The sequence below is a fragment of the Metopolophium dirhodum genome, chromosome 1 (assembly GCF_019925205.1).
Source record: "Metopolophium dirhodum isolate CAU chromosome 1, ASM1992520v1, whole genome shotgun sequence".
Lineage (NCBI taxonomy): Eukaryota > Metazoa > Arthropoda > Insecta > Hemiptera > Aphididae > Metopolophium > Metopolophium dirhodum.
Window position 1 is genome coordinate 50,327,245 of NC_083560.1, and position 286,222 is coordinate 50,613,466.

At 28.9% G+C, this 286,222-nt stretch overlaps 16 protein-coding genes and 1 long non-coding RNA gene across 23 annotated transcripts; 9 read left to right on the top strand and 8 right to left on the bottom strand.

The window, feature by feature from the left end:
* The first annotated feature begins 14,631 nt into the window (after window positions 1-14,631).
* LOC132939778 (tigger transposable element-derived protein 4-like) lies at window positions 14,632-19,755 on the top strand. The gene is made up of 3 exons (XM_061007145.1): window positions 14,632-16,046; window positions 16,877-17,129; window positions 19,660-19,755. Exons 1-3 carry the CDS (start codon window positions 14,632-14,634, stop codon window positions 19,753-19,755), a joined length of 1,764 nt encoding a protein of 587 aa, XP_060863128.1.
* Window positions 19,756-46,795: 27,040 nt separating this feature from the next.
* Window positions 46,796-50,925, top strand: LOC132939785 (zinc finger MYM-type protein 1-like). Its single transcript, XM_061007158.1, has 2 exons — window positions 46,796-46,892; window positions 48,491-50,925. Exons 1-2 carry the CDS (start codon window positions 46,796-46,798, stop codon window positions 50,923-50,925), a joined length of 2,532 nt encoding a protein of 843 aa, XP_060863141.1.
* Window positions 50,926-52,227: 1,302 nt separating this feature from the next.
* On the top strand, window positions 52,228-60,404 carry LOC132939792 (EF-hand domain-containing protein 1-like). The gene is made up of 9 exons (XM_061007171.1): window positions 52,228-52,275; window positions 52,412-52,548; window positions 57,780-57,996; window positions 58,432-58,781; window positions 58,975-59,165; window positions 59,340-59,445; window positions 59,511-59,634; window positions 59,724-60,066; window positions 60,217-60,404. The coding sequence occupies exons 1-9, from the start codon at window positions 52,228-52,230 to the stop codon at window positions 60,402-60,404; spliced, it is 1,704 nt and encodes a 567-aa protein (XP_060863154.1).
* A 6,392-nt stretch (window positions 60,405-66,796) lies between these two features.
* Window positions 66,797-72,218, bottom strand: LOC132934195 (uncharacterized). The gene is made up of 5 exons (XM_061000474.1): window positions 71,925-72,218; window positions 71,503-71,766; window positions 69,997-70,196; window positions 67,969-68,101; window positions 66,797-67,021 (listed from the first exon to the last, which is right to left on the bottom strand). The coding sequence occupies exons 1-5, from the start codon at window positions 72,216-72,218 to the stop codon at window positions 66,797-66,799; spliced, it is 1,116 nt and encodes a 371-aa protein (XP_060856457.1).
* A 4,472-nt stretch (window positions 72,219-76,690) lies between these two features.
* On the bottom strand, window positions 76,691-92,510 carry LOC132934667 (lymphocyte-specific helicase-like). Its single transcript, XM_061000994.1, has 16 exons — window positions 92,297-92,510; window positions 85,927-85,968; window positions 85,566-85,642; window positions 85,115-85,242; window positions 84,390-84,483; window positions 82,627-82,728; window positions 82,223-82,405; window positions 81,930-82,150; window positions 81,637-81,859; window positions 80,348-80,509; window positions 79,958-80,061; window positions 79,371-79,578; window positions 78,293-78,529; window positions 77,497-77,656; window positions 77,208-77,312; window positions 76,691-77,147 (listed from the first exon to the last, which is right to left on the bottom strand). The coding sequence occupies exons 2-16, from the start codon at window positions 85,955-85,957 to the stop codon at window positions 77,032-77,034; spliced, it is 2,151 nt and encodes a 716-aa protein (XP_060856977.1). The 5' UTR covers window positions 85,958-85,968; window positions 92,297-92,510; the 3' UTR covers window positions 76,691-77,031.
* Window positions 92,511-106,545: 14,035 nt separating this feature from the next.
* On the bottom strand, window positions 106,546-127,340 carry LOC132939800 (zinc finger protein 845-like). The gene is made up of 5 exons (XM_061007182.1): window positions 127,270-127,340; window positions 125,781-125,963; window positions 123,220-123,402; window positions 113,255-113,437; window positions 106,546-107,834 (listed from the first exon to the last, which is right to left on the bottom strand). Exons 1-5 carry the CDS (start codon window positions 127,338-127,340, stop codon window positions 107,096-107,098), a joined length of 1,359 nt encoding a protein of 452 aa, XP_060863165.1. The 3' UTR covers window positions 106,546-107,095.
* A 4,503-nt stretch (window positions 127,341-131,843) lies between these two features.
* On the top strand, window positions 131,844-134,041 carry LOC132939818 (E3 SUMO-protein ligase ZBED1-like). The gene is made up of 4 exons (XM_061007205.1): window positions 131,844-132,089; window positions 132,183-132,402; window positions 132,611-133,197; window positions 133,277-134,041. Exons 1-4 carry the CDS (start codon window positions 131,844-131,846, stop codon window positions 134,039-134,041), a joined length of 1,818 nt encoding a protein of 605 aa, XP_060863188.1.
* Window positions 134,042-135,210: 1,169 nt separating this feature from the next.
* Window positions 135,211-139,816, bottom strand: LOC132939824 (KRAB-A domain-containing protein 2-like). The gene is made up of 7 exons (XM_061007217.1): window positions 139,742-139,816; window positions 139,434-139,507; window positions 138,704-138,814; window positions 138,097-138,637; window positions 137,683-138,021; window positions 137,322-137,619; window positions 135,211-135,296 (listed from the first exon to the last, which is right to left on the bottom strand). Exons 1-7 carry the CDS (start codon window positions 139,814-139,816, stop codon window positions 135,211-135,213), a joined length of 1,524 nt encoding a protein of 507 aa, XP_060863200.1.
* A 14,700-nt stretch (window positions 139,817-154,516) lies between these two features.
* Window positions 154,517-164,848, bottom strand: LOC132939831 (protein PFC0760c-like). The gene is made up of 8 exons (XM_061007229.1): window positions 164,767-164,848; window positions 164,291-164,416; window positions 163,995-164,181; window positions 162,941-163,111; window positions 161,403-161,701; window positions 161,048-161,175; window positions 156,601-156,771; window positions 154,517-154,660 (listed from the first exon to the last, which is right to left on the bottom strand). The coding sequence occupies exons 1-8, from the start codon at window positions 164,846-164,848 to the stop codon at window positions 154,517-154,519; spliced, it is 1,308 nt and encodes a 435-aa protein (XP_060863212.1).
* A 7,617-nt stretch (window positions 164,849-172,465) lies between these two features.
* On the top strand, window positions 172,466-175,387 carry LOC132935591 (cathepsin B-like cysteine proteinase 3). Its single transcript, XM_061002185.1, has 6 exons — window positions 172,466-172,719; window positions 173,043-173,261; window positions 173,380-173,580; window positions 173,766-173,913; window positions 174,000-174,110; window positions 175,022-175,387. The coding sequence occupies exons 1-6, from the start codon at window positions 172,600-172,602 to the stop codon at window positions 175,228-175,230; spliced, it is 1,008 nt and encodes a 335-aa protein (XP_060858168.1). The 5' UTR covers window positions 172,466-172,599; the 3' UTR covers window positions 175,231-175,387.
* A 4,764-nt stretch (window positions 175,388-180,151) lies between these two features.
* LOC132936288 (E3 ubiquitin-protein ligase FANCL-like) lies at window positions 180,152-187,487 on the top strand. Of its 3 annotated transcripts, none has more exons than XM_061002984.1 (10): window positions 180,152-180,236; window positions 180,323-180,428; window positions 180,530-180,655; window positions 181,260-181,316; window positions 182,592-182,873; window positions 183,536-183,683; window positions 184,232-184,356; window positions 185,922-186,158; window positions 186,242-186,310; window positions 186,508-187,487. In XM_061002984.1, exons 2-10 carry the CDS (start codon window positions 180,342-180,344, stop codon window positions 186,550-186,552), a joined length of 1,176 nt encoding a protein of 391 aa, XP_060858967.1. In that variant the 5' UTR covers window positions 180,152-180,236; window positions 180,323-180,341; the 3' UTR covers window positions 186,553-187,487. The 3 variants fall into 3 exon arrangements, with proteins under 3 accessions (XP_060858967.1, XP_060858968.1, XP_060858969.1); XM_061002985.1 differs by having other exon boundaries at window positions 180,166-180,185; XM_061002986.1 differs by lacking the exons at window positions 180,152-180,236; window positions 180,323-180,428 and adding an exon at window positions 180,728-180,893.
* A 13,584-nt stretch (window positions 187,488-201,071) lies between these two features.
* On the top strand, window positions 201,072-248,289 carry LOC132935766 (alpha-tocopherol transfer protein-like). Of its 2 annotated transcripts, none has more exons than XM_061002379.1 (8): window positions 201,072-201,255; window positions 241,044-241,226; window positions 243,920-244,014; window positions 244,099-244,252; window positions 245,298-245,491; window positions 246,307-246,417; window positions 246,603-246,753; window positions 247,383-248,289. In XM_061002379.1, exons 1-8 carry the CDS (start codon window positions 201,228-201,230, stop codon window positions 247,409-247,411), a joined length of 945 nt encoding a protein of 314 aa, XP_060858362.1. In that variant the 5' UTR covers window positions 201,072-201,227; the 3' UTR covers window positions 247,412-248,289. The 2 variants fall into 2 exon arrangements, with proteins under 2 accessions (XP_060858362.1, XP_060858363.1); XM_061002380.1 differs by lacking the exon at window positions 201,072-201,255 and adding an exon at window positions 226,173-226,346.
* Window positions 248,290-250,715: 2,426 nt separating this feature from the next.
* On the bottom strand, window positions 250,716-252,594 carry LOC132941620 (uncharacterized). Its single transcript, XR_009664201.1, has 3 exons — window positions 252,439-252,594; window positions 252,175-252,237; window positions 250,716-251,402 (listed from the first exon to the last, which is right to left on the bottom strand). It is a non-coding gene; the product is annotated as an uncharacterized LOC132941620 (long non-coding RNA).
* Window positions 252,595-255,653: 3,059 nt separating this feature from the next.
* On the top strand, window positions 255,654-256,441 carry LOC132942692 (uncharacterized). The gene is made up of 3 exons (XM_061011306.1): window positions 255,654-255,684; window positions 255,856-256,187; window positions 256,254-256,441. Exons 2-3 carry the CDS (start codon window positions 255,856-255,858, stop codon window positions 256,312-256,314), a joined length of 393 nt encoding a protein of 130 aa, XP_060867289.1. The 5' UTR covers window positions 255,654-255,684; the 3' UTR covers window positions 256,315-256,441.
* Window positions 256,442-264,415: 7,974 nt separating this feature from the next.
* Window positions 264,416-266,736, top strand: LOC132952384 (glucosamine 6-phosphate N-acetyltransferase). Its single transcript, XM_061024681.1, has 5 exons — window positions 264,416-265,158; window positions 265,232-265,294; window positions 265,379-265,509; window positions 265,580-265,641; window positions 266,315-266,736. Exons 1-5 carry the CDS (start codon window positions 265,014-265,016, stop codon window positions 266,475-266,477), a joined length of 564 nt encoding a protein of 187 aa, XP_060880664.1. The 5' UTR covers window positions 264,416-265,013; the 3' UTR covers window positions 266,478-266,736.
* Window positions 266,737-267,136: 400 nt separating this feature from the next.
* LOC132952353 (hybrid signal transduction histidine kinase A-like) lies at window positions 267,137-277,631 on the bottom strand. The gene is made up of 10 exons (XM_061024638.1): window positions 276,558-277,631; window positions 276,263-276,413; window positions 270,564-270,783; window positions 270,081-270,483; window positions 269,526-269,748; window positions 269,248-269,340; window positions 268,058-268,408; window positions 267,849-267,988; window positions 267,678-267,779; window positions 267,137-267,614 (listed from the first exon to the last, which is right to left on the bottom strand). Exons 2-10 carry the CDS (start codon window positions 276,408-276,410, stop codon window positions 267,480-267,482), a joined length of 1,815 nt encoding a protein of 604 aa, XP_060880621.1. The 5' UTR covers window positions 276,411-276,413; window positions 276,558-277,631; the 3' UTR covers window positions 267,137-267,479.
* A 1,507-nt stretch (window positions 277,632-279,138) lies between these two features.
* Window positions 279,139-283,347, bottom strand: LOC132952362 (legumain-like). 4 transcript variants are annotated; one of them, XM_061024656.1, is made up of 12 exons: window positions 283,194-283,347; window positions 282,928-283,115; window positions 282,725-282,822; window positions 281,303-281,384; window positions 281,134-281,219; window positions 280,923-281,061; window positions 280,769-280,838; window positions 280,567-280,694; window positions 280,275-280,499; window positions 280,083-280,199; window positions 279,840-280,022; window positions 279,139-279,358 (listed from the first exon to the last, which is right to left on the bottom strand). In XM_061024656.1, the coding sequence occupies exons 1-12, from the start codon at window positions 283,219-283,221 to the stop codon at window positions 279,185-279,187; spliced, it is 1,518 nt and encodes a 505-aa protein (XP_060880639.1). In that variant the 5' UTR covers window positions 283,222-283,347; the 3' UTR covers window positions 279,139-279,184. The 4 variants fall into 4 exon arrangements, with proteins under 4 accessions (XP_060880639.1, XP_060880631.1, XP_060880645.1 ...); XM_061024648.1 differs by having other exon boundaries at window positions 280,923-281,085; XM_061024662.1 differs by lacking the exon at window positions 283,194-283,347 and having other exon boundaries at window positions 280,923-281,085; window positions 282,725-282,829; window positions 282,928-283,067.
* Window positions 283,348-286,222: the final 2,875 nt, after the last annotated feature.

The following is a 286,222-nucleotide window of genomic DNA, read 5'->3' on the forward strand; positions in this document are numbered from 1 at the left end:
TCCCAATTTCATAAGATTAGTTATTTTCTTTGATGAAAACATAGTTAGAATTAATTACAAATTCTATGGACTTATTTAAGATTAACTGAAAAAACTAACAAAAGTAATTAAGCTTACATAAAAAGTAACTTTATTCAATCTTTTTTTTAAAATTATAAGGTGATATTTATCTGTTTCATATTATTATAGTTTGGAAATTATTGGTAAGTTCACTGAATGATTTATTATATTTTTATTTCATGTTTTACCATGTTCTAACAAAATTAAATGCATATTTTACTATTTTATAATGCATATAAATCCTATCCCTGATTGATATATTCATTTTAAATGAATTAATGTTATTGAACAATAACTGAATGCGAAATGTGAATTGCACATTAGTACTAATTTAAATAATATTAAGTCAAACGCATACCATATATTCTTGAATGTCTTTTATGCCAAATTTGAAAACGGAGATAACTGATATAAAAGCTCTTCAAATCGATTTTTATCAGTCTGCAATTTCTAATATATGCAGCGCGATGTCTAATACGTACTAAAAAATAACAAAAATATTTTTTTATAATACTTAAAATAATTAAAAATAAGATCTTTCTAATGTGTACTGACTAACTACTTACTACACTACAGTTATTGGATACTTTTGTCGCTATTGTTGGACACTATCATTAAAGCCGTAATGTAAACTAATAAAATGTTCAATCTTCAAATGAATTAATAATGAAGTGTCCAAAAAGTGGAAGTGGATAAATATGTTAAAAATCACTGCGTAAAGGCTATATAATAGTAGACGAAGCAACAGACAGTCGAACGCAGCAGGCAGCCGATAGCGACTGCAGGTGGTAGCCGAAATATATTTTACGAACGGTCTTTGTACTGAACAGTGAGATGAACGGCGGGGTGCGGATATGAAGGGTTTTGTGGGATGAGATCGATAAAACTAACTTTTCACCCGGAATTTACCAATAGCGCCAAAGTCCTGCTGTGGGGGGTATTTTGTGATATCTTATTAATTATTATACTTAAATATGGTTTACATAAACTTTAATTACTACAAAACAGTTGTTTTAAAGCAAAGATTAGTTCTTTAAATTTGCCATCATCAATTTACAATTAGGTACCTTGTATTAATGGTATTGCACATATATGGATAGTGCTCTATAGAAGATCGTAAAAAGAGAGTGTTTAATTTTGGGTTGATTAAAATGGAACCGGCCAAACATGAAAGTAACGTATCCTACAATCATAGGCGTGCTCAGGGTTTTGTGTCGGGTGCAGCATACATTTTTAACTGGCCCCAAAGAACAATAAGCAGTCCACTTATTTCCTTTATATAGCCTCCCCCCCCCCCCCCCCCCCCGAATTCTGTTTAGCACCACTGTGTAAATATTTAATATTTTATAAGTTCATATAATCTATATAAACTATATAATATAAACACAAATGGTTAATGTGCTATTGTCATTGTGGTTGTGTCTGTATCTGTAGACTGTAATCTAGTGTGTACGTCGAATTTCTCCAAGAATACCCATATATTTTTAGACTTGTATTAATAAAATAGTATTATCATTTTTCATTTGAATAACATTGAACATTTATATTTTAATTTAATTATAAACTCAATATGCTTAAAATTATTCAATCTATGTATACCTTTCAAATAAATATCTACCAGCCCACTAAATCCAAAATAAATTGTCAGGTGCAGCGAAAGCAGCATTCGCTGCACCCGTGTGCACGCCTATGCCTACAATTTAACTGTCTATGCTTTTTTTTCGGAGGTTGGTAATACAGAATACATATTAGTTGATATTATAAATCCCTTACATGTTGCGCCGTTGCGCCATTGCAATAACTAATTACTCAATTATATGCTTTACGGTATACGCATGCCAATCTGATTGATTATGCAGTTTATAGTTTTATGCCATATATAATAATAGTTTGTAGTTTTGTACATGCTTTTATTTTCCAAGTGTTGCTACAAGTGTTACTGTGTTAGGACGTACACATTAAACGTGATGCAACAGTACTGAATAATAAGTTAAAGATTTTTCAAAAGCGCAACACGTTGCTCGTAAATCACTAATTAGCATTTTTTGTAGCAATTTAAAACTTGGGAGTTGCACAGTTGAGTTCTTACACCCCTATTATATGATATTAGTTGAGTGTCAAAATAACAATAACAATTGAGTAGGTACCTACAAAAAATGTGTATTTTATTTTTTTATTTTTTATTTTTACAGACTACGTTTTAGAGGAAGTTAAAACACAATTTTATTTCGTTCCTATTTTTAACAAAACAGTTCTTAGCGGTTTCTATCTTAAGTGCTAAATATAGAACCATTAATAAATTAATATCCTAAATATAGAAATAAATCTTTGCATGGTGTCTGTCTGTTATTCGTCAGTTCTTACAATTCAGTGCCGCGTGTAGTAATAAGTGCTAACCAATATCATTATTAATGAATTGGTTAAATTTATTTATTTTTGTCATAAACTGATTTGTAAAGTAGGTACCTACCTGCTTTTAGTTTTAAAACCTAGGTAGGTTAACTATATATACCCAATATAAAAGGTATTATTTGTACCATTGTTCCTATATTATGTAAGTGATATATTTATTCAAACATGTCCTGTGTTATTTCAATTATTATTTGAAGGCATTTTAGATTTGAAATCAATCTATGTTGATTAATATGAAGGGTTAAACCCAAAATATTGCTCTATATTGCTGGGAAAAAGTTCTTAAGCGCCAACCCCCGGCTGCTCAACACGTAGGACGTAGGTCGTAGGTACACTACAAAAAGTTTAAACCATTAAGAATCAATATACAACAAAAATAAGGTAAATAATATTTTTAAAATGGTGTAAATAAAAAGGTTTGTGCATTAAATTTGAAGGAAAAAAATTTAAATCAAATTTACTATTTAAGAACTCTTCTGGATCAATCGCTGGTTGAAGAATATTTAACCCGTATAATAAAATATAACGCAATACACCAACGACCTACCTCCATTATGACGCAAAGGGTAAAAACGTTGGCACGTGGCACCCCGCAGCAAGCCTTGATCGACGACCCCACACTTGGCGGAGCGATGAAGGGTAGTGTTGGCCGGGTGCACGTGGGTGGTTTAATGTGGGCTGGTTTCGCCTGTTGCTAGCCCGCGCTTGCGTATAAATATAATCTAAAATAATTGCGCGGCTGCCGCTACTGTAAGTTGCAAGCAGTTGAGTAGATATTAATGAGTATGATCTCAATCTTACTAGTGCTATAAATAATATAATTTATTTTGGTCAAAAACTTGTTATATCACTGTAAGAGCTCGGACACGTAAACAACTATAGCAAAAAAATATTATATATTTATAGACAAGTGACAACACTCAAACAATTCGAAAACTAAACGACTGTTATATTGAACGAAGGACGAAATCAAATTTTCCTATATTGACATATTATTTTGTTATTAATTATTCTGTACGAGGAGATGTCATATCGTTTTATCAAAAACTTAACTATAGTTATTTCAGAAGCGTATTTAAGGGAGAGAAGAGAGACCTGCCCCCCTTCCAATGGTCCATTTAGTTGTTTTAGCATATTATAGTTGTAACGTAAAACTTTTGAGTAGGTGACAACATTTAAAAAAATATATATATATTTTATAAACGAACTATAGGTTTCTGAATAATATTCGTTTTGACACGTCATAAATAACTACTTTAACTTTGTATTTATAAGTCAACTGACAGCGCGTGTAACATATTTTCTTATAGTAAATTACACCGACGTGACATGACATCATTAATAATAACATAACATTTCTTTATACTAAGCACTAATCAGAAATCGCTATAATGAAAGTATTTTTTATCAATATGTATATACCTATTATTTTTAGGAAAAATGTTGCCACCCCCCCACAATAAATAAAATTAAAATTATAATTAAATCCTATATCCACCACCAGACTAAACATGGCTATATTTGTTGTGCGTAGTTGATATTATTGAATGTAGCAATAAAACTGTTTTAGAAACCTAATACAATAGTCTGGCTGTGTGCCTTGAGCACCGTTCTAATATTATAAGCTCAAATCACAGTGGCGTTGACTAGGACTATAATCTTAGGACTAGGATTATAGACTAGGACCACGAATAATATGTAAGTACCTTGTATGCAATATAATATCATAGTCGTAATAATCAATTCATTATGGTGCAGTACTTTTAGTTTTCATCAGCAAATCATTTAAATTGTATGTACTCATATAATTATTATATAACTATATGGGGATTATTTTAACAGTAAACTTATTTCGAAATTTACCGAATGTTTTTTGTTTAGAAATTTAGTTTATGGAATAAGCACCTGTCTCAAGTTACATTAACATCTGGGCCTGACAGACAACCGTTATTGTAAAGTTTCGTACAGCTATCAGCTACATATTAGATGTTTAATAAAATACGTTTTTGATTTGTGTTCAGTGTTTGCTGCAACAAGACAGCTTACTCTAGTAATACCTTCATCTACATGTCTATGGTTTACTCGTAAAGACAGTATTGGTTTTCGTACAGTGAAATACTGAAATGTATATACTTTGAAATTCGACGGGGAAAACTTAACATATTTTGTGATTAGTAGGTGCCTACCTATTTATAATTAGTACGAAAAAAAACAGAAATTAGTACCAAAAAAACCTACCACACAATTTTTTAAATCATAATATTATTTCAGATATAGGTAGTAGGTATCAATTATTTTGATGAATGATATTAAGTTAATCGATAGGACGATCTACTTATATATTAATATATTGAACTTGAAAAACGTTTTATTACAGTAAACCCATTTATTTAGTAGTTAACAATTTTTTTAACACCCAACTAAAATCCCATATATTCTCTTATAATGTTATTTCGTATATATTAAAAATTGTCTTTTATTACATGGAATTATTAATGAATAATAAAATAATGTAAGGTTCTTATTGATTGAATAAATTATTATATTAAAAATCAAAGTGTAATTGAACCGTGTAAAATCAAATTTGGTTTTTGGTCTTCTTTATCCTGTAAAATTAGAAAAGTAGTGCCCCTAGCTTTAGGTCTTAGTATATACTACTTTATTGTAGTTTAAAATATACCTACCTACATTATTTACAGAGATACAGAGATACTATTAGAACAGTTACTTTTATTTATATAACAGTAGGTATACCTATATAATACCATATACGATATACCTCGTACGTCGTACCTAGTTAATGTTTGTGATGTTATTGATTTAGATATTTAATATTCATGTTATTAGCATAACATATACTATGTTCCACGAGAGAACATGCCGGGGCTCGACCAAAATCAGGTTTTCTCCGCCATCCCCAAGTGACACGCGGCCATAGGGGAACCGGTTTCGATAGCAGGATCACGCGGGGGGATGTGTAGAACTGGCATATTCTCTCGTGGAACAGAGTATAGTAAAACTATTTTACTTTTAGTTCAACACAACAATATAATGTAGGTACCTATATATAAAATTAAATATATAAAATTGCAAACTCAATATTGGTACTCATAACACGTGTGGTAAAAATTAATCATACTACACGCGGACATATTTATCAGTATGAGTACGCTTTTGTTTTTGAAAGAACTTTGTATAGTGCATTATGGATTATTCGATGACAGTGATGAGTTGGAAGAAACAGTTTCAACAACATTCGTATTTAGGTCTTCTAAATCATATTTTTAAATCGATTTCTGTCTAGCCTTTTAAATTTTAATATCGAAAGAAATGAAAAAATAGTAGATATTAATTGACTTATTCCATTAGTGAATAAATGATCCAGAAAATAATCAATATTTCTGAATGCAGTTGTAACGCTTACACCATACACTACACAATTCATTACCATCAACCAATCTGAATACGACATTGTAAGACACAAACGTTTAGTCAGGGACTTAGAACCAAATCTATCTATCTATCATCAGTATCATCTATCTGAACAATCGTCTAAAACCGGGGTTTTCAATCTGTGCGTCGCGACTTTCAGGGGCACCACCGATTATATTGTCAATAGAGCTGCGTCCGTAGTAGAATATGAAAATATGTTTATTTTATTATTATCAATATTTGTATGTGATCCGTTTAAATTGTTTTCAAAATTAGAAGAGCCGTGGATCCCATAAGGTTGAAAACCCACGGTCTAAAATATAATTAGTTTTAGAAATGAATAAGTTCTTAAAAGTAACAAATCTTAAACTTCAATAAGTTCTTAAAAGTGACAAATCTAAAATTGAATAAATAAAGGCTTCAAAAAGTTTTTGTACAAGTCACCACTATTATATTAGTTATAATATATACAATTTTGTTTACAAATTGAATTATTTACTCCATACGAATCAAAGAAATCTCTTTAATATTCAGGACGGCGTTGTGTGTGCCGAGAGTAAGTCAATAGTAAATGAAAGGATTATTTGAAGTTATACAAAAGGAACTGAAATTCAAAAGATATTTGAAAGTCACATGGTTTATTATAAGTATGTGCAACTTGAATGAACAAAACGTAGTAATAAAACCATGAACAAATAATAAGTCAATTATGATATGTAAATATGTTATAACTTAAGTTATATACATATTATTATTTATTATATATAACTTATAAGTCACAACAGCAACTAAGCCTTTTCAAAGAGATTTCTACTAAGAAGTTTAACATTGACAATTTTTATTTACATTTCATACTAAAATACCTATTTTTCTTAGAACAAAAATATATATTTTACTAGCTTATCCCGTGCACTTCGTTGCCCGTTAAATGTATCAACTCTATATGACTCAAACTTTGTTCAATTCGTTATTTAATATTCGGTGTATAGTGTTCAAAATTTATCTTAACTTTTCCGTTGCCCGGAATAAAAATTCTGATTCGCAGCAGTACATTATCAGGTAGGCAATCTACCTGCGATAGATCGTAGACTCCGTGCTGATTGTACGTAAGTTTATGATTTAGCTCTAAAGTATCAAAGTTTTACCAAATTTGTCGTTTTTATTTAATTACACCTACGGTGGATTAATATAACTAATTTATACAAAATCCTATCTTACCTAACCGTACTAAAATCCGATGAATAAAAAAAAAAAATTTAACCCTTTGTAAATATTAACCTATCTTCTTCCCAGAGGTCCAATCTACCCACAATCATTAATTTATATATCTATTTATTTATCTAACTATATAAATACACAGACTATAACTATACAGACTTAACTCTGGAACATGAGAGTTAATACATTTAACGGGCAACGACGTGCACGGGATCAACTAATCTATACTATTATATAAAGAGGAGTTGTTAGTTACCATTGTTGAGGGTAATCTCTGGAACTACTGAACTGATTTCGAAAATTCTTTCACCAATAGAAAGCCACATTCTTTGTGAGTGTTATAGACTAATTTAAAAAGGGAATTGATCGCCCCTGGTAGGTTCTCAAACAGGAATTTTGAGATTTACGATAGAAATTGTTGTTTATTAATGGTTGCTATGGGTTATAGAAGTTGAGATTAATACTGATTTATTATTATTTATTACTACGTAACAAGCCATTATTTATAATAATTGATTACTCCTTTGTTTATTAAGTTAGAGAATCGATCAAATACCATAAACCTTCTCCGCAATGAGCTCTTCAATTTAAAAAAAAAGTCATAATGATCGGTTCAGTAGTTTCCGAGAACATAGGCCTCAAACGTTTTCATTTTCACATTTATATATAAGATATTTAGGAGCAATTTAGTATGAAATTATTTTCCTTTGCACTACAAATATGCGTTGGCTTTTCAAACAGTGATAATACAAAAATTAACTTACTATTAGGTACAGCTAGAATATCAACATTTTTTTTGTAGGAGTCTTTCAAGAAAAACATTTTTTTTTTTTTAAATTTTGTTGCTATTTTTTCTTTAGTTCTTTAGTTAATTCTGATTTGCAGCAGTACATTATCAAGTAGGCAATCTACCTGCGATAGATCGTAGACTCCGTGCTGATTGTACATAAGTTTATGATTTAACTCTAAAGTATCAAAGTTATACCAAATTTGTCAGTTTTATTTAATTACACCTACGGTGGATTAATATAACCAATTTATACAAAATCCTATTTTACCTAACCGTACTAAAATCCGATGAATAAAAAAAAAAAAATTTAACCCTTTGTAAATATTAACTTATTTTCTTCCCAGAGGTCTAATATACCCACTAACTATATAAATACACAGACTATAACTATTCCTACTCACTAAACTCTGGAATATTTGGAGTAATTGTTGTAACCTCTCTTTTTCTTCTCTGTCACCAAAAACAGAGGAAAATAAAACTAAATTTGTCCGCAGTCCAAATCAGTACTCTGCTCTTACTCAGCACGACAATAATTCATCTTCCAAAAATGGTAAAAATCGCAAAAGTATTGAAACTTCAAAACTACCACCTGTGTAAAACAAAAATGTGAGTGATATCTCCACCTTCACCTCAAGTTTGTTGACTATTCTTAAACCTTTCGATTTCATTTGCAAATCTACTCACTCTCATCTAATTGTCCGCACACAGACTCGCGAACATTATAATCTGCTCTTACAACACCTAATGAGCACTGGTACCAGTTTTCATACCTATCAGCCTAAAGCTATTCGTCCGTTACGTATAGTTATTCACAATCTTCACCCAACCACTTCACACGAAGACATCATTGCCGGTCTTTCTGATTTGGGACACCACGTCTCCAACGTTCACAACATAAAACGTTTTTCCGACAAAACACCCCTGCCACTCTTTTTCGTCGATATCAAGACGAATACAAACAACTTGGATATTTACAAAATAGAATTTCTTCTCAACACCAAAATAGTAGTCGAAAAACCATACCCACCCAAAGGACCACCTCAGTGCCACGCATGTCAGACTTATGGGCATACCCGGAGTTTTTGCTACTACTTTCCACGTTGTGTTAAATGTGGGGAAGAACACCTCTCGGAATCATGCAATAAATCAAAGGACTCTTCAGCCAGATGTGCTTTATGTTCAGGTGAGCACACCACAAACTATAAAGGTTGCCCAACTTACAAAAAGATACTTAAAAATAAACTCAAGACTTCCCCAAAGGCTCTTCCAACCGTGATCCCGGAGGCTCAAGCCAAGCCCCAAGCAAGATCATATGCAGAAGCGGCCGCTAATAATAATCCTACAATAGAAATCGTCACAACAATGTTATATCAATTTATCACCAACTTAAATTTTTTAATTGGGCCACTAATGTCTCTCCTCACTGATGTACTGCAAAAACGTTTTACTCCATAGTTCAACCAACTATTTCTGTTTATCGCATTACTTAATTATTATTTCCTTTTAGCTTATCATACCTAATAATGTATCAATTCATTTTTGTATCTGCCTTAATTGGCTTCTTTAGGTATGACTATACCTATATAAATGTCGATTATTATTCTTACCTATTTTATTGTATGTAAAATATTATCATATACTTTAATTATGTAATTTTAATATTGTAATTGTCGACCTATCATAGTTTTTACTAGTAGTTCTAAAATAAATAAAAAAAAAAAAATGTTCACAAATTATTATTTGTTTATAATATATAGGCATGATACAATATTACATGAATATTCTGATATTCATGCCCACACAGACTTTTATAGGTAGACTCATTTTACAATAATAATGAATTAAAAATATTTAGACGTAAATATCGGATATTTTTGTTGTTGGTTTGGTGAATATTTGGTTACCAAAATATTTTTTGATAATCATTAGTTACCTGATAGCTACCAACTGAGTATTGAAAATTGCTTATAAATATAGAGTATTTTGTTTACGTCACAGGAAATTCTAATATAGGTAAATAATAATATAATACCTATAAAACTTAAATCGTACAATGCGTATATATTTTTTAATCTGTATTTTGGATATTTTTAAATCGAATTATGTAATGAAGAATCTAATTTTACATTTAAAAGCTGTTTGGCCGAGTGTAAACTGTTAAAAAAGGATTATTATCCATAATATGAATATTTTAATAACTCAGAAACTAAATTTTGATTTAGATACTTCGACATTTTCAAGAGAATCACCCACTTAATAATTTACAGTAAAACAAAGGATTTTTATTTTAAAAATTGAAGTTTGTATCACCACAGAATATTCCTTAAGTAGTACAACATTATCAGGAATTTGAAAATATGGTCTTCAGGTATACTTAAAATCAGAATTTGAATAAAAGTATTATTTAAGGGATAAACGGAGGTGAGCATGTTTAAAAATTGTTCCGTATATTATATATTTGTATAAGTTATACATATTTTTTACATTTTTAGATTCTGAGCGAAGCGATGAATGTATTGATTCTACAATGATGTGTGTTTTTTTTTTTATTTTTTTTTTTTTTTTTTTATTTTTTTTATTTTTTTTTAATTTTTTTTTTTATTTTTGTGTCTGTCATCACCTTTTAGGACAGTAAAAGTGCTTGGATTTTCTTCAATAGTAACTTTTCTGATAAGAAAGTGAATCTAGTTGGTACTTTGGGGGGTCAAAAGTAACCAGTAGTTTTCACAAGCGACGTGAAAAACAAAAGAAAAATTAAGGAAAAACGGGAATTTTTACGCAAAATCTGATTTCGAGAAAATCGATTTTGGTTTTTGGTGTAACTCTAAAACAAATGACCGTAAGGACATGAAATTTTGACTGAATGTTTATATTAGCATTTTCTATACACCATAAGATTTACAAAATATTTTGACTCTTTTTGAGCTGTTTACGGCCATTGTCAGTTTTCAATTTTTTTAGTTTTTTTTTCTATAACTATCAATAAAATTTTATATGTTGGGTAAATAAGCTTGACAATTTAATAGAAGGCTCCTAGGTTATTGTTTCAAAGGCAGATGAAAAAAATTAAAAATCCTTAGTCACAGTTTTTAATTATAAGCATTTAAAGTTCAAATTTTGACAAAATACGGAAAAATCACGAAAAATAGCAAATTATTTTGAGTTGAGAATTCATAAAAATTTTTCTTTTTAAATCTAAGATTTGAAAATCTATATATATAAAAAGACTTGTCCTGGGTGATTCATCATCGCCTAGCCGGAACTGCTGAAGCTATGGATATGAAATTTTCAGTAAATGTATTTAATACTATGTATAGGCGCACTAAGAAAGGATTTTTCGAAATTCGCATTTTAAATAGCTGCTCAAACAGGGACATTGAGGTTCAAGATGGAAATTGGAAATTTTATTTTTATTTATTAATAGTTGCCATTGGTTACACTCTACAGTAGAAATTAGTAATTATTTATTATTGGTTGCCATTGGTTATTCGGGCGGATCAGGTACAATAGCTGGCATCAATTCGAATTATATTATAATATCAAAATTAACTTGGTATAACTTCGATAATTTAGAGTTAAATCCTACACTTACGTACAAACAGCACTGGGTCCGCGACCTACCACGGATAAATTGCCTACCTGATATTGCCTACCCTATTGCCTATACTGCTGCGAATCAGAATTTTTATTCCAGGAAACAGAAAAGTTAAGATACATTTCGAACACCATACACCGAATATTAAATAACGAATTGAACAAAGTTTGAGTCATATAGAGTTGGTACATTTAACGGGCAACGAAGTGCACAGAATCAGCTAGTGTAATATAAGATTACTCATAAGTTTGTCTACCTTTATCAAAAAAAAAAATGTCTAGAAGAAACTTAAATTAAATTTTTATGAGCGTCTGAAATTTATATTTTTACAACATTTGATATTTACTCGATTTCTCATGTAACAATTTTCTTATTTTATTGTAATTAAAAAACGAATGACCGTAGGGACATGAAATTTTGACTGAATGTTTATATTAGCATTTTCTATACACCATAAAATTTACAAAATATTTTGACTCTTTTTGAGCTGTTTACGGCCATTGTCAGTTTTAAATTTTTTTAGTTTTTTTTCTATAAATATCAATAAATTTTTATTTGTTGGGTAAAAAAGCGTGAAAATTTAATATAAGGCTCCTGATACATCGTTCTAATAGCAGTTGAAAAATATTAAAAATACATAGGCACAATTTTTTTTTATAAGCATTTAAAGTTCAAATTTTGACAACATTTATCAAATTTATAATTTATTAATTATTTTGTGGTTAAAAATGTATAAAATTTTTAACTTTTATGGCTAAGGATTGAAAATTTAAAACAAGGCTCCACGTAAATAGGTTATATATAAATTACTTTATTCACAATAATATCATCAAATATACTTGGTAATATCATAGGCTGACTGACCGTTTTCGCTCAGAATCGTTTTTCTTATACAATGATATTATATCATTGAATTCAAATTTAACACCATCCATTACAGTGACCCACTTGTAACCTACTGTACAGCAGAGCGACATCCACCTATCCACCTTTTTTTATTCATATATTTGTATTATATATTATTAGGTGCCCATATATTTGTATAAAGTTATAATAATAAATTGATGACTTTTTTCAGGAATATTTAAATTTTTTATTGAACTTAAGCCCGGCGACTAAGGCTATTAGCTGTTGTAGGGGTTATGATTTGTGGTAGGGGTGAGGTTGGTACGGTAGGTTGATTTTACGATTGTTTTTACGGTTGTTACGGTAGGTAGCAAACACGTGTATATGTGGCAAGGTTTTTAACTACTATGAACCCGGGTGGTCACCCATCCGGGAGCTAGTAGCTATGGCCGTTACTTACTTCCAGTCACATCCCGCAACTGGTAGTAGCCAACGCGCCACGCAAGCCACACAAGAATATTTATTTAATGCATACGGGCATGAATCTTTCAATAGGCAAATAAATGATATGGCAACGTTGTACGTAAATTCGTTCTCAATTGTATTCTTTTTAGGTTTTTTTTGGTCAACGGTAAGTTCTTTGTTAATTTTAAGTGTTCTCTCAATCGTTTGGCCAAAAAGGTATACCTATTCTCAATCGTTCGATAGCCGTAAGTTTGTTTCAATTTGAATATTATCTGATAATTTATATTGGTTTTATCAATTTAATTCAATAACAATTAATTTTTATGATTTATTTCATATAAATGAATACTTATATTAATTGTTTGCTGTTAATCACATAAAGTTATATGGTTTGAATTATCCACCTTCCAAAATTGACTTTTTAATAATATACAAAATGTGTGCGGTATTGGACGGTATAAAATGTGTGATTATGAATGTATGTAGGTATGCGGTTTTTAACGACTGCAACTCTCGAAAAAACAACTAAAATCGTAAAATGTATTTATATATTGTGAGATGAAGCATCATCAATGATCCCCTAGACCATACTCGATATCATTGATTCGAGTCATGTACTCATGTGAGTCATTTTCCGGAAAGGATTTTTATATTTTGATGAGATTTTCGACCAGAATAGATTTGATAAAATTGGCCTTATTGTTACCGACGATGACACTGCAATACGTCTTACACTCTTAAGTAATTAATACCTACGTGTCATTGCCTCGCTGTAAATTCAAAGTAAAAATAATAACATTAAACAAATTACAAATATAGTTTCCGAAGAAGAATTAACTCAATAAAACATTAATTGCATATTGTGTATATTAATAACATTTATTAATATAAATGTTATATTAAATTTAATTAATTTACATATTTTTTATTTCAGTTATATTGTTGACTGTATACGGCTAGCGTGTCACTGAATCTTTAACGAAACGAGAGTTTCTTTTATGGTCGAAGTCAGTGTAGGGTCGGGAAATAGTGTAAACTGAATAAAGAAAATCGGTTTCATTGACATAGCCCATAGTTAGTAACAAGTTAATTACAATATTATATGATAAAATATTAAGATAATAAATAATAAGTTATTATACATTTATGCGAATATGATATATTTGGCAAAAATGTGTTCAATATACCGTATTACCGTACTATAGTATACTAATAGAAAAATAAATTACTAATATAATAATTCATAATATATTATAAATAAATTAAAAATATCCTTGGAAATATGAGCTCATAGACGGCTGAGACACGATTGAGCATAAAATATCTTTTTGGCGAGACAATTGAGCCAAATTGTCGGCGTATCAAAGGAAATCGGAATACAAAAGAAAACCAACACGATTGAGCATAAAAAACTCTGCAACGTTGCCATTTTCCATTTTGAACTATATTATACAAAATACAGTAAAACTCGCTTAAGACGCTCTCGCTTAAGACGCTTTCCCGCATAAGACGCTGTTTTTAGTCGGTCCCTAGACATTTCCTATACTAGTCAATGTAAAAATCACCTGTTAAGACGCTCAGTTTTTCTCTGTCTAATCGGGTAAAACGCTCTTTTTTTCAGCAGATTACGATAAATTTTAGTAGTTTTGTGAAAATAAAAATAGAATTTTTAGTATTATACGTGTTCTTATCGTTTTATTTTATCGCTATACCTATTTTATCATTACTTATTATAACAGTTTTACTGTATTTCATCGTCTTATGAGATTTAGTAAGTGCTGTTCGTTCGCATGTGTATAACCGTAATTTCGTTATGGCTAGTGGTATAAAACGTAAAGCGCTAACGATTTCGGACAAACTCAACATTTTGAAAAAGTACGATGAAGGATTGGCTGAGAAAAAAAAACAAAAAGATATTGCTAATGAACTGGGGATACCTCCTTCCACTTTAAGAACTTTATTGAAAAACAGACATGAAATAGAACAAAGCAGCTTGTTAGGTGGCAGCAAACGACAAAAATTAAAACACGGGAAGTATGAAGAGTTGGAAAATATTTTATTGGAGTGGTTTCAACAAGCTCGTAGTTTAAATTATCCAATAAATGGAGGTATAATCACGGAAAAGGCGATGGAGATTGCCGCACGTCTCAACTTAACCGAATTTAGTGGATCGACTGGTTGGCTGGATAGATTTCGGAGTAGGCATAGCATTGTGTACCGGCAAATATCAGGTGAGGCTGAATCTGTTAATAATGATGATATAGCTTCATGGAAAAATAACGTGTTGCCTTCATTACTGCGTGACTATGCTCCTGACGATGTATACAACGCTGATGAATTCGGATTGTTTTTTAAGCTTATGCCAGATAAGTCTTTTGTTTTTAAAAATGAGACATGCCATGGTGGAAAGTTGAGCAAGGAACGTCTCACGGTTTTAGTATGTACAAATTCTACCGGAACCCATAAATTGAAGTTGGTCGTCATTGGAAAAAGTAGGTCTCCTCGCTGTTTCAAAAATGTTCGTACGTTTCCATGTGAATACCTTGCTCAAAGTCGTGCTTGGATGACAGGAATACTATTCATAAACTGGATTCAACAGCTAGATGCATTTTTCGGTAAACAAAAGAGAAAAATTATTCTATTCGTCGACAATTGTCCGGCTCACCCTAAAGATATCCCTACTACCAATATAAAACTTGTTTTCTTTCCACCAAATACTACATCTAAGTTACAACCCCTAGATCAGGGTATCATTAAAGTGATAAAACAAAAGTACCGAAAAAAGTTAGTTCAGCGGTACTTGAGAGACATGGAGAGTACCAACCAAATTTCAACTAAAGTTAACGTTTTGGACTCCATACATTACGTTAGTGCCGCTTGGGATGAAATTAAACCAGATGTAATAATAAACTGTTTTCGGAAAGCTGCATTTGGTATGTTGAACAACTCTGAACAGGCTGATAGCTCACCTTTAAAAGAAGAGGACTTTCAGCTTCTGCAAAATTTTGCTGATTATGCAACAGTAGATGATGAACTCGTAACCAGTAGCACTCGGACTTTAGATGAAATAATCGCTGATACGAACTTAGTGGACAATGAGAAAGAAGACGACGATCAAGAAGAAGAAGATCAAGACTTTCCAGTATCTACTCCTACAATAACTACTGGTTTGCAACATTTATCGGAAATTCGGAAAGTATTATTCTGTGTTGAAAATTCCGAAGAAATGTTAGGTTGTCTTAATAAAATTGAAAACTTTCTTGCTGAAACACATTGTCAGAACCTTAAACAATCAAAAATAGATCATTTTTTTAATAAACAATAATAAAATATGTATGTAATAATAATATTTTTTTAAATTAAATTCAGTAGCACAAAAATATAAGTATGTATGTATATCGTAATTATAATTAATTTTTAAGTGTATTTCTCATTAAATTATGTTTAATAATAAAAAAATAAACTCGATATTTCAACCACATCATTTTGTTTCATTCCCGCATAAGACGCTTTCCCGCATAAGACGTTTTAGAGAGCTGGTCCCTTAAAGAGCGTCTTAAGCGAGTTTTACTGTATTTATTTAAATAATTATAATAATTCAAAATATAACATATCAAAAAAATAACATGATTTCATAGTCAAGAATATAGTCATATTTCATAAATCTGTATGATAATAATAATAATAATAATAATAATAATGATAATAATGGTATCCCGTCAAAATAGCGAAAATAAAATAACGAAAAAAAAACCGTGAATTAAAAATAGAGAAAGCTGTTTGGACGAATCTAGATAAAAGCGAATGACAATAATATCGATAATGATTTTTTCAGACACAAGTAAATTATCAGTTTAGTAGCACAATTAAAGATATTTTTATTCTTTAATCGTGGTTATCGTTAGTAGTAATCGAGTATTCGAGTGATGGTTAGTGTAGTTCGTGTTACTTTTACGTGTATAATTCTTCGCTAAGAGAAAATAATATTGTATTAATATGGAATACGTACTCAGTAATAAAAATAAAAAATTCTAAATTATTGATGGATATACATTTAGAGTGGAAAAAACTATTGAGAACACAATGTATTTAAGGTGTACAGAACACCATTGTAAAAGCCGAATGATAATTAAAAGCGAATCTATTACTAAAGGGCCGTCAGATCATTCACACGTGGCTGATGCAAGTAAACTTCATGCAAGGATTGTAGTGGCAAATATGAAAAACGAAGCTATTCACACACAACAGTTACTACAACAAATAATAAGTGCTACACAAATACCAGCTGGAGTGGTGGGAGCAATGCCATCAGTAAGTTCAATAAAAAAATAAAAAAAAAAATTTTAAAAACACACTTTTTCGTAAAAACATTTAAAAAAAAATATTTTAAAAATTGCACTAAAAAGACAAAAATAATTTTAGGTACTTAAAAATAATGAAAAATTTATTGATGAAAAATTTAAAAGTGTGTGGTGCTCTTACACTTGACATAATATATTCCCAGTCACTATCTTATAAACAGGATTGAACAAAGAAGTGTATGTGAGACTTAGCTCGGCTTTTAATGTTTTGTATGATGCACCACACACTTTTAAATTTTTCATCAATAAATTTTTCATTATTTTTAAGTACAGAAAATTATTTTTGTCTTTTTAGTGCAATTTTTAAAATATTTTTTTTAAAATGTTTTTATAGAAAAGTATGTTTTTTTTATTTTTTTTTTTATTTTTTATTTTCTACTTTTTAGTTGAAAGTAAATATTTTTATTAAACGTTTAAGAAATATGTTGGTGAAACAAAAAGAATCAAACTACTGGTGATTATGATTTATTTATAAATAAATAAGTTTATGTGGTCGTGAAATGACAAGACATTTATTTTGTTTGCCACAACCAATTGAAATTTTTTTATATTAACAATTTCATTATGAGACCATTATATGTGTATTACATATTTTGTTATTTGACAGTACTTATAATTTATTGTCCGTCATTTACAATTGCTTCCGAGATATTTCATCCAAAGCGTCAACGTTACAGAATGTCTTGCCCGTTATTTTTGAAGCGTCCAATTCTTCTTAAAATATTGTGTATGTTAAATAAATATAAAATGGTTATGACTCACGTAGATCTTCAATGAATGATTACGTCTATGGCAAGGACAAAACTGTAAACGGAGTATGAATCAAATAGTATAGTTGGAATAGTTGGATTTACCGGTATCACTGCAGGCTTACTCCTGATCAGATCGTCCTCGTATCCAAGTGAGTGGGTTCACAGTAGTAGTTACTGATCCAGTCGACTGCTTCGTAGACATAAACAAAAAGTTATGTGATGAGATATACTGCGTGCGATAATTATTAAAATATTGATATCGTGCGGCGGGAGGTTTCGCGACGGGAGCGCGGACAACGGCGACGATGGCAGCGAACTTGACGATCAGCGGCGATTTGGTAGCATAATACTGTGCGTACCGGCGATGATACTCGGCGGCGTAAATGCGGACGACCGTTCGCTACTGTGTGAGGTTCTTTGGCTTCAACAATACAGTCGTAAGCTGTATCACTGCAGAAGCACACAGTGGAAACGGGGTTTTTACGGCGACGTCGTGGGGACAATCCTTTGCTATACGGGGATCTGCAGCTTGAGCTGTACATTCCTATTCTGCTGTACCACTGCAGAATCCGTGTAGGGGGATGCCGGGAGTTCCTCTGCAACGCTGATTTTTTTTTTCGGAGAGTAATGGTTAGGTTAACCCGCCTTGACCCAGGGAAACCCTTCGTACCATTACTTCCTCGGAGATGCCTACCTGGAGGTCCATGTCCCAAAATGACAACGGATTATTGTATTGTCATCCAAGACCAAGGTCTATACCAATTTTCAGAATTTTTCTTCTTCAAAAAGTGCCTCAAATCGAGCGCGCAAGATTTGATTACAGACGGACGTGAAAGCGAACTTAAGAAAAGTGTTAAAAAATACACTTCGTCGAATTCGCAAAAGGAACGACTGCGTCCCTACGGATCTAAAATCGCTTTTTGATCTTGATATTCCTGAACAATTTAGAAAAACCAAAAATGGCGCACAATTTCTGTTGCACGATAGTGGCCCTTCAAATAATCGAATAATTATATTTTCTACACATGATAATTTAGACATAATGGACAATTAAAGTGATTGGTTTGTTGATGGCACGTTTAAAACATCGTCTTTAATATTTTCGCAAGTTTATACAATACATGTATTAATTAAGGAAAATATCATTATACCCACTATTTATGCTTTACTGCCGAACAAAACAGAAGAAACGTATATTCGTCTGTTAACAACTTAAAAGAAATTAAACCTAATTTAAATCCAAAATCAATCATGAAATATAAAACAAAATGGTTGCCATTTTCATTTCGCACAATCTATATGGAGGTACATTCAACAAATTCAAGGTTTATAAACAAAGTATAAATTAGATCCTAATTTTGCTTTACATATAAGAATGATATCGGCTCTTGCCTTTGTGCCACCCAACAATGTTATACTCGCGTTTGAAGAATTGTTGGATTCCCCATTTTTTTGCGAAAATGAAGAATTTCTTAATCCACTAACTAACTATTTTGAAGACACGTGGATTGGACGTCGAGGAAGAAAAAATGTTCGGAAATCACCGTGTTTTGATATAATATGTTATGGAACTGCTATGAAATTTCCAAATGCCAGGGGGCCAAAACCAATAATTCTATTGAGGGTTATGGCATAGAGGTTTCAGCTCATTGTTAGGTACCATATTTTATTTGTTGATAAATTTAATTAATTAATTAATTAATTAACTTAATATATTTTAATCTTTAGCATCACATCATCCATCCATCTGGAAATTTATTGAATGCCTTCAAAGACAACAGAATTTGGAGGAAATTAAATATGAGTAGTATCAATCTGGAATAAATAATATAAGGAAAAAAAAGAAGTACAAAGATTCGGCTGAACGGATTCAAAAATTAGTAAATGGGTACGACGAAAATGATAAATTAATTTTTTTAAAAGAAATTGCCTATAATTTGACGTATTAGCTTATTAATATTTTATTAGATACAACAAAAATAATAATTGTTGTCATAATTTTAATTTTTTTTATATTTTCCATTATTTTTTATTCACTATTTTATTTTTTCAATTAAATGATATTCGCTGTTTTATATTCGATATTTTGTGTTCGATTTTTTATTTTCGCTATTTTGGAGGTGAATCAATAATAATAGTTATGAAAATAATAAAATCAAAATATGCTACGAGTTAAAAAAAAAATACTGCATGGCTTATAAGTCAAGAACTGATATTATTTCTATAATAATTTTGAAATTGTATCTTAGTTTATTATCTTATATTTGCCCCCAATTTTAAATGTTTAAAACGTCGGAACTTTATTACTCCGGAATTAATTTATTAATCGATAATATTGTCGACTAAGCTGGGCTCAGCTAACAGCTCGCATCTGGTACTATAATAATTGGTGTAATAATAAATTTCAACATTTCGGCCACGTGAATGTGGTAACATCGCATAAAATATTCTATATGCTCAATCGTGTTGCTAAAAAGGTATATGCTCAATTGTGCTTTACCGTCATAACAACCTTCGAACTTTTTTGTATACGATTATGAGTGTTTAAGTTCAATTTTAGACTAAATTCGTCAAAATCACGAACATTTTCCAAATAATTTATTTCTTAGTTGAAAATGCATTTAATTTTAAACTTTGAAAACCAAGGTTTGAAAATTTAGTGTGAGATCCCTCATACGTTTTTTATACAGAAACCTAAAAAATATCAAAAAATTGTAAATAATAAATACAGTAATACACATTCACAATTTATTTTTATACAGACATTTCAAAGATCAAAATATGTCCACGAAATTTGATAAGTACCTACTTAAATGAAAAATCACTATTTTAGTTATTATGTTGTAATTAAAAAATAACATTTATAGGAACTCGAAAAGTTGAAACTTTACTCCACTTTAATATATGTACCTCTTTTTGTATTGCCCATATCGAGTAACACGCTCTAACCATAATATACTATCGTTTTACCATCGTACACTTTGAGCTAATGAGTAGTCTCTCCAAAATTAATTAGATTTCTGATGATAGCTTAGTCTTACCTATTTTAATTACCTACTTAATTATTAAAAATAAATATTCCCACGTGGCCACATATACAACTAATATATACACGACTGTTTACCATAATATTCGAGAGTACCTATATTAAATTATTTATTATACGCAATTATTATTTTTAAATACTTAGATTAATTTTAATCTTTTCATATATAACACGATAATATTCAAACCAATCTACTACGGTACGTCACTATTTACCGCTGTAGTAACATATTATATGAAAACAAATAAAATAATAATAATTGGGATTTGGTTTTAACGAAAATTAGTTTAAACTAGGTACTAGAAAAACAAATTACTATAATAGTACCTACTACCTACCTAAATAAATCAAAAATATTCTTAAATTATGTGTAGATGGACCATCTCCGTACACTCAGAATTTATTGTTTTCGTATAGCAACAATGATACCATCACTGAATTCAAATTTAACACATTCATTACAGTGACACTCAATGATACACTCATTACCTATGATATAACACATCGAGTTCCCAGGATTTTTAAAAATCTTTATACGATTATGCGTATAACGCGGGCTACTAAATTTGATATTTACTTAGACATAGTATGTTATACATATTATAATCTATATTGGAAATTCAGTATACATTTTTATAATTGATAATATTTATATACATTTATAACAACAGAGAGGGAACAATTTTGACTTTAAAAATGTTAATTTAAAATTATATAACATTAATTGTATTTGTCAGCTTAGTCAGCTACAATAACCAACTTCGCTCCGTACGTGTGCTCGACACATGATTGGCTTCTTAAAATAGTGGGTTTGTAGTCAGGAATATGAAAGTTGCAAGTCGATGCTGCAATACGATTTAAAAATAATTATAATAATATAATAAAAATAATTAAATAATTAAAAAAATATTTTAAAATACGCATTAATATATTTTTTAACAGGTTTTTGACACGGGCTTGTGACTGAATTAAACGTGTCAACTTATAATCTATTATATAGGTCCAGGTAGGTCATTATATCTGATTTGTCTAGTAGTTGTCCTCCGATCAATTTATTATTACGTAGGTACCTATTAAGATCATCATAGTTATAGAAATATTTCCCAAATTTGTCCAGTTCTATAATACATAATATTAACTTTTAACATGTACCTCAACCATTGGCGTATATAAGGAGGGTGTTTCACGTGTTATCTATATATATAAATTACTTTGTAGTTAAGTATAAAATTATTAATAGAAAATAATGTATGTTATTTTTTACATACATATCTTTATATACATAACATATACATAATAGGATTCGTTGCTAAAAATCTAGGTGGTCACCCATCCAGAAGTTAGCAATTGCGGCCAACCACCACACCATGCCCCATGTTTGTTTTTATTATAGCATTTTTGGTATTTTAATTTATACATAGTAATACAATTCATACAAGTCATAGATTATACCTGCAGGTATATAATATTAATATGTATAATAATATATGTATTTTGGTGACATCCCCCATAAAAATCCTAAATACGCCACTGATGTAGACTCTTCTTATAAATTCTTTAAATATGTACAGTTTAAAATTATAATTTCTGAATACAGTATTATAATTTATAGTACACATACTTTTCGACTGTAATAGCAACGTGTACAAACAACGTACCTACCTAATGGTTTGTGTTCATTATTTTGTTATTATATAGGTGTTGACCAATTATTACTGTCTACTCAGAAATAACATTGTTAAATTGTAACGTTTTAAACGAACGCCCACGGGCATGAAAACGATATGTTACGCGTAGTTCGAAAGTAGTAGGTTGTAGGTAGGTACTCAACGTCAAACTATCTGATGATGATAGGACAACTAAAGTTTAAACCACGTATTCTCGATTTCCAGATTATTATCGTTTGGATTAATCAATATACATTATTACAGGCCAAGTATCTAGGACGTATTAACCTCGTCTACACAGGTGAATAATAATTTGAATTTAATATAATAATTAATAACCCACTACTAAGGGGACAGTGGGACAACAAACCCGCACGTCCCTGCCTTACAGTTAATGTACAGCCATTCGTAAATAGGTTATAAATATTAATAGGTAACATATTAATGGTATAAGTACAACATAGAACATATTTGTGTTTAGCAGAATTAATTATGCATTGTTGAAATAATTTTTATACGGGTGAATACGGGAGACCTATTAATAATTTTAAATGTTATAATATATGCTAGTTTGTAGGTTAATATTTAAATTTTAAAGCGAGTTATCAAACGTTTTTATATTTTTTGTGATATTTTAAAATAATATAATATTTAATTGATTGCTATAAAATTAAAATATGAAGAAAAGTGTGTGATTTTCTTGATCCCCTAACGTTTTCTCAGAATTTCTACGGTAGATATCAATCAAAAACGTGGTTTTTGTAATATCGATTTTTTTATCATTTTCTTAAATTTTCTTTATAATATTACACTTGTTTTATGAATTAAGATTTTACAATATTCTAAGTAGTAAAACAAAATGTAAGCCATGATCTAACATTCTAATCCAACAATAAACTATTGCTTCTTAGTATTTAGTAGAAATTAATTGGAAAAAAATGTTTGAATTAAACTTTTAAGTATATGATATGGAAAAACGACACTGCAGTGGTATTTAATACAAGTAATATTAGGTATAATATATTATTAATGCATAATATAATAAATTGTGTTATTACTTAATACTTTTTAGTCTGATCTTGTTAAAATATATCATTATAGGTTTTTTAATGTTTAAATATAAGAAAAACTAAATTAAAAGTATAATTGAAAAATTATAATTTATGAAAGTAGGCATGACATTTAACTCGACCTTCAGTATAAAATGACATAATACCTATATTGTTTTTTTTTTTAAATGCACTATTGACATTTGTATATTTGCGTTTGTCTGTGGGACAGAAATACCTAATTTGAGTATAATATAGTATTAAGTATAAATGTTTAATATGTAATATATAGTATACCTTAATACTTAGTTCAAGTTTCGGATTTTAGATTGTAAAAGTAACTCGCAAAAGACAAGTTTAAAAATATATGGTATGTTATATTAAGCCAGTCTTCCCCAACATATTAGAGCCCATACTCATAATAGGTAGATATAGGATGTAGGCAGAGTAGCTAGGTAGCTGTATATACAGTGTGCATAGTTTTATATTTGGAAGAGCTGTAACCCCCCCCCCCCCCAGCTGCACCGATGGCATGAAATTATTTTTATTTTATAATTATAATGTGTCGACAGTTTCGGGTACGATGGATTGTACTACGCCTTAGTCCGATTATGTCCACGGCTCCGGCATCATGAATAACGACGCGTGGAGGTTGTTCTGGAGACGGCTCATCACGGTGGTCGCGGCTACCGCTCTGATGACGAGTTGCGTGTTCAACTTCGTCACGGCGCCGCTGATTCTGTGCCTGATGGACGGCGGGTGCGAGGAGGTGTCGATCACCTCGTTGCGGGGCATGTACGCCCGGACGATAGCCGGAGCGTGTTTCGCGTCCGCGTCCGCGTTGCTGTGCAAGTGCGGTACGACGGTGCCGATCTACAAGCAGACGATGGAGGCGCACGACGTGTACTCGCCGACGACGGTGGCCGAGCGCCGGGACCGCGCGCTGTTCTGCGCCATGTACGTCGCGCTGTGCATGTTCGTCACGCTGCCCATCAACGCGCTGAGACTGTCGTTGCTGTACCGCAACCGGTCAGACCCGGTCGTGTTGGTGTTCTTCGTATTCATGTACCTGGAGAACGTGGCCATGTGTCTGGGCGAGACGTGCTTCGTGACGTGGTGCCGCACGCTGAGCAACAAGTTTCTCGTGATCAACCGGGACCTGCAGCTGCTTGGCGAGGAGATGGCCACCGCCGCCGGACGACGGGTTACCTACGGCGGCGATTTCTACGGTGGTTCCCGCGAACAGTCCATTGCCAACGCCGTGGAGGTGATACGGATCCGGCACCAGCTGATCCGCGACGCCTTGTCCGTGCTCGTCGACCTGTTTGGCCTCCCGGTGGGCCTGTCGCTGTTCACGTTGGGCGTGATGACGCTGTTCGACATCTATTACCAGGTGTCCGACGTCATGGGAGCTGACTCGAGGCTGATGATTTTCATTTACATGTGGCTGCTGCAGTACACCATCAGGTTTTCCACAATCGTTGTGACGGCGCACTACACTACCAAACAGGTAAGCCTGGTAACCAACCAACCACGCGCCTTTTCGTTGTAGAAACTTAAAACCTATTCATCATATTTTTATATTACACACCAAGGTGGATTGATCCACCTTGTTATATACACTATAATATTAAACTACCATCGAGTACCTATATAATATTATAGAACTATCCATACTCAATGACACTACGTCTATAAACCACGGATATTTGTATTTTTACATGCTAAATAACACAACTCAAACTAGATAGCCTTTTGATATGATATAACAACGCTCCCTCACTCAAACTACCATCAGTAGAATAGTAAGTATCCGAGGATTTAAAAACACTTTAAAGTATTACCACTTAAACGCAACAAAGCCGGGTTAACAGCAACGTCGTATTTCGTGTCTCTTGGCTATATGTTCTGATTGGCCGTTGTAATCATGCATCATTTACTAATCATGATTCATGATCTACCAGGAAATTGTCCATAGTTAGCCCGAGCTCAACCTTTGTACGCTGTTAACATGGCTTAATAGTTTCGAGGACTGGAAACCCGAACAAACAGCGTTACGCCACTCAAAATGTTACCAAACGACAGTTGTAATACTATAGCAGGGCGAAAAGTGTGCTATTTTAGCCACAGGAAACTTTGGCGTCTTTCCGTCTTGGTGAAACGGGCCACACAATTAACTATTAATTTTTTTCACGCCTCTACCGCCTCTGAATATGCGCTTATAATATCGACATTGTGATAATCCATAATAAACGGTATCTATAGGTTCGCCAGACTGTGTCATATAGAACAGCATGGGAGTAACTCATCTACCATTTAGTATTTGATATATTAGACGAGAAGTATCGATACGTTTTCCCTGCAGCGCCAAACAGTGGAACAGCACAACGCCATGTGCCCATGTCTGGGGAAATGTCCGGACCGGTAATTGACGATATAGACGCTGCAAGGAAAATGTACCTTTACGATTTACGAAGTATCAATATTATTTGATATACATATATCAAAAGTATTTACCTACAATATTATTCAAATATTTTACAATACTGAATTCATTATATCGGTATATTACAACAATGGCATCGATATTAAAATATTGATAAATCATAAGAATTATTGCATAACTATTGGTATATATGTACATTTGTGCAATCAAACATTCGAAACATTTGTGTAGGTACCGTTTATTCTTCACTATGTGAATTCTTTGTCAGTTTTAATATAAATATTGTTTTCGTTTACTTAATAAACTCTCTCTAATCAAATATGGGAAGTACCTACAAAAAAATATTAAATACGTAGGTAATATAAAAAGCATTCTACTTTTTTCACGTTATGATTATTAAATATATATATATATATGTTATAGGCACTCAAATCAAAAATATTTATAACAGATATAAACAATCGTTATTTAGACAGTAATACAAAAGAAGAGGTAAAACTGTTTCTTAAAATTATGATTTTATTAGAAATGTAGTATATTACAAATTGAATTTATTATATTTACAGTTACAGATATTCCTTAATCAACTTTCCAATTGTTCGATTGAAATTACTGCTTACGATTTCATTACTTTAAACACTCATCTGATAACTTCTGTAAGTTGCCCATGCATTGTATGAAAAGAAACATCTAAAGCCTCAATTAGAATTAGAGTTTTTAAAAAAGAATATACATTTTTTTAATTCTGAGTGAAATCATCTTTTGATTAACGTTTAAATTTTTTATTGTATTTAATAGGCGATTGTAGCTGGAACAACATACCTCGTAATATTATTACAGTTTGATTCAAATGATGGTTAAATGAATAAAACAATTAATTTACTGTGTAAAGGTGTTCTGCTTAATTTTGTAACAATATAATTTATTTAATTAATAGTTTTAGTACTCTTATTTATAATATTGTATACCGATATAAATAAAATATTATTTATGTGTAATAAACTAAAAATACATTTACTTTAATTTCATTTTGATGATTATATTGATATATGTGATAAATTTGGACAAAATTGAAAAACGATTTTATATTGATTTTATTTAATTTGATATATTGTAACAATTCCATTGTATATTTGTATAATTGTATGAGTTCAAGCAATTGTTAGATTATAAAATATAATATAGGTATATTATACGAGTCATTATTGTGGTATCTCCGATATACCTATAATACAATATATTAGTCGATAGTTGGTTATCGGCGTCACTATTTGTAGAAAAAAAAAAAAAATTAGAAATTTTAAAAACCATGTGATAATATTTTAAATATTTTTGCTTAAATTAATTGTGATATTAAAAATACTTTAGACCAAAATGTACAGGTTTATTTATTATATACATTAGGTACTGATTTATGTAGCTCTCCGAAACATTCCAATTTGAGAAAACGATATATGACGGTATTTTTTTTGATTCTATTATTTTATTATTTCAAATACAATATTTACTATCTATCCAAGTTCCTCGAGATACTTTACTGTTGAATCCACTTTTCCCTGAGGTATACTATTTTTTTAGATTGTGAGCGGAGCGAGAAAGCTAGTGGTTTTACAATGGTGTATATTTATTTTTATTTTTTTTTTTATCATGTATACAAAATATCTACCAGTAGGAGTGCTTCGATTTCAACATATTATATGGTACCTACCTTATCTTTTAGCAAATTGGATCAAGATAGTACTTTAGAGAGGTAATTTTTCGATTTTCTCAATAGTTATTTAATGCCACGGGGAAAGCCACCGACAAATTACAAAAAAACGCTAAAAATGGTATTTTAATTTCTAATGCTTTGTTTATCACCATAGAAACGATTAAAAAATTATAATATTATAATATTAATTGAACTTACAGGATATAATAAATAATAACAATATAAAATATCCAGACTGACCATCCGTCTCCGCTCAGAATCGTTTTCCTTATACAATGATATTATATCATTGAATTATTCGAGTTTAATACAATCCATTATACATTGACCCACTTGTAACCTACTGTTCAGCAGAGCGACATCCACTTACTCACTCTTTATTCTCCCGACTATTTGTAATACAGGATTTATACCATTGAATTTGTATTTAATTGTAATTATTACGGTTATTCAGTAATATTCAGTGGCAATGCCAGCTATTTTTTATTGATCGGGCGATACGGGGGCAAATGTTTTTCCGGTGGAGTATTTATGTATCGCTACTCGATCACCCACTAATTTGCTTATATCATATATTCAGAAAGTATTGCTAAAAATGTTTTGGGTACAATACGCTATATTTCCAAATAATAAAAAATTAAATAATTAATCAATAAAATGTCTTTATTTACTTACATATTTCCAACATAATAATGGAATCCAAAGTAGGTATAAGGTATAACCTAAAGGTCCTAAAGTACTTATAATATGTTTTATATAAACTTGTAATAAAGTTATATGACTTATGACATACAAATGTGTTATATGTACATTCATATTTTATGTTCATTGCAATTAAACAAATAAAGAGAGGACTTTTTAAGTATCTAAATAGCAACATATTGGTATTACCTATTAAAATAAAAAGCAATAAATGCAATTTATTATGTTAGCATTATTTATTTTATTAATATGATTAATATTATATTATATTAATATGATTATATCTAAATATCAACATACCATTAGTTATTAGTTAAATAATATGATTATTATGACACACGTCAGGCGACAGGCGTCGCCGTCGTAGGCGAAACAAGAATCATATTAATATCATGGATTGTAAAAATTGAAACAATGCCCCAAAACCCAATAAAAATCAACAAATTATACACAAAAATAATCTAATCAGTGATAACAGAATAAATTAATAAAATGCATTTTCAAATTAGATGAAAATGTTTAACATTAAATTATAGGTGAGGAAGGAGGGGCGAAATCAAATGTGGGGGGGGGCACTTGCCTACCCTGGCCACAGTGTAGCACCGCCCGTGATAATATATCAAATGTCCCATCATTATGCACCAGCAATTAGTAAACATCGCAGTTACTGAATTAATAAAAATATTAGTTGTATAATTTAATTAAAAATTGATTTTGAAATATATCATAGTACTTAGGTTTTAGTATGCCTAAGTTAAAAATAATAAACTTTTGATTTACCTTTCAAGATGAAAAAGGATTTAATTGTAACAAGAGCAATCTGTCAGTTGATAGAACTTAACCATAATCCTCAGGATTGGAAAATGGCAGGGTTAATACCACGTATTCGTTAGTATTTCTAATAATGTCTATTTTAATAATATTTTCAAACATTAAAAATCGAAAACACCTTATATATTTATTTGCTTTGTTGGTTCCATCCAGGAATACACGACAAAAATACTTGACATAATATTATAGTTATTTAAAAAAAACATAGTTATACAACTTATGAACGCTAAATGTGTAGGTACAATGTACAATGTACTTAAACATATGATATTATTGTCTGTTTGTACATATACATAACGTTCTTAAACTAGTATTCACGACTCGCGACGAAAATATATCACGACCAATTTTCCAAGCAAAAATCAATTTCAGACGAGCAATTGCAGACGTAAATAATATCTATAATGATTCCTATATTTTTTCTTGCAGATGAAAAATATTTATAGTAGCACGCTACTAAAAGGTCGAAACAGTATTTTTTTTCCAAACAGTGTTGTATGCTTTTTTGATATCAAATACTATGTAATTTGCGTCTGAACACTGAGCAAATGTATGTGCAATGTAGATAATGCTCCCGAAGTTAAGAGATTTCGTCTATATATAGCCACATAGTTCTTTGAGTTTAGTTGATTCAAGAATTTGAAGCATTTAATTTAATATTTTTTCTAAGAGTTTGCGTAGCATACTGATCTATAATTGTCGATATCAAATTTACTTTTGCATAGGTACCTACTACGTTTGCATTGCGCTATTAGCTGCATGTTACTTGCGTCCCAAAAAAGGTATATTTTTCAGGTAGTAAATTGGACCGGTAATTTGCGTCCCGTTTGCGGGACGCAAGTCGGCTATATAATTATAATCGATATTATCTACTAAAATCACTAAAATTGATGGTATAGTGTCACTAAAATCGATAGTTCATAAACTGTACTGTATTTATTATTTTTTTTAAGGTATGGAAAAAATGTGTAGTTCTAAATTGGTCGCGATTAATGGTTTTTATATAATTGATAGTTATAAGTTTGGATATCATAAAACGTTAAGCAATAACAATTTTCGATGGAAATGTACGAATAAAAGATGATCCTACTTCACATACTCCATATCAATAATTGACAATTTATTATTACTACATATTATTATTATCATGACAAAATGTAAAACATGCATTTTTATATTATTATTATTATTATTATTATTATTATTATAACCATAAATATCATGACAAAATTTAAAATATAAATTTTTATATTATTAATATTATTATTACCATAAATATCATGACAAAAGTTATTATCATATCATATGAGTTTTTTTTTAAATTTATACTTCTATATCATAAATTAAAATAAACATCAATTTTTTTTAGATTCTGAGCGAAGCGATGAATGTATTGATTCTACAATGATGTGTGTTTTTTTTTTTTATTTTTTTTTATTTTTGTGTCTGTCATCACCTTTTAGGACAGTAAAAGTGCTTGGATTTTCTTCAATAGTAACTTTTCTGATAGGAAAGTGAATCTAGTTGGTACTTTGGGGGGGTCAAAAGTTAAAATTTCCCAGTAGTTTTCACAAGCGACGTGAAAAACAAAAGAAAAATTAAGGAAAAACGGGAATTTTTACGCAAAATCTGTTTTCGAGAAAATCGATTTTGGTTTTTGGTGTAACTCTAAAACAAATGACCGTAGGGACATGACATTTTGACTGAATGTTTATATTAGCATTTTCTATACACCATAAAATTTACAAAATATTTTGACTCTTTTTGAGCTGTTTACGGCCATTATCAGTTTTCAATTTTTTTAGTTTTTTTTTCTATAAATATCAATAAAATTTTATCTGTTGAGTAAAAAAGCTTGAAAATTTAAAAGAAGGCTCCTAGGTTATTGTTTCAAAGGCAGATGAAAAAAATTAAAAATCCTTGGTCACAGTTTTTAATTATAAGCATTTAAAGTTCAAATTTTGACAAAATACGGAAAAATCACGAAAAATAGCAAATTATTTTGAGTTGAGAATTCATAAAAATTTTTCTTTTTAAATCTAAGATTTGAAAATGTAATATAAGATTACTCATAAGTTTGTCTACCTTTATCAAAAAAAAAATGTCTAGAAAAAACTTAAATTAAATTTTTATGAGCGTCTGAAATTTATATTTTTACAACATTTGATATTTACTCGATTTCTCATGTAACAATTTTCTTATTTTATTGTAATTAAAAAACGAATGACCGTAGGGACATGAAATTTTGACTGAATGTTTATATTAGCATTTTCTATACACCATAAAATGTTGAAAATATTTTGACTCTTTTTGAGCTGTTTACGGCCATTGTCAGTTTTCAATTTTTTTAGTTTTTTTTTCTATAAATATCAATAAAATTTTATCTGTTGAGTAAAAAAGCTTGAAAATTTAAAAGAAGGCTCCTAGGTTATTGTTTCAAAGGCAGATGAAAAAAATTAAAAATCCTTGGTCACAGTTTTTAATTATAAGCATTTAAAGTTCAAATTTTGACAAAATACGGAAAAATCACGAAAAATAGCAAATTATTTTGAGTTGAGAATTCATAAAAATTTTTCTTTTTAAATCTAAGATTTGAAAATGTAATATAAGATTACTCATAAGTTTGTCTACCTTTATCAAAAAAAAAATGTCTAGAAAAAACTTAAATTAAATTTTTATGAGCGTCTGAAATTTATATTTTTACAACATTTGATATTTACTCGATTTCTCATGTAACAATTTTCTTATTTTATTGTAATTAAAAAACGAATGACCGTAGGGACATGAAATTTTGACTGAATGTTTATATTAGCATTTTCTATACACCATAAAATGTTGAAAATATTTTGACTCTTTTTGAGCTGTTTACGGCCATTGTCAGTTTTCAATTTTTTTAGTTTTTTTTTCTATAAATATCAATAAAATTTTATCTGTTGAGTAAAAAAGCTTGAAAATTTAAAAGAAGGCTCCTAGGTTATTGTTTCAAAGGCAGATGAAAAAAATTAAAAATCCTTGGTCACAGTTTTTAATTATAAGCATTTAAAGTTCAAATTTTGACAAAATACGGAAAAATCACGAAAAATAGCAAATTATTTTGAGTTGAGAATTCATAAAAATTTTTCTTTTTAAATCTAAGATTTGAAAATGTAATATAAGATTACTCATAAGTTTGTCTACCTTTATCAAAAAAAAAATGTCTAGAAAAAACTTAAATTAAATTTTTATGAGCGTCTGAAATTTATATTTTTACAACATTTGATATTTACTCGATTTCTCATGTAACAATTTTCTTATTTTATTGTAATTAAAAAACGAATGACCGTAGGGACATGAAATTTTGACTGAATGTTTATATTAGCATTTTCTATACACCATAAAATGTTGAAAATATTTTGACTCTTTTTGAGCTGTTTACGGCCATTGTCAGTTTTCAATTTTTTTAGTTTTTTTTCTATAAATATCAATAAATTTTTATTTGTTGGGTAAAAAAGCGTGAAAATTTAATATAAGGCTCCTGATACATCGTTCTAATAGCAGTTGAAAAATATTAAAAATACATAGGCACAATTTTTTTTTATAAGCATTTAAAGTTCAAATTTTGACAACATTTATCAAATTTATAATTTATTAATTATTTTGTGGTTAAAAATGTATAAAATGTTTAACTTTTATGACTAAAGATTGAAAATTTAAAACAAGGCTCCGAGTAAATAGGTTATATATAAATTACTTTATTCACAATAATATCATCAAATATACTTGGTAAAATCATAGGCTGACTGACCGTTTTCGCTCAGAATCGTTTTTCTTATACAATGATATTATATCATTGAATTCAAATTTAACACCATCCATTACAGTGACCCACTTGTAACCTACCGTACAGCAGAGTGACATCCACTTATCCACCTTTTTTTTTTATTTAAAGTTTGATATTGATATTTTCGGAACGCAATTAGGTTATAAAAAAAGGTATACCGGGACGCAAATAGACTATGACCTTTTTTGAGGGACGCAACTCACCTACTGATAATAATTTCGGACGCAAATAATATGCTCCGCGCTATTGGTACATACCCTGGGTCCATAAATGGTGTTGTATATTTGGCCTATTTCGGAGAAAGGTTTTCACCCCTCACACCCCTATTTGCGGTAGTTTCTTTATATTATAAGGTATGTAATCTGGTTAGTGTATACTGTTTTTACTGTTACAAGTACTTACAATCATGCAACTAGCTATTTTAATATTAATAAAATACTAGGTACCTTATTACTATAAATCCTTCTACGGTCTACATATCTAGTATTCTAGTACATAATTTAATGTATCTTTTTATATTTATCATAATTTTAAATAATACCTCTTTAACAATATCTACATTTACTAATGGTTGCCGATGGCCAAGTGCTAGTTTTATTTTTACAGCACAAATATTTCCAATCAAATTTAAGACTAAAAAAATATTATTTTTTTTAAATTTTAATAATATTATGTAACTTTCTTAGAACTGTAATGTTATATTCCTGTATGTTTCTACTCAAATTTTAGGTACCTATTTTGTTATTTAAAACACATGAACTGATGTATTATTTAGCCCATTTGTGAATTTATAAGTTGTGTACACGTTTGGACGCATACAGAACACTATATTATATTATACATGTATATATAAATACTAAACACACATTATAATATAATGATGACGACTTCGCGGAAAAAACGTGTCAAAAGTGTCAAAAGTCGATTGGGGGCGGAAAACGAACGCTTAAAGTTTAGGTGATGGTTAGGTAGTGACCTGTAGCTGCAGTCCGTAGCTGTCCGTCAGTCATCACTGATGTCCTTTGGCGCATGCGCGGTACATTATACCGGTCTATATATAGCACGGATAGACTTTAACATACTACAAAAATCTAGCTGACGTTATAATACTCGTTTCGGAATCGACCGAATCATTTGCCATGTGTCGGTGTTTTCCTCGCCACAAGACTATAATAGGAATCGTGGGTGTAGGTACCTACTATAATATTATACAGATATAAGAAGCCGCCGGGGCGGTGTTTCGACCAGAAAAACAAGAGGCGACGGTCGTCGTCGAGACTGCAGCAGTCTGCTACGCGCTGCACGACAAAGAAGATAATACTATTTCGGTGCTTATCCTAAGGATTTTTTTCAACTGCGCTGCAGGAGGCCAATCAAACATGGATCTTCCGCAGCATAATTAGGTGTACATCATGCTGTCAAGTGACTAGGTATAGTGTAAAAGAGATAGCACTTTTCATATCCCCAAATTCGCGATAAGTCCTGCAAGTGGATAACATTATTATAAAGAGTCGCAACGTACCCTCCCCCCCGGTGCACATCGATAGCGGGGATGATTCTGCGCGACAATCCCGGGACGGTGATGTCCGCGGCGTTGCTTCTGTCGTGCTTGTACAACTACGCGTGGTCGCAGGAAGTGATATGCTCGCTGGGCGACTGCAGAACCACGACGACCACGATCATCATGGCGATGTTCCCGCGGGCCGTGGCCGTCGGATGCATGGTGTCCCGGGCAGCCGTGCTGTACAAGAACGTGGCCGGCGCGGTGGCCGTGTACGAGGGCAAGATTGCCGAGTACGAGGCGCACTATCCGGAAGACGCGTGCGGCGCGCGTTTCCGCCGAGCGTTCGTCACGTTTATCTTGGCCACGTGCGCCGCGGTCATCATACCGATTAACGCGTATCGGATCTACCTGCTGTACCGCCAGTACCGAAGCAGCGGGCTCATCGTGTTCCACGCGCTCATGTACATGCAGAACGCGAGTACGTGCGTCACCGAGTTGCAGTTCGTCGTCTACTGTTTTGGGCTGTGCCGCATGTTCTGCCATATCAACGGCGACATGTCGGCGCTCAGGTCCGAGACGATCGTCGTCAACCGGTATCCACCGGTGTTGATGACATGTCGTCCGCCCGGCGCCACCGCCAAACCCGACCGGCCGTCACTCATCGATAGCGTCGAGAGGCTCAAGCTCAGGCACCAGTTCATCAGCGGCGCTGTCAGAGACCTGAACGCGCTGTACAGCTTCCAGCTGGTAGCGTCCCTGTCCGCTCTGTTCACCATGTCGCTGTTCGACATATACGGCGTCGTGTGTAACGTCGTCCAGGCGGCCGAGGGACATCTATTCTTCTATGGATGGGTGTTGCAGTACGCGTTTAGGTTCAGCATGATCGTGCTCACGACGCATGTCACCACGAAACAGGTAAATATGGTATGATATTATACGGAAACATAGAATGATGCATCAATTTTGCTCACCCTTTCGTCCTTTAATCAGTGTTGGGTAAGTTACTTCACTCGTTACTTACTCAGAGATAAAATCCTAACGAAATTACTTTTATTTTCGAACGTAAGTACTTTTCTTTACTTACATAAAGACTACATTTTAACATACTTAAATGTTTGAAACAAACTTTGAAATTACAAAATATTTCACCTTGAGGCTTGAGTTAGGTACTTATACTCAATACTATTTACAGCAAACTAACTTATAATTTTCCCTCAAAAAGTAATCAAAAATATTTTTTAGGCACTCAAATCGAAAATGTTTATAACTGATATCAATACCCGTTTGACGGATAGCAATACGAAAGAAGAGGTAACCATATGCTATACATTTATACATTTATTGTATCGATTTTGTTCCAAACAATAGGTAATTATAAACGTTCCTATATTGGTTTTATAGTTACGATTGTTTTTGGACGAATTATCCGGCCGTTCGGTGGAGTTCACAACCTTTGATATGTTTACTATTAATACACGTCTCATAACTTCTGTAAGTTAAACCCTGTTTGAATTTAAACTAATAATTTAATTTCACATACAATTTATCAGTGATCACTGATGTGCAGTCATCACCAATAAATCGTACACGCAATGCATGCGATAGTTAAAGTGTATTTGTTTGTAGTTTTGAACACTTTTCTCGGACGCGTGATTGTATTGTCGTGGGGTAGGGGGATTAACCCAACGCAACATGAAATTTAAAAAATATATTTATTTCTATTTTTCAAAAATGTATAATACATTTTAATTATTCTTTTAAGTAATTAGTTTAATAATATTAAGTTTATAAATTCCTCTTAGTAATACTATAGTTTTCTTAGTTAATAGGTATCTGTACTCCGGCCCACTAGTCCATTCGTAAGAACGCGTCCGTCGCGTTGCCGAATAGTGGGAATGGCATCATGGTGGGAGAAAACACACGCGTATTAGTGTATTACTATATCGATTCGCGGTTTATGCATGGACTCTCGTGGGCCGGAGTATACTTCATAGATGTTATTCATTATTTACTTAAGTTAGTGTTATTTTAAATATAAGCATGTAACTGACATTTATCTTGTATCGAATAATAATTGTCTATACCGTGTTAACCGTGGTGATAAACAACAATATTAGGGGTACTTTGGTACTTCGATACTCCTGGAAAATCAATATTTGAAATTGTAACGTGGTTTGGTACCTGTAAAGAAAATTATGATACGCAACATTATAAGAGGTGATCATATCATAATTATCTAAGCCCTAAAGCGATCAATTACAATTGTTTGAAGACTTTACGTTCTTACATAAAAATGATCATAAAATATTTCTTTTATTAAATTAAAAATATAGACATTTTATTTTTAAAAAAATAACAAAAATTAATAGGATGAATATAATACAATTTGTTTAATATATGAATAGAAATATTATAAATAAAGACCAGATTTATATTCTCTTAAAAAATCTAAAATATGATGCTAATATTCTCTAAAAAACCTTAAAATATTCTCATTATATTCTCTTAAAAATTTAAAAAATATTCTAAAATATGCAAAATGTGCAAAAATAGGCATTTTAATATTTATTTTTTTCAACATTGTTTTAATAGTGACGTATTAATTAAGTATTAAAAGTTACGTATTCTAATGGAATACTATATATTGCACTTTAGTAAGAGTTGGAAATGATAAAAAAAAAATTGTAAATGTTCAAAAAAAATTTTCTGGGTACCGTCATATTAAAATTCAAAATAAATACAAATTTTTTCTCACAATTTACGAAATATTCCAAATATTCTCTAAATATTCTCTAACCCATGAAATATTCTCAAGTATACAAAAAAACATTTTTCTACGCATTCGGAATTGAACGAACCGTCCACATTTTTTACTTTCATAAGACTGCATAGACCCACTAACGATATTTAAAAACATATAAATCCGGTCTTTAATTATAAAATATTGTTATGTTCTAAATATATACTATATAGCCATTAGGGTGACCCGTCAAAATATCTCCATTAAAAATATCTCCGTCAAAATATCTCCAGTATAAAATATCTCCATTAAAAATATCTCCGTCAAAATATATCTATAAATACATTTTTTATTATTATTTATAATATTTCACTTCAAAAAAAATATTAAAAAAAAAAATTATGTTTTAAAATTTAATGTTTTGAGCTATTCCTCTTAAGTAAAGAAGGGCTGGAGTTTCATTGAAGTTTTTCACTACGTTCAATATCATTTCATCGTGGTTCTTATATTTTTTTTTTTTTTTTGGACTAGGCTCTCCAGAAATTAATTTTTCTAACCGAACCTGTAAAATATACATTTATTTTTTAATATAATTTATTTTATTTAATATTTTAAATTTGTATGATACAATACCTCTTGTAAAGCTTGTTCTTGTTTTAAAAATGTAATAAACTTCCAAATGGTAACGTGATTTGCTCCTAATGCTGAGTTAAAGGCATGATGCCAGCCTTCAACTGAGTTGTTTGTGCGAGGTTTATTTTTCAAGACTCTCTCATAGCAATTCCACATACTGATTTGAAATTTAGGCGGGCGTCTACGATTACGTGTTGAGCGACCGATCCAAGTATCCTCGAAGTAGTCTACTAACGTCGATAAATTGTTTTCATTGTTAACAAAATAAGTTGAATCAACTAATTGTTCAAAATAATTTATAACTTTATCTGTTGGTACAAATGCCAAAGCTGCCAAATGTCGTACTTGTAATGAAAATTCAACATTTTCAGCGTATAAGGCCTGTAAACCATTTTCTTGGACTTTCCGCCATAGGCATTGTTGAAAATGAAAATAACATCCTTTTATCTTTGTTTGCGGAAATGTATCATTAAATGCTGTTTCAAATGCTTTTTCAAAATCTATTATGATAGAATAAGGGTTTAAATTCGGGTTATTATGTTTTAGCATTTTGTAACATTTCGTTATATGAATTGGCCGTTCGGTTGGTCATGAGAACATAGATAAGCGGAATAGTTGTTCTATTTTTATAACCGTGAATTATATACAATTGAGAAAATAATTTCGGAACTGCTCGAAATGTTCCATCTGCCATCCAATTTTTAAATGTATGAAGTGTGTCCAAATTTTCTTTTGTAGCAAACATTAATATTCTATTTTCTTTTTTATTATCATATATTAAAAAATTATTACCGTTTATGTTCATATACTCATCAGGTAAAACCAAATCGTGAATGGTCAGTGGGTTTTCAGGTGGCTTTTCATTTTTCGTTCTCACCTTTTGGATTGTACGAGACATCGATGTTATACTTGGTAACTGGCCAACCACACCAACTTCAATTTTTGAAATCGTTCTACTAATAATGTTTCTTGTTGATAACTCTGTGATTAAGGCGTTCTCTTTCAATTGTTCTATTACTATTTTTGCCTGGACATTTGATATATCCGGTGCATGATAATGAACTGACTCTTTCATAATTATCCCTTTAAAAAAATTATTTTAAATATAAATATTGTTAATATTAAAATATTATTAAAATATTAAATAAAATATTAAAACAATCAATATTATTAAAATAAAATGTAACACATACCAGTTTCATCCATTGTTGACGTAAAGCATGAGCTGCATTTATATTTTTGATAATCGACACAACGCCAAATAAATTTATCACTACCATTTTTATAATATGAATGCATATATCCGTCGTTTATTAAAAGTTGTTTACCTTTTTGGCTTTTAACAAATTTTAAAGGCATATTTAGGCGATTTTGAGATATTTTTTCGTATAACCCGTTCACACATGCGTAATACAAGCCAATATCACGCAGTGTCAGTGTGTGACACAGTTCCGGCTCTCTCGTCTACTTTGTTATCTGTTAAATTACCTATCTGTATAGGTACAAATTTTCCTATATATTTAAAATTACTTAATCTGTATTGGTAGGTGGACCACGATATAGGGATGTACAAAGTACAATCACTATCACCGTCAATAACATTTTCTCTATCAGATGGCTATAGCATAAAACGTTTTTATTAACGTTCGAGGGAATCGAGAGATATTTTATATTGGAGATAATTTTGACGGAGATATTTTGTACTGGAGATATTTTGACAGAGATATTTTGACGGAGATATTTTTAATAGAGATATTTGTCGTATAACCGCCTGTAGCCATATAGGTCCTATATACTTCAGAAGTACAGAAATTCAGTATTATTATAAACACTAAAAAAAATTCAAAATCATATTAATTTAAAATAATTGCAGAAAATCACTGACCAATAATAAATTATTCTGTAATTTTAAACGACAATAGTAGGTATCAGATCAATAAATTGATTGCAATGTGATACTAGTAGAATTATTATAATTATTGTATATATTTTTTTTAATGTTCATCGGACGCAATCGTACCTATCCAGTTCCATTAGATTGTACAATATATTTTCATCTGTAGGTACCTATATATATTTTTAAAACTTTCAATTTTAATTTCAACCTTAAAATGATTACTTAAAATTTAAATTTAACATGTTAGAAAACAATTGTAGATAAATGAAAATATCGCATGACTAACATTGAACACCGACATATTTGTCGGTTTTTGTTTTATTATCACAATGACGACATGACGTAATCCACTTTCTTTATTCTGAATGTCAACTCAGTATCTTAATTTGAATTTGTTAGACTTAAACGTAGGAACTACGGAAACGCGTATTTGCGTATATTCAGTCGAAGGTATACCTACCCAAATTAGAATTTATACGTAAATGCAAAAAATATCCCTTCAAACCCGACATATATATACGAAGTCGGAAGTCCTAAACTAATTTTATTGTATGGTGCTTGTCTCTTCTATCTCAATTTCAACAATGATACTAATTCATTATGTTTTTTTTTTTCATTTACCAGGCTATCGTGACGGGTACAACTTATCTCATTATATTGTTCCAGTTTCAATAAATTAAGGATCAAAGCAATTATCTTTAAATAGTATTTGTATGACTTGTTGTATGTCATCGTTAATAAATAGTTATTCACGAGTATTTAAGTTTAATATTAATGTGTTATCAAAAAAATAAAACAGGAGACGTCGCTTTTGCATATAGTACTTAGTACTTACGTTTCAAGTACCAACCTCTTTGAATAATTAATAACTGTGATGGATATATATATGTTACATTTCAAATTTGTTTTCAGTTATAAGAAAAACATTTTTGATTAAATACTGTGTATTTATTTTTTAGTTTCTATTTCCAAGGATATTTTATAATTTATTTATGTAATATTAGTAAGTATTTATTTTTCTATTAGTAGAACTAATTTTTGTAAAAAAAACATCGCATATTATGGTATCCGGTAATTTGATCGCTGGCCAATTGATCGTGAATACAATTGGTCGCCAGGATAATTGATCGTCGAACGAACATTTTAAGTTTTTCAGTAATTTTATTACCCTAGGTACATTCTCGAGTTACCTATTATGTTTATTATTTAAGAATATTAAAATATTCTTATTTCTTTTAAATAACAGACAGTTAATCCAGTTTATAATATTTATATTTATAGTTACATTTATATTATATTATTACATTTATATTATATATATAACTTTAAATTACACATTACACAAATATTATAATACACTTAATTATTGTAATGTTCGGTTGTCAAATAAAAATTTAAAATTAAATTAAATACAAATTACACCTTATATTGTTAATTGTTAATAATTCAAAACATTTCCTACATCATATTCTGTTACAAAACTAAGCGCTGCCATCATTCGAACTTGTAAAGCAAATTCTGAGTTTTCAATATACTTTTTTTGGAATCCTAAATTTGCAAGCGCCTCCAAATGCTTTGCGATAAATAAAAAAGCACCCACGAACTATTGTGTCGCTAAAAATACTTTAAATCGCATTAATCGCAGCTTTTTCGAAATCAACCATAATTGATTTTGGATTTAATGATTCGTTCAATGTTTTTAATGCTTCGTAGAAATTTACATATGTGTTTTCCGTTTTTAACTTGAAAATTTGTGTATTAAATATTAATTATGTAATTTTTACGATAAATTATCTTGGTGACCAATTGTATTCACGATAAAAAATCACCGACGACCAATTCACTGCGATCCGCATATTATAATATACTTAAACTATATTATATTATTGTTATCACCTATGACAATAAATTATTTATTTGTACAAAAATACGAGATGTAGGCCAATCACACGAATATATTTATGTTTTTATAATACTATAAGTAGACATAAATACATAAATACTGCCCATAAACTTAATGGATACTTCAAATCCAAGCCATAGTGGGAAAAATACAATTTACAGTTTGTACGGCTTATACAGCTATACCTACAAATTACGATGTATATCATAATATAATTTACCTCATATTATATCCGTAACCATATTATACATTATTGATATTACAGTTTTAAAATATTAACTAATTTAAGGGTCAAAGAACCTAAAGTCAGTAATTTTACTACTTAAGGAGCAGCGATAACGAAATATTCGGTTAGTAAACAATAATAATGTTTACGTAGAAATAACGATAACTTCATCGTAAAATGTATAGTGCTTAAAATGAAATACAGACAGCTGTCGATCAAATGTAATCCATCCCTTGGATTTAACTAATTTATTTAGGGTCAAAAGTTATTATTATTATGCATTACAATTATAATATTTTTTGTACAAACATATTGTTTGAGGTGTATTACCTATTTTATATATTTTAATCCAAATTACGTGACAATCGTGGAATAATAAAATGATTTATTGTACCTACCATTGACGTGTTTACGGTGAGTAGGGGCGGGGTGGCCCATGTCCAAACCTGCGAGCAGTACCCTAATTATTGTTTTATATTGCTACTTAAATCAAATACATTGTATTAGCCATGGCATCGCTAGTTTTGGTTTTTATATGTCCTAATATTGGTTATGTAATATTGACGATAATAATAGATTATAAATTATAAAACGGTGGCCAAATGGGTAGGTACCGCTTTGCTGTGCAGTAAGACGTGTCGAATGTATACCGTATCATTGTATACGAAAAACGAGTCTGAGTGGAGTCGGTCTGTTGGTCCATATTAAGAAGTATATTAATTCATGAAATGTTTGTTGATATCACTACAAAATTAAAGTAACTTATTTTACTACTAGTAGGTATCATGGTAGATTAATTAAATTTTTTACTTAAACATTGCACTCACACTAGGTATATTACACGTGACAGCAGTATACCTACCAATTTGAAATTATTATTTTAATGGTGTAACTAAGTTTCTATCATAATATAATATTATTCTTATTGAATTCTGAGTTAAGACCACTTTATCATAAGACAGTGTAAATAGGATCATGGTATAATTTATAAATTTGTATTAGTATTTTATATAGCTTAAAATTAATCTAAATATTATGTATTTTCCGGATAGTAAAATGTATAATATAGGCAAGTACCACGTTTAAAGTTATTAATAATAAATATTTTACATGCAATTTTCACTTTGAAAGATTTCAAACTTGAAACTTATATCCTTCTAGAATTATGTCAAAGAAACATTAGAAAAAATATTATTTTTAATTTTGTGTTTTTTGGTATGTTCATACATTCATCACTAAACGGCCATACCTGATTAGTGATTATCAATTAATATAACACGATGTAGAGAAGATAATATGTATAAGGTAACCTAATTATTATATTATGATTCATATAATGTACAATGAAGAAATATTTCTAAAACATTTTCCACTTGACATTTAACTAAGTATAAAGATGTTTACTACACATTCTACTATAATTATAAATTAAAATTTTTCTTATATTTTTTATATTTCATAAAAGTTTCATATTTTTTAGATTGTTTAGTTACAATATCAACAATTTTTGAGCTTTTTAACTCAATGAAAATTTTTTATTGATATTTAAAAAAAAAACTAAAAAAATATAAAATATGTCAAAATATTTTGAAAATTGTATCATGTATAAACATTTGGTAAAAATGTCAAAATGTCTGCGTTTATTTGTTTTTGAATTGCAACAAAATAAGAAATTGTCAGGTGAGAAATCGTTAATTTCCGAATGAATATCAAATGTCGTAAAAATTTGAAATTCAAACTTACATAAAAAATTAATGTAACTTTCGGTAATTTTTTTTTTATTGTTTAAGATAGAAAAAACTAAGAATTATGTTCTAGTAAATTATCAAATGTTATCTATGAAAAGAATATTTTTATGAATAACTAACTGAAAATTTAAAATTGATTTTAATACTGATTTTTGGCCGTAAGTGTCGTCAAAATTCTAACTTTAAAGAACTCACATATAACACTATTGTGTAACAAAATTAGAGTTTTTTTTTGCATATTCATCACAACATTCAGGTAATTCTGTATACTGAATAAATTGGCAGTTGTCACAATGTCAAGACGCGGTTGAAGAAATTAAATTAACAATGGAATAATAGCTTTCAACTAAAAGTGAGTTATTTTACTTATCATTTGTTAATATTATTGTTCTATAAATATTTAACTTTATATGAATGAATTATGAATATAAGGTTTTTGATTATGTATACATTCTTGCCAGTAAAATGTAAATGCTCAAAAAAAAAGGCAATTACAATGAACAGACGTGAATACAATTGGGGAGGGGTATGGTGGCTGAAGCACACCATTAGGCCTTAGGTAGTTTAAAATATTTCACTATTGCTTATATAATTATAGAGTATATGTAATAAATGTATATTATAATGTAGGTATATGCAATATATTAATTTGTCGTCTTCTACTGTTACCCACCTTGCCGTTATAATTGTTAAAATAAAATACAGACCAATTACCACTGACCACACGTCGATTGTCATTTTCTTCTCTTCATTCGCCAGTGTAGTCAAAAGCTGTTATAGTTATCCATCAAACAACAGAGAATAATAATAAGTAAGTAATTTTTATTATTGTAATCATATTATAATTTATTTTATTTTCGATCTCAAATCCTGAATGCTTATCGAAATATCGTTACCCAAATCGCTATAACAAATAATATTTTTATGCTAGGTATATAATAATGTATTACCAATACAATTTACAATTTACCATTACAATTTCATACTTCTGTAGAATGTGTGCTAATCCGTTACATATTTTTTTTGTATAATAATTACAAGACTATTCAAGACTAATGTGATATCTGACTCATCGGTGAATGAATCAGAAGACAATTCTAATAAAATTGACGATTGCAGGATGATTGATGCCTTTTTTTATTTTTTTCATGTTGAACCATTACATGGGAGCTGTACTGTTTTCATATTACTTGGCCTCCATGCAGCATAGTTTATTTATTACATAATACAATTTACATGAATTTGTTTGGGCTCACATGGGCCGTGATATACCTTCCTCAACGATTGCTCGTATATATATGCGTAAAATACCTGAATACCACAAACTCCATGATGCCTCACAATCTCTTTACAATGGCTGTGGCCACATGGGGATAGCCGGCACAAGCCCCGTACTAACCCTTCACATTAATATTATTTACATATATGCTACTTTGCACGAAATCTTCACAGGCCGACCTAAGTCCACCGACCTTGACTTCTCATTCTGAGGGTCCTCTTCTCGGGCTGGCCTAATCCAATCACCCTAGACTTCCCATTACGAATTCCCTTTTCCCGAGCCGGCCAGAGCCCGTCGCTCTCGATTCTTGTGCTTGAGGGAACCACCCATCTACAGCCTCCACCGCCTGACGAGCCTTCTCTTCTTCCTTTTTGAGAGTGAGGATCTCCTCCACCATTTTGTAAAAGATCTTGAACGTCTCTTCTGCTTCGTTGAGGGCAATCGCCTTCTCCTACTGATTCATCGGCAGGTCTTCAAAGACGAGATAGCACAGTATTTCTGACCCAAACGATATTGGAGCTCATTGCGAAAACCATTCTAGTTTACGCGGCGAAAGATGGTGTATAGTGTATTCCACTGGGTCAGCGGGCTGGGAGCCCTGGCGAAACGGTGCACGTAGAACTGGAAACAGTCGTGTCCAGTCAGCGCATGCGTAATGTGGTAAGTCCGCGGGATCCTCAGTGTCGTCCTGTTCTCCCATCTCATGATGTCTGGGATTAAACAGCGGGTCCAAGCTGACTTCCTTTGCCACTCTGCGATGGTGATTTTCCTCTCCGCTTTATTGATTCTCGCCCAGATACCATCTTACATAATAATGACTAAATCACATTTTTAAATAAAACGACATCCATTCTGACTTAATAACTAGTTCAATAGATTTCATAGCAGGGCTTGCAAACGTTATAATAACGTTATTTTTGACTAAAAACGAAATTTTTAAACGTAATTATAACGGAAGGCTATAATCAAATATAATTAAATATCACAAAACAAAACATATCGATTACCAAAATATATTATATATCATTAAACAAAACGTTATTTATAGAATTTCATTGAACGAAAAATAACGTAAAACGAAATAATTTAAAATCCATTCGTTTCAAAATTATTTTGGTTTCGTAAAAATATTTAGTTATTAATAATACATTTAATAGGTATTAACACTATTCTAAATAACGATTAACGCAAAACTTGTATAACGTTTTAATTCTGAATAACAATAAACACAAAACTTATGTAACGTTTTAATTGTAAATAACATAAAAGGGATTTTTTTTTCAAATACAAGCCCTGTTACAAAGATATAGCATTTAGGCCTAAAACATTAACAACTACTGGCAAAAATCATTTGATTATAACAGATTCCACAATATCTAGTGATTATAATATGAAGAATTTCAATTTTTGAATTGAAAGTTTCAGGCCAAAAATCCAAAAATCCAGATTTTTTCAAACATCATGTATTTAATAACATACTTGACCAAAAAATAACAACTATTTCTGAACGTTTTAAAAAAAAACAAAAGAATTTAATGATACTTGAGGGTTTTTGTTTAATATTAAAGACAATAACGCGATATAAATGGTATAGATTTGTACAATAAAATTGAGACTGTAAAATCGTTATATTCAAAAAAGGATAGCTTCCCTGTGGACATTATGTTATTTATTAATGACGACAAGTTACAAGATACTTTACCAAACTTATGGGTAGCTTTAAGAACTTTGATGGAAATTCCAGTAACGACTGCAAATGGTGAGAGAAGTTTTAGTAAGTTATAGTTAATAAAAACTTACTTAAGATCAACAAATATAGATGACCATCTAAACAATTTGGCATTAATCAATATTGAAAATGATAAAGTCACTTAATCAGATCTGAATGAAGCAATAACAAATTTTAATGATTTCGAATGAAGAAAACATTTTTTTAAATAATAACAGTATGTAATAATAATACATTAATTTACAATAATAAATTGTCTAAGACAATAAAAATGTTTACTGACATAGAATGAACTAACATAATATACATTAACGTAAAATAAATGTTATACAAATATTGAAATATGTATTACCTGCCTATTATAATAATATTATATTGTATATTTAATTAATTTAATAAATAAATAAAAATGAATAATAATATCATATTTAATAATACTTGACGTTGACGTGTAGTTGTGTCCAAATTATTGTATCCTACACTCTATACATATAAGACATACAGTGCCGGATCTAGGGGGGGGCAAGTGGGTACTCTTGCCCCGGGCGCTGTTGGTATCAGGGCGCTCTTAAGATTATGAAAAATAAAAAAATAAGCTAAAAATATGTATAAATTATAATACTATATATTTAAACAGAATAAATAATATTAGATATTCGAATACGTTTATCTTTTGTTTATATTTTGGTCCGGCACTCCGGCGCGGTGTTGACATATTTTATATCATGGGTTTTATAATAGGTATTTACAATGTTAGAATGTACGATAATATTATTTTTATTGTTCATTTATTCATGTCGAATAGTCGACAGTAAAGTTGTTGTCACTGTTGTCAGATTCATTTCAACTCTACAGTTTTTTTTATTTTAACATTTCTTAACCAACAAAAAGATAATGAATTCAAAAAAAAAGCTTAGTGGGGCTGAAAATAGAAAAAGAAAACTGGAACTTGAAAAAAATGTACAAAAACTACCTAAGATCGTCAATTTCTTTTCAAAAACAGAAACCAACGGTAAGCAATTTTTACAGCTGTCAAAATAAATTATATATTTATAGTGAAATACTTAAATGTAATGAGTTTAATCAAGGTTATTTAAAACATGTTTTAAACATCTAAATAAAATTAAAATAAACATAACGTTGTTTCTACAGAGATTGTACATAATAAATTAATTGAAACAAAAACGGTATCAACTAATGATGTGGACCATGATTCAGATATCGATAAGAATATTACATAAACAGAAACCAACGGTAAGCAATTTTTAAACCTGTTAAAATAAATTATATATTTACCTATAGTTAAATATAATGAATTTAATCAAGGTTGAGATATTTAAAACAACTTAATAAAATTGAATTTTTATTTTATTGCAACAATAAATAAATAAATTTGTATTGTTTAGTAAAGAAATGTATACAATTTAGTATAGAATATTAAATAATTATTTGTTTTATTTTTAAATTTCTTATAAATCATTCACGTTTTAGATTTAAGTAGGTATTTTTGATTTTACTAATTTTAGTTATAAAATATATTGTAGCAGCTAATATATTAAGCTTAAATCGTATAAACTAACCAAAGGCCATCACAAAAATACCTTTTTAAATTTACCTTTAATTTATAGAAGTGATTCCTTCAAATTCTGATACAAGTTCATCAATATCAAATACAATTATTATACCCAAAGAAAAAAATAAACATAAAGTTATTTCTACAGAGATTGCACATAATAAATTATTTGAAACAAAAACGGTATCGACTAGTGATGAGGACTATTATTCAGCTATAGACAGGAACAGAACTAATTGTGATAAAGTAGACACCATAAACATACATTTTACTGATCTTGGTACATGGCCTTTAAATATTACAGATACACAAAGAACATATTTAGTGAAAATGAGGTACAATTATTCCGAAATTCATGATTTTAGTAATTCGGGAAGAGACGGTAGAAATGTTAAGTCTGACTGGTTTTATAAGATACTTATGAATGGAAAAAAAATAAAAAGAACATGGCTCAGCTATTCTTCATATAAAAATGCACTTTTTTGTGTACCTTGTAAATTGTTTACTAAAATAGAAAACTCATCCAACATATCACAATTAGCATACACTGGCTTAACAAATTGGAAAAAAGTTACCGAAAAAATTCCATTACATGAAAATTCACCAATACATAAAAAAAATGTGTGTTCTTGGACTTCATTGGAAATGGCATTGAATCACTGCGAGGGTATAGATACAGAATTGCAAAATTCTATAAGAAAAGAAGGTCACTGGAAATCCGTTTTATTGGCAATTATAGACATTATAATGCATCTAGCAATGGACGGAAGTGCATTTCGAGGATCTAATGAAATTATTTCTAGTGTGGGAACATCAAACCGAAGTGGAAAGTTTTTAAATTTAGTTAATCTAGTGTCACATTATCATGAACCATTATCAAAACATATTGAAAGACATAAAAAAGGTGGTCTTTCTTATTTTTCTCATGGTATTCAAGACGAGTTTCTAGAGATTATGGCAAAAAGAGTTAAAGATGAAATTCTTTCAAAAATAATAGAGGCGAAATATTATTCTATACTATTCGATTGTACACCGGACATTGCACATCAAGAACAAATGACCCAAGTTATTCGCTATGTTATACAAAACAACCAGAATGAATGCGAAATCATAGAAAGTTTTTTAAAGTTTGTGCGTGTGTACAACAAAACTGGTGAATCATTAACAGAAGATATATTAGATTGTTTGACAAAAGATAATCTTAGAATATCTGACTGTAGAGGACAATCGTTTGATAACGGGTCAAATATGAGTGGAAAAATTAAAGGAGTCCAAGCACGAATTATTGAAATGAATAAACTTGCAAGATTCATCCCATGCTCAGCTCACTCCTTAAATTTAATTGGTGTTAATTGTGCAAAAAGTATACCTAAAGTAGAAACATTTTTTGGCATCGTACAGAAATTATTTAATTTCTTTTCAAGTTCAACGCAAAGATGGGATATTCTAATGAATAATTTAAAATTGTCATTGAAAGGGTATAGTACAACAAGGTGGTCAGCTAAACATCGTGCAATAAAATCATTAAATACTCAACTGGATATGGTTTTTAAAAGCTTTGACGTTCTAAAACAAGAAAAATTATCAGAAGAAACAAAATTTGATGCAGATAATTTGATAAGATCACTTAAAAGTTTTTCTTTTATTTGTATGCTTACGGTTTGGGAAAAAATTCTCAGTGCAATTGACAGGATTAATATAATTTTACAAAAACCAAAATTAACAATTGATGTAGCTGTCAAACACCTGCAAAGTCTCCTTAAAATATTAGAAAACTTTCGAGAGCAAGGTATAAATGAGGCTTTCTTGGATTCAAAGAATAAAGCTGAAGTATTAGGCATAGAAACGGAATTTCCAAAAGTCAGATTACGAAAAAAGAAACTTTTACCCGGGGAAATTGCAGAAGATGAGTTTTGTAACATAAGTGAAGAAAATAAATTTTTAATAATGATTAAAAATGTTATTGACAATATCTTAATAGGACTACGTCAAAGATTTAAATCAATGGAAAATATTGCTCAAGATTTTTCATTTTTAGATCCAACAATAATTTATTCTTGGCCTATGGAAAACTTGAAAAGAGCGGGAGTCGATTTATGCAATAAATATGAAAACGACCTCAACAAAATTGAATTCATTTCAGAACTAGAGAGCTTTAAAGAGCATGTTTACAACATAGATGACGATTTAAAAAGAGCAACATTTTTTGAAATGTTGAATTTTATTTATAAAAATAAACTTCAAGATGCATATCCAAATATATCCGTTGCTTACCAAATATATCTTACAATGCCAGTTACTTCAGCTTCGTGTGAACGAAGCTTCAGCAAATTGAAATTAATAAAAACATATTTAAGATCTACTACGGAGCAAGCAAGACTTAATAACTTATCTATTTTATCCATAGAAAATAAAATTGCAAGACAAATCAATTATGAAGATATACTTAATGATTTCGCTGCAAAAAAAGCTAGAAAAGTTAATTTTTAAATTTTCAGATTATAATTTTTTTACTTAATTAAAATAATCAAGAGAAATTTTATTTAGGTTTTTGTTTTTATATTTTTTAATGGTTGTTAACTATAATATTGACTATGATCTATAATATTATAATATAATATGTTAAGACAACGATTTAAATAAAAAATATTTGTTATATAAAAATATACTTTTGATTTGTACCTGTTTAAAAATTTTTTTAATTGTGTTGACAACCCGCAAACCCTGACCCCTGTAGCTAATACTATGTAAGGGCGCTACATTTTTATTAGCCCCGGGCGCCAAATGTCTTAGATCCGGCACTGAAGACATATAACTATATAAGTAGGTAGTTTTAAACAAAACATATAATAATATGAATAAAAGTAAATATTTAGTATGGTGTAAAGAATATTTTTAAGGACGCCTTTTAAAAATTGGCCCGGGGTGCCATAATATTTCGGGCCGGCACTGGACTTATGTAATGTATAAATATATATAAATATAAATATAATATCTAAAATGTAATGTTACATCCAATAGCCACAGATAACTCAGATAACCCAGTTTAGTTCGTAAAAAAAAAAAATTTCAATCATTCAAAAATTCAGCATTGTAATAAATACCTTAACCAATTTTTGTTATGAATATGATTATAGATTTATGGATGGACATTGAATGTTTATGATGTGTAGTTAAAATTGAAATCGAAAGAATTGAATCGAAACAGTGACTATTTTTAATATTATTATTGAAGGAAAGGTTAAATGTAAAACAATACTTACAAAAAATTTTGTTACAGGTAATATGTTATTACGTAATTCAGCCGAAATCTTAATGACATTGAACGAAAAAAAAAAGTAATATTATAAATCTAGATAACAAATTTTATTGTATTCCTAAAAATACAGAAACATCCAAAAAATGTTGAACAATGATCGCTGTTGTAGGTATTGTATGAAAATATGATTGGTGATACCTTTACCTATAATTGTGTGTATGTAGATATTATGCAGATTTATGTGTTTTATGTTTAATTCCCATTTCCCACTATTTTCGATCTTAATAATAAATAATAATCTAATCTTTATCGTTATTATCGGTATAGGATGATAAAAAATAAAATAGGTACCTACCTAGTGTCGTTGTTGGATTTACAACATTTACATATTATTTATAACTGTGGTTTCCGATATATGGCTATTTTGCTCACCGAGTAACCAAGTTAAATTTATTAAACAAACATTAATAAGATTGATAACAATATAACATTGTTAAATATCTTAAACTGTATTGATAAAATATAAAACAAATATGGACGGTTTGCCTTTTATACCGGGATTTCGTTTTAATGACATAACAGTAAGTAACCATATCATAATAATGTCATTGAGTAGATTATTATAGATAGGTACCTTTGACAAATACATAGTATTTGGTATGAAAATACTATTTACACGAACTATTATGTTTTCATATTTGATTATGTTTGATGCAGAAACAATATTTCAATTTGAGTCCTCAATTCCAATGGAAAAACGGATATTCCATTCCCAAAGTTAAAGCAACGAGTATAGGAAAGAGTGTACTCGACGTTGACACCGTCTTGTATGGTGAAAAATTTGACATCACTGGGTACGTATAATAGGTAGGTACTAACATACAATAGGTAGATACCCAAAGTCTTGCGTATAATTATTGCATAATATAATATTATGTTGGAGCACGTGAGCATAAAAACTAACGGTTTATTAATAATATGCCGGTAGTCGTTGTGAAGTTTTGAGTAAAAGTACTCCAATACTTTAAACATTAAGTATTTTTTGTGGTAATTTAAATACTTAAATACTGATTTTTTTTTCGAACACTTAATTTTTATTAATAATATTTGGTTGGAAAAAAATTTTTGCTATTGCAATATTCGAAGAATAGTTTTGTTCTGACGTATTAGTGTGAGTGTAGCAACCACGATTTATGACCAAAAAAAGAACAAATATGACATGGACATGAAAACACAATCATTAATTAATTCATGATAAGCAAACTAAATAAAAAGATTATATAATATAGTATATTATTAAATATACTATGTTAAGTTAAATACAAACCTACAATAAAAACTAAAAGTGTCTAAAAAGTATTTGAGTAGTAGGTACCTACTACAGTACTACCTACCTATATCTTAAACACTTGAAAAAAAATGTATTTAATTAAATATTTTTTGAAAGTGTTCTTCACAACACTGCCTCTATGTCGTATTCTCTAAGCAGGTTCCTACTGGTTAATAACTTTACATTTTTATAACCAAGGGTCGAACCCGAGAGTCGTTTCAAACATTGTCGAAAAACGCGAATAAAAATTGAAACGGTACCTACATACATATGAATATAATTATATGAAGCAGCGATAATTCCATGATGGACTATATATTATTTAACCTACCTTTTATACATCTTATATAGTTACATATTATCATGTATAATAAAATAGTGAATATAGTATACGACACGATACAAATCGTAAGGTGGCGAAAACGCTTTACTAGGATTTAACAAATCTTATTGGTTCGCAAATTATTTTTATCAAATACAATCAATAAATAATAAATTCTAAACAATGATCGTATAAAAAAACACCAACAACACTATTCTATTGTACCAAGAACCTAAATAATGTATAACCGAATAATATTGACAACATAACAGGTATAAATGAAAATAATATTATATAAAATATTCATCTTAACAAAAATATTTATTTTTTATTTTTTGCTCTTTGTTAAATAATATAATACGGATTTTGATTTGGTTGGTTCTGTTTTTTAACTGATCTAAGACTAACTATTAAAGGAAAAGTGACAAATGTGGAATACAATTTTGTTTTTGATCTCCAGTGAAAATAATTTTTTTGTTATTTGAAAACCTTTAATATCATATTAATTTTAAATTATTATAGAATAATTTTCTTCTAGTCGTTAGAACTTAGAACACTTCAAGGTGTAGATTTTAATATAATAATGCTAACCTAAAAAAATTAAATTTTATCATTTAAAAAAAATGTGTTGGTAATATAGAATAGGGTATTAATGGAAATGAATTAAAATATTTGATTTTGTAATAATTGTCAAACTATAATAGTAATATACTGGAAGTTCTAATAAAAAAACTAAAAAAAATAAAATATTTGATGTCTAATGTTTACCATTTTAACATATATTTTTATTATAAATCAATTTAATAAGAATACAGTTCAGTCTAATAATAAAGAATAAAAATGAAGAAAAATAGAAGTATAGAAATGTATAATTATTTATATAGGAAATAGTATTCCATATTGAATGCAAACAAGTACCTACCTATTCCATATGTTCATAGTCAAGAATTTAACACAAAAATATAATTACCTACACTTTCATAAAATATTCAGACGTATTAAAAAGTAAAGAATTTATAATTTAAAAACTTTAACTAAGTAAAAAAATAACAATATATTGTATACATTATAAAGTTTCCATTGTTAGGAAAAACAAAAATATGTTTTGTTTCATTTGATAACAGTGCTGTGATATCAGCACCTACCATATAGGTAAAAGTTTGATAAAACCAATAACTAAAGGTCAAGTTTCAATAACATATGACATACAGCCCCTAGTAATTCATGACATAATTGACTAAGTATCTCTAGTAATTGTATGCATATTCCATATTCGTCACTTTTTCTCTTAGTCCAGTCAAATTAGCAAAAAGTTCGGAAATAATTAACTGAAAGTTGAATTTTGGTACACAAGTAGCTAATACCTTATTAATAAACATACTAAAACACATACACCTACTTCTTGTGCAGTTGTGCGTAGCATCCCACACCTCTTTATAGGGAAGCGTGCTTCTTTCATTAGTTTCACTTATAATTCGTCAACTGTTAAAGTTACAATAAAAACACTAATGACCAAAATTAAAGATCATACAATTTACTGTTAAAAACCAATATGTTGCGGTAGGTACCTATTATATTTTTAAAAAAGAAATGATGAATTTGTTTTATTCTTTTTAATCAAAAACCATCAAACATACGCTATAACATCTTATGAAAAAAATTAACGAGCAGATAATTTTACATAATATCACGTTAAATTGTTTCAACATTTTTAATCATTATAAGTTATACATGTGAAATAGTTATGTCTTATGTGTAATATAGATACCTAAATGATTGAATAATGAATTAAATATTAGTCAAAAATTATAAAACCAATACAAAAAAATTATAATATGTATTTTATTAAATTAAATCTTAAATATTTATCGTAATGATGGCTTGTAGATCCTGAAACAAAAATAATTTTTCATACTTAATATTTTCATGATTTTGTTCTATGGTATCTTCAAATATAAATATAATTCGTCCTCAAAATTGTCCTAGTCCTAGTCATCAATTATTGTAATAACCATGGTTGCTGATTCAAACATGACCCCCCCCCCCCCTTGAATGTGTATGCATGTCACCGAACATAGCAATCCCGCTTTCCGACAACTGCAATTTTGTCCACACGTTTTGGCGTAGGCACAACTTTACTTATGTTTTAAGAGGGTATCCGGTGCTTGTGATTTTTTTGTGATAACTGGACTTAATTTACCATTGTACTCTTTCCAGCCCCAATTCAGTACGTTTAGTTTATTTCCACGCCACAACTGTACGTGTAAGTATATGCATATATATTCTGTATAAATAATGTTCTTTTGCCGAATTTAAAGTTGGAGGAAGTCAAATTAGCTATACTTGCTTTTTGCTGGAAGCTACGGTTTCTTTGAAAACATCGTACGTATATTCATTAAACGATGTTATGTGTACATACTGGGGCTTTGTATAGTTTTAACAGGTTTTTTCTCCGATATGTGTAATGTCATCAAGTGACGAAGATTCATTATAAAATAACAATAATAAATCATTTAGTTCTGGTGCTTTTGAACGGTTTTTAAATGTTTTAGTTTTCTCTGCTGAAATATAGAAGACGTCGTATCCCACCCAACCAATTTGCATGGATAAACATAAAACGTAGGAATTTCATTTTTGAAATGCTCTTGCAGATTTCAACTAGAGTCTGATTTTGTTTCTGTTTTTCCTCTATCAGATTTTTCTAATATTATTGTACTTCTCGGAGAACTTAATGTCAACAAATGTATTATAACAAAGTACTATCATATTTGTGATATTTTGCTCTTCTATTTTTACCACAAAATTTAGACAAAAAAAATAACAAACTCTTTGGTATATGTTCCTTCTTTCACGTTATCCATAATTTGATTCGATGGAGGAAACGAATGAGTCTCAAAACAAAATATGACCTTATATTCTCTCGTATTATAGTAGCAGGTGCTTCGGCTATTCATAACTATTATTCTTCATCGTTTTATTTTTTATTATTATACCATGCATTTGTTAATAATTTAAATCCCGTAGTTAAACACACTACTGATTTCTTCCCACGATTCGTTGTAATAATTATATCGTTACCGCACTTATTTAAAAAAAATATTATCACACGTTCCTACCATTTTTTCATGCAATAAATGTAGACAAAATTGACATTCATTTTCAGTTTCCAAAAAATCACATAAGTTGAACAACGCGTTGTCAAATCTTCATCTTGTGGTCTCCCTTTTTCTTATTTCCAATAATTTTTGTTTGCAAAATTTTCGTTCACACCCATTATGATATTTTGTTTTTTGACTCTTCAAATCTTTACCCCTCTTTACCCCATTTATCATTTCTCTTGTTCCCCATGCAAATAATTCACTGTTTAAAGTGAAGGGTAGTCGGTAGATAGGTTGTGCCGTTATGGTATCTTGACGTTCCTTACTCAATTTCTTTTTTAATTATTTTAAACATTCGTTGTCGCAGAATAAACGGTTTTCTTTAAATTTATATATATTTTTTGAACGTAGCTTATCTTTGAAAGGGGAATTATTACTCGTACTTTTTGTTCATTAATATATTTTTATGGTGTCTGGTCTCGTATAAGTCTTTCGGCAATCTTTATGAATAAGTACACTTTCTAAATTCACTAATGACTTCTATTTACTATATCGAATCGCACATTACTCGATTTTATAATATTTGCTATGCCCTCAGCATTTATAGAAAGACATTCGCTTTCTATACTTGTACATTATCACATAATATAAAACTAAAGTTGGCGAATTTTATAAAAAATTATTAACTCGAAATCGTTGAATTAAAAACAATATAATGATACAATATAAAAACGCGGAAGATTATATGGACGTTTTTATAGTCTCTAATGTAACAGTAACAGTCACTAAACTACAGTGTACATTATAACTATATTAATTACACACCGATCAACTGTAGACCAACGACCCGGGGTCCCAAAATAAAGTTTGATAAGTGGGTGTACGAATTGCGTAAACGAATTGCGTCCAGCTTATCTAAACTACTACACGATTTGCGTCCGTACTATAAGTAAATAATACTTTTAGTTTAATACCGATTCACTTCTTACACTGAGAAAGTATAATATACACGTTATATAATCCAATGAGATTATTCATACGGTATAATTATACGACTTTTTACATATATATATAAGTATATAACTTATGGAGGCTACTCACAAAGGGTAGGTGTCAGGACTTTTAGTATGTTTATTAGTGAGGTATAATCTACTTGTGTAGGTACCAAAATTCAACTCTCGGGGAATTGGGTCCGAAATTTGTCGATTTTTTTTCTAATTTAATAGGACTATCTAGTAGATATTTGATTCAAGTCAAAAACTGAACAGTTCATAACATAACAAATAATAGGCAATTTTATTTCATAAATTTGTATGTTGAATTTACACTTTATAGTTACGATCCAACATTGACATATGGAAAAGCCAAAGACGATCCGAAACCAATTGAACTACCAAATTTTGTAAAGTTTGATAGAAAATGTCTTTCCTTCATTGGATACACCAAAGATACCGTAGATAACTCACCACTGGTGACGTTTCGAGTGCGCAAAGTTAAAATTACATACTTCTTGGTTGATGACACTATTGCCATCGTGGAATCCGCTGTTAAGGTTAGTTATTTTCTTTACTATAATTCCTAAAATATTTACTCCTCAAATTCTATAGGTATTCTAGTTAAGAATAGCTAGCAAAATTATATGTTTTAACGCACTGTATAGCCGCTGCACACTATGTTAACTTATTATATTATTTATATATAATATTAACTAATATTAATCATTCGGTGTTATGCTTAAATTAAATTTTTTTTTAGTAATGTTAAAATTTTGTTTAATCATAGTTGATAAAATAAAATAAAATACCAAGAAAATTACTTTCAGGACATTTTTAATCGTTCTCCATTTTACCCAACTGAGTAACTGACTATACCCTATTTTAATTTAAAATTAAGCTATCGTATAAGGTAAGGTATAACAATAATAATATGATACGCTATTATAACTATTATAGGTAGATTATATAATATATTTTTTTTCATACTGCAGAACGCGGGTTATGTCCAAGGATGTGTTCTTAAACGAGGCCAGATACCGAATCCGCACCGCGAAGGCAGGTATTGGCATTGGTCCGACTTCAATGTCGGAGATGAAGTTAGTTTCTACGGAATCATTTACAAGTTGTGCGGCTGCGATCAGTTCACCAGAAAATATTTAACGAGCATGGGTGTGGTGGTGGCTGATGATGAACCAGTGATCGAGGACCCTTACATCGTAATTAGACAAATGACACTGCAACGGGAAACCGAAAAATCTAAAATGTCGAGTTTGGCATCCAACGGTAGATTTGCCGAGGAAAGGCTCAGAAACTTTTTTAAATACGACGCGATGGCACTGAGGTATGTTTAACTTATGTTTAGAATTATGAAGACAACTCAATGATAATATTATGTACTTACAATATCACACACATCATTACCGACTCGCATTTAAGTGTTTGGGAGCGATGGCCATTTATAACAATAACTTGCTACATTTATTGGATATCATAAAGTTGTACAATAATAATTGACTTTTTAAAACATTTTACAGGTTTTACGCGACCTGGAATAGTGACATTTCGGATTCCACAGAGGATAAGTACTTCGTAATCATTTATTACCTAACCGACGATATGTTAGAAATTAGCGAATCAAAAACCATGGGTAATAAATGTGAGCTGAATCAATCTGGTATGTTTTTAAGCAAAATTAAACTACCTAAAAATTGGTCAAATTTACCATGTAAGTAAATATACTTTTCCATTACCTTAGTACCTAACTACAATCGTCATTAGTCATTATGTAGTAACCCTATATTTATTTATTATACTATATTTAAACAAAATACTATAGGTATTAAGATATTAGTTTGAATAGATGGGTTAGTTTACTTTCTCGATTTTTTTCAATTTCCAGCAAACTTTCCATCTATTTATTTAGAAGCAGGAGTTGATGAATATCAAGAATATTATGGAATAAAAGATTTCATAATAGGAAATACAATAGATGTATTGGGTCGTAGGTGTATAAGCCAAGCTATTAATTAGTCAAAGGTCTTAAATATTTAAACTTTTGTTCAATTTTCAGATTTATACTATATGACTGTGATCCGTTTACTAGAGATTACTTCAAAGACATTTTGAAAATTATTCAACCTGAACCCATCCAACCAATAAAACTAAATGACAGTAATTTAACTGTGAATCAAATGGTACCTACCTAGTTATTGTATAGTAAACCAACTGTATAAAGTATTTTTTAGTAATTTTGTTTTTTTTTATGATGGTCATAAACTACTAGGCGATACCACCTCACACTGGTATTGGTGATCCAGACGATACGCGTCAGAATTGTTTATCACTTGTACCTAAACCACCGAGAACTTTGGACTTTGTTACGTTCGTGCTGAACGCAAGTAATAAACTCAGGTATAAATTGAAGATGGTACCTGTGTATGAAATAGACAACCTTCGTGATTTCATCATGGAGTTTTGCCTCGGCAACGATCAAATGTGTATAGTTGAATTAGCTAGTAAAAATAGTGGATTTATTCAAGGACGGTTCATGTCAGCTTCACGATTACGGAAACCTGGTACCAGTGTAGATGAAAATCAGTTCTATGGGCCCAAAGATTTTGCTATCGGTAATATAATATAATCATACAATTTATTACATTTCAGAATTACGTACCTACCTTTTAAGTAATAATACATTTATACAGAATAATTTTTATCGATTACTTGATTATAAAATCAAATTCTGCCAGTTATAAATTATAATATTTCTGTTTTAGGTGCGGAATTGTATGCAAAAGGTTTGGTATTCATAATTACCGAGTTGGACTTGTGGTCGTACAATTATATGAATGAAAACAAAGATATGTTTACACAAGATGCGATTGATGGAGCTAAACGGTTTTTGGAGAGCAAAAATTTGCTAAGCATTGAAGAAAACGTAGACGTGGACGTGGACGTCTCATAATAGGGATGTTAAAATACTAGTGTACGGGAGTACAAACATTTTATCGGCTACCTAATTTTTAACTTAGGTAACTTTTTGTGTTCAACAATAAACTTCAATAAATATTGTCAAAAAGTTAAACATCATGCTTATAATTACAATGGCCCAGGTACTAAACTTCAAAAAACTATATAGTAATGTTTACTGAGAGCTATTATTATTATGAATAATTAAATGATAATAAGTGATTGTGATAAATAACAATGAACGCTCTTGTGTTTTAAGCTTTTTATTTTTCTTCACTTATGTAGACTAAATGTGGTCATTTAATCAACGTGCCTTGCTTTGCTTTATAATTTACCCATCACTGTTCGTTGTACATGTTTCCAAATTCAGAGCTCGAGTTATTGTTTGTTTTTCAAGACATGCTTTTCACCGCTGTCTCATCTACAAAACTCATGAGTCTCCCTTATCATTTTTATTTCTATTGGCTAAGTTTTTATCACCCAAACCAAGTCTAGTGAATCGCTGTTAGCTGTTTTCCCAGCGAATTGAACGCTAGTTATCATCATACCCAGTTGTTTGCTGGCTCTTTATATGTTTGGTTTCCCTAAATTATATTAAGGGATGATCATAGATATGAGTTCCATATTTTGGGATAACGTTAGCAACTTGATATACAGATATCAATCTTTATCTGCTTTATATATTCGGCATACTATCTTCTCCAACTATCACCCGATCTATTCCAAATTCGTCTTTAACCTCTTCCAAAGCTTCTTCTGATCGATTACTACCAAGCCATCTGTTTAAAAATACACAGTATACTCCGACCGACTAACTACAACATTATCTAACTTATGTTAGTTAAACAAAACGTAAAATGTGATTATTTCTGAAAACAAAGCACTCTGAGATTAACTGATATCTTGTACTGATTCTTTGGCTTCACGCTTTGATGTTCTGTCCACAGAAATCTATGATACATGCATCAGGCTTAATATCCTTAATGCAAGGGTCTCTATCTTTGAATCTAATACCTATTCCTACCTACCACTGACACCATCTACATCTATCACCGAGGTAATTCAGGAGTTATCTGAACGCAAATGATGTACAGTTAGTATTATCACCCACGACCTCTCAGAGTCAAAGTCTTCCGATTTTTCTACTAAAATCAATGACAAAAAATAAAACTTCCCATCCACACTTTCAAAACAATTAATTTCCGTGACTACTGATTTTACATCCATACGCCTAGACAGATTACCATAATCTTTTCCACGTTCCCTCAATGTTAATTTTAGCTGCCCCGAAGAAGCCTTTCGTTTTTAACCGCTATTTTTTCTGCCAAATTACACTTTCCATGTGAAATTTCATCAAATAAAAGTTTATATTGCCACAGGACACTCCTTAAGAAATACAAAAATATCAGAGATTTGAAGATATGGTTCTTAGGTAGGTAAGTATACTTAAAAATTCTAAAAATCAAAATTTGAATAAATGTATTATTAAAAAGTAAAATTGGGGGGGGGGGGTGAGCATGCTTAAAAATTACCCGGTATATTTTTACATTTTAATTTTTAATTTTTTAATGCAGAAAAGTCAAATAATTGCATTTAGCTTTGTTGAAAAATATTAAAAATGTGTTTAAATAGTATAATTTATACTGAAATTTGTTAAAACCACCATTGGAATAATTTTTTTAGCAAATTACTCATGTTCCTATAAACTAATAATATACTCAATTGTATGTAACTATAAAAATAAAAATAAATTATAAAACAAAGTTATTACAAAATAATAATACTAAAATACTAATAGTTATAAAAACCTATTATGTTCCTATAAGGATTTAATTTTAAATTTTTATAAGTGATACTATTTTTAAAACATCGTTAATTATACTTATTTATACATCATAGTACCTATATTTTTTTTTATTAATGAACCTAAAGCTCCAAATATTATTAAATAAATATAAATTATACAATAATACAAAGTATTGATTAGTACCAACCTATTTTTAAAATATATTTTATTATCCTCATTTACGACAATTCGATGTGTACAAAAACTATGAAACCCCTGTTATTAATATTTTTGGGGTAAATTATAAGTTATCTTCCGTAATATTTATTTATAATTATAATTTATAAGTAACCAATTGGAAATTACCTACTTTAATGTTAACTAATGCGTCAAGTAGGTAAAATTGTAATGTATAATAAGTGTATAGGTAGGTACTTACTTTTGAAGCGACAATTAAAAAACTAAAAACTGATAGGTTAAGTTTATTGTTTGAAATTCGGACTAAGATAGAGAGAACTGGAAACGAGAAACTTTTTAGTGGGCTCGAGCCCTGAAGTGCTTTGGGCGATGGGATGAGTAGGTTCATTTCTTTTCATTGAAGACATTTAGCCTAAGTACAATTAAATATGAATCCCTAAAGTGTAAAATGTTCTTAACACATTTATAATATTAAAAAGATGCGATTTTTATAGATTTGGAACCACAGTTATCTACTCAGGTAAGCGGTCACAACGTTTTCGCTGGTTTAGAAGTACGGCGACCATGGTGAACTAAAAGTGCTAGTGGTCACAGCACGCATATATTAATTGTATGTTAATGATAGTAGATATACAGAAATTACAACGATTATAGTTAATTAGTAACTATACCCAAGTATGTTTTACACGAATAAATACTTGAATGTAAAAACTATTAAAATATATGCATTGCATTTTATTTGTCTTATAATTAATAACTAATAAGTCATCTTATCTTATTTTATGGTATATTCTTCAAATATACAGCTATTATAATAATATAATATAATACTTAATATAATATAGCTACCTTTATCTTTATATATAAATGTGAAAATGAAAACCTTTGAGGCCTAGTGATCCTAGTCCTAATAATAAAGTATCATTGAACACAATTTTTATAAATAACGATAGATTCTGTGATTTTCCATTATTGCAAAAAGTGAGACGACGATTGTGAAAATAAAATATTATTTTATATTTAAAGAAAAAATAGCAACAAAATTTAAAAAAAAAATGTTTTTGTTGAAAGACTCCTACAAAAAATGTTGATATTCTGGTTGTACCTAGTAATAAGTTAATTTTTGTATAATCACAGTTTGAAAAGCCAACACATATTTGTGGTGCTAAGGTAAATAATTTCATACTAAATTGCTCCTAAATATCTTATATAGAAATGTGAAAATGAAAACCTTTGAGGTCTATGTTCTCGAAAACTACTGAACCGATCATTATGATTTTTTTTTTTTAAATTGAAGGGCTCATCGCGGAGAAGGTTTATGGCATTTGATCGATTCTCTAACTTAATAAACAAAGGAGTAATCAATTATTATAAATAATGGCCTGTTACGTAGTAATAAATAATAATAAATCAGTATTATTCTCAACTCCTATAACCCATAGCAACCATTAATAAACAACAATTTCTATCGTAAATCTCAAAATTCCTGTTTGAGAACCTACCAGGGGTGATCAATTCCCTTTTTAAATTAGTCTATGACACTCACAAAGAATGTGGCTTTCTATTGATGAAAAAATTTTCGAAATCGGTTCAGTAGTTCCCTCAACAATAGTAACTAACAACTCCTCTTTATATAATAGTATAGACTAACTGATTCGTTGCCCGTTAAATGTATTAACTCTCATGTTCCAGAGTTTAGTCTGTATAGTTATAGTCTGTGTATTTATATAGTTAGATATATATATAAATTAATGTTTGTGGGTAGATTGGACCTCTGGGAAGAAGATAGATTAATTTACAAAGGGTTAAATTTGTTTTTTTTTTTATTCATGGGATTTTAGTACAGTTAGGTTAGAATAGGATTTTGTATAAATTGATTATATTAATCCACTGTAGGTGGAATTAAGTAAAAACGACAAACTCGGTATAACTTTAATACTTTAGAGTTATACACTAAAATTATACACTTGCGCACAAACAGCACGGGGTCCGCGATCTGCCGCAGGTAGATTGCCTACCTGATAATGTATTGCTGTGAATCAGAATTTTTATTCCGGGCAACGGAAAAGTTAAGATAAATTTTGAAAACCATACACCGAATATTAAATAACGAATTGAACAAAGTTTGAGTCATATAGAGTTGATACATTTAACGGGCAACGAAGTGCTCGGGATCAGGTAGTACATTATATATTTAAACATTTTATTGTGGAGATAAAATAAATACTTACAAAGCTATTTATTTTCTCAAAAATTCTATGGTTTTCACAATTTAATAACTAAGGTTTTGTCGAAGGTTATTATGCTAATCTAATATGACGGACGTCATAAATAACACACTACTCGTTTACATTGGTAAATCGATAATAACTTAGGAATGACGCACAAACGAAAAAAATTGCAGCACAAACCAGCACTAATGAAAGCCATGGGTTTAAATTGCAAATGTTGAATGGGCGGTGCCAGGGTGTCCCCAGCACCGCCCAAGGTAAATCACTTAAAACTTAGGAATGAATCGAGCACAAATGAAAGGATTTGCAGCACAAACCAGCACAAACGGAGCACAAACGAAAGCCCTGGGTTTAATTTCCAAATAATGAATGGGCGGTGCCGGCGACATGGACCCTTTACATTGTATGTAATATGCTTATATTTAAAATGCAATCTACTGACTTTCCAATTAAATAACTTACTGTACAATACACAAATGAGTTTTTAAATTAACAAACAAAATAATAAAATATTAAAAACAGATTATTTAATATGCAGTAGGTATTGAACTGTTAGTAATTACTCGTAATTTTGAAAATCATTATAACCTAAACTTAATAGGAACAAATTAAAAGTTAGTTTTTCTAAGGCACCTATTATTAGGGCACTATAGATACTAGGTATGCTATTCTGCGATTAATAATGTTATGCGAATATGAATTTCCCCCCTTTATTTTATAATTTTATCATTGATAAATGAGTCGCAAAATGGTGGCATAGTATACCCATTATATGTAGAGCCTTACTATTATACCTTGGGTAATGGGTATTAAAAAATAAAAGTGAAATAATTAATATTTTATCAATTCATTTTACCAAGTAGATAGCGTTATATGTTCACTATGTATGGATACTATAATTATTTGGTAGGAAGGGAAGATTTATCGTGTATAAGGTTAAGGTAGATTTAACGTGGCATTTGTTGCCTCCTCGTTACTCGGCCATCCTATCAGTTTAGTCCATTCTGTCTTAGTCCATGGTTTTAAAATAACTAATAATGCAATTTTAACAACAAAAATGTATTAATATGACCTTAAAATATTATAAATAAATTAGTACACAATCCCGAAAAACCATGTTCATCACTACCCAATACAACTAAAATGTCATTATCACTAAAATAATTATGACTTCCATTAATGTTATTTTCATTTACCCTTATTTACAATTAGCACACATGACCCTGATATAAAATTTATTTACACTATGAATATAATAAATAATTTATACATAGGTACTTATGTACCTAGTTTATTGTAAAATTTAAGGCTAGGCTGCCGAAACAATTTCCTTAGACCAAATTATTTCTTTAGTCTATACTCATTGATGGAAATTAGGGGGAGTTGGGCATAGCCGCCCAAAAGTCGTGCTATCCACCATAAAAACGATTGAAAAAATATTTTAATTACGAATCTTGTTCATAAAAAATGGTGGTATGTAGTTAGATTTATAATAAAAATAATATGATTGAATATGTACATATAATTCTCTATCTTCAATGAATAATTTTTGTGTACGCCAATCACGACCACTGGCTATAGTATACTATAAAAATTAATTTTAATACGTAGAAAATCCCACTGTTGATTACCATAGTGGTTGTGATCAAACTAAGCACCTATAGGTACTACCTATATTGTGATTTTCAAACTCATAATTTAGGTATCAGAGGCGGCTCCAGGAAGGACTAGGCCCCCCAAGCTGTATTTCTAAACAGTTGTATACTATCAAAAACAAAATTACAAAAAAAAATTATATTATAATATCGACATTTTCTGATAATTATTACTTTCATAGTTTCATCCCCCCCCCCCCCACCCCAATCATGTCCTTGGAGCCACCACTGGTAGGTATAGGTACTCAAAACACAGAATAAAAATACTTAGATTTAAATTAAATATATCAAGCAACTTTCTTGCCAAAGTGCTGTTTACGATTTAAAAAATACTCAATACATACATTATACCTATATCAATTGTATCAATTTAATATATTTTGTGCTACATTTTTATAAATTATTGATACAATATCATAAATTCATTAACACATTTAAATATACAACATACGAATATGTATATGTATATAAATGTAAATATTTATTTGTTTTAGAGACTCAACTTGGTTTTTCTACATTATTGAATGCATGCACCTAGCTGTTTTTTTATTATCTTTATTTCGGACAAATCTTGACGTAAGTCGGCCAAAGTCTTTTTAAATATTTTATCTTTTTTCATACTGTCGAAATAATCATTCAAAAGTAGAGGATTTTCAGTAAAATAATCTGATTTACGTCCTTTTTTTAGTAGGTGATCATGCTTCTGGTCATGTGCCTTTGCTTTGACATGCCGTCTCCATTCCTGTATGAATAATATTAAGTGTTACTGAAAAACCATTTAGTATACTAAATAGATTTAGATATACATATACATTATACATATATGTATGGCTTTATATCTATATCTTATATAGTATTGTAATTTGTATTATATACTTCTAGATATTATAATAATGGGTGCCCCCCCCCCGTGCCCTTCGAAAATGTTACGTTCATTTTGTCATTAACCTCTTAAAAATAAATAAAATAACAATAATGTAAATATATAATTTATATGCTACATATAGAAGTAACTATGTCAGTCTTTAACTTTTTTCTATTTATTGTAGAGATATATTTTTTTTAAATAATGCTAGGTAAATATTAGAAATCCGCAGTCATATTTTACTATGGATTAGGTATTAATATAGGGTTAGGTACTAGGTAGGGTATATGTTTGACCTATACTGTCAACATAAAAAAAAATTAAGACTTGTTTTTCTTAATAGTTTAAGGTGACCATTTTATAGAGTTAATTACCTAAATATTTTAAAAGTTAGGTTCTTTTCGGAAGTAGATAGAGGGATTGAACACGATTGCAAACGGTCTTTATCGGTCGCATCTTTTTGAATAACACGATTTCGAACCTTTTACCTGCTAAATTTCATACAAGTATCGTTATACTACCAATTACAAAATAGCATAATATTAATTTATATAATTTTACAAACACTATTAAATACACTACCTATAACTTAACATTTTATCGTAATATCCAAATTGACCAAATTACACAACATAATAATATAATAATACAAAATATATATAATAATACATGAGCGTCCTTTATTTATTTGTTCGAAAAAAATTTGATTCGGATGAGGAGGGGTTTTTATGGATTTAACACTAAACTTGTTTATTTTATTTAAAAACAAGTTATCTTATTAAATATTAAACTAATGTATAACATATTTTTTTGAAGAAACTTACATCTTTGATTTGTTTTAACTCAGCCTCATTTTTATCCTTTTCTTCTTTTAAACCAATAAGTTTTTTGTCAATATCAGGAATTTTCGATAGTTCAGATTTAAGTACTTTAAGAGTTTGGGTTTTGATATTTGTCCTTGGAATAAAAAATAAATGAAGAAACTTGAAACTTTTCATCATTAAATATTTGATTTTTTGATATATTGTAGAATGCAATTTTCAATTTTTACATTTATATACTAACCACGAATCAATTCACATCATTCTACAGCAGGTCATAGTTTTTGCAAAAATTAATTCAAGTAAACGAATTAAGAAAATACTAATATTATAACTATACTATTCTTAGAAATATACTCGGTCAGTCGTAAATTGACCCACTTTTTTTGGAAAACGTTGTGACAATACAGGGGGATTCAATACCGTTATTTTCTGTTTTTGTCTAACACACGCGTGACATAGTATTTTAGGCGTGTTTTTTGCCAAACATTCCAATTGATCTAATGAAGCGATAAGAATTCTAAAAACCGATTTGAATTTGTCGTCAAGTCTACTTGAAATCACTTTTCCCACATTTTTGATTTTATCTTCTCTGAAAATTGAAATATAACAATTTTTAAATACTCTTTTTTAATATGACATTTTTAGGAATTTAGGAGATAATATCAAAAATGTGGGAAAGTTAATTTCAAGCAGATTTGACGATAAATTCAAATCTGTTTTCGGAATTCTTATCGATTAGATCAATTGGTATGTTTGGCAAAATAAAAGTCTTAAATACTATGTCACGCGTGTGTTAGACAAAAACAGAAAATCAAGGTATCGAATCCCTTTAACTGTAATTCTACAGTTTAACATCGCGAAACACCATGGTGTATACGTAATGAACTTACGGTGTACAGAGTACCTATATAGACGGATGTTAAAACCATTGGTTTCCTTCGTCCGATATAAATATATTATATACCTACATATTTTTTTTTTAATTTCCCAACTTATGATCCAGTTGAATATTGAAGTTTGTGACACAAATAATCAAAATATAAAAAAAAATACAGTAAAACCTCATTAAACGGAATCACTCGGTACGACGGTTTAAACTGATTTTTTTTGTTAAAAGGAGTTTCCGTTATAAGGATACTAAAAATACTAAATATAGGTTATACGTAGGTACATGACTGTTGTTAAATTCCATTGCAAAGAAATTTCCATCTAAAGGGCATCAGTGGGATCTCGTAACAAGTAAGTTTTACAGTTTTACTGTATACAGTAGTTATAACTAAAACAAACAAAATATACCTAAGTAATAAGAATGTCGAAGAATGTTGTAGGTCAGAACTTTGAATGCCGAACAGATAATGAACATTATTGGATAAAATACTTCATGGATTATTATCCAATGAACATAATGTCTAATGTTATTGTATAGGTACCAATAACAAATTTTCCAAAAATAAACGTATGGGTTTAATCTTTGACTTAATTTTTTTTATCACCTGCCACAATTTCAGATAATACATAAATATATCTTAAATTGTGTTGGCTGGTTATCAGGATAATTATTTGTTATTAGTTCTTACTATTCAGCATGAAAAATAATTCGGAAAATAATACAAAATACACGCAAAGGTAATTGCTGTCGGATAGTAGCGTATCGACCAACGATTAGTGGGAAGAGTCACACTGTTTCCTATCGATACAATTACCGGCTATCGTGGTTAGAATATTCATAAAACATAAATAGGTGTGTACTTAAAGTAATAGGTACCATATATTATTCATATTACGAATTGCGGAAATCTAAACTAGAAAAATAAAGTCCAAAGGGATCTCTACCCCAAATCCGCCTCACCGTAAATACGCCAGTGATCTTCATTCCTGGAATTATTAGATAGAATTATTTTCCGTTCCGTTTTTAAAACAATTGTGAGGGGCCAAGTTCACGGGCCCGCGGGACCAAAGGCTCAACCAGCGAATGTCCATATTTGCTCAGTTAAATCAGTTAAAGTAATAGAAAAGAAAATTACTTACATAGATTCTATACTATTTTTAAGCTTTTCATTTTTATTTGATAATTCCTGGTATTCAACTATACTGAACGTGCTTGGTGCCAAATATTCAATTTCTGTTTTTATCTTTTTACATTTTTGTTTCTGTGCAATAAATTCCAAGCGGGCTTTATTTAATTTGATATCCTGTCGTTTACAGGTTTCAATCAATTCTTCTACATCCTGTAATTATTTAACATAAGTTAAGTACATTTTAGACTTATGTTACAACTATAAATATCTCTGATATTCTACCAAATAAAATTATTTTTGTGACAACATATTGTATGTGAAAAAAAGAATTTATCGAATTCTATACTTTTTTTAAACTTTTATTTAAAATTAAACAATCTATACATATGTTGTATAATAAGTTTAATTTATAAAGATAGAAAAGGGGTTAGCAGAAAGGCTTCATTGGAAAAGCCACCCGGCACCCACTGACGACTTAAAGTTAAAGTTGGTGGAGTAAATAGGTCACGCACGCCAACATTTTTCAAAAAATATTTTGTGTTGGTTACAGGACATTGGTTTTGGTTAGATTTTTACTAGTATATTTCGATGGTCGGAGAGTGAGTTTTGGTAACACAAGTAGGATTTAATAACAGTTTTTAGCATTGTATTCATTTTTTACTCTACACACACATTTTGTTTGCCTCTGTGTTATGTTTCAGTTAGAGTAAATTATGCCCATAGGGATTTTCCGTATCTTGTATCAATCGACGCAGTTTTTAAAGCCGTTCCAGGTCACAGTGTCTACTAGCTATCTACTCCAACCTAGTTTTGTAAAAAGACAATTTAAATTCCTAAGTGCGTATCGTAGTGCATGATTATATTATAATATCTCACTACAAGACATCGCAGTGACGGTGTCCTTTGGTCACCCGATTAAATTACACCACTCAAACATAGACCTTATATTGATAGATATGGTATTAATTACAGCGGGCACACGAAGCTGCGCTGATCAATGTGCGTATTATATATCACTTACACCATACATGTGCGCATAACTCAACCACAATAATGTTTTATACTCAACCTCACATATACTTACTGTGCATAATTGTATAGATTGTATATTTCATATTGTAAAAATACTAAAAACAAAAAAGTTAGATTTAGTTTAGTATGGAGTGAAAGTTTTGATTTCGTATTAAAGAAATATCTAAGAATACCATGTTTAGCTTGTGTTTGAAGTTTTGAGAATGGTGGGCCCAATTTAGTTTTTTTTTCGAAATACCTTCAAGATATTTTTTGTCTAGTTAAGTTGATAGATAGATTAAATGTAATTTGGAGACAAATTTGGTGCTTGAGAGTAAAAGTGATATGTGGCCACATTTACTTTTGTTTATACGTTATTTTTATACTCTATTGACTATTTATTTCCAGTTTTGACACCAGATTTCCATACGAGAAAGGTAAGATTAGGTGATTGGATTAAATGCTGTAGTTTTAAAAAAAACTAATTTTAAACCATTAAAGTTACGTTGTGAGTGAGTTTTTGCTGTGTCTTGTCATATATCATGCCAACGGCAGTTTTTAATTCTAAGTTATACTGGTTTTCGGTGAGTTCTGCACATTCTTTGCGTTTCAATTCCAAGTATTCAGTATTTATAGTTAACTTTTCGTTTAAATCATGTTTTCGTTTGACTGCCGCTTCTTTTTTATTTTTGAATTCCATCAATAGCTTTTCATAGTGTAGTTTGACTTCCTCTTTTGTTCCATATCTAATCGGTACATCAGATTCACACTATTAACAACATACCATAATTATTATTACAATAAGTATATAATATATTATTATCTATACTTATAACATTCATTTTATTTGATCATAATAAATCTACAATGATGACTTTTAACTCACCATCCCCCCCCCCAAAAAAAAAGAACCTGATAAAAACTCACCAATCCCTTATCGATCTGTTCGGTCAGGGTGATAAACACTCTAGTTTTGCGGTGTTTGAGGTCTTGTAATTCGATCCTCAGGTTTTCTAGGCGTTCAATAGCTAGCTTGATTTGTTTTTCGTCATTAGCATAATCAATTTGCTCATCGATAGTGGTTTCATAAGACTCCAAATCAGGAGGAATCTGGTGTTCATCTGATTCTAATCCCAACTGCACTTCTTCCTGTTCTCTCTCCCACCACTGTTCATCCAGTGGTTCATCATCGATCTCATTGAACTCATTGACACTTGACATTTGAAATCAATCAGAAAAAATAAGTAAGTACTCAGAAAATAATAAAATACACAACAATAATTTTTATTTATTTTATTTTCTCGTCGGTATGTAGATAACTGTTGTTATACAGTGCCACAGTAAATATTATATATAAATAATACACTATGTAAATCCTACGATAAATTAACCATTATTGAAGTTCTTTGAAACAGAAACCCCCTTTCAAACGGGGAATGTATAATATATTACTAAGTTAATAGTTAATACTATTTAGTAGGTATTATTTAATACAAAAGTTCTGTAACTATAAAAGCTCCTAGTTAAAATTAGTATGTTATTATTATTTCGAAAGGCAGGTAGCTGTTTTTCTAAGATTAGAAGAAATTATAATTGACAATAGTTTATAAAATACCTATTTTTCAATAATTTTATAAATGAAGGAATTTAGGGATATATGTCATTATAGATTGGTGCAATACGTTTCATATACTATACGGTATCCTCGTAACAGATCTTAAAATTATCCAATTAATCACGTAAATATATATATTTATACATAGGTACAATATTCAATATTTTACAAATGGTATAAATGGTATAAATGTTACAATTGTTATAAACGTATTAATTGCCTGTAATTGGTATTTGGTAAACGATGTTAAAAATATATTTTATTAGAAAATAAAATGATTTGATGGTTAATATATACTTAACATCTATAGGTACCTTAAATCATTACATTGTAATATAAAATAATGTTAATGGGAAAAAAGTTGTACCTACCTACATCATTTGCGCATCAATATTATTTATTTAACAATAGAACTGAAAAAAAGGTTTATTTATTTTTATACAATATATTAGATTCTGAGCGGAGCGAGGAAGCTATAGTGGTTTCACAATGGTGTTTATTTTATTTTTTTATCCTGTATACAAAATTTTTACCAGAAGGAGTGCTTCAATTTCAACATATAGTACCTTATCTTTTAGAAAATTGGATCAAGATGGTACTTTAGAGAGGTCATTTTTCGATTTTCTTAATAGTTATTAAATGCCACGGGCAAAACCACCGACAAATTACGAAAAACCGCTAAAAATGGGATTTTAATTTCTAACGCTTTGTTTATCACCATAGAAACGAATAAAACATAATAATATAATAATATTAATTCAACTTACATGATATAATAAATAATGACAATATAAAATATCCAGACTGACAAACCGTCTCCGCTCAGAATCGTTTTTCTTATAGGTACAATGATATTATATCATTGAATACAAGTTTAATACAATCCATTACGACCCATTTGTAACCTACTGTACATTAGAGTGACATCCACTTACCCTCTTTTTTTAAATTAAAGTTCATATTATAATACGTATTTGTGTTGTATACATATTTTTTTATATTACATTTTTAATTTACGGTAGCCGTATTTTTGTTTGTTATCATATTTGTATTATATATAATAATATTTTAGAAGTTTTAAGTACCTACCCACGAATAATATTTATAAAACATAACACAAAACTAAAACCGTTATTCTTATTTTAAATATCTAATTTTGTCCAAATTTGAACATAAAATAACTATAAAAAAACTGTGATTTAAATTATTTATATTTTTTGGTTTTACGAAATAAATAACTTACGCAAAACCTTGCATTTGTTAATCCTCAGCTATGAAATTTGAACATTTAAAATACCTAAATATATAGTAGTAAATTTTAAATTCGATAGATTTTGTCAAGATTCGAACTTTAAATGCTTAAAAATAAAATCGGGCCGATGTATTTTTAATATTTTTCACATTTTATTGAAATAAATAGAAAAAATACTTGAAAAATTCAAAATTTTAAATATCAGCAAACACTTCGAGTCAAAATATTTTTAAAATGTTATCAAGTATAGGAGATGATATAATAAATATTTGGGTTAAATTTCATGTATCTACGGTTATTAGTTTTTGAATAACAACAAAATAAGAAAATCTTTGAATAAATTCAATAAATTCAATTATATTTTTTAATTTACGAGTAAGTATAATATGATGTCGAACTTCAAACGCTCAGTTGCTCATCAAAAATAATTGTGGATTTACGCTCAACTTTTTTTTTTAATTTCCACTAACAAAAACTTATGAGGAACGTTGTATTACATTTACAAGTTTTTTGACTGAGCATAATATATTTTATTGACAATAATTTTTAAAAAACTAATAAAACTTAAAAATTTGTGACAACTCGAGTCATATTGCTCATGACCCGAGAGTCATGTGGTCGAGTCAGGTCGCCAATCACGAGCCGAGACCCAAAAATTTCGGAGCGCCGTGGATTTTTTTTATATTTCAATACCAGAAATGAGGAAATATTAACAATAATAATAAGAAAAGAACATGACACACTATTTGGGTAAAAAAAATCAGTATATTATTTAAAGTTGATGCCGAAAAAGCCGTAGGCATAAAACTAGGACAAAGATAAAAAAAAATAAAATGACACACACCGTAATAATAATAAACACTTAGCCAATATGACAATAATAATAATAAGCAGCCAATGTGGCAATTATAATATAACTTATAAGTTGTAGGGATACCGGCGACGATGTTAAATATATATAATATAAATTAAGGTACGTTACCACCATGCTCCTACACGTGCCGTCCGATGGCGATCGCGGTGCTCTACTCCTACAACATTGTGTTTGGACTGGTGTATGGAAAAGAAGTGTCGTCCGTTGGCTTAGTCGGCCGCAAACGCACGAAAAAGACGACGGGTGACAGAGACAGTGAGAGGAGACAGAGAGAGAGAGCATGTGGAGATGTAAATTAATCGGCGGATATCCCTACACACGGTTATATTAGTCGGCGTGGCCCAGACCATGGAGACGAAAGAGGGTAGTGTATGTGCGTTTGCCACACCGGCAGGTATTGTCGTCGATCGGCGGACTTGGACCCACGGTACAAAGTCGCTATCGCCGTACATGTTTTCGCCCAAAATCGATTTTAGTTTTTGGTGTAACTCTAAAACAAATGAATGAATAAACAATTTCACTGGTTGTTTATATTCGCATTTTGTTTACACGATTAAGTTTTCAAAATATTTTGATTTGTTTTGAACTTGACATTTTTAATTTCCAATTTTAAAAGTTTTTTTTCTATGAATGTCAATTAATTAACTTTATTTGTTGGGTAAAAAGGTTGAACATTTTTAGCTGTTTACGAAAATTATCAGTTTCAATTTTTCTAGTTTTTTTTTTCCATAATAAATTGTCAATACAATTTTATTTTCACAAAATATTATCATTAGCCAAATGCTGTGGGGCACGTTATTACAATATCAGCTTAAAAATATTAAAAATAAATATACAAGATGCTTTATTTTATAAGATTTTGATGTTCAAATTTTGACATAACTTATCCAATTGAAAGTTTATGAACTATTTTGTAGTTAAAAATGTATATTATCAAATTGTATAGATAAGGCTTGAAAATTTAAGACAAGGTTTGACGTAAGTAGATTATTCTATAACCAAAAAATATAAAACATAAAAACAGTTTTTTTTAAGTTTTTCTGCTCAAATTAGTAAGTATTTATGATTAGCCAGTGTACAGTTTTATATTTTTCATCTGTTTATTTGTTTATTTCTAATTTTGACTAGACTGGTAAATGTTCTTCAAACATATTACTTCTTTAAAAGAATATTATAACTTAATGAGCATTTTTTTTTTAACATACATTTTTATTAGGATATATTATTTGTTACATAAGTCGAGCTTATTTGATAATATTTTTTAAGTACACAGTTTAGTAAATATTCAAATTACTTATACTAATTTAACTTATTGAGTAAAACTATTATGTATATAAACATTATAAGTGTGAAAAAATATTACTTTATAATCTTTCCTAGTAGGCACTAAATAAATTCATAATTTAAATACAAAAATGATATATTTGTTAATCTCTATTATTTTAGCAATTAAAATAGTGGATATTTATTACTTTCAATAATAGAAATTAATCAAAATTTCAAGTTGTATTAGAATATTTTTTCTTTATATCTTATGGATTATACTATTAAGTATTAACTCTAGATTTTCTAGTCTGATTTAAATCAAATAGCTGTTTTTCCTTTTTTTTTTTTTAAATAATAGAATATATTTTAATAGTTGATACTTTTATACAGATATATCACTAAGTTGATATCACGTGTGTATTATAATAAGCTACTTTACCTTTAAAAACTTTTTTTTAATGTGAAACTCATGAATCATTACTCAAAGCTATAGAAATGGTAAAAAGGATTTAAGATATGTTATTGCCTCATGACTATGTTGATAATACCAAGTAAAATTAAAAAATAAATTTTTGAACATGATATTTTCATCTTTATCTGAGTGCTCTAGGTAATATAAAAAATTTAAAAATTCAGAGCATTTCAATCTAACTTATATAATATATCAATACTTTATCAATTATTAATATAAAATTCGCATTATAAAATAAACAGTAAATAAAGAATTGTAAAATTCTAATTGAAAAAGACATTTTTATTGTATTGTATAATAAATTTGTGCATTGTCATAAAAAAAAGAAATAACTCAATACAATTTAATATTAATATGAAATATGAAAAAAAAAATGAAATGTATAATAGTAAACTTTAAATATTTTAATGAATAATTTCAATACGTACAAAAAATTTGAAAAATAAAATTAAAATAACTAATTTTCCTTTATAAAACATGAAATCTTATATCTCTTATATATATACATTTATCAAAATAAACAACTATGTTCTGCTTTGAGAAAAACAAAATAATCTAACATTTGGTCAATACTTCAAAATGTTTGGCAGACTGAGAAGGATTTGCCTTTGGTATTGAATTAACCATATCAGAACGGTCTAAAAGTGAGTCCAATTCTTCATCCGACAATACTACAAACATTTTAACTATTATTAGAAAAAAGTTGGCCAACCACTGATTAAACTACTTACTAAATCCATTAGACTGTATTTGTTTATCATAATCAGACGATTCTAACAAATTCATCAGATCCTTTATATTGGATAAGTTAATTTTTGTGCTTCTATTAAATGTACCTACAATTTAAGTTATATTAAAAGTGCATTAATTAAATTTGTAATCAGTTAAGGTGTTAAGGTGCAGATTAAATTATGATAATTGAAAAATTATAATTAGAACATACGGCAAAAAATTGTTTAAATTAAATTATATTATGACCCACTTATAAAATAGGTAGTTAATTTTCTATTACAAATTTACCGTTCCCAATGACAATTTTTTCTAGTTTTCTCTTAGCGGCAGCGTGTGCTAATATATTTTCATCAACCGTGCTTTTAGTACATAAACGGTAAACAACAACCGGTTTTACTTGGCCAATTCTATGACACCGATCTTGGGCTTGTAAATCACATTGTGGGTTCTGATACATAACACAAATATATAAGAATAACATATTTTCTACTAATAATATTTGCTACTCTATTATAACATAGTGTAAAGAAAAAATGTATTATAAATAGAAAATAAAGACAACAAAATGTATAAAATATTTATGATCATCCCAGAGGTGGATTCAGGAGAGGGGTACAGGGACACGTGCCCCCCTGTCAATTTTTTTTTTATATAACTACGAGTATCATATAAATGAAAAATTAATTTTATAAGAATAATACTACCAACTATAAATTATTAGTTATTATAATCATTATTGTTTAAAAATAATAGTATGCAAATGTATGTATGTATTATTAATATTAAAATTAAAATTATACAATTTATATGTCCCCCCCCCCCCTATCAAAATATCGACGATTTGCCACTGATCATCCACCAAAGAAAATTGTATTTATGTTGGATCAGAAAGATTTAAATAATTGATGGACAAAATGTTGGGACTAATGTTTGATCAAGTTAAAAAATAATAGAATATTTTGTTAACTGAAATTAACTAATGAATAAGTTTTAAGGAAGATCTTAATCAGAAAGTAGTTAAAATACAACAGTACATTTTACATTACTATTTATGCAATCACATGTTTTTAGAAATTAACTATACCCAGTCACTGTCAAATATGATAACAGTATCTGCTGCAGTCAAATTCAAACCAAGTCCACCAGCACGCGTTGATATTAACATCAAAAAACAATCGGGATCATTGGTGAATGTAGTAATTGCTTCCACTCTATTAGCAATTTCCATTGTACCATCTAATCTAGTGTATTCATAGGAACGAAAAATCAAAAACTCTTCGATTAGATCTAATAATTGCGTCATTGTAGAAAACAGCAATACCTATAAATCAATCACACATTACATTATTAGTTCTTAATTGTTGGTATGTTGAATGTTAAATTTATGCTGAATTCAGATAGATAAATTTCAGACATAAAGTATGACATAAAAAAGTGACTAATATCTACATTTTAAAAATCAGTTTTTTGTTATGCCTGCACTATAAGTTTATGTTTGATTTTGGCTACAACATTGGAAAATAACCTTTATTTCATCTACCCGACAGTAATTGTTTTATATATCCAATTTCTGTGCTGTTCAACATAAAACAGTTTCACATTATGTATTACCATAATATGAATAGATATTTTCAGAAGCGGCAGATGTGTGACAAAAAATAGAATACTGTGTGGCTCGTGTGAGAAGGTAATGTCATTCTTGGGCAAATTGTAGGGTTGACAGTATTGAAATCGGAAACCAGTATTGCGGTATTAGATTTTGTACCGGTATAAACGGTTTATGGTATACCATTTCAGCGGTATTTAAGCGAAAACCAGAATAATAAAATAAACGGTAGGCCAAAAAAAACTGTCAACCCTAGCAAATTGTCGACGAAAGCATTGCTCTCCACTACAATAACTCACTTCATACCTGCCCTTTCCACACAATATACTATATCACTATTACAATACAATAGAACTATTAAAGTATTCTTGATAACTATAGTATGAATAAGAAAAATAAATATATAAAATATTAATAAAAGTCAAATTGTGTGGTAAGACTGCAACTTGATTTTTACTTAACATTTTATTTAAGAGGAAATGTTTTAATGTTTAAGTAAAAATCAAAGATTCATAATTAATATAATCATCAACTATAATTTATAATTACACATTACCTTATGTCCAAGCAATTTTAATTTTGATAACATCGCATCCAATATTAGAAATTTTCCACTAGCTTTAATAATGTTTTCATCAACAAGTATGCTTTTTTTCCCCGGAATTAAAGGCATATGAACAAGGTATGGATGATTAGATATTTTCTTTAATTGAATAAATGGATTTAGTAAAACTAATGAGACAGCCTTATCTTTTGGCTCAACTCTAAAATTCATAAATTATATCATTAATTTTTATATTGTATAATAAATAATAATTAAATTAATATATTATGTTATGTTAGGTGAATATTTGACAAGTGTTATTTTTGTAATATAAAATGAAACTATTTTATTGAGGCATTAAAATCATTATGCAATTTTTTTCATAATTTTAACTTTGTTGTAAGAAAATTTAACTTGATAAGGATTATATTATATTTATAACTCTTACTACATAATTTTTACAGAAATAATTGAAAAAAGAACCAGTAAATGATAAGGAAAAAATGAGTTGTGGAATAACTATTTTCATAAAAATTCAGTAGAACCATATTTTAATAGTTTATTACTTTGTTTAAAATTTAAATATACTTAATACTTACTTTGATTTTGGTTCAGTTTTTCTTATAACACTATTCTCAGTATACCTTTGAATAGATTGTACACATTTCCTTTTAGGCCTTACTCCAAACTCACTCTGAATTACCTAAAAATAAACTCAATAACCTCAACTTTAAAAATATAGCATATGATGAAAAATTTTATTGTTAGATATAACTCTATTTACATTTAATTCACAAATACCAAATAATTTTATTTTTCGTCAAAATTATAAGGGATATTTTATAAAAAAAATAGCATATATAACCATTTGGCTTACAATAATATTGTTGTTCATAGTTTAACTTGCAATATAAATTATTTTATAAATTAATTTGATCTTTTGAAACAAATGTGTAATATTTTTTGGTACATAACAAAAAAAAAATTACCGGTTCTTTATTTAACAATGTATTCATTTCCTTGGTCAATGTAGCCTTGTACAATTTGTGTTGCAGATCTGTGATTGGAGCATATATAACAATTTCTTTCTTTGGTGGTAGGTTTAGATCAGTTTCTGTTTTTTGCCTTCTCAAAATAAAAGGTTTTAGTATCTATAAACATAAGGATAATATAGAATCTCTATGGTTAGAATTTATTTGTTATACTTTGTGTTTTTTGGATACACAAATAACATAACAATGTTGTTTTAAATATTAGAGTTAATTTATCTACTGTCAAACTTAAACGATAACATATTTATTTTTTCATATGTAAAATATAATTATAAGGAAGTAATAAGGAATTATAAATTATTATATTTTACCTTCTGTTATTGGTTCTAACTAGCTTATGGTTATCTACTAATGTTGGAGCTTGTTACTATTTTCCACATACATAGCCATGTTGAAGCGATGTAACTAGTGACCTAAAAGAGCTAGTAGTCGATGGCCCGGTTTTAATATATAAAGAATAAGTCAAAATACATTTTTTTTAATTTAATATTTATAAACAACTGTATTGTAATAAAATAAGTTAATTTTGATAAGGAATCATATTTTTTATAGTTTAAAATCACTTTTAATTTTCTATAACTATAATAAAGTATTTACAAAAGAGAAAATCTACATATTACTTATATACAGTGAAACTTCGATAACTCGAACCTCTAAATTTTTGATAACTCTAAGGAATATCTTCGTCCCTGCATTACAATAAGTAAACACAATTTTTCTATAACTCAAATTTTTGATATCCGACCGATTTGAGTTATCAAGGTTTCACTATTTATATAACATAATAATAACTAATACAAAATCTATTGATGTTACAATAAACAAAATTACTATTTTATTTAAGTTATTAGGTATTACCAAAGAAGTACAAACAATTTTAATATAAAACATATATTTTAACTCGTTGATGACAATATTACATTTTGTAAGCTACTAGTAGCACTTTTAGTTCACTTGTCACGCTGCTTCAACGTGTGATAACGTGCCATGCTCCAACCTTAGTAAATAACCGTGAACTAGCTATACAATTTAAATATCTAAATAATAATGAGGAAATTGGACATTGGACAATGTTAACTTAACTTAGTTAAGTTTGATGTGTTTTTTTTTTAATCATTTAAAATAGCAAAAACTGTATTAGGAATGTGGAATTTATTTAATAGGTATATTATGTGTGTATTGTATAATATAAAAGTTCAAAAATAAATAAAATAAATTTGATTTACTTTTACTATGATATCTAATATTTCATCTTTTGTAGCTATATTAATAATCCGGTCATTCGTACCATGAAAGTCATTAATCACAAACCACGAGCTAAAATCTTTTATATCATTAAATAATTGTGGCATCAGTATATTTAATAAAGTCCATAGTTCATTCATATTATTCTGAATTGGTGTCCCAGTAAGTATAAGTTTATTTGCACAAGCAAATTCTCGTAGGCATCTGCATATTTATTTTGGTATTAAATGTTGATTTAATCATTAATTATCATAACAAAATATATTTGGCATACCTGTTTGTTAAGGTTAGAGAGTTTTTCAGCTTATGACCTTCATCAATCGTAATATACTTCCAATCATAACTCTTTAAGAATTTTATGTCCATACGCAAAATTTCATAAGTTGTAATCACAATAGATTTACAGTTTAAATTTCCCACTTTATAATCTGTATTAAATTTTGATCTAATTTTATAGCGTTGAATATCTTTACCATGGTATAACAAAGTCTTCAGCTAAGACAATAATAATCAGATATAAGTATCTATCATTAAATTGATTAGTTAAAATTCTATTAAAATATTTACTTGAGGAGAAAATTTAGAGAATTCAGATAACCAATTGGGAATTGTAGACAGAGGAGCAATTACAAGTAATGGTCCACTTATTCCCATTTCCAAAAGAAAACAGTAGAAAGCTATAGTTTGTATAGTTTTACCAAGCCCCATATCATCAGCTAAGATACCATTTAAACCATTTTCAAACAACGTCTAAATTAGAATATCCAAATTATACATATATATATTATAATAATTTCGAGGAAAGCATATTCCTTATTTGTATAAAATTAATACTGGCATAAAATATAAAAATTTTAAATTTTAAAAAATCAATATATTAGAATGTTTTCAACTCTAGTTTCAATGATATAATTCATTACTTATTTTATTCAAATCAAAAACTAAACTAGTATATAAATTAAAATACATACTCTTATCCATAAAAGACCTTCTTTCTGGTAATTTTTAAGTGTTCCATTAAATAGTATTGGTTGTTTAAATAACTTTAAATAACATTCTTCGTATTCTTCATTCTAGATAAGAGTAAAAATTATTAATTAAGGACTAACAATCTTACAATTTATAGCCAAGCAGATACTATATACAGTAAAACTCGCTTAAGACGCTCTCGCTTAAGACGCTTTCCCGCATAAGACGCTGTTTTTAGTCGGTCCCTAGACATTTCCTATACTAGTCAATGTAAAAATCACCTGTTAAGACGCTCAGTTTTTCTCTGTCTAATCGGGTAAAACGCTCTTTTTTTCAGCAGATTACGATAAATTTTAGTAGTTTTGTGAAAATAAAAATAGAATTTTTAGTATTATACGTGTTCTTATCGTTTTATTTTATCGCTATACCTATTTTATCATTACTTATTATAACAGTTTTACTGTATTTCATCGTCTTATGAGATTTAGTAAGTGCTGTTCGTTCGCATGTGTATAACCGTAATTTCGTTATGGCTAGTGGCTTTGCTGATTATGCAACAGTAGATGATGAACTCGTAACCAGTAGCACTCGGACTTTAGATGAAATAATCGCTGATACGAACTTAGTGGACAATGAGAAAGAAGACGACGATCAAGAAGAAGAAGATCAAGACTTTCCAGTATCTACTCCTACAATAACTACTGGTTTGCAACATTTATCGGAAATTCGGAAAGTATTATTCTGTGTTGAAAATTCCGAAGAAATGTTAGGTTGTCTTAATAAAATTGAAAACTTTCTTGCTGAAACACATTGTCAGAACCTTAAACAATCAAAAATAGATCATTTTTTTAATAAACAATAATAAAATATGTATGTAATAATAATATTTTTTTAAATTAAATTCAGTAGCACAAAAATATAAGTATGTATGTATATCGTAATTATAATTAATTTTTAAGTGTATTTCTCATTAAATTATGTTTAATAATAAAAAAATAAACTCGATATTTCAACCACATCACTTTGTTTCATTCCCGCATAAGACGCTTTCCCGCATAAGACGTTTTAGAGAGCTGGTCCCTTAAAGAGCGTCTTAAGCGAGTTTTACTGTAATAACAAAAATATAAGACAGGGCAAAGATTTATATTTTTGTCATAACAGAAACAAGCGGGAAAGTGATTATTCAGCATTTGTTAATATACTCCTACACTATACTAAATTTACCAATTGTACACATAGCTATGCGAAAGTCAAAACTAACAAATGAAAATGGAAGCAGCTATTTTTCAAAAACGCTAAATAATAATTTAATCAGGGCTTGCATTTGAAAAAAAATTCAGTTTTAATATGTTATTTATAAGGTTACCCAATTTGTGATATTTTAAAATCTTGAACTATGCAGTTATATAATTTTTGTCAAGTAAAAATCATAAAATAAATTTCAACCAGTTTTCTAGAGGTAGTAAAAATAAAGATAGGTGTAGGTAAAATTGTTGGTCATTCCTTACAAGACTGATGACTCCACTAACTACACATATTACTCAATCATCTAAACAATATTTCAAAGAAACTATTTGTAAATGTTTAGACCATATAACTAATGTCTGCAATTTATTTTTAAAATAGAATAAATGGACAAATAAATTAATGATTAAAAATATTACAATTTTGAGTTATGGTTCTTAGACATGTCAAAGTTTTCCAATTTCTAACTACAAAACATACAATAAATCAATATGCATTCATATTTAAAAACACAACTTACTTCGATTGGTTGATTATTTGAAGCTGTGTTTGATTCAACTTCAACTTTAATCGGTACATTTCCATCAACTTTATTAGATTGTTCTAGTTCTTTTCTACGTGATGTAAACATATTTATAATAATGAATTATTTTTTATACAATAATAAAAATTTATATTTCAATACAATGAATATATTATGTAAATTTTATTAAAGAAAATTTCAATTAAAAAGTGATCCAAAGTGTCCCATATTGTTACAAATTAAACAGGATGACCATGTAACATAAGACAGTTAGTCTCCTATGATGAGAATATTAGTCAATGGCCAATTAGCCTATAAATTAAAATATATTTTTCTTGGAATTTTTTTTTTTTAGAAAATCACTTATGAATAAGAAAGTTTTGATATGATTAATTGTTATTAAGCCATTTTTACTTAGATCATACACTATGGACGTAGAAACGGGTGTTATACTCGTTACTCCGTACACTCATTTAGCTATAATACATTTTAATAAAAAAGAAAATGGACTCAATAATGTTTATACTCTGTTCAAAATAAGAAACTCGTACAGCTGTGACCAGTTATTGTCATCGGCAGTCAAGTAACTCCAGAATCTAGATACCTGCCGTGTAGACTTGCTACAACCATGCGCAAAAGTAGGCCGCCATATGCGTTTATTATTTTGAACAAAGTATAGTCAAAGAATAATAATAGTTGCTTAACTTAAACAAATAACTTACTTAATAATTTGAAGTTTACAATTTTTTAATCTGGTTTCAAATGCATTAGATAATTTAGTACTATTTTCTAAAAGTTTAAGTAAATTCTTATATCTTTTCTCTCTTTCTTCATTATCCAGACTGTGTAACTAATAAATTATATATATAAAAAAAAAAAACATAAAGAACGGTGAATATTTCATTAAAAAGTAAGTTTTTTTAGAAATAGAAATGTATCTTTGATTCATTCTAAAATTATTAAATTAGAAAATAATCCTTTTGATGTACACATACATGTAATACCGAACAAACAATTTAAGCATAATATAAATGCTTCAAATATTAGGTATATAAAGCATTACCTATGTTTAGCAATTAAAAAAAACGAATACTTAACATTTAAAAAAACAACAAATTTCTAAATTACCCAATAATTACTTGTAGCTATATAAATCAAAAATAAAGAAATTACCGAACAGTTATTGTCTTCTTGTATAGAGTCTTCTACGTCTAGAGGCGATTCTTCCTCCATTAGAATATCAATTTCATCTGAAAAAATGCAATTAATAAAGTAAAATGTCTACAATTTAAGACATAATATTTAATATTACAGATTTATCATATAGGCACTTAATTAAATTTAATTTTTTATTCTCAAACTAAATGAAATATAGAAAATTATCATAATTTAAGAGAAGAATGGAACACTATTAGCATTTGATTAAAAATGTAATATTATTTTTTCAAATGTATACAAAGATAACAGGTACCTATACTATATTAAAATGATAAACTAGAGCAAATTTTTTTTAAATAAAAATTAAAGTTCTTACCAGATGAATCCATTCCAGTTGTTTCATTCATTTCTTCTTTCCCTATAAAATATAATGGTTGTTTAATTTATTTTAAACTATATAATGACAATTTTTAATTCTAAATATAAAAACTAGTCTGAAATGTATATTTCAATTTTGCATATTAGGTATTCCTATTTAAATAATTTTTTTCAGCCAAAAAAAATGTATACATAAGATGTATAATAATAATAGTTATTTTATTAGTACCTAAATAAAAATGTTATAATTGTATTTAAAAAAATCACCTTATAAGAACTGTATTAAATACAGGGGCCCAAAATTTAAAGTGGCGGAGCCTGGGTGACCTAACTTAATAGTCACCTACATACAAAAATAGTAATTAAATTCAGGACTTTTATTCCATTAGACTTATTTACCAGACTTTTTTTAAACAGAATTTTGTTCTGGGATTCGTTAGGTAAACATAATTGTAATATTTTATAAAACATTATGGGAGAATAGTTTACATTTGCAATTAATCAAATATGTTAAAGTGAGTCTAAAAAAATTAACTTAAATTAATAAATATAATTGTAATTATTTACTTAAAGGCAACTAATAAAAAAGGTTACAAAAAACTGCTTAAGTTGTTCAATAAACTGTGTACCTTATACAGGTACTACACAGTAAACTATATAACATTATAAACAAAATAGTGTTGTTTAGTACAAAAGGCAGGTGTTAATTATTCATTACACATTTTAATTATACATTTACTGGTAGAGTCAACCTCTGCAAGGACACTAATATTGGTGGTCTTGGGGCGCGCTTGTGTCAACAATTTACAAATAATAATTAATTTAACACAGCTACATAATAAAAATAATACATAAAATAAAATGGATCAGCAGCTAACACTAAATATTGAAACATTTTATAATACTAGTTTTTTTCATTAATGTACCTAATTATGTTATGGGTCGTCCCTAAGCGTTTTAATAAGATACTAGTTGCCTGTGTACTTATTCGCTCTGAATTAATACCACATTTTTTTTCAAAATTACAAAAGATTACTTTTTATTGTTTTCAATGTGTTTTTTTGGAATAGAGTTTATTATGATAAAATTTAAGACAGGCAAAGCTTTATTATAAGTAGACTGGTTAGCTAGCTATTTATAAAATACTAACTTATATTAGATATTCAATAGATACATAATAATATATTATATTGTTATATGTATATATTTTATACTGCATTCAACATTCTGTATCATATAACAGTTTCTAATATAGTTATATCAATGGTTATATTTAACGTCCTATCACCAGATTATAATATATGACTGTCCCTTAATTATGAATTATGTAAGTATGTCAGTGAATTAGGATGTTTTTTTTTTGTTTTAAATGATTATCTACAACATAGCCCGCCTTACCTAATGGGTGTGTGACGTGTGTGGTAGGTTACGATTGGTTGAGGAATACGTGTTTATTATGTAGGGCGAGAATTTGTCGTTAAAAACCAGGGTAGTCACCCAATCAGGAGCTAGCGACGGCGCAGCACTGACACATATGTGACTGAAACCAACCGTGGTGATTACCAGGTTCCAAATTGGTTATTGTTTAAAAAAAATTATATTAGTTATATATTTATATTATTAAAATGTAACTGAATTATTATATTTAATCTAGAATCTATTCTATCTGGGTAAATGTTGAATGAAAAAAGCATATTAAATTAAAGATAGGTACCTATACAATTAAATTACTGAGCCAAAATAGGATATTTTATTTTGATACTTATGGACTAGGTACCAATGTATGAGTAAATACTAAATAAAAATTGTTTTATATGGACCATACATTTTAATATTAATAATCAATATTTAATTAGCATTAATGGAAGTAAAGTGAAGTTTAATTATGATTTCCTATATTTAATAAAGTTTAATAATCGGCCTAAACTATCATCCAATTTAATTTTAAATTAATAAATAAAAATAGGTATATGTCTTACAACTACCGATCTTGCGTATTCATGGCCTATTTTAGTCTGTCCCAGAATTTACAGTAGGTATACCAGATGCCTATTACATATTATAAAGTTATATAAAAATATTTATATAGGGACAACCAGAGTAGTCGTCAATTATAATGGTACTTGAATAGTATGCTACCTATAGTTAAATTATTACTTACCAGAAAAATGACATACCTGTCATATTCTAATAGATTATATTTTTATTTAATTTCATTTTATTACAGCAAAGTACCTACACCTTGTGTTATTATATTATAAAATAAAAACAAAATTAGCGGTCTTACAATAATACTATATTAGTAATTATGATAACTAGTAAATATCCACAAAGACAGACAACAATAACTTGCTTTTAGATATATTAATTTGCATTGTGAGTATTAGGTACTTTATATACAAAGTTTTTATTTTCACATAGGTATAACAAATAAATCAATACACTATTTGTACAACCATAGAATATCCAATGAACATTAGACACATTAACATGTGTTAACTTTCTTCGGGAGAGAACCTTGGTGCCAAAACTTGATAGTTGTTCCAAATTAAAATATGGCATTGTATGCAGAGGCACATTGAAAGAACATTAAAAAAATAATTGTAAAAGAGACTATAATGGTCATTTATTATAAACTATGTACCAGTGGCCCATTATTGGTACTGAGTGTATTAAATACCAGTTACAAATTTCCAAGCAAATTTCAACGGCCAAAAAATATACAGCAAAAACAATTCACAAGATTGTAGACTGGAATAATCTTTGAAGTGATGAAGCAGTTGAAATGTTTGATAAACGTAAAAAGAAATGAGTGCTCCAGATCAAAGGTACTAGTCACCATAACAAATTAGACAGGTATCATCACAGTTGTACTAGTTTTGCACAGTAGATACACATCTCCTTCACCTCCGGCCTATATTGTAGTTCCCCACATCTCATTGGTTGATTTTGTTCTTTGTTATATATGTATGTATTTGATTAACAGCCAATAAGAAGTAGAGAACTACGATAAAGGCGAAGTAAAGAGCGGAAGAAAATACTGTAATGATACGTCCAATCTAATTTGTAATGCTAGTCACTATTTAAGGTCAACCGTAAATATAATATTAAGGAATAGAGATATAATTCTAAACATAGATTAAGATATTATATGGAATGATACTGTCAAAATTGATGACAATTCAACTCAACAAAATTACAGTTCTCGAGGGCCATGGACAGGGGCAGCGCTACACTGGTGCCAGGGTGGGCAAGTGTGCCCCCAACATTTGATTTTGCCCCTCCTTTGCCCCCCCCCCCGAATAATTTAATGTTGAACATTTTCTTCTAATCTGAAAATGAATTTTATTGATTTGTTCTGTTATCGCTAATTAGATTATTTTTATGTATAATTTGTTGTTTGTTATTGGGTTCGGGGCTATTTTAACGTACGTCATAATAATCTTATTTTTAACTAATAACTAATGGTATGTTGATATTTAGATATAATCATAATAATAAAATAAAATAAATAATGCTAACATAATAAATTGCATTTATTGATTTTTATTTTAATAGGTAATAACAATATCATATTGGCAATATGTTGCTATTTAGATAAATCTCTCTCTTTATTTGTTTAATTGCAATGAACATAAAATATGAATGTACATATTATACCACATTTGTATGTCATAAGTCATATAACCTTATTACAAGTTTATATAAAACATATTATAAGTAGGTACTTTAGGTTATACCGTATACCTACTTTGGATTCCATTATTATGTTAAAATATGTAAGTAAATAAAGACATTTTATTAATTAATTATTTAATTATTTTTTTTTGATTATTTGGAATTATAGCATATTATACCCAAAACATTTTTAGCAATACTTTCTGAATATATGATATAAGCAAATTAGTGGGTGATCAAGTAGCGATACATAGATGCCCCACCAGAAAAAAATTTGCCTCCATATCCCCCCTCAATAAAAAAAATATGTGGTGCCGCCACTAGCCATGGATTTTTGGTATGTGTTTGTAAAACTATTGATGTGGTCGAGGATGTGGTTCTGAATCATTCTGAGTTCATAGTTGATCTGACAACGAACACACAAGCATAAGTGATCTAATGTATACAGAGACATGTCAGAACTAGGTACCTAAATATGGAATTTAAGCTGAAGAGCCACAGATATTATTCATTACTAGACCACCGACTAAAAGATGAATGATGGCTGTTTCCATTATTGTAATACACGACACCATAGTTAAATTATAATTTTCTTGGATAACAAATATTAATATAGGTACCTATGACGTTTTAAAATACTCGACATTGATCATCATCAGTAGAACTTGGAAGTAGTAGCGTTTGCATGGTTTTTTTTTTTTTTTTGGGGGGGGGGGGGGGGGAGGGTCATTAGATTTATTGCTAAGCACAAAATTAATTTACCGACACTACAAAAAAAATATTAAAAGTGTACAGTGCATACCGGGTGTATACCTATTTTTGCATATTTCACTTTATAATTTATGATTAATAATAATTTGTTTATAATCAAGATATACAATTATTTAAAAATTAAAAAAATAAATAAATAAATACTGTATGTTTATTTACTTTGAGAGTTTTCACTAGGTAGGTATTATTTTGTCTTGTTTTTAAAATTAACATAGAATTTCAGTTTTTATTGATAAAAATTTAGTACAAAATATAAAAAATTTTTAATAAAATACCAGGTACCTATATATATATATGTACCAATTGAGAAAATTGTAAGTAAAAAAACAATTAAGTACATGCATGTTTAGTACTTTTTAAGTGCATTCAATTCCGAGCTCTAATCCATCAGTAATATCTACATAAAAAGAAGAGTAGCTTTTAACTTTACTTTAAACGATTATTGCACATCCTTGTACACCCTAACGAATATCTGTCAATCCCAACAAATAGATATAGGTAGAGAGCTTATATAAGAATATAGGTATATCGTATATATTATAGATATAGGTATCATTGCGAATAACGAATCACAAATAATAGTACAAATAGTGTTGTTTTGTTCGTAAATATCAAGAAACGACCAATTCGTTCAAATCACGAATAAGGAGGAGCATATCAATTTACGGGAATTTATTATATTATGAAAGAATAGCACTAGCTCCTTATAGAATGTCGAAGACCCATGTTCTATACTTCTATGTTCAAGGGACAAGGCTTGAAGCATACCAACCACTGAATAGCCAGTGATTAGATAAAACAGCAATTAACAATATTATTATATTGTAATAATATTAATTACAACACGATGATACTATGATAGTAGATAACGCGATATTATGTAGGTATAGTTGTTACTTTCGTGTGTAGGGTGTGTGCTATTGTCTTATTCTGTGCTATTACCAGTCGTACGGATACCGGCTATTATTATTACGTAATATTTTTTCGGGGAATTTGTAAACAGTGTAAATACCCGCCCAGTTATCATATTTTGTATTGTTATTAAATCGTGTACTTTCACAATGTTAACACTTGTGTTTGTGTATTTATAAATAGCATCTTACATTATTATGTACAAATTATGTTTACACCATACCATGAACATATCTATAAACTATCTATAAATTACCTTAGTTCATGCACCGTACTAACCTATGATCAAATTATACATTTATACCTCTTAAGGTGCATGCGGTGGTGGCGGTAAAATTGTGTCAGAACTCATTTTGTAACCGCTACCACTGCAGTGTGTGGGGACGTTTAATAGTTTTATCACGATTGCAAAATCGAGATTATTCACAGTTTGAAACAAAATCTATACATAATAATATATTAATTAATAATCACACAAAACGTGAAACCCAGAAGTGTGACTGATAACTGTTTAGAACTTTACAATTTAAGATAAAAATGAAAGAAAAACTCCCTTAAAATACTGGTAGGATCGCAACAATACGAAAATGTTCATAAAACTAAAAGCATTGTATTGACGAGTTGTATTTCCTAATTTCTATTACAATTATATTGGAAAACGTGTAACAAAATCTATTGCACAGTATTAAACATTCCCGCCCGGTACACATCATAATTTAGTCATTGTAGAAATTGAAAGACAAGGTTGTTAAATACTTCTAATAATAATGATATATAATATTATGTTATTATTATTCATTAGGTATACCTAATTATTTAATCAAAAAATTAAATTAGGAAAACTTATTTTTTAAATATTATTTAAGACGATATACCTACCTACCCACCTATTAATTTATAATTTTAATTGGGTAACTTTAATATACCGATGTTTAAGCCACATGAGCATTCCGCATTTTAATCTATCAAACCCATTTAAGCGTAGGTAAACTAGTGTAAATACTTACCAAAAACTACGAAATCTCCGGTCAGACAATCAGTAAACACCAATCGGTAATAAATATTCGGTCTAGACGGCAACTAGTAACCACCAAGTAGTACTTGGCAAGTACTACTAACTGCAATAGTAACCGTTTGAATGTATATCTGTAAATAAAGCAACGGACATCTGCAATTGGCGTCTGACGAAATGGCGAGAATACAAAATAATACGTTACGACGACTACGCGAGTCGTGGCGAGTCGGGCAGTCTTTCGTCGGTGGTCGGCGGCATAGGTGGAGGGGAAATGCTGTGTCGCGTTTGATTCGTCGTCGTCATTTGCCTTGCCGCGCGCCGGTACAAGTTTGTATTAAGCACCTCCCTCCAGGCGACCGATTCAAGTTATTACACAATAACACAATGTTCGTTATTGAATAATAATATGGGTAATATTATTATTTATAAATACGACTATGGTATTTTGGTATTGTGCTCGTCTTCGATTACAATATATACGAAATACGAGACACGAGTGCACTAACCACGGATTATAATATACTGGATACGCAACGAACCTGTGATATGTGAACGTGAAGCACTGACCTTCTCACGGTGCGGCACATAGATTAAAGACTAGTATAAGTTAATAAGGAACTAAATAACACAATAGTTCGTTATTATCCCGGTTAACACAGAACAATCCTATAAAGCGGCTAGTTGTCATGCCAAACAGTGAGAAGCGGCCGGACCCAAAATAACAGCATTGATAAGATGCATCGTTGGGTATCCAGTATATTAATCCGTGGCACTAACCGTAGTACCGTACGATAATAATCTGGGCTATGGTTGGGAACTTGACCGTATTTGTTCGCAGCAGTTTAGTTTAAATTTTTAACGCAGACCGATATAGAAATTGATTTCATGATTTTATTTCGCGTATAGACTGTTCTAAAATCAAAATTTCTGAGATGGAAATAGGTAATAGGTAATAGGTATATTTCAACGAGTTACAGTGGCGTAGTAAGGGAGGGGGTGTTTTGGGTGCCACTCAACCGTATTTATGGTCGTGGTAAAGTGGTGTCGTATTATTGCACTCGTGCAGATAATATTTACAGTACACCGTCCAAGGTGGATTGATCAATCCACCTAGACACCGTCATATGGAATTTGTGTTATCTACTGCGCTGGTGACAATAATCATTACCAATTATCATTAAATTATTTTATTATTTTATACACAAAATTTAGAGAAGACGACATCGTGATTTTATAATTACATTGTGCTTACAGCTCTGTCAAATGTGTCAATAATTGTAGTCATCAATATAAATATTATCATTATAAAATACATAGGTATTATAAATGTTACGTTCCAACTGACGTCGATACATACATTACACATAAACTCAGAAAATGAATACTTGATGTATTTGGTTATGTTGTGTGTTTATCAACATTATTTAATACAAAATTGCAATGTAGAGGGTTGAGCGGTGTTACTTCCTGACTACGAAATGATAACTAAGACTGTGAGTAGTTTACGACCTGCCTCCAAGTGTCTTGGGTATCCCTAACCGTCTGACGAGCTCTTGTCATGGTCTCCCTTATATAATATAATCGTGTCCTTTGGAGTGGGTGGTCGTAGTAGTGGCTAAATTCTGTCATGGTACTTGATCGTGCTTGGTATTCTGGTCGACTCGCATTCTTCCGTACGTGTATTGAGACTTTCCCGAGGAGAGACGTGTGACAATACTTAGATAATTGTTTAATACTGTGTTCACTACGCTCTTGAAATGACCTCAGAATGTTATGTTATACTAATTGCCTTATTAGTTATTTCGTAATACTTCTAGAAACGTGTGAAAACGTACCTAACATACCTAAATTATAATATATTAAAACAATTTATGACTACGTTTTAGAGAGTGTATAAATCCTGCAAAAGTTACATTTTATTATAAAACAAAAAATCTTGGCTACGCCTAGTGCTTGAACATTTCATGAAATTTAAAAAAATGAAATATTTCAGTATTTTAATAAATTTTGTTTTATTTTTAAATAAGTTTTGTATTTACATATAATTGTCATTAACTACCTTCATAATTATATGGTACCTATATGTATACCTAACCTTTGGTATTATACATTTAAAATGGTATACAACATTTTTAAATATTTTTATGTTTAAATGATACAAGTAGGTACAATCTTATACATGTACCTATATTGTATACCTACTGAATTCTTACATTAGAGTTTAGAACACTGAACATTAGTACAGCATTATAAACTTATCAATATTTATCATATTATTTATTCTACTAATTACTATACATGTCTTATATTGTATTTAATTATAAATATAAATGTGGTATGCAGGCATGCAGCAAGGTGTTAATAAAGGGCAGTGTCGTGTCGTGTAAAATAATCACGGCTACCACAGTTACCAAACGATACCGCATAGTTGAATATATTGTAATAACGTAGAAATAAGATAAAATACAAATACGACTCCTGTCGATAGTTATATTAAAATAGTAAAAGTTAGAGTATTAAAATTATGCTATTACCTTCCTCCAGGTGTTCGGAGGGCTCACGAGATCGTGTATTCGAGAATTAAATCAAATATACACCGTACAATTTAATTTTATGGAAAAAAAGGCACATAGAATGTATTAACTGCAATCAACATAAAATATTATATTATATTATGCCTTGCCTGACTCGCAGTTGTTTGTAGATAATATTGTAGGAGTTTTAGGTTTTAGATAAAACAAAGTAATACTTCAAATACACAAATTGAATTAAAGAACGCACTGGTTATTGCTCGCATAAGGAGTCCAGTTGTCGCTCGTTGAAATCGGTTTCTTTGGGACTTGAGAGGTTGTTACTCTGGTGGTTGGTGCTCATGCACTGATTTAAGGGACGGACGCGTGGATGCTGACCAGAGAGTGGTGGGCGGCTTTGTCACCAAGTTATCGTGGGCCTGGGAACTAGATTATTCTTTGGCGTCAGCATAAAATAAAGTCACACACATCCTACGTAATATTGTTATGAGTGCGTGCCGATATCTTAATTGTCGTTGTTAATGGTTTTATTTGATGCGACCGATTTCTACAAGCGACAGTCTGGCCGTCGTTTATTATTCTGTGAAATTTTAGTTTATTATAATGGTGTGTGAGCATATCATTACAATATTCAACTTTTTACCGTGTGGTTACATTTTTTATCGGAAAAGTGATAACTAAAAACAAATGAATAATTTTAAGTTCAGAAGTTGAATATATTCAGCTATGGTATCGTTTTGGTTACTGTGGTATCGTGTGATTATTTACACGACACGGTGTAGTGTGAACCCGGCTTAAGAATAGTTTTTCTTGTTATAAACTTACTTATACCTAAGTTATAACGTTTGGATAAGGATTACGATAATAAAGTTTGACAACGTAATAAATATTATAAATATTATTTAGTTACAATAATAGTACGATCATTGCATCGTCGTCGACGATAAGCCATTTCCTGGGAAAATAACCAAGTTTTGCTATAAATAGTCGAAAACAAGACCTAATACATATAGTAATATGTCAACCGTAGCACTCGTATTCCATCAATGTCAAAGATTATACCTAGAACTCTTGGACTATATAAATATATAATTAATAATTGATAAATATTAAATAACCATCATTAATATTTGTGTTGAAAAAAATTCCAATGTTTCACGTCTTTGTGAAATATTTCACCATAATATAGTAAAATATTTCATACTTCAAATACTAGCTACGCCATGACTGACGAGTTAAGCACAATGGTACAATCAGAATTTGTCGATCGGACTTAGTTCCAAGGCTATAACATTTTGAAGTTCGGGATTTTTCGTATATTACGGATACGCAGATTATTCCACGAATGTACATATAAATATAATATACAGTTTAGCTCCTAAACGATTTTTGGACATTTTTTTTTCGAAAATCTATTTATGACAACGAGTTTAGTACCATCTACGGTACAATCAGAATTAGTTGGTCGGACTTAATTCCTAGGTGTGTATGGTCGAATTGCACTTATTTTAGTCGAGCTGCACTCGGCTAAAAATAACGTAGTGGTCGAACTGCATTTGGGCTCCAAAAAAAATATTCTAACAAAAATAACATGCATTTGAAGGAGTTAAACGTTTATAATATAGGTACACTCACTTCCCTTCCCACTGGTGTAGTTAAAAATGGTTGTTTTATGCATATAGCATACCATTGTCCATTATGTTAATATAATATTATATATTATACATATATTAAATCGTCAAATATTATTATTGTCATTATTATAACTTTTCTTTTTTAATTAATTTTGATAATTTTTGTAGTAATAATAATATATAAATAATTTTTTTATTCTTTTTTTAAATCGTCAAATATTATTCATTTGTTTTAATTTTTTTAATTTTTATCATTTTTTTTAATAATTATTTTTTTAAATCGTCAAATATTATTATAATAATAAAAGTAAAGGTCCATACAGTACAGGACCTGCAATTTGAACTGCTTTTTTTGAACGAGTGCAGTTCGACTACTACCTGCTTTTTACCCAAGTGCAGTACGACCATTTCTTTTTAGGTAATAAGTGCAATTCGGCTATCCCGTCCTAGGTTATAAGTTATAACCTTTTGAAGGTTGCAATTTTGAGTATTTTACGTCTACGCAAATTATTCCACGAATCTACTCGAAAAGTAGCTATATTTATATCTTTAGTACCTATGTAATTATTTATTTTCATGTATGCATGCATTTATATTTTATACATATACAATGTACCCTACTTATATTATACAAATTACAGATCACAGTGGTTAGACTGAGAGGTTTTTATGTTATAAACCAAATTTCTTTTTTGGTGGATAGTGGGGGTGTTTGAGTTAAATGTTTCAATCCACTCCCCCCCCTCACACAGAAACATGACAAAATTAAGCCACTGCTTAGTATTCAATCAAAAATTATGACTACGGGCATGGCATATTATATTATATTGTCGTGAAGACGAGGTGACCCAGTTTCGAGGTTTTATCGAGTCCGCCGTTTTAATATCAATTCCGCCGGATATTTAATCGAAAAGTCACGTATTCATTCTTTATGAGCGTTTTGAGAGTAAAGTTTTTCGACATTGAATTTTTCATAGATAGGTATTACAGGTTCAAATATGGACAAAATTAGATATTTCAACAATAAATAAACTATCAATTATTGTATTATGTTATATTTTTGAAATTATTTAATATTATATACAATACTACAGTAATACAATCTATTACGAGGGCTTAACGACGAACGTAGAATTTGTAATTATTGTTTGTCCAGAGCTAGACGCACCGTATGTTTTGTGGTGTATTTCTCGTAGTGGGATAAACTTGAAATTTGAATTTTGAACCATATAGCCATATAGGTTCCCTATATTGGTAGGTGTCGCATACAAAGTATGAATTTAGGAGTTGAAATTCATAACCATTCTTATTTTTTAGTTTTGGACATTTACATTTTATTTCGTACTTTTTCTATCATAAATTCTTATCATACTTTTCTTTCAATAGCATTAATTTGGATTCTTTATTAGGTGGTATAAGGTTATACCTAATGACATTTACTTCTTGTTATAATAATATTGGAAATCTGTAAATAACTCAGATTAAAAGTGTGCCTAAGTTAGATACAAACCTATAGGGAGATTGACTATTTATCTAAATATCTTGCAAATATATCATGATTATTAAATAATTCTTAAAGAATATCAACTGCTAAATTCACACTTTGAAAAAATAAAAAATACCTACCAATATAATGAACTCATGGTTCAAATTTCATGATATAAAAGTTAGTTATTTTACAACTTGAAATTTTAACCATAAGTTCATTACCTATATTGGTAGATATTGTATGCTAAGTATGAATTTAGCAGTGATATTCTTTAAGAATTATTTAATAATTTCAAGTTATAAAATAACTAACTCTAACTGTAAAGTAATTAATTACGATTACCTATGATAACAAATTAAAATAATAATACTGAATTTGATGATTGTATATGTTAAAATCAAAATAATGAACAATGTTTGTTAACAATTTTGTTTATGTTTTGTTTATGTTTAGTTGTGCATCACGTAAGATTTGGTGTGCGGCACGCACGCTATCCGTTGGCCTACGGATCGCTTGCGCTGCAAGAAATATTTGCGGCGCAAATTTTTAAACAGTGTAATTTTGCTCAAGTGTGGACCCACCTTTAGTGCGTACCTACTGCATATTCTTATGTAATCCGTGTATGTTTAATTATATTGTTATAAAACATTGTTATTAGTTATCTGTGAGTCTGTGAATTTGTTGATCGTGTATTCGCATTTCGCAGTGTCACGTGTTGGACGCGTACAGCAAGTGACATTATATGAAAGTACCTACCTACATTTATTACATATATATATATTACGGGTAAAGTACAAAATATGGTTAGTGTTCACATTATCCGGGTAATGTGTACACTACCTGTACCTATTGGATAAAGTAAAAATACTATTTATAAAACGTTTATTTGGTACTTTACTCGGGTATTTTACACATTATCTACGACTGAGTGGGTAAAGTACTTTGATAAAATGTATACGAAAAAATAACGATTGTAGATAAATGTTTATGAAGAAACACACGGAATAATATTTAGTACGGTGATAGTTCGTCTTAATACACGTGTCGTACATATAACAGGTTTTTAAAATGACTTCACGTGAAAAATTTTATGAGTGTTTTTATAAAATAATTAATGAAAAAAATAATAATTCAGTTTATTTATCGGCAGTTAAGTATAAGTTATAACGAAATAGTTTCGGAAATTAAAAATGTGAGATCAAGTGGAATAAAAAGTAACAAGGCATATCGAATTTTGAAAAGATGTCCTCATTACTATTGGAGAAGAAGATAAATTAATATTGCCGTTGTTGGAAGGTAATACAAACATTTTGTACTATATTACTAATGAAAATATCTATGATGTGCTACACGATGTACATTTGAGTATTGGGCATGGTGAAAAACACCGCATGAATGCTGAATTTAAAAAAAAGTATAAAAATATAACACAAGAAGCAGTGTCTATTATATATTCTATATATTATATTATATATTCCACATAATGAATATTATGAACATACACTTATAAGCGTGAGTCGTAAGTCGAAATCACTATTTTTAATTACGTGCTATTTTTTACTGTTATTCAGTCAACAAATTTATAGATGGACGACTTTACAGAAACTTTGTTGAAAGAATGGGGCTCGGAATGGGGAATTGATGATAATACGATAAATATTTTCAAAGGTAATATAAAGCTAGTTGAATCATAAGGACATGGTGATTCATACATAAATAATATAACTAATGATAGCGTGTTCCACCGTTATATTATAAGTACAGTGAAACCTGACGGAATCGCTGCAGGGGACCAACCACTTTTTCCGTTAAAAGACTTTATTTAAACTTAATTCTAATCATCAATAATTGAATATTTATACTAGTGATTTCTTATTAATATACTTATATAAGATATTGTGTTTACCTTTATAATTCGTTTAGGACTTAATCCACAATGCATAAAATATTAAGTCATACTATTAAAAATAAAAATAATAATTGTAATTAAAAAATAAATACCCAATTTTTTTTTTGTCTTACAATATTGAATGGATTAGACTCTACTGGTGTACAGGAGTTAGAAACATTTTTTTAGTTAATGTTGCACCTAATTATTATGAATTCAATAAATAAGATGTACCAGCCAATATTGTCTTAAAGCAATAAAACTGTTAGGCAAAGTTCAAAATATACAAAAAAGTAAGAAAATCACTCGGAAAATCAGAATAGTGAATGTAGATAGGTAGTTAATTATATTATGCTATGACCTAGGGATGTATAAAATATAATTAATCTACCAGAAAATAAAACAATTTAGAGACTGTTGCTATTAAAATCAATTTCCTATTTATCTTGTAAGTATAATAGTTATAATTTATTGAATACCTAAATAATATTTAGATGAAGAAATTGATTAAAAAGCATTTTTATCTTTAACTGAGGACATGATAAAGGAACTAATTCCAAAAATTGGAAAAAGATCTAAATTTGTTCAAAAGCTGGAAAAGTTTAAAAGGACATGTCTAGTAAGTAAAAAAATGTTTGTTTTGTTTCTGTTTATTATAATTGGGGCCCTAAAAATCGAGGTGCCTCATGCAAAACAGTTTAACGGGCCCTTTAATTTATATACTTCCTTCATTCTGGATAAACTATCTTGTTTTGAAAAAATTAAATTAATTCCAATCATCCAATAATACAAAAAATATCAATTATATAGGATTCTAATCATTATTTAAGCATTTTCTATGTTCCTGCTTATGTAAAATAACAATTGAATTCTGGTTAGGTAAACTAAAATATCTTAAATACACCAACAAATAAAATAATATGCAAACATTTTTTGTAGTAAGCTCTGTTTTGTTGGGACCTCAAAATTACGTAAGAATCTGTGCATGGAGGTAAACTACCCTTACACCGGCCCTGATTATAATTAAAATCTTTCATTTGGTCGGCTTACAACATTTACCATGTGGATACAATTTTTTAAATTGTATAATTCTTACCAAATTAACCTATTGTTTTTTCACTCATTAGGAAGTTTTTCAAGAAAATAATTATTTTACCACCAGTAGATACAAATGGTAGGAATTTAAACTATATTATGTGCCAACATTAAAAAAATGAGTGGATTATATTATTTCTATGATTTAATTTTTATATATACGTTTAGAATCTGATAAATGCAAAAATATCCATATTTCTGATATTGAAGTTTTTGAATTTGAAGATATTCCTACACCTGACAATCTTTATACTCAAGATTTATTTCAAGATGATACAGTATATAGACCGGGAACTTCTGCTATAATAGGTTGATATATTTCACTAATATCCCACCAACTGTTTTATTTTGTTTATTTCATACGCTTTCAAGAATATTTTATAATTTATTTTTTAGATAATGGTATAACATTTGAGGTAAATGAGGAATTGAGATGTAAAAGTAGCGTTTATATTGTAGATGTATTTTTTCTCATTATTCAATATAGTATTATAAATCATATTTTTTTTAAAGGAATTAATGTATAAAACTAGGTATAGTTCTAATATACAACTTAATTTGTGTATGTAAATTCTAGGAATCAGCATCAAAAGACTATATCAAGAAAATACTTAATAATTATTCTGACGGTAATTTAGTTATTAAGTATTATGAATCAGTTGGCTCTCTAAACCAGTCAATGAGGAATACATTAGCCTCAGTTATTATAAAGCATGAACTTCAGCACAACATAAAAATTGACAAAACCAAATTTTTATTTTTATCAAACGGTACCTATACCTAAATTAATTTTAGAATAATAAATCAAATTTACTTAATATATTAATTTTTAACGTAATAACTAAAATTTTAAAACTAAATAAATAATGTTATTTAAGGTATTCACAATTTGTTTTCTAATGAAACTAAGGAAACATATTTAACACCTTATTATAAAGAAGGTCATAATATAACACCTATGAGAGGAAAATTGTACGATAAATATTGTAATTTAAAAAAAGAAATTAAGAAAACTAATGATCAATCAGTTGATATACCCACTAACTCGGTCAGTGATAATAATAGCATAAACTTAAAAGATTCAGGTATTAACTTTTTTTTATAATACATTAAGACATTTTACTTAAATGTGTTAATTTATTATATTATTAATCTATTTTAATAGATTATGAAGATAAATTATTATGGGCTATGGCTTAAAAATAATTCAGAACCCATCCAAACACTTCAAACATTCTGGATAGAAACTATTGAATACCGGCAAAAAAAAAAAGAAAATTTAATAGAACTCTATCCTGGTCTTCAAAGACCTACAGGATATATTTTGGTACTTTTTTTAGTTTGCATTATTTATAAAGAGTTAAACACAATACAATTATACTTCAGATTTATGACTAGTATTGTAGTATAAAAAAAAAAATATTACGAATATAAAATAATATATTACAAAATGTGTTTTTGCTTTAAATTATATATTTTATCAATAATTACTATATCTGTTTTAGATTGAACTTGATTTCCAGCATTTATATCCAAACAAAGAATTTTTACTACTGAATAAAATTGATGTTTTTAAAGTTCAACTCATAAAATACATAGACAAATAACAAATTTAATTTTCAATTTGGAGTTCAACATTTCAATACTGTTAGAGAATTAAATAATCCTTCAAAACCTGGTAAATATTATAATCAATGATTATTTTTGTTGACCTAACCGAAATATTTACAGTTGTTAATAATATTTATTTTAAATTGGAAACACCACTGAAGGGCCTTGACGTATGTTTCAAAACATTTTTTCATTAAATGTACAATATCCTGCATAAAGTGAGCAGGTATTGTTTTTCATACAGAAATATTTTTATAACATAAATCTTAAATCAGATAAAAACATATTATCAGTACAAACTCTATTAAATGATTTGAGTAACATATAATTATATTTTGATATAATTAAATTTTGTTTTGCTGAACATTATTTATATTATTATTATTGTTATAAGCATTTTGTTATGAAAAATTGTCGATTGGTATATAAAACTAAATTAAATTTTACATTAATATGTAGTTAATAAGTTATCTATAACTTACCAATTATAGTAATAAGTTAAATATATAATTATAATTTTTTTTTTCTAAAAATATGTTCTTTTTATGTACTTGAGTAATTATAAAATAATGCCTTATTGCTTTATGTGCAAAAGTATATTTAAAATAAATTCTCATTTAATAAGCCATTTAAATACCTTCCACGATGTTAAATCTGTAAGTGAATTTAAATGCTTAGAAACTGGATGTTATAGAGTTTTATCTACTTTTCATTCATTCAAAAATCATATAGCACAGCATAAAGATGTATTGGTTGAAAGTAACAAACCTGATAATTTTCCTGTCTCCACATCTAAACAAGAACATGCAGATTTAAATATTGTAAATTCCCCCATTTTGAATGAAATTATTTCTTCAAATTCTAACAATAGTTCAGACCAAATATCCGTTGATAATTTTATTGATACATTGCGTTGTAGTTCAGTGACTTAAGCATCTAAGTGGTATAGTAATAGTATAATACCAAGGAAAATAATTCAAGTCTTATTTAATGATATTAGACGGTTTAATAATTCATTTTTATCCCTCTTAAAAGATAAAATGGTTAAAGTTAAATATGATTTAAACCATACTAAAGATATCCTTCTTATGTTTGATCAACTTTCAAATCCTTTTACTTCTATGAGTTCTGAGCATCTTCGTTTTAAAACTTTTGATGAAATTGGAATTCTTATTCGACTAAGATTGGTAGATATCGGATTTAGACTAAATGATAGAATGAAGGCTGGACCTCTTATATTTGAACCAAAAGTTTTTCAAATGTCTTTTGTTCCTCTTAGGTATGTGCTTAAGACCATGCTACAAGATTGCAATTTATTTGAAGTAATTATAGAATTTATGAATCATTTAGAATCTAATTCAAATAAATGTATTAGTAACTTTGTACAGTGTAAACTATGGAAAAGCAAACTTGAAAAAAATTAACAATGCTCTAGGCTCCCATGCAGGTAACAATAAGTTAGGTGCTGTATATGCGTCATTACCATGTTTGCCACCTGAATATTCTTCTTCTTTAGAAAATATATTGTTGGCATGTTTATTTAAATCAGTTGATAGACAGGAGTTTGGAAACCGTTCTATTTTTTCAGAACTTATATCAGAGTTGAATTTTTTAGAAGTTACTGGAATAGACATATTAAGAAATGAAGTCAATTATTCTACAGATATTGCAATTAATAACCTTTCACTCACTGGGATAAAAGAGTTGTGTGTTTTTCATGAAATACAGTCATTTCATGTGACAAACAATTATGCAGTTGACATTATGCACAATATTTTGGAAGGTGTTTGAAAGTATGATATTGGTATGATGTTAAAAGTAATGGTAAGCAATTTAAACTACTTTAAAATTGATACTCTAAATAATAGAATAGAATCATTCAATTATGGACCCATTGACATTCGAAACAGACCTCCTCTAATATCCAATGATTCATTGAAACATGGTTCAATTAAAATGTCCACTAGTGAAACATTATGTTTCACAAAATATTTAACCCTAATTATAGGTGAATTAGTTCCATTCAATTCTGAATTTTGGAGTTTATATATTATTTTAAAACAAATTATGGATATTATATTTGATAAATGTCTTAAATTTGAAGATATTCAACTTTGTAAACTCTTAATATCTGAACACTATGCATTATATATTAGATTATTTAACACTAATTTAAAACCCAAATTCCATCATATGACACATTAATAATGAACAGTGTGGACCTTTATCATTAATTTGGTCCATGCGTTTCGAGTCAAACAATTAAAAGATACAGCTAAATCTATAATTTTCGAAAAAATTCCCCGTATACCTTAGCATTAAAGCATCAACTTAATTTGTCGTATAGAGTTTTGTCGTCAGTTAATACAATAAATATAAAGTTAGGACGTCGTACATTACTTTCAGCAAATACGCGGCTCAAATACAGAAATGTTAAATTTATATGTTCACCTTTTAATATTTTAGATGATAAGGTACAATTTTTTTCGTGGATTGATTTTAAAGGTACCATTTACAATTGTAATAATATGTCAGTTTTGATTAATTTTAGTGATGACCCAAATATTTTACCTCTATTTGGATTAATTTTATCTGTATTTATAATAACTAATAACAATATTCCTTTTTTAGTTTGTAGTATTTATAATAATAATTATTTTGATGAATATTTACAAGCGTATAATGTACAACTTACTAATAAATTAATATGTTGCTCAGTTGAAAATTTGGATTGTGTACAACCCACAAATCATTGTGTTATGTCTAATGGGTTATGTTTCATACCAAAATAAATAGTTTTTATATAATGTTATATTATATTCTTTTATATATTTATTATACCTAAAATATGTATTATTATTTATTCAATAAAATACATTTTTTGACTTCATCAGTTGTGTTATTCATATGTATGCTTACCTAAATTTACCATTCCTATCAGTAGTGTACTCAGGATTTTCCATTAGGGGGAACCAAATATATAATATTATTATGTTTGTCGTCTAATCTTAGTTTTTAATATTGAATAGTTTATATTATATTTTTTTGTATTACTATTTTTCATGGTAAATAGGGAGGATTGAATCTCTTAGTCCCTCCACCCTGGGTACAACACTTGGTCTAAATATATTTTATATATATATATATGTAATTAGTTGTTTTAACTAAAAATGTTTAGTTGGAAATACTGCAATATACATTTTGTAAAATAGTTATTTCAACTGAAATATTTATTAATAATAATTATATTTTTCAGTTACATATACTATAAATTCAATCAACGTGTTTGGTTGGTACAACTATAAAATATAGTTACAATTTTAGTTACAATTAAATTTAGTTGAATTGACTATTAATATTTTAACCAAAATCAAATAGTATTTTCAACTACCAATATAGCTATGCCATATTATATGGAACTATATTTTACAGCTGAAGTACATATAATTGCAGTTGAACTAACTAATTTTTTTCTCCGTAACTGACAATCAAAATTTTCAGAAAAAAAAGATTTACCAGAAAATATAGTAGTTACCAGTTGAAAAAAAAGTTGATTTTGCTATTGGTACACCTGCGTGCTTAAAATTTTTGAAATCGTTATAAAAAAATTAAACTATAACTAAAAAACGCTCAAACTTTTAAAAAATCCCGCTAAAGCGCCAAGCATTATCTGCAATTCATATCACTAATGCTTATCACAAATCCTAAACTTTCGTTTTACAACTGTCGTTACTTTTATAATTCAGACGGCTCTTACTCCAAAATCGGAACCCACTCTCAGCGAGTTCAACGGGCCCCGAGTTTGACTTAAAGCTAGTAAAGTATAAAATATTTATCTAGTTTTTTCCCTTGCTTTATGAATATATTTTATGTTTTGTAGTGTACTAATGTTATATATTGATGATACAGATAATATTATTTTTATTTAAATTATAAAATAATATGAATCGCACAAATTTATTTATTTTTTTATTAAAAATAAAGACTCCGACAGTAGAGGTTATTAGACTACAATGGTTTACATTAATAAGTTGAAAGAAATTTGATACCTTAGAAATATTTATACATTATAAGACAAGAAATAAGAAAGAAAAAAAAACAGGAGTATTTGAAGGTTGTTTATAATCTGTTGAATAGTTTGATGGCATTAAAAAATTTGAAGACTGCATCAATGTTGGTCTCCCCAAGCGCTTCTTCGATGTTGGAGGGGTGGTTTAAGATGCTTCGTTTGTTGTTGTACTTTGCACAGTGGAGTGTGAGATGATTCGATGTTTGTGTCTTGTGAATGTTGGACTTTTAAATGTTTTTCCTGGCATGTATACTCGCATGATTTTTTTAATTTGATGTCTTAGAAAACGTTATATCACACATAATACATTTATATTTTATACGGTTATCTTTTTCATATGTCCTTGTGTGGTCTTTTTAAATGTGATCAAAGAGAATACCATTGGTAACAAATTTCGCATTGATAAGCCTTTTTTCCGATATGTGTCCTTGTATGCTTTGTTAAATCTGATATAGAAAACCTTGTATCACGTTTCTATGGCTTTTCACCGGTATGTCGTCTTTTTTTATGGGTTGTTAAATTTGATTTATGAGCAGAAGCATATTCACATATATCACATTTATACGGCTTTTTATCGGTATGTATTTTTTTATGGGCTATTAAATTTGATTTCAGAACAAAATTTTGTTCACATATTACACATTTATACAGTTTTTCACGGGTATGTATATTTAAATGCCTTCTTAAAGTTTCTTTCCGGGCAAAAGCTTGATTACATATATCACATATATATGATTTTATGCCAGAATGAATTAGTTTATGGGTTATCAAACTTTTTTTATGTAAATAAACTTTAACACATAGATCACATTTATACGGCTTTTCACCGGTATGTGTTATTTTATGCGATTTTAAATAACATTTCTTGGTAAAAGAATGTTCACATATATCACATTCATACGGCTTTTCACTGGTATGTGTTATTCTATGCCTTTTTAAATGATGCTTCCAACCAAAAGCTCGATCACATATATCGCATTTAAACGGCTTTTCACCGGTATGTGTCCTTGTAAGGAGATTTAAATTGGATGCTGTAGTTTTCTCATCAAAGGTATTCAACAATTGTTTTTTCCTTGATCTGTGTCTTGTACGTGTCTTGTTTGACTTCATCTGAGTCATGATTTCAGATAAGTTGCTTTCCTTTGAGACTTTTCCTTTAAATTCATAACCGTCAATAAAGTCTTTTCCAATTTTGTTTTCTTCAGTTTTAATTCTAAAAAAATAAAATTAGGTATTATAAAAACGTAAACCTTTATCAAAGAAAGGAAAAATAATATAACTACATCTTATTGTAGATTTTATTAATACATTTGTGAATCAGTTTATAGTTATCGCTCATACACCAATTTGTAAATTAAAAAAAATATATTATATCAAAGGTCAGGTAACCTTTTAGATTCTGAGCGAAGCGATGAATGTATTGATTTTACAATGATGTGTGTTTTTTATTTTTTACTTTTTTTTTTATTTTTGTGTCTGTCACCACCTTTTAGGACAGTAAAAGTGCATGGATTTTCTTCAATAGTAACTTTTCTGATAGGAAAGTGAATCTAGTTGGTACTTTGGGGGGTCAAAAATAAAAATTTCCCAGTAGTTTTCAGAAGCGACGTGAAAAACAAAAGAAAAATTAAGGAAAAACAGGAATTTTTACGCAAAATCTGTTTTCGAGAAAATCGATTTTGGTTTTTGGTGTAACTCTAAAACAAATGACCGTAGGGACATGACATTTTGACTGAATGTTTATATAAGCATTTTCTATACACCATAAAATTTACAAAATATTTTGACTCATTTTGAGCTGTTGACGGCCATTGTCAGTTTTCAATTTTTTTAGTTTTTTTTTCTATAAATATCAATAAAATTTTATCTGTTGAGTAAAAATGCTTGAAAATTTAATAGAAGGCTCCTAGGTTATTGTTTCAAAGTCAGATGAAAAAAATTAAAAATCCTTAGTCACAGTTTTTATTTATAAGCATTTAAAGTTCAAATTTTGACAAAATACGGAAAAATCACGAAAATTAGCAAATTATTTTGAGTTGAGAATTCATAAAAATTTTTCTTTTTAAATCTAAGATTTGAAAATGTAATATAAGATTACTCATAAGTTTGTCTACCTATATCAAAAAAAAAAAAGTCTAGAAGAAACTTAAATTAAATTTTTATGAGCGTCTGAAATTTATATTTTTACAACATTTGATATTTACTCGATTTCTCATGTAACAATTTTCTTATTTTATTGTAAATAAAAAACGAATGACTGTAGATACTTGAAAATTTCACTGAATGTTTATATTAGTATTTTCTATACATCATAAAATGTTGAAAGTATTTTGACTCTTTTTGAGCTCTTTACGGACATTGTCAGTTTTCAATTTTTTTAGTTTTTTTTTCTATAAATATCAATAAATTTTTATTTGTTGGGTAAAAAAGTGTGAAAATTTAATATAAGGCTCCTGATATATTGTTCTAATAGCAATTGAAAAATATTAAAAATACATAGGCACAATTTTTTTTTATATGCATTTAAAGTTCAAATTTTGACAACATTTATCAAATTTATAATTTATTAATTATTTTGTGGTTAAAAATTTATAAATTTATAACTTTTATGGCTAAGGATTGAAAATTTAAAACAAGGCTCCACGTAAATAGGTTATATATAAATTACTTTATTCACAATAATATCATCAAATATACTTGGTAAAATCATATGCTGACTGACCGTTTTCGCTCAGAATCGTTTTTCTTATACAATGTTTTTATCATTGAATTCAAATTTAACACCATCCATTACAGTGACCCACTTGTAGCCTACTGTACAGCAGAGTGACATCCACTTATCCACCTTTTTTTTTTATTCTTTTAAATTAAGTAGCGGTGAGTAACTTATCCCTAAGATCAACCCGATGAGTGGAATGCTGACCACCCAAACGGCAATCACTTGTGGAGGGCTAACCATTGATGCAGTAAACCAAGCGCAAATAACTCCAGGGAGTAGCAGTGTTGGATCATCTGTTCCGTCCCAGATAACTCACACCGAAGCAAATGCAAAGTACATATTAGGGAATTCACCGAAATTGCCAAGAAGTTAGGCATGGTCAGAATTCCGGAAACCACTGACTAACGCATAAGGTTACTGCAGCAGCAACAGCTTCAGAAACACGCGCAGTCCATTAAGCTGCTAAGTGAAATAAGGGCGGAACGGGTGCGGTCTCTGGAGCAAAGCAACGTGGCGCAGGAAGCGTCTTCTAGACAAACCTTGCCGCAAGAGCTGGAGGCAGTCAACCTTCATCTTGTGGAGCAGGGAAAGAAGATAGACTTAGGGTATAGCCAGACCCTGCAGTTAAAAGAGTAGATAAAAGTCCTCCTGCAAGGACGGCAACAGGACCCTCAGTAGCCACAGCAGCAGCATAATGGATCGCAGAGGAAACAGCAGAAGCAGCAAATGGCTGTTGACGCTGCTCCGAAGAAGGACAAGTCGCTGCACCAGGGTCCTTCACAGCCAGCTACAAGCGATGCAACGGATGTACAATATAACTCCACCCAAGGACAGCAACGAGACGAGGGCCAAGTTGAGCAAAAACACGCCCTGGACGACCGTGACTAACAAAAGACAGAAACAAAGGGGCGGAGGTACCGAGCGCCAAGTGAAAAAAATGGCTATCAACCTAAAGAGAAAATTGCCAAATAACGAAGAAATTATTCTAAATGCACCAAAGACCGGGTCAAACTACGCTGACGTCATCAGGAAGGCGAAATAAGCTGTACCAAAACTAGAGGAGCTTGGCATAGAAGTGTTTGGTACTAGAAGAACAGCTGAATGCGACATTCTCCTAGAGGTCGGCAGCAAAAAGGAAGCTGAACTCTTTGCTATGAAATTAGAAGAAAAGCTCGGAAATGAAATGGTAGTAAGAAAGCCTACGAAGATGGCATCAGCTCTCATCTCGGGACAGGACGAATCAACAACCGCAGAAGAGTTGAGAGCAGAGATTGTAAAACGGGACCCAGAGCCTAGCAAACATCAAACTCTTCAGCATTAGAACAGCAACTAATGGCTGGAGAACGGCAAAGATCGAGATATCGCTAGCGTCGGCATTGCGGCTTGCAAGTAACCCTAAGATAAGGGTTGGATGGAGCAACTGCAGGAAAAAGCTGCTCGGAAAGAAGAAAATGGTATAGTTCCGGTACCTAGAAACCGGTCACGTAGCAGCAGGTTGTCAGGGGGAAGACCGTTCCAACTGCTGCCTCAAGTGCAAGAAAGATGGATATGTGGCCAAGAACTGCGAAAAGCAAATTGGAGGCATGTCAACACAAAAAATGGGGCCAAAAGGTCCAACAGACCCGGAGGCAATGATTAATCTTATACAGATTACCTCAACCACTGTCGAACGGCTCAAAACCTGGTAGAGCAAACAGTGGCTGAAAGAAACATCGACTCTATCATCGCAAGCGCATGGGATCTCAGACAGCATCGGAGGATGGCTAACAAGCAGTGGTACTAACAGAGCGGCAATCAAGGTGTTTGGGAACAACGCCACAATCGCAAAAATCGAGACAGATGACGAGTTTGTACTGGCAAGGGTGAATGGCATGTTCGTATACAGCTGCTATGTGTCACCAAATTCCCTAATAGCAGGATATCGGGAATTCCTTATACGACTAGAATGGAGCGCACAACTGCTAGGATGTCATAAGAAAATTATCATCGTTGAGGATTTCAACGCGAGATTAGCCACATGGGGCGACTAGGAGAGTAATGCCAGAGGGGAAGAACTCCTAGAACTCTCCGAGGGACTAGGGATGGTTATAATAAACACAAGGCGAGAGCCTACATTCCATGGAACCGGAATGGGCTCAATTTTCGACATCACGTTTGCATCGGAAACACTATACCGCAGCATAAGGCAGTACTGGAGGAAGAAAACTACTCAGATCACCACTACATAATGTTCACACTAAAAACGGACACGAGTCCTGGTAGAAGAGATGATACTCAGAGAAACGAGAGGGGCTGGATTACATCAAATTATATCAACGCGGAAGTATTCAAAGCAGGCATCATGCTAACGGATTGGATTTCCCCGCTGCAAGTAGACGTGGGGGCGAACAATGTTGCAGATGCCTTTGAGAAAAAGATGACCGTCACATGCAATTTTGCACTCCGTAGGAAAAATGAAAGGCCAAACGGCAAAAAACCTCAACACTGATGGAGCCCAGAGATAGCTCAACTCCGCTCCAGATGCACCGCAGCGAGGAGAGCATTAAAAAGGGCGTGGCCAGGCGGAACAGAGGCGGTAGCGAAGCAGAAACGATAGAACACCTGTTGGAGAACCACAGATCCTCCAAAGAGGCCCTTAAGGCCCAGTTAGCAAAGAGCAAAGAATTTGGGTGGAAAGAGCTGTTTGAAACAGTGGAACACGATGTATGGGGTAAACCGTATAAGCTGGTACTGAGGAAACTACAAGGCCCATCAACAACGGCGAACATGGAGCCCTTGACGCTGAAGGAAATCGTGTCAACGCTCTTTCCAACCAGGGCACTACTCAGCCATAGAGTTATAAGTATTTTTCTTATTTGTCGATAAAAAAGTTTGTTAGATTTTTAAAAAAACTTGAAAGTTTAATATAAAGTCACTTATGAGTGGTTATTAGTGAACATTAAAAAAGGATTCAGCGAACAATAAAACTAATATTTTTATAAACGTCAAAAAATTTCAAATTATTTCATTTTTATACCTAATAATGTAATACTGCAGATTTCTTATCAGTTTGTCTACCATTAATAAAAAAATCAATTAACTTGAGAGTTATGCCTCATGGAACTATATTTTTAATTTGGCTTAATTAAAAAAGATTAACCGTAGCCATACTTAAGTTTCACCAAATGTTGATGTTAGAATTCTCTATAAGAAATAAAGTTAACATCAAAATTATTTGACTCTTTTCCAAATATTTATAGTCAAAAAAAATATTATTTTGACAAAATCAGAAATATTTGCGAATTATTTTGTAGTAATAAATGTATACAATTTTCAATTTGTATAAATTTCTCATAAATATATATTATTAAAGCCAAAAAAATATTATTTGTGGGTATCTTCTTGAAACTTTTAAAGTATACAGTATGTAACAGAAAAAAACTGACTAATGCTATAACATTTTTTATAAACAATATTTTAATTTTTTTTTTTTATATAATTAACAAACAATTGCACTATATTTATTTTTCCAATTTCGATTTCTGTTTTGGTTATCGGTATTGATTTTTTTCGGTTTCAGTATCGATTTGGGTTTTTATCGGTTTAAACCGGTATTCAAAATCGGTTTCAAGTCCTTCATTATTATTATATTATTATAATGACCAGGGCTTGAAACTTAAAATATATTTTCCGATTTCGATTTCCGTTTCAGATATAGGCATACATTTTTCCGATATTGATTTTGGTTTTGGTTTTGGATTGATTTTTTCTGATTTTGTTCTAGGTTTTGAATATCATTGAATTTTCCGATTTCGGTTTTGATAACTTTGAAATATCGGTTTCAAGCCCAAATAATATGTTCAACTAGCATCAGATCTCTCTGTTACACACTGCATTATCACATTTTACACACATGTATATTATTTAATTCATACCCTTTTTGAAATGATTGACCATCATTTATATGGTATGTTTTTTCAAATTGTTCCTCTTTTATAATTTCATTAAATTCTTGATCTTCGATAACCCTCTGTTCAATTTTAACATTTGTTTTTTTAACATCACACCCACTGTATGGAATCGTCAATATTCTTGAACTGTGTAATATGTCACTATTCCTAAAAGCAATAACAAAAAAATGGTTTTTTATTAATTGGTTGGTAAGTGGTAACTGGTAACTGATGTATAAATTAGATATAATACAAAATTTAATAATTCTTAAATTATCCAAACACCTATTTTTAAATAGTAAAATTCTTTCAAAATGTATGTTAAAATCAAATTTTTAGTCCCACACTAACTATAATGTATTTGCTCACTTAGAATTTATCGCACAATCATCATTAGTTGTTTTTTTATGGTTTCGTGGTGAATAATATTCTTTTTTATGTCAAACCTTTCAGTTGATTCTAAGAGCTATCAGACCTATGTACCTTTCGGTCATAGTGTCCTGTATGTAGGACACATGTTTAGCCAGCTAAAAAACGTACTAATTTTTTTTGTATGATAACGATCAATATTAATTTGATTGCTTTGTGTGTATAGTTACTATGACTATTAATTAATTACTCATATAATAGTTAGTTAATAAATTACTTTATAGACGAATTATTAGACAATTGTTCTTTGATATGGCAACTTTTTCGCGATATTTATATGTATTACACCTAATATTGATTGGTATATGCCACCTCTAAATGAGACAAGCGAAGCGATGACGAAGTGTCTGTCATCACCTTTTAGGACATTAAAAATGCTTGGATTTTCTTCAACAGTAACTTTTCTGATAGAAAAGTGAATCTAGTTGGTACTTTGGGGGGTCAAAAGTAACCAGTAGTTTCCAAACACGACGTGAAAAACAAAAGAAAAATTAAGGAAAAATGGGCATTTTTACGTAAAATCTGTTTTCGAGAAAATCGATTTTGGTTTTTGGTGCAACTCTAAAACAAATGACCGTAGGTACATGACATTTTGACTGAATGTTTACATTAGTATTTTCTATACACCATAACATTTTCCAAATATTTTGAGCTGTTTACGGACATTTTCAGTTTCCATTTTTTTTATTTTCTTTTTCTATAAATATCAATAAAATTTTATCTGTTGGGTAAAAAAGCTTGAAAATTTAAAAGAAGGCTCCTAGGTTATTGTTTCAAAGGCAGAAGAATAAAATTAAAAATGCTTAGTCACAGTTTTAATTTATAAGCATTTAAAGTTCAAATATTGACAAAATACGGAAAAATCACGAAAATTAGCAAATTATTTTGAGTTGAGAAATCATAATAATTTTTCTTTTTAAAACTAAGATTTGAAAATGTAATACAAGATTATCCATAAGTTTGTCTGCCTTTATAAAAAAAAAAATGTCTACAAAAAAGTCAAATTAAATTTTTATGAGCCTTTGAAATATTTTTACAACATTTGATATCTCATGTAACGATTTTCTTATTTTGTTGTAATTAAAAAACGTATGACTGTAGATACTTGACAATTTCACTGAATGTTTGTATTAGAATTCTCTATACACGATAAAATTTTGAAAATAATTTGACTCTTTTTGAGCTGTTTACGGACATTGTCAGTTTTCATTTTTTTTAGTTTTTTTTTCTATAAATATCAATAAAATTTTATTTGTTGGGTAAAAGAGCGTAAAATTTTAATATAAGGCTCCTTATATATCGTTCTAATAGCAATTGAAAAATATTAAAAATACATAGGCACAAATTTTTTAAAGTTCAAATTTATAATTTAATAATTATTTTGAAGTTCAAAATTTATAAAATGTTTAACTTTTATAGCTAAGGATTTAAAATTGAAAACAAGGCTCCATGTAAATAGGTTATTTATAAATTACTTTATTCACAATAATAACATCATATTATATACTTGGTAATATCATAGGCTGACTGACTGATTTCGCTCAGAATCGTTTTTCTTTTACAATGATAATATTATATCATTGAATTCAAATTTAACACCATCCATTACAGTGACCCACTTGTAACTTACTGTACAGCAGAGCGACATCCACTTACCCACCTTTTTTTATTTTGTTTGGAAGAATTTTTATTTTGTTTTTAAAAACTATGAAAATTGTTTCATAAATTGTTTAAGATTTTCATACAAAAAGATGTTAATTATTTTGTATTTATGTTTATTTTATATGATTTTTTCATCGTTTTAGAAATATAATTGTATATTTTTTAATTCAATATTGAATCACAATATCCTATATTTGGGACACTTTCTTTTTTCACATACATTTTGAAAGAATTTTACTATTTAAAAATAGGTGTTTGGATAATTTAAGAATTATTAAATTTTGTATTATATCTAATTTATACATCAGTTACCAGTTACCACTTACCAACCAATTAATAAAAAATCATTTTTTTGTTATTGCTTTTAGGAATAGTGACATATTACACAGTTCAAGAATATTGACGATTCCATACAGTGGGTGTGATGTTAAAAAAACAAATGTTAAAATTGAACAGAGGGTTATCGAAGATCAAGAATTTAATGAAATTATAAAAGAGGAACAATTTGAAAAAACATACCATATAAATGATGGTCAATCATTTCAAAAAGGGTATGTATTAAATATACATCTTAATGTTATGTGAAATTTGATGATAACATTTTTATTTTTATGATATATAACACAGTTCTAGAGTGGTGCCATACCCACCTAATGTGATATGTGGTGATAAAGAACTAAATCAATCACACTTACAGTTTTCATAATAAAATTATGAAAACGTGTATGCGTGCTGTCTGAATTTTTTAAAATTTTTTGGTAATTTTTCAGTGGTGTTAACATTATTATTTTAGAAAAAAGAAAGTGTCCCAAATATAGGATATTGTGATTCAATATTGAATTAAAAAATATACACAAATCCTAAACTTTCGTTTTACAACTGTCGTTACTTTTATAATTCAGACGGCTCTTACTCCAAAATCGGAACCCACTCTCAGCGAGTTCAACGGGCCCCGAGTTTGACTTAAAGCTAGTAAAGTATAAAATATTTATCTAGTTTTTTCCCTTGCTTTATGAATATATTTTATGTTTTGTAGTGTACTAATGTTATATATTGATGATACAGATAATATTATTTTTATTTAAATTATAAAATAATATGAATCGCACAAATTTATTTATTTTTTTATTAAAAATAAAGACTCCGACAGTAGAGGTTATTAGACTACAATGGTTTACATTAATAAGTTGAAAGAAATTTGATACCTTAGAAATATTTATACATTATAAGACAAGAAATAAGAAAGAAAAAAAAACAGGAGTATTTGAAGGTTGTTTATAATCTGTTGAATAGTTTGATGGCATTAAAAAATTTGAAGACTGCATCAATGTTGGTCTCCCCAAGCGCTTCTTCGATGTTGGAGGGGTGGTTTAAGATGCTTCGTTTGTTGTTGTACTTTGCACAGTGGAGTGTGAGATGATTCGATGTTTGTGTCTTGTGAATGTTGGACTTTTAAATGTTTTTCCTGGCATGTATACTCGCATGATTTTTTTAATTTGATGTCTTAGAAAACGTTATATCACACATAATACATTTATATTTTATACGGTTATCTTTTTCATATGTCCTTGTGTGGTCTTTTTAAATGTGATCAAAGAGAATACCATTGGTAACAAATTTCGCATTGATAAGCCTTTTTTCCGATATGTGTCCTTGTATGCTTTGTTAAATCTGATATAGAAAACCTTGTATCACGTTTCTATGGCTTTTCACCGGTATGTCGTCTTTTTTTATGGGTTGTTAAATTTGATTTATGAGCAGAAGCATATTCACATATATCACATTTATACGGCTTTTTATCGGTATGTATTTTTTTATGGGCTATTAAATTTGATTTCAGAACAAAATTTTGTTCACATATTACACATTTATACAGTTTTTCACGGGTATGTATATTTAAATGCCTTCTTAAAGTTTCTTTCCGGGCAAAAGCTTGATTACATATATCACATATATATGATTTTATGCCAGAATGAATTAGTTTATGGGTTATCAAACTTTTTTTATGTAAATAAACTTTAACACATAGATCACATTTATACGGCTTTTCACCGGTATGTGTTATTTTATGCGATTTTAAATAACATTTCTTGGTAAAAGAATGTTCACATATATCACATTCATACGGCTTTTCACTGGTATGTGTTATTCTATGCCTTTTTAAATGATGCTTCCAACCAAAAGCTCGATCACATATATCGCATTTAAACGGCTTTTCACCGGTATGTGTCCTTGTAAGGAGATTTAAATTGGATGCTGTAGTTTTCTCATCAAAGGTATTCAACAATTGTTTTTTCCTTGATCTGTGTCTTGTACGTGTCTTGTTTGACTTCATCTGAGTCATGATTTCAGATAAGTTGCTTTCCTTTGAGACTTTTCCTTTAAATTCATAACCGTCAATAAAGTCTTTTCCAATTTTGTTTTCTTCAGTTTTAATTCTAAAAAAATAAAATTAGGTATTATAAAAACGTAAACCTTTATCAAAGAAAGGAAAAATAATATAACTACATCTTATTGTAGATTTTATTAATACATTTGTGAATCAGTTTATAGTTATCGCTCATACACCAATTTGTAAATTAAAAAAAATATATTATATCAAAGGTCAGGTAACCTTTTAGATTCTGAGCGAAGCGATGAATGTATTGATTTTACAATGATGTGTGTTTTTTATTTTTTACTTTTTTTTTTATTTTTGTGTCTGTCACCACCTTTTAGGACAGTAAAAGTGCATGGATTTTCTTCAATAGTAACTTTTCTGATAGGAAAGTGAATCTAGTTGGTACTTTGGGGGGTCAAAAATAAAAATTTCCCAGTAGTTTTCAGAAGCGACGTGAAAAACAAAAGAAAAATTAAGGAAAAACAGGAATTTTTACGCAAAATCTGTTTTCGAGAAAATCGATTTTGGTTTTTGGTGTAACTCTAAAACAAATGACCGTAGGGACATGACATTTTGACTGAATGTTTATATAAGCATTTTCTATACACCATAAAATTTACAAAATATTTTGACTCATTTTGAGCTGTTGACGGCCATTGTCAGTTTTCAATTTTTTTAGTTTTTTTTTTCTATAAATATCAATAAAATTTTATCTGTTGAGTAAAAATGCTTGAAAATTTAATAGAAGGCTCCTAGGTTATTGTTTCAAAGTCAGATGAAAAAAATTAAAAATCCTTAGTCACAGTTTTTATTTATAAGCATTTAAAGTTCAAATTTTGACAAAATACGGAAAAATCACGAAAATTAGCAAATTATTTTGAGTTGAGAATTCATAAAAATTTTTCTTTTTAAATCTAAGATTTGAAAATGTAATATAAGATTACTCATAAGTTTGTCTACCTATATCAAAAAAAAAAAAGTCTAGAAGAAACTTAAATTAAATTTTTATGAGCGTCTGAAATTTATATTTTTACAACATTTGATATTTACTCGATTTCTCATGTAACAATTTTCTTATTTTATTGTAAATAAAAAACGAATGACTGTAGATACTTGAAAATTTCACTGAATGTTTATATTAGTATTTTCTATACATCATAAAATGTTGAAAGTATTTTGACTCTTTTTGAGCTCTTTACGGACATTGTCAGTTTTCAATTTTTTTAGTTTTTTTTTCTATAAATATCAATAAATTTTTATTTGTTGGGTAAAAAAGTGTGAAAATTTAATATAAGGCTCCTGATATATTGTTCTAATAGCAATTGAAAAATATTAAAAATACATAGGCACAATTTTTTTTTATATGCATTTAAAGTTCAAATTTTGACAACATTTATCAAATTTATAATTTATTAATTATTTTGTGGTTAAAAATTTATAAATTTATAACTTTTATGGCTAAGGATTGAAAATTTAAAACAAGGCTCCACGTAAATAGGTTATATATAAATTACTTTATTCACAATAATATCATCAAATATACTTGGTAAAATCATATGCTGACTGACCGTTTTCGCTCAGAATCGTTTTTCTTATACAATGTTTTTATCATTGAATTCAAATTTAACACCATCCATTACAGTGACCCACTTGTAGCCTACTGTACAGCAGAGTGACATCCACTTATCCACCTTTTTTTTTTATTCTTTTAAATTAAGTAGCGGTGAGTAACTTATCCCTAAGATCAACCCGATGAGTGGAATGCTGACCACCCAAACGGCAATCACTTGTGGAGGGCTAACCATTGATGCAGTAAACCAAGCGCAAATAACTCCAGGGAGTAGCAGTGTTGGATCATCTGTTCCGTCCCAGATAACTCACACCGAAGCAAATGCAAAGTACATATTAGGGAATTCACCGAAATTGCCAAGAAGTTAGGCATGGTCAGAATTCCGGAAACCACTGACTAACGCATAAGGTTACTGCAGCAGCAACAGCTTCAGAAACACGCGCAGTCCATTAAGCTGCTAAGTGAAATAAGGGCGGAACGGGTGCGGTCTCTGGAGCAAAGCAACGTGGCGCAGGAAGCGTCTTCTAGACAAACCTTGCCGCAAGAGCTGGAGGCAGTCAACCTTCATCTTGTGGAGCAGGGAAAGAAGATAGACTTAGGGTATAGCCAGACCCTGCAGTTAAAAGAGTAGATAAAAGTCCTCCTGCAAGGACGGCAACAGGACCCTCAGTAGCCACAGCAGCAGCATAATGGATCGCAGAGGAAACAGCAGAAGCAGCAAATGGCTGTTGACGCTGCTCCGAAGAAGGACAAGTCGCTGCACCAGGGTCCTTCACAGCCAGCTACAAGCGATGCAACGGATGTACAATATAACTCCACCCAAGGACAGCAACGAGACGAGGGCCAAGTTGAGCAAAAACACGCCCTGGACGACCGTGACTAACAAAAGACAGAAACAAAGGGGCGGAGGTACCGAGCGCCAAGTGAAAAAAATGGCTATCAACCTAAAGAGAAAATTGCCAAATAACGAAGAAATTATTCTAAATGCACCAAAGACCGGGTCAAACTACGCTGACGTCATCAGGAAGGCGAAATAAGCTGTACCAAAACTAGAGGAGCTTGGCATAGAAGTGTTTGGTACTAGAAGAACAGCTGAATGCGACATTCTCCTAGAGGTCGGCAGCAAAAAGGAAGCTGAACTCTTTGCTATGAAATTAGAAGAAAAGCTCGGAAATGAAATGGTAGTAAGAAAGCCTACGAAGATGGCATCAGCTCTCATCTCGGGACAGGACGAATCAACAACCGCAGAAGAGTTGAGAGCAGAGATTGTAAAACGGGACCCAGAGCCTAGCAAACATCAAACTCTTCAGCATTAGAACAGCAACTAATGGCTGGAGAACGGCAAAGATCGAGATATCGCTAGCGTCGGCATTGCGGCTTGCAAGTAACCCTAAGATAAGGGTTGGATGGAGCAACTGCAGGAAAAAGCTGCTCGGAAAGAAGAAAATGGTATAGTTCCGGTACCTAGAAACCGGTCACGTAGCAGCAGGTTGTCAGGGGGAAGACCGTTCCAACTGCTGCCTCAAGTGCAAGAAAGATGGATATGTGGCCAAGAACTGCGAAAAGCAAATTGGAGGCATGTCAACACAAAAAATGGGGCCAAAAGGTCCAACAGACCCGGAGGCAATGATTAATCTTATACAGATTACCTCAACCACTGTCGAACGGCTCAAAACCTGGTAGAGCAAACAGTGGCTGAAAGAAACATCGACTCTATCATCGCAAGCGCATGGGATCTCAGACAGCATCGGAGGATGGCTAACAAGCAGTGGTACTAACAGAGCGGCAATCAAGGTGTTTGGGAACAACGCCACAATCGCAAAAATCGAGACAGATGACGAGTTTGTACTGGCAAGGGTGAATGGCATGTTCGTATACAGCTGCTATGTGTCACCAAATTCCCTAATAGCAGGATATCGGGAATTCCTTATACGACTAGAATGGAGCGCACAACTGCTAGGATGTCATAAGAAAATTATCATCGTTGAGGATTTCAACGCGAGATTAGCCACATGGGGCGACTAGGAGAGTAATGCCAGAGGGGAAGAACTCCTAGAACTCTCCGAGGGACTAGGGATGGTTATAATAAACACAAGGCGAGAGCCTACATTCCATGGAACCGGAATGGGCTCAATTTTCGACATCACGTTTGCATCGGAAACACTATACCGCAGCATAAGGCAGTACTGGAGGAAGAAAACTACTCAGATCACCACTACATAATGTTCACACTAAAAACGGACACGAGTCCTGGTAGAAGAGATGATACTCAGAGAAACGAGAGGGGCTGGATTACATCAAATTATATCAACGCGGAAGTATTCAAAGCAGGCATCATGCTAACGGATTGGATTTCCCCGCTGCAAGTAGACGTGGGGGCGAACAATGTTGCAGATGCCTTTGAGAAAAAGATGACCGTCACATGCAATTTTGCACTCCGTAGGAAAAATGAAAGGCCAAACGGCAAAAAACCTCAACACTGATGGAGCCCAGAGATAGCTCAACTCCGCTCCAGATGCACCGCAGCGAGGAGAGCATTAAAAAGGGCGTGGCCAGGCGGAACAGAGGCGGTAGCGAAGCAGAAACGATAGAACACCTGTTGGAGAACCACAGATCCTCCAAAGAGGCCCTTAAGGCCCAGTTAGCAAAGAGCAAAGAATTTGGGTGGAAAGAGCTGTTTGAAACAGTGGAACACGATGTATGGGGTAAACCGTATAAGCTGGTACTGAGGAAACTACAAGGCCCATCAACAACGGCGAACATGGAGCCCTTGACGCTGAAGGAAATCGTGTCAACGCTCTTTCCAACCAGGGCACTACTCAGCCATAGAGTTATAAGTATTTTTCTTATTTGTCGATAAAAAAGTTTGTTAGATTTTTAAAAAAACTTGAAAGTTTAATATAAAGTCACTTATGAGTGGTTATTAGTGAACATTAAAAAAGGATTCAGCGAACAATAAAACTAATATTTTTATAAACGTCAAAAAATTTCAAATTATTTCATTTTTATACCTAATAATGTAATACTGCAGATTTCTTATCAGTTTGTCTACCATTAATAAAAAAATCAATTAACTTGAGAGTTATGCCTCATGGAACTATATTTTTAATTTGGCTTAATTAAAAAAGATTAACCGTAGCCATACTTAAGTTTCACCAAATGTTGATGTTAGAATTCTCTATAAGAAATAAAGTTAACATCAAAATTATTTGACTCTTTTCCAAATATTTATAGTCAAAAAAAATATTATTTTGACAAAATCAGAAATATTTGCGAATTATTTTGTAGTAATAAATGTATACAATTTTCAATTTGTATAAATTTCTCATAAATATATATTATTAAAGCCAAAAAAATATTATTTGTGGGTATCTTCTTGAAACTTTTAAAGTATACAGTATGTAACAGAAAAAAACTGACTAATGCTATAACATTTTTTATAAACAATATTTTAATTTTTTTTTTTTATATAATTAACAAACAATTGCACTATATTTATTTTTCCAATTTCGATTTCTGTTTTGGTTATCGGTATTGATTTTTTTCGGTTTCAGTATCGATTTGGGTTTTTATCGGTTTAAACCGGTATTCAAAATCGGTTTCAAGTCCTTCATTATTATTATATTATTATAATGACCAGGGCTTGAAACTTAAAATATATTTTCCGATTTCGATTTCCGTTTCAGATATAGGCATACATTTTTCCGATATTGATTTTGGTTTTGGTTTTGGATTGATTTTTTCTGATTTTGTTCTAGGTTTTGAATATCATTGAATTTTCCGATTTCGGTTTTGATAACTTTGAAATATCGGTTTCAAGCCCAAATAATATGTTCAACTAGCATCAGATCTCTCTGTTACACACTGCATTATCACATTTTACACACATGTATATTATTTAATTCATACCCTTTTTGAAATGATTGACCATCATTTATATGGTATGTTTTTTCAAATTGTTCCTCTTTTATAATTTCATTAAATTCTTGATCTTCGATAACCCTCTGTTCAATTTTAACATTTGTTTTTTTAACATCACACCCACTGTATGGAATCGTCAATATTCTTGAACTGTGTAATATGTCACTATTCCTAAAAGCAATAACAAAAAAATGGTTTTTTATTAATTGGTTGGTAAGTGGTAACTGGTAACTGATGTATAAATTAGATATAATACAAAATTTAATAATTCTTAAATTATCCAAACACCTATTTTTAAATAGTAAAATTCTTTCAAAATGTATGTTAAAATCAAATTTTTAGTCCCACACTAACTATAATGTATTTGCTCACTTAGAATTTATCGCACAATCATCATTAGTTGTTTTTTTATGGTTTCGTGGTGAATAATATTCTTTTTTATGTCAAACCTTTCAGTTGATTCTAAGAGCTATCAGACCTATGTACCTTTCGGTCATAGTGTCCTGTATGTAGGACACATGTTTAGCCAGCTAAAAAACGTACTAATTTTTTTTGTATGATAACGATCAATATTAATTTGATTGCTTTGTGTGTATAGTTACTATGACTATTAATTAATTACTCATATAATAGTTAGTTAATAAATTACTTTATAGACGAATTATTAGACAATTGTTCTTTGATATGGCAACTTTTTCGCGATATTTATATGTATTACACCTAATATTGATTGGTATATGCCACCTCTAAATGAGACAAGCGAAGCGATGACGAAGTGTCTGTCATCACCTTTTAGGACATTAAAAATGCTTGGATTTTCTTCAACAGTAACTTTTCTGATAGAAAAGTGAATCTAGTTGGTACTTTGGGGGGTCAAAAGTAACCAGTAGTTTCCAAACACGACGTGAAAAACAAAAGAAAAATTAAGGAAAAATGGGCATTTTTACGTAAAATCTGTTTTCGAGAAAATCGATTTTGGTTTTTGGTGCAACTCTAAAACAAATGACCGTAGGTACATGACATTTTGACTGAATGTTTACATTAGTATTTTCTATACACCATAACATTTTCCAAATATTTTGAGCTGTTTACGGACATTTTCAGTTTCCATTTTTTTTATTTTCTTTTTCTATAAATATCAATAAAATTTTATCTGTTGGGTAAAAAAGCTTGAAAATTTAAAAGAAGGCTCCTAGGTTATTGTTTCAAAGGCAGAAGAATAAAATTAAAAATGCTTAGTCACAGTTTTAATTTATAAGCATTTAAAGTTCAAATATTGACAAAATACGGAAAAATCACGAAAATTAGCAAATTATTTTGAGTTGAGAAATCATAATAATTTTTCTTTTTAAAACTAAGATTTGAAAATGTAATACAAGATTATCCATAAGTTTGTCTGCCTTTATAAAAAAAAAAATGTCTACAAAAAAGTCAAATTAAATTTTTATGAGCCTTTGAAATATTTTTACAACATTTGATATCTCATGTAACGATTTTCTTATTTTGTTGTAATTAAAAAACGTATGACTGTAGATACTTGACAATTTCACTGAATGTTTGTATTAGAATTCTCTATACACGATAAAATTTTGAAAATAATTTGACTCTTTTTGAGCTGTTTACGGACATTGTCAGTTTTCATTTTTTTTAGTTTTTTTTTCTATAAATATCAATAAAATTTTATTTGTTGGGTAAAAGAGCGTAAAATTTTAATATAAGGCTCCTTATATATCGTTCTAATAGCAATTGAAAAATATTAAAAATACATAGGCACAAATTTTTTAAAGTTCAAATTTATAATTTAATAATTATTTTGAAGTTCAAAATTTATAAAATGTTTAACTTTTATAGCTAAGGATTTAAAATTGAAAACAAGGCTCCATGTAAATAGGTTATTTATAAATTACTTTATTCACAATAATAACATCATATTATATACTTGGTAATATCATAGGCTGACTGACTGATTTCGCTCAGAATCGTTTTTCTTTTACAATGATAATATTATATCATTGAATTCAAATTTAACACCATCCATTACAGTGACCCACTTGTAACTTACTGTACAGCAGAGCGACATCCACTTACCCACCTTTTTTTATTTTGTTTGGAAGAATTTTTATTTTGTTTTTAAAAACTATGAAAATTGTTTCATAAATTGTTTAAGATTTTCATACAAAAAGATGTTAATTATTTTGTATTTATGTTTATTTTATATGATTTTTTCATCGTTTTAGAAATATAATTGTATATTTTTTAATTCAATATTGAATCACAATATCCTATATTTGGGACACTTTCTTTTTTCTAAAATAATAATGTTAACACCACTGAAAAATTACCAAAAAATTTTAAAAAATTCAGACAGCACGCATACACGTTTTCATAATTTTATTATGAAAACTGTAAGTGTGATTGATTTAGTTCTTTATCACCACATATCACATTAGGTGGGTATGGCACCACTCTAGAACTGTGTTATATATCATAAAAATAAAAATGTTATCATCAAATTTCACATAACATTAAGATGTATATTTAATACATACCCTTTTTGAAATGATTGACCATCATTTATATGGTATGTTTTTTCAAATTGTTCCTCTTTTATAATTTCATTAAATTCTTGATCTTCGATAACCCTCTGTTCAATTTTAACATTTGTTTTTTTAACATCACACCCACTGTATGGAATCGTCAATATTCTTGAACTGTGTAATATGTCACTATTCCTAAAAGCAATAACAAAAAAATGATTTTTTATTAATTGGTTGGTAAGTGGTAACTGGTAACTGATGTATAAATTAGATATAATACAAAATTTAATAATTCTTAAATTATCCAAACACCTATTTTTAAATAGTAAAATTCTTTCAAAATGTATGTTAAAATCAAATTTTTAGTCCCACACTAACTATAATGTATTTGCTCACTTAGAATTTATCGCACAATCATCATTAGTTGTTTTTTTATGGTTTCGTGGTGAATAATATTCTTTTTTATGTCAAACCTTTCAGTTGATTCAAAGAGGTATCAGACCTATGTATTTAAAATCTAATATGGAGTTAGTATTTAGTATTTAATATTTTTTTACTTTTTAAATACATTTTCACCATGTTTTACAATTTTCCAACTACCAAGGACAAATTTATAACAGTAATAAAATATATTATAAAGAATAGATTATAATTAAAATTGGTTTCCTAATTACACATCTCATTCATAATATTCATTTCAAATATTATATCGTTTTCTTTGTTTATAATTATTGAAGGGCACTAAATCTAAAACCTATTAGGTAATAGTTATTTCGATGGAAATATTATTTCAGTTATTTGGATGACGGTCTCTGATTCATATCATTATTATAATAATATAATAATAATATTATTCATATTATTCATATCTATTCAATCGTATTAGGTACATTCTAAATTTTAATACAAGGTTCCTTTTAAGTTGTTTTAATAGCTGTCGATAAATATTAAAGATCCATAGGCAAATTTTTTTGTTTCAAAAGTATTAAAAGTTCAAATGTTGACAAACTTTGTCAAAATATAGAAAATCTTCAAATTTATTGTAGTTAAAAATTCCATTTGTATAGCTAAGGATTGAAAAATTAAAACAAGGATTCTCATAAATGATTCACACTGTAGGTAACCAAAAAATCTAAAAAATCTAATATAAACAATGAAGATCACATTATGACAATTAATAGCAGAAGAAATACTTATATTTATTTATGCAACACTTTTAATCAGCTCTACTTACTATAAGCAGTTATAAAAAAAACTTTTTGTACAGTTCTTAGAATCAAGTCATCAAGAATATTTTGTTAGAATACTATATGAAAATAAAAGTAATTCAAGAGAAGTTACATATGAATGTCTCCCACAGTCCCATCCCACCAATCAATATTGTAAATAGTAAAAATGTTCCATTGCTGTAAAACATTTCTTTTTCTATACATCAATATAAGAATATCTCTATTAAATTTTTAAACAATTTGTTTTAAATTTGTTGGAGATTTTGGCTTACTTTTTCATGGGTTGAGCCAGTTTGGTATACCTTGCTGACGACTCCAACCATATAAGAAGCAAGAATGGCATTGAAAATGTTGACCGTAGTTCTGAGTTATAATGATGTTAATAATATCGTCACTAAATCCCTAATATATATTCACAGTATTACAGTGGATAAACCATATGTACAATTTTCGGAAGAGAAAGGAACTTTTGTGAACCCTTTGCATTTAGACAAATCAATGTATGAACATCATACAAATAATTTTGGGAGTTCAATGTAAGAATTTTTAAAAAAATCTTTTATGTTATAAACAAGGCTGGGTAATTTAACTATTTTTTTAACTCGTTAAGCTAAGTTATTTTAAAATAAAAAAGTTAAGTTAAGTTAAAAAGTTACTCATATTTTTTGTCATTAAAAGTTAACTTTGAAAAAAAGCAACTTAACTTAGTGTAAAGTTAAAATTTTTAATTTGCAAAAATAAAAAATTTCAGACACATAATATGGTTTGTTGGATAGTTTTTCTTTTCGCTCGAGAAAATTACTGGAGAAATTTATTAAATGATACATCAAAGCAAAAACCCATTCAAAAATTTATATTATTCTTCGGACGAAAATTAACTTAATTTAGATTTATTGAAATAAATTAACTTGAAGTTAACACATTAATCTTGAAAAAAACTTATTAAGTTAAAAGTTAATTTGAAAAAAAAAGTAACGAGTTAATTAACTAAATTAAAATTAACTTAACGTTTTAACTTAATTTTAACTTTTAACTCGTTAATACCCAGCTTTGGTTATAAATATCCTACAATGCAGTGACTCTAGTTACACTATAAAATACAAAATAAGATAATCTCATATCTACAATTTATGACTCTTCATAATAATAGATAGGTAAGTATCTATTTTTTAAAGTAGGTATGTTTGAATGTTTTACATAACTGTTTTATAATATACTACACAATGTTTAAGTATAAGTTTATTTAATTTTGTAAAACATAAACATTCCAATAAAATGTTGAATTACTTTTATTTTCATATAGTATTCTAACAAAATATTCTTGATGACTTTATTCTAAGAACTATACAAAAAGTTTTTTTTATAACTGCTTATAGTAAGTAGAGCTGATTAAAAATGTTGCATAAATAAATATAAGTATTTCTTCTTCTATTAACTGTCATAATGTGATCTTCATTGTTTATATTAGATTTTTTAGATTTTTTGGTTACATACAGTGTGAATCATATTTTATGAGAATCCTTGTTTTAATTTTTCAATCCTTAGCTATACAAATGGAATTTTTAACTACAATAAATTTGAAGATTTTCTATATTTTGACAAAGTTTGTCAACATTTGAACTTTTAATACTTTTGAAACAAAAAATTTTGCCTATGGATCTTTAATATTTATCGACTGCTATTAAAACAACTTAAAAGAAACCTTGTATTAAAATTTAGAATGTACCTAATACGATTGAATAGATATGAATAATATGAATAATATTATTATTATATCAGAGACCGTCATCCAAATAACTAAAATAATATTTCCATTGAAATAACTATTACCTAATAGGTTTTAGATTTAGTGCCCTTCAATAATTATAAACAAAGAAAACGATATAATATATTTTTAATTCAGATAAAATGCTTCTATACATTTTTATTTTTAATGTATTATTATTTGCAATTACTAGTAGTGGGGTTTTCTTTGAGACGTAGTCTCAAAGTCTCCCATGACGATGCAACCCTAATTTTATCTGAATTCATAATATATTATATCGTTTTCTTTGGTTATTATTATTGAAGGCCACAAAATCTAAAACCTATAAATAGTGATTTCGATAGAAATATTATTTTAGAAATTTGGACGTCGGTCGCCGATTTAGTGAAACTGCCACCAGAAAGTTTCAATCGTAACATGTAATGTAAAAGCTGGATGGATGGAGGGGCCGGCCGCAGGGGGAGAATAGGCCGTGTATTATAGGTGCTATTGAAACTAGATCTACGACAATACATGTCGTGCCGACAAGCGGTAGTTAGCCACTGTATGCCATCAATAATTAATTAGGTATATTTAATAATTATTGTAGAAGTTAATTAATATCTTCCAATAATTTTTACTCGTGAGCAGGGGCGGATTTAAGGCACTGCGAAGTGTGTGGTTGCATAGAGAAACACATTTTTTAAACTCGGCAAAATCGTATTCAGGGGTGGATTCAACAATTTGCAAATTTTTATTTGGCATAGGGGCAGCAAATTGTTAAATCCACCTCTGCTCACGAGCTGCTACTGGTCGTATGCCACTGTTGGTGGTTTATATGTGTATAAAATGGTATTCATGATGATTTGACCGCCACAAGTCACAACTATCGAAAAAAACTGCCTGTTGCTTGGCGTAGGACGGTCAGCGCTCATATTTCGTACCCGCGACATAACCTATACCACAATAAAATAACATGGTATGATGGCAACGATCTGAAATATCGTTGGGTACTCGGGTCTCGCACACATTATTGTACCCAGTTCAACTCATAGCACACTATATGTATAAATAGGTATAAATGAATCATAACAACTAATGTAAAGATGCTAACTGGATACTGATTGTCGACTGGGTAAACATTAGGCCATCATACCATGTTATTTTATCATAAGGTATACCTGCGGTTCTTAAACTTCAGTAGACTAAGACCCCTGATGAAAGGCTTTAGAAATCGTCATGAGTGTCGAGGACCCCACAGGCCGCAGATCACAATTTAAGAACTACTGGCTAGTACTACAATAAGGTGTTTAATCTTAAGTAATGTTTATACTTACTCATGCATGCGATCCATTTTTTCGTTATTTGGTGTCAGAGAATTTTCAGTTTCAGATAACAGGAGTCGATGAAACTAGTTCTGAATTCCTGTTATTATTAAAAAGGAAATTGTACAGTTATAACACCGTACCTAACGCAATATCGCCGAGGCGACTATCGAGCGCAAACAAATAATCTAGTAAGTAGATAATGACAAATACAATGGATCGGCTATAAGCATATTTTTTATGCGGAGAACAGTGGGTTTTTACAGTGTGACCACCAAAGTAATCATAAGTTTTTTGATGATATCTCTGGCTATTTTTGATTCTGAAACGGGGGATCGCCGGACCATAGATAATCATAAGAATGGATAGGACATAAGACCTATCACATGATCCATTAGGTCGATACTTTTTTGTAAGACGTTATATGGGGCTTTAAAGGTATGTGCAAAGACTAATTTATTAAATAATAATGAATAAACATGATAGTCAATTATATTTAGAAAGTGGTACAACAATCAAAATACAAACTGACAAATATCTAAATATAATTGACTATCATGTTATTCATTATTATTTAATAAAATAGTTTTGCACATAACCTTAAAAAGCCCCATATCGTCTTTCTCTCTTAACGTTCTTTCTCCCCCAAAAAAGCACACGGCCCCATATGGAACTGGTATAGGCATGACGTCCTATCCATTCTTATATTATCTATGGCTAGGACGGATTTCCCGATTTTGATAACAGCGAGATATCATCAAAATAATTTTGATTATTATTATTATTATTTATTACATTTCGGGAGATTGGTTATGCCAAACTTAGAAACATAAATTTCCCGCTTAAAATTTTTTTTTACCTAACCAGCGTTTCCAATATAAAAATATACAAGTCTTAATTTAAAATATCTAAAAACCTAACTACCACTTATCAATTATAACTACAGGTTATCAATTATAGGACATCGGGCAGTTTGGTCCCCCGAGATAACAGCCAAATTTAAAAGCCAAAACAAAAAAACAAATATTGAAGCTATTTACAGTTATTTGTTTTAAATGCAGTTTCAAAAACTTACAAATATACATATTATATTAATAGCAATTGTAAATTTAGCAGAATATATAAACATAACATTTATATAATACGCAAGCATGTTAGTAGCCAAAAACTATGTTCGACTTACGAAAATCACATTTAAGGTAGTGATGGGCGATTTAAATCGATTCTGCTAGGGCGATTTTTTTGTGAAATCGATTTTTTTTTGGCCGATTTTATCCGATTTTCTCATATTTTTTTTCTTGTATTTTTTTGAAATTTTGTATTGGTCACATTTTCTTTTACATGATAATAATGGTAATTGTAATCACGGTTCAAGATATCTACAACTGTGATTGTAATAAATATTTTTGATAATGATACTGCAAGATTATTCGTTTACTACTCTATGCCCTATGGTTTATACCTAACGGCTAACCGTCCTGACCACCTTATCGGGCTTATCTATATTCTACAATATACATAATAGTATTATAGTGATTATATTATACACTATTATACACTAAACACTTTGCCACTTTGGTTTTTGACAGTTTGACTATTTAATAGTATTTGCTGTCAATTGTCAATTGTCATATTGTTCTTCGGTTCTTCCGTTCTTCGTTAATCGTTTACGTGTGTCGTGTACAGCTGTGGTTTGTGAATACGTGTGGAGTGTGCCCTGTGCAGTGGTTCAGTTTAGAGAAGTAGTGAATACATTATAGTATTATACAATAGTACAATGTCTTCGACTTCAAACATGTGTAATTACTTTGTGAAAGTTGATAAGCCTCATAAGGGTGGTTGTTGTAAATTATTTAATGTTGTCGTAAGAACTAGTGGAAATACAACCAACTTAAAACAGCACATAAAGCGCAAGCACCCCTCATTAAATACCTCAAAAAATGCTAAATGTTCTAAATCAAACACCATTGTTTACACTTCAGTTGAAGACGATGAAGCCGATTCTCTATTTGTTCAGTCCGTGGTAAGTATTATGATTTAACTATTGAAATATGTCAATATAATGACATGGACATTCCATATGTTTAAAATATATGATATTAATTTTTAATTTCAGTCTGGTGCTCAAACCACCTTGGATACAGTGGTTTCTCAGTCTCGACCAGAATCTTCATGTTCCCTACATTCTGATTATGACTCGTTGATATCAAAAACGAGCGATACATTGTCTGTGGTATCAAATCTAACTACTGCAAGCAGATCGTCAACGAGCACGAGTTTGAAATTAATACAACCAACAATCTATCAATCAATTAGTGAATTCAGATCATATGAAAGTAAGAGGCAATATTTAAGTACCTATTCAGGGATTTAACAAAACATTTGTATTTTATTTTATTTTATAATTGCATGATCTATAATAGGTAGCAATATTAAAAACTAAACAATATAATATAATAATATATGTTTGTATGCCTAAATTAAGTAGTTTTTAATAAACATGTATGTTAACTTTATTTTTAAATCTTAATAATTTTTTTTTAGGTGGAGGCACAAAAAATGTAACCATCACAAATGCATTGATTTATATGTTGGCGAAAGACAACATGCCGCTTTCTTCCACTGAAAAAGATGGTTTCAACTACTTCATCAAAAAAGCTCTGCCATTGTATAAAGCACCATCAAGAAAGACAATAACTAAACTTATTAGTTCCAAGTACGATGTATTATCGGGTCAAATAAAAAATAAATTATCTTTGGTGGAAAGTATCACACTTACTACAGACTTATGGACAGATACTATCAATACCAAAAGTTATCTTGGTATTACAGTTCATTTTCTAAGTTTGTGCAAATTAAATTTAGAAAGTGTGGTACTTGGAGTGTTAGAACTTGATGAGCGTCATACATCTGAAAATATTGCCAAGTGGCTGGACAGTGCTCTTCAGGAATGGGGTATTGAAAAACGTCAAATTTTTTTGGTCGTAACTGAGAATGGTGCTAATATTAAAAACGCTGTGAGCGTGTGTTTTGATAAGGATAAACATTTGCCATGCTTCGCACATACGATAAATCTTGTAGTACAAAACGCATTGGACAACACTGACAATATTGCTACATTAATAAATAAGGTTACATTTAGTTACATTTTTCAAACAATGTGTATCTGCATCTGACGAGCTGCATAAAGTCTGTGCATTTAAATTAAAGCAATCAGTTTCAACAAGGTGGAATTCTGTGTACTATATGTTAGACAGGTTTATTAATTGTTCTGACCATGTAGCATCTATTATCGTGAAGTTCCCTAAAGGTCCTACCATGATAACTGGTTCTGAGCTGTTTATTGCTAAAGAAATCATGCATCTACTAAAACCTTTCGAAGCTGCTACGAAAGAATTATGTGCCCAAAAATATATAACAGGTAGTAAAACTATCCCATTGATGCATTGCTTGATAAAAAAAATTGAATCAGTAGAAGTGAATGGTGTTGTTGCTTCGGCTTTAAAATCGAATTTAAGTAACAATTTACAAACCAGATTTGGTAGAGTAGAGCATGTGGAAATTCTTTCCATAGCCACAATTCTTGATCCCCGTTTTAAAACCTTACATTCCAATAGTGCAGTGGCTTCTTCAAAATCCATCAATGCAATTAAAAAAAAAATTTTAGAACTTAGAACAGACTCCAGTGAAACCAGTTCACATAATGAAAGTTCTTCTGAAGATGACCCTGATAGCTTATGGGCAGTACATAAACAGTTAGTGTCAAAAAAAGCCTTAACTGAACCAAGCTTAAATGTCAACGAAATGCCTACAGATCTTAAGCATTACTTAAACCAACCGACAGTGCCATTAACTGATAATGTTTTAAGTTTTTGGGATATTCATGGACCCATTTATCCTCATTTAAAAAAAATTGTAGATCCTTATTTAGGAATGGTAGCTACTTCTGTACCTTCGGAGCGTCTTTTTTCTTAAGCCGGTCAAGTTATGACTGATAGTCGTAACAGGTTAACAGGTGATAACCTTAATAAACTACTTTTTCTTGGATCACTGTCAGTAAATGATTGGCAATTATAATAAGAAATTTTCAATAAAATCAATATTATATCTTTATTGTATTTCTTATTTTTTCAAATATTTAAATTTAATATAATGTGTTAATTGTATCAGTTTTGTTAATAAAGAAATTCATAAAAACATCAGTGTTCAATTATTTGTTGTTATTATCAGTGTTAAATTATTGCACATGGCAAGTATTTGTATTTCTGAATGGATGTTTTATGTGGGCAATATATACATTATAATATACATTATTATATATTATGTTAAGGTAAAACGCAGTAAAGTAAGGCGCACATAGGGTGTGAATTTAGGGGGTGCTGGAATAATTTATGGTACACAGATCCGTGGGGTGCTTTGCCCCCCACACCCCTGACCACCCTAATACTATAATAACTGCATTGCAATGATTATAAATTTGTATTTAAAATAAAAACAAATATTTAAAAGTAATTATATTATAAGTTATAATATGATAATATGTAATCATTAATTATTAATGTTAAACAAGATTTAATTTCCTGTTTGATAATGCAAATTTTTGCAATATAATTTCCCCATCTATTTTATTGGTAAGATCTCTCTCAATGCTAAGCGTAGATAGCTTAGTAAATCTTTCTTTTCAAAAGATTTGACCATGCAATAAATATTTTAAATAGTTAGTTATTTTTTATCAAATATACCTTATAAGTGTTTATAAAACATAAACTATTTTGTTCATCCAAGTTAAAAAAGTTGTCAACAGATATTTAAATAGATATTTATAATTATAATGGAAAAAAAATCGATTCACCGACCTGAATCGCCCATCACTAATTTAAGGTAAACAATTTAAATTTGTAATTTGTATACTGCACATGATAGTGAACATTTTGTTTAATTATACAAAACCTATATTAAATACCTTATTAAATTCAATTATAATACATCCATTACAATGCCTATATACTGCCTATTTAAATACTCAATGACGAGTTGTTGAGTCATCAGTCACATATATTATTATAATTTATATTTATTGTGTTTAATATTTTATTATTATCAATACTAGATATTATGAATTAATAGTTATTATTAATTACTTATTAGTTATTACCATATAGTGGCATAGTGACAATATCAACACCCTGTTCATAAAAAATATTAAGTATGCAAGTGTATACTGAACTACCTAATAAATAATAATTAATAAGTTATGTTTCAAGTTCCAACAATACTATCAAACGCACACATAATATCAACCTCATGAGATATTTACTGCAATATCACATAAAATAAAATAATTTTCACATTAGCTAGTAGTCACTATAGTCAGGCTGTTAGTGGGAATATAATAATTTATAACTGCAGGTATATTTTTTTCCAAATCATATACGTTACCGGTTAATTTAACATACGTAACTTTTGTTGAACGCTGTATTAAGAGGACGCTACACCCGCATGTGTTATCTCCGTCTTACAAATGTTATACCTACACTGTTGACACGGGTAAGAACCACTCAGGCAGTAGTCCAAGCTAAGCAACCAAATTTTCACACTATAAAGAGGAGTACATTTAGTATTTACTATACAATGTTGTTTTAATTTTTCAATATCAGGACTAAAAAAAAAGTTATATAAATAATAAATTTTTAAACAATAAGACCTTTTTTTATATTTGTGATATTGAAAAATTAAAAAAAACGGTCCACCGTGAATGTTCTCCCTTTTTTAGAGTGAAAATTTAGTTGCATAACTTGGACTACAGCCAGAGTAGTTCTCCGTTGCTAACCCGTGTAAAATAGTTTTTGCTATGTTTTACATTTGTAAGACGAAGATAACACATGCGGGTGTAGCGTCCTTTTAAGAGGAGGTCACACCCGCATATATTGTCTCCGTCTTACACACGTACGACATGGACAAAACGCAGTCTGAGTAAATCATTCAATTTTGGTTCTAGAGTAAAAATACATATTATAAAATTGAATTGCGGCAATATTTCTGAGTATAAGTATAAGTATAAGTTATACTTAGACTGCGTAAGCACGTTTTGTTTATATGGTAAGACAGAGACAACACAAGCGGATATGACATCCTCTTAACACATTTTTTAGATTTTATGCAAAGCAATAAATGTATTGATCTTACAATAATGTTTTTTTTTGTTTGTCTGTGTAGCCGTGTTGATACCAGCGATAAGTAGCCAAAATAATCCTTCGATTTTCAACGTCAGTAACTATTCTTATGGGAGAATGAAACTAGTTGGTGCACTTGAGAGGTAAAAATGCTCAGTAGTTTTTAAAAGCGTCGTGAAAAAACAAAAAAAAATTAATGAAAAATTTACGAATAATCAGTTTTTGATAAAATTGATTTTGGTTTTAGGTACCTATGACTAAAAATTAAAATAAAAATCATAGTGATAGATTACATTTTTATATTAGCTATCATTTTCTATAACATTTTCAAAATATTTCGTTTTTAGCTATTTATAAAAATAAGAAAATTTCGATTTTTATAATTTTTTTTAAATTGTCAATAAAAAAATTTTTGCTCTGTCAAAAAACTTTTTTTGTAAATTTAATTCATAGTTTCCTATAAGTTGATTGTGAAAATTTAAAAAAAAATGTCGAGGGTAAATCCACAATAATTTTTATGAGGTTCTAAATTTAGAATTTTGACAAAATTCGTAAGAATCACGACAATTTGCAAATTATTTTAAGGTAGAAATTCATAAAAAATGTTCGAAGTAGGTATACCTAATATTTGAAAATTTAATACAAGATTCCGCATAAGTTTTTGGAAGTTTTACTACATTTAACTAAAAAAAAATCTACCGGAAAGTTAAAAACTGTAATACTATGATTACATGTATATGTCGCATCCATTTAGTGAAATCGTTCATTTCATGAAGTGGACATCCACTTCATGAAATGTATCCATTTAGTGAAAATGACTTTTTACTACACCATATGGACAATTTTTTAACCTCTTCATGAAGTGGATGAAATTCATTTTATCCACATTGTGTAAAATTACTATTACTATTAATATGTATAATAATACTGTATAATATTATAATATAGCGTTTAAATATAAAGAAATATGAAAATTAAAAAATTATTTTTACAAGGTTGAGAGTTATGACAACGACTATTGCACAACATTTTTTTTTTAAAACAGGCACATCTTGATGTTTGACATGGGCTTTTCGATTTACATGAACAAGAAGAAAAACCTTGTCCCCCTGTTATGACTGTCACAGTTTCTCGAACAGTTAGCTCTTTATCCAACACAATCTCGTCACTCTTTAAAAATCTCTCACATTTTTTTAAACAATCTCCTCCATACCATCCTTTAATCATTCCATGTTTAGTTCCTAGCTTATACAGTTTATTTTTTTTTTCAACAACTAAACATATAATATTTGGTGGATCTGTAGGCCCTCTGTCGACTTTTGGAACGGCCATTACCACACAATCATTAACTTCAAGGTCTAGAACAGCTGCATGACTAGTCTATAAAAAAGAATTATAAATATTTTTATTTTATTTTTAAAATTGTGTTGTTTAAAAATTTACCTGCAACATTTTTTCAGCAAATTTTTTAATGCCATCAGAACCTTCTTTTCGTTGCATTTTAATCTGTTCTTTTTTTCTACATAAGTTACACATAATAGATCCAGCTTCATCTTGATTTTCCACTTCATTTATTTCAATTTTACATACACCACATGTATAATTAATCGTTGAACATTGTAAAATCTCTTCAATTTCTTCAATTTCTTCTTCAGTCGTAATAGTTTGTACAAAATTATTTGGAAGTCTTGAACTTGTCAATCCAGCTTTTGGGTCATTTCCAAATAACGCGTTATATGGGCTTCTACCAATAGTACGGTGAAATGAACATTTTTTTTGCCACTGAACAAATTGAAGACCGATTGACCATCTCTAGGACACATTGTCTTGCATCCATGCTCTTAACATATGTTCAACGTCTTGATTGGCCCGCTCAATACTCCCTTGACTCTGAGGATGCCTTGGACGTCCATGTATAATAACACACTCCGGCCAGAGTTGTTTTAATTCATCGATAACACAGTTAACAAACTCCCGGCCATTATCACTTTGTAAAATACTTGGCGCTCCAAATGTTAGAAAAATACTTAGCAAATGAGTACTGACTTCTATAGCCCTTTTACTTTCCATAGGACGGAGGGATATAAATTTTGTATTGTGATCCTGATAGTTAAGTATCCATTTATACTTTCCATCTGGAACAGACTGAAAATCAATTAGGTCCACTTGTCCTCTTTCGTTAAAATCATTTGATGTAATAGGTTTAATAACCAGTTTGCGGTTCATTGACTTCTTACAGCTACAAGTTTGACATACTGTTAAAAAAATTTCGATAGCTGGTCTCGGAATGTAGTACTCTTTTTGTATTGCCATTCGAAGTTTAACATTTCCACCATGCCCAGTATTTATATGAAAGCTCCTTATTTTGTCATATAAATCTTCATAGCTTACAATATACCTATAAATAAAATTTAAATTATTAAAAATTATATTTTTTTATGAAATAATATTGTCATTGTATTACCTAATATTTTCTTCATTTTCAGTAGGTTTGTATATCAAAAAATTTTGGCCCGCAACTTTAAACACTGTATATGTTGCGAGTAAATAATACTCTCGGCGTGTTTTCGTACATCTAAAGATAAAAAAAAATACATAATTTCATTTATAATTTTTATCAATTCAATTAAGCATATTTTTTAACGTCGAAGTAATTAAATACTAGTATAATAATAAATTATAAAAAATTACTGTGTATAAAAATTACATAGATATTATGTATTAGAATCTGAGCTGAGTGTAAGAATGTATTCAGTTTTATTTTATGTATGTGATCACTTTAAAAAATACATTAAAAATATCAAAAAAATTATGAGTATGAAAAATATTAAATATTTAAAAATGCTCATAGTTTTAATTCATGTTAAAATTAAAATATCGTAAAAAACCAACGAGAGAATAGATAATGTTCTTACCTAAAAGTTTAATAATATTGGCCTATTCACAATAAAATATAGTACAATATAATATAGATAAACGTAATAATAATAATAATAATATTATTACATACGCTATATAAGTTACATTATATTATTAATTTATACAATAAATATAAAATTATATGGATATTTAATTTTTCTTTTTATAATTATAGCACATACGTTTAATAAATTCTATTCGTGTTATTTCTCTTCTCTCATATTTTGTAATGTTGATATTATGGTTTTTATTTATTTAATTAAATAAATTCTTACGTTTTAGTTTTAGCAGCTTCAATCTCGGTGATCATTTGAATTTGTTCATCTTGACTAAAAGGTTTTTTCTTCGGCTTCGTTACACAAAAATACTCATAGTAATTTTACACAATGTCAATGTGGATAAAATGAATTTCATCCACTTCATGAAGAGGTTAAAAAATTGTCCATATGGTGTAGTAAAAAGTCATTTTCACTAAATGGATACATTTCATGAAGTGGATGTCCACTTCATGAAATGAACGATTTCACTAAATGGATGCGACATAATATGTATTATATAATCATTTCTTTCCGTAATTTCCTACCATATATCCGTCATTCTGTTGTCCTACTGAAGCATTCCAATCACCTAAAATAATGACATTTTCAGCTCTTATCATACTTCCCAAATAGCAAATTATCACTATATTAATAATAAAATAATATTATTTTAACATCTCTATGAAATGAGTATTATTATTTTTACATACTTTTTTCATAACAAATACGATACAATAATATAATACTATAATATATTATAGTATTATTTTTTGGCCTGATTTCCCACATTATTATAACGTTTTTTACGTATTAATACTAAAATTACAAACTTTTTATAATCCTCAGCAATATAAATTAGCCGATGAACATTAAAGGACATTAAGTGTCTTCCATACAACGGTTCAAAGTTTTGAACAAAATAATTTAATACATTCTGCGCATATTTTACATAATTTTCCATATTTTTTGACAATAAAATAGTCATAGCTATATTCAATGCCATAAAAAGTTTATAACAGTCATTATTTAAAATGTTTTTAAAGACTATCGGTCCAGTATAAGTGGGAGCGGAAAATCTTGCAGGCGAGGCAGCTGCCTCTTTTGCCTTCTCCGAGCGCACGCTTATGAATTTGCAATAATATACTGTTGTCATTGAACGTATAAGGTATTCAAAATAAAGGGATATATATATATATATATCTTTTTATATATATAATAGCAGTCAACATTTGTGTACCGAATTAATAATAATATAGTATGATTCAGTAGTTATTTTGAAAATAATCTTATAAATGTATTCTAAATAAATCGATATTATGTTATTTTACTAATAATAATATTCTCGTATTGAAGTAATAACAATAAAATATTATTATTGTGTTATTACTTTAAAAATAATATTACAAATGTATTCCAAATAAAACAATACTATATTATTATATTAGTAATAATATTATCGTAATGAAGTAATAATATAGTATAGTATAATTGATTTTTTGAATTATTAATAATGTCATGTAAATAAAATAATACGATATTATTTTAATGATATAACGATTTAATAATAATTTAGTATTATAATCATTACATTTTTGCTATCTGGGTTAGAACTTCGTCTATTTTGTAATACACTTATTCGACCTCATCACCATCATGCGTAGTTGTTGGCATGTATACTTGGATAATATTTGTGGTTTTTAGATAGGTATTTATTTTTATCATGATAATTCTATCAGTGCATTGGTAATAGCTCATAAGGTTTTTCCCACATTCCTTGTTAGTTAGAAAGAAACCCTACTCCTGAGTGCCTATCAGTTGATCCTGTGTGTATAAATCTATATTCGTCACTCCAAAAATCCCCGGTATGATTGCGGTTTTCGGTTATCTATACCCGTTAACTTGTCTGTGTTAATTGGTAATTGCATTGATTTTATAATATACTATAAAATCAATGGTGATTGGTACCTATATGTGCAAATTGTTAAGTAATTTGATCTCACACTGTAGTGTTAAATTGTCTTAATTTTACCAAACGTGGGTGACTTCGGACAACACATTAACTATGCCCAGATCATATGTCAACGATGTAGGAGGTCGTCCGTATAATAATTATAAGAATTATATTCCTAATGTTATTTAAAATGTCGTTAATGGTGTTAGTTATAAAAAAATGACAAAACAATAAGTAAAAACAGAAAAGTAAAAAATAAATTTTAAGTGGACATGTTCATAGAAAAGTAAATAATTTTTTTTTTAGAATATTTAATAAATTATGTTTTATTTGCGATAAATGTATGGGGTTTTTTTATTTCAATTCATTATTTTTTTTTTTTAAATATCTTTATTGTCCGGAGTCACCCATTGTAATTATAACATCAGTTTTTAATTAAATCTAATAGGTACGTGTTCGAGTCACCCCATTTTAAGGGTCACTCCGTACAAAATTAAACTTTTAAAAAAAGTGTGAACTTTAATGACCTTAATGATTATTCTTATACTATAGGTATGATCTTCTTTTCACTCATTATAATAGTATTTTATTTACTAGTTAGGTCTAAAATATTCGTTATTTGTAATTACTATTTTAACTAATCTATGTGGTATGTAATATTATCTACAAGTTACAACTGTGAAATAACGTAAGTATATAAATAAAGTAGTTGATCGATCACACTGTGATAAAAAAAAAATAGTCTACTAGCTAATATAGTGGATAGTAGAGACGTAGAGTATTCTTTGATAATAATACATCATTAATTGGTCGATGATAACTGATATATTAATAACTTTATTACATTTATTCACAGATATCTATACTATGAGATTCAAACTGGCTTCACTTTTTTTATGTAAAATGTAAAAATGTTCGCTATCTAAGTATTTATTAAAGAAAATGCCAGGGGCCGCAAGGGGGCGGCCCCTCCCCCGTGCGCACACCTATGCTCTTAAGGTAGTCTCCACCCGGACATCCGAATGGGAGACTATTGCTGTACGTCCGAAATTTGATACTTTAAGTTGACGATTCATTCTGAAAATACTAGCGAATATATTATGTGGTGGTTTCCCGTTTCCTTTCACATCGCAATACTGTATCCGTAGAAATAACTGTCATTTATTTCCACCTACAGTTTTCTAGAAGTCTACTTGTACCCAGAACTGGGAGGGCTGCTGCCCCTCCCCAGTTCCGTTTAGTCACCTGCATGGATTTCTCTGGGTTAGATTGCCCCAGACTTATCTATTCATAGGGGCCCCAAAATCTTAGTTGCGTCAATGATTAATTTATGACATTTTAGTAGATATAACGTGTTATTTGAAATCCAAAAATTGATAGTGGATCATCTCACAAATATAGATAAGGCCGTAAGGGAAAAAAATTTAATATTTTACAATTATAGAAAAGCATGTAGGCACTTATCTAAAGTTTTAAAAAAAAAATCAAACTTTTCGAAATGATCAGTGTTTTTAATAAAACGACCACACTGTAGAGATGTGTACCTATATTATATATTTTTATAAAATGGTATCCTAGTACCAACTATGATAAAATATTTTCTGTTGAGTGTTTTTTTTATAAATATTTTGTTTATATTTTTTTTCCTGTTCAATTATTCAACGTAAAATAAATCATGTACTTTTGTATGTTTTTAATGTTATTGAACTTTTCAAATACACTAGCAAATCCAATATCGGGTTCAAATAATGAAAATAAGTATTATAATCCAAATCATGAATATAATATATCATGGGACTATGATCAACAAGTAAGTAACTTAGGTTATGAGTACGTATGTAAAATATTATAATTTAAAAATGATCATTATATCACAGAAAAATTTAAAGATCGTCAAAATTCAACACATAAACACAGATATTGTGGATTATAGCTGATAATAATTAAATTCACTCTAATAGTAAATCTAACAACAACTAAAATTTGCAATGTTTCACGTGTGTCGGAGAGAGAAAATAAAAATAGTGCACTGACATCCATTCTTAATATTACCATATCATTGATTATGAATACTAATTTTAGTATTCATAATAAATGGTATAGTACCTACCTAATAAGTAATATCCTATATTATTCATTAGCATTAGTGGTTATTTTCTTTTAGGTTTTAGCTAGCACCAATATAATTATAACATAAGTTCAGGCGTATAACTTTGGTTAGCACTACCTATTTCCTTGTTGATATTTTGTAAATAGTGGAATGCCACCCCTACAGCCTACATCCCAATCCTATTGTATACCTACTGGGTGTCCGGGTTAACTACACTAAATACGTTAAGATTTACAAAAACCATCAGTTTATTTTTATGTTAAATGTCCAAAATGTTTTTTAACTGTTTTAATCATCATAAAAATACCATCTAATATAATCATTAATGAATAAGTGGATCATCCTTTCTTCTTTCTTTGCTATGCTGAAGGTTTCTCACCGCACAACTGCTCCATTTTATATGCCTCTTTCTGCCACCGACTATAGGTACATACATTCGTGATGAACCCGTTTTGCAATATATACACCAAATGCTAATCCCTATTTTATAATGTCTTCCTTTAAAACCCCAATAGTTATAACTTATAAGTTAATTTTTTATGCATTATTTGTAAAATCTCTTAATTTGTAAATTAAATCTAATCTAAACATTGTATACGTTGACTGTTATGTGACCACCATAGTGTATTATCGACACGCGAAACAAATTTTTCCATGTAATTTCTAATATGTATATTATATATTAATATACTATTATATTTGCAAAAATAATATGTTTATTACATCGAGCAAATTGTAATTATTCCCGATACGCCACTGCGCTATTTTTAGTACCTATATTATTGTAGCACCATAAAAAAATTAATAATTTAAAACTATGTTTGTTTACGGTCGCTGGTGGTCATGTGGCGTGGTAGTAATGATCAACTATGGGCGCCGGCGCACGACGGTCACAAAAGTATACAATATGAGACCGCCTAGGGTGGAGGGTCACATGGAAGTCAACCTGTTAAATAAATAGATAAATAAGTAAATAACTATAATATAAGAGATATAAATATAGTTTAATAGCATGGTTGTTTAATTACGACTGAAATCGTACCCTTCCATTTTCGACCAAAACAAAACGTTTAATATTAACTTTACGTTATACTATAGTCGTATAGAGAATTAATAAAAATATAACTTGTATAAAATGCGTATATACCTAATATATATTATAATATAATAAACATAAATAATCCCTTAAATAATAATAATAAGTACATAATAATATTATATAATATTATTATATAATTGTTGTCAATAATTATTAAATAAAATAATATATATACAATATTATTTGTATTTTAATATGTCATATAGTTTAAATTTATATTATAGGTATACCTATTATGTTATAAAAAAATGATACAAAGTCAATATTGCGTTCGGTCGTTGTCTGGTTTTTTTTTAGCAATTGTTCACTACATTTCAAAATAATAATTTGAAACTAACTTAACAATACTTTTCTATATGTATAAGTAACATAAAGTAAATAATATAATTTTTGGTTTGGCCGAAAAGGAAAGGGTACAATTTTGGCCGAAAATTTAAGTACCTACTTATGTATGATTCAATGATTGTATTATGACATTTTATCTAACTTTATGGGTATGTATATTACAGAATAAACCAGTTATGACATTACAAAATTTATACGATTTCAAGATGACGTCCATATGGGCTTTTCTAATAGGCATGTTGACGGCTTTTGGATTTATGTTTATTTTTTGGATTATACTTAAAGTATTTTCCAAGGATACATCTGATGAAGACAAAAAGTTACAATCACAAAACAATAAACCCGCAACGATTTTTTCTTGCATCAATTGTTGCAAGAAAAAACCACCAATTAAAGTACCAAATAGAGTATGCCCTGCCGAAAGACACAAATATCCGTTATTTTCCTATAGACGATCACCAAAACGCATACCATAAAACGTAATGTAACATTAAAATATTGTACTATAGTGAGTTAAATATTTCACGCTGAACTATTAGTTTCGTTGTGCCGTGTGGAATCAAAAAGAAATATGTTATTGGAAAATATTTGTTTATTTTATACATTAAGTATTAACCAGAAATATAATGTATAATATAATATACTATAGGTATCATTTGTAATTAATAAATATCTTAATGAACAATCGTTATAACTGTTTGCAGCAGTGATTTACAATTTTAAAAACCAATCAAATGTTTTAAGTACCTACCTAGCTATTTGATAGTCTTAAAAACAACTGGTATTTGGTAAGGTTATATAATTATACCATAATAATATATTAATGTTTGAATTATTAATTAAAATTATAAACTCAACTTTACTAGTCATCATATTTTTAAAGTCACGATATACAATACAGGCGTGTCGTGTAAAATAATTTGTTCTAATTGCCATGTTAATAGGATGTCAGCGCACTTTTTGTTTTCTCTCTCTAGCCCACGCGCATCATAGACAAAACGCAAAATCATTTTTTTGTTTTTAAATAATCTTAGAGTAAAATCACCCATTATATCTCAATTATATAATATTTTTAAGGGTATACCATATCGATTTGTCTAAATATTGTCTCAAAACAACTTAAACATAATTTAAATTAACAACATTTTTTTGTTTATTTTGAAAGTAGAATACAAAGTCGAGTAACAATAAAAAATAAAATCGCTGTCACACGCCCAAAAATATTATCCTCTATAATTTTTGTAATAGTTTATTTTACTCTAAGATCACTTGAAAATCATAAAAAACCGATTTTAGGTGAAAGAGTTTTATTTATGTATTGCTTAGGTCTGATTGGTTTATTGCCTATCGGTCTATGTGGTTCCTATCCAAATTACCAACGTGTCTACCAACAATTTACAGCAGCTGCCACATACCTGTCTACCTACTTAGTTGAATATATTATGCTGCAGCTTTTGACGTCCTGTTCCCAGCGTTTACGATGCGGTACCTAACTATCTTTTTTTTATCAGATCTGTCGAAAATGTAAATATCTTTGCTGTAGAGTAAAAACATACTCACACTACAAAGGAAAGCATACAGTAAAATGTTTATCTGGAGGTATTTTAATTTTCATTAGTAAACATCAAGGCTGGGCATTAACGAGTTAAAAAGTTAAAGTTAAGTAAAAAAAATTATTTTATTTTAACTTTTTAACTTAACTAGTTACTTTTGGCTTTTCATTAACTTAACTGTAACTTACTAAATTTCTTTCTTAATTAACGAGTTAATTTTTCATTTTAAGAAGTAAGTTAAGTTAATTTATTTTGTTTTTAATTTTATATTTCACTATTTCAGTCTATTTTGTTTTTATGTCAAAAAATATATATCGTAAATTGTTTGAAGTTAAAAATTTATCTCATTTGAATCTAACTTATATGGAAATACTGTATGAAGTATAAACACTATATCCTATAATTTAGTTTTAGGTTGGAAAATAATTAAGTACGTTAGCGTTGTATAAACAAATTAGGTAACTTTTTTTTAACTTAATACAAAGTTAACAAAAAGTGTATATTAACTTTTAACTTAACTGAGTTAACCTATAGTTAAATTAACTTTTAACTTTTAACTTTTTGTTATTGGTGCATATTAACTTAACTTAACTGAGTTAAAAAAAATCATTAACTTGCCCAGCCTTGGTAAACATTATGGAGGTCGAGGGTCTGATATAGCAATATTTGAACAATCATATTTAGTAAAAAAATTTATACCTGGGCAAGACGCTCTAATGGCTAACAAAGAGTTTCTGATTGAAACTGAGACTAGTTTATATAACATTAAATTAAATAGACCCCTATGTTTAAAGAAAATGAAACAATTTTCTAAGGATGAAGCTACTACAAATGTTGCAATTGCATCAGCCAGAATTTACATTGAGCGCAGTAATCAACGATTAAAAGTTTTCAAAATTGTATCAAATAAAATTCCATGGAATTTAATAAATATTGTTCATGAAATTCTGATTGCTATAGCTTGTCAATTTGGGTCCATCAAATAATCTGATAATAAATATCTTGTATAAAGTTTATTAGTTTACATATACCTATGAAGATATTTTATTATGTTTTTATATTTTTTAAATAAATATTAGTAATAACTAGGGCACGGATGTTGTAGTACTAAAAAAATAATAAAATTGATTGCAGTATTGCACTAAAAAATACCAAAAATTGCACTTAAAATATTAAAAATTACACTAAAAATAACAATTTTTTGTTATAAATGTTCTAAGTTTACTGTTATAAATTATAATCTAAAATTCTAAATAATTCAACAAAAAAAATTTATACATTACATTATAATCATGCCATTATAAATTTATTATATTATACATCATTGCACTGTACTATAAGTGTTTGTTTTAAATTTTCGAAATCAAACCCTCGAAGGGTTAGGTTAAAATCTTTGTTATTGATTTTATGTAATGGAATATTGGCGGATAACATTTCCTTACACAAATCTTTATTAAATGTTGATTTTTTAGAAAATGACGTTACTTGAAGTTGCGATGTAGAGGTTTTGGTGTTATTTTTTCGATTAACTGCCCGTTTATGCTTTGCAGTTTCAATATGGTGTGTAACTGTATACCTCCGTTCAGCACTTACTTTTGTTTCACACAATTTACAAAAAAAACGGATTCATCACACGAAAACACATCTTCTCCAAATTCTAACACGTAATTTTTAACAACGGTAGAAATAGTTTAATTTTCGGCATATTTAACACTGTAACAACACAATCGTTCAAAATTCACGGAGTGACTGAAGAACAGATTATACAGTCAGTCACATTTCACAAATTATTTTTGTATTGTATTGAATACCTATCGACTTGATTTTATCTTTATTTCGATAAGATACCACTATTACTGTGTAGTGTATACTATGCTACTAATTGGGTTTTATGGCTGCAGATATTATGGTATAATCTTATACATACGACCGTTATGTGTAAAATAGTTGTATAAATGAGTAAATTCGACAAAATTGCAATAAAATTGAAAAAATCCCAAAAATTGCAAAAAATTGCACTTAAAACTTTTAGATTTGAATTCGTACTTACATGAAACGTATTTAAAACTTACTTAGCAATTAATTGAAAAAGTAGAAAAAAGTTGCAAATGCAACATCATCCGTGCCCTAGTAATAACTAATAAGGTAAAGATAATAATATATGAGTCATATTTATAACAATTTATAATTTACAATGTTTCACATATCACATATGTAACATATAATTAAAAAAAATGTCCTTTAATTTTTGTAACACATAATAAGTATGGAACATTAATTATTTTAAAACTGTCTTGACTAGCATATATTACAAAGTCACAAGATTCAAAATTTAAAAGCGCCGTTCAAATTGTACTTGTGCATAATATTGGTGTTTTCATTTAGATTTGACAACATCTTGTTTGATTTACATGTAGTTACATGTTATAATAATTTCGTCAATGGATTTTTCTTTTCTTAAGTTAAATCAAAATGTGTATTTTAATTAAAATGTGTAAACGGTTATTGTATTTTACGTATAAAATACCTGAATATGGACATTTAATTTTCAATAATTTTTTAGGTAGGTACATGGTTATCCATTATTACACCATCGGGTGAGTAAGACAGCCAAGGGTTTGAATTTGAAACATTTATTGCATACGAACATATTATCTTGCTTTGTATGATACTTTGCATTTCACATAATATTATATGGTCTGTATGACAAAATATAGTATAATTAATAATAATTATTAACCTATGAATGTATTATTATTTAAGTTGAAAGTATATGCAATACACAAACCTGCATTTAAAACTTACTCCCCTTCTGAAACACATCTTGTTCCTGGAGTTCACTGAAGATAAATAAACAATTAATGCTTAAAAGTGCTTTTTGTTTACATATCCATTTTATTTGTAAAAACAATGAGAGAAATTTAAAAATTATAAATTGTGATCTCAACGAAACAAGCAATAACAAGAGCTTTATAATTACAATTATGTGTGTCTTTTTTACCGAATCTATAAGTTAAAAGTGTTAAAAAGCGGAAAGCGTAAAAAGTATAAATAAACTCAACCACAGTTGTAGGTATGGGTTATTGGAACTGGGTAGACAAAAAGCAGGGTCATGGCGTTTGCAATTCATTGTAAACAAACAGAGAGTCCAAATTTCTCTGTTATCAAATGTTTACCGCTATATAATATCCTCTTCGCTCACAGTATACCGTGTTTAATAAATTATATAGATATAGGGATGTCCTATCCATGTGCTGAGTACTAGCGTCCCGTGTTATAGTTAATAACACAGATATATATTATTATAGTACATATATCTGTGGTTAATAATAATAATAATAGTAAGATAAGATAACTTTGTAATATAATTCATTCATTCATATATACGGAACACATCAACGAGAATTAGTACATATAATCTGAAATACCGAATAAACAGGTGAAAAGTATCAACCACGAGAGAAACACATTAAACCTCAGAGATAGGTGAAGTATTAATAATCAACAATCGGAAAGATTAATTTCTAATAAAGGGGTATAACAGGTGAAAAGGATTAGTGTCCATGTAGAATTTAATTGTACGTATAAGCAAGGTTTACATGCTGTGAAATATTATTCACATTTTAATGGAATATCAAATAGGTATTATAAATGATCCATACTTATAAAAAATACTAAGAGGTAGATAATCAAAATGCAGCTGCAAGATGAGCGTGGGCCATAAGCGTTTCCGAAAAGATTGTACAGACACCGCATCCGTAGAAACGTTGATACTCTTATCGAATCCTGGGGGAGAGAAGTAGGATTATATTATATAAGACCCCGAAACAGCCTGTATTCAGACGTGATTTGACCGAGCTAGACGATGACGCACTTTCACGCTAGTTAGTTTTCTGAAAATTATTTTGTACTTAGAATATTTTCGAACTACATTAAATTAGATTTAGAAAATATTACTAGTGAAATCGATTATTTTCTAGACACTTAGAAACAATTCCGTTCGGACTATTCTACGGACAGTATTGTACCAATCACAAGTGTTTTAACTGAGTAATAAATTATAGCATACCTATCTACAATTAATCAAGACTACACAATTATTTGCACCTAAATTATTCATCCTTAATTCCATTGTACGTCACTCGCCTGTAATATGTAGCTTACTACACATGTATATAATATTATCTATGCATAGGCGATAATTAAAAAATCCTCCCCCTTAGGGTAGTCAGGATAATCATTATTAACTACTTTTTTGTATTTCCTTTCGAACTCTAAATAATGTTATACTTTTATTAACTTCACTGGCATAACCAGATTTACAATTTGGAATAAAACATTTATTCGGCATTATTATCTATTTTATATACTTAAATAGGTACTTAAAAAAACGGTCTCGAATAAAAAAATTTAAAATGATCAACTCTTGAATATTTAAAATGTCGAGATAACTTTATTTAGTGCTAATGTTTGTTGTGGCCATTATATCTTATAATAACACGGTAAGCTATTATCACGATATAGAGCATAAATCTTTTAAATTTTGCCATGGTGAGTATTATTTATGTGCGCCGTGCGCCACTCCTATTTTTACTATCGCGGTTAGCGACAACGATTCGCGTAATTTTATGGACGGAAGGGTGGTACTCACAATGTATTACCTCATACAAATATGTCTAATGAGATTAAGCACACTGGCTCAATATATATATTTTACACGATAATAATAAAAATACAACAACAATAAATAAATAATCAATGTAAGCGCCGTTCAACACGCGCCACAACCAATAATAATAATAATAATTTGAACAGCAAATAATACAAATAATTTCACAATATAACCTGATCGACACCTCGGCGCAGAGCACTGGTCAGCACGGTCCTCGCTGGAAATGCGACAGCGTCTTCCTCGTCAACAACCAAAATCGGCTCCGTGGCGCAGTTGAACGACGGGCCAGCGTTGACACGTATAATAAATTCCGTGGTGGGCGGTGACACAATCCGTCAAACTTTGACTATCTCAAAGTTTACGATATAAGTAAAAGTAAAAGTATACAAATAATATTAGTGGTTTCAAGTTTAAACTCGACTAAATATTAATAATAAATAAACACAGGGTCGGATGACCACGTGGTCGACCACAGCCTAACAACACGACGCGAACGGGCAACTGGTTCAATAAGCGTTAAAAATGTGTCCCGGCAAGAGAGCCGTGGACCATAGATAATATAAGAATGGATAGGACATGCCTATTGCCTATACCAGTTCCATATGGGGCCGTGTGCTTTTTTGGGGAAGAGATAACGTAAAGAGACAAAGACGATATGGGGCTTTTTAAGGTTATGTGCAAAACTATTTTATTAATAATAATGATAACATGATAGTCAGTTATATTTAGATATTCATATTTGTCAGTCTGTATTTTGATTGTTGTGCCACTAGTGCCTGGAAAATTACTCTAAGCTTTGTTAAATATTTATTATTATTTATCAATTATCATATCAATATTTGCCATATATAACCTTAAAAATAGTATCACTAAAGTTTCATGTGATAAGTTCTTATGTCCTATCCATTCTTATATTATCTATGCCGTGGACGCCGGCCGACGTGTGGACACCGTGGAGGGGGGAATGACTCGTCGCGAACATTCCGCGCCGATCACGCGACTTGGAAAGCCTTTGCACTTTGTAGATACAGCGGGAATTCAGCCGCGTTCGAACATTCTCCCCCCTGTGAGCTGTGCCTCACAAGACGTTGGGAGAACTGGATGGTCAAATTCCAGCGACGGAGGAGGAGGTCCGATGTTAATGTACAGATGATGTTCGCGTTGTCGATCAGGCCAATAATAATATAGGGGAATATTGCATTTACCCGTTGATCTTAGCTGATACATTTGCGTACAAAATAAAAAAAATATATACATAATATATAAAACGAGGAACGTATGGTTCAATTAATAATAAATAATTAGTTGTATAAATACAAAACAAATACACAATAATAGTATAAAATGGTACAAAGAATAGTACAATAAATACAAAATAGTAAAATAATATAGTTTGAGAAATGTATTAGAAATGTTTTTAAGCATTACCTAATTATTATATTGTTAAGACGTATCATAATAATTATTTTATATTTCATTAATATTTATAATACTGCCAAATTGGTACCTATACCTACTCAAAGGTAGTAAGTAAACCAAATATTTTGAAATTGACAAAGACAAAATTGTTAAGGGTTATAAAAAATTGATTTGTTTCCTTAAATAAAATAACCTATTTAACAGTGTTGTAAAAAATATTTAAAATACTACCCAAATACTATAAATAGACTATAGAAGAATAACGTTCTTAGTAGTTTTGTTGTAATATAAAAATATTTTTATACATTTATAATAGAACTAGCTGATCCCGCTGGCACTTCGTTGCCCGTTAAATGTACCAATTCTATATTACTCAAACTTTGTTCAATTCGTTATTTAATATTCGGCGTATGGTGTATGGTTTTCAAAATTTATCTTAACTTTTCTGTTGCCCGGGATAAAAGTTCTGATTCGCGGCAGTACATTATCAGGTAGGCAATCTACCTGCGGTAGATCGCGGACCCCGGCGTGCTGTTTGTACGTAAGTGTACGATTTAACTCTAAAGTATCAAAATTGTAGTACTAAGTTTGTCGTTTTTACTTAATTCCACATACGGAGGATTTATATAATCAATTAATGCAAAAGACTAACGCAACCGTACTGAAATCCGATGAATAAAAAAAAAAACAAATTTAACACTTTTTATAATTAGCCTATCTTTTCCCCAGAGGTCTAATCTACACACAAACATTCATTTTTATCTATACTAATGTATAAAATGATAGCCATAACTCCGGAACCACTTATCCCACAGCGTAAAAACTTCACAGAAACCATCTACATATCAATCTTAATATATCCTGAAATTTTCATCAAAATCGGTTCGGAAATTGAAGCGAACAAAAATAGCGATACAAATTATATTATTATCTCGATTATCACATATTATTAGTATTGTACGCATTCCGCGTACGACGTCGATAAATAACAGATTATTAATAGATAATAATAATAACCGCGTTATCGCATGGAAACACACGCACGCACGTCGTACGCTGAAACCGCGCGCGCGAAACATCGTACTAACTTAAGAGGCCATAACTCCGGAACCACATATCGCACAGCGTACAAACTTCACAGAAACCATCTACATATCAATCTTAATATGCCCTGAAATTTTTATCGAAATCGGTTCGGTGGATCTTGAGCTATAAGATTTATTCAAAATGTACACTTATTTTTATATATATAGATATATAGGCTGACTTACAGACCATCTCTGCTCAGAGTCGTTTTTCGTGGTACAATGGTACTATGTCATTAAATTCAAATTTAGCACATTAACTCACCGGTTACTTGTAACCTACCGTACAGCAGAGCGGTATCCACCATTTTAACATTATTTATCTTTGTAAGCCAGGGACTGGAACCAAGCCTAAAAGAATCGGTTCTGGTACCGGAACCTTTAAAATATTAAGAATCAGAACCTGAACCGAAACCTTTATTTTAATAAATAAAGTACCGGAACCGAACCAGCATTTTTAAATTAAATATAGTTCTTTTAGGTTCAAAAATAAAATAATTGTAATTATAATAATTCAATATGGTACCTATTACTGTTTTGTGTATACGATGTATGATCATAATATGAGTTTTCTAATATTTCTCATACAATTAATAAATAAACCCGCATTCCCGGATAGGTATTTAATTATTATACTTTTCGGTACCTAAATTATCTGGAACCGGTACCAAAATTATTTGGAACTGATACTTTTATTTTTTTTTTATCAAAAAACCAGAACCAGACCGAAACAGTTATTTTATTTTGGAGAACCAATACCGGAACCGAAACCGATAAATTCAAAAGGTTTCAGTCCCTGTTGTCAACTCCATAATTATACCTACTATCTATAGAATATTAGAACCAATCCATATAACTGGAACATTGAAATATGTTGTCAACATTTTAAATTTTAGTTGTTTTTAGTTGTTTGAAGGATGGTAAAATAATATATTTTAAGACATATAAAAAAAACTAATACTTCACATTCTAGTTAAATCTACTATCATAATAGGCACATACGTGTGATTATTTTCTATTTAGCAATTATAAAAAATTATGAATAAGAATACATTCAAATGATTCAATCAATAACAAAGGATTAGGTCATATCTTTTTTTTTTTCAATTTCATAACATACATCTGTACCAGTTTGTTTTGTCGATTTAATTTCAGTTTCGCTGATTTAATTTCTCTGTCTATCTTTTCGATAGACCTTTTAAGTTCAAGATAGTGATTAGTTCGTTCATCCTAAAAAAAAACATATTATCTTTACATTACCTATTTACTATTATAATATAATGTAATGGTACTATAAAGTGATACATTAGAATTTTATGTTTTTTTTTAAGAGCGAATTGCCTCTATGTAAATTATTATTTTACATGTTTATAAATCACATATATAATATTATACTAGCTGATCCCGTGCACTTCGTTTCCCGTTAAATGTACCAACTCTATACGACTCAAACTTTGTTCAATTCGTTATTTAATATTCGGTGTATGGTGTTCAAAATTTATCTTAACTTTTCTGTTACCTGGAGTAGATCGTAGACCCCGTGCTGTTTGTACGTAACTGTATGATTTAACTCTAAAGTATCAAAGTTGTACCAAGTTTGTCGTTTTTACTTAATTCCACCTACGGTGTATTAATATAATCAATTAATACAAAATCCTAACCTAACCTAACCGTACTAAAATCCGATGAATAAAAAAAAACCAAATTTATACGACCCTTTTTAAATTAGCCTATCTTCTTCCCAGAGGTCTAATCTACACAAAAACATTCATTTACGTATATATATTGACAAAAAATAATAATAAAATTCAACAAACATGCCCGATTAACCAATAGCAACCAATATATAATACACTATTATTATTTTAATCTGCAACAATAAACTAAATTTTTATTTTATTATTTAGTTTATTTTTTCTTTACAGATGTCACCACTGTTGTATTTTTTACATCCAGATTTCTAACTTTTCCGGTAGATTTTCCTAAAATTTTCTTTCATAAGAACCTTCTCCGTGATTTCTCTTTCGTTTAAAAAAAATTAAGAATATCTGATAAGTAGTTCCAGAATTAGCCTGTAGAGAGATTTGCATTCCACATTTATATAGTTAGATTATGTAGTTATATTATACACATATATTTATATTATACTAGCTGATCCCGCTGGCACTTCGTTTCCCGTTAAATGTACCAATTCTATATGACTCAAACTTTGTTCAATTCGTTATTTAATATTTGGTGTATGGTGTATGGTGTTCAAAATTGATCTTAACTTTTCTGTTGCCCGGAATAAAAATTCTGATTCGCAGCAGTATATTATCAGGTAGGCAATCTACCTGCGGTAGATCGCGGACCTCGTACTGTTTGTACGTAGTACGTAAGTGTATGATTTAACTCAAAAGTATCAAAATTGTACCAAGTTTGTCATTTTTACTTAATTCCATCTACGGAGGATTAATATAATCAATTAATACAAAAGCCTAACGAAACCGTACTAAAATCCGATGAATAAAAAAAACAAATTTAACACTTTTTAAATTAGCCCATCTTCTTCCCAGGGGTCTAATCTACACACAAACATTCATTTTTATCTATACTAATATATAAAATGATAGCGTTTGTTTGTATGTTCGGGATAAACTCATAGGCTATACACTGTCATAGGCTAATTTAAAAAGGAAGTGATCACCTCCGGTAGGTGCTCAAACAGGAATTTTGAGATTTAAGATAGAAATTTTTGTTTTTTAATGGTTGCTATTGGCTATATATATAGATAAAAATAATTGTATAGTTGTTGTTGTTTTTGGCCATGTCACCAGGTGTGCACATAAGAGACCATAACTCCGGAACCACTTATCCCACAGCGTACAAACTTCACAGAAACTATCTACATATTAATCTTAATATGATCTGGAATTTTTATCGAAATCGGTTTGGTGGATAGATCTTGAGTTATAAAATTTATTCAAAATGTACACTTATTTTTATATGTATAGATTAATATAATACTAGTTAATATGATTTAATATTCTATAAATTTTAATAATTTAAATATTTTTCCCTTTATGTCAAAATAATATTCGTTCTTTATTTTAAAATTTCAATCTATAAGTACCTATTATTTTAATTGTAAAATTACTCATATTTTAAAACTCCATTTCACACATACTTACTAGGGTTTGACTGGGTATTTTCTCGATATGGTGCAGTCTATCTTCATCATCATCATCATGATCATTATCATCATCATCGTCATCATCATCATCATCATCATCATCGTCTTCATCGTCATTATCTTTATTATCATTCATATAATTATTGTGACACTCTACCATTGGAAGTAACTAAATTGTAGAATAAATCACCAATAATATTATAAATATCCCCACCATAACAATTTTTAATGTTTAAAATTACTCTCATTTTCAACAAAATAATAATAATCAACATTTTAATTTACCGTTATACATAAGTAGAAAAACTAATCACCACAAAGATAATTAATAATTATTATTATCTATGGATAACCATAACAGTTTATATAAAGATAATAAGTAATTTGTGTGGTATACTGGTTAGTAAACTGTGGCTGAAGACCGTGAACGACTCAGACCCATTATTGAGTCCATACTATTTCTTGGACGTCAAAATATAGCTCTAAGAGGGCATCGAGAACCAGGCGTATTAAATATTTCTACTAGTTCTACTACAACTACATCTGTTATTAATGAGGGTAATTTCAGAGAATCGTTAAAATATCGTGTGGCATCAGGTGATGCTATTTTATAAAAATATGTAACTCAAAAGCTACATATATTTTACACACAACTCAGGAGAATATTATTGATTACATTAAAGATGAGTTACTGACATGCATTTTAAATTATGTAAAAAATGTTTAATATTACAGTGTAGTTTTTGACGAAACTAAAGATGTCTCTCATGTTTCTCAATTAAGTTTAATATTGAGATATATGGACAATAAAAACAATGTCCATGCAAAATGTGTAGGTTTTATAAATTGTCACGATGATGCATTTCAAAAAGAAAAAAATATTGTAGATTTAGAAATAGAACACGAAAACCCAAAAATATAGCAAAAATTAACAGGTGAAGTCTTAGGAAACATTGTTGTATCTGCTATGCAAAGTATGTCACTAGATTTGAGTAAATTTGTCGGCATTGGAACAGATGGGTGTTCACTGTGTTCAGTCATGACATCAGTAGTTCACGGAGCTGTCCAACTCGTCCAGACCAATTGTGAAAACGCAATTTTTAGTCCATGCTCCAACCACGCCTTAAATTAAAATTTTTCTGAATGATCAAATATCCAGTTGACCAGTTGGTCACTTTGTTACGTAAACTTATTTGTAATATAGTATTATAGTCGCATTAAAAAAATTCAGTAAAGTTGACTTAAGTTTACCCAAACTATTGAAAAATACGCTTAGAGTAATTATTAATTTGAAAAATATATTCCCCCCCCCTAGAAAACAGGTTTTGCGTAAATAATATATTACATTGCAGTGTGTGTTACATTAATAATTAAATTTAAAAGGTCCAAGTTTTAACATTTAATCATTTAAAAACCGTGTACTCATACCTATGTCATATAGTCAAAGATTGTTTATAATATTAATTTTTGTAAGAAAATTTAATATATTTATTGTGTTTTATTCGTTTAGAGCTTCATCTAATTAATCTGATGTCGATTGGATGATTTGAGTTTTTTGAAGATGTGAGCAGTCTTGGATGGTGTTTTGGATAGTTGAGTCTTGTTAGCATTTATTGCATAAGGGTGTTGGATGTTTACTAGTTAAGTATGTTTAGGTGTATGTATTTATCATATAAACTTGTTAATGCTTATCAATATCTAGTAATGCTATTCCTTATTACATGGAAGTCTACAATATTATTCAGAATTAGTTATTCCTATTTTTTATTAACAAATACCTACCTATTATGCTAATTACTTAAATAATATGTATTCTAATTGTGGCATATGTGCATTAACTCACTTTGAAAAAATTGCAAATATTTAAAAATAAAACCTTACTATTGCTATTCATTATTGCTCCGTGCAGGTTTGTAAGAAACCTCAACATTTAAAAACACCAGGATCAAATAATAAAATTAACTGATAGTTTCTTCAAATGTACCTATACACAAGTCAACGCATTATCGTATAACCATATGGCAAGGTGACAATAATACTTCGGAACAATAAGACCACAGGTGATAATAAGACCAAGGAGGTGATAATTAGACCACGCGGTCTTATAAATTGTCCCCACTGTTTGTAAAACTGAATTGAGACAGTAAGACCACAGGTTGAAAAAGGGTGACGATAAGACCACGCGGCCTTATTGTCCTTTTCCCTAAACATAGAACCACCACTACAATGCTGCATAAGACGAATATTTACTCATAACTTAATTTTTTAAGAGGACGTCACATCCCCATGTGTTGTCTCCGTCTTACAAATAGTAACAACTACTTGTCATCTGCTTAAGTTTTGAGGAATATGCCAATTTTTTCATATTTGTTGATTCGCTGGAAGGTGGGACAGAATGTTAATAGTTTTGCCATGTCATGTTTATTTTATGGATATTTTAATCTCATTTACCAGTATGTCGGTGATTGTTGGATGTAAGATTATTTTGGTCACTTTATCTGCCGACTTATTAGCCATCCCGTTACTGGCAATGCCAACATGCGATAGGATCTACATGAATTCTATATTTTATCTTGTTAAATATAATTAGGTTTGGATGATTTGGGTTATTTTTCGAGAAGAGGTTTTGGAGTCCCAGGAGAGCGCTAAATTAGTAGTTTAGTATTAGTATGTTGTTGTTAGAAGTGGTCGAATTAATTGATTTTATTGCTTCCAAGATGGTGTAGTTTTCGGCAAAGAAAATGCTGCTTTCCGGAGAAAGTTTGTATAGGATTTCGGTTTATTTTTTTATGATTGCAAAGCCAGTTCCGTGTGGCGATTTGAATGCATCGGCGTATATTTGCAAGAAGTTGGAGAATTTATTTTTGATGATTTATTTTCAAAAAGGATGTGATAGTATTGTTGAATTTGTTTCATGATTTGTTTTTGTTTTCCATGTAATTTCACATTATTAAACAAAATGAGTGACATACGACATTTTTTCTAAAAGAAACGCAAGATAGATTTGAGACCTAGTACCAGTTTTAGTAGTAATTGAAGACAGTTATGACAGAGGTACTAATAGTACTATAGATATCAGTCAAAAAAATACAAACAAAAGGAAGTGCCTGTGCCACAACTCCTTCATCAGTTGACTATTGTCCCTGGGCTCTTCGAAAACGTATGACTTCAAAATAGATTTGACCAACGACTCTACGAGAAAATGTCGTTCAAAATGGCTAGCACTTTATAGTAAGTGACTCAGCTGTTTCTAAAAGACCGCGCTATATCGTGTATTATTTTGTTCTCGAGTGCATAGATGTGTTATAGGTATTATTTTGTATCAAATATCTAAAAACTAATGAGATTTTACAAGTTCATAAAATTAGTCTTTGGTATAAATTTAATGATGATTTAATTTATTAATGATTTATAAAATTTTCTTAAACTGAAAAGAGGGAAAACAATTGAGTGTTTATGAGCAAATAGATTCAGCATTTCATAGAGAAATTGAAGAAAACAAGGTGAAACTTAGATCTATATCGCCAAATGCCAATCTTGTTTTGTGCAAAGCACGATCTTCCACTACGAAGTAAAAATCATAAAGGTTCTCTTTTTACAGACGTATTACAATTCCGTGTCAAATCGGGGGATGAAGTTTTGAATAACCATACGACTATATAGAAACATTTCGACATCAAATTTTGCAACTGAAGCCACAACAACAAGGTATGAAATGTAGAAAAATGATATAAAACCATTATATTATATTGCATACTTAGATTCAATCGGACTGTCAAAAGATCTTTATCCAGTTGTGTCCGACACAATCAAGGTCGGATCAATTCTTCCAATAACCTGCAGTATTGAAAGTTAATTTAGTACTTTGAGACGAGTCAAGACCTGGAACAGAGTCAGTATGACTGATGACCAATTCTCCGGATTGTGTGTGATAAGACTAGAAGAGGATATGATATAATACTTGAAAAAGAAATTGAGGAATTTGGAAAAAGACCAGGCGTTTACAGTTATTATTTTAAAATAATTAATCCTTGATGATTATGTAAAATAAAATATTTTCAATACCACCCAATTTTTTTTAAATTGTATTCTTTTTTTGAAAAGAAAAAGCCTTGCACGTCCGTTGCACCCCCTGCGGTGGCTATGATTATGATAAAAGTTCAATACAATTTTTATTATAATTTAGAAAATCAGAAGGAACGCTGTCACTTATTATAATATAATATAATATTATATTGTAATCCTTGTAAGTACTATGTAATTAAAAAAAAGTAGATGAACTTTTTTAAACTGAGTCAAGTTAATATTTTTTTTCAATATTAACTTTTAACTTAGAGTTAAATTTTATGATTTGTTATTTGTTAAATGATTACTTTTAACTAATTGATTTTGTGTTTTCTTAATTTAACTTAACTTGAGTTAATTATTTTTATTTATTTGCCCACCTTTGGTGTTACTTTTAGTAATTTCTTCCTATAATGTTTGATTTCTGCGTCCAATGATGGTAAGTCTAAATTAAGTTCGAATTTTTCCGAATCATATTTTTTCTTTAAATAATTTTGACGAACAACACCTATATATACATTTAAAAACTATTAAAAAATTTGAAATTCAACCGTGATATTGTAGTTTCCTGTAGATTTATAAGTAGGTAGGTAGTAAATACTATAAATTATAATTAGAGAATAGAGACCAAGGAGTTTCATGCATTAGCATATTGCTTCTAGTTGATATTATTGTGTGCTAAGTATAAAGTGCAATTTTGGCCCCTAATCTTGGCCCAAAATATAATATGCATACTTAGGTGCTGTTTAAGTTCTTTGTTCTTTGCTTGCATTTCGATTTGTTCTTTCAGTAATTTTTTGTTCATCATCCTGACGTTATGCATGTCCGTTTCGAATACCGTGTCCCGAATATGTTTCGAAGTCACGTATCTTTCGTGCAACATCTGCTCCTCGGTATTAGCATCGGTTATTTTGAATTGAAGATCGTTCAGATATATCGTGGATGACATCAACTTTTTTTTTATAAATTTCTGATATTTATCGGCCGGTATGCGTTTGGTTAATCTGTTAACGCCAGCCACCAAAACGTTCGCCCTATAGGTATAATATTGACATAAATATAGACAATACAATAAATTCTTGGAAAACTCAGGACCCATGGATCCAATTTGATCATATTTTCACATTGAGATTCTAAAACTGTCTATGACATTAACTATTTAATCTGGAGTGAAATAATTCATAACTAATTATACAAATGTACAATTTTTTTAATTTTTACTAATTTTGTATACAGGATAAAAATAAAAATAAAAATAAACACAATTGTAAAACCACTAGCTTCCTCGCTCCGCTCAGAATCTAAAATAATCAAAGCAATGTTTTCAGAAAAAATTAAACCAACCTCCCGATGATAAAATTCAGTTCAAACCCCTCCCCCCGCTGAAATTTACTATGAACCCCCAATTTTTTTTTTGTATACGTGCCTGACCTGATACCTTCTACCTATGTTAAGATTTTACATTCTTTGCCGATTTCGTAAGTTTTTCAACGAGAAAACACTATCTTTGTTTCAAAATGTCGTTGTAGGTACGGAGGTACATACGTATTAATATTTACATATTTTATGTGAACTGAACGACTTAAATAATAGAAGAGTTGTAATTTATGTATTATATTAGTTTATTTAACAATATTACCTTTATTCAAGGCTGTAATTATAGGAGTATTAGGATTTAGGAATGCTCGATATTTTTATATTTTAACGATTACTAATGTACATACCATCAGTGTTCGGACTTATCTAGATACATTTATCTAGAATCTAGATGAATATCTAGATAATTATTTGTTCATCTTTTACCTTATCTAGATAAATAGTTACAAGGTATCTAAACGTTCATCTTAGATAATTTTTTTACTCATCTAAATGAATTCATCTAGATACATTTTTTATTGATAAAAATCACGAAATTGTACAAACGCATTTAAATATTTATACAGATTCTCAAACAAAGTTTATGGTTTATAAATAATGTAATTATTTTTATTTATATCATCATTATTATAATTAAATTCCTAGTGCCCAACTAAAATATACCTAAATTTAAAACCCATTTAAAAAAAATTGCATCTTTTTTTATTTAGATAAAAAAGTATTTATCTTTATCTTTATCTAGATAAAAAACTACTTATCTAATCCGAACACTGTATACCATACATACTACGATTTGTGTAATAATTGTACCTATATTATTATTTATAATAATAGCTACAACCACCCTTTTCAGGATTTAATATAATAAAGTTATAGTACTCGTAATTATAGTACACCTATAGGTTTCAATGTATTGAAGTTGTCTATTAATTTCGAGCTCAATGTTGTCAGTTTCGTTTTCAATTTTATCGAGGCTCTTAATCATCTTATTGTTTATTTTATTGAAATATTCATCCATAGTTATTAAGGCTTTCTCTACCTCGGCAATCACTTGGTATATTGATATCCTGTTAAGAAACCGTACAAACCATACAAATTAATACGATATATCCATAATATAAATCTTCAAACGAATAAACGAACGCTCTAAATCATAATATTGTTATAATTTCAAATTATTATCAAGAGATTTAATTTGCACAAATTATTTTTAATGCTAATCTTTATCTTGTTCGTACATTGATTCAAAGTCTTTAACATTGGTATACAGTAAATTGAATTAATGATGGCGATTCCTGCAAGTTGACTTCCTTGAGTATTATATGAGTATGTTATGTGATAGGTCTAGGTACACGTACAATTTTCCACGAGTGCAGTAGACAGTACACGTAACTACGATACTCAAGGCGTTCATGGCAAGATTAGTGAAATTGGTAGGGCAGCTAACTTTCTAGGATACGGTCTTAAAATTTAATTTGTAAATGTCTAAAAATGTTTGAAGCGTTTTAAAAGTCAAGGGTATAAACACTTTTAACTTTTCACGTTTATCCACGTAAATAATTTCATGAAATGAGCAATAACGGTATTTGAATCATATAGTACCATCGTCGTTATTTATTATTATTTTGCGTGCGAATTAAGTTTATTTTTAACCCAATGTCATATATAACCATATACAATAATAATTATTATAATGTGTACCCAGATACTTTTTTTTAATTTATGTCTTTCCTACGATGTCCGACCCGGGTCATAAATTATACAAAAATATGCTCATAATTTGCTCAAAACTTGAAAAATTGTAAATACAAAAGTAGGTCCCTACACACGTCATATTGGCATATTGCACATGCGTTTTTTATGCGTTCATATATGCACTGTAAGATAAGCCAAGCGAAATAAATAGAATATTTTTTTATACAAAACAAATGGCTCATATACTAAACGTACTTATTCATTTTAATCGCCCTATTAACAACACTATATATGCTGCCAAGAACAGACTTATTCGATTTCGTTAAAATCACGGACTGGTGAATCTTTTCTCTCGATAATCTTGTAACTTTAGCAACGATTACAGCTGCAATATGTTCTTCGGCATTGAAATCGTAGGGCATCCACGATACGTCAATTGTGTCTGCGTACCAAAAAATTAATAATATTATTATTACTATAACTGACATATTGATATGACTGTAATATAATATAGTACGGATCGCGAGAAACTAATGAAATCAGTATTTTACTTGTAGCGGCCAGCTCGGGTTGTGCTTTTATCGAATTTAATTCGATTACTTCGCATTCACATCGAAGTAACAAAATATTTTTTTCTAAATATTCTAGTTTCGCTTGTATTTGATTTGGTGTACACTCTAAAAAAATTGTAAACCAACAGACTTTAGGTACAAATAATAGTACGAGATTATAAGTTTACATCTTGGGTTTTTTTTTTTAGGTTTATTTAAAAAGGTATATTATGATATGATATATATTGGATTAGAATTTAGTTCTATATATTATTATACCACGTATTTATTGCTTTTAATTTCGAATAAGCATACAGAAGTCAGAAAATATCATAATATAATATTATAAGTTATTTGAACGTACAAATCAAGTTTACTAGATTAAGCTTTTAAAATATAATATTTTGTCGCAAAACTTAGTTTAATGTGATTTTTGGCTACTATAAAACTGTTAAAAAGGTATGTTTTTATTTTACCTCTTAGGGGTAATTCTGAGAATGGTTCCTGTTCATCACTTGAGAAATACCAAATTGTACCGGGCTCACTTAAAGTAGACATTATACTGTTATTATAATATTGTCAAAACTCTAGAAAATATAAATAACTTCGCAATGAGTTCAAAATTAAGGTTTTTTGTACAAAATTATTTTTGCTTATAGTTTACTAGGCAACACAGTAGTTATTAAAATGTAAGTACGTTTATAATATTTTTGATAAGATATAGTGAATATTTTGTTTAAAAAAAAATGTAAAGCAGATTTTACTTTTTTTTAAAGCTGGCCAATTTAATTTACACTGAATTAATATTTTATGGTCACTTTTTTAAAAAATATGTATACATTCAACAACTTATGAACGTAATATATTTTTACGAGTATAGGAAGTACTTACGTAATTATTCTACATTAGTTTTCTTCTTTTGTGTTAATGACTGAGTGAATTGGAAGTAGCTATAAAATGTTTTTCTTTTTCATATAACTATTGTTAGTATTAGATGTGTACTTATACAATAAATTGTAAGGTCTATGCACATCATATTGTAATTGCACTTCGTATATAGTTCGTACTCCGCGTGAATACCAACACCAAAGACTAAAAAAGATGCCACTAGAGTTCCAGGTTACAAAACAGTCCAAGTTTCAAGCGTTTGGTGGTAAAATCATAAAGTTTTAATTGCGCTATGGTTATTTAAATTTAATATCAATTATTGACTTTAATGACAAACAAATTAATATATTTAGGTGACTAGTAGTGTGCTATTAAACTTAAGACTTATGATCGTGCCAGTTGAAATAGGCTACATAAGGCCTATATTAGGTAGGTTACAGAAGAAATTACAAGTAAATCAAAAAATAAACAAGTTATTCAAGACACTAAAAAAACAATTAGAGAAATAATAATTTTATTTTTATAAAGTACCTACCTATTTGGTATATTTTCTAAATACTAAAGTAAGTGTTCAGTAATAGCTTTATAATATTCAAAACAGCGCATTAGATAAGCTATTTAGAAGCATCGTTAATTTGTAAATTTTTTTGTTTTACCAACTGTGAAAAATTAAAATGAATATTGAATTATGACGTGAGTCGTAATTAAGTAATATTAGTAACTTAAATCTATAAAATGTAGTAGTGTCATTAAGCAATTAAGTTATGAGGAAATACTCGTCTTTTAAAGTATTGTAGTAATGGTTCTATGTTTAGGGAAAAGGACAATAGTCAATAAGGCCGCGTGGTCTTATCGTCACTCTTTTTCAACATGTGGTCTTATTGTCTCAATTCAGTTTTACAAATAGTGGGGACAATATTTGCCCCAACAATTTTAGATTCTTAGCGGATCGATGAATGTATTGATTTTACAATGTGTGTTTTTTTTAAATTTTTGTGTCTGTCATCACTTTTTATAGGACAGTAAAAATGCTTAGATTTTTTTCAACAGTATGTTTTCTGATTGGAAAGTGAATCTAGTTGGTACTTTGGGGGGTCAAAAGTAAAAATTTCTCAGTAGTTTTCAAACGCGACGTGAAAAACAAAAGAACAATTAAGGAAAAACGGGAATTTTTACGCAAAATCTGTTTTTGAGAAAATCTATTTTGGTTTTTGTTGCAACTCTAAAACAAATGACCGTAGGTAGGTACATGAAATTTTGGCTGAATTGTTATATTAGCATTTTCTATACACCTTAACATTTCCAAATATTTTGACTTATTTTGAGCTGTTTACGGACATTTTCAGTTTTCAATTTTTTTAGTTTTTTTTCTATACATATCAATGAAATTGTATTTGTTGGATAAAAAAGTGACCCACTTGTAACCTACTGTACAACAGAGCGACATCCATTTACCCTCCTTTTTGTTATTTACGCTTTAAATTGTGTAGCATCCCGTACCCTATTTTACCAATCCGCGCCTGGTGGTGCCTGTGGTGGTAGATTTGTAAAATGTATTGCTTCTAAATTATTTAGATAATTACTCGAATTCTCATGTAGCGATTTTGTTATTTTGTTGTAAGTCAAAAACGAATAACTGTAGAAACACGAAAATTTCACTGAATGTTTATATTCTCATTTTGTATACTACGATTTTATTATATACAATATATTGACTCATTTTGAGCTGTTTTTACCTTGAGACCATCATCTTATAATACCCATCCCCCAGTCTTCAGGGTTAAGTTCATTACCTATAGCCATACTTGATAGTAGATACGGTATAAATGTTGACAAACAGCAGCAGTTGTTGGAGGGAGACACGATAAATTTACTCTTCTATTACTCCGTGTATTTTTTACAAAACTCAAATACCTTAACCTGTCTATAGAATCAATTTTTTTTTTTGGAGCTCCATATATAGCAAGAATAAAACGAATTTCATTAATAAGAATTATGTTTGAAGAAGAGTCGGTGTTTTTAAATACTTTTGCAAAATCAACTAAATCATGAAATTTTTCAAATAATTTTAACACTTTTACCTCTTTGGTAAAATACTGACGTAGTATCACAGCCAGCTATTGCGTGTAATAATAAGATGTGATCTTTACATTTTGAATATGAATTCAAACTTTGTGATGGATACATTTTTGTTAGTGTCTGGGCTTTTCCGGGTTTTAAAAAGTAAATAGTCTTATTCGTAGGAGTTCGTGCAGTTAGTATTATAAGCAAGTCGACATCTTCACCTACAACAATAGTTGTAGGTATTTGTGTTGAACTGCTCTAAAGCTGTTTCTATTATTAGACCATCGGCGTCATTATTAGCTTATTGCTTCACAAAAATATTAGCACAAACGAAAAATCCCAAAGTGGGAGCCGGGGATATGAAGCTGTTGAATCCAGGTATAATATTATATATATAAATATCCACGTAGATAATTACTTATTTACTAATAACTAAATAATATTAATTACACTATTGCGCACTTCCACAGTACCACACACGTCTAATTTCATATAATCATGCTTACTATATCCAGACAATGCATCTACGCATTGAAAATCTGAAATTATTTTAATACATAGGTAGGTACAAAGAGGAAAAAAAATATAGGTTATACGAGTTAAACTTGACGTATTGTAAGAATTTGGTATGAAAGTATTCAAACGATATAGTTTTATTAAATAAATACTTAACTAAAAAGTAATATTATTATTGCTAAATACTTATTAGTAATTTATATAAAAAAACAATTCATAATAAATACAGACAAATGCTCTGGCCTTCCTCAGAAATAGGTAAGTACCTATTATATTTTCATTAGATGATTCATAAAATTATATAACCTGCTGTAATCATACACAGAGGTACTTAATCCAATTTTTAAATTGTCATCAACATTCTCACTGAATAGATTGTACAACAGTAATTGACCTACTCTGGGTAATAAATATACCTAGAATCTTATGGAATATGGGTACTCTAATATAGTGCTCATCGTGTCCAAGTACCTATACCTTGATACATTTTACATTGTAATTATCTTTTAACTTATTTTAGTTACAGTAGGTATACATAAATATTCAAACTGATTAATTTATTGTTAATAGTAGTATCTTATATATTTATTATCATTGTTAATTATAATTATATCGTATGTTTGACTTTCGTCGTTTCTCGTTAATTGCAATAAATAAATATACGCATATCATTTATTTTTAAATTAAAAATTAACAGTAGATGCTGATTTTTTATTATAAAACAACTCACACAGTTCAAGCTATTATTGTAAAATATATATTTTTTTTAAATTATGATTAATAATATTTACTTATTATGCATTGTATAGATCTGTATATATACAGCATTTATTTAATAATAAAAAAAAATGCATTCAAAATTATATTCGTATTATTTATCTATACAAGAGTACTTACTTAGAGTTGTTTAGGTGGAATCATATTCTATATCAATAGTCATTATAATGACAACTTATAATAAACTACTATAGTCGTTACTGAAACGCATAGTGGTTTTACTATGAAATTAATTGAAAAAAAATTTATGCGTCAAACTTGTCGATATATTATGTCTTGGTGATTTAATAAAAAAAGCCTACAAACGTAATGTAATCCAATTAACGACCGTCATAATCCACCGGGTGAAATTAATTTAAGATACTATGGTAAATCTGAAAGTCCAAACTTTTTCAACAACAAATAGAATATAACATAAAATAATTTTGCATGCATTAATTTAAGATAAAGCGTAGTAACATAATGACTATTTATACTGATCAAAACTGATTTGAATAGTATAATATAAATAGGCTAAATTCAGTACTATCAATAAGGATTGAAATGTGATAATACGATGTCCCTCATTTAAATGAAAAATGTTAGTTATTTTTTTGCAATTCTAAAAATATTATTTGGAGCAAAAAAAAAAAGTGGGCAAGCCACTCATACTATTGTGAATAAAGTAATTTATATATAACCTATTTACGTTATACCTCGTTTTATATTTTCAATCCTTACCTATAAAAGTTGAACATTTTATACATTTTTAACTAAAAATCATTTTTGATTCTGAACGGAGTGATGAAAGTATTGATTTTACAATGATGTGTGTTTTTTTATATTTATTATTTTTTTTATTTTTGTGTCTGTCATCCATGACCATGTCAGTAACACTGATTCGATTTTCTTCAACAGTATCTTGTTCTATAGGAAAGTGAATCTAGTTGGTGCTTTGAGCAGTTCAAAATTAAAAATTTAGTTTTTGATGTAACTTTAAAACAAATTGTCATAGATAGATACAAGACATTTTCATTGGATATTATCATTTTCTATAAACCATAGTATTTTTAAAACATTTTGACTTGTTTTGAGCTGTTACAGCTAATCTAATATATTGTTACAATGGAAGAAATTATACATTTTATACATTTTTAACTACAAAATAATTATTAAATTTTAAATTTGATAAATTGTCAAAATTCGAACTTTAAACAGGTTCTTATAAAAAATAATTGTGACTATGTATATTTAATATTTTTCAACTGTCATTTTAACAATATATTAGCCTTGTAATAAATTTTCAAGGTTTTTGACCTAACGAACAAAATTTGATTATCATTTATAGAAAAAAAGATATCTGTAAACATCTCAAAACAAGTCAAAATATTTTTAAAATACTATGGTGTATATAAAATGATAATATAAACATTCAATGAAAATTGCATGTATCTACAGTCATTTGTCTTAGAGTTACAGCAAAAACCAAAATCAATTTTGTCGAAGACCGATTTTACGTAAACATTTTTGGTTTTCCTAAATGTTTTGTTTGTTTTCCTAGACAATTTTTAAAACTATTTTCTGTTTTTCTTGTAAATCTGTTTTTTTTTAGGCAATCTTTTTTACTTATTGTTCTACAATGTATATTTTATTGTAAATAATACTATGAAAATTAAAAAAATTAAGAAGTTCATTCAACCATATAATAACCAATTTCATCGTGATCAATGATTTATCACAAGATAATACAGTGACCGCTACTCAATGATGAGGTAAACTAACCTTCTATACAGCAAAGCGAATTTCTCAGTTTTTTTAAAAATAATAAATTAAACGTTATTTTAAACACAAAACTCGATTATTCTACCAAAATAATTTTTTTTTGCCAGTTTGGTATTTTTTAATTTAATATTTATACAAATATCTGTTATAAATAATTAGAATATAGGTAGAGTTAATGAATAATTAGCAATTTAAATATATTATAGGTAGGTAATCAATATTGAATAATTGATTTGAAAATGAAAAAATATATCATTGTTTTTTTGATATTATTATTGGTATTTGTTTGTTGTCGTCCAGCCACCAAGCCGTATACAATTTATTATCCCGCCATTTAAATATTTGTGACCGATATTTCTCTAAATTTCTACGATATGTTACTTTTAGTTTAGTCTAGTGAGTGATATATTTATGGAAAATGGGTAAATTCTACTTATAATATTTTAAATTATATTTTATTATATTATTTTTTTTTTATTAGTTAATCGCAGCAATTTAGGCCATTGCGTGGTTTTTAAACTGTGGGGGAGGGAACTGTAGGCGTAAACACGTGTGTGTAGTTTTGGCAGATTTTTTAGTGGGCACCCGTGGGTATGTGCCATGACCGGGTGGGGGATGGCGGCACTTCTCTCCGGACATCGTGACTTGTCCGAAGAAAAATGCCGCCCATGAACTGAGGTTTGAACCGGCGCTGGTGTGCGTCACAATCGACGCTTTCGTCCGCTCGGCCACTCCGTCCCCCTATTATATTTTAATCATGTTCATAATGTTCATATGTAGATACTAGGTAGTAGTGGGCTTGTTGTTATATTGTAAGTTTGTATAATTTAAAATGAATACCTATCTTACAAACATTATTAGATTATTATAAATATTATTAAAAATAAATTTTAATGTGTTGTTAACTGACTTCTCTGTAGTTCTGTCATATATTTTAACAATTTCGCATTCCATTTTGTATTAAAAAATGTATAAAATGTTCAACTTTTATAGCTAAAGATTGAAAATTTAAAACAAGGTTCCACGTAAATAGGTAAATATATAAATTACTTTATTCACAATAATATCATCAAATATACTTGGTAATAACTAATAACATAGGCTGACTGACCGTTTTCGCTCAGAATCGTTTTTCTTAAACAATTTGTTTTTTTTTATTATTATTTATTATTTTATTGCAAATTTGGTACTTACCTAATGGAATATATTATAAGAGCTTGAATTTTTAATTTACTTAAATAATTAAACATTGTAACTGCTTAACGATGAAAAGACAACAAAATAACAAAAACAAGTTGTCCTGGGTCAATTTTTAGAGTTGGCCAAACTACTAACTTTGCCCCCCTCCCCCCCCCCCCCCAATAAAAACCTCCTCGGTACGCCCCTGCTTATAGTGCACATACGTTCACACTTTTAAGATGTGTATGTGTTTCATTTACTTGAAGTTCACTGCGTGTAAGTCTCATAAACAAACGGTATGCAATGCAAGTATGCAACGCATATATGTATTACTTATTTACTTGGTGATCCGTGACCTGCAACCTGTTGACATTGTTTGTGTTTCTCAATCCTTAGTTTACAATAATAAATCACACAAACATAAATATATGTATTACGAATTATGATTAATTTGACTTGATAAGTAAATTACTCAAGTAATAGCTGTCTATATCATATATTTTATATTTCAGCTCTTAAAAATTAATCGCGTGTATTCAATCTGGGACTCCGGACTCAATCACAGTCCATCACTATCCCTAACTGCGAATGCGACTTTCATCCCTTACTTATTAACTGTCTTGTTCTTTCTATAATAATTTAAATTTAAAATTAATTAATGACACAGACAAGTGTCTGTTATATTTCTCCAATAAAAAAAAAAATCATATTTGTGACTTTGTGAGGGAGAAACCCCTATACAAGAATATTTATATTATCTAATCGTCTTCTTGCGTTTTGAGAATCCATTAGCACGATAATACAATATATAATTATTAATTGTTATATACGATGGCCGATCTATAATTTATAGTACATACCTATTATACTGATAGTATTGTTTAAATAATACAAGAAAAGCTGATAAGATTTATGAAACGTAAATACTAATTACAATAAAAGTGTTTTCTTACTCATAGGTTAATATAGTTAAAGTGTGTATCTACATATTGAGTGACGACGTAAAAGTAGTCTGTAAGAAAACTATATAAATTACCTACACCGAACATATTAATTATTATCATATTGATACATACAGTATATGTGTGGACAGATATTAAACCTTTTTTATTTCTCATAAAATAATGGCTAAATTCGTAGTCTTGATATCTGTAGTATTACTTAGTGTATACCTTACAGAACAAGCACATTTCTTGAGTAAAGATTATATAAACAAAATTAACGAAGTTGCTAAGACTTGGAAGGTAAGATTCACGTATGCCTGTTCTAATATACAATTAATTTAATTTACTATCAATACATATTACATATACATAATAACTTAATTATATATTATTATACGTAATAATATGTGTACGTAAATGTGTAATAAATATTAATTTTTAAAAAGTATATATTATTAGGTACGTAAAAGTTATTTTTGTATAACATGTTTTTAAATACAATTTAATGGTTTTACGCCTAAGTAAACTAATCTTGTAAATAGAAAAATATTAATTAAATTAAATTATAGTAAAACTATGGCATACTTATAACTGAATAAAAATGTATTATTAATGTATTTTAGGCTAAACAAAATTTTCCCGAAAATACGCCCAAAGAACAAATCGTTCGGTTATTAGGCTCAAAGCGTCTCTTAGGCATTCCCAAAAGTCCAATCAAGGAAAATGATAAATTGTACATGGATAATAGTGAAGTTCCAGAATTTTTCGACTCGAGATTAGAATGGAAATATTGCAAAACAATCGGACACGTCCGTAATCAAGGAAATTGTGGATCTTGTTGGGTAATGAACGAATATACAGTTGTGCATAAATCTGTTGCACAAGTACCCGCTATCAACACTTGATACATTGTATTATAATAATATAATATGTTGTTGATTTAAATTAATGTATACATAGGCTCATGGTACCACCGGAGCGTTCGCTGATCGACTGTGCGTAGCGACGAATGGAGAAGTCAATGAACTCATATCCGCCGAAGAACTAACGTTCTGCTGTCACAGATGCGGTTTTGGATGTAATGGAGGTAACCCATTGAGAGCTTGGCAATATTTTAAAAGACACGGCGTTGTCACCGGAGGCGACTTCAACACTACCGATGTAAAATAATAAATTAATTAATAATACTACACCTACCTGTTTAAACTATATCGAAAGACTCCATTTAAGTGTATAACAATAAGTCATTTGAACCTTTTAACAGAAAACATTTAAATACACATTCAACTTTATAATAATGGTCTACAATTTAAAAATATCATAATATTATAATAAATTATATGTAGGGATGCCAACCGTACAGAGTACCACCTTGCGTGAGAGACGACGAGGGACACAATTCATGCTCGGGACAGCCAACCGAACGTAATCATAAATGTTCGAAGAAATGTTACGGTGACGATAAAATCGATTACAAGAGTAACCATTACAAAAGTAAATCGAAATGACTGCATTTAAACCAAGACCATGTTTGTGAAATTATTCACAGAATTAATTCTATTTTGTACATGTAAATATAGCGAAAGACGCGTATTACCTCAGTAACACAACTATGCAGAAAGACACGATGGTGTACGGACCCATTGAGGCGTCGTTCGACGTATACGATGACTTTATGAATTACGAATCGGGTACGTTATATTTTAAATTTACTATTTTATTATAATCGACGCAATTATGCATAACACTAACATAGGCTTCCAGGACTGGAACGTTTAATTATTAATATAATATTCCAGGCACGTACTATACAGGGGGGGGGCTTAAATTTTCCCCCATGGAAATCAATAGTAGTGTAATTTATTTATATCAATCATCTATGAACCCCCCTCAAAAAACTTCTAACCCTTCCCGAATTTTTTTTTTTTGTATAATATGTGCCTGTAATATTTATAATCAGGGCAGTGAAGTTGTTGCATTTGCATGTTTTTTGTAAATGTTTATACCTATTTATTGCTGAGTGAGATTAAAATATGTTTCGTTAAACTCATAATTAAAAGAAAAAAAAGTTATATTGCAATAAATGCAATTTTGCCGACTTTTTTAATTTTACTGCAATTTTAACTATTTTTCATAATTTTCGTTTACATTTAAAATTATATAACTTAATATTGTATAAAATAAAAGCAAGTAAAGGTAGCAGTGAACAAACTTCTATATTAATTGTTATAATACTTATTATTTTATTAATATTTCTATAGAACGATTATCGCATTAAGGTCGCTAAGAAAACTTAAAAATATCATTTGTTGCGTAATGCAATAATGTAATATTCATATTTAATTTTTATTATTATTATTTATTAATATGTTTGATTTTATTGATTGTAATTAAATTTTTTCGATGCAATTTTATAATTTATAAGTGCAATTTTTAATATATTTTAATGCAATAATGCAATCAATTTAGTGAGTTTTTTAATGCAATAACTTCTCTGTCATATTCATAATATATAATTTTTCATAATGGCAATGTCTATCACGTGCGATTTCATGTTCACAATACTGCCATCATGTATAATATAATGAATATTTTTTTATAGGAGTTTACCAAAGGACAGAGAACGCATCGTACCTGGGAGGACATGCAGTTAAAATGATCGGATGGGGCGTAGAAGAAGGTACACCGTATTGGCTGATGGTCAATTCTTGGGGCGAACAATGGGGTGCCAGTGGGATGTTTAAAATACGCAGAGGCACAGATGAATGTGGTATTGAAAGTTCATGCACAGCAGGCGTGCCTTCAGTTTAAGACATCTATCATTTTATTGTAAATGAAAATACTACATTATTACTTCACCCACTATTCATTGATTTTATTAATATAATTATACGAAATATACACAATGCCAACCTAGAATGAACCAAATATAATTACATTAACCGAATTAGAGTCTTAAGTACCAATATTATCTGGTTTTTATTTATTTTTATAAGAACACTAACTTGTAATAATAGTGGGATCTGGTTTTTTAGGATTTATATGATTATTGTACAGTATGAAATTTTAAATGTGAAGTACAAATTTAAAAAATGTATAATCATAAATAAGTACTCAAAAAAATGCCTAAAAAGTGTTTATATCATCGGACTCTATATTTGTATTGTTATTTAGTATTTTTATATTGTTAGATTTATATCAATATAATGACACAACGACATAATATTTATGATAACAACGGATTGCGTCTTTTATTTTAGGCTCGTGCCACACCAGGGCCGGACTGAAAGGGTTTCGGCCCACTATTTTCTGTAAGCAACCGGCCCATTTTCTTACATTTATCGGCCCAACTTAAACTAACAAAATATTATATTTTTCTCAATAGTATAGTAGTATAAGAATTAGGATTTAGGAACTTCTGTTGATTACAAAGAAAATGTAAAACATATCAATACATATAGGTATAAATCAGTTTCACTAAGTAGCAGTATGACAAATAAAATCTTATAAATTATATATTTATGTAATTGATAAAGTATGATACCTATTATGAGTTTTTAATAATATCCAAAATATCTTCAACCTTCAAATCATTCAATATATCTTTTTCTACAGACATTAATAAAAAAGCATCTAAGCGGTCATTAGATAATGAAGCGCATAGACGATTTTTGATATTTTTAATTTTTCTAATTACTAGTTCACAATTAACCTGAGTTACCGATAAGGTTAGTACATATTCCATGGTGGCATATAAATTAGAATAAGTAGGCATACGTAAGTTAAGCGAATGAAGTAAATTAAAAACACAAATCAGACAATTCTCTCGGGCATTTTTCATTATAATTACAACCACTAGTGTTCTTCACATTTAGATCCTAAAAAAAAATGTTTTCATATAAATATTCTTAACACAAATATTATAATACCAATAGGGTAAACTTGAATAAAAAATATTGCAGTAACTATACCAAATACTTCAAAAATATCTATATTAATAATAGGGTAATATTTGGACAATAATATTTTTATACATTGAAAACGCAAGTGACGGAAAACAATGTTTATGTTTTTTGGTACTCGAGAACTTCGTTTACAATATTTTTGTATGTCCGATGACGTCCAAGCCAGCCTTACTTGTACCACAAGAGATGCTGACAGTAATAATAAAGACAACAATTTAAATAATTTGTTTACAGAAATTAATATTTAACGGTATTGTAATTATTTAAAATACACAAAATCTAGTACCTATAGTGATATTATATTTAAAATGTTATTTATTTTTCAAAAAATAATTGTGAAAATTGAATGTAGATAATATAGAGCATTATGATTTATATTAATTATTATAAAATAATTATATATTCTCACCTAGTTAATGGAAACCTGAAATTTAGTATAATTTAGTTTTATGGCTATATTCCAACTTATAATAGTAACATTATTTTCATACATTCAAAACGCAAGTGACCGCAAACAATGTTTATATTTGTTGGTACTTGAGAACTTCCTTTACAATATATTTTTGTATTGGGAATCGTGTAATGTTGAGTAATTTTTAATCACAGTCTTTTAATTAGTTTTAAATGAACATAATATAGCAAAGTATAATAAATCTTCAATTATTTGATCTTCAAAAAAAGAAATATATATATATTAATATTTTACGTATTGGTTTACGTTACAAGACCTATTGCCCAAATTAAAAAATCAAATATAAAAGAAAAAAGAATATTGGTAGACCAGAAAAATAAAATAAATATTATCTTTCTTACAAATTCAAAAAATTACAAATATAATAAAAATTTATCGCATTTCAACGGTCATAACTTTGATTAAAAACATTTTTATAGACCTCTGAACCTATGTTTCAATTCAGTAAGAATGTAAGATACAGGGATAAAAATGTGTCAAAAAAAATGTGAGTTTTCCACATTTTAAAATAGTCAGTTAGACCGCCTAATGTTCACTTTCAGACCAATGCGAGCCGTCATCGCGGTATGTGACTATCAACAGACCATACAGACTACTTTATTCACTCAAATAAATACACAATTAATAGAAAGTACTACATAGGGATTTTCCAGTACATAATAAAATAGGTATTATTTTTTCCTTATAAAGATAATGCTGTATAATATACAATATAGTCCATATTAAGGGACAATGTATATATGTATCTATATTATGCGAGCAAACATAAATTTACTGCCACTTTTTCAGTAATATTTGTGTATGTAAGAAATATGGACAATGGCTGTCCTCTGTTAATTCATTTTTTGCTGTTAACTTCATTCCAACACCATGATGAGTAAATATATATTTATATAATTATGATATTTTGACATATTACAATAATATACTATGACATATTTATTATTTATGAAACTTAATATATTAATTTTTATATTAAAAAATATTATTGACGTTTGTTACCCTTCAATGTTATACCTGTAGCTAAATGCAACACATCTAGCTTCAACTTCTATGATCACCCTTGAAAAAACGTCATTAAGCTATACCACATAGAGTTGTAAATACCGTTTCCGGATATATGCCGGTGTATATATTTATCTATAATAATATTGTGTTATTCTGTAATCCGTGTCAAATGCCATACTGTGCCACTGTGGTTAAGGCACAACTAAATAAATTGGGTGCCATGAGTAGGGATTTAAATTCTGCCTTATTAATATTAACACTTTAATAATAATTAATAACATTAAAACGTTGCACCTACCTATACTCAAGGACAAGGCCCTAATATTATATTCTATATAATATATAAAAAATAAAAAATAGATTATAATAGAATATATTTAGATTCTAGATGCCTCGTTCACAAAAATCCACGCTATTTCTGACGATTGATATACAAAAACTTCCTATTTTATAAAACTAAATTACAAATTACAAAATCTAATAAATAGATATTACAAATAAAATATTGAAAAAACAAACAAACAATTTTGTATTTTTTGAAGTTTATATTTTTACTGTAATTGAATTCTACTTTAGGGGATTGAAATTTTTCTTATTAATAGATTCAATAAAATAAAATAAGAAACGGTTAAAATGTAATTTAAGAAACAAATTTACATTTTCAATGTGCTAAAATAAAATTTCCCTGGTTGGTTGATTGAATATTTACCCGACTAAAAGATTAAATATCATATCACATCACTGTCCAGCCAGTTTCCAACCATATTACTCTATTGATAAATACCTCACCTTTGATTACTAAACATGGTGTGTTGCCTTGTTGGTTTAAAATAAATAAAAAATTAAACTAATAGATACTTGGTGTGTAGATAATTGAGACTAATATTAATTATTATTACTCTTTACTTAACTCCATATAAGATGTAGATGATTTTTATTTACTGTCTTTTTAATGTGTCAAAAAACTAATTTTATATTATTTAAAGTCAAATGTGATGTATAAAATCCGAAAAATAGAAATAGTGACTTCTTGTATACTGGATATTTATTATTTACATTCTTATAATAAATTATTTTGTGTTCATTTAATTAATTTTGTATAATTATGATAAGAAACAACTCGCATTAGACTAATGATTCAATTAAATGAACTTGTCAATGGTGGGCACGAACAAATAAATTATGATCTTATGATCAAAATGATTCACTGTACTGTCTGAACCAGTTAATTTGTTTAAAAAAACGAATCAGTTAATTAAAAACAACTTGTCACATCTCTACAGTATTCAACAGTGTATTCTTCACTTCATACTTCTTAAGTTATATTTGTCTATTTAATGTATATTTGAATGTATTTTTTTTTTGTTTCTATTTATTGATAAACTTAGACGAAAAATATACATATTATATTTATATTTTAAATTTCAGCTATATAATTTTTTTTAATACATAGGTATATAAAATCTTAGTTTTATAATTTATACATTACTATGTTTGTATTTTATGTAACTATGTACCTTATACATAAAATATATATAGAATTTAGGCAAGTAAATGCAATTTTTAAGTCTTAAACTGTTTATATATTATGATGAATTTACAATTGATACTAATATGTATGCATAGGCGCAAATAGCGTTTGGGATTTTGGGTGGCTAACGCCTTACTTTGATAATATTGAATAAGCTTAAAACAAAATTTAGGAAATGTTTGAGAAGCTTATGTATGTATGTGTGTATGTATGTATGTATGTATGTAAGTTTTTGAAACTGCATTTAAAACAAATAACTGTTGTGGAACATAAAATTAATAGCATTACACCATATTATTCAACATATGTCGCATCATATTGTTATTGGAAATGTAAATCACTCAATCGTGTTATTTTATCAATATTTAATAAAGAATAATCAAAATTATTATGAATTCTGTGTTACAAAGATTCACTAGATATGAACAAACTATTTTAAGTTTTTGAGCATTCAAGTTTTAAATGTTTGTAACTAGTTTGGTGAGTAGTGGGTAGCTCCAATATTTGTTTTTTTTTTTAAATTCGGATATTGATAACCTGTAGTTATAATTGATAAGTGGTAGTTAGGTTTTTAGCTATTTGAAAATTAAGATTTTTGTATTTTTATGTCAGAAACGCTGGTTACGTAAAAATAAAAATATTTTTATGCTGGAAATTTATGTTTCTAAGGTTGGCATAACCGATCTCCCGAAATTTGATTTTGATGATATCTTGCTGTTATCAAAATCGGGAAATCACTATTTTTTTTGTAAGCACGGATAGTATCTTTAATCGTGGTGTAAATCGTAAAGTAATGTACTTTAATAGAAATACTACCTATGTTCAATGTTAAATGATATAAGTTAAAAGTTTACTTTAATTTATTACCATTACTAACTAGAAATTTACAAAGAATTATACAAATATAATTTAATTTTTTTATTACAGTACATCAGTACAATTCAATATGACTGATCTAAGTATGTGGGAGAACTTTTCAATGTTAATTCCAAGCAAAAGTTGTAAATCGTGGAAAGGATATATATTGTTAAATGTAAGTTAATATATATATATATATATTTCGATATTTGACGATGCATGATTTAATGATTGCAATAATGTTCTTTGAATGTTAAATATTTTAAATACTTGCAGGCGTATAGTGTTTACATAGAAATATCTTGCCCTAATATACCACTACTAGACAATTTAAAAGTTCAAATTCCAGAACTTGAAGCCTTCAACTTCCATCAATTTGATTTGAAGGAAACCATAGAAATAGTGAGTTATATTAATATTGTTGTCTATCTTTAGATGTAATAGTTATACATTTATAACTTACATATAAAATAGAAATTACAAACATCAGTGGTTACAAGATAGATACAGCTTAAGATGAGTAAAAAACTAGACCATATGACTATACATTAAAATATACGTTTACACTGAGAAACAACTGAGTACCGAGCAAATCATTATCTTTTATTTTGTGAATATGGATGTGTATAACTATGTAAATGTAAGTACTAAGTATATTGTATGTATACATATTATATTATAATAACACGTTTCTACAAGTTCTGGTATTTTCAAGTTTTTAATGATTTCTTCATGTATTACCAGTAGTTTGAAAACATCCAATCATACCGCGTCATCAGTTTAGGTATAGGTTTTCAGTAGGTACTGACAAAAATAAGTTTTTTTTTTATATATTCCGGCTTTTCATTTTACAACATGGACTTGTTCTAACTGTATAACACTAGATGTTGATTCAACTTGAAAAACTTGCTTGTCTTTAGAGTTGATTTTTACTGTATAATATGTTTTGTACTCAAAATTCTATGTTATTATTTACTTAACAATTTAACATGTTTTTTGTTTTTAGGTTAAACAAAAAACACATTCATTGCCAGAGTTTTTAAAGGAATTAATTCTAGTTTTGGTAGGTAAAATTATATATTTTGTTTAATAATTTATGATATAATATTTTTATTTACTTTATGCACGTTAAGAAGAAGGCGAAAAGTTTCCTTCTGGCGGTCATCAGGAAACATTTGTGTGTCACCTTTACCAAGTCAATCATTTATACACCTACAACTGTATAGTAAAACCATGCCCATGTGCTGTAGTTGGCCGCCAAGGTTCCTTTTATGTTCTAAACGTGAATGGAGTAAAGTTCTAAATACTTGAAAATTGTGTAAATACTACAGAATATGCCAAAACAAATTGTTTATTTAAATTGTCGTTCATTGTTTGTGGCTATGTACATAAATAATTTAGTAGATAGCTTAGACTCTTTAGAAGGAAGTAACCCATTTAAAGTATGTCTTTTTGTCATAAAACTGTTTGACTTTTGGAAAATTAGGATATTACAAATTGATTAAATAATATAAATGTTATGTTTATTTATTGAAAACAGATATAACTATTAATTATAATGATATATTATTGATTAAATTAGTGTAACAGGAAATTAACACGTTGACTGCGTATGTCTTTTTGCAGTTTTCACCCAGTGTGTATGATAAAAGTAAAATATAATAAATTAAAAATAAAAATAAAGAAACTACTCATAACAATGTATGTATGCATATTTAAAACCATGCGTTAAATCCACGCTATATAATAATAAAATAACATTTAGCCACGTGTAGGGAATATTTATTTTAAATGTATATTAGATGCCGAATGTCGTCAAACATGTTGCTGAATGATCCTCATGACCCCAAATGGCGTCAGTACGCATTCAACGTGTTAAAGAATATATTTTATAAATTTTTTCATTATAATGAATTATTATTTGTTAACTATATTATTTTTTTATTAAAAAACAAATAATTAGTACCTGTACTATCCAAAGTAAAAATAATTTTACCCAAATTTTTTTATTTATTTACCTATTACAATCTTTTTGTAGTACTTGTAAATTTAATTTTTACTGAGACTTGTTTTATTTGACTTTTTGCACAAACGTTTTTATATCCTAATTTAAAAATTCTGATACTAATTAAATTCTATAATCAATTTAACAACATTCAAATTTAATGTTCTGAAGATAACTATTATCGGTCTCTTTCAAATAACATCATAAGCCTAAAAAAGTCACATATTTAATAAAAAAAAATTCAAATGAGCTAACTTTTTGCAATAAGCTTATGCTTTTTGGAAAATTACTAAATTCTCAAATGGCATGATATTAATTATTTTTGTTGTTTAGGTAAAAGTTTGGAAACAAGATACTTCTATTAACTTGCCAAATTTGAGCTATGTATTTGATCATGAAAAGTTCCATTCTGTGATTCAAGAAGTCAATTTATATGGTCAATATGTGCATACAATTGATGAAAATCTAAGACACATAACTTTTAATGTTTTAGATATGTGTAAGCACAGCCATTTTATAAAAATTTTTTTACCTGATGAATATCCTATGATTAAAAAACAACCATTATGTTTTGAAACTATGGTTCCATCAGTAAGCATGAACTTGTTTTTGAAGGTAAATATTTAATTTATAATAAATGTATTTGCGGAAATTTGGTAATCATTTGTGTGTGATTCAATCATAAGACATAAATAAAACCATGAAAAAAAAATATTGCCCTGCTAATTCCTGTGAATTGTTGAATCCAAAAACTGCTCACTTTGGATAAAATACTGGAAAATACTAAGTTCATAAACAAAAACTGCACACTTTATTATTACTTAAATATTTATACATTTTTTAATGTATCTATTGTTTTGTATTATATTATGATTATTATTTATAAATTAAAAAATTACTGACAGCTATGTACTTATTATTATAATAATTACATTATGATTCAATGTTTTTTCATATGTTTAAATAACAATTTCATCTTATTTGTAAACATAAGTCATATTTTTCAATTAAAGTGGTAGGAATATCATAATTTAATATAAAATGTAGTGACTCTAGTACTCTGCAAAACTTTTTGGTAGTAAACTTGGTAAAAGTTTTTGATGTTTGTCAGATATATATTAAAAATAGTATGTGGTTTTTGTCTATTGGCTGTTTGGGATTTAAAATCATGAGTGTGCAGTTTTTAGATGCAAATATACTAAGTTGTCTCCCAATTTCTGATTCTAAATGGTTTTTACATTGTATACTAAGTACATAAAAATTATATTTTTGTTTAGATGAACACTATTTTAAACTTATTTGAAACGTTTAAGAATGTTGTTAATAAATTAAGCAATTTTTGGAATGTGCACAACGAAATTATTAGCACTTGCAATACTATAGGATCTTATACTTTTAGGGATGTTAATTATAGAATACCTATTGGTAAGTGAGAATAATTGTTTTTATCTATAAATATTGTTAGATCATGGTATAATTGATTTGTAATGTGTAGGGTTAAGATGTTGTAGCATTTTATTAGGTAAGTCCAAAATATAGCTCAGTGAGATAGAAATTCGTTTCACTTACTTAGATTAAAATATTCTATTATAATTTGGTATTTCAAAATCTTTTAGATGATATTATTCAGTTTATTTGTAATACTTGCATTTATTTTATGTTTTTTTTTTTTTTTTTTAATGGAAATGTTCAATTTTGTTTAATATTATCGTCTATTGACTAACAAGACCATATTATTTTATAAGCTTATGGTTTGCGTTTTTCTATAAATTGCGTATTTAAATTTTTTTGTATAACAAATATACAACACAATATTTTTAAGCATATTTTGCAGCATATAAGCATTTTATATTTTTTAAAGCATATAAATCCTAACCCCAACATTAGTCTAATACTCTAATGTATGTTAATCAGCTTTAAAGTTATCTCAGATATACTGTAATATTATGACTACAATCTACATTCTGTTTCAGATATTCATGTATGTGTTGAAGTTGAAATTGATCCATTAAATCCTTTGAACTGTCCTAAATTTCATCTTCATGGTCGCCCAGCTTCTATGGAGAAGTTTCAAAAAAGATTAAATGAAATCAATCCAGTTGGTACATTATTTTTTGAACTTAATTAGTTTAACATAAAAAGGTTATTTTATGTAAACTGATTTATTTTAGTTTTTTTTACACTTGTTAATAATTCTGATAGTATTCTTATCCACTTTAGTCTATGATATATATATACTTATATATAATATATATGTATGGTAATAGAACGAATAATACATATTTATGTAAATGGCGATCCAAAAATGTATTATGCAACTTATAATATCACAGTATCTAAACCTGCACAAATAAAATTATTTTTAGTAATATATAATAATATAAATTTGCAAGGCTGGACGATTTAAATATTTTTTTAAACTTGTTAAATTAAATTAACATAGAAAAAATATGTAAGTTAAGTTTGAAGTTAGTTTTTAAAGTTTTTTAAAGCTAACCAATGACGTTGAAATTTAATAGTGGTCTTATAGTTTTAAATACATGTATAAATTGAGATTTATTGCTGGGGGTACTTTAATAATTTAATAAATGATGAAATCTAACAAAATAATTAGATTATTAGTATGTATTTGTTTACCTAACGGTCCACAACTATACTAAATTATGTTAAGCAAATCAATTATTAGAATATAATTAATTACCTACACACATAATATATCAAATATTATTCGATTCAGTTGTGATTCTATGCACAAATAAAAATATAACAATAAGTAATAACTAATAATTAATAATGATTTAAGGTAAAGGTATACACATGTGCATGTGATACTGAGTAAATGTTATATTTTTCTTTTCTCAATGATACGGTTACCCCTAGAACTTTTAATAAATTTAATATATTTTGTAAATATTCAATATTATAACCATTATTGTAAAATATTATGTATTATATTGATATTTAGAAATAATAGTTGACATTTCTAATTATTATTTTTTTTATATATGTATATATATAAAATTAGTTTTTACAAAATAGAATAATATACTATTTTAAATCTGTGGTGTAAGGAATAAAATGATTTAACGTGAAAATACAATTAATTAACTCATAAATTACTTCATAACATGGAAAAAAATTCAACAAATGAAATTAGTAGTTACTTCTAAAAAAAAGTAACTTGTTATGTAACTTAATTTTAACTTTTTACTCGTTAATACCCAGTTTTGTAAATGTATGCATCTAATACTCTAATATACCGGAAGTAGCTAATATAATATTTAATATATTTCAATCATTTTTTTTATTTTTTTTAAGTTTGCTTATAGTATTGTGATTATATAGGATAATATCACATAATCAGTAAACATTTTTAGACTTTTAGAAACTCTGATTGTTTATCCTAAGAATTACCAAATTGTAAATTGGGACATTTAGCTGTAAATTCTAGGTTTCACCGGTATTTGTACATTTACCGCAAAATATATATATATACATATTAATTATAAACAATTAATACAACTTTATGTGTAATAATATGAATTATAAGTATTATTCTGACATTTCTAATGTCAAAAGTCACAAAGATAATTAATTTTTCTCATATACATAACTATGTTTACCAATAAACATAATTGTTGTACATTTATTATTTATCTATAGATTTTGATTTGGAGTACCGAAAACAGTTTTAAAGAAAATATTCTAAATGTATTTGAAGTTCCTACTCTTCAGTCACAATATGAAGAAGAGAAACTAGAACATTATGTAGCAAGTCAGAATGATTTGAATTGTTGTTGTATATGTTATGATCAATTAGATATGGCTATAAAAAATCAAACCAAATCGTGTGTTAATGAAAAATGTGATGCATTATATCATATGTCATGTATTTGTGAGGTATTGTTTGATACTAATTATTTAATTTTAATATGTAAAAACAGTGAGCAAAATATGATAATATTTAATGATTTGTATTTTAGTGGTTGCTGAATTCTGGTAGTACACCAATGTTTGAACATTTGCAAGGCAAGTGTCCTCAATGTGAAGAAGTGAGTTTAAATAAAAACTATTTCATAGTTCTCAACTTATAATTAATAGCTTTAAACTGAATTTCTCTAACTAATAATTTGATTTGATCAAAACTATGTTAATGATTTTTTTATAATGTAAGAATATGTTGATAAATTTTGAAAATAATAATAAAAATATAAGATAGATGATAAACTTGAATGTTGTCTTTTTTTAGGACATGCTGGTAGCTCTGGAAAATTTTGATTTGATTAAAACTTGAATATATGCTATATTATATGTGAATTGAAAATATCTAAGAAAAAAAATACAACAGTTTTATTAATCAAATCATCAGCCAAAGAACATGTTAGTATGTCACTTACCATTTAACAAACCAAGTTAATTTGTTCAAGAATATATAAGATGCGTGTAATATTTTAATTTTATATATATTTTTTGTACTTTGGTATGTCAAATATATTTATTAATAAGTGCTAAAATAAGTTTTAAAAAAACTAAAAAAGATTTTTTAATTTAACTATAATTTCTATAGTATTTGAATAAAAATGTTGATAAAAACCAGGACTTTGCACCCGAACATATTTTTTAGAATATAAGTAATTTAATTTTAACTTTAGTTATTGATTTTATTAGATTAAAATATATTTATAATCATAATTACTATAATATAAATATAAATTATAATTTTATTTAAATGATAAATATTACTATTGAGTTATATTGTATATTGAGATTCTTCAGTAGAAAAATTTTAAATTTTATATTTACTTTTTAGTGTTTTTTTTTTAAAAAAAACGATGGATAACTATAAATACTAAATTTTCAATATTATTTGATTGAACTCTATAAAAAGTAAAAACAATTATGATACCTATGTAGCTTTTAAGTGTTTATACGCCACAGAAGAAAAATATAATTGGTAATTGTATTGGAGGCAGGGTTAGAAAAACACGCTCTATATTTTGATAACAACCAAAAAAAAAAAAAAACGAAAAAAACAGCATTTTAAGTGTTTTTAAGATGGTTTTAAACATGTATAAAAAACCTTTTTATGAAGCCCTATAAATTATAATAAATTGTAAATTATTATACATAGGTTATAGGTAGCAACCCTCATCACTTATCAGTCATCATGTCATTATGTTATAACTATTATTTTTATAAATATATAGATTAGATATTCCTTACAAGACACCTTTTTTAAAAATTTTTTTTCTTATTAATGTAGTATTTGACGCTGAGAACAGTAGTGCAATCAAAATATGGGGGGAGGGGTCATGTTTATTTTCAGTTATAGAGTTTTATCTACAACATTATTGGCCAAATTTTTTTTGATGCCATTGTTTTTAATTTTTAAATCGTTGAAACAGTTGATTTTCAACAAACAAAAGTGGATGTCGCTCTGCTGTACAGTATGTTACATGTGTGTCACTGTATAATGGATGGTATTAAATTTGAATTAAATTATATAATATCATTATATTTGAAAAACGTTATTGAGCGAAAACGGTTTGTCAGTGTGGATATTTTATATTATATTTATATTGTTATTACTTATTATTAATATGGTAGACGGTAAGTTGAATTAATATTATAAAATTACAACAAAATAACTAAAATTGTTATTCTTGGTTATTTAATGTGTAATTTCGTCCAAATTTGAACATAAAATAACTATAAAAAAAAACTGAGTTTTTATATTTTTGAGATTTTTGGTTACAGAAACTTACTTACGTGAAATCTTTTTTGAAAAGGTTTTGAATCCTTAGCTATTAAAATTGAACATTTTATACATTTTTAACTACAAAATAATTTTTTAATTTTAAATTTGATAATTGTTGTAAAAATCAAACTTTAAATGCTTATAAAAAAAAATTGTATTTATGTATTTTTAATATTTTTCAACTACTATTGTAACAATATACCAGGAGCCATGTATTACACTTTCACGCTTTTTGACCAAACAAATAATAGTTTATTAACATTTATAGAAAAAAAAAAACGCTTGCCACGTCAGGGATCGGCATGTAAACTTTCCTGATTTTTAATTATTAGAAATGTATTAACTGATATCACACCCAAGCGGTATAACAATTTAAATCCAGAAAAATTTCAGAGTGAACAGCCCCACAAAAAATCATTTTCATTTTCATTTGTTGAGATAGATCTCCAAAACCGGAGAGCAGATTTCTTTGTTTCATGTTTGGGATCTTGTTAGATTCACATTAGTTAGGAGAAGTACAGTGAAGATATTCAGAACTTTATATTTAATAGTTATTTCACTACAGAACATTAAAAAAAAATTAAAACAGGAAGTTTTTTTATGTTTTTCAGCTTTACAGCTTTGTAGTGAATCAACAATTGGAAATTAAGTTCTGAAAATCTTCACTGCACTTCTAGCCAATGTGAAACTAACAAGACCCCAAACCACAAAATCAGTTCGCCAGTTTCGGAAATCTACCTTGCTAAATGAAAATCTAGTGAAAAATAACTTTTTTTATCTGTGAAAAATTAAATAACATTAGCACGCTTTCACATTTAGCATCTACTTAATAATCCCTTTTTAATGAATTATCAACCAACTTTCTAGCTATCATAGTTTAGGATTAAAGTTAAAAAATATAAATTTTGGGACTGTTCACGCCGATGTTTTTATGGATTCAAATGCATCCGCTTTGGATACCGCTTGGGTGAGATATCAAATCTCTCATTAATATTTTATATTAAAGCTAGCTAAATTACCCACCTACTCATCATTACTGACTTACATTTATATTATTTTCCTATTTAATACAAATTCTTGAAGTTTTCAAAATGCAGACTTTTTTCATTTCAATTACCATTATTACTTGGTTGAAAATCATGAAAGTAAAAAACTAAAAAAATTGAAAATTGTCCAAAAACAGTTCAAATCGAATCAAAATACCCATTTTGAATATTTTATCAAGTATAGGAATTGATAAAATAAACATACCAATTATATAAATTTCAAGTGTCAAAGGTTATTCGTTTTTGAATTACAACATAATAGGAAAATCGCTACTTAAAAAACCACATCCAATGTTGTATAAATTTGAACTTCAAACGCTCAAAAAATGTAATTTGACTTTCTTATAAACTTTTTTTTCAAGGTAGATAACCTTAAAAGGAATCTTGTACGTTGTACTACATTTTAAAATCTTAGATTTTCTTCAACAGTATTTTGTTTGATGGGAAAGGGAATCTAGTTGGTGCATTCGGGAGGTAAAATTTAAAGTTCCCAATAGTTTTGAAAAAAAGCCGGGTAAAACAAAGTAAAAATTATGGAAAACTGGAATTTTTACGCAATATCGGTTTTTGACAAAATCGATTTTGGTGTAACTCAATAGATACACGAAATTTTCAGTGGTTGTTTATATTAGCATTTTTTATACACGATCAAATTTAAAAATATTTTGATTTGTTTTGAACTGTACGAACATTTTCAGTTTCTAATTTTTTTTATTTATTTTTTATAAATATCAATAAAATGTTATTTGTTGGGTAAAAAATCTTGACAATTTAATACAAAGCTACTAATATATTGTTAGAATGATATTTAAAATATATTTAAAATTCTTTGTCACAATTTTTTTTTGTATAAGCATTTAAAGTTCAAATCTTGACAAAATACCTTAACATTACGAAAATTTGCAAATTATTTTGCGTTAGAAATTCATAAAAAATTTGCTTTTGAAATCTAAGATTTGAAAATTTAATACGAGATTCCTCATAAGTTTGTCTACCTTCGTATAATTACATATTTTTACAACATTGGATATTCACTCGATTTTTCATGTAGCAATTTACTTATTTTGTTGTAATTCAAAAACAAAAATCTGTACACACTTGAAATTTATATCATATGTTTTTTATCAATTTCTATACTTGATAAAATTTATAATAGTAGTATCTACAGGTTTTCGTTTTTAACTTTACAACAAAATAACAAAATTGCTACTTGAGAAATCGAGTGAATATCCAATGTTGTAGAAATTTGAACTAAAATAAATATCTTAATATTTAATTTGACTTATCGATAGACTATTTATTTTTTTTTTTTTTTGATAAAGGCATAGACAAACTCATGAGGAATCTTGTATTAAATTTTCGAATCTTAGATTTAAAAAGAACAATTTTTATGAAATTTTATCTCAAAATAATTTGCATATTCTCACGATTTTATGTATTTTGTCAAAATTTAAACCTAAAATACTTATAAAAATAATTGTGTCTATGGATTTATAATATTTTTTAACTACCATAGTAATAATATACTATCAGTCTTGTATTAAATTTTCAAGCTTTTTGACCTTTTTTTAAAATTGTGTTGACATTTATAGAAAAAAAACTAAAAAAATTGGAAACTGAAAATCTCCGTAATAAATGCTCAAAACAAGTCAAAATATTTTTAATATTTTATGGTGTATAGAAAATGCTATTATAATGATTCAGTGAAAATTTCATGTATGTACGGTAATTTGTTTTTGTAATTTAAAATGTACTAAAAATATTGTTTTACTTTAAAGCAAACGGTTTTTTATTTATGTTTAAAACATGTGTTATAAATGTTTAAAACAAAATCAATATGTTTTTTTTTTCTGATTATGTTTTAAACATAACAACCCTGATTAGAGGTAATTTTTAACTGTGTACCTAATAATGCAGGTCGACAGTTCATTATGATCAACTGAGAAAATGTGTGGTATTTTACGTAAGTGCTGTAATTGTGTATTAGGCTAGACCTTCGATAATAGTTTTTTGGCCTCTAAAAAAAAATCCCCGGCCTATGTGCAGGAGACAGTCCGCCCCTGCAGTGGAGCTATGTTCTACTAGCTTTAATAATATGATAATATAGGTAAATTCAGTATCATATTAAAGCTGACTACAACACAATATTGGATCTGCTGAACGAAAATTTTCTATACAAATAACAATTATAATAATTCAAATTTTCGATATGGCTATTGTTGTTGAGCAAGATAATAATTATACATCACTATACCTACTCTAGTAAGTGGTATTATAATATTATGCGTAAAAGTACGTACGTGTATAAAATTATACCTAGGTACTGTAGGTACCTATTAGGTACCTACCTATACAATAGCTAAATAATTAGTATATTATAGCACTATAGCCACGTAGGTATTATAGTTCTAATAAACTTTCGTAATAGCGTTTGAACAGTACCTTTATTAATTGGGTACCTATATAGGTATATAATGAACCATAATATTATATAGGTACCTTGTTAACTGTTGGTTTGATAAATACCAGTTTGCTTCCAAGGTGTTCACATACATTCGCTATGTAGAGGTACGTCTAATAATAATTATAAGTTACTTTTATACCGTTTCAGATGGTTTTTCGTACGTACCTGTATGGCTATATGCCTATATATACGTTTAAGTGTATAATTGTATAAGCTGTGTGTATATACATACAAAGCTGCGGATATATTATCATGTATATAGTATATTATAACCATAAAAGTACGTCATTATCTCCAACACATCACTCCCACTACTCGCGATGTTAACACATCGTGACTTATCAATATTATATTGCACAACATAAAAATAATAATAATACGATAATGCATCAAACGATTCATGTACATTGTATGTTATGTTGTTGTATATCATAAAAACAATAATTATGAAATTGATTCAAGGTCGCGTTCAGGGGAATCGGAACTGTGATGTAATGCCCGATATAACTATGGTCGCATCCGGAAAGTCAAAACCGGTTAAAGAGATCAAAATGCAACATATCCAACTTTCGGTTGTTCACGTATTAGTTTTGTTTATTTAATTTTTTAGAATTAACGCCAGTCGTCATTTTACAAAATAATACATAGAGATTAGAGAGTGTAAATATAAGATATCATGTGTATCTTTTATAAGAGGATGTCAGCGCACTATTTGTTTTCTCTCTCTGGCCCACGCGCAACATGTACGAAACGCATTGACGCAGAATCATTTTTTTCTATGTTTTTAATTAGTAATCTTAGAGTAAAATCAACCATTACAAAAAAGATAGAGAATAATATTTTTGAGGGAATGACATATCGATTTTATATTGTATTGTTACTTGACTTTGTATTCGACTTTCAAAATAAACAAAAAATGTTGTAAATTTAAATTATGTTTAAATTGTTTTGATACAATATTTCGACAAATCGATAGGTCATTCCCTTAAAAATATTATTCTCTATCTTTTTTGTAATAGGTGATTTTACTCTAAGATTACTTAAAAACATAGGAAAAATGATTCTTCGTAAATGCGTTTCATACATGTTGCGCGGGGGCCAGAGAGAGAAAACAAATACTGCGCTGACATCCTCGTAAGCATAGAATTTATGTAGTTGGGTATTTGAGTGTAAACTTATAGAGTTATACTGCAGTAATAGTGAAATATACTAATATAGTAATATAAACTTATATAGGTACCTATATACTATATAGACTATAGAAGTATAGACATATTAAAGTATACTCGAATACTCGATATACCTATACCTATAGGCTATATTATAACGATACTCGATGGCAGGTTTAATTTACACCTTTCCATTAACCGATTAACAAAAACAATTATTTTGGTCCATCACCGTTTTTATCACTTAAAATTACCTTATAGACTATATAGTTTACCCATTACCTATATTAGTATATCAAATATAGTTCTAAAAGGAACCATATTATATAGCCATATAGGTACCTACAAGGGTTAATGTTCATTTGAATAGGTATTAGGTATAAGGTAATACACTAATACAGTACCTACATTACTAATACAGTAATACTTGCACCTATAATATTATAATACAGTATTTTCGTATTCTAAAAAAATGATTCTTTACTGGTTCCTGGCTACATATTTAAAGGAAACCACTAAAGTAGCCAATTTAATCGTACTTTATTTTTAAAATCAAAACTTCGCACATAAAGTATAAACATATCATATTATGTAAGTACAATATAAAAAGCATATAATATGCATAAATAGTATATATACCTATATATATTATACATTATACAGAGTATAGATATAACAGAGGGCCTGGCTAATGAAAAATGAAAAATTGATAGGTACTAGTTAAAGTATGAAAAAAATTATGAAAATTATATGAAATATAAATAGTTTAAGTTTTACTCATATGTTTGAAAATTCGTGTTGGATTTTTAAATAAAAAGTTGTAAAAATTATATTATGAATTGAAAAACCGTTTTTACCATCGAAATGTTTCTAAAAAATAGATTTACAAATTGGCTAGGTACTTACCTAAATTAAATGTATTCTATACTTGAATCGCAAACGTCTGAAAATTAAATACAAAAAAATTGTTTTGAAATTTTGTTTAAAATATATTAATGTTATAGTATTTACATTCGTCGTGTCATTCATCTGTTACACCTTGTATAGTTGTATATATATTATTACATACAATAATATTATTATTGTATTTATCTTTTAACTTTAATTTGATGTTTGGAAACAAATTCAAATTAAATGCTTAAGCAATATGCTGTACAGTATCAAGGAACGTGGTTGCAACGTAGGGTTTAAAGTTTAACTATAAGGAAGGTGTAGGTAAACTTGTAAAATATTCAGCCACGTGCTAACGTAATCTAAGTTTTAACAAACTTTTAATGCACAATGCCGTAATCGTCATTTTATAATCGATGCGTAATTATTATAAGCAATCTCGCCATATCATCGGCAATCCCCATGAATCATGTTTTTGAATTACCTACAACGAAATAAGTAATAACTAATACGTTATATTCTTCGTTTAAATCAGTAATTTTGTCCAGAATTGAACTTACAAAGAAAAATTGCGAATGTATATTTTTTAGAATTTTTATTTTCAATATTAGTGACTCGTTGGCAGGACCTTGATAGAACGAACCTTTTTCTTATCAACTTAAATGGGTCAAAAAATCCAAAATGTCTATTGTCAATAAATAGCTCAGTATCGAAATATTTTTAAAAATATTAGGTATCCCATGTGTAGAAAATGATAATGTAAATATTTATAAAAATGTCAAGTATTTACGGTTATTTGTATTTAAATTACAACAGAATATCAAAAATCATTTGAAAAGACATAGGTAGTTATTTTACGGGTGAATATTATATCCAATGTCAACATGTCATAAGAATTTGAACTTCAAACAGCCATAAAAGATTATTGTCGATTTACGCTCAACTATTTTTTTTTAATTACACTCATAACAACTTATGAGGAACCTTGTATTAAACTCCCATGATTCTCTTGCAAAAAAATATTTATGGACAATACATGAACAAAAACTGAACATATTTAATGCCTACAAATGGTTCAAAAATATTTTCAAAATTATATCATGTATAGAAAATTATATAAATATTTAAGGAAAATTACAAGCATCTGGTTATTTGTTTTTGAGTTATATCAAAAAAATATAAGAGAGTTTGTCAAAAATTTCCGTTTTTCTTTTTCTTGATGCTTTTGAAAACTATTGATCGATTCCCACACAGGGATGAGAAGAAACGGATTGGCCCGACGAGTTACCAAGTCAAACTCAGTGGGCCACGACAATTTTGGGCCGTTCAAGTCATACAGGCAGCTGACTAAAAATATATTAAGAGTTAAAAGTTGAAGAAATGGAAACTATAAAGAAAAAAAAGTGGATAAGTGGACAAGTAGTTCACTGTAATGGATGCTGTTAAATTTGAATTCAATGATATAATATCATTGTATAAGAAAAACGATTTTGAGCGAAAACGGTCAGTTAGCCTATGATATTACCAAGTATATTTGATGATATTATTGTTGATAGGAAAGTGAATCTAGTTAGTACTTTAGGGGGTAAAAAGTAAAAATTTCCCAGTAGTTTTCAAACGCGACGTGAAAAACAAAAGAACGGGAATTTTTACGCAAAATCTGTTTTTGAGAAAATCGATTTTGGTTTTTGGTGTAACTCTGGTGTAAATTTTGACTGAACGTTTATATTAGTATTTTCTATACACGATAAAATTTTTAAAATATTTTGACTCTTTTTGAGCTGTTTACGGATATTGTCAGTTTTCAATTTTTTTAGTTTTTTTTTTCTATAAATATCAATAACATTTTATTTGTTGGGTAAAAAAGCGTGACATTTTAATATAAGGCTCCTGATATATCGTTCTAATAACAGTTGAAAAATATCAAAAATACATTGGCACATTTTTTTTTTTATAAGTATTTAAAGATCGAATTTTGACAACATTTATCAAATTTATAATTTAATAATTATTTAGTAGTTAAAAATTTATAAAATGTTCAACTTTTATAGCTAAAGATTGTAAATTGAACACAAGGCTCTTAGGCTCCACGTAAATAGGTTATATATAAATTACTTTATTCACAATAATATCATCAAATATACTTGGTAATATCATAGGCTGACTGACCGTTTTCGCTCAGAATCGTTTTTCTTATACAATGATATTATATCATTGCATTCAAATTTAACACCATCCATTACAGTGACCCACTTGTAACCTACTGTACAGCAGAGCGACATCCACTTACCCACCTTTTTAATATTGTATGGTTTTGGTTTAGGTTTTGTAAATGGTTTTTTAAGATTTTAGGTTCCAGTTACGGTTTATTAACCGGTGTTTTAAAGTTTTTGGTTTCGATTCCGGTTATGGTTTTGAAATATGAAAAAACCGCGATTTTAACTGATTTTTCAGAAAACCGGTTTAATTGGTTTCGATTCTTGCTATCAGAAAAGATACTGTTGAAGAAAATCTAAGCATTTTTACTGTCCTAAAAGGTAAAAAAACAAGATAAATAGACAAAAAAAATAAAAAAAAAAAATAAAAAAAAACACACATCATTGTAAAATCAATACATTCATTGTTCCAATCAGAATCTAAAAACTATGCACGGAATAAGAACGTACCCAAGGGCTGCCAATTTGTAAGTGGGCCGGTAAAGTATGGAAAACTCGGTGGGCGGAATTTGTCCAATTCGGTCATGGGGATGAGCCTAGTTTGAGCGCAAGAAACATGAAACAATTTTTAAAAAGCTCGGTACCTGGGTATTAATTTTAGTGTCCCAGACTTAACGTTTTATCGGGGCCCGAAAATTTTAGTTTCCTCTCTGTGTGTTAAATTTAAATTTAATGATAAATCATTAGAAAAAAAATGATATTGAGCGGACACGATGTGAGTGTGTGACGGCTTGTATTTCAAAGGATTATTTATAATAAATTCATATAATTATAATAATTTGTTTTTCTTTTAAAACTACCGTAATTTGAACTAAAACTAATATTTTATTATCAATTTATATTTTATATTATTATCATCAACATTTGTATACATACGTCAAAAGGTAGGTGCCGGCATACACCATACAATATTATGTAAATTGCTTTGTGGTATAAATAACTTAAAATTATTAGTCTAAATATTTTAAAATTTTTATTGTGCATAAAAAATGATAATATTTTAATATACGTGACATGAAGATGAAAAGTTTCAAGTCTCCACAATTAATTTTGAATTAGGTACAACAAAACAATAACAATTTGCACTATATGAGTCATTGTATAGTAAATAATTATTTATCATCCAATATAACATAAATAAAAATTAAAGAAACTAAAAAAAATTGAAAATTGAAAATAATATTAAAGTATTTTAAAAATTATTTCACGTCTGGTCATGTACAAATATTCGTTGAAAGTTTCGGGTCCGTGCAGTTTGATATTCAGTTTTAATTAAGAAAAAAAATCGATTTGTTCAAAAACTAGTTTTGAGTAGAAATGCCTGTGTTTCCCAAATTATTTTACCATCTTTTCCGATTATTTTTAAGAGTACTGGATAATTTTGACTTTTGACCCTTAGAATACCAAAAATAAAATGTAAATTTGCTACAAGGAACCACCATTTAAATAGAAGTTCAAACATCTTTTCCACATTAAAGTGACAAGCAATTTTTTTAAAAATTATTATAAGACAAATTATCTTTCAATTGTGATCATCTAATTAAAATTGGTAATATGATCCGCTAATAAAATACTGGTGATATATTGATGTATTTTGTGGTACCTAGTTGATAACACAGGGATGAATTTAATTAATTTTTTAATATTTTCAACTAAACACAGCCATTCTATTTTTAGGTAGGTGGGTCCTCAAAACTATCTTCAGCAATACATATTATTTTGAGGATACTATAGTCAATGTTCAAATATGTTATTAAATATGTTTTTTTAGTATATTTTATATTTTTACAATTTTTTTTGGAGGAAAAAAATTAATTTGTGTTTATACATTTTAAACTTGGTTATAGTTGTGATTAAATACATACAATTCAGTATGAACACGTAAAAACACGTTACCTAATAGTTTTAGTCTTTAGGTATACCTACATATAAATAAAACACACCTGATTGAATGACTCCTTAAAATTTAATTTAGATATTCAGCTCGAGCGAGATTAGAAGATTAGAATTGGTAATTAAAGGTCGGTAAATTAATTTTGGGGCCACTTAACTGATTTTTTTCGAAAGCCCAAACTCAAGTTCCATTCATCCTACACGCTATTCATATCATCTACACTTCTATAGTCTACAGATGATTATTTTTTTATTTTCTATCGGGAGAACGTATTATATCAACAAGCGAAAACTACTTACAGCTTGTAATCTATGAAACCGACAAGAACAGCAGTTGCACCATTATCTATGTAAAGACATGCATTGGCCTGCATTTGCATAGAAATTTTTAAATACTTTTAATTTATATAAAATATTAAATCGTGTAAAAATACATAATATATAAGTATTAGAAGGTGCCTATCTATATCTTCTACTTACCGTAAATTTTTATACATTTTTGAATTCAAAGTAAAATAATTATTTCGTTCATATCAATTTAATAAAAATATTGCCAATTTCCTCTGGAACATATTAGCTTGCATTTTCTGCTATGAGGCAAATAAATTAAAAAAATATTTATTTATACCTAACCTGAGAACTACAATGGATAAAGATCGTTTTGGTAATTTATTTATCCATACTAAGTATTGAAAAAGATGTAAAAATTGATCCTGAGCAAATTTTACAACAATTTACAGCCATAGATAAAAGAAAAATGAATCTTGAATAACATGTTAAGGCGCCCGGTGCCGATACCATTTTGTCCTCAAAAATACACTGCGGGAATAACGATACCGCCTTGTCAAATCAACCAAATTTCATAATTTTTTTTAATTTATTGATGGAAATATTTTACAGCCCGCATCGATCTCTGTTTTTCAATATTTTATTCTCAAACTTTATAATGTGTCTGAAAAATAGAAGATAAACATTTTTTTTATGAATTTTTAAATACAATTATTTGAAATAAAATACAAAATCAGAGATTGATGCGGGCTGTAGGAAGTCTTCTTCTTTCAGATAAAAAAAATAATCATCAAAATTCGACAATTCTACAAAGCTTGAGAGTTATTCCCGTAAAGTAATTTTTTTCGATATAATACGCCCTATCAACCCTCCCTGAATAGGTATCGGGTAGTACATTAGTGTAAAAGTCTTATAATTGAAGTAGCAACAAAAATATAAAATTTAATTTTCAAATTTTATAGAATTGTGGAAAATTTGAAAAACTGGCACCGGGACCCTTAACAACTATTGTTACTATAATATTAAAAGTAAATGTTGATTTTTTTGTGGCGTTTATATTTTAAGATAGCAAAGCCCCCCACGAGTTATACTTTTGGTATAATATTGAGGTGGGACTGTACTGTTGTAGCCCCCCTCCCCCTAAGATTTAGTGCTAGTTGCGCCACTGGTGCCAGTACATTATTTATTCGTATATCCCATGCGGAATGACGTGATGGAAAGACGTCACTGCGCAGTGTCTGGACATAAATGTTATTATCTTCTATAACCTTATTGTATTTTATGTAGGTACCTACGTATATATCGTATACATAACTGCATCAGTATATAACTACATCGAGTTCGACCCTTCCACCCAAGAAAATGGTACCTATACCTGTATAATGCGGACGTCACCGTGCATACGCTTAAAATATATTATTATACATAAGTGCCAAGTGGTGACACCGTGGTTTGGTATAACATAATGTAATACGTATATAATCGCGATTCGCGGTATATATTACCTACGCTGAGAGCTCGGTATAACATACAGCGGCTGGCGGTGCAATAGGTGCACGCGTCATTACAACAGGAAATGACTGACACGAAACACGCATATTATACGACTCCCATTATCATATATAATTATTATACATTATATATATTGTGCTATTATATAGTGTATAATACATCGGTACACTAGTGTGTACGCTATATCTATATAGAAATATATATATATCAGACGCGAACACGGCCATTAATATTTATAGTATAATGTTACTATCGACATTATCGCATATAATATATGCCTATAAATAGGCAATATCGCCCCCGCGCTTATATTAATTGAAATTTGAAGTATTATAAACGATGTATACTTGCGGCCATAACCATGCCACTTATAAAGGTACCTATATGTAGCCATGTAGGTATGGTATATATTATCATTATATGTTTATACATATAGGTACACGTGTCAACGCGCTACCAGAGACCTGTGGATTGTGGAACTCGGGACTACAGCGCGCACATTATATAAGTACTATATAATGAGTAATAATATTAATAATACAATATTATATAAAGATAATTATGTGTAATGTATATTATTAATATTATTTACAATCGATTTTTTTTCAATTTAAATATACCTATTTTGCCTTAGTGTCGTGTGGTTTTATTTTTAAAATATATTTCTCATTAATTTTTTTAGTCGCCATTCGTCCTTCCCTTTCGCTTTCCCTATGACACCGTACGTCCGTACCTACAATGTAGTTCAACTGCAGTAGTTAATAACGTATTCATAATTTGTTTCATCATCATTAATCGGATAATATTATTAAACTATATTCTATACAATAAATATAATTATCATTCGTTAAGTTCCGGCAGAAGGTATGAAATATAAACGTAGTAGGTACCTATAAAACTATATAATGATACAATGTGCAATGATATGTGCTGCAAATATTTTGCACATGGACGTGAAGCCGAGTGGGATTTAAAAATTACGGGGGCCAGAACCCTACTGGCTGGCTGCTGCGATACAAAACTGATTGAAACCAGTGGCGTAGCCCGGAGGTGTTTTGGGTGTCGCTTCGTCGGCGGTTTTTATGCCAAACAATAATTAATTTAATTTATATATGCTTCAGATGTTTAAAAAATTACACGGTGTCATATTATGGTTCTGTTATATAAATTTGATATTATTTTTATGAAGATTGATCATTAACTAACCTAACCTAATAGCCCCCTCCAAGTGATATTAAAATATAAAATTAAAACGTTAATATTCCCTAAAAAAAATTCCTTGCTCATACAGGGATTTTTGAAACACAATTGACAATTAATATACGGCGCGATCGATCGATAAAAAATTCTGTACATTTCCCAAACTTCAGCGAGCCCGTAAGTAGACGTTACTTTTGGGCGATGTAGGGGGGAAGGGGGGGGGGGTAATCTAGAAATACCCCACCCCGCACATTGCAACAGCGAGACGTCGTCGCGTCAGCGCGTCCGGCGTTTGCTCACCGTTTTTTTCTCGTTTTGTTCCCTCTCGTTTTCGTCACGTCTCTCTTTCGTTCTGTCGCGCCGATGACGCGCCGCGCGAAAACGCGCGCCCACCCGCGGCCGAGCGCGCAAAACGTTACGCGCGCGCGCACGCGAACAGTTGCACGAGACCAATATACGCTCACCGCCTTAGACGAACCACATACGACTTCGCTCTCCGACCAAGTGGGCCCGCCAACACGTGCAGCTCGCGATGATTTCACTGGAAAAGATACCGTCGGGTACGTACACAATACACGCACATATACGCACTATTATAATAATAATATTACAATTTTTTAATCAAACCGCGCCGCCGTTTGTATTGCGCACCGGACCATTGTGTGGGCCACATTGTTTTATTATATACCTACGCAATTATTGTAAATAATTAATTATTAGTTACTATAATATATTATTATATAGGTATAATACGTGTACATAATATCATGAGTAGGTACATATAATATTATTGAATTACATCATAATATGTACTTTATTGTGAATTACAATGTACCTACCACAATTTCGCGTTTGTTATCTCTGTATATGTATGCAATGTAATATCTGAATAAATATTACGTACGAAGCCGAATCAAACCACTCGCGACGGACGCTTAGGAGTTATAGGGTAATAATAGACCGTAAGTTGTCAAGAAATTCTTGTTGGAAAAATGGAAATAATTTCCGGCGATAAAACGTAAAAAGGATGAGGGAAACAAATAATTTAGGTACCCATACTTACTAAACACGTGTAGGTAGTAGATACACGATGGTTTACTGTGCTGTAATGTTTATTATTATTATTATTATTATTATTCACGGGCTTCAGTCTTAGTTGCTATACAATTAGTACTCTTTAAACTATATATACATTTAGTGAGGGTGAGCACAGGTAGACGATGCAGTGTTTTTTCGTAGGTCCTGGACACTGTGACTTCAGTGACTAATGGTAAATCCGGCTCTCTACAATATTAGATTATAGAAATATTTTATTGTTATATATCATAAAAAAAAAACAATATCAATTTAGACGAGTAGGGATAAAACGCATTGTGGTTAACTACCACTGCAGGCCCTAACCAAAGCGTTGTATATATGATGACGTACCCAAATTGTACAGTATGAAAACACTTAGCTTACGATTGACTCATAGATTTTATATTTATAAAATATTCTCTTAATTTCCAATTAAAAAATTCTTATAATCCATCCCACAGAAAATATTGTCATGAAATTCATAGAGTGTGAAACATCAACTGCAGCATCCTGTTTCGGGCAACAGGGGAAAATGTTTAAAATCAGAATGACTTATGAGGACTATAGGTGGATTTAGATGCAAGTTTATAGGCTTATAGAACGGGTTTATTATCAACACTGTCGTAATAATATTGTCATGTAGACCAAATATATATTACAATTTACATAATTACAAAGTTTGGTGCGGAGGAGGGAGGGGAAGGTAGTAATTGGCTTAGAATTTAGAGGCGAGCGATATAAACAACACTATATAATTATTAATAATGTTGAAAAATATTAAAAATGTATAACATGTTAGCAGTTGGTGTTCATAATATAATATATATACATGTATATGAAGGTACACATAATAATACATATCATATACAATATATGATTATATGATATAGCACGACGGTGTTTTATATATTTTCATGATAATATACTATATAGGTACTGCAGGGTAGGGATTCGTCATTATAAATTGTTGATGGTATAGTGGATAGACCACTGAATTATTTATCTCGTGAAATATGATAACTGTAGTTTTCCATTGCAATTTTTGTTTTAATATAATATTGACGTGTACAAATTGAATCATGATATATGTAGCCCGAATGCCCGAATGCCCGATAATATTCAATTACTATCGTTTAAACGTATTTCTACATTTCGAACCTAGAAGGCTTGTATCGCTTTATTAGATTTGTTTGTTTTTATGATTAAAAACTATTTCCGATAGTTATAAACTTACTGATATGTTACCTATACACATATTTTGCAACCATACTTTAACTAGGTATAAAATATATTAATATATAGGTATTACATATATTATTGTTATACTACTATAAAATCAAAGTACAGAGTATACCACGCATATTATTATTAAAGCTATTATTGCTAGAATTATTATTCTATTACTACTTAGGTAGGTATAGGCATATTATGCGTAGACGTGTAGTGCGTATAATATATTATGTATTTATTGTGCTGTTCAAGTCGTGTGTGGTGTGTGTCACAACTGTTTATTTCTAAAGTATATAACTACAATTCAAAAACAATAACAAATATTTTTAGTACCTCTTGCACCAATCAATGGCAACTTCTTCAAAAATCAAACATTTAATTGGTGATTAATTTCAATATAATATTAGATACAAACATAGACATTAATAACGCTGAAATACCTATAGGTAATAGACATTAGTGTTATACCTATTATAATTTATAACTTACCTACCTTTTGCGTTTTTTTTTAAACTGTAAGGTAAACTAAAACAAATCTAACTTGTTTATATCGTATTGAATGGAGATGTATGATGTAATTCAATAGAAATTTAAACTAATTTCATTATTAGTATTTATTATTCTATTTGTATAGGAAATACGTTTTAAAATAGGCAACTGTTTTTTTTTTGTCAAGGACATAAAGTGAGAAGTTTCAGTATCCAATACAAATTAACATAATGTGCATAGTACATAACTATAAAAAATATCATTATAATATGTCAATAGTATTTTGATTTGGTTTATACTTAACATTTACATTTATGTGATATCACGTAATGTTACTGATAATGTGAGTTTTCCTCTATTACTCACGATAAACCATAATATATCTAGTATAATATATATAATATATAATATAGTACACTAGCTATGTGTGTCCAATATCAAAAGTGTCATATTATTATGATTAATATATTTTGATAATGTTATATAATAGTATAAAAATAATATTGTAAAATACTTATCTTGTACGATTTTTATTTAAAATATCGTTTTTATATTAAGTACATATTATTTATTAGAATAAATATATTTTAATGATTATATAATATATAAAATACTTAAATACGTAAATGATGACATGAACATTATGTTAAACCAGGAAACGAAACCATTTCAAATTTTAACAGTTACGGTTTCGGTTGTTGAGAACGGTTTTCTACATTTTATTGGTTTTGATTTAGGTTCTAAGATCGGTTTTTCAAATTTTTGGTTTTGGTTTCGGTTTCAAAAAAGGTTTTTTCAATTTATCGGTATCAAGAACGATTTTTTTTAATTTTCGGTTTTGGTTTTTGGAATGGTTTTTGAAAAAAATTTTTTCTTTACCTAATAACTGTAAGCCCGATTTTTACTATCTATTTACTAATAAGGGCTCAACTTGAAGTAATGATTAATGATATTATAAAATATAAATAGAATAATATTCGTATTACCTATTAATATTTCGTAATAATCAGTTATAGCATCGGTATTCAAATAAAATATTTTCTTCGCGTAAAAATTCAAGTTTTAACTAGAATTATAAATAATATAAGTAATAAACTTTATAAAATTCGAAGAAACCGATATTAGTTTTAAATTTCAATCGGTTTATCAATATGGTTTCGGTTTAGGTTTTGTAAACGGTTTTTAAGATTTAAGGTTTCAGTTACGGTTTATTAACCGGTGTTTTAAATCTTTTGGTTTCGGTTCCGGTTCCGGTGTTGAAATATAAAAAAACCGCGGTTTTAACTGGTTTTTCAGAAAAACGTTTAAACTGGTTTCGATTCCTGTGTTAAGCTTCTTATTTTAATATAAGCTCCTGCTACCCGGATTCAATAATAAAAATCGTTTAAAATAGTGTCCTTATTACCTGGTTACCACCTGGGTCTACCTGTTATAAATATAAAATTTTAGTGGTCTAATTACCAAAAACTTTTTTTGGAAAAAGGTCTATTTTGTCCTGTTTCCTGGGCGTCTTGCCTAGCAAGCTCATCTCAAGTCTTAACTTTACAACTTAATATTTATATTAATAAATTATTGAAAATATTCTACATATTATGAGTATCTTATAATAAAATTTTACATTTATAACAGGTAGACCCGGTGGTAATCAGGACACTATTTTAAACGATTTTTTACTATTGAATCCGGGTAACAGGAGCTTATATTAAAATAAGAAGCGTAGGCACCTACATTAAAATCCAGAAAACGAACTTGTATTCAAAAGAATTATATTCTTAATGAAATAAAAAAATATAAAAACAGAAAAAAAACACCCGGTTTCAATTTGTGAAATCTGTATCGAATGATTTAAAAAATTGTTGAATTTTCAAGTAAATAAAAAAATAAAACTTAAAATTATTTTATATTTATTCAAAAAAAAAAAAATTTAATTATATAGGTAGTTACAGTAATTAATAAATGTGAGATATTTATAATATTTATAATAATTTTTTTGAATATTCGTATATTTTTGTTTTTACATTTGTGGCCCAATCTCTGGGTACCCTTTAAAAATATTCATTTAATTTGAAATATAATTATTAATACTAATAAAATGTAAGCAAATAGTGTATATACAAGACAGGTACCTATATAAGATTGGACACAATTACCGACGCATGACATATCGTTAGAAAATAAGTATATTGAGCGCCGAAGGCGAAACTAAGAGGAATAGAGCCATCGATACAGTGTAATTTAAATAATTTCTCATTGTTAGTTTAAAATAAACGAAGCGGATACGAGGGGAGTACGCTCAAAAGGGCAAAGTAACCCCTCGTAGCCCCGCGATTCAAATACACAAAAAAAAGGTAAAGTTAAGGCTAGTTTAATTTATTTTGAAATTGGCTATATACAAATCAAAAAGAACCTATAAGAAATAAAATAATATGGCACTATATTCAGTATATAGTTTGGTAAGTATAATACATTTTATCGGCATAGGTATATATTACAGTGAAATAAATGGTTATTATTAGACATTAAGTTACATTTTGTAGGTAATAATATGTATTATATTTTTCCACGGAAAACATATTCCGAGAAAATCATAACAGGGAGCACTCAAAAAGTCAAAAATACAACACCTAGTGCAGGGAAATATTATCTAGCTATTCTTTGGATCACTATAATTAATGACAGCTGATAGTATATTGAAACACAAGTTATAGGATATTAATATTACACTGCAAATACAGTTTGAATGTATATTAACAAACGTGTACTTTTGGACGATCGTCGATCACTGAACCGGAATACAAAATTTAAGTGGTTAAGTAGTTACCTACCATTAATTTATTTGACAACGAAACGAACCTTAAGAGGACGCTACACCCGCATGCGTTGTCTCCGGTCTCCGCGTCTTACAAACGAATAACATAGCATATTATACGTTTTGAATAATCCATTTGACTTAGTTATGATTAATATTTGAGTGAATTGACCTTATTATCAAATTTAATAATAAGAATAGTAGGAATGTTATAGACTTTTTTAGATTTTAATTTTAAAGCGAGTTATGGTCTTTTTAAAATGTACAAACCATATTTTACAATTTTAAAATAATTAACTCAAACATGCTTAGTTTTAATGTGGCATGGATTTTAGGAGCATGTTATAAGGTTAATGTTTTACTACTGTAACACCACTCACGTGCGTAAAATGTACAACTATATAAGTATAATATAATACAAATCGTTTACCGCATCTTCCACTTTCCACTACCTAACTCTCTTGTTAAATATAGCCAGCACAAAGAATTATGTAGAGAAAAATATTTAAAAAAAAATAAAAAAATGTTCTAAGTACTTGGTTTAAAGACTAAATATATTTCAAAAAACTTTTACGTATTTGTAAACAAAAATATCGATATAAAAAAATCACAGATATTCTGTTTTTTTCTAAATTACTATTCTAAGAATTTAGAATAATTAGAATTCAAATATATAATATAATATTAATTATTATAATGTTATTTAAAATTAAAATGACTCGTTAAAATGATATGTAGGTATAGATAGCTGGTAATCTGGTAGGTATAGTCGGTATAAGTAAAAAATAATAATTAAATAAAAATTATCCGAAAAAGTCCGAAAAAGTCCGAACTGTTTATAAATGTATAAAGTATATATAATATAATGTAGGTATATAATATATATATATTACCTATTGAATTTTGAGCTTCGATAATTTATTAGAATAACTAAAACAAATTTTGTTTAAAATAATGCTGTCTTACATGATTTGTTTTTTTTCGTACTGTTTTCCTGGAGTGTACGCATTCATCTAAAAGTAATAATAAGATATTAAAAATATTGACATTTCAGAATTTGATTGATGTGTTATTGGACATTTTGGAGTAACATTTAATTATACATTTATACATAAATTTATCAAAAAAAAAACCATAATATAAGACAGCATTATTTTAAACAAAATTTGTTTTAGTAACCATAATATTAACTCCGTTTAGAATCTTATAATATCTTAATTATTTCCTGAACTCGTAGAACATAATAATATTTTCCTTCGTACTATTTGTTTGTCGTTAGGTGGTTATAATATTTCAAAAGAGTTTCCATCGAATAAATATGTCGTAAAATGTAATTTAAAACGCCATTGCTTATTTTTATTTGAAACTTTAAATAAAAGTCACGTTAACACGTCACAATATGAGTAATATACGAACATTAAAACGGACAATGATACAAAAAGTTGACGAAACCCTACTTTTACTTTCCAACACTAGGTACCTACATAAATGACGGTGTAGCTTTAATTTTATTGTACAATAAAAATACCGAGTATATGAACAATTAAGGAAGGTGGTCATAAGGCAAAAATCATCAAAACAAGAATTGCAACAACAATTAATTATCAATCACTGTAATCGATATATAGGTACCTAGGTAAATATTTTAACTGCGTAAATGTTATACAAAGTATTTACTACTATTTCATATAATGTTTTATAAATATTTCACAGGTGTATTATAATAAAAATATCTTAATCTTAAATGCCTTCATATTTTAAATAAGAAACATTTTTTTTTTAGAACAATGAAAGATTTCTAATTTATGATTTATGATATTATGAGTCATTTAATTGTGACATGGATCGTTGGTTTGTATAATGTTCTTAAGATGCTTATTTCATATGAATATTTCTCGGTTTCTAAAAAGTTATTTTTATAAACTAGTAAGTCTAGGTGTCATTTGTTCTCACATTGATAAGTGGTTGAGATATAGTTGACAATGACAACAGTACAACAATTATTCCACCAAATTGTAAACATTGAATAATAATGAAAAAAAATTACATTACAATTAAACGATATACATATAATATATGAGTTGAAAATCAGTCATTGTCTTACACACTTGTGGAACAATAATTGGGCAATTTGTTGTCAATTACTGTTTTTAAACAAAGATATTTAACAGTTTGCTCTCTAGAATTAGTAGAATGTCAAGATAATAATATTATAAATAGCTTCATGCCAGTGTGGATATATTTTATGCTTTTAGTTGTATAAGAAAACAATTTCAATGGAAAAGATATTGACGTGAAATGTAATTAAATGTTTAAAATTATAATGTATTCTCAAAGTCAACTATGTGCCTGGCAACAACAAATTTCGTTTGTTGATAGTAATTTAGTAAATTACTAAATTATTACCTAGGTATTTTGTTATTGTTTTGATTTAAATAACTTGTGCGTATACTTAATATTTATAGAATATACGAATATATTATGGGTACCTACAACCTACATACCTTCAACCTACTTTTTATTTGTATTATTCGTTAATATTCAAATTAGAAACATAGGTAATGTTCAATAACTCGGTGATCGATTCAATTTTAATAAATTATGTAAAATTAATTCAATTCTGATTATTAAATAAGTCTTATAAATAAGAATAATAATATAGGTACACTATAATTTGGCTGATAGAAAAATATTCATGATTTTTTACGAGCAAATAAAACAATCAGTTTTACTGTAGCGATTAACGATGTAACGTAAGCATTAAAAACCGTAGAGCTCGCTCTGCGGTATAGAAGGTTTTGAGTGTATACCTTGTAATTGAGTGAGTCACTGTAATATAGGTACCTATGTGTTATATTTGGATTTAACTATAAATCCTCCTTGTACATAAAAAATAATTCTAAACAGAGTCTGCTTGAAAGTATATTTTAAAAAGGTGGATGAGTGGATTTCGCTCTGCTGTACAGTATGTTATAAGTGGGTCACTGTAATGGATGTTGTTAAATTTGAATTCAATGATATATATCATTGTATAAGAAAAACGATTCTGAGCGAAAACGGGCAGCCAGCCTATGATATTACCAAGTATATTTGATGATATTATTGTGAATAAAGTAATTTATATATAACCTAAATACGTGGAGCCTTGTTTTAAATTTTCAATCCTTAGCCATAAAAGTTAAACATTTTATACATTTTTAACTACAAAATAATTAATAAATTATAAATTTGATAAATGTTGTCAAAATTTGAACTTTAAATGCTTATAAAAAAAAATTGTGCATATGTATTTTTAATATTTTTCAACTGCTATTAGAACGATATATCAGGAGCCTTATATTAAAATTTCACGCTTTTTTACAAATAAAATTTTATTGATATTTATAGAAAAAAAAACTAAAAAATTGAAAACTGACAATGGCCGTAAACAGCTCAAAAAGAAAAATATTTTCAAAATTGTATGGTGTATAGAAAATGCTAATATAAAAATTCAGTCAAAATTTCATGTCCCTACGGTCATTTGTTTTAGAGTTACACCAAAAACCAAAATCGATTTTCTCGAAAACAGATTTTGCGTAAAAATTCCCGTTTTTCCTTAATTTTTCTTTTGTTTTTCACGTCGCTTTTGAAAACTACTGGGAAATTTTTACTTTTGACCCCCCCAAAGTACCAACTAGATTCACTTTCCTATCAGAAAAGTTACTATTGAAGAAAATCCAAGCACTTTTACTGTCCTAAAAGGTGATGACAGACACAAAAATAAAAAAAATAAATAAAAAAAAAAACACACATCATTCTAAAATCAATATTACATTCATCGCTTCGCTCAGAATCTAAAAAAACTATAAGAGTCGAACATATTTCTGCAAATAGCTCAAAAAGATCTTAAACATTCAAACAATTTTATGATGTGTCTAGAAAATGTTAATATAACATTTATATTAACATTTTGAAATGAATTATAAAATATATTTGGTAAACATTTCAAGTCTATTTTCATGGTCAGTACATCATTTTTGAATTACAACAAAGTAACCAAATCTCGATTACGCCGTAAACTGGTTTTGTGTAAAATGTGAATATTCCCGCGGATTAGAATTAATAATTGTGGATACCCACAGTTCTTACAGAAATATATATATGCATATAAATTATTTTTCATTGCCATAATAATATATATTGCGTATTCAAATTTAACACATCTATAACAGTAACATTTTTACTTTTGACCACTCCCCTCAAAGTACCTACCAACTAAATATAATTTGCTACCAGAATACACACAAAGCTGAAGATAGAAGCATTTTCACTGCCACTGAAAGTGGCGTCAGAAACAAAAAAAAATACCCATCATTATAAAACTAATTAATTCACTTACATATAATTACAGTTATTAATTAATATTTATACAGTATTAGATATATATTGTATTATTGAGTTATTAAAAAATTATTAGTTTTTAAAGACATATGAAAGGATTTATTTTGCACAATAAAAATGTATAGATGAGCAAGAATCAATTAAACTGTTACCAAGTCCATTACACATGAACTCAATGTTTTATTATTTATATTATTCAAGACAATTTGCAGTTTGTGGCATTTTCATCAGTGTTTTTGCTGAATCAATATTAAAATTTTTAGAAATCGATATGTATGTCTGATAAAAAAAAAATATACAGAATAAATAAAATAATGATTTCAGTAGGATATATTGGGTATTGCAGTTTATGTATTATTATTACGCTACCATTATATTTTCAAATGGGTATTATATTCATGTTATACATTTCATAATTAACTTAACGATATAGTCTTACTAAATGTTAATAAAATAAATTGATTTTAATCATGAACTATATATATGTAATATACATTATAGTTCATGGTATGTACAATGTATTTTTTTTTACATTGGTAAACACAATCACAGATCATTTGAAAAATATGATATTGATATATTAAATACAAAATACAGTGTTAACCACAACAAAATAGTTTCGAAATTATAATTATTCAGTAACGAAAATATCTAACCAATTAAGTATAAAATAATTATACAGTCATATTTAATAGAACCATATTTGATTACAATAAGTACCTACCTACTATTTTAGTCTGCATTATTGTAAGCGACAAAAACGTATATAATAATAATACATGATATAATAACTACTGTATAGGTATATTATTTGAAAATAACTGTGGTAACTGGTAAGTGGCAACATCTCCCCACCGACTTTAAATAAAAAAAAAAAATGAAAGGCACAAAATTATTTTGGTGTACAAGGTGGCAGACTAATGGATAAATCTGGCACTGATTCATTGATCTCGAAATAATAATACATTATAGCCATACAAATTACAAATATGTAATATACAATGTAATTGAAATGTATACTGGTCAAATCAAATTTCGAGCGTGTAGTTAATCAGTTATAACTTATAATTATTATTTGGAGTTCAGATGGTGGAGCGGAATAACACAGGTGTGCGACGTCGCTTAAATATTGGTCTAATACCTATTCCGCTCATAAAAACTTTAAATAATTATAACAGTTATAAGTTATAACTCTTTTTAAATTTAGTGTTTATATTATGCACCATAATCTATTCTTGAAATATTAAATTTAAAATGTATGTTATATTTCAAAAAACTAAATTCCTTAAATAAATTGAGTACATTAAGTATAAAATATACTATAGTATATTTATATTATAATTAAGTATTCATAAATCTATTTAATATTATTATTATACATTTTTTCAACTTATTTATTTTATCTCGTTGATTTTAATAGTATGTATTAATTAATAATATTTAATGTTTTTGAATTTGTATGTCTAATAACTATAGTTATTAAATCAAGTAGGTATAATTATATATATTTATAAACCTAGTTCACTTACTGTAGATGTAGTATATTATACTTAATGTCAAACTCATTCGTTACAAAGTGTCGACCGACGTCTTTTCTTAATACTTTTGGAAATTAATAAGTGATAAACTGCAATAACTGTTAAAAAAATCACCTGATATTATTTTACTGACCGTATAACGTTAAGAATGTCGATAGCTTGTAGGCTGAAGTAGTAATTTTCAAGGAAATTCTCGTACCTCTGAGGAATATAATTTCGAAATGTTTAAATAATTAATATTATAATGGGTACGATATGGTTATAGATTTCTTGTGTATGAAAAGTTCGATGAGGCATAGGCAACTAAAACTACAACATGTTAATTGCATACATAATACCCCTTATTAGCATCAGTTATTATCCAAAATGTATTATTATAATATTATGTTTCAATTATATAATATACCATCCATCAACTTCCTACTATTCCTTCGAATGAGTAATTTATATAAAACAATTTTTTAGCTTACAGAAAACAGAAAAGCCATTTTGACAACGCGTTTGCAATATATAAGGCAAATAACTGAATATTATGCCTAGTAAATGCATAAAATATTTTGAATAAATAATGACGAAATTAACCATGTCCTTCGAAACGTTCAATATATTTTACCTATTATTCATTATTTTTATTATTTTGTATATTAAATTAAACGAAATACTTTTTGTGTATAAATGTCGATTTAGTATTAAATTATGGATTCTGTAATTTTGAAACAATTCAATGATCGATGTAGTTAAGTTCTAAATACTTACATAATGTATTATTCCACACACTATCGGTAAACTCGTTGGTAGACAATACTACTATGTTATTATTTTTCATTTTAACGTATCGATTTTTTTTTAAAGGCTTTCCGAATAATATGTTTCGTCGGACGTATTTTTTATGTCTGAGTTTTTTATTTGTTGGCAATTGCTATAAACCTATAAAAATATCTAAACTCATTTTCCACGCGTTTCTGTAAATTTATTATCTCGGAGCAGACTGTGCTGCATTTTTCGTGTATATATATAACTGTATTCTATAAGTATATTCGTATTATACCCTAGTCAATAGCAGCACTATATTGGAATGACATTTTCAATACATATATTAATATTAACATTTAGATATTTTTTGAAAAAAATATTATATGTTATATAATGCATATTTGCCTTTGTATGCAGTGTGGAGTTGGTAAATTAATAAATAATAAATGTTTTATTTTTTTTAAACTAAAGTTATTTTTAGATTCTGAGCGAAGCGATGAATGTATTGATTTTACAATGATGTGTGTGTTTTTTTTATATTTATTATTAGGGTTCGGATTTGAAGGCAATCAATTTTTTTTTTTAATTTTTTAATTTTTTTGTCTGTCATCACCTTTTAGGACAGTAAAAGTACTTGGATTTTCTTCAACAGTAACTTTTCTGATAGGAAAGTGAATCTAGTTGGTACTTTGAGGGGTCAAAAATAAAAATCTCAGTCCCAATAGTTTTCAAAACCGTGAAAAACAAAAGAAAAATTAAGGAAAAATAGGATTTTTTACGCGAAATCTGTTTTTGAGAAAATTGATTTTGGTTTTTGGTAAAACTCTAAAACAAATGACCGTACATGATATTTTGACTGAATATTAATATTAGCATTATCTATACACCATAACATTTTCCAAATATTTTACTTATTTTAAACTGTTTATGGACATTTTCGATTTCCATTTTTTTTAGTTTTTTTTTCTAAATAAAAATCAATAAAAATTTATTTGTTGGGTAAAAAAGGTTGAAAATTTAATAGAAGGCTCCTAGTATATTGTTTCAAAAGCAGAGGAAAGAAATTAAAAACACATGGTTACAATTTATTTTTATAAGCATTTAAAATTCAAATATTGACAAAATACATAAAAATGTTTTTTCTATTCTAAGATTTTAAAATTTAATACAAAATTCTTCAAAAGTATGTCTACCTTTATCAAGAAAAAAAAAGGTGGATAAGTGGATGTCGCTCTGCTGTACAGTATGTTATAAGTGGGTCACTGTAATGGATGTTGTTAAATTTGAATTCAATGACATAATATCATTGTATAAGAAAAACGATTCTAAGCGAAAACGGTCAGTCAGCCTATGATATTACCAAGTATATTTGATGATATTATTGTGAATAAAGTAATTTATATATAACCTATTTATGTGGAGCCTTGTTTTAAATTTTCAATCCTTAGCCATTAAAGTTAAACATTTTATACATTTTTAACCACAAAATAATTAATAAATTATAAATTTGATAAATGTTGTCAACATTTGAACTTTAAATGCTTATAAATAAAAACTGTGACTAAGGATTTTTAATTTTTTTCATCTGCCTTTGAAACAATAACCTAGGAGCCTTCCTAACCGAAAACAGATTTTGCGTAAAAATTCCCGTTTTCCTTAATTTTTCTTTTGTTTTTCACGTCGCTTTTGAAAACTACTGGGAAATTTTTACTTTTGACCCCCCAAAGTACCAATTAGATTCACTTTCCTATCAGAAAAGTTACTGTTGAAGAAAATCCAAGCACTTTTACTGTCCTAAAAGATGATGACAGACACAAAAATAAAAAAATTAAAAAAAAAACACACATCATTGTAAAATCAATACATTCATCGCTTCGCTCAGAATCTAAAATGTCTATAAGAATGTCAAATTAAATTTTTATGAGCGTTTAAAATTCATATGTTTACAACATTTGATATTCACTCGATTTCTCATGTAACGATTTTATTTTATTGTAATTAAAAAACGAACGACTGTAGATACTTGAAAATTTCACTGAGTGTTTATATTAGCATTTTCTATACACCATATAATTTTGAAAATATTTTGACTCTTTTTGAGCTGTTTACGGACATTGTCAGTTTTAAATTTTTTTAGTTTTTTTTTTCTATAAATATCAATAAAATTGTATTTGTTGGATAAAAAAGCGTGAACATTTAATGCAAGGCTCCTGATATGTTGTTACAATAGTAGTTAAAAAATATTAAAAATACACATGCACAATTTTTTTTATAAGCATTTAAGTTCAAATGTTGACAAAATTTATCAAATTTAAAATTTAATAATTATTTTGTAGTTCAAAATTTATAAAATGTTCAACTTTTATAGCTAAGGATTGAAAATTTAAAACAAGGCTCCACGTAAATAGGTAAATATATAAATTACTTTATTCACAATAATATCATCAAATATACTTTGGTTTGGGATTTTCATTTTTGATTCTAATAAACGGTTGATTCTATAAACCAGTGATCTCATTAAAGGCTCGGTCAAACAGAGAGCGGGCTGCCATGGTCTACGGGTACGCTGATTGCGGTGGGCAGCGGTCGGTTGTATTATTTTACAGTGCCCGCGCGGGCAGACCGCTTTCTGTTTGACTGAGCCTTAAGCGGAACCCACTGTATATAAATTACTTTATTCGTAATCATATCATCAAATATGCTTGGTAATATCATAAGCTGACTGACCGTTTTTCTTATAAAATTATATTATATAATTGAGTTCAAATTTAACACCATACATTACAGTGACCCACTTGTAACCTACTGTACAGCAGAGCGATATCCACTTACCCACCTTTTTATTCATATCTATATATTCCAAACAGCAAACTTGCTTTTTGATATTAGCAAGCGAACTGAATAGCGAAATAAGAAATGTAGGTTCAGGCTTAAGCCGTAGTCATTCAGGTACCTATTTGACAATATATTTTATTCTGCAAAAGTTATATTTTACTTTTTAGTGTTTGGTTATACATTTTTTAAATCGATATATTTTCCAGCGATTAACATATTATACAAATAATATAAAAAATAAAAACATACCAAGAATTAATAATTATTTCTAGTAACACTAAATTATTACTGTGTATGTTAACGCATTAACACTAATTATATAATTTTACAGGAACATATACTTTAACTTCAAAGTGTTTTGAATATAAGTGACATATACCATTAAAATTGTAATTTTTGTTGTTATTATCGTCCATATAGTCAAAACATATACTTAAAACTTAAAATCCTTGGCTAATAATTATTAGGCATTTAATTTTGTTTCCAGTGAATAATGAAAAATGAAACCTTGCAATAATATGCTTAAAATCGTATACTTACCCACTTGTATAATCATATTATATAATTTACTGTAACGTATTATACTAATAAATACTTTAACAGTCATACATATAAATATATATGAAGAAATTTTAATAATCGTGTACTGTGTTGTTTAGGTTTCATTAATAGGTATCAAACTATTTAACTATTTTCTCTCTCGACTGAGTCCTATAATAATATAGTTCATACCTACCATATCATATGGGAATATAGATAATAATCTAAAAAATATGATAGATTCAATATTGAAACCTTGTAAATTGATATTTAATTAACATATTAAATACAAGTACCTACCTATATTATTATTTATTTTAATATGTAATACATGTATAATAGGTATATAATATTATACATAGGTACTTGTGTATCATTGTAAAATATACAGTATGCTTTTTTTGGAATTTTGAAATTCTGCAGTCCATATTATTACTATATACGGTTCACGTAATTTTTGTTTCCAATAAAATACGGTCCGGGAATATGTTGTCTACGTATAATTTTTTCTGGCGGATTGCGGAAAAACTTGAACTTTTTCCAGATTTATACAGTTCATTTGAATACACATTTATTCCAATAAATTCTATGGTCCACATGATGCCAGTCCGATCATTTACGAGTGGTCTCCCGACGAAAACAATTTTCACTCTTTTTTTAATTTTTAATTTAAATCATTGAGTATGTATACTTTTGTATGTACTCAGGTATTATATATGTTTCCGTAATGATGTCAATTCAGAAAATAACTACATTTCCTATAGGGAATGTCCAAAATTCCTCGAGTCAAAGTGTATCGTATATTATGACAATGCCGTAGCTATTATATTATATAATTATAATAATTATGTTTAAACATTGCCTAGGAATTGTTTAAATCGTCTAAAGGATTGCAGACAATGTTGTATAGTTAGTTTTATGTTTTACGTTTCTATGTCATTTTTACGCTAAATTATAATTTTAATTAAAAAAATAAATTATAATTTATAATCTTCAACGAGATATAGAATCTGAGCTCGATTGGCTCGTTCCATGCGCACACCGTAGGCATAACTATATATTATTATGTCCAATTACGTATTATGAAATTCGTGATACAAAAGGAGGTAACTCTGCAGCAAACGGTGGGTTTAGTTATTATCACTCAATCACTGGACAACAATGATTTCAAAAATGTAATTGCAAAATGAAACTAACAAGCCTGCTTGTTGTGCATTGTGCTAGAAATATAGCATAGCATAAACTCAAAATGTCAGTATTTTGCCAAGGCACTTATAGCATATAAAAATAAATTTGAAAGATAATTAATTTAGTCGTATAAATTTGGTTTGTATGATAACATTTGCCACTTTATATTATCAAATTATCTTTAGCGTATCAGCCATTGATCATCATGCCTAATCAATATTCATATTTTTAGAAAGCATTTCAAATAACATTTCATAATTTTATTAGGCATTGCCGAAAATCACTATACCTAAAAAATAATATAAATTTTTATATAAAATAGGCAATTTCATTTTGCTCAGTCATTTATTTTATCATCATTGTCTGTAACATCATATGCCTAAAGTATATTTTTTATAATGTGCACTTAAATATGTAATATGTCAATTTAAAAATGTTTAGATGCTCATCACACCAGTGGATGACATAATATATATGTATTACCTACAACTTAAATCTTAATGTTTTACGAAGCTGTTTCTAAAATGATCATTTGACGTGCTACATCAATGCATTGTTCTTCTAAATTCTTGCATTCAGCATGCAGTATTATAATTTATAGCATACGTAGTTTTTATTCTATTCAAGTGAATTTTTACCAGTTTTGGTCTTCGTTTTCACTTAAAAACATATAAATTAATCCTTCTCATTTAAAAAATTTCGTTCATGGTTTGATGTTTGAATATAGAGCGTAATATTATTATGTTTATATAATTATATATTTCTATGTAATTACTTATATATATACATATATATTTGGTGCTGTGCCGCTATGGCGCCTAAAATCTAATGGAAATATGACAAAGTTGACGTAAGCTGATGACGTTTTCATATAATATTAGAAAATAATCGCCATAATGATGTAATATAAACACTATGGAGAAATAAATCTTGTCCAGTCGGGATATGGGTTTTATAATTAACGAATCAAAAACAGAGTACAATAGCTAATGGTACACCACTCGCCCATTTAGAATGATTTGACAATCGGACCATACGCCTTTGAACAGGTTAATGATTTTATCTTAGGAGTAAATATAAATTATAAAAACGATATGCACAACGAAGTTAAACATAGGATCAAATCGGCCAATCAAGAATATTTTTCACTGAATAAGTTGCGAAGTCTAAGAATAATATCAAGAGAGACGAAGGAAAAATTGAGGTACTATAGCTTATTACGTCCAATATGCCCCTACCGTCTGTGAAACGTAGTCGACAACTTAAGGAGATTAGGAGAAATGTATTATCATCGAGTGGAAGGTACTTAGGAAAATATATGGACCTGTGAGAAATCATTTAAGTGGGGATTTAAAAAGGAGAAAAAACATCAACATTGAATCTTTATGTAATAAACCAGCAAAAATTAAATGTCTTGTGAAAGCAATGGTATAATATCATTGAATAAGAAAAACGATTCTGAGTGAAGACGGTCAGTCAGTATACGATAATACTAAGTATATTTAATGATACTATTGTGAATAAAGTAATTTATATATAACCTATTAGATGGAACCTTATTTTAAAACCTTTTTTCCAAGCTATAAAAGCTGAACATTTTATACATTTTTAACTACAAATTAATTATTACATTTTAAATTTAACAAATTTTGTCAAAATTCGAACTTTGAATGCTTATAAAAAAAATTATGCATTTGATTTTTTGATATTTTTCAACTGCTATAGTAACAATATATCTGGAGTTAAATTTTCACGCTTTTTTATACAATAAATAAAATTTTATTGACAATTATAGAAAAAAAAATTAAAAAATTAAAAACTGAAAATGTCTGTTAACAGCTCAAAACGAGTCAAAATATTTTCAAAGTTTTATGGTGTATAGAAAATGAAAAAATAAACAACCAGTGAATATTTCATGTATATACGGTCATTTTTTTAAAGTTACACTAAAAACCAAAATCGATTTTGTCAAAAACCAACTGAGCTTTTAAATGTTGACCTCCTCAATGCACCAACTAAATTCATTTTCCCATCGAACAAGATACTGTTGAAGAAAATCGAAGCAGTGTAACTGCCCCAACCCGTTATGAAACAAAAAAAATATATAAACATAATAATTTATTAATTAACATAATATATTTATTAGCTGCTCTCACACATTCAGATTCTTCTTCGAATTCTTCAATTATAGATTTCAGTTCATTGAGATGTGTACAATAGTATTTTACTGCATTAATCCATGTACCCCAACGTGTAATTATTGGTCTAGGTGGATTTGGCAATTCTGGACATTTTTCTTTCAGAACTGCGATTCTCTTAGGACATTTTAAAAATGTCTTTTTCATTTCAGAAATTAACTGGTCTACATTTTTATAATATGCTCGTACTTCTTCACAGACGTTATGACATGCATGAGCCAAACAAGTTAAATGAATAATATTCGGGTACAAAGTTTGAATTGTACTACCCGCTTTCTTCATATAAGGAGCCGCGTCAGATATAAAAAGCAAAATATTGTCGTATTTTACATTAGTTGGCCACAATATATGCATTGCTTTGTTAAATAGCTGGGTAATTGTACTACTATTTACCTTATCTAAATAGTCTGTGTGAAGAAGATACAAATTTTCAGGACTTTCTGGTTGTAGAATTCCAACTATTATGTTAGCCACGTTTCGGCGTTCTGAATCTGTGGTTTCGTCAATACACACCCATATTTTATGTTCACCTACAGCTTCACGAATTTTCGACAAAACCTCTTCATAGCATTTATCAAAGTATCCTTTTCGTAATGTCGATTCGCATGGAATATTTTTGTTGCAATATTTTGATAAAAAAGATCTAAAAACGTCATTATTCATTATAGGGATATTTGCCGAAACCAACGCGTTACACAAATCGTAATTGAAATCTGACTTAATGGTATTTTTATTAATGAAAAGCTGAATTTTTTTACTATTTTCAATTTTTGCAAGCGCATTTTTGTGTTTATTTCTTCCGATATGTTGCTGAATATGGAATTTTTTCTCACTTGACACTTTGACGTCACAAATTTTACAATATAAAATTAATCCATCGGTTGAAAAAATATTTTCACTGAATTCTGAAACATACTTTTTGAACTTGGAATTTTGATTTTGTTTAACTTTTGGCATAATTAAAAAAACAATAAAATAAACGTGTGGAAAAATTATTGACCGACAATTATTGCGATCGACAAATGCGGGCGGACTGACGAACAATCTTGAATCTACGCATTACGAACATATCTTAATCTTTAAATAGGTGTACGGGTAATTTTATGGCCATACCAAATACTCGTTAAGACGATATCGATAAATATTGCGAATAATAAAACCCATTTGTAGCGATAATACGCAAGCTGCGTATAAAATTATAAAATCAACTGAAAAATTAAATACAAAATAGGCATTTATAAGTACAAAAGGTAAAAAAAAGGCAAAAAGGCATTTATAAGTAAAAAGGCGAAAAAAGGCAAAAAAAAAGGTTCCATCGTCTAAGAAATTAAATGAAACACATTTTTGTATAAAAATTATTTTTCTATTATGATTAATAAAAGAAAGGCATTTGCCTTCAAATCCGAACCCTAATAATAAATATAAAAAAAACACACACATCATTGTAAAATCAATACTAACATCGCTCCGCTCAGAGTCTAAACAAAACAATAATAATAAAAAAAACACACACATCATTGTAAAATCAATACTTACATCGCTCCGCTCAAAGTCTAAACAAAACAATAATAATAATAAAAACACACATCATTGTAAAATCAATACATTCATCGCTCCGGTCAGAATCTAAAATGTAATTTAACAGTTAACATAATATCATGTTAGAATTAATGATTTAAATAGGTACAATAATATAATGGGTGAGCTGTGTGGGTTTGTGCCTGATGGGTGCCTCGTGCTCGTTATCGCCGAAACGCGTGATTGATTCTTCCTGCAGTGTCCTAATCACGATGTAGATAATACAGTGTAGACACTCGGCATTGCCCACTTACTTCCACTTCTCTCATTATGGCATTGGCAAAGGGCGTGTGAAGTAAAAAAATTACTGAAAATGTTGTACTTGTATCATTCGATTATAATATGATAAAGTATTATCATGAATTCAGTGGCGCCGTGAATAGCTATTTTATGATTCGGCCGCCTCATGCAAAACTCAAAAGTGGTGGTGGGTATCCCAATGACTCCTGCAGTCTCCAAGACCTAGACGGCTATAGGACATAGGTACTAGTTTATAATTTATACTCGCATTGTCGTATACGACCTGCGTTTAAAATGTGTTTAAAGATAAGTGTAAAATTCGAAAAAATTGGTGTAGGTAATTATTTAAGGTAGTTGCTTCATAGGAAAAAAAAGTTCACGCCACCATGCACTGATCATGGTACTATAATATAATAGGCGTCTATTAATATGTGCAGTGTCACAGTGTCTTGATTTAACGGTTACCGCCTGTAAATAACATAATGTACCTACAGGTTGACGGTATTATATGTGTATATTACACAAGTGGCTTCTCGTCTCTTGCATTATTCTACAAATGAAATATAATATGTTTTAAATTATTCTTACTATATAAATACGTAAATATCCACGCTTATGATATTAAATAATAATATACGGTATATATTGTTTATATTTAATATATTATATTAAGTTTAAGTATAATTATGCTGCCAATTAGGAGCGCCTTTGGCAAACATTTCGTTAATCAGCCGATTTGAAATAAATGGACCAACAAGGCAACAACGACACTAAATGGGCTGCAATTATTTAGTGCTGTAGCCTGTAGGTAGGTAGTAGGTTCCCAAAACACAACTCATCAAATTTACGAACAATATGGGTAATTATCCTTTTTTAAGTAGCTTACGCACAATTTCTGGTAGGTACACTGATTAAAGATTATATTAATATTAGATCTTATAGAGTGTATTAATTAACCTATGCGTTCATGTACTTCATTTACCAAGTTTTCACGTTTCACCAATTTTTCCAATTTCCGGAGTTTTAATGTGTTTGGACCTTTCGTCGATAGGTTCATACACCCAACAAAGTATACGTGATAAAATTTAAACTATAGAACATTTTTATTTTATGTACATTCAAATATTTAAAAAATTACCCAATTATTAGATAGTATATCTACTTCAATAAAAGGCAATGTTTTTTGTCACAAAGATTTTTTGACTCACAGAAAACAAAGTATATTTTTTTTTTTATTGATCCTCTCGGTATCTATGAACATAAGCTGTTAGTAGGGTTGTATTGTGGTGGTGGTGGTAGGGTTTTGAAGTGGTGGGTTTTTACACGTGAGTGTTTGTGTTTGGCAGAATTTTTGATTGGGCACCCGTAGGTATCTGCCATGCCTGGGTGGGGGATGGCGGCACTTGTTCTCCGGACACCATGACTTGCCCGAAGAAAAATGCCACCCGTGACCAAGGAATCGAACCGGCGCCGGCTGCGTCGCAACCGACGCCTTAGACCGCTCGGCCACTCCGTCCCCCAAAGTATATTTTATTGTTTGTATAGGTTGCCATTGGTTACAGAGAATAAAATTGTTATTATAATTGGATATCATTTTAGACCTGTAGTTTATATTTGGTCAAAACCATCCAAGTGACAGAGTTAAAAATATTTGTAGTTTACATTTAAGGGAGTTTAAGACAGGGTAAATCCACAGGTATTTTATTATGAGCAGCGCCGTACAGGATTAGCTAGTAATTTGGTTATTATATTATATACATACATAGTCCATAGTTTGTCTAAGGCTAAGCTCTTTTCTGAATTGATTTTTTTTTAAATTTATTACTTAACAAATTATTTGGTTACTCTACCACCGTTCTTTTTGCTCTGACATCATTAAAGTAAATTGTCCAAGATGTAATATTACTTTTGGTACTCTTCGACAAACTAAAGAAATCTAACCTGACTGGTAACAGGTTTTATACATATAGCATTTTTTCTGTGACCCGATTTTTAATTTTGAAAAATTAAATCAACATTATTTACGAAACTGCAGACTTCAATGTAACATATGCATATAGAGTATTATACCGGTACTGTGGAATTTAGGGTATCTACGTAAAATACTATCTCATTTAAATACTTTTATACCAGAATTATTCATTATTGCTTTCCTTTGCGTGTTTCATTTTAAGAGTATTGCTAAAACTTTCGTTCCTTGAGTTCCTTCCCACCTATATTTTATTTGGTAGTTTTGTTGTAAACTATATTTTGTATTAATTTTAAAACTCGTAAAGTCTAAAAATTTAGTGAATATCATGATTACTAAAGTTTAAAATGTGGTTTCTTGACGCTTGTTTTATACATATATAGTAATTTATTGATGATTTATTAATAATAATGTTCATAGAGTTATCAATAGATAAATTATATTATTCCTAATAACAGGTATTCATGTGTCAAGGATAAATAAACATAAAAACAAACGTTTTTTTAATTAGGTCTTGACCTAATTTATGTATTTTAGTAGTTACTTACAAAAATCATTTATCGTGTTAATTGTTTTTTATAAAATATATCAGGCCACCCACATATTTTTGACCCAGATAAACTATAAGATATTAATGTGGACTCTGATAACAAACATAATATTTTAAATCGGTTACGCAGCTTCACTAAAAGATACAACCATTCATATTTTGCATTAATAGTCATTAGTCATACATTTGTTACATAGGTGGAAATGTGGGGACTTGGGAGGCTAAACTCCCCTAAATATTCCATAGGTACATATATTATATATTATATTATTATCTATATTTGACAATCAAATCCGTCACACATTTTTTTGATCGTACTGATAATAATATTATAAATGAAACCATTTCCGTTATTGTATACAACAATAATATGTAGGTACCTATAGGAAATGGGAAATAGGAATACTAAATAATTTAAAAATATGCATTTTATAGGTACAAATTCTGATTTTTTTACGTATTGGTGAATACGAAAAGAGTATACCTTCCTATAATAACTTTCGGAAAAGAATATAAAATACTAAAACAGTAAAACATAAACAATTTATTATCGTTTCATAACATATAATGTTATGCCCAGATTTTTATCGGTTTTATAATTATAGGTAGGTTCTTAATGGTGTATTTGATTGATGTTAATGCAGTCATATATTGATCGACGACATCTTCCGTGTCTGCGGCCTTCATACAAATAAGATATCGCTTCGATGTCTGACAAAAAGAAAAATTACATAATTTGTAAAAAAAAACAAATTTGGGACATTTCCATTACTCAGTTCCCGTTCATTATAGATGTAAAACGTAATATAGGGATCAAACAGTGTGATGACACAAGAATCTAAACTCATATAGGTACGCCGTACCCGGAAATGCTCAATGTTTTTTGTTGGTACATCAGCATTTTTTATTTTAATAATATTCTGTAATTAATAATTATTATAATAATAATTACTAATATTTAATTTTATTTACAACTTTCAAAGTAATTTTATACAAAACTGCATAAAAATTAAATTATTATTTTACTAAAAAAATAGATTCACTAAAACAAATAAATGTTCTAAAATTATTTCCTCAAAATGTCAGAGTATAAAAAAATGAAAAGCAATACACAAATGAGTTGGGAATATTCCCCCTAAATGATGTGTCAGGAAGTTTCTTATACATTGTCTACATTATCGAGCACCATTAACTACTATAGATATCGTGCCAAAAATTACATAATGTATGTCACATAACGATAATATAAATTTTAATAGATTAATGCAGTATAATTAATTTTAATTATTGTAATTTCGTAATTAAAAATAAAAATCGATTTCAAATTGTTTTAAAATTGTTTTGTACCACTAGTATACCATCAGTATACCTACCTACATACATTATTTACAATTATTTATTTTCTTAAATTATTTCAATGTTGTATTTGTTATTGCCTAATATGTGTATTATTTATTATTTTCACCATACCCAAATAAAACTCTAAAATCTTGTACTCTGTCCAAAAACATAATGAGAACAAAAAAAAGAAGTTAAAAAGAATTTTGTATCAACACTCCTTACGATTGGGTTGGGTAGGCCTCATTATGTACCTACACTAATAAGCTCCAAAAAACAGAATGATATTGTAAATTGAAAAGTTACGGCGGCACGTCCGTTCGGCGATCGCATGTATATTAATATAATAATTAGGTATATATATATACATCATAATATTATAGCTACTAGTGATAATAATATCATAGTCCTTTCGCCTGGCCAACGTCCGTCCCGCCGTCGTTGTATAAAGGTATATTATAATATAAGTATGAGCGCGTGTCAAGGATGTGTAGCAGGCGGGCGCGGACCCCGTAGGCTTGATAAGGAAAAATTAATGAGAAAAATCTTCACGAGAAGCTCCCATTCGCGATAGTGAATGAGAAAAAAACAAAAAAAAATAAGAATACAAGTCCGTGTGACTGCAGTCGTAGGTAATAATAATATACATAATATTATGTAAGCGTGTTTTTGGTCCTCCGCGCACACATGCCATCGCCGTCGCCGCCGCCGCCACCCGTCGCACGCGCGCTCGCCACCAAACAAAATAGTAAAATAATACGAATCGACGACCAGTTTTCTCATCAGTCGACGTACGAACGGTCGTACGCACTTTCCGCCGCCACAGTCCGCGCAGTCCACGACGAAATTGACCCGTTCTACATTTTTCGTCCATCCGTCTCGCCGATATCCAATCGAATCGTCTAATACGCCTATATTCCAAGATGACCAAGACCAAAGGTAAGTGATGTTGTGCGTGACGCGACGTCGTCTGTTTCCATAAACGTACATCATTTATTATGTATATGGGTACCTAATAATATGTTGGTGACAGGTCGTGCCTAAAATGTATGTATAGTAGGTACCTAAATATAGGCGATTTCCTTCGAATGGTAGATATAGGCATCTAGACGTGTACTAGCGAAAAGGTCGTCACTACTGACTTTTGTTCTAATTTCCAAAGTCATTGTAATAATATTATCGTATCGTTCTCGCTCTGGCCATGACTCATGATTATACGCATAATATTATAAAGAATATCATAACACTACTAGCAGTGACATATTTTTTTTTGCAATATCGTTCTGCAGTTCAGAGTTTCGATAACCCTAACTTATGTCGATATCGCAGTTTCTGAATTATTATTATACCTACCCGTAATATCCATGTATAGTTATAACTTATTTACTTATAATAAGTCATGATTGTCTATACTTATATTATAATTATTATTATTAAGCTAGGTACCTATGATATTATTTTGCGAATGACTGTTCGGTTGTCACTTGTGCTGCACCTAAAGAAGTTCACGCGAACAGTATTAGCTCGATTATCACGATATCAATATTGTCTGTCGACACATTGCGCACTGTGACTATGGTTAAATTAAAATTATCGAGATATTACACTATTTTACCAAGATATACTTTATTATATTTGTTTATGGTATTGATGTTTTGAATTACATTTTCTCAATACCGGTTTAAACATGATAAGACCATAATATACTATTTTTCATTTAATATTTAATACATTTAGTACCTATACCAGAATTAAAAACAAATAATACTTAATTAGGTAACTATTAAGTAGGTCCCTTATATATACATATACTGTGATTTGTGTTAATATAGCCAACATGATCGATGATGCATCAATGCGTATTAATAATACGATGTCCTATAAAAGTAATTCAAAACTGATCTAACTACTATAGAGACCTATTAATACTACAGATTCGTCAATGATGATATTTTGCATATTTTTTAAATTTACGTAAGAATTGTAAATTGTGATAAAAATTTCAATAAAATAAAACTTTTTAACGTATTATTAAATGAGAAAAATGATTTTGGATACCTATTTAGTTTAGGTTGGTACCATGTAGGTTCACTTAACCTATATACGGTGTTAAATCCAGTGTTAGGTCTCCAGAGGGCACACTGAAACTTCATTTCCCTCGTGACAAATACAGCTGTCAACAAAATGTACTCATTGAATATATAATGCCATTACGATTAGCTAGAACTTCTTTAATCACGTTCTAGAAACTATTTTTTGTAATTATTTAGCCTTAATTGTAACTTTTAATATCTAATAAATAAGAATATAATTCATAATACAAAAATATAAGACCAAAAAAAAAAAAGGCGGGCAAGTGGGTGTCACTTTGCTGTACAGTAGGTTACAAGTGAGTCAATGTAATGGATGGTGCTAAATTTGAATTCAATATTATAATATCAATGTATACGAAAAACGATACTGAGCGAAGGCGGTCAGTATTTTTGATGATATTATTGTGAATAACGTAATTTATTTAAGTAAATATTTACGTGAAACCTTGTTTTAAATTTTCAATTTTTAGCTATAAAAGTTGAACATTTTAAAGTTTAACATTTTTAACTAGGTACAAAATAATTTTTAAATTCGGTCAAAATTCGAACTGAAAATGCTTATAAATTTGTGTATAATATGTATTTTCAATATTTTTCAACTGCTATTGTAACAATATATCAGGAGCATTGTATTAAATTTTCAAGTTTTTTGAACCGCTAAATATACAAACCATGACCTCCCGAATGCACCAATTAGATTCACTTCCCCATCAAACAAGATATTGTTGAAGAAAATTAAAACAGTGTTACTGCCCCAAACGATGTAAAGTGATGACAGACACACAAAAAAAAATTAAAAAAAAACACACACACATCATAGTAAAAATTAAAATCAACACATTCATCGCTTCGCTCAAAATCTAAAATTAGCCCCCTCACAACGAGAAAAATTGTCTGGATTCAACACTGCACACTAGCTAGTCATGCTACGCGTATATAAACTGGGTAATGGTAATTGTTTTACCAGTAAACTGCACTCATTATCTCGAAAAGTATACAATTAAAGTGTATACAACGTGTATTGTGAAAAAGTACATATTTTAAATTCATTACAAAATAATATTTTTGAATAAAAACTATATACCTATATATTTTTATTTTGTTATAAATTTAAATTGCCTATATAAAAATATTTTTTTTTAAATTTAAAAAAAAACATTTCTTAAAATGTTAATACATATACATTTTTAACAGAATATGGTGAATGTTTGATGTTTACGAATAATCCTGTATTGGACGTATAAAGTTTCAAAAAAAAAAAAAAAAAATGCAATACATCAAATATCAAAACGAACACCTACTAACATATATGCGAATAAGGTTAGGTATCTCGTCCGTGGTTATTGTTTTTCTTTAATAGTCATCGACCCAGACCTTGGAAGGTCATGTAATGATAGCTGCTAACTTGCCGCGTGAGCTCCGTGCTATTAAACGTTAACCAATGTAGTGTCCGATAATAATTACGGTCATAGTGCAGAGTTAGCAACTTATTGTGTCCTATTTTTCCCCTTTTATTTGTAATAAACAATTTGTAAAAATTATAACACAATAACACATAAGTATATTTTATATTATAATATAAGATGATGTTGAGGGATTAAATGGGATACTGGACCCACCCTAGACACCTATATATGTATTTAATAGTTTTTATAAAAGTAAAGTAAATGTGAATAATAACGATAAAAATTAGGAAAAAATATAATTGCGGGTATATAAAATGCATGTTGTCATTCAAAAGAGTATAACTATATAAATATATGTTTTTAGAAAAGTGTTGTTTTTTAATTACTAAAAATTATGTAAAAAAAATATTTTTTGAATAATGAGTGTCTTACATGAAATGGATCACTCGCCACTCGGTATAAAATATGATTGTCCAACATATTATAACAGTGTGAATTTATAACCATATATTATATTAATGGATCATATTGTATCGTGTATATTGTATTATCCACCTAAGTTATTATTATAAAATTTCAAAAGTCCTTGTAACTCGATTTAAAAATTGCATCAGAGACAATAAATATATAAAATTAATAGGGTATAATATATGTATTTATGTTTTATACACATAATAATATATACTTTTATATTATACTTAGGTACCCCATACCTACAACTTTTTATTTCTTAAAAGGTACTTAAGTACCAACATTAATAGTAATTGATAACAACTATAATTGTTTTAGCGTTTATTCCAAAGTCTAATCCATATAATAATTATCAAACAATTAGCAAAAGTCGTTCATCATCGTGTTTAATCAAAGTTAGAACTTTATCATCTATTATAGTATGACCTTAAGCTATAATAAAATCTATATAGTACCTGCAGCCAATTACAAAAAAATACTCCGAATCTGAGTATATGTAATCTATTTTTCGTTTCCTGAACTCAAAATGTACTCAAATGTACTCCATGAAGAAATAGTCAACAGCTTAAAAAGAATATATCACATTTGATAGTTGTAATTAATTTATATAATGTATATGATATGTTAGAATTATTCCCAAAAACTAGTCGAGCAGTGGCCCTGAATATTAATTTTTTTTTAATGTTCAGTAAATCATTAAGTTACTTTACTCGTTACTTTAGAATAAAAGTAATGAAGTTACTTAAATAAGTTAAGTAACGAGTTAGGTTAACTCGTTATGCAAAGAACATTTAAATTTATTCACTTTTCAATAAGCCAAGTAACTATGGTACTAGATTATTTACACTTCCACGAATCCTAAATAATGTGTGTGATGGACGATAACCAATAAGCTGGTTATGATGCTTACCATGAAAAAATAACAAAGTATGATGACAATTTTACTTAATGCTACGATGCTCCTTATCCCCCCCCTCTTCCCCTTCAACCATCCGTATACAGTTCTCGTTTTTTATTGGTTGTATTTTTCAGTATATTATGAGGTGAATGGTTTTATAAGCAAGACCAGACGATATTTCAGTTCCTTGTCATACCTATGTTTATTTTATCATAATGCTCATTAAATTTCAAATTCTTAAAATGATGAGTTATTCCATAATCATTGTTGTAGGTATTTAGCAGAAATTTAAGAGAGGAATACCTACATTTAGCCTAGTTTTCAAACTCGTGGCTAGCTTTGTCCTTCAAATCGCTAAATATTTTCATAATATTTATTTTAAACTTATAACTTTTGTAAAAGTAATATATATTATAATATTATCATATTCGATTCTGAGCGTATCGAAGAATGTATTGTTTTTAGTATTTTACAATTAATTGTGTTTATTTATTAATTTATTTTTGTGTCAGAAGACACTTTTTAGAAAAAATTCCTTGAATTCTTATCATCAACTTCCATGGAAGTTTATTGTAGCAAAATGGATCTAGTTGGTACTTTTAGGAGGTAAAAATTAAAAGTCTCAATACTTTTTAAAATAATCGGAAAAAAAAAAATTAGAACATTTTGCTAAAATCTTAATATTATTTTTTAATTATTGTTTGGTAACCTTGGTTACCAAAAAAGTTAGACCATCTTAGCTAAGAATCGTTTTTCATCGTATACAATGATTTATCATTGAATCCGAATTTTACACGTCATCCATTAGAGTGCCTATACCTACTCAATGACGAGGTTCACTCGACTCCTACTGCACAGCGAACGGTTACCTTCTTTATATTTATTTTAATTATATGTCCAGACTTTCAAACGTCATGATTATTCTGCTCGAAAACAAATATTCCTCCACAAAAATCAAACATTTCTCGTTAAATAAAAATGTCGTCATGATATGTCTTTGATTTATTGAAATCAATATACGCTGCTAAAATGGTAGTCAATATAGGTAAAATTATTTTATTTTTCTGCAAAAATACATTACTAATTGTCTGTGATTGTAGGATGTTTCAGTGTATAGAACAATCACAATAAGGTTAATCAAATGATGTTTTTGAAGTTAATTGCTCTTTGTGTTATTTGCCCTAGAAAACCATACGTAGGTAGGTACATTTTTATCAATAATTATTATTATATAAACATGTAATATTAACGGTACCTACATTTTTCTAAATTACTTATATAGCAGTGAACCGTATTTCTAGTTTTACCGGTTTTTTTTTTTTGTTAAGATTATACCTAGTAATGTAGTACCTAGGTATATGCTTAATGGCCCCGATTTCAATTTTCTGATAAAATATGACATTATTATAATACTACAGATTATATTAATTTGTTTTATATAATCTGTGATAATACTACGATAAAGTCCAAGTTGTAACTTATTTTATATGTACAGTAGGTACACAACTACACAAGTACAGGCGTACAGCGTTAAGTATGACTGATGCACATTATTATTATTCAGAACACCGGCATACATTATTTTGTTTGTTTTATATGTCTAAAAATTAAAAATATTATATTATAAATTTAAAACATTGATATAAATGAATAGGTATACTAACGTTTATATAATATTACTAGTAGCTAAGTACCTACAGCATATTTACAGTATACAGGACACAGGTACCTACATAAAACAGATTTTAAGACACAAAAAGATAGTAAAACATGTTTTTACACCTTTTAAAAATAACCAACATTCTTGGTTACTTATTAAAAAAAAAAATAATCTCTAGATGTTTAGTTTTCCCAGACATTGTTGAGAAAACCACAACAACCAAAAATGTGAAAATTGTAACAATAACACGCAAAATCTTGGTGAATTGATGTTCGTTTGACGTTTATAAAACAATTTTTTTAATCTGATTTTTGTCGCTGGTCCATTTTTTTTGTATTTTAATTTCCCAATATTGATTTTTCACATTTTAATATATTTATATTTTATATGGTATATATTGTTAACAAAATACTATTTTACATTATATCTGCAAAACAATGAAATAATTTTTAAAAAATGTTTCGTTAGATTAAAACACGCAGTGCGTATAGGTAGGTAAAATAAATAATAACGGATACATAGACTAAACTACTTATAGGCTATAAGTAGGTATATTGTACATATAAATATAAGTTAAAATGTTCGATTAATAACAATCGAAAAGTTTAGACCCATCAATTGCTCATATTATTATTGTTTAAGAAATGGTTTAGTATTATCGTCAATGTTAAGTTGGGGAACGTAGCTATTTATTTTTTTTCTTTAATCAACAAGTTGCTGCTGAACGTTGATCGAACGTATTCGGTTATTTACCTCGTTAGCTAAAAACCATATATTCGCGCTTAATATGGTTTGCGATGGAACGTTTACACGTCGTATCCGGATGATGAGGTCACTCACAATTCGCGACTATAGTAATATGTATACCGTATAATATACGCGTGTCACACTGACACGTTCCTAACACGATATCTGTCGGTTGCTAGGATAAATGAGTAAGTTTTTCCATACGTCTAATACTTATAAAATCAACGCAGGACATTTTGTTCCAATTTTTTTTTCTTACCAAACCGACTCTACACCGGTATTCGCTGTATTATTATACAGTATACATAATATATAGGTACGCATGACGATTGCACGAAATCAAGCACAGACACGTATTATAATCACCACAAGTATAGATCAACGGTCGGTTGTCGGTATGAGTGGGTGGAGTTGTGAGTACGTGTGTGTGATATATTATTTCCATAATACGAGAGAATGATACGAGTATGTAATATATAATCCGTATAGATATGTACCTCGGATATATACATAGTACGTAGTTATATTATATTACACACACGTGTTGATATTAAATTATATGGTATTTCTTTGTTCGTATTATGGTTGATGCTGAATTGAATTATAATACGAATAATAATAATAATAATAATATTTTTAATGTACTTTTTCGGCAACACGTGTATGATTTCATCGAACATCAGATTTCCCATGTTATAATAATAATATTATGTTAACCTGACGAACGTCGGTTTTGCAATCCCACGGAATAAGGATATACGATATAACTTATTTGTTCAACACTTTAATATTATGATATATTATATAATAATAAATGTATTAATCATTATACTCGGTATTATAAGCAATACTATATTAATTATAGCATTGTTTACGGGATCGCACTATCGTGAGATTCGCATCTCCCCGCACGTTATCCGCGTAAAATCCTTTCACAAATAGCCCAGTATTGCGAATTTAATTTACTCGTGTGGCCGTGAATTTTTTGTTTCCTCGATTTATTAATTAGGATGAATAAAATAATGAATAAAACATATTATTCTGATCGTTATAGACTTATAGATTTATAAATGTGCTTTTAAATAGCGTACATAATTTGTAGATGGTATCAATGCATATAGTTTTAAACTGCATATAGTTATAAACTAACGTGAAAAAAAATATACGTGAACAGCGAAAATTAATAAGATATGTGAATTATAATTTATAACTTAATCATAAGGGGCAGATGGATAAAATCGCACGCTAATTGCACGACGCAATTGATATTTTCGAGAAGTAAAAATGTACGGTTTATAAGCAATACTGTGATCGTATTCACTATTCGTTACAATATGTCAATGTAAATAATGATTTCGATGATCACATTCCACAAATCGTTGCGCTGACAATTAGAGGAGAATGATTCAACCACATGGTTGTCTCCGTCTTATAAGCGTAAAAAGTACTTTGAAAATTTACGCTCAGCAGAACCATTGTTTTGTTGCAGTCGCCAGTCAGCATTTATGATCATAGTGATTTCACTATATTATTATATTATATATTAATAGTAAAGTGCTTTATTATCAAATTTAATGGTAAGAACATTTACTGTGTAATGTGTTTGTATGTCGGGCTTTTTCAATTTTTTAATTTTCGAGCGTATTAGGAATAGGAATATAAAATATTACAATTTAAAAATGCTCATAACTCGGAAGGTCAATTCATTCTAATATTTAAGCTATCAACACGAAACTGATTCAGCTGAACGTAAATATTTTGTTGTAAGTTAGTTAATAAAACTGAAACAACCCACGTGGGTGTTATACCCTTTCTCCTTATACCTAATTAGTAATGTTAGGTATAAGACATAAATATGACTGTATATGAGACAAAATTCCGCACTTACTGTGTTGTTAATTTTTTTATTATTAAAATTGTATTATACATCATACTATATAAGAATCACTGCTTATTAAGAGATGAGCACGTCGCGATTTCGGTGCTATAATAATAAAACATAATGCGTTATTGTTCATATTCGTATGTTTGTATTTTAATTTTTAATATGTAAATATGTTATATTATAACATACACGACTATGGCACGTCAAAACCTATGCGTTTGTATCATCGTCGCTCGATCATCACAATATAATATTATTATATTATTCACAGTGAGTTTTTATGTGTTATTTCCAAACGTTTGTGTCTCTGGTACAATCACGTAGGTACCACACTACCACGTACGATGTACGGTAATATAATATACAAACAATAATAATAATAATAATTGTGTCCTTGGCGATGTCCACGAAACGACACCGGTGCTGCAGTACACTATGTTTGTTTCGGTCGTCTCCGCGGCGTTACGATTTATACGTTTTTCATATTGTTTCCACGGTCAACGCGAGAATGACCATGCTGCATTAATTATATCGCGATTATACTGCGTTTATATGGTGACATTAAAACGACTTTAGATCCACACGGATACATCATTTCATGTTGATAGTTTGAGTTAGTCCAATTACTAGAAAAAAATATAATAAATTGTCATCCGATTAAAAACCCTTTTAATCTCATAATGATTTAAACGCAGTGATCGTCAATATCGTAAAACACACGTTGACATCGTACTGCAGAATACTTGACGCACAGACGTCGAATAGTTTTTGTAAATAGTTTTTGTTTACTAAGAATGATTATTGTTTGGATGAGCGGTCACACGCTTTGCCCCTTCAAAAGTTCAAACTCCACTCCTCTTATTTAAACATTATTATTATGTTTGAAAACATATATTCGATTTTTATTTTTCATTATAGATACAATCCAACTTCAAAGTATGCATTTATAATACCTATTGAAAAGTACTCTGCTAAAATAAGAAAAGTCAAAATATACATATTTAAATAAGTTTCCATTTTAAAGGTAAAAATATGCAAAATGTTAAATGCAGGTTTTAAATTCTCAAAAAATGTTGTTAAAACAGTCACTACACGTCTGAATATAAAATATATTATGGCTATAACTTATAACCGTTGGGTATTATTTTTGTTTTACTTGTTTCATTGAAAATTCAAAACAACCTCGAGTAATCCAGCAACTTCAATTCGTCCTAACCTAACCTACCAATTTTATAATTACTAACTAAACGGTCCGATTAGTGAAATCCATGATAATATTATAAACGGTGAAAAAATGTATCACTAATTGGTAGCAAGTAATATTAACGTACAATATTAATTATTATCTTTTGCATTATATAATACCTATTAAAACATATTATATTGCCTATATCAGCCTTTCGTATTATCACTGTAGTTCACCTTGAACGCCATGACTTACAAGGATTAAGGAATACCTACCAATTTTAAAAGTGTACATGTTACGATGTTTTCATCGCATAGTCGTGTCTAATTACTATTATTATTATTACCTATTACTGTTTATTTTGTTTTTTTTTGTTTTTTGTAGATTCGAATTTTGTCCAATGTCGACTGAAATATGTTCAGATTTTTTATAATCTATTTTATTGACGTCTCACATATATATTTATTTTTGTTATTAAAATTGTACTCACTTTTTTCGTCTTAATCTATCGAAAAAGATTTTTTTACATTTTAGCCGGAATATGTTTATAACTTAGTTAGAGCACTAGTCAATTAATTCTAGTTACAAAGAAAAATTACATTTCTGTTAAAACCACTCCTATATTCGGCACAAAGTGTCGTTATTTTCTAAAATAATCAAGTTGATACCTAAACCTAAACCTACTCAATGAAATCAAGTAATACGTTCATAAGAAATAAGAATACACGAACATTAATGTTATTTCCTACAGTTGATTATCTTAATTTAATTTACGGCGTACCTATATGCGTTTTTGTGTATTATTGTTGTGCAATAGATTTTTGTGACAATTTGTCACGTGCCACGTCCGTTCGTCTGTAAATTATAAATACGAAATATGAATGAACGGTTCTACTAGCCTGCAGCAGTGATTACCATAATATTATAATAATAATGATACCATCAATAAAATTGTAGGACGTAAGTAGGATTCTAGGTCTAGTCCTAGTTGGTTTAAATCAGTATGCAGACACGATAACTATGGCCAGAAGATCTTGTCTACTTCGCGGGGTACCTCTGAAAATTAAGACTACTATATAAATATTAACATAGGTACCTAACAATTTTATCATTTGTAATAATTTAAAATACGCTGCACGTTGAAAATATTCGATACTCAAAAGGTATATGGAATTATATTATGCTAATTCTGACAAAAATTGACCTCCCGAATAATCTATTAAGACAGGTTATGTAAAACGATCGAATGAAATCCGCTCTTCGGCCTCGTCGAAACGATATAATGATAATAATAATATAACCGTGCTCTAATACGGATCATGTTTTAATGCATAAAGATGAAGAAATAAACCACACTCGAATACTCGTTCTAATATAGGTATGACATATTGGTAATCGGTATGAATGTATAATCATAGTACAATACACTAACGATATTATGAAGTATGAACTAATTAGTAATAGTTGCTAATAATATAGGTAATGATAATATTATATTACGTTGTCACTTGTTAGTATAGTTAGTTATAGTCAACAACAATAATATTGTACATCGAGCCTGCTTTGGTCTAGGTGGTGATGAGGATTTCCACCGTATATCGTTCGCAAATCACATCACTATTATTACTTGAATTTTATTTTTTTATGAAGCCTATATAATATAATCACGGATAACGGAATAGCATTATACGTATAATGTGTTCCTACTATACCTATACACAACTTATGTATTTAATACAACCGACGCTACCAACGTACCAAGTACCTACTTATTGAAAACGAGACTTATCTAGTTAAATCTGTACGTGGATATTGTATGCGGTGCTTCCGCACGCGTTTGTTTTACTCTTATAAGCCACTTCGACCGTGTTGGTACCTAACCTATACATGGAACGAATGAAGTTTGCTTCTCTGAGGATTCGTGGACAGTCATACTATATATAGCGGAAACACACCCGACTATATTATAATATTATGTGCATATATATATATATATATATATATATATACAGGATGATTCGCCGACCATGCTCACCCCCTTATTTTTTATAAATAATGCTTTACTATAGTTATTCAAAATCTGATTATTGGAATTTTCAAATACCTGTATAGGTACTTGTAAACACTAAATTTTCAAATTCATGAGATTTTTTTTGTACAATTTAAGTGATGTTCTGTGGAGATGCAAACTTCTGTTTTTTTTTAAAATAATAACCCTCTTTCACTAGGTAAGTAGGTAGGTACTGTACATTATTTAACAGAAAATGTTGACTCGTCAAAAACAAAATGCCAACGAGTATAGTTTTTAAGTATTATTTAACTTAGTGTATTATATTATAGATAAAAGGTCCATGGATTTGGGGGATATAGAGGTATATATAATATTAATCCATCAACATAATTAATTTTTAAGAATGATCCAAATATAATAATTATTCACTGAATAATTTACAGCAAAAAAGAATATTACCACCACGGGACACTTCTTTATAAGTACCTACCTAGTACAAAAAATCTGAAGGTTAGGAAATAAGGTCTTTAACTCTTTAAGTGTACATCCAAAAACTGCAAAAATCAGGAATTGAATGAATTCATTATTAAAGAAAAAAATTGGGAGTGAACAGCATGCTTATTGAATCATCCTGTATATTATATAGTTTCCGTCGATATTTTGACCATATAATAATAGCATAATATAATACCATACGATAGTCGGTATATACATATCATTCCATTGGCTAGTCAGACCGGTTATTATATTATTAGCTATATTATGTACTGAGTACGCACATAATATATGTACCTATATACCACAACTACATGGGCAAACTATTATTATACCCTTTACCACGTTTGCATGAAACCGCATTTTGGTACCTATCTCGACTCGTCGTATAATGTATAAGTACACCGGTTTTATTCGCGTCGGTGATTATTTGTTTTGTAATGGTCGTCTGCACGCGAACTAAAAGTTTATTAATATAATGACTTGTGACTATGTATAATATTATAATATCAGAGGTGTGCGATCTCGTCGGGATAAGTGAACATCTGTGAACCATACATTATCACATGTATTTTCATTCGCGTAGTTCCGTCGCACATTGATCACTGCAACTGTAAAGTCCAAACTATAAGTTCAAATAAATAAAAATATTATATTATAAAAATAGCTATATTTGTTAAATTAAATGGAGTTAAATAGCAGCAGAAGTGTCGTGCTTGACATTTGTCGCAGCGGGTAAATAACTCGTGAGCCCCGCGATATCGGATTAACAATCTATATAGTGGATTAATTAACGCAAAAAAAAATTGTATTTTAACTAAATTTGGGATGGATCCAATTCAGCGGTTGCCTTATACACCGTACCGTAAAAATACACATTCGAAAGGCCACCACCGACCACTGGATCTATAGATATTTCTTAGCTATCTACTAATTAGTAATTACCATATCTGGTAGGTCGACAGGTCGTAGTTATAATGTATCAATATTATGCTGAATGTTAAAACGATAGATAATAAAATAATGGGTAGCCCATGACATCTTATCACACGTGCATGAACGTTACAAGGGGTCTTATAATAAAAAAATGATAAAATCCCTTGTTAGAGCGAGAAGCGTCATATAAAAGCAGTCTGTTTTTCATCCACATTCTGGCACGCAAACTCCTCGTACATTAATATAGGAATGGCCTATCCATTATTTTATTATCTATGGTTAAAACATAAATACCATCGCAATTATAGTCGATAAAGCGCTGATTAAAACATTAATATAATTGGCATTTGAACGAATCAATTGACCGATATAATGCGTAATGGATTTTTAATTTACTGCCTATTGACTTTAATCTCACACTTATATAAATAAATAAAAATTAACAAGGTACATGTATAATATAGTGGTCATAAATTATTCGTTTGATGTTAAATATTAAAGTTATGTTTCTTTATATTAATTCTACGTCATATTATTAAATTAAAATGAACTGATGGATAATTTATTAATATTTACACACCCAGAGAGAGCATTCGAAAAAGTGGCCGAAAGTATAAAATATTATAAAATATTATATGTACGATGTACCTAATACAGGCTTATATACCTATAGACATTAGGCACTTCCGTAGTTCCGTAGTATAATATTATATTATAATATAGCATATTAGCATTATAGCTCATATATAGCTCCAGACAACATTTCGTAATGATAATACTATTATAATAATATTTTAAAACAAAAAATGTCTGTCGGGAGGCTAACAGTGAGCAGTAACAGTATTACTATACTCTATATAAATCATATTCCTAAATCGCTTCCTATACATATAAAAATAATAAGTAATACCGTAAAGGTACTTAATAACTTTTTTTATATTTTTTTTATTTAGTACCCAAATTTGGCACCAATCATCACTGGTATCAGTGGCTACTGGCTGCCTGACTCGCTGTATTTACTCAAATATTATTGTACAATGTACCTTGTTATGCTATTTCATCTGGTTTAATATTTTAATAATTATTATAATATAGAACGCTTGATATTACTTCTTTTTTTTATACATAAAATCATTTTTTTGATATTATTTTATTAGATTGAATGGTTAATTGAATAAATTTTTAAAATTTAATTAATTCAATTTTTTTATTTCAAGGAAATATAATTAAATTGAAGGGTCCTGGATGTGAGATATGCTATATTATAAATTATATTCGAGCAGGACATTCTGATAGGATATGTGCTTGACCGAAACATGAAAGTACCATAAGCACGCGGTCACCAATGTCATTGTTACCTAATATTTACCTAACATAATATACATATTATTTATTTTATATTTTTTTATTCTGAAATCCCAGTTTTATTTACATTCAACTAATACAATGGGAGTGCTAAATGGCATAATGGCTAATGGACAATGTCATATTATATTAGTTATATAATTTTGCATACACAATAGTTAATATATATTATAATACCAATACATAGTACTATATAAGTACACTCATCAAGTGTTAAATAATATATCAGGTATAGATGTATTTACCATTAAAATAATAGGTAGGTACCTATTGTCAATATTTGACTTGATTAGGCGTCGTGAAATCAATGATTATTATTTGTTAAATACATATTGTATAGGCATAGTTTTAGAATTTATCATTTAGATTTTTGACACATAGATTGCATTATAATAGGTTATATAGACTCGGCGTGTACCAGCTGAGTACGTTTCTTATCCGTAACGATTGTGTTGTAATATTTTTTATTATTATTGTTCACAGGATGCGAGGCATTTTTATCGGATTTGGATAAATTGCCGTGCATACAAATTGGGGAATTCAAGCTCCGCTTAGAACTGGACGACGACTTGTCACCAGAGTTGTTGGAAGTGGCTGTCAAAGAACTCAGAGAAACTCCCGAGCAGCAAGAAAAATCGATCGCTGAACTGAAAGAATTACTCAAAAGTACGCACATTTTACACGTTCTCTAAAACGCTATTTTATAGGTTTGAAATGAGATATGAAAATGTAAATTAAAACTATAGCCGCACGACTGGTTTTGTTAACGATGATTATAATTATTATTGTGGTTTAATTTTTCTTTCAAAACAACTAGGTACCTAGTACTACCTATACTTATATTATAATAATCGTCACTCGATTGCATTCAAGACGTGCGGCTATTGTAAACGGACCACAAATATGTTTTTAGAGAGACGCACAGATTACCGTGGTTGTAAGAACAATTAAACAGTTTATCTACGACACGTATAGTATTATAATATGATATCATTCAAAATAAATGTATAATATAATACGGTAGGTATATGTAGGTATGTAATAAACACAAATGAGAATAAAAAAAAAATGAACAATGTCATAGCTCATTAAAATCTAGAATTTAAATTTTAACCATTTTCTCGCAGTCATCACACGTGGTATATTATATTATGTCACGCATAATATTATAATCACATACTCATTGGCCATCGGCCATCATTAAGCCTTAGAATATACATCCGATACGTCATCTAATTTAACACGAAAACATTTTAGTCACTTTACTCTAATAATTAATAATAGTTACTTGGCATTGAGACACGTAATAAATATTTTTACCCGAATTAAGTAGGAATACAGACCTAATACTACCTACCTATATATTATAATATACTGTTTACCGTTTAAAATTAACACACTTGTTGCGCACCTAATACTTATTGCGCACCTAATACTTATTGCGCGTATTAATTCGTTTAAAGTCCGCTGCACAAGTTAAAATTAGTGTAGCAATAAAATTCGTACAGATATAATATTTTGTTCGATGAACCGCCCGCAGCGATGAAATGATGAAAACAACACGGGATAATAATAGGCGATTTTCTATATGTCATTGCCATTGGTATCTAATGTTTTTCGTTTTTTATATTATGTTTTTTTGTTCTTACACTGACCTATATTTGTATTTTATTGTATATACATAAGCAATTTCCTATATGCATGGGTTACATTATTCCAACGGACAAAAATAAGCAGTGTTGAATGTTATTGTACATACATATTAAATATATTATAGCTATAGGTGATTTGACTATGCGTGATATATCAATTGTCTGCGTTCTCATATCTATTCTTTGTTTCTGATTCTTCGTTATTGATTTACATACTATTAATTATGTAGAAGAACAAGAATATAGCTAAATAACTCAGTTCCGCTAATGAAAAAAATTAAAATAGAAAATGGTGAAATTATAATGAATGGGTAGGTAGATAATATTACAAATGTCTCAACGAAAAACTGATACATTGAACGACAATGCCCTCTCTTCCCCTTACAAAAGTGAAAAAAAGGTCCAAATTAGGTACCCAATACGTCGTATTTATGTAAATTTATGGAATTTTTTCCTATTTATATTCGAACAAATAAATGGGAAAAATAGATTAATGTTAAGATGTATGATGTATCCGTATATCCATATACGGGGTAATTTTTAAGCATGCTCACCAGTCACCCCTTTTTCCCCTTTTAATAGTATATTTAAAATTTTTAAATACATCTGAATAAGACCTTATTTTCAAATTCCTGATATTTTTTGTACTACATAAGGAGTGGTGGAGTGCCCTATACTCCTGTGCAGGAAATACAAACTTATGTTTTTCAAATGAGAACCCTCATTTTTTACTGCAAATTATTTAGCTAATAATTTTTTTGAAAATTTGAATATATTGTATAATATAATATATATATATTTCAATCAAAATTCTAGTGAGTGGTTTTTTAGTTATTAAAATGTATGTACTAAGGATAATAATCCCTACAAAAGATTTTAAAAAAACTCAAACTACCTATATGTAATATAAGATGTACTTATAGTATTTATATTCTATACTTGGATCATTTTTAAAAATTATTTATTTTGATAGATCATGAATAGTAAATGCATTAATGAATAGTAAAACATTTTCAAACCAGCAGCTAAGCTCTCATCTCTACTTAACCTATTATCATAAACATATTCATTCGAATTTTGATTTCGAATTTTAGACACATCAACATTTTCAAAAAAAAGTATCTGTGAAAGTGAAAAAGGGGGTTCCTATAATATGAAAAACAGAAGTTTGTATTGTCACATGATCATCCTTAAGTGATTCAAAAAATCTCAAATATTCGTAATTATGGTCTTCAAACGCATTTTAAAATTCCAGAAATTAGAATTTGAATATATTCTTAATAGATTGAAAATGCTTAAAAAAAATACTCTGTGAACCAACTGATCTCCTTACCACCATAAACTACCGTGTACGGGGTACGTTCTCGTATTTCTCCAAAATTCTAAAGGATACTTTACTATGTACTATGTATAGACATTTATAGCGTATATTTGTTTAAAATATAAACGTTCTTTAAACAAAATAACATTCATTTTCGGTAAAATTTTAAATGAATAAATACAATTGAAACTCAAATGGACATGTATTTTAGAGTTAAAAGTTGACAAAAATACAAAAACATAAAGATTGAAAAATAATTTAAAATAAATAAGATACGATGTAGTAACTTATTAGCTATATATTTTATATTATTTCGTGTATTGTCTTTCAACCTTTACACTTATAAAAATGTATTTGTAAATATTGTTGTTATTTTTATATTTTAGAGGACAGTGATCTAAAAGCGCCCATAGACAACAGAGCGTGGCTTATTCGCTTTCTTCGTCCAACGAAATACTATCCGGAAAGCGCATACAAGCTGGTAATATATACCATCGGTCATTGGACTCGATTATATTATATTTTATCAATTACAGTATAATTTACGACTTAATTTCATCAACAGATCAAACAATACTATCAATTCAAAGTGAAGCACTCAAATATATACAATGGCCTCTCTCCCAAGACTGAGAAAAACATTTTCGATCACGATATACTCCATGTCTTACCTAAACGTGACCAAGGCGGCCGCAGGATTTTAGTTATCGAATTAGGAAGTAAGTTACTTATTGCGGTTGATAATATTCATCTTGTTGAGTTAATGTATAAATCATTAAATGTAATTTATTATTATATAATTTATAACTAGGTACCAAAGTGAAGCTTATAATTGAATTACATTTTTGTATATCCCACGAGACTATAGTTGAGATAAAATATATGACGTAGGGCGATAAATTTGTAAAGATTGTAAAGATCTTAGAATGATGATGAGCTTTTTGTGTCAATAAAAATGGTTTTAAGCAGAACAAATTCATCAAGCTTACACTTTGAGGATACCTTTGGGTTCTGCAATTTGGATCTAGTTGGTACTTCGGGGTAAACAATTCCCAGTATTTTTCTAAATTTTCGGAAAAAAACTAGAAGACTGGAATATATTTACGCAATACCAACTTTTACGAAATCAAATTTGTTTTTAGTTTCAATTCAATACTATAACCGTAGACTTTTAATTTTCACCAAATATTTATATTATATTATTCTAGACACAACATAATTTTATAAACATTTTTATGAGCTATTTTCTAGCAATTTCTGAATATTTTAAATTTTAGAATTATCTTAGTATTTTTTCGATAAATGTCAGTTAAAATTTTTTTTCTTATCAATAATCTTGAAAATATTATACAAGGTTCCTCCTAAGATTTGCTTTTAGCTATTTAAAAACATCAAAAATACATACATAGGCACATTTTTTTTTATAAAATATTCTCAACGAAAATACTGACGCAGTGACACACCATCTCCATTCAGAATCGTTTGTCGTTTATAATGATTTTTCATTGTATTAAAATATAACATCCATTACACACTCCTTACTGTGATCGAATAAATGACGGTTCACTCAAAGTCTGCCTACTAAACACAAAATCGAGTTCTCCGTTTTTATTATTTTAAATTTGTATAAATATATCGTAGGATAATATTCTTAACAAAGCGATTTACGTGTCAAAAAAAAAAAAAATGACTATTACGTACAACTGTTCAAGCTGATATTTGAATTTTGTTTATTGACTTTTACCTATTTGTTCGGTTTTCCAGAGAAATGGAAGCACAAGAAGTGCACGTTGGACGAAGTGTACAAGGGCGCTGTGATATTCCTCGAAGCAGCCATAATGGAACCAGCCACCCAAGTAGCCGGAGCCCAAGTAGTTTTTGACATGGACGGTTTGTCGTTGCAACAGACTTGGCAGTTTAGCCCACCGTTCGCCAAGAGGATTGTCGACTGGCTTCAAGTACGGATCATGACATATAAGTTACGCACATCTCCCAACGCACATACTATACATATTAGACTTGTTCAATCGCATTCAAATATGCGTTTAAAATATGTGTTTTAAAGTTGATTAGTAAGGAGAAAATATAAATATTAAAATATAAATATTAAAATATAGAACGACAAAAATATATAATATTATAAGGAGGTAGTTAAAAATTATAAATTATAATAATATGATTTAGATATATCATAATTCATTATCAGTAAGAACAGTTAATACTTAATAATATTAAAATTCGGATCACAGCAAATAGTATATATTATATAAGCTTACTTATAGAAAAAATATTTTATTAATTATTATTTTACTATAAGAAAAATCAGAATTTTATCAAAATTATTTCTATTGTAAACTATTTAGTGTTATATTTATATCTGTCCCATACAATTATTAGTTTTAAAAAACAATATAAAAAAAACTTACAACTTCAGATACGATATTAGGACCGATTCAAATTTAATGGAACTAAAAGATCCAATGTACTTTCTAAATCGAAAATTGCAAATAATTATAATAATAAAAAAATAATATTTTGTCAAAAATCTGGTACTACGGATTAAATCAAAAGCGTACCTAAACACAGGTTTTTGTTTTTACTTTTAACACATTTTTTCCACAATAATCAATAATGATAATGACATTGTCCGATGTCGTCTCCCTTATGGAATTATATTCGAGTGTGTTGGGGCGTGCGTGCGTGAACGATCTATCCAAAAACATAGTGTAAGTACATGTTGAAAATAACATTGTTGTGTTTATGTCGTTTTTAGGACGCTGTTCCCGCGCGAGTCAAAGGAATCCACATTGTCAACCAACCGATTCTGTTCAACGTCGTCTTCAATTTCTTCAAACCATTCCTGAGGGAAAAATTACGGTCGAGGGTGAGCTTACACATTTTGTTTTTTATTGGGGGGAAATAGGAGAGAGAGAGAGAGAGAGAGAGAGAGAGAATAATTATAACCTTAAAGATGAGTGTTGTTGGGTGCCGCCCGAACTAAACCTCGTCGCGGAGTACCTATACTTATATTATAATAAATGAAAATAAAATATTATTAAATGGTTACAGATCGTCTTCCACGGTACCGACAGGGTGTCTTTGCACAAACACTTATACCAACCCTGTCTACCAGAATGCTACGGTGGCACTTTAGACGTACCTCGTGTTACCGGACCTCAGTGGCATGAACTACTGGTAACAGTAGAAAAAGAATTTGACGGTACGTATATAATAACATTATATAATATGGATAAATGGGTAATTACAACATATAATATATTTACATAGGTATTAATATTTGAATAATTTACATAATATAATACACAACATATATGTGTATTGGTGTATTATAATGTTATATTATAATATGATGCAAGTTTGTCAGAGAAGATTAAAATCTTGTTAGGATTCAAAAACTTCAAACCTATATAGGCTATTAGTCAAATTCCATTGTATATTAAATGAATTGCTCTTTTTATCCCACTTCAATAATTCTACCATCAATATATCGCAATGTTCAAAGAATTATATATTATATTATTATATATGGTGCAAGAAACGCCAATGCCACACTTTGACAAAATTTAGATTACATTTTGAAGAATTTTTATAAAAAAAAATCGGCAAGTTTTAATATTAAATTTCCCAACAATGTTTATATTTGGTATTAGCCCTTCTTGTGCCAAGACAGTAGATATATAAAATACGTACATATTAATATATTACACGGATATGTTATAAAAACCTACTATACCTATGTATGTTGATTTATTTGGACTCAATTATTTAAGGTTTCTAATACAAAATGTAAATGACGTGATATTGAAATTTTCAAATATTATTTTTCAGTATTAAACAATTACGGTTATGGAAAATGATTCCAGCCAACAGCGTCCAGCAATATCAACAAAGACAAAATGAAGCCTTCCACACACGTCTTCGATAATTTAAAAAACAAAAAAAAAATATTTTATTATTTTGGTGTCTGTCGATCATTTATATAGAAAACCCCTTATTTTTATTATATCAAACAATTAAATTATTATAGTTTTAAGCTTAATTTTAGCCATGCCAATGATTTCCATCTCTTTAGGACTAATATATAGTACCTATAGGTAGAATTATAGAAATGGCGTATGTTATATAATGTACCTACTCGTATACCATATTGTTTGGTATATAAATTATTTATTCTTTAATTACCTACCTATATTATTATATTTATTTATTAACAACAATTTTACTTTTTTAGTACTCATTCATCTTGTTATACTTATTTTTTGTTATATCGAAGTTCACTCGATTTTGTAAGAAAAAAAATCGTAAATATATATGCATTATGCATAAATAATTTAAATACCATAGTAATTATTCGTATTTAACAGTGCAATTTTTATATATTAAAACAATTTTATTCTCTATGTGGTTTTAAGAATTATTATTCTATTAAATGCTAATTGCTAAAACGAATGTATACTACGTATTATTTATTAACTTTGATTACTTATGGTGCAGCGCCAGCTAATTGATGTTTTGAAAATAATTTTAATACATTAATTACTGAAAATAATTAATACCCTAACCCTATCTAAAAAAACTTTAGCCCGTGAAGACGAAGCATATCCTACTGTAAAAATATTTAGAGACCTTTGACCTAATGTATTTAGTATTAGGCTACAATATAATTATACTATGTTTTATTTTAAATTCTGAGTGGATTTTTGTGACATTTGAATATAGTAATATATTTTAATCATTAAGGGTGGTTTTTCATAGGAACATCAACTATAACCATACTATATTATCAAGTTACTAAAAAAAACAAAATTTATAAACTCCATTTTTTCTTAAGTTTTTTTGTTTTTTCCTGAAGCTTTTGAAAACAACTGTGAATTTTCTATTTTGACCTTCTAAAATTACCAACTAGATACAATTTTATACCAGAAACCACCCAAAAAGTTTAAAATCGAATCATTTTTTCGACTACTTTTCGTGTACACAGACATCTAAAAATTAAAGTCAAAAAATCAAAAGTCAAGAACACTTAATTATAAGTAAAATCAATACATTCATCGCTCTGCTCAGCTGAATCTGAAATGTTGCACTTTTATTTTCAGAAGGACTTTGTATTAAAATGACAAGCCTTAGCTTTTAACATAACTTTACTCTTTATAGCAAAGCATTGAAATTGATAATCTTATATATTTTTAACGACAAAATAATTCACAAATTGCCATGATTTTTAAATGTCCATTTGAGATACTCTGGAGAAGGGCAAAAATATCTTCGGCTTATACGTTATACACCATTTTTCAATATTCAATATTGACCATACAATATACACTTCAACCCACTGATATATATTTTTAAGATACGTTTTGAAGTTAATACAAATATTAATTTGCTATGTATTGCTGCTAATCGTTGCTCCACTTAGAATCTAAAATGACAATCTTAAAGCTTTTTAGTTTTTACATGTAATAAACGTAAAGTAACTTGTAAGAAAGTATACGATATTGTATAAACTTTTGCATTTGCATCACCCGTACCTACCCAATCATTAGTTACCGAATTCAAATATAAGAGGGCACTACGGAAAATCAGAAAAATAGCCACTGATTTGAACCAAGCAATGAGGGGCATATCAGAACCGGTGGATTCAAGTACCTACACTATAAGAACTTTGCGGTTAATCTTATTAAAAGCCTAACCCATCTTGAAGTCCCGAAATCCTTATAGATTAGGTCAACCGACAACCTGTGGGCTGTGAATGTTTTTTTTTAAAAGCGTTGAAAATTCAATTGCTGGTTGCAGTGGCCCGGTCAGGTCGAAAACCACGTTTCTCTTCAATAACAACTCTATTCGTGATATTATCATCATCTAAGTATTTTCTTAAATTTGGAATAGGTAAATAGTTCACAATCAGATGAGATCACCATATTTTTTGATAGATATAATTATATAAACAATGAAAATCTGATTCAATCTGAAATTATACCTTGGAAAAATCTTTTTACATGAAAAAACGCAATACGATTGCGCTTTATGAAATATACGGGTTTTACGTCTTTTTAACAATTTTCCTTCTCGACTTTAAAGGCTTAAGATTGAGACATACATTAAATTGCTGGCTCGGTTAATAATTGTTTATATTCACACAGTATAATATAGTACCTATACAGTGGTGAAACTAACGTGGTCTTTGAGAAACGATTGCTCTCAATATAAGGGTGAAAAACAATTACTAAATAATAATATTGAATAGAAACAGTAAAACTAATGGTACTTGTGATAATTAAAAACTGTTGATGGGTGGTGGGTCAATTTTAGGCGGCTTGTGGGTTAGTTTAGGTCATTTTGCCGCTGGCCTACACACAATATATAATTTTAAAATATTAACACATTATATAAAATTGGTAATTCAATTAATTTTTACCTCAAAAAACAGTATATTAAAGGAATATAAAAATCTTTTTGTAACGTATGTTGTAAAATTTGTAAAATTATCATAGTATTTTGCCAGTTTGATGAATATCAATGACGAGGTACACTCGACCGGATAGTTGGATAATAAAATCATCGGAAAAAATTAAGGCAAATATGTGTCGGGAACGACGGAAAATATAGATAAATCATTTTTAAGAATGATTTTATAAATATTATACCAAATAATTATATTGCCTAAGTCGAATATAAAAATATAAGAAATAAAATGAATGACATGTTAAAAACTGTAATATAAAAGCTTATACTCAATTTATTAATTGAATATAAATTAAGTAAAATGAAAATTTCTGGTCTTATAAATAAATTCCACATATAAGTACACTGTAAATGTGTTTTTCTGGGAAAACAAGACCGGTCAGTGTTCATTTCTTCGAACACCAATCAAATTAATGTAATATTGATTTGTCATAAATAAATACATTTAACATTTAACATTTAACACTTTATTGAAAACGCGTGTGCCTTGTTTTCACAAATATACATTTATTGATCATTATTTATAAATTATTTATTTAGTAACCTTAAAAAATATTTAAGACATAATTTTACTGTGCATAAATCAATTTATTATAATAAATTATATAAAATTTTCTTTACATATATTTTATAAGTATGAAAATGCGACATATTTAAAAATACGGAATAATTAGGTTTTTGTTGGGACATCGGGGCAGACTTTTAAACACGGAATGTCTGGATTACTACTATATAGATATAGGTACTATATAATCGATGTAACAAACCGTCTTACATCAAGTACAATCGTACTTACAACGAAAAATGAATACACAATAACAGTATAACTAAATAGTCAAACCAAAATGCTGTATATTATAATAACGTTTTTAAAATGTCATGAAATTTATTATTTTTTTAATATTTCATTTCTATAAAAAATAAAAAATAAATGTTTATTATAGGTACCTAAAAGTTTATAGTCAATAGTCAGTATTAGTCACCAACATGCAAGTGAACATTTTTAAAATTTGGTTTATTGTATGAAACAATGAAAATGTGTAACATATTTGCCTTTACCTAATGTAGAAGCAGTGGTTGAATTGGAGATCTTTTTCCTCAAACTAGCTTGTTGTTTGGGTATTCTATTTCCAGATGGAACAATGTCACATTGAATCCAGTTTGATGATACATGCACATGAGATACTTGATTCTTATTAAGATTTAAATTTACATTATGGCAAATATTACAACCCAACTTTTTGTTTTTGAAATACAGCCATGGATATTCTTCACAAAAGTATTTTGCTTGTTTTGAGTCCCAACATTCAGGAGTGTCATCATCTCCTGTAAATTCAATTGGTTGCCATTAACTGTTGTTAACAGCAATAGAGTCTTCATTATTTACTGAAAAAAAAAATACATGCTAATTACATTTAAGTCAATAATTATAATGCTAAATATGATAAAACTCACTATTATTAAAAATAAAAATATAATCAAAAATATGTTTGGTCAACTTCCATTTTGTATTATTATATGTTATAAAATACAATTCAAATACTAATACCTATAAGGAAGTACCTATGCACACAGTATAATTGCGTAATTGTATATTTGTATAGTTGTGTTGTCTAGTAATCTCCAAACTTAAATTATATTATAGTATTAATGATCCATTTTTATGATGGTTAAATTATTTTTTTAACAAATTGTACTCAAATTGTAAAATATAAAAATGACTTTCTCAGTCTATAAATGTAACATTGGGTGTCCATCAAGGTGATCATATTATGTCACTACTATTATTATCTCTCTTTATTAATGAACTAGCTAAAAATATTAAGAACTCAAACTGTTTGCTATTAGCAGATGATACCAACATTTATAAAAAAAATTAAATGTTTAAATGATGCTAAACAGCTCCAAGAAATCTAAATAATTTATTTATATTATGGTACAATGACAACGGTATGATATTAAATATTGATAAATATGCAACTGTTTCATTTTCTTTAAAAGAAACTAATTATTTATTAACTACTAACTGCATTAATAACTTATACTTGTCACATATAAATATTATTAATGACTTAGAAGTTAATTTTGATTCTAAACTTTCATTTAAAAATCAAGTTGATCTTAATATTTATTTAAAAATTAAAATGTTATCACATACCTGAAGTCTTAGGGATATCTGGATCATCGACATTGTGTTCGTTGTATTCATTGTCATTAATATCTATAGTTTTAAATATTATATTACTATATTAGTACATTAATTAATAAATCATAGGTAGATATTATTTGGTTTTCTCACATTGAAATGAGATATTATAATAATAATATTGTACGCCTTTAGAGTTTGGGCGTTTATTTAATATATTATATTATTATTATAACCATCGTTATAATTATTGTTTAATTAAAATGTTTGGATTACCTTGGTCATTTTTCTTCTTCTTATTGAAGAAGTCCGATATGGAGAATTTTTGAAGTTTATTCATCACTTCACTTATTTATAATTTATAAATATTTATAATTTTATAAAATAAAGTAAAGCCGTATAGGTAGTTTAATGTTTACTGTTTAGCGCCGACGTGACGTGCATGACTCCAGGAGTGTGGTTTTTATTATTTAGTATTTTCAACAAAATTACAATTTGCAAGACGTTACAACAGTACCTAACAAGCAAACGTAATATACCGATTAGTAGCGCTCCCTGTTTCCAAATTAAATATAAATAATATTTAATTTTTGTAGAAAACGATCGTTATTCGTCAATCGTCGATAACAAAAACAACAAACGGATTCTCAAAATACGGACTCTATAATATATTATTATTTACTACCTATTGGCAGTCGTCTACTATAGATTGTTATCGCCGGCACACCACAGTTTTCGTAAACGTTATATTATATTTTTAGCTCTTAAGCAGTTTATACCACGAATTAATATGCGAACCCGGACATTTCACAGCGACCGTACATCGGCGAAACTGTCTGCGGCGAAACGGTCTTGGTGAAATGTCCGGGTTCGCATATTAATTCGTGGTATAAGCTGCTTAAGAGCTAAAACTATAATATAACGTTTATGAAAATTCCTGGGTGTGCCGGCGATAACAATCTATAGTAGACGACTGCCAATAGGTAATAAATAATAATATTATATTATAGAGTCCGTATTTTGAGAATCCGTTTGTTGTTTTTGTTATCGACGATTGACGAATAACGATCGTTTTCTACAAAAATTAAATATTATTTATATTTAATTTGGAAACAGGGAGCGCTACTAATCGGTATATTACGTTTGCTTGTTAGGTACTGTTGTAACGTCTTGCAAATTGTAATTTTGTTGAAAATACTAAATAATAATTTTTGACAATTTAAAACTTTCGGATTTTATTGGTAATTACTTTATTTTTATTTTAATAATTATGAATACCTAGTTACTTTATTATATTAAAAATTTAAATATTTATTTAACAATATATACATATATATTAGATCCACCAAAGGAAAAAATCGATTATATTTATGAACAAAGTATTGGTGAGTAATTATTTTTTAATATTATAAAATATAAATTTTTTTTATTATATTACAATAACATTTAATTTTTACAGTATATTTACAAAAATTTTTTACAGTATATTTAATAACAATAATCAAATATAAAATTGTTTTATTATATTATATTTTAAATTAAATATTTAATTTATAATTAAAATTTAAATATTTATTTAACAATATATTTATACATATTAGATCCACCAAAGGAGCCAAATAATAAAAGTCATGAACAATTAGTATTGTTGTTGACAACAAGTATTGGTGAGTAATTATTTTATAATATTATAAAATATCAAATTTTTTTATTATATTATATATTAGAGCAACCCAAAGATGAAGAAAAAGAGCCCTTGGTATGTCAAAATAGGAAAAAAAAAATGTTTATGAAAATGTAAGCATAAATGGAGTTTAATTTTTTTTTTTCCAAATTAATTTTTTTTTTTTTTATCTTACCTTACAAGGAAATAAGTAAAAATATATCAGATTCAATTGTATTTGGTCACCGATTGCTAGCTCGCAATCGTGAGCCAGTAATCTTGACTAATGACCAACTCGAGTACATATTAAAGAGTTTTGGTCATTATCGTATTGATGTATGCAAGTACTTGGGCAATGCTTGCATACTCCAAGCAAACATTATGAATGGCAATGTTGACGGTTTAAAATTGCCCGATGACATTGAAGCAATTTTTAATTTTCTAACTGACAATGAATACATAACTGATCTGAATGTATTAGCAAAAAAATTCGTTTATGGTAATCCAAAATTTGCTAAAAAAAATAAATCAATAAAAAATAGTGCCTACCAGTCAACTAAGAATAAAATGAAAAGTGTACAAATGAAAAATTTATTACATTTATATGATTTAACAAATAAGTAAGCTATACTATATTTAATACCTTAAACAATTTACTTAACACTAATAATCTATTAATTTATTACCAACTATAGAGAAGAAAAAAAGAATGAATGTATTGATGAAATACAAATTTTATATAGTACATCCTACTTCATTAATACTATATTACATATGTGTAACAATAAAAGGATTCCTTACTTGTTTTGGTATTATATTAAAAATAATAATGTTACAAATATCACCTCCTATATTAAAATGATGACATATATCTCTGCTATTAAAAACCTACCAAACTCAAACATGTTTGTGTACAGAGATTCGTGAGTATTAAACATTTAGAATTTAACAGTATTTAACAATAATTTAACATTATTTAACAATAATTTAACAGTATTTAACAATAATTTACAAGAATTACAGATACGGAATAGACAATTGTATAGATAATTTTAAGAACATATTTACAATATATATTGATTGTTGTAAGATACAAAAACTAATACAATTTTTAAACATTTTTAATACTTACAAAACAAATGTTAATACGGATAATGGGTATATTTATTATGCAATTATTAAATGCAAATTTTACGAATTTAAAAACAATTTTAAATATTATGCCAAACAATTGAGTTGTGATATAAATTTTAAAGTTAAATCGTAAGTACAATAACATTTAATTTTTACAGTATATTTACAAAAATTTTTTACAGTTTATTTACAAAAATTTTTTACAGTATATTTACAAACAATAATCAAATGTTGATAGACAACAAAATAATAGATGTACAAAGAAATACTTTTATATCAGAGAGGTTCAATTACACCGATGCATTAATATTAAACTTTATGCACATTTATATGCATAATACAGCACTTTGCAATGCTACAGTAATAACTCATCATTTATAACAATATTATATTATAATATATTATTTAAATGTAATATTCATAATTTTCAGATTAGCGATATATGTCAATCATTCATCTTAGTCATGAATATCATAAATAAAAATGATACATTTAATAATTGTAAATTTTTAATCACCAAAACAGTAGATAAATTCCTAAAAAACAATTTATTAACGAGGCACAAGAGGTATGATCATGGACCATTTATATATACGATAAATATAATTAACCCCCTGGTTAAGTCAATGGTATACAATTATCAACTGAGGAAAGGTGATTATATAATAAACCAATTGTATGCATTAACCAGGGAGCAAATTCAAGAAAATGCGCATATATATAAAGTAAATATATATATATACATATTATATTATATATTTATGATATATTTAAGAGGATGTCGAACCCCCCCGTGTTTCCTTCGTCTTACATGTGTACGATACCGCACATTTTACATGAGCAGGTGTAACATCCTCTTAATAATAATAATACTAATAATAACATTCTTATCCTAGATGAATACAAAAATGTTTAATTTAAATATTAAAAATTACAATAATAATGAAACAGTTAAAAAATGTGAAACAAACCTTAATATTAAAATTAAAATTATTCAAAAAGCGGTGGACAATATAATTAAGTATAATTTTAATACAAGTACGGCAAAAATTAATGATTTGTATAACCGTCTAAACTATGATTTACAAGAAAAAATAATTGCCAACATTAAAGAAATAAATATACAAAAAAAAAACACATCATTATATCACTTTGTACACACAGAAACAACAATCACAAAACCTCCACCGACAACAACAAAAATAAGCCCTGAATTGTTCTATGGACTGTAAGTAAACTATTTATAATTTTTTTTTTTTTATTTAATTAAAATATTTCTTACTTATAATTTCAGCTCCACATTTGATTATTTTTTGGAGCAACAATTAACCAGATATGGGTTGACAAATTTATAATTGAAAGACTTGCATGACATATATATTTATTGAACATGCTAATTTTCATCTACTTTTTTTACAATGACATACTATTTTTTTTACATTATAATATACTCGGATGGCCTGTAAGTAAACAATTAATATTACATAATCAGTTATTTTTAATTAATTTCTTAATCTTTAAAATTTAAATTATTTAATATATTTCTTAATTATTAATATAGCACTACATTGGATCTTTTCGTTAAAAAACAAGAAGAATTATATGGCTTATCTATTTAAACTACACATTTTATTCAAATTTATATATTTATACCTAATATTTGTAATCTACTTTTTTATCATTTTAAATTTTTACTAACTATTTTACATATACTTGAAATCATTACACATTTTTATTTTAGACACAATCATTATACAATTTTAGATTCTTAGTGAAACGATGAATGTATTTTTTATTAAGTATACTTTGGGTTGAAATCATTATACAATTTTTTGATAACATTTTTTTTATATTATATATTTGTCATTGATGTATACCAATAATATGATTTATAATGAATTTTTTTTATAAATAATTAAGATTTATTTTTTATATATTTTTTATATTATATTTTAAATTAACTATATCACTGATTTTGAACAGATTGTGCAAGGATATTGTGGGACCAGACACATTTCTACGGACAAATATTAATAAAAATATACTATCTTCTTGTAACTCAATTGCAACTGTATCAGTTTTCTTTATATATCAAAATAAATTAATAGGTATACTTGTAGGTATAAACGGTTTTTCCAAATATGACCTTAGATCAATAATCGGGGTAATAAAATACTTAATAAGATAAAGATTTTAAAGACTAAAATTTGTTTTAGGATACATTGTTGATATAAATTGATTCCTATTTTTTTCTTATAGATTAAAACTACCTACAAGTTCGATAATTTTTTTGATAATTTTATTATGCATATTTTTATTTTTTGTGCATATTTTAACATTTTAGTGCATATATTTATGCATATTTAAGAATTTTTAGCGCATATTTGGTTAGTTATTAATGCATATAAATCCGTGCTCTAGTTATAACACATTGCACTTAGTACCTACCTACTATATAATTGTATAAACATAATATAGTTTAAAATAATTATGAAACAATTTACAATATTAAGTATCTAAATTAATAAACAATAAATAAAATACATCAATCATTTTTTTATATGAATCTTAAAATATTTTATGATGTTGAATTAGCGTTTAAACAACTTCTACTGTAGATACTGCAGTGGTTGAATTGGGGGGGGGGGGGACGCAGCGTCCTTCGACATTTTTATGAATATAAATTTGTTTCTTAAAAACATTAAATAAATACGAAAAAAATATTAGAAACGATTAATATATTATTTAATTTTTGGTATTAGGTTTTCAATTTGTATATTAGCATATATTAGGAATGCAATAATAAAATATTATAAATTTATATAATATTATACAACACGTTTCAAGTGATTCCACCACATATTAATGGGTCTAGGGCATTTCGCCGCAGACTATTTCTTAGATATTATTTGGTTTTCTCACACTGAAATGAGATATTATAATAATAATATTGTACGCCTTTAGAGTTTGGGCGTTTATTTGATATATTATATTATTATTATAACCATCGTTATAATTATTGTTTAATTAAAATGTTTGGATTACCTTGGTCATTTTTCTTCTTATTGAAGAAGTCCGATATGGAGAATTTTTGAAGTTTATTCATCACTTCACTTATTTATAATTTATAAATATTTATAATTTTATAAAATAAAGTAAAGCCGTATAGGTAGTTTAATGTTTACTGTTTAGCGCCGACGTGACGTGCATGACTCCAGGAGTGTGGTTTTTATTATTTAGTATTTTCAACAAAATTACAATTTGCAAGACGTTACAACAGTACCTAACAAGCAAACGTAATATACCGATTAGTAGCGCTCCCTGTTTCCAAATTAAATATAAATAATATTTAATTTTTGTAGAAAACGATCGTTATTCGTCAATCGTCGATAACAAAAACAACAAACGGATTCTCAAAATACGGACTCTATAATATAATATTATTATTTATTACCTATTGGCAGTCGTCTACTATAGATTGTTATCGCCGGCACACCCAGGAGTTTTCATAAACGTTATATTATAGTTTTAGCTCTTAAGCAGCTTATACCACGAATTAATATGCGAACCCGGACATTTCACCGCGACCGTTTCGCCGCAGACAGTTAGAATCGTTGAAAATTCAATTGTAGGTTGCAGTGGCCCAGTCAGGTCGAAAACCACGTTTCTCTTCAATAACAACTCTATTCGTGATATTATTATCATCTAAGTATTTTCTTAAATTTGGAATAGGTAAATAGTTCACAATCAGAGGAGATCGCCATATTTTTTGATAGACATAATTAAGTAGTATATATACCATTCCTGGCACAGAGCCTTATATACCAATAAAAGATCACAAAAAAAACATTGTGTAAAAAGATCAGAAAATCGAAATGCAATAATAATTGAAATATTTTTTCAAAAAACTTATGTCATTAATGTCATTAATGTCTCTGTGTATACTTTTTATAACTTCTATAAAACTCATGTTATTATAACAATAAAAGATAAATTACATAATGTGTAACAAATTTGTAACAAACTAAACTACAGACTACAATCATGCACGTTTTGTTGTACACTAGACAGTAGACCGTGTATATATATATATATAATAGTCATAAGTAACAAGTTATACACCACACAATTTTTTGACTCTATTTTAGATATTTGTAGGTATAATAAAATTTCGAAATTTTATTAGTTTTTTTAATATTATAGTGGATAAAAATATTTTTAGTCGGTCAAAAAGTTTGAAAAAATTAATACAACGTTCCTCACAAACTCTTGTTAGTGGAAATAAAAAAAAATTTGAGCGTAAATCCACAATTTTTTTTCAAAATTAATTTTAGTTAAAAATTCATGAAAAATCCAAAAAAAAATATATAGGTAGACACATGTTTTTATAGATATTTTAACGGAATTATATATTTAAATGAAGTTTAACAATATAATTATTTTCTGTAATTTAAAAATGATATTCATGGGTATTTGAAAATGTAAATTTTAAAGTATATTATTATATTTTATAAACATAATGACATTTTCAAATACAATATTTTCGAAAACATTTAATTTAATTTCTGTATTACTAATAAATAGTAAAATAAATTACTTTAATAAAAATTATATCATGAAATATACTTAGTAATAACTAATAGGTATATGACAACTGACTTTTTGTTGAGCATTTTTATAAAAATTCATATTGATACTGCATATTTCTATAGATAATTGCATGGATATTACAATAATACAATTTGTAGAGTTATCAATTTATCATAATTTCCCGTTTTAAATATTGAAGTATGCACCAAATGTGTCTTGTGATGTGGAAAGAAACTTTTCGAATTTTAAAGCGACATGATACGTGGCAATCGTAGAAGTTTTCAATTTAAAAATTCAAAAACACATTTTGTCACTTTTATTATGTTAGTTTTCACGAGTCATTACAAAATTAAAGTCAAGTCCAGTGTTATTTTCAATTATTTACATTGTATTATAATGTTGTATTATTTTCTGAATAGATTTACCTAAATTAGTAGGTATATTACTAAATGTATACATTTTTAGTTTGCTATCAATGCCATTTAATTTTTTTCATAAATGTTTAACACATTAATAAATATAATTAATAGCACCATATAAATTGTACCATTATTCAAGTATTTGTGTATGGTATAAATTTAATTTTCCGGTTTTCTCTTTATTCTAGATATATATTATCATATTATATTATATAATTATATAAATCTATAAAATATATATTATATTTAAAATAAATTGTAAAATTGCCAATACAAATATCGAATGCAGCGGCCGTGATGGTACTTACCTATGTGGGCAAACCGTACACCGGTATTTTGCAGAAACCATTAGGTAGTAGTTTACTAAACAATTTACATAATATACCGATAAGGTTCAGCTTTGGCGACGAGACGACTGATTTTATGTTAATTGCTTATTTTATATAAAACTGTACCAATACATGAGTGATAATTATACTTACATACCTCGGTTGAGCACTGCTTGTGCCTTAGACTATATACGGAGTGATTTATAAGGTCGTATACACTATACGCCTATTATAATTTATAATTACATAATATAATATTATTATTAATTTTTTTAAATCACTTTCTGTCGTTACAAATACAGTTTTATCTTAATATCAAATTATTCGTACACGGTTACATTTGAGTAATAATACTACGATTTGTATGATATTTTTATAAAAAATATAAAAATACAGTGTTATAATAAAATGTATTATATGAAAATCATTTTTGTATTTTAAAAAATACACAAATTGGTTTAGACAAATTAATAACCCTGCCAGTTAAATAGGTCACACATATTATTACATGCACACAATGTCATAACATTCATGTCGGTAAAGCGTATGAACATGAACGCCCGTCAATATTATACTTCCATTTATATACCTACCGGAATGCCGTCGATCAGGTCGTTTTATTGCCCTAATAATATAATATATGCCTAATTAAAATTATGTATACTACTGCGGCGTAGTCCAATCTGATCCGAACGGCCGCGGCAGACAGCTGCAAATTGTTATCACTTATCACGCAATTATTACATGCGTTGTTGCTACAACATTATTCCGATTTTCGTGCCTGCAGTGTATGTATATATAATATTATATATTTGTAATTTATTTTTGTAATCGTACACCAGACTAATAATATAATAATAAATAAAATATTTAACAATATATAATACAGTGTGTCCCGTTTTAAATGTACCACTAAATATCTCAGCCCGATAATCTTAGATTGAAATACGGTTTGCTGCAATAGCTAAGGGGTACTGAAGTACACATTTAAGGGCAAATTTCAAATTTTTAACTCTTGTAGTATGCGCATGCGCAATACAAATTTTTTTTTTTTAATTTGCAACACCTATTTTTTTCACCGGATATGGATAGACTATTTTGTTCTAAGTAATTTTGATCCATTGACCATAGTTCTAAACCTAAAATTGAATGAGTTACAGCTTTTGGAAATTTTAAAATAATTAAATTTTTTCGATTTTACCTAAAACATTACACAGAATTCAGACCATTTTACATTATATTTTGATAATCATTTTTTATATAACTAGCTAAACCATGTTATAGAGTTAGTTTCAAATTTAGTCTACGTTTAGAGTAAACCTATATGGTCATCTGTATAGAGCTTCTTCAGGCCGTTATAAACGTGGTAATAATCGATAATACTTGAATATGTGATACGACGATTATTGCAAACGTTTAGCAATGTCAGCCAAAAAAAAAACTGAAACAATAATATTCTCGATGTTATTGACATCTTACAGGTTATTTTAAATCTAGAAATGACTAATAAGTAATAATTTATCAACTCTGTGTATTGATTATGGTGGAAAATAAGATTTTTTAGTAGAATGGAGAAATTTTAAGGAGGGTTAGAACCCTACCACTAGACCCTGCTACATACAGCTCCATCGGTCATTACATAATCGGTTATTCATTTTATCCGACTCTATATAATCATAATATTATATTAATATCTAGGTATGTGTGTGCCTACATAAAATCAGTCCTATACTCCCGTAAACCCAATATATAAATTATAAGGACATTTATGGTTCCGATTCCACGCTCCTCTTTACGAAGTGTACAAGTGGTTGTTTTATTGTGACCGTCTTCCTTATACATTTAATATTCCCTATGCGAGCGTCACTAGAGTCAAAATTCTAAATTATCTGAAAATAATTTGTTATTTGGTTAGTTTTTTTTATAATACAGTATCCAAGATACCACTTAGTGACGCTTATGATACGGTTATACCTATGTACAATATACGTATGCGTAATATATTATTATACAATTATACCACGGTGTGCAGCGGTAGGTATACTACTTATTATATAATTTATCATTTATGACGTAACATTATGCTGCCGTTAATCTAGTCATCTTTGGTGTCACGAGGAGTAACAAAGAGTTTTGTCCGAGTCTGTCCGACGTTTGTCCGTCGACCGTCTGTACTCTGTACGACAGTACACTTGCTGTAGTACATTGGTAAATTGTTTGCTTGTGGTATCGCAACTGAGGTGGGAACCACTATAGTATTATATTATTAAAATACAAATATAATATATATGCCGTGGTGGCCAGAACTTGGATCGTTTACATAATATGATAAAAATGAATTGTAAAACCTATAATTGTGTGTAGGTACCATATATCTATAAATTAATGGACAACACATAGAGAGAGAAATCACCAGACGGGTTTGTTGAGAGAGAAAAGACAGGTTTTGGGCCGTTGTAGTGTGCCAAAGCATATAGCCCAAAACATGTTTTTCTCTCTCATCATATGCTCATATAGTCATATGTTATGTTTTCTCTCTGTTATTTCGTCTGGATTAACTAATTGCAGGGAGGTGTGGGAAGCGCTGTTCATTAGTTAATAGGTAGTAGATAGATTGGAATACAAACACAAATGGGGGGTTTTAGTTTTTGGTTAGTTGTTACTTGTTATATTATTGTATTTTACGTGTACTCCAGAGTCCAGAGTACCTACCTACCCTTATATATTGTATAACAATTAACAGTTAGTGACTTGTTGTAACGTTTTAATAACTTTAAAGTAAAATACAAATAAATTAGTTAATATTTTTATAATATTTAAATATTTTCTAAAATAAAAATTCTTTTCGCATAGTATCTAATACGTGATATACGGAAAACAGCTGAAAGTTCATAATATTTTTAGTAAATACATTTTCGGATATTTTCGAAATCACCATTAGAAGTATAGTAAAATTAATAATTATAATAATAATATTTACTATAATTTATTATTAGTCACCAACACATGCTTAAAAATGTACGACGCTTCGGAATCCGTCAAAATATTGTTCGATATTAAATTCGATTCGGTTTTAAAGTACCTTGTACCTACATCCCATAACTTAAAGGCAAAAATAGGCATTAACTTAATTAGGTACCTAGTCAATTATTTTCGTTTTTAACTTTTTAACTTATCTAGTTGAAATTGTAATTATTATTAACTTAACTTTTTACAGTTAATTATCATTATCGTCATAGGCGTAAATAGTGTTTGAATTTTTTTTTTTTGGGGGGGGGGGCTGTAGATCAGGTCTAAACTTGATACTCTTATGATGCTTTTAAAATATAGTAATGAAATCATTAGTTTTGGGGGGAGATAGAAATTCTAGGGGGGCTAAGCACCCTCCGCCACCCCCCATTTGCACTTATGATTATCGTGCAGTTGAGTTAATTTTCTTTTCGTATCATGTGGAGCTAACAAATAATACTGATTTCTTGACTCTTTTTCGATTTTGGTCATTTATTTTTTAATATTATATCTGTACATCACAAATCACAATAATCTGACGTTTGTACAGTGTTAATCATCTTGATAAATATTTGTGTAAATCAAAATACTAGGGAACTTTATGACTTAAAAATGTTGTAGCTTGAAAAAAATTAACTTTTTTTAACCGAGTTAAGTTAAATTTATTTTCCATCTTAACATTAAACTTATCGAGTTAAATTTTTTCTTTGTTAATTATTTTCATTAACTTGCCCAACCTTGCTTATAGTCTATAGGTATATAAGCTAATAAACTATAAGTCCTACATTTTTGTCATACGTTTTCGTTTCAAACTACCAACTAGTGTGTGTGTGTGTAAAATAGTTCGACATATTCAAATTGGAAATTAGTGACCTCATACAAGTCACAAGTGAGTTACTGACAACTGACAAGTGACAACCATACCTACTGGCTACAACTGTATAGACATACAGTATACACTATGCAGCATTACAGCATACTCCATAAAATCATAATCCAAAATAATCTTCGCCGCGACTCCGCGAGGCCTTGAACTGCAGCCGTCGTTGTCGTGGCGTCGTGCAAGCGCGTACGCACGCTCCGTTAACGACGACGACGACGACGTATGATCGAGACTCGCGGGCTATATAGACGTCGGACGTACGCGTTTCTGTACCACCGCGCCACACCGCACCACCAACCAATTGGTTCGTATAATACAGGCACACCGCACACGCTGCTGCTGCAGCCTGCAGAGGCAGACCACGGCTGCACGGTCACAGTAATAATAATATAGAACATAATTATTATTATTATTATTATTATTGATTATTATTATCATTATGTTCTACAATATTATGCTCGTGATAACTGATAACCTGTTAGCGGTGAAAGCGAAATACGGCCGTCAAGACGCAAAATATAGTTATAATAAAACACACCGATATGAGGCCGCGTATCGAGGAATGCTCGATTTCCCGTCCAAGTAGTGCCGGTAGTGGTGGCGTGGAGGTAAGACAGCCGTCTCTCGCGCACGTTTTGCCGTCAACTGTCCGTCGCCATCGATCTTCGTCAACGCCGCGCCGGGACGAACGATCGTTGCCGCTGATCAGGTTTAAAAGCAATACGTTTTCGTTTTGCGACAAACACGTGTAGCCGAGGCCGCCGTTCGCCCTTCTTTACGGACTTTCAGCTATAGTTCTTATTGCTCATATCGTGCCGACGACGATGGCCGTCGACTACCTGTTCGATCCGCGAACGCTGGCCGCCGCCACCGCCGCCGACGACACGACTCGAGCCGACCAACTGTCGGTCGACGACGGTAGCTGCAAATACCGATTGAGGCCCCTGTGCTTGACGGATTTCGGACGTGGTACGCAATGAGTGCTTTCTGGTCGAGCGTTCTTCTTTTAAGCATACTTAATTTTTATTTTATTCTGTCGCAGGATACGTGGACCTGTTGTCTCAACTGACCGTGACGGGAAGCGTCACTCAGCAGATGTATTCGAGTCAGTGGGATTGTTAATTATTATTTATTTATTTGTACCTAGTGTCTTTTCCACCGCTTTTAACACATGTCATCATTTTTTTAGACACTTTTGAAGTGATGAAGAACAACAGCGGTACATATTACATAATCGTTGTCGAGGATACTGAGAAAAACTGCATAGTGGCATCCGGTTCCCTGACTATTGAAAAAAAATTCATACACCTCTGTGGACAAGTTAGACATAATTGCAGTCTTTTACACATACCTATGAGATACGTTATTAATCTATGCATTTGAATTGCAGCGCGGTAGAATTGAAGACATTGTTGTCAACTCTAACTGCAGAGGACAACGGTTTGGAAAAATGTAAGTTATTTTAACGATTTCTTCGTCTGATAAATACTTGAAACAACGAGAACTTTTGTATGCATTGAAATATAACTAGAAATGTTAGGTATGATTAATAGATAAAATATATTTGAACAGAGTTGTTAGATTGAATCTTGAAAAAACATACCTATACAATATTCATTTATATTTTTGAAAAATAAAAAAATAAACATAACACTGACTTATGATTTCAGGATTTTACTAAACTTAGACACCAATCCCGTTGTCACATACCTATGTAGTACCTAGATATCATATTTTCCAACTTACCATCCAATTGTTTATATTAATGTGAGCTTTACAAATTGACTATTGTGTATATATTATATACCAGGAGAGAACATTACCGTTTTACACATACCGACTGGTCGGTGGCACAATCTTCTCCTTTTTGTATATGTTGTATAATATACATAAATAAATTATAGCGTAGTGTGGCCGAATATACCAAACTTGAACAAATCATTGTCGTTGAGTGGGCGATATGCGGATTTAGACAAGTTTTGGTCGGGACACGATTAATGTTCTCTTCTGGAATATAGTTTAGCAATTAATAAAATTATTTCACATCAGTGTTAGTCTTCATAATATAATATATCATGTCAAAACGTTTAAACACTAATTACTAACTTTTGTCAAATTCTTACAGTGTTGTTCAACGTCTGATTGCTCTGTCACGCGTCCTAAATTGTTACAAGATTTCATTGGAGTGTAAAGATAGTAATGTTAATTGGTATAGCTCAATGGGTTTTGTGAAAGAACCTGGAAACTCAAATTACATGCAGATTAAGTTTGAGAAACCATCGCATTGAACTTTGTTATTTATCAAAAACAGTAATGTTTACTATTAATATATGATGTTAATTTTTGAAAAATACAATTTATATAATGTTTAATAATATTTGAAAAGCAAGAATTTACAGTTGATTTATTTGAAAGATCTTGCATATTTTGATTTATTGCATTTTATTATACCTAACTCCAATACACAATGTAAATTACTATAATAAGCACTGCATTGTATGTGTAGTGTAAGTTTTTTTAAATTTCAATGTTTAATTTGATTTTTAATTTTTTTCTTCACCCTGAATTTAGAATATTTTATTAGTTATAGAACGTGTTGAATATAATTTAATATTGTATAAAGTATTATCATATTGTGCAACAACAACAACATTGTTATTAATAATATGCAAAATCACGCCATATAATTATTAGCGAATCGGATATTGTTAAACAGTGGCGTGAGACTTTTAGCATACTGTAGATACTACATTATAATATTACTTATGTGTTCGTCATGCGTTTAGTAAATGTTACTTATTACTAAAAGCAGTGTAGTCATTTTTGTCCAGATCGATTTATAAACATAATCCTAAACTCAACAGAACGTTTATAATTGAGTAAAATTTGATTGGTGGGAAGAATGTATTGAATGATTCTATTCCAAGTACTAATAAAAATATAAGCGTTATGTAACCAAATTAAACAATCAGTTTATTAAATAATTTAATCAGTTTTACAATTAAAATATTTAAACTATATCAAGAATTATTTAAAAATCATTTTTATACATACAAATATCAATATTATAATTGAATACCCCCGCATATATAAAACAACTTAAAAGTATGTGTCATTAAATTTACAAAGTACAAAAAAATATATATATAATTGTAATAATAATGTATAACAAACACCACAGTATTTTTCATACTAAGTGTTTAAAAGAGTATTAAAACTAAGCAATACATTAAATTCCATTTAATCTAGGTATTCTCGTCAACTATCAACATTTATTAATGATACAAATGTTATTCATGTCTAGACATTGGTGTTTGCGGTGGTTGTTGTTGTTGATATCTAGGCATATCAGCAGTTGAAACAACAGTGGCAGGCGGTTTATTTGAATACCCTGTGACTGAACTTGTCGGAACAGTATATGAGGCCTGTTATTAAAATATAAATAGATAGTATAATTTGTAAAGAATAAAATATATTGATTAACTCACGTGTTGTTGAGACGACTGAATAATTGCTGGAGAGAGTTGGGAAGCTGGAGATGCAGCTGTGGGGTGTCGCATAGGATAACCAATATTGTGCGGTTTTTGATTCTGCTCAACAAACAGTAGAAATCAGAATATTTGCATGTCTATTTCTCAAACTAATTTAAAACTACATACCATCTGATGTGGTTGTGACGTAACTGTTGTTGTATTTGACATATGAATATTTCTATTGCCTTGCTGTTGATAAAAATTAGATGGCGGAGGAGGTACCAACTTATCATCCGGGTAGACACCATGAGGTGGTTTAGGGTGATCTGATGAAAACAAAACAACCATTAGAACACTTTTTAACCTAAACATATTTATATTCACAAAAAACATACATGTGTGATTATTAGTTTGGTTTCGAATTCCTGGGCTCATGTACATAGGTGGATGGGAGTGTGCATGGTGATGAGGTTGGTGGTGTTGATGAGAAGAAAGAGGCTTTGGTATTTGCTGAGCTCCATGATCACCAGCTGTACTCACACTTAAATTAACACTATTAGATGATTCTGTTCGTGGTGGCGGCGGAGGTGGTGGCGGTGGTGGCCCAGAATAACTATATACTGTATTTACTGAAGATAATGATGGGGCTGAAGATAAAATGCCATTATTGACACAGTAATTAACTGCAGAAGTAGAATTAGGTTGGTAGAATGATCCATAGTTGCTGACATTAGGTTGTGAGTTTTCTAAAAACAAAAAATTGTAATAGGTACCTTACTTTTTTTTTTTAAATACAGTATAAGAATATAAATGGAATACTTAGGTACATTAAATTAACTTTACTAAAATTACTAAAATGTAATTTTATCATAAAAATAAAACCCATTCCACCTTAATTGACATTTTTACTCTACAAGGAAAATCTATGATTCATAAAATAATATGTTTTTGTTAAGAGGACGTAGTGCACCATTTGTTTTCTCTCTCTGGCCCATACGCAACATAGACCCTGAATAATTTTTTCTGTTTTTAAGTAACCTTAGAGTAAAATAACCAAATACAACAAGTATATAGAATAATATTTTAGGGAAATGACATCAATATTATATTTTCAAAATAAACAAATTTTTTTTGTAAATTTAAATGATGTTTAAATTGTTTTGAGACAAATTTGGATATGTCATACCCTCAAAAATATCAATCTCTATCGTTTTTGTAATGATTTTATTCTAAGATAACTTAAAAATATAAAAAAAATGATTCTGCGTAAATGCATTTCATGTATGTTGGGCGTGTACCAGAGACAGAAAACAAATAGTGTGCTGACATCCCCTTTATAAATAACCATGACAATGAAAATCTTAAAAAAAATCAGTCAGAAATAAAAAATGTGTGTCCAGCACAAAAACAAGTAAAAAATAAATAAATATTGAACAGTAACAATTAATATTAAATTGAATATAAAACATACCTAAGCTAAATAAATATTACCATTGAGTACTCAATGATATTACTTAAAGAAAAAATTGCATTAACTAAAATAATAAATCTACAATATGAAAATAAATATGTCATATTTTCTTACTATTACTATTGTTGCAGTTGTTGTTTATCCAAACATTTCTATTAAATGACTGTGTAGTATCTTCTCTATTTCCACGTCTATTTGAATTTTCAACTAAATTAAAGTATAAAAAAAAAAAAATTAAGCTTGGAGTATTACAATTTTTTTTTGATTTTCTTTCAATAGTGAAGAATATATAACTACTATTTCATCACATAGAGAAACTTTGTAGTATCACAAAGAAAAACTTATATATTATATATTTGTACAAAAATGTCTCTCTTGTCCTAAAAACTTACTAGGATAATTGCTATTGGCTCCAGTAGCTAACGACTGATTTATGCTATTTACTACAGGAGCTGGAGCAGTAGAATTTAAATTATTAGTAGTGCTACCACCACTATTCATTGGCTTATATGGAGGGAAAGGTACAACAATTTGTGGTTGTTGATAGTTTTGCTGCTGTATATTTTGGGGTTGTGGAGATGGTGTTCTACCCATTTTGTTACTGGTTCCAACATTCTAAATAAATATAAAAATATAAATTAAAATTACCCTAATATGGAGTATAAACTACAATAGTTTCATATTAATAGTGAAATATTAGAGAGGAAGTTAGTATGTAGGTAATTTTCAAAATTTATTTTGTAGTGATTTGAATTAATGTCAGCCATAAAGTAAGTAGAGTGAATAGAGAGGAAAAATAGTTTGGAAATATAATATTATGTAATACAATCAATAACACAATGCTTGAATTGTGTGCCAAGAAGTCTGTTAGTGATTATAATGTAATAGTTTAGAAAGAAACTTACATTGTAAACATATTTAAATGAAATTTAATTTTTTTAATTTACCGGCGCTAATAAATGAGTGGTACTACTGCTATACAACGTCGGAAATTTTGTAAAAGTCATTGTGCTAGATAAAGAAGCTGCTAATGACATAGTAGAACGAGTCACATTATTGTTCTGATTGTTTGCAGCATTTATTGTGGCTGGTGAACAAACCAATAATGTTTGGTTACTACCTCCAGTGTTACTGGTACTGGAATTGTGCATCATCAAAGACTGTTGTGCCAATGGACTTAATCCGCTACCTGCAGCAGGAGATCCTGCACCAGACTGTGCATTTACTGCTGTAGTTTGTTGTCTAAATATATGTTGTTGTTGTTGTTGAAGTAAAGGGGTCGACCGATGATTTGTAACTACAGCATTATTGATATTGTTAGAGACTACTGTCTTATTGTTGATAGGTTCACTGAAAAATAAAAATAAAATAGATATATGTAAGTAAAAACCAATAAAATTAAAAATTACGCATTTCAATAGTATTAATACCAATTAGACTCAGTTTTAGGCACTACTAAAGAAGTTGCCATACTATCATCAGTAGCTTGTGACTGATTCAAGAGTGCACGTTTTTCTTCTTCAAGTTCATCACGTTTGTCTCGTAGTTGAGATAAACGGCCATTGATCTGTGCTAATGACAATTTGTTTTCTTGCATTTTTTGATATTCTACACATTTTTTTTTTCTTAGCACCTCAGCATCAACTTCAGCTATTAATTAAAATATATTTTAAATACTGATTGAAAAAATATATGTATACAACATATTAATTTATTTATATAATTTTTGAAATACTATGCTAAGTTAAGTATTTTTAATACACACATTTCATTTTTATCATAGACAGTTTAAGGTAGGGCAAGTGTTGGTAAAATATAATATATATATATATTTTTTTAATATTATTAAAAAACAAGAATATATTCAATCTGTATTAAATTTATATGGTGGGAGGGGGGTATAAGTATGCAAGACTGGACGGTGTGATAGAAGGGGGGGGGTCCAATGACCCTACTTCATATTCATTAGTTAAATTAATAATATAATCCAAAGAACTTATGTGAACTTGTGTACCTATTATATTCATATACCAAAACTATTCAAAATTATAATAATTTTTATTATACATATTAAATAGGACCTATCTGTTATCAATCCATAAAAATGGATATTTGTTTCCATTATTAGGCAGCAAAAGTACTGACCAGCACCCGTTAATGTTTTTTTTTTTTGGGGGGGGGGGAACAATCTACCCTATATCCAAATATAGCTATTTTAAACTATTTATAATGCACCCCTAAAAATAAAAAAACAAGTTCATAACACATGAGTAATATAATATTAGTTGTCACAATTGCCACTATGGTTCATTATTCTATCATCCTACTACACGACACTGTATGAACCCACAACACGACAGCAATGAAAAATTAAATCTAACAATGTAAACATGTTTATGCAAAATTTGAATTATTCTAAGATCTAAATATAGTTAACAATAAAATAATGTGATAATCTACGTGATTTTGACAAACTTTCTAAACATTTGAATTTGTTTAAAACTGTCAAACTAGATTGATGGAGCATACAACATTTGCACAAAAAAAATTGACAGTTTTAAATGGCTAAAACAAGCACAAAAAGAGCCAAAATATTTTGAAAATCATGTCTAGAAAATACAAACATAAAATATTTTATGAACAAAATTAAGTCTCTACTGTTGAAGAAAATCGAAATAAATATTTCGACTATTTATCGTGTACACAGACACAAATATCTGTGATATAATATGAGCATTTATAAATTATAATATTATAGGTACAAACTCGTAACATTAAAATCTTATAAATATGTATTGAATTTTAATATTGAAAAAACATAAAAAAAAACATGATATGCACATACTCAAAATTGTTTATTGCCAGATAATTTTTAACATAAATAATATATGTTTTTGGGCAGGGTACAGATTCTATTTTTCTAACTGATTTTTTTTACGCTTTGTTTATCACCATGGAAAAGAAAAAAATGTAAAAATTACCTAATTCCCAATAGTTAAGTACAATTAATGGTTACTTATCAATACATATTTATGATTCATGAATTTTCTTTGAAGTAAGACATTTTTAATTCAGGTCTAATTGAACTCAATATTGTTTAATTGACTTTAAATAATGCAACAAAAATGTTTTCAAAATACCTACTGTATTTATAGATATGTTATATATATTAGACATTTATTACAATTTCTGAAAGCACAGTTTCTATAATCGTAGTTAAATCAAAATCTGGCTATTTACGAAAATAATTTTTCACGTACCTACAAGTCTTTGTACTGTCTAGTGTCTACGCATTGACTATTACATCCTTGAATACTCATATTAAATGTTTGCCGATTTTCTTTATGATGAAATATTTAGTTTTGACAATAAAAGTAAATTGTTAAAATTGTTTAAATAATTTTCGTTTTTTTGTTGTTATTCAAAAGATATTACCAGCAGACTACTTCCGCTAAGAATCATTATTTAAATAATATGATATGATATATCATTGAATTAAAATTGAGCACATTTAATGATGAGGTACACTTAACACATATTGTATAAATACAGTACTATACAGCAGAACAAGATCCACAGATGTTTTTTTTGTGACCAAATCAGTAAAATATAATATAGTATAATATAGTATACCTAGAGTGAAATATAACATAAAATTGCTTCTAGAGTGCTAACCTATTTTATTAAGCCGCGTCCACACTAGTTGTGCATCACGTAAGATTTGGTGTGCGGCACACACGCTATACGTTGGCCTATGGATTACAAATTTTTTAACAATGTAAATTTGCTCCAAGCGTGGACGCACCTTTATTTTTACTAAATTAGTATGTATTTTGTTGTAACTTGTTATAGTTTAATACATAAAAACCATAATAGTTTTCTTATATTATAAAGGTATCAATGGTATCACACCTATAGGTTAGGATAGGTATGTAAATATTTATTATTTAATGACAATATTTAATATTATTTTTTTTTCTCTTAGTTATTATATATCAGGGCTTGAAACCGGTTACCATGACCAATTTTGGGTCTGGTAACCGCTTCCCGGTTTGTAAGTTTACATTTTAAGAAGCGGCTAACAATTACCGGTAACCACCAAGTTCAATTAAGGGGTAACGTGTAGCGGTAACCTTTTTTTTTTTAAAAACCGGTCAATTCAACAAAAGTGGAAATATCAAAAAAAATTACGCTATTTTTTTGATTAATAATTTTATTTACAAGATAATAAATGTAATTTAATCATAAGTATGATTAAATATGATATACTCTCTGTAGCCACAATGATAAGTAATAAGAGGATGTCACACCCGCAAGTGTTGTTTCCGTTTTACAAATGTAGAACATAGCAAAAACTGTTTTGCGCTGGACAACTTTTCTCGCACCATATTTGTTGTAGAACTACCAAATTCTCACAGCACTTAAAGAAGAACTGATATATCTGTGCAACAGTATGCTTTTTTTTAATAGCACTATCCAATCATTTTTTATAAGCAAATGAATAAAAAACCAAATGTTTAGATGCATATTTATTTTTTAGTTTAGCTTGTCTCTAAATTGTTTTATGAAGTGGATATTTGTTTTGTGTAAATTAAAGTAAGACTAAAATTTTCCGAAAAAAAACCGTTTCCGAAGTGGTTATCGGTAATCTTGAAGAATTAAAACCGCTTCCAAACCAATAACCGGTAATCAATTACCACTAATTCTAAAAACCCCTAAAACCAGTAACCACTTACGAAAATTTTTTTGGGTCCTACCGGACCTTGTCACCTAATTTTTCATAAGCGGTTTCATGCCCTGTTATATATACTAAACAATGTTAATTATGCACATCCCGTATTCAATAATAAATAAATAAATATGTAATAACTAAAGACCGGATTTATATTCTCTTAAAATACCTTAAATATGATGCTAATATTCTCGAAAAAACCTTAAAATATTCTCATTATATTCTCTTAAAAATTTAAAAAATATGCTAAAATATGCAAAATATACAAAAATAATCAATAAACATCATTATATTTACTTAAATATGCATTAAAATTTTTTTTTTTTCAATTTTATATTAATAGTGAGTTAATTATTAGGTATTTAAAGTTTCGTATTCTAATGGAATATTATTGCACTTTAGTAAGAGTTGGAAATAATAAAATTAAAAATTAAAAATGTTCAAAAAATTTTTTTCTAAGTACCGTAATATTAAAATTAAAAATAAATACACATTTTTTCTCACAATTTACGAAATATTCCAAAATATGCTAAATGAGTTAAATATTCTCTAACCCATAAAATATTCTCAAATATGCAAAAAAAACTTTTTTCTATGCATTCAGAATTGAACAAATCATCTACATTTTTTACTCTCATAAGACTGCATAGACCCAGTAACGATATGTAAAAACATATAAATCCGGTCTTTAGTAATAACTATAGAAACTAACATTTGAGAGAGTAGGAAGTTATTATATACCTAGGTATTTTAAACATTATATTCTCTAAGAAAATCAAATTTCTTTATTAAACAAAAGTACAAAACAAATAAAAATTGTTTTAATAGGTAGGTACATTTGATTACATTTTAAAACAATGATAGGGGGAAGGGGGGATCTGGGACAGAATTATAGGTTTGTGCTTCACAGCCTAAATTTAAATGAGCATGCAATTTATGTGAATTACATTTATATAACTATCACAGTCTATATATTATGTATACCTATGTAATAATCTGTATATCATGTGAAATAAGGAAACCTAATATAAAATTACAATTTAGAGTCCTAAGAATTTCTTTTTCAACGCCTAATTTTGTTACAAGAATATTAGTTGGTACAGATTTAATCACCAATTATTATTTGTATTGTCTTGTTAAAAAAGTAAATTTAATAAATCATAAAATAATCATAATATGCATAAACAATAAGATGATGAGGAACGTTTAGATACATATTAAAAAAAAATTATAATATTCTTGAAATGAAAGATAAGATGAAAATTTAATAAAATTAAAGAGCTACACTTTAAATAAATGTAATATAATTTAATATCGTCACAATTTTTCTACACAACATTTTTAGTGAACAGAAGAAACTGGTCAACATAGGTAGTTACGGTTAAGTATCATATTATTTTTGAACAGGTACCTATTATTGTATTAAAAAATGTAGGTAAATACATCTATTATTCATAAATTCACTTTATCAAAATAATGTGTTTAACAAAATATGTATCATGATAATTGACATACAACTATCTAAAGGTTGTAACACTATATTTTTTAATTGCTCCCCATGAACTCCTGCCCTTTAATTACTATTTTTAATCACATCTATAGAGTTTGCATTCGTATATGGTTAATTGGTTTTATATACCGATAAGTTGCAACGTATCAATAATTTTTAGTACTCAAATACTGTAGAGTATTTCTACAGAACTTGATATTCATTAGAAAATTAATACCTAATTCATTAAAGGGAATTAATTTATTTAAAACACGATTCAGTTAAATATTTGGATTATATTAAGAGTACCTACCTACGACTTACCTATTGAAAAAAACATTAAGTAATAAATGCTTAACCACATGTCTATAAATGATTCCATTTGGAGCAAAAACTAGCAGTTTAAGAAATAAGGACAAAGTCCGAGTCTTACTGAAACACATGTCCAGCATTTGATGAATAATATGTACCTAGTTGAGATGTCTTTTTTTAGTTAATTTAATAGGCAGCATTATTAAATTAAAAAACAATCAATTTTTCAGTCCAACTGATTTCAGGCCATACCTAGGTTGAGGGGACGTAATGCTAACGAGGTCCCCCCTCCAGTTCTCAACACCATGAGAAAAAAAAATGCCATAACTAGGTATGTTGTTAAGAACAAATTATCTGACCCCCTTTAAAAATAACTTAGAATGTTCTAATTTTGTCATTAGTTTAGGATAAATTTGAATTTATTTCACATTCGCTTTCGTTCGTCCACAAACTCAGCCATATAATATCGCGACACTTTATGGTACGGTATGCATGTGCCTACCACAAGACACCAAATTAATAATATTAATTATGCCCTACCTACCGAGTGAGATGCAAAATAATAAAATAATTTTCCTGACGACAGAGAAACGTACCTTGTTTGTTCTTCTCGCGGCGAGATAAAATGTGTGTCCTCAAAGATTTCCAAATATTTTTATCTTGAACCTTGCTGTTGTGTTTGTTCGACATGTTGCCGGCGACTTCTTCTTCGATCAACATGATTGTGTTGTTGATATATGTCATGCTCTGAAAGATTATTATTCGTCATTCGTCAACCAGTCATTAAGCTCGTAGATAAAGCACGAACGCGTTGGCGATTAGGACCGGGATAGTGGGATAATCCCAGTGCCCACTACCCGACGGCCTGACGGCGCAAACAAACACACTCACATGCAAACACACGCACACACCAACGGTGTCCGACACGACACGCTCGTCTCGTTTTTGGCCCGGCGACGATCAACGTGTTCGGGCTTGGGCCATATTACTCGGCCGTACTTTGGCGGGCGGTCGCGCGTCCGCCGGCGCGGACACGACTGCGGCGTTACGCTTAGATCTTCAACATCAACGACAACAACGGCAACGACAAAGGCTACGACGACGACGACGACGACGACAACAACAACAACAACAATAATAATTATATAGACAAATTATTCGAGTTTACAATCGATTATGGAAGTATGAACACACACGCGCGCGCGCGCGCTCACACACACACACGCACATTTTATATTATAATATATTATATGTATATATAAATATATTTATACATATACATATATAATCCACGTACACGTACAACGTTACGAAATCACATAGTTTTGTGTGTGTGCGCTTTTGTGTATGTGTGTGTGTGTGTGTGTTTATATATATATGTGTACTGTGTTTATCACATCATTACGATTAATCGTTGTTATGAACCGAAATGGTCATGATTTGGTGGTGGAGGTCGGGCGGCACGCTAGTCGTGGTCGGTGTGGAGTTCGTTGATTCCCTTGTTAGCGTGTAGCTCCGACCATGGAAGAATAAACAATATTACGGCGGTGTAATCGGCCTCGTCAAACGTAAAGCCGGCGGCTCAACTTACAAGTTACAACTGCGGCAGTGCAGCTGTGCCGTTGCGGGCTACGGCTCTGAGATCGCAACGACAGATTTCTCTTTTTTGTTACCCGCCGACGACCTCGATCTCGGGCGATCGAACTTGCTAAGAGATAATACTTATAATAATGTTATGTATTCCTGTCTACAATCGAATGGGATTCCGAAATCATTGAGATAATATGAATGGACCACTGTTGTGTGTATAAGGGTGTGTGTGTGTGATTGTGGTTTTGTGTAATTGTGTGACGTGTGCGAAAGAAAGTAAAACAATAAGCCCAATCACGGACGACACGGACTAAGATATAAGCGAAGATGATAAGCGCTTTACAGTGTAGCCACACGCACGGTCGTTACCATCAATATAATTTTGAATTATGATTGATATTAATAATTGATATCCGGAATCATGAAAAATTAAATGGCCAGATTTAAATAGTGATTACTGAATACAGAATGTCTGCCGCTAGCCGGACGGATATTGAAAATTCAAGACAGTAAATCCATAGAACATAAAATTATATGCTTTTAAATTCTATTTACTACCTATTTTACTGTATACATAGACCTTGTACTACGTGTATTTTATATGCATCCTAGTATACAAATTTGTGGTAATGAGTTATGAGTATTACTGTTGAGTATATAAGTATAGTACTTTGCTTGTTACAAATTGCAATTGTGCTGAATGCAGAATGTTGAATGCTTATATGTTGTTTGCTATTTGGCGATTACAACTTACAAGTTACAACTCCGATTCCCAACAGTACATTAGTACAAGTATGAACGTCCTCGACTATAATTTATAATGAATATGTATTATTAATTTTGTCTAATCTCTTAAATTCTATTCAAATTAATTATTTAATGGTAAAATTATCTCTTATAAATTATCATAATTATTATTTGTAAAATACATACATTTTAAAAAAATACGGCTAAATTTTTTTAATCTTTTTATTAAAAAATTAATTGATTTTCTATGAATTTAATGAGTTACAAAAATTGTACTTAAACTAACTCGATAAAATTATTATAAACAATAAACATTTATAAATAAATGAATACAATGTCAAGATATTGACATAAATTGTAATTACAATATTTCGATATTGTTTAATGTTAATCAATTCATAAGTAGTCTCCTGTGAATTGATCAAAAGTAAATAATAAAACAATTCAAGTTTATCTTAATTAGTTTGAATTGCTGCTAAATTTTACCATGACAATAATAAAAATAAAGTTATTGTAATTATTCTAGGTTGTTTATTAGTGAAATTATTACTAAAATATGTTTGACTCAAAACCTATTAAGAGGACGCTACACAGATATTTGTTGTCTCCGTTTTACAATTGCATAACATAACAAATTTACGCTCAGCAGATCACATTTAACTCACTTAGTTTAAAAATTGGAGTGAATCGACTTATTATGAAGATGGTAAGAACATTATCTATGTTTGTATGTGGGATTTTACAATAATTCAGTTTTTATGTGAGATATGAGCATTTTTTATTTACGCAATATTAAATACGCATAACTAACTAAAAAATTGAACAATTGTAAAAAGCTCACTTTCAAACACAGATAATTTACTTACCATCATGTTTCATAATAGGTCGATTCACTCTAAATTTTAAACTAACAGCTAAACACGTTCTCCTGAGCGTAAATTTGCCATGTTACGCACTTGTTAGATGAAGACAACAAACGGTCGTGTAGCATTCTCTTAACAAAATTTATATTGAATAATTATTAAAGTAGTAATACTTTTATGAAACACAATATAATATTAAATAGTAATATATAATTCAAATTGTACCTATATACATTCAAATTTAAAATTCAAAATCTAATATTTATACTAGGTATCTTAATGTATTGTATTTAATATTGAGTATTGACATAAAACATTTCAATAAATATCAGTCATTTTAAGTAAATTTGAAAACATCGATGCATTTTTTGAACAGACATTGTGTACAACTTGTTCAAACACATTATAAAACTCTTCAGATTTCCATTCGCTGTCTATAACTCTTGTACATAGATTGAAGAATATGTGCACTTCATTAAGTGAGTATTTATTCTATATATTTCAAACAATATAAATATAAAAATATTAATAGGTAAAACAATTATTTCAGTACAAAAATGCCATAGTTTCTGAGAAAGTTTAAATAAATTTAATTTGTATAAAACTTTTAAATGTCTTGTATTTAATAGTCATAGGTAGGTATTACATTTTTACTTGTAATAAATTATTAATCAAAATACAACCTTTAATTTTGAAAACAACTTTTTGTACACCTACCTACCTATATTAGGTACTGTTTCAGTGTTTTCTTTTCAAATATTAGTATATTTTTATATTTTATGCAATTATGAATATTATTAATTATTATGAATTAACTACAATTTAAATTAACTGATGTAAAATGTATCCATTGTTTTTTCCACCAACTTGAAAAAAATATAATTAAATAGGTATATTTAGTTAATAAATTTTAAACTTTCATAGCTAGACCTAGATAATTGAATTTAAAATAATTAATTATTTGTAATTTCACCTTGGGTAAAGAAAAACAGTTTGCAGTGATGTGATCCAAAGTTTGTCTGTAACATGGAAATACATTTAATGGCAAATTACTAGGAAGTTCTTTAAGCTCATCAATATGTCCAATAAATCCTGGCAATTTTTTTATCACACTTCGAAGAATTGTATTAAATGTTCTATCCATAATTTTTCTCATCTATATAAAATTAAATAATGTGTGTATAATGATACCTTAATATAAACTAGAACTACATACAATACTATTGTAAATGGAGCTTGGTTTCATAGTATTATTTTTTCCATTAGGTTGTTCCGTTGTCTGATATGGCTCATACGTATTATTGGAAAATTTATAACTGAACATATTTGTACCCTGTTAAAAAAAAAGTACCTACATACATTTAGGAAAATATTATTTAAATTGGTTATACAAGTATAAAACACTTACATTATGTTTATTAAATGATGGAATATCACTATTCTGATAAGAATATTTGGAAAATACTTCCGGTGATTTGCCAATATATGCTGACAATTTATTTTGACCGACACTAAAGTCTCCATACGGCATCACATTGCTTAGTTTAACTGAAGTTCTGATGTAATTAAAATGATTGAGAACAGTTCTTTTTTCAACCAATTCATTCACATGTGATGGATATAATATACCGAGCTTCATAGAAATAATTCATGAAATATTAATGTAATTGGATTGTCTTAAGTAATAAAATAAAAATTACATTTGCTTGATCTTCAATCCATGTACAACTGAATTCATCACCCAAGCAAAGATCTGGTATTTCATCTTCACCAATGCAATATATTGACCATGAACTTTCCCTCGGCCCAGCTGCAGTTACAGCAAATACTAATTTAATGAAAGATAACTAAAATTAAATTGTTACAACTATTAGGGCAGTAATTTCGAGTAGGTATACTTACTATTGTTAGATTCACTCAGTATGCCATCAAATAAGGAACCGGCTCTACATGATTCTATGTATAAGAGCATCTAAAAATAAAATTGTAAAAATTAAAACTTAAAAATTTCCTTTTTAATATCTATTTTTAGATGGTTATAACTTAAATATCTTACACTATTAAATTTATGATCACTATACATTGATTGTAATGCATTGTTTAGTTCATCAGCATATAAGTAATTTTCTGGAAATGCTAATATGCCCGATGTTCCATGACCAACAAAATAGACAAAAATATTATCTCTATGATTACTATAAATTAATATAAATGCATAGCTTATTAGAATTTAAATACTGATCATAACTCACTCAAAAATATCTCACCTTTCAATTACACGACCTGAGCCAAGGTTTGTCATAGCTGCCTTATTTCCATTTAATACATTCAGGAAATGCTCACTATTTACTTCCTTTGAAAATGAATCACAAACAATTAGTCTTAAATGTGAGTACCTACCTATGTTAGTTTTTAATTTTGTACTACTTTACTTACCTCACCTTTATAGTCAACTTGCACACCTTGATAGACATCTGAACCATTAGGATGATTAAATAATTCACCACGATATGGATTTCTGTATTTAAAAGATTAAGTTAACATTTATTCATATTATTATTTTATTTTTAGACAAAACCAATAAAATTATAGTTATTTATTGTTTTTAAAAATAGATAATAGTATTAATTTATTTAATGCAAACTATATTTTTATGATGTTTGTAATACACATGTTTTTATTATTTTATCAAAATATTTTTGTCAAAATAGTTAATTATTTACATAGGTATTTAATAATATTTTTATTTCTAACATGGGACTAGGTACTTACTTAGATTACATGAGGAACAATTTCAAACGATTTAAAATTAAAATTTTTTTTAAAATGTAAAGAAACTTTAATTTCCATTCATGTTGCACAAAAAAATAATTTTTCCATTTTACTTTTTATTTATTTTATTTTAAGCAGTTCTAAGCTTTCTTCCTACAAAAAACTCATTCTAGGAATCCTTTCTTTTTGGAACGAGTTCCTTAACACATAATTTTTAATAAATCTCAAAATCTAGTTTACTTTCTTGACATTTGAAAAAAATCATTTGTAACGCTAATCCATAAAACAGGTACCTAATAAATATAATGTTTTTTAATTATAGGCTGATTTAAAAGTCTTTTATTTCCAAAAAGTTTTAGGATAATTAAGAAGTTATTTCATCTAATTAAGCCATACACGTGTCTTATATCACGTGACACGTCTTATATCACTTATGACACAACTTAAAAGGCAAAAGACTCACTCAAATTACTCTCCAATCTCAATAAATGATTTTTATATAATTATACAACTAACTATTGTGTAAATTAGCACATTTTTTCCACAATTTAAAATAATAACTATAGCTCCGCAGGATTTTTTCATTAGCATACAAAATTACTAACATTATTATCATTATCATATATATTTTTTCATACATTTGTAAACATTTTCATCAGGTTATATATTAATTATTAGAATATTATTTTTTTTTGTACCTACCAAAAAAAAATTACCTCATTACCCGTTTATAAATAAATAAATAAATAAATAAAATAATCAGCAATACAAATCATAAATCATTAGTCGATGTTCAATTAATATACTTAGGTAGGTAGGTATATAATTTATTTAGTTATGAGCAAAGAAAAATGTAATTATTTAAATAGCGCTTAGTGCCTTAGTACTATACCTACCTATAAATAATTTCTTATTGTCATGAATTAAATAATAAATAATTAGGTAACGTTTCTAGTTATTAATATAAGTGTAATTTCAACAGAATTCTTATTTAAACGTATCGGTACTAAGATAAATTTAATTCTTTGGCCAGAATAAAACTGTTAATTTTTGTTGATTTGAAATTATATTAAAAATGTATCTTACTTAGAGTCAAAGGCTACATCATCTGTCATCATTACAATTATACGGTCAACTGGTATACCATTCTTCAACAATGTTTGGTATGCATGTGAAACGTCAGCCTAAAAACTAGTGCTACAATTAGTTTAATAATTTTTCATATTATGATAATAATGATAAATATATATTAATGCATTTTTGTCTTTTTATAACCATCATTTTTATACCTGATGTCTATAATTATCCCAGCCTTTCGAACCAGCAACCAGGAACACCCAGGTTTGTTTATTGGCACCACCAAAAAGTTCCAAACATTCATCAATAAAATTACTTGGACCAACAATAATTACCTTTATTATGGAAAATATTACTAGCACACACAGTACACTTAACAAGCAGTAAATCCATACACTTTCTATAAATGTTACACAATTAATTTTGATTAATTAATTATAAACGGTTAGGATAGGAAAATAATATATTATATACTTACTTTTTTTAAACAGATTGTTGTTCAACATTTTCGTAAAAAAGTGCAATATTTTAATTAACTAATGAGAAAATAAATAACTTATCCACTATGCTATTACGAATTACTGCAACCATTTATTAGGTATACATTTATAATGCTTCTACATGTTGAAGATAAAACATTTTAAGTGCCTCTTGACATTATATTATGACATAATTTTTTAAAACCTCTTCCATATCTATTAAGATGTTTACCCATCTTATCGTAGGTTCCTATTAAAATTTATTTACTAAATATTTATTAATAAAACTAACTTATTTATACAGATTTGTTTACCATATAATTTATGCCAGTGTTAGGAAGGAACTAGTTCCAAAAAGGAACGGATTTCTGGAGCGAATTCCTTTTTAAAGAACGGCACATTGAACAAATTCCTTTTTATGAAAAAAGAACGAGAAAATGAACGAGTTCTTTTTTCAAGGAAAAATAACAAACATTTTCGTTTCTCTCTAGTTCCAATAATTTACACTGATATGTAAATAATTTAAGTTAAGATATATATTTTATATGTGTATAATGTATATTGCCAATTAGTACATTATCGAGTATCGACGTTAATCGTTACTCATTAGTCATTAGTCACTTTATAAATATTTATATTTCTTATATTTATAATTTATATAGAAATGAGTACCTAATGTATAGAATATAATTGGATAATGCCCGGGCAAAAGGGAATAAGTACAAAAACAATGTTTTGAGAAAACTAAAAAAAACCGTTTCTATTTGTACATTGACTGATTACTTATTGATTTTTTTCATAGGTTTTATAAAAAAATGAACCTACAATTTGTTTAGTTTTCTAATGCCAATTGATGTGGATTATAATATTCTACGAGAAAATTCAATAAAAAAAGGCGGGTAAGTGGATGTCGCTCTGCTGAACAGTAGGTTACAAGTGGGTCACTGTAATGGATGGTGTTAAATTTGAATTCAATGATATAATATCATTGTAAAATAAAAACGATTCTGAGCGAAATCAGTCAGTCAGCCTATGATATTCCAAGTATATTCGATGAAAATATATACATAGGTTATATTATGTATTAAACCCAATCCCATGGCTAAATACACTGGTAATGCATAAATTGAATTGACACTTAGTTAATGACTAAATAATATTAGTAACTAGGTATTTCAATTAGGTAAATAAAAAAATAACATTGAATAATTTATTTTTGTGGGCCTTTTAAACTAAAATGCACGGTAGGCCTTTTAAGGTGGGTCCATACTTGAGCAAAATTACATTGTTTAAAAATTTGCGCCGCAAATATTTCTTGCGGCGTAAGCGATCCGTAGGCCAACGGATAGCGTGCGTGCCGCACATCAAATCTTACGTGACGCACAACTAGTGTGGACGCGGCTTTAGAGCCAGTCCGGACTCCGGCCCTGGTTCAACTGAACTTATAGATGCCATTCGTCGTGGTTCAATAGCAAATAACATGTATCTTATCACAGTTTAAACTATCATGAAACGTAAATCCGTCTCTTCGTCGCATATAAATATGCATTTATACAACATCGTCTCTGCTGCCTGCTTGAATAATAATACTAACAAAATCAGGCCTTAATCCCATAGAATATTTCATATTTACCACATAGTATTCCAAAAGTGCACTCGACATTTCGGTACTCGTGTAGTAGGTATATGATAGCAAAGACCAACCATAAAATGCTATACCTACCAAAAAAACTGTACACGTACCTATATTTATCTACCAAAAACTGTGTATTCCACCTACTAAATACTAATTAATTACAATTAAATAATATAATTAAATAATATTTATTAAATAATTACCTAACCTACGTCATCGTCATATCGTTTTTATGTCATCCCAGATAAAGTAAGTTATCGTTGTCTTGGTTGTCTTTACTAGTTATTATTATGGTTAATTATATTGGGTATTATACTTATACATAGTATTGTATATAGTAATGACTTGAGTCACAAGTACTTTCCCGTAACAAAATTAAATAAAAATGTATAACTTTTAAAGAATATGATAGGTACCTATGTCATATTTTCTGGTAGGTAACAATTTACCAGTAGGTAGGTATAGGTAGGTAGCACGAGTACCAACATTTCTTCTAGGTACCTTAACTAAGTTTATATAGTTCAAAATTAACTTAAAATAAATTAAATACCGGCTTGTGTACCTATGGTCTTAATAAATGCTGATGAATTCTAAAATCTTTATTTCCAATTAACATATACTAGGGAAATGCAAGGTCATTAGTATTTGGTAGATTAGTCAGAATGTGGTAAATTTAAAGATTTGTTTAAAAGCTTTTTCCAAAAGAAAGTTATTTAAAAATGTCTACTTCATGGCCATAAGATCCTACATCGACAGTTGAAAAAATTATTTTTTAAGACAATTATTCTCACTAAAAACTTTAATTAGGTAGCACAAAATATGCACAATAGAAAAAAACTGTTTATAGCGAAAAATAATTTAATCTTTGAGAAAATCCAGGAAAAACGGGAATTTATGATCAAAACCAGTTTTTGACTAAATCGATTTTGTTTTTACGTCGTGATTCAAAAGTTTATAACACTGTAGATGCTTGTCTTTTTCACCAAAGAATTATATCAGCATTATGTAGACATAATATTGGTTCATTTTTCAATTATTTTCGAAATATGTACGACACATAAATTTTTGTTAATATGTAAAAAACTTGAAAATGTAATACAAGGTTTTTCATAACTTATAATAAGTTGTTTCTTATAACAATTTAAAAAAATGTTCAACATAAACCCACATTTAATTGTATAAGATCGTTAAAAATTAAATATCGATATAATTGGAATTTATAAGAAAATTAACATGTGGATTTGATACCGACGGTTTTTAAGGAGTTCAATATAGGCAATTTTCAAAGTGAAGAGTGCGCTGCGCTTAAATTTGCGGAGCGCTCCCGTGCATGACGTCAATAACGCACTACAAGAATAACAATTATTTTGTTTTATTTTTTTTTCTCAAATG

What these genes read in the sequence shown, in the direction of transcription:
- LOC132939778 (XM_061007145.1), top strand. Translation starts at nt 14,632, where the DNA reads ATGGCTAGTGGTATAAAACGTAAAGCGCTAACGATTTCGGACAAACTC. An exon ending in GTTGAAAATTCCGAAGAAAT is followed by an intron (nt 16,047 to 16,876) that starts GTTAGGTTGTCT and finishes ATATACATTTAG; the next exon opens with AGTGGAAAAAACTATTGAGA. An exon ending in TGGTGGGAGCAATGCCATCA is followed by an intron (nt 17,130 to 19,659) that starts GTAAGTTCAATA and finishes TTTAATCTTTAG; the next exon opens with CATCACATCATCCATCCATC.
- LOC132939785 (XM_061007158.1), top strand. Translation starts at nt 46,796, where the DNA reads ATGTTATTTATTAATGACGACAAGTTACAAGATACTTTACCAAACTTA. An exon ending in TCCAGTAACGACTGCAAATG is followed by an intron (nt 46,893 to 48,490) that starts GTGAGAGAAGTT and finishes TTTAATTTATAG; the next exon opens with AAGTGATTCCTTCAAATTCT.
- LOC132939792 (XM_061007171.1), top strand. Translation starts at nt 52,228, where the DNA reads ATGGACGGTTTGCCTTTTATACCGGGATTTCGTTTTAATGACATAACA. An exon ending in TCGTGGAATCCGCTGTTAAG is followed by an intron (nt 57,997 to 58,431) that starts GTTAGTTATTTT and finishes TTCATACTGCAG; the next exon opens with AACGCGGGTTATGTCCAAGG. An exon ending in GCCCAAAGATTTTGCTATCG is followed by an intron (nt 60,067 to 60,216) that starts GTAATATAATAT and finishes TTTCTGTTTTAG; the next exon opens with GTGCGGAATTGTATGCAAAA.
- LOC132934195 (XM_061000474.1), bottom strand. Translation starts at nt 72,218, where the DNA reads ATGTCAAGTGTCAATGAGTTCAATGAGATCGATGATGAACCACTGGAT. An exon ending in AGCAAAAACTCACTCACAAC is followed by an intron (nt 70,197 to 71,502) that starts GTAACTTTAATG and finishes AAATAATTACAG; the next exon opens with GATGTAGAAGAATTGATTGA. An exon ending in AAAAATAGTATAGAATCTAT is followed by an intron (nt 68,102 to 69,996) that starts GTAAGTAATTTT and finishes TTTTATTCCAAG; the next exon opens with GACAAATATCAAAACCCAAA.
- LOC132934667 (XM_061000994.1), bottom strand. Translation starts at nt 85,957, where the DNA reads ATGAATGAAACAACTGGAATGGATTCATCTG. An exon ending in AACTGGAATGGATTCATCTG is followed by an intron (nt 85,643 to 85,926) that starts GTAAGAACTTTA and finishes GCATTTTTTCAG; the next exon opens with ATGAAATTGATATTCTAATG. An exon ending in AAAACTGAACCAAAATCAAA is followed by an intron (nt 79,579 to 79,957) that starts GTAAGTATTAAG and finishes TATGAATTTTAG; the next exon opens with AGTTGAGCCAAAAGATAAGG.
- LOC132939800 (XM_061007182.1), bottom strand. Translation starts at nt 127,340, where the DNA reads ATGCCATTCTTGCTTCTTATATGGTTGGAGTCGTCAGCAAGGTATACC. An exon ending in CTGGCTCAACCCATGAAAAA is followed by an intron (nt 125,964 to 127,269) that starts GTAAGCCAAAAT and finishes TATTGCTTTTAG; the next exon opens with GAATAGTGACATATTACACA. An exon ending in GGTCAATCATTTCAAAAAGG is followed by an intron (nt 107,835 to 113,254) that starts GTATGAATTAAA and finishes TTATTTTTTTAG; the next exon opens with AATTAAAACTGAAGAAAACA.
- LOC132939818 (XM_061007205.1), top strand. Translation starts at nt 131,844, where the DNA reads ATGTCTTCGACTTCAAACATGTGTAATTACTTTGTGAAAGTTGATAAG. An exon ending in CTCTATTTGTTCAGTCCGTG is followed by an intron (nt 132,090 to 132,182) that starts GTAAGTATTATG and finishes TTTTAATTTCAG; the next exon opens with TCTGGTGCTCAAACCACCTT. An exon ending in TTGCTACATTAATAAATAAG is followed by an intron (nt 133,198 to 133,276) that starts GTTACATTTAGT and finishes TTTAAATTAAAG; the next exon opens with CAATCAGTTTCAACAAGGTG.
- LOC132939824 (XM_061007217.1), bottom strand. Translation starts at nt 139,816, where the DNA reads ATGATAAGAGCTGAAAATGTCATTATTTTAGGTGATTGGAATGCTTCA. An exon ending in GAAAATGAAGAAAATATTAG is followed by an intron (nt 138,638 to 138,703) that starts GTAATACAATGA and finishes TTTTATTTATAG; the next exon opens with GTATATTGTAAGCTATGAAG. An exon ending in TTGAGCGGGCCAATCAAGAC is followed by an intron (nt 138,022 to 138,096) that starts GTTGAACATATG and finishes CAATTTGTTCAG; the next exon opens with TGGCAAAAAAAATGTTCATT.
- LOC132939831 (XM_061007229.1), bottom strand. Translation starts at nt 164,848, where the DNA reads ATGTCTACTTTAAGTGAGCCCGGTACAATTTGGTATTTCTCAAGTGAT. An exon ending in CTCAGAATTACCCCTAAGAG is followed by an intron (nt 164,417 to 164,766) that starts GTAAAATAAAAA and finishes CAATTTTTTTAG; the next exon opens with AGTGTACACCAAATCAAATA. An exon ending in TACTAAAAGTAACACCAAAG is followed by an intron (nt 156,772 to 161,047) that starts GTGGGCAAATAA and finishes TCTACAATTTAG; the next exon opens with TTACTTCCAATGGTAGAGTG.
- LOC132935591 (XM_061002185.1), top strand. Translation starts at nt 172,600, where the DNA reads ATGGCTAAATTCGTAGTCTTGATATCTGTAGTATTACTTAGTGTATAC. An exon ending in GAAATTGTGGATCTTGTTGG is followed by an intron (nt 173,262 to 173,379) that starts GTAATGAACGAA and finishes ATGTATACATAG; the next exon opens with GCTCATGGTACCACCGGAGC. An exon ending in CTTTATGAATTACGAATCGG is followed by an intron (nt 174,111 to 175,021) that starts GTACGTTATATT and finishes ATTTTTTTATAG; the next exon opens with GAGTTTACCAAAGGACAGAG.
- LOC132936288 (XM_061002984.1), top strand. Translation starts at nt 180,342, where the DNA reads ATGACTGATCTAAGTATGTGGGAGAACTTTTCAATGTTAATTCCAAGC. An exon ending in AAGGATATATATTGTTAAAT is followed by an intron (nt 180,429 to 180,529) that starts GTAAGTTAATAT and finishes AAATACTTGCAG; the next exon opens with GCGTATAGTGTTTACATAGA. An exon ending in TAATTATAGAATACCTATTG is followed by an intron (nt 183,684 to 184,231) that starts GTAAGTGAGAAT and finishes ATTCTGTTTCAG; the next exon opens with ATATTCATGTATGTGTTGAA.
- LOC132935766 (XM_061002379.1), top strand. Translation starts at nt 201,228, where the DNA reads ATGATTTCACTGGAAAAGATACCGTCGG. An exon ending in GGGAAAAATTACGGTCGAGG is followed by an intron (nt 246,418 to 246,602) that starts GTGAGCTTACAC and finishes AAATGGTTACAG; the next exon opens with ATCGTCTTCCACGGTACCGA. An exon ending in AGTAGAAAAAGAATTTGACG is followed by an intron (nt 246,754 to 247,382) that starts GTACGTATATAA and finishes ATTATTTTTCAG; the next exon opens with TATTAAACAATTACGGTTAT.
- LOC132942692 (XM_061011306.1), top strand. Translation starts at nt 255,856, where the DNA reads ATGAATACAAAAATGTTTAATTTAAATATTAAAAATTACAATAATAAT. An exon ending in CCTGAATTGTTCTATGGACT is followed by an intron (nt 256,188 to 256,253) that starts GTAAGTAAACTA and finishes TTATAATTTCAG; the next exon opens with CTCCACATTTGATTATTTTT.
- LOC132952384 (XM_061024681.1), top strand. Translation starts at nt 265,014, where the DNA reads ATGGCCGTCGACTACCTGTTCGATCCGCGAACGCTGGCCGCCGCCACC. An exon ending in CTTGACGGATTTCGGACGTG is followed by an intron (nt 265,159 to 265,231) that starts GTACGCAATGAG and finishes ATTCTGTCGCAG; the next exon opens with GATACGTGGACCTGTTGTCT. An exon ending in TCATACACCTCTGTGGACAA is followed by an intron (nt 265,510 to 265,579) that starts GTTAGACATAAT and finishes TTTGAATTGCAG; the next exon opens with CGCGGTAGAATTGAAGACAT.
- LOC132952353 (XM_061024638.1), bottom strand. Translation starts at nt 276,410, where the DNA reads ATGACATATATCAACAACACAATCATGTTGATCGAAGAAGAAGTCGCC. An exon ending in CCACTCATTTATTAGCGCCG is followed by an intron (nt 269,749 to 270,080) that starts GTAAATTAAAAA and finishes ATATTTATTTAG; the next exon opens with AATGTTGGAACCAGTAACAA. An exon ending in AGCCAATAGCAATTATCCTA is followed by an intron (nt 269,341 to 269,525) that starts GTAAGTTTTTAG and finishes ACTTTAATTTAG; the next exon opens with TTGAAAATTCAAATAGACGT.
- LOC132952362 (XM_061024648.1), bottom strand. Translation starts at nt 283,221, where the DNA reads ATGTTGAACAACAATCTGTTTAAAAAAA. An exon ending in CAACAATCTGTTTAAAAAAA is followed by an intron (nt 283,116 to 283,193) that starts GTAAGTATATAA and finishes TAACATTTATAG; the next exon opens with AAAGTGTATGGATTTACTGC. An exon ending in ACTGTTTTTCTTTACCCAAG is followed by an intron (nt 279,359 to 279,839) that starts GTGAAATTACAA and finishes TGAAATATATAG; the next exon opens with AATAAATACTCACTTAATGA.